General features: G+C 36.1%; 3 long non-coding RNA genes across 5 annotated transcripts; 2 read left to right on the forward strand and 1 right to left on the reverse strand.

The window, feature by feature from the left end:
* Positions 1–24299: 24299 nt before the first annotated feature.
* Positions 24300–127738, reverse strand: LOC103099559 (uncharacterized). 2 transcript variants are annotated; one of them, XR_008912264.1, is made up of 3 exons: positions 127613–127738; positions 100086–100208; positions 24300–24703 (listed from the first exon to the last, which is right to left on the reverse strand). It is a non-coding gene; the product is annotated as an uncharacterized LOC103099559 (long non-coding RNA). The 2 variants fall into 2 exon arrangements; XR_001624956.2 differs by lacking the exon at positions 24300–24703 and adding an exon at positions 88959–90178.
* A 134-nt stretch (positions 127739–127872) lies between these two features.
* On the forward strand, positions 127873–154870 carry LOC103099754 (uncharacterized). Of its 2 annotated transcripts, none has more exons than XR_001624955.2 (5): positions 127873–127976; positions 137908–137985; positions 138593–138675; positions 138780–138830; positions 154652–154870. It is a non-coding gene; the product is annotated as an uncharacterized LOC103099754 (long non-coding RNA). The 2 variants fall into 2 exon arrangements; XR_472965.3 differs by lacking the exon at positions 154652–154870 and adding an exon at positions 142122–142390.
* A 4566-nt stretch (positions 154871–159436) lies between these two features.
* Positions 159437–215429, forward strand: LOC103099916 (uncharacterized). Its single transcript, XR_008912265.1, has 4 exons — positions 159437–159626; positions 202607–202776; positions 208666–208791; positions 215055–215429. It is a non-coding gene; the product is annotated as an uncharacterized LOC103099916 (long non-coding RNA).
* The last annotated feature ends 55918 nt before the right edge of the window (positions 215430–271347 follow it).

Below are 271347 nucleotides of genomic sequence, written 5' to 3' on the forward strand. Positions count from 1 at the left end.
TTCCAAGTTTCTTAAAGAAAATACTTTATTGTGTATTTCCAGGTATTCAGATAAACTGTACACTATATATGAAAAGAGAATTAAATGTTTTTTGGTGTGGTAGATACACCAGGAGTATGCTAGATGGTGCTACAACATACTTTTGTAGGACTCTACTAATGTGCTTTTTTGGATAAGGGAAAATTTTTCTTAGGATTTGAAAAGTCCTATCTGTCTATTGTTTGGTTCATCCTCATTAAAATAAGTAATATTGGAGGAAGAAGAGATATTTGCTGCCCTTCTTATTGAATTTCCAGGAATACAGTATTGTATTTATGATCAATCTTGGCTATATTTACCTCTTCAACAGTGTTTACAGATATAAAGCCTGGATTAATATCTTTCAAAATAATAGAAGTACTAAGTCAGAATAAAGTGAAGCTCTTAGAAAACCTTAGTTATCTGAAAAGCCTTGATATGATTTGTTTATATGGTGTAAAACCATACACACAATTGTCATAATTACAGATTGAAACATAAATTATTTAGCATCAGACACACTAAGCTGAGTGACTGATATAATTTTATATTTTATGTTTTTCACTTGGTTATATTGGTATTATATCCATATAGTTAGTGTTACTTGTTATTCCCTTTATAAACTGAGAGAAGATTTTCTAGTTTTTACAGAGGATAGAGAACTATCCTAAAAACCCCAAAACATGGGTTCAATTCCTACTTCAGAACCATATTGCCAAGAGGGTATTAGCTGACCCTGGATAAGTCATTTAACCTCTCAGTTTCAGAGTAGCCTGCATACATTTATAGAGGTAGTTTCCTCTCCTGGGAATTCCCTATATCAACCAGACAGTAAGTGTTTATTAAGTGCTTGTGACTATACTAACCACCAGGCATACAAAAACAAGCCAAAAGAAAGATTGTCCTGCCATCAAGTACCTTGCATTTTCATTTGAGAAGACAACAGAAAAGGACCGATGACATCAGGAAGTAATGTCTTGACTCACATTTGAACTGGATTTAAGTGAGGCAGAGTTGCACAAAGTCATCAGCCTCATTCTTCCAGACTCATTGAAGTCCAGTGGCAAGACAAAAGTCAGGACCACTGGCCATAACCCGAGATGCAGTGTATGACTTTGGTATCTTTGATGTCTGACCAAGGAACTTAAAAAAAAAACAGCAAAAACTAAACATTATTTTAGATCTTAAGCCCCCAAGAGAGAATCAAAATCAGACTAGTAGGACAAAGTTTAGTTCTCCAAACTTATTTTATTTTTTTTTTTGTTCTGTGTACCCTAGGTAGTACCTAGCATCTTGCATTCTCTCCTTTTCTAGCACAGAATTCAGTATATTCATATGAATATTCATGATAGAACATGAATTGCTATATGCAATGAAAATTAGGATACAGAAAAAGATTATATAAAAAGCACAGGGAGATAAATTTGGGAAGAGTGGATCTTCCATTGCTCTCCTCAGTCTTTGAAATGGTGATTGCGTCCAACAACTTTAGTCTATGTTCTTTGTTTTATTTAGCTATTGCTGTGCCCAAAGGCTTGCCTTTTATGCTCAGTACTTAGTCCCAAAACATGCTCTGCAAATTACTTGCCAGCAATTCAGAGGATTATTTGCTGGTTTTGTTCTCCTCCTATTCCTCTCAGTCATAGGCAGACTACCTCTCTGTCCTTCCAAGAACCCTGTTTACTGTTGCACTTTTCAATGAATTAAACTTTGTCTAATGGGAGGAAAAACAGTCATCTACTTATGTTCTGCTCTAACTTATCACAGAGCCCATAAACCTCCTTCAGTACCCTTTGGTGTAACCAGAAGGGTGCTGGTAAATGTTTAACAAGCTGACTCTCTAGGAGAAAAAGTGTGTCCCCACACTTTAAACTTTAATCTACATTATTAATATTTTCTCCTTTACTTTCTAAAGTCTAGAGTCTAATAATGTTAATGATAATAATAATATTTATGTAGAGTTTACTATGTGCCAGCCACTGTACTAAGTGTTTTAAAATTATTTCAATTATTTGAACTCAGGTCTTCCTGACTCCAGGTTCAATCCATTGTACCACTTAGGATTCTCTATAAAGACAGTCAACAAAATAATCACAATAATAATAAATTAGACCCTAAATTCTTGATTTCAGAGATGTAAATGAACATTGAACAAACTATTTGAGTCAGCTCATACCTGAGTGGAACTATAGTCTATTTCCTAACTTAAAGGTCACAAGTCTAATTCCAGAGCTGAGAAAAACTTCTGTCCTTGTTGATCCACAATCCCATAATGACCTCCGGTCTCCTACCTCTGTCCTACCATCTGGGCAGGCAATCATCCAGACATAACTAGAATAAAATATAGGATATAGAGTGATTATTGAAAGAGTGAAGTGTACCTATTCTTTGTGATAAAGCATAGGGTAAATTTTGAGTAATTAGTGAAGGTGCTTGTTGGGAAACAAAAGATTACATTGATTGAGTCATTTCAAGCAAGAAAATGTGATTAGCATCAAGTAGAGTGTGTCCAGTTTAGAAACTGTTGGTTCTTCGGGTCTTAAAATAGGGAGCTGTTGGCTGAATCTATAATGACAAGGAATATAAGGATCAAGGTGACTACCAGTAATAGACATCTTTTATGGAGTTTTCCAGAAAAAAATAGTAAAGAGCTTTGGGAAAAGGAAAGAAGCCTTGTATGTCCTACTGTCCTTTTTAGAGGGAATTCCAGTTGGAGAAGTGAGAAAGCCACAAATGTATTTAATCATTCAAACTCAAAATTCAGTAAAATTTGCTCGTTTGTTGTTGCTTCCATTTTTCCCTGTGATATGAAGATGAATTGTTATGGTCTGATTGATGTATGTTTTATTCCAATTTTCTCTTTAGGTAATGTTTGTTTCTTAGTCCCATGAGTTTGTCTTTCAAAAGTACAGATTTCTTTCCTGCAGGGAGAAAAATAGAACAACTTCTTGACATTTGGAAAGACAACATATTAACTAACCTAGCAGCATGATGCAGTAGAAAAAGAACTGGGTTAGATGTCAGGAAAGCTGTCCTAAATCTGCCATTAACTTTTCTCTGACCTTCAGAAAGTTACAACCTCACTAGCCTCCATCTCTTCAAATATAAAATGAAGTTATTGAACTAGATCATCTCCAAAGTTGCTGCTTAGTTCAGTGGAAAACACCTAAATTTGGAATCAAAGGGCATGGATCCTGACTGTTAATTACTTGGATAGTCACCTACTTTCCCAGGGCCTCAGTTTCCTTATCTGTATATTAAAAGCATTTGGCTGGATGAGCTGAGGTCCCATGTTGCTCTAAATCTTTTATTCCCTTTAGCTTCTACATTTTGTGATTCTAGTAAGGAAACCAAATACAACAAATTTCCTTGTTGTTGTTCAATCATGTCTGGATCTTTGTGACTTTTTTTTTGGAGTATCCTCAACAGAAACTAGAATAATTTGCCATTTCTCACTCCATCTCATTTTACAGATGAAAAAACTGAGACAAACAGAGTTAAGTGACTTACTCAGTGTCACCCAGCTAGTAAGGGTTGGAGGACAAAATTGATATGCGGAGGATAAGTCCTCCTGACTCCAAGTCCAGCACTCTTTCTACCACTAATGGCCTCAAGGATTTCCTACCAAACAATTAATAAACAGAAACAAATATCCTCTTCTAAGTGGGTGTTTATTAAAAAAAAAAAGACTATGCCTGAAGAAAAGGTTGAAAAGCCCATATAATATACAAAATTTTCAAATCTTTTAAAAAAACATAAAAATGAACGGAGCACTCAACAGAAATTTTCTGCAGCTCTCTCACTTGAATTTCAATATAAGTATTCAGTGACTTTCAATATAATATTTTCACTGAAAAAATCCTGAATTTAATTTGAGATTTTGGATTTAGAATCTTCCATACTTCTTCTGTATACCAACCAAAGCATTGACTATGTTTCCCTGTTAAAACTATATCTTCTCATGGATATATAAAATATAAAGAATTTGCTACATAGTTTTACTATTTTAACAGATTGTGTTTCAAGTGTCACAGTGCTCAGGGCATCAAGAATGGGTGCAGTGTGAGCTGTAAGATTAAAATATTAACATGAGTAGGTGGATCTGACTCATTTGTTTTTGTGTAGTAAAGCATGAAAATGGTAGAAATGGTTGAAAGTGACATGTTAGCATTGTATCCAATCAATTTGTTTCCTGAACTATGTGCTCTCATGGTTATATGTTGTGTGGGAAGAAAAAACACATAATAGAATCTAGATTTGAAATAGATGAATGTTGTTACAAAGGCAGTAAGATGGCAATAATGACTGGGTCATGGACTCTGTCACTCAACCTCCATTTTTAGTGGACACAAGACTGGAAGAGGAGGAGGAACAAAAGGATTACTCAGGATATCCACAGTAAATTGGAAATTAAAAAATAGAGAGTGATTAATCAAAATAAAAAATTTGAAAAAGCAGAAAGTGACCCAGCAATATCACTGCTAGATCTGTATCCCAAAGAGATTAAAGATAGCGGAAAGCACCTACTTTTACAAAAATATTTATAGCAACTTTTTTTTTGTAGTGTCAAAGGACTAGAAACTGAAGGGATGTCCATCAACTGAGGAATTCTGAACAGGATGTAGTATATGATTATAATGTAATATTATTATGCCATAAGAAATGACAAACAAGCTGATCACAAAAATTCCTGGAAAGACTTATAATGAAATAATTCAAAATGAACTGAGCAGAACCAGGAGAACATTGTACACAGTAACAGTAATAAAGCACAATTATCAACTATGAATGACCTAATTATTATTAGCAATGTAACAATCCAGGACAACTCCAAGGAACTCATGATGAAATGGGATATCCACCACCATAGAAGGAACTGACAGTGTAAATGCAGGTTGAAGCATACCATTCTTCACTTTTCACATGAATTATCCTCTAATGAAAGTAAAATATATCTTCTTTCACAAATGGAAATATGTATTGTATGATAACACATATACAACCTATATCATAAGACCTGCTGTCTTTAGGAAGGAGACAAGCTTGAAGGACGGAGAGGATATGGATCACAAGATATACAAAAATGATTATTAAAAATTATATCAACATGATAAAAAAAAGAGAAAACAGAGTAGTAAATAAGACCTCAGTTCTAACCTGTGTCCATTGTTTGCTTAGCTGTAACCTTTGGAAAGTTATTTAAAGTTTTTGATCCTTGATTTCCTAATCTATAAGTTGAGGATAATAATATATTTTCTGGTTTCCATCATAGGGTTGTTGTGAGGCTGATATAATGTAATAATTAAAATTAGATTGCCAAATGTAATAGTTAAAATTTGGTTTGACAAAAATAATAATGGTTTAAAAATTGTTGTGGTCGCCATTTATAAAGGTTCAAGTTAAACTATGAGTAAGTAGGTTATTAGTAGATTTATTTAAAGCAAGGTAGAGATATTAAAGTGGGAAATACAGGAAGGAGGTAGAAAATATCAACTAGCTAAAAATATCCTAAATCCTAATCCTAAAGCCTCCACACCACAAATGTGAATCTCACTAGAATCCAAAGTCTGGATCAGGAAGCTGAAATGCAAAGAGCCAAAGATGCTGAAAAAACTGCAGAGAACCTTCAGTGCACATGAAGCCAAGGCCACCAAGAAAGAAGAGCACCAGAGGTCAAGAATTCAAGAATTTCTGAATCTCCCTCAGGATCCTGCTTATATACAGTTTTCTCCACCCATCAGATCTCCTCCTCACATCTCAGGAATCAATCACAACACTTCAATTTGCCTAGCACTGCTAGGGGGTGGGGAGTGAGGTGGCAGTGTTTGTGCCTTTTAGGGCAAGAACTTACTTTATGTTAGTGATTTACTTTGTATTAAGAAGGGATACTTTAATTTCTTTATTGATTAACTTAAAATTAATGAAGGGAATAAAAATTCCCTTTCACAATAAGAGAATTATAAAAAAATTATAAAAAATGTAAAAACTCTTTGTATAGCAAAACTATATAAATGTTGATATGGAGCCTGATAACTATTTCTGCAGGTTTTCCATCCTCTGACTCCTTAGCAGCCATAGCTAACAAAGACCCAGAAAATAAAGTTTTTGCTACCAAATTATTTGGGACTACCAACTGGATCAATACAGGAAACTGATAAGGTTTTATCATTGGAGATGACATTAAAGAAGGTACATTGCTAACTACTTTGCTGTTGTACCCTAGAGTCATAGAACCTTTTTATCTGACTTGGAGCAGAAATCTTCCATGAATGAGATTCTTGGAGAGTACTTTAGAACATGTATTTTGTTGAGAACAAGAATTCTTGGTTTTTGTATCTGTATTCTCTCTGCTTAGCAAAGTATTTTGTATGTATTAAACACTTAATCAATGTTGTTTTCATTCATATTATACAACTTCCTTGCAAGCAGTAATCATTTCTTTCATATCTTTGTATCTCCAGTGCCTGGTATAGGATGGTCTCCTAATATGTTACTTGATTCAGATTTCATAACCTTTTTAAAAGTGGGAGTTTTTCCAAAATATTTATAGTAGCTCTCTTTGTGGTAACAAGAACCCAAAATAGTGGGGATGCCCATAAAGCTGGCAATGGATAAACAAAATTGTGGTGTATGATTATAATGGGATACTACTGAGCCCTAAGAAATGATGAGCAGGATAATTTTAATAAAACTTGGAAAGAATAATTTGAGATAATTAACAGCAAAATGAGTAAAACCAAGAGAACATTATACACAACTACAATGCTAATTCTTGAAGAATAAATTGTCAATGTTACTTTTGGAGAGTGGACTGAAAGGCAGAAACATGAATGCTATAAGTAATATGAACATGTCTGTGTCCCAGATGATGTCTACTGTGATGTAGGGAGAAGGGGAAGGGCTGAGACAATTGTGAATAAATTCTATTAATGAGGAAAAAATAAAATAAAAATGAAGTAAGAGAAAAAAATATATATAGCCATTACTAAGTTTTAGTTTTAAACATACAACTAAGTATGCTTATTTCTCAAAAGAATAGGAATTATAAGAATGGCTATTTACTTGTACCTACATTGAAACATTTTTAAGCACATTGGGAATCAGTAATATTGCTGTTATTCTTCATGTAATTAGGGAATCTAGTCTCAATAATGGTAAAATATTAGACCCCCAAAACAGTTAGAAAGGATTTTTATGAATATAAAACTTGTCATGATATGGTGTGATAAATATCAAATCTAAATTAATTTATTAGATATCATTTGATCTTCACCTTTGCTACTTCAGAGACTAAAATGTTCAATTGTTTGTATCCATACAACTTTTTCTGGAAGATGATTGGTGTTTAAAAGATTGGAATGTGTTTTTGAAAGAATTATGAATTATTTTTTACAACTGTGTAATTTCCCAAAGGTCATAAAACTGAAACAGATATGCCTTTAAGTAACTATTCTTCAACTAATATTCTTTCATGGTATACAGGGGGGAAATGACATTATATATGCAAGTAGATTATAATGCCTGCATAAGAGATTTTAGTCTCATAAGATCATAGAATTTTGAAATTAAAAAGGGACCTTAGCTAGAAACTGGTTTACTTCACTTTGCAGATGTTAAAAGTTTCAAAGATTTATGTGACTTATCTAATGTTTTACTTCTCTAGTTAATGAGAGAACTAGAATTAAATCTCAGTTCTCATGATTTCTGGTACAATACTCTCATTTTTAAAAGTGTCCATATTTGCATGATGAATCCTATTTGCACTAGGTTATCTTTGGTGCATACGTTCACAATAATGAGAAACTAATAAGGAATGATAGAAGAAACCTATTGAAAAAAATGTTATTCCTTTAATATTAAAGAGATAGAACCAAACATTTTATTTCCTAAATCTTGACTAACTTGAAATAAATAAAACATTTTTATTGCTATATTTAAGCATTGGTTTCTGTAAGATGAGGGGAAAAGACTAATTGAGATAGTAAAGACTTTTTAAAATTACATTAGGTCAATCATTAAATGACACATTTGGTAAAGTTTAAGTTTTACTAGTAGAAAACATAATTTTTTTAAGTCAAAGGATAATATTTGTACTACATTTCATTTTATTTTAAAGTTATCAAGAGTAAACCGATGTTATATTTTTTAAGAGAGTAAAAGATATGAAGACTCAAAACTCAGATTTTGTCTATATACATAAACTAAATTGGTTTTTTGGATAAAAATGACTGGTCAAGGCATAGCAAAATGTAATAAAGTTAAAGAAATAAGTCAAGTTTTTCTTTTAATATCCTGACTTGATTGAATCCCCCCTCCCTCCCTCTCTCTCCCCCCTCCAATCTCTCTCTCTCTCTCTCTCTCTCTCTCACTGTAATAGGCCTCAATAATTCTATGCCTCCTAGTTATGACACTGACATAATGCTCTTCAGTCTTCATTGTTTAATAGGAAAAGAAACATGTAGTTACAGAAATATAATGAAAGATTGCTACAATTGTTATGTTGGAATGTAATATCTTAAATCAATTGAGGAATGGCAAAACAAGTTCTGGCATGTTGGAAAACTATTAAGATGAAATAAATGACAAATAAATTAATTTTAAAAACATGGAAAGACATACATGAAATTATGAAGAGTGAAATGAACACAACTGAGAAAACTTTAAACAGCAATAGAAATATTGTTTGAAGAATGATTTGTGTATGTCAAACTTCACAGAAAGAACTGATAATTAGAAACAAGTAAAGCATGGTTTCATATATGTATATCTTTTTTGTGGAAGGATTCCTTCTCTAGTGTGAGGAGGAGAGTGATGTAAGAGGGATTCAAGGGTTTTTTTTAATAAAAAGGTTGTACTAAATTATTTAAGAATAGGGTTGCCAGGAATTTAATTAAATTAATTTAATTTAATTAATTAAAATTTAATTTAATTAATTCCAAAGAGATTTATTTACAATGTATTTATAAAATATAGAAAGAATGAAAGTAAAAAGATGAGAGAGAGGATAGGGTAAGATATCTAACAACACACTAAGTATTTTGCTCTGACCCCTGGCTCAACCCAGGTAGGGGAGAGTTAGTCCTTAGCCAGAAGGGCCTCGGCCCTTGTAGCCAAGGACCTAGGGATGCAGGGAGCCTTTCTCAAGATGATAGGTCTCTCCTGAGGCTAGTCACTTCAGAAAATCTGGGAAAGAAGTTAGCTCTATCACTCACTGCATGTCAGTCCAAAGGTAGAGTCTCACCAAGTACAGGGTCTCAGGTCCAGTCAGCAGAATCTTCACCAGCCTCTAACTCAAATTCAGAACTCCAAAGAAGTTGAAGTCAGAAGTCCCAAACACAGAAAACTTGAGAACTCTCAGAAGAAGTTGTCCCCACAGGAAATTGCAATTCCCTTTTAAAGACACTTTCTTTTGCATCACTTCCTGTGCCTTCTCCCGCTTTTACATCTACTAATTATAGTTGAAGCTTTGCTTAGGACTGCCCAGGGGCAGTCAGTTTGATTCTGATTCATCACCCACTATCACACATGTGGGTCACCTCCACCACTCAAAGATTAAGTGGGATGTTTACACTTTTTGGTGACTAAATCTAAAAAATGGGCAGGGGAGTTAATTACATTTTCACAATCGGGGAGAGGTATAATTTAATCTTCACAGTGAGGAGCTATCTGGAAATTTTAATGTAAGAAACAAATAAATAAAATTTTTAAAAATTCAATCTAAGAAATTTTATATATTTTTTCTAAAGCATACCCTCAAAATGTATTGTTTTGAGTAAGCTTCATACAACATAACTCTGGTATTCCAACCATAATGATTTATATTAGGCACTTAAATTACTACACATGATTATAAAATCAGGAGCTATTCCTTTGGAAATAGGAAGAGGGCAAAGAGTCAACATAGCACTTTGGAATTTAAAAATAGACCATAGGCGACAGCATGGGTCAGTGGCAAAAAATTAGATTACACATGAGGAAACCTTGTTTATCCTCCTCTTTTTTATCACCATTTCTTTCTGAATTAATTTATTTCTTGAGACTCTTAATTTCTTTAGTTCTTGGCCTTTCCAAGATGGGGTTTCCTCCTCTATAAAATGAATAGAGTAATGCCTTCTTTACCTACCACACAGTGTTGTTACGAGGATAAAATGAATTCTGGATGTCAGTGATTGACAAGTGCTAGTTAAGTTTGCAAGACAGTCACCTGAGGATGAAAAAGAGAGTGTGTCTCTAGCAAAGAACAATAATAATAGGGTATAAGTCCAAAGAGTGAAAAAGTGAGTAGAAAAAGAAAAACCCTCTTCAAAATAGTAAAAAGAACAGGACTACAAAACTTTGATATAGTTGAACCCAAGATTACTTTCTCTTAGTTCATAGGATGACAGATTTAGAGCTTGAATAGATATTTGATGTAATCAAATCCAATGCTTTCATTTTACAGATTAAAAAAAAATTGAGTCCCAAAGAAAGTAAATAACTTGTCCAGAATTGCATAGCTACTTAAGGGATAATGGTAGGATTCAAATCTAGGACTTCCTAAACTTAAGTCCACTAATTCCACATCAGTGGTTAGGTACAAATGAAAATTTTAAAGAAAAAAAAAGACAAGAAAAGAGTTGAAAACTTTAGGCAAAATGAAAGAATTTCAAGAGGAAGAACCAAGAAGAATGGAAAAAGGGAGGAAAAAAAATAATGAAATCAAGAAGATAGTGATTGTTGAACTATAGTGTCTCTGATAAAGGACCTAGGAGAAGAAAGAAGGAAGAGAGAAGTAATTAAAATCTATCCAACAGGTTTTTTTAAAGATATACAGTGAATTTTTAGCATGCTATTCTTTAGTCATTTTAAAGCTCCTTCATTGAAAAGTACAATTAAATGAAAAGATATACAAAGTTCAATGAAAAATATTATCAATGATTATAATATTTCATTATCCCTCATTTACTGTGGAATATTTATAAATTATCTAATAATTATTCTTATTTGTTTTGAGCATCTTTTAAAATACCTCATTTTTTTTTCATCTTTTCACTTTTCTTGTATCACTACCTCCCTTCCATTGGACCTACTCCATACTGGGCAAACAAAAATAAATAAAAAATGTGAAGGCCAAATACTTCATTATAAATATATGTGCTAATTACAAAATAGATTCTCACTTTTAGACATTCCCACATTTCAAAAAATGGGTATCTTTTATCTCCATTTTAACTTCACATTTCTGTCAGGGACACAGTTGAATATTTCATCTTCATTCTTTGAGAGTTGTGGTTTATTACCATTGTTCTCAGAGTTCTAACATTGTTTTTCTCTATGATGTTGTTAGAGAAACTGTCCCTTTGTCCTGCATCAGAAAATAAAGATCTTCCCATGTTTCCTTGGAAAATTTGCATTTCCTCATTTCTCAGAGTGCAATAACATTCCTTTACACATAAAGCAATGTATTCAGCCAATCTCCAAATGTAGGATACTCAATTAGTTTCTAATTTTTGTCTACTATGAAAATCACTAATTTCAATATTTTTTATGAGATAGGTTCTTTCCCTTTTTGTTTTTTTTTTTAATTTTATTTCTTTGGAGTACTGGCCTACTCCTAGTATAGCAGAGCTGAGACAACAAATATGCTCACATTAGTAGCATTTGAGGCACAATTCCATTTTTCTTTCCAGAATGGCTGGGTCAATTTATAGTTCAACCCATAGTATACCTGTTTTCCTATAAAATCCCCATTTTTCTCTTTGGCATAATCTTTGGCTATCAAATAGGGTATGAAGTGAAACTTCAATTGCTTTAGTGTCCATTTTCATAATTTTTAATTATTTGTAGCATGCTTTCATATGGTTAATGGTAGCTTGGAAATCTGCCCATTAAAATGGTCACTCCTTTCCTTTGACCAATTATCTAATAAGGAATGGCTCGTAGATTTGTGAATTTTAATTTATTCATTATATATTTGGATCAAGAGATCTTTATCAGAGAAACTTTCTATAATTTTTCTAGTTGCTTTCTCCTTTCTAACTTTACATTAGATTTGTTTGTGCAAAGTCTTTTTTCATAATTTGTTATAATTATATCTTATGTGAGCCTATATTTTAGTCAGAGATTTTTCTCCTAGCCATAGATCTGACAGATAATTTATTCCATAAGCTAATTGGCTTATGGTTTGATCTTTTATATCTGTATTTTGTAACCATTCAAAGATTATCTTGGGATATGATGTGAGATGCTGGCCTACACATAATGTGTATCAAAATGCTCTCTAGTTTTTTGAGCAGTATTTATAAAATGGTGAGTCCATTCCAACAACCAGAGTCAATTGGTTTATGGAACCCTGTGCTACTGTTTCCTTGCTTCTGTATATTATATATATAATCTGTTAAACCAAATGACCACTTTTTTTTAATGAACTCTAAGTCCCTTTAATATTTGCTGCCTTATAGAAAAGTTTAAGAACTGGTATTGAAAGATTCCCTTTCTTCCTATTTTTTCATTATTATCTTAACATTCTTGACCTTTTGTTTCTCCATATAAATTTCATTATCATTTTTTCTAAATCTATAAAATAAAGATTTAGAAGTTTTATTAATACAGCACTCAATAAATTAATTTAGGTAGTATTGCCATTTTTAATCTAATAATATTGGTTCAACCTCCACAAGTACAATTAGTATTTCTCCAGTTTTTTAGATCTATCTTTATTCCTGCAGTTTTCTTTATAGTTGCATTCATATATTTCATAAGCCCTACTAATTGCAAAGTCCCCATTCTCCTAGGCTAGTTTCCTAGGATCATAGCTTCTCAGGACTTTCATAATAGCTTAGCTATAGTATCCAGCCCAGAATTCCTATGACTGGAAGTTCTCCTTCAGAGACTCTTCTTTCTCTGCACCTAGAAAATAGACCAAGGCCCCCAGCCAATTTCTCAGAGCCCTACTGTAACCTGAAGCAAAGGCAAGATGATGCTCATGATTTTCCCGTATTATTAAATAGTGTCATCTTCTCTGGATAAAGAGGTCCTTCATCCCTGGATGAGGTCAGAAATAGAGATGGAGAGATTATTCAACTTAGGTAGTTTTAAAGGTACAGCCAATTCTAGTTAGGGAGCTAGTGAAGAGTATATTATGAACAATGCAGAATGTCCATGATAATATGTGGGTCCTCTTGTTTTCCAAAAGCAGGACCCTAAATATCTTCTATATGAGCATTTTCATCTTAGATGATCTTAGCATGTGCCAAATATTATTATACTTATGTAATAATAAAAATGAATGTTTCTTTCTATATTTATTTATGAATGAGCTTATTGGGTTGAGCATATAATTTTTTACCATATAATTTCATGGAGAGTAGGCATTCTCTACCACTTGATTATTCCTGTAGGGTAGTTAGGCCAAACTATTCTGAATATTTAAAGCTCCCTTCCAAAAGGATATACCAGAATACTAGTGCCTAATCCAACTAAAATAATATCACCCACAATCAAAGGCATATGGAAGGCCATGCCACATATACGAAATTCCTCTTCAATTTGAATCCTGCACTGGATCCCCTACAAGAAAGTGACTCACTTTTTTAGTAAGCACATTTCTTCCATCAAATGACACATATCATTTGATATTGATCAAATGATCATATATTAAGTTTAACTCTCTTGTGACATCTTTCAAAGATTCTTGAATGGTTTTAATATGTAAACTGGAAACATCTTGTTCTAAAGTCATTGTGGTGGTATTTTGCTTTCTTAAATGAAATGCATTATTGTAATCAGCAATCAATAATTAAGTTGGAATCTTGCATTTTGCACATTTTTAGTAAATTGTGTGGTGGTAAAGATGTGATCTATTATGGAATATCACTTATGAAAGTGTACTACTTTACTTATAACTTTATTGAAGTCACTCTTGATGCATGTGTAACTATCAAAAATATATTGTATATGTGGCAAAGTATGAATTTAAGCCAATAATGATTGATGTTTTCTCTTCTAGATTGAAGGCACAAAATGATTAAGGTCTGTTCCTGACTGGTCAGTTGGCAATAGCTTAAAAGGGCAGGAACAAATCACCTCCTCTTTGCTAGAGTTTTGCACTAGTATAAACCACACATATCCTCTTCATTAGGATTTTGGACTAATCTGAGGGCACAAGAAGGCCAGTCCTTGCTTGTTGCTGGAAAAGTTGGCAGAGACAAATTACTTCCTGCCTCTTTGCTAGATTTCTAGACTAGCTTGAGGGTACAACAAAGCAAGGACATTCTCTGGGAGCTTACACCCACACCTCTCACCTCTTTACCAGGCTTCCAGTTCTATTCAACAGTATATGAATAGGAGTGTAAGAAATAGATGGTGAGAGTAATCCATCAGAGAGGATAAGCAAATCATGATCAGCAGTAGGACAAGTAAATAAGAGATTTTAGAATAAAGGAGTGTAAAGTTGAAATGGTTCGCCAAGGTTACAGTGAGGCTAGAGCCACAACATTAGGATTACCCCAAATCACAGCAACAAAGTAGGTCCAACATTGGAGGGTTAAACCAACATAAAACCTCATCTTTAAGCCTTCTAATAACCTTCCTTCATCAAAAGACCTCTTTGTTACTATTTCTGTATTCATCTCTCAATAGATAAATCCTGTGATACTGAGCACCCCTCTCCAGGAAAAGAAAACAACAATCTTTTCAACCTCTGGAAGCCTCCTCATTTCCATTTTCCTCAAGTAAGTTTCACCAGCATCCTACTACAGATCTGTAGAAGGATCATCTTCCTCCATGCCCTCTGGAACACTTGGTGCATAAGTAATAAGCTTGCTGTCATTTTAGATCTCGTCCTTTCTCACCCCTTCCATCTTCTAGCATTCACTGAGAAGAGGCCTCCTCTAGATGACATTACATCCTTGGCTCCCCTTCTGAGTACTAACTGCATTTTCACTCATACCCCCTATTAACAAGTCAGAATACTCTGTGCTCCCCACTGCTACTTCCTGAATCCCCATCTCCATCAGTTAGTAACCTCTAATTCTTTGAAGTTCATTCAAACCAAATTAATCACCCAATCTAGTTTATGGTTGATGTTTTTATGAATTCCCATAATATTCTCCTTTCTCTTTTTGTATTCTTTCTCCTGCGTTTTCCTTGATTCCATTCCTAAGGTGCAACCATCTATTTTTTTCATCGTCTCCTTTTTAAGATCTCCAACCACATTTGACCCATCAGTTGTGGATGTCCAGGAAGCCTCTGTCTTGATTCCTTTATAAATTACAGATTAGACGCTAATCTGAATTATTAGAATGAGTCTCTCAATAATGGCTCCCTACAAGGAAATTACAGCCCAGGTTAACATCAACTCCTACAACTAGATTTCCACTAATGAGACTAGAAAAAACCACAATGATCCCAAATTATTGATAAGCTATATAAAATAATTGAAGGCAGACAAAGGAGGGAAATTAACACTCAACAAAATCAAAAAGAGCTGCTAGGTGGCTGAGTAGATTGAGAGGTAGATCTAGAAATAGAAGGCCCTGGGTTCAAATATGACCTCAGATACTTCCTAGTTGTCTGACCCTGGACAAGTGATTTAACTCCCATTGCCTAACTCTCACAGTTCTTCTGCTCTGGAACAAATATATAGTATTGATCCTAAGACAGAAAGCAAGGGATTAAAAAAATTCAAAAAGGCAAATAAGAGAATTTAAAGCATTAAAGGACAGTATGGAGAAATGTTGGATGAGGTATCTCCCTCAGTCATTGCAAGTAGCCACTATCTCACTGTGAATCAGAATAAAATATACTCACTGTGAATCAGAAGTGCTTCATTTATGGTAACTCTTATTAAGAGATACAGAGTAGTGTAATGAATAGAGTACTGGCCTTGGAGTCAAGATTACCTAAATTTAAGTTTTACCTTTTGGCACAAATTTAATGTATGACATTGGTCAAATCACTAAACTTTTCAGTGACCCATGAAGCTCTCTAAAACTCTAACTTACAGATTCTAGAGTTTTAGGGAGAGGTTTCACATTGGGAGTTGCCCACATAGATGAAATCATAGGTCTGAACTTTATAAAAAAGTAAAATAAAACAGCTCTTAAATCTTTTTCCCAATGTTGAATAATAAGAATTGCTTCTTTTTATTCATAGATCACATCTATTGCTTTCCTATTGGCTATTAAGGGCATCCTTAGTCATATAAAATAGTTCCTTAGCTATGCTAATTTTTCTGAGTTATCTAATTTTGCTGATATCATACTAGAAGCTACAGAGTCAAGAGAGTAGTAGTGAATAACACGACAACAACAACATTCAGAAGTGCCATTCTTCCAAGGATATCATTATTGTGACTTCATCTGTGAAGTTCAAGATGAATATCTGTATTGTTAACTTCCAGAAAAGCGTGCCTTTTCACCATTCCCTTTCTCTTGATAAAGAACATAGCAATATTTAAATGAGAAGCCTGGAAAGTTTTCTTGGGGTTCCATGCTTCCCCACCTCCCCCACCACACCATTCAGACCTTGGTTTTGTGGTGAATAAGAATCATTCATTTTTCCATCCGCTTTACCAAGCAGATTCTTCATTGTTCAGCTGAGCTAAGAGAACAGCTGAAGGCAAAAGAGGCAATACTCAAGAGCATAGTTACTGATAAATAATTACAACAAGGACATTATAATTATTTAATTAAAATCTGCGCATGGGGAGAGATTATGAGTCTTTGGGCTTGCTACCTCATTTAGAAGATACCAGTCATTAACCAATTTAGCTGGAGTCAGCTCCTAAATGTCCACATGCTTGGCTTTATTTGTGAAACCTGTTCAGTCAGCAGCCATGGTTGCATGCACTGGGTACTTCCACTGGTGAACAAAATACAATGCTTCATAATAGCTTTCTGAGGCATTTGGACTTGTGGACCACACTGAGGCATTATTCACCAGGATCTTCAATGTGCCCTTTAAAAAAGTGTTTTCCCATAGATGATGACATGATTCCTTTTAAGAAATGAATAACACACAGGAGTCTTATTATAAAACTATGGGCAATACCTCAGACCATTATTTTAGGTCCATGAAGATAAATAACAACAATAATAATTACAATGGTTCGCATTTTTACAGCACTTTAAAGTTTGCATAGCACTTGTACTATCTTTTTAGAACCTCACAACAACCCCCTGAGATAGGAGTTATTATTATTCCCATTTTTACAGATAAAGAAACTGAGGTTAAATGTATTGCCCAGGGACATACAGCTAGAATTAGATACAAGATTCAGACTGAGGTCTTGATTACTCCAAGTCTAGCACTTTATCAAGTGTGATTTAGCTGCCCTAAAAAGACATAGATGATGAAGAATACACTTTCAGACTTGAATCTGTACTGAGCTTTCATCAATGGTCGATATATTCCTGAAAAACTGACCAGTTTATGACTCTTTTCCAAATCTCTCTTCCCCATACATGCATATTGTGAAAATTGGATTTGGCTCTCCCCTGATAATAACAATGAAAATACTTAACTCTCCCCTGATTGTGAAGATTAAATTGTAACCCATGTCTATTTTTAGATTTTAATCACCATAAGTGTAAATACTCTACTTAAAAGTTAAGTATGAAGATCTGTCCATTTAGATCTATTCACCAAAAGTGCAAATATCCCACTTAATCCTGAAGTGGGAGGTCTGTGATCCACATGTGTGATAGTGGGTAAAGAATCAGAATCGACTAACTGCCTTCTGGGCAGTTCTAGAGCAGAGTGTCAACTGTGATTGATAGATGTGGAATTAGGGGAAATGACACAAGAGAAAATGTCTTTAAAAGTGGAATTTGACTTGGAACTGGAATTTCAGAGATTCTGGGAGCAGAGTTCAACTTGGACTTCCACTTCTTCTGGTGTTCAATTCTTCATGTTTTTGAGTTGAGGCTGGTGTAGAGGGGAAGAAGAATCTGCTGACTAGACTGACACTTGGTGAGTGAAAGGCTGACTCTTAACTGCTGGATTTTATGAAGAGGCTTCCCAGGTCCTTGGCTTGCTGAGGTCAGCTGACACTAATTCTCTCTGCCCAGAGGGGCCAGGGACTAAATTACTTAGTGCTCAGGCTAGATGTCTTACCTTATCTTCTCTCTGATTTCTTACTTCTACATTTTGTAAATAAATTGTAAATAAAATCTCTTTGGAATTAATTAAATTCCTGGCAACAAACTCTTAAATAATCAAGTCTAACCCTTTAAAAATTAACCTTCCCCCCCCCCCCGCCTTTACAGTATCTATAGAGAAGAAACCTATAAAGGAATTCTAGGTCAGCTAGGTGGCCAATGGATATAATGTTGGGCCTGAAGTAAGTAAGACTGATCTTCCCTAGTTCAAATATTGCCCCAGAAATCACTCCAATATCTTTTGCCAAGAAACCCCCAAATGTAGTCTCAAAGAACCAGCCATAACTGAAATGACTGAACTATAATGACAAAAGGGAACTCTTTTTTCCTAGAAATATGAATTTAGACACATCAGATCTGGTAGACCAAAACCAGTATTCAAAGCACTGATCCTAAAGAGAACCATATAGAATTATAACCTAGGTAGTAGTCACAGATACTAGAAAGTGGAGTTCCACAATGCAACAGATCCATCCCAATGTGACTTTGCCTAATATTTTCTCTCATATCACAACTTCTGATATGCCTGTATTCTCCAGTATACTGGAGATGAGTAGATTGTTTTCCAACTAGCACAGATTTTACTGTTTTACTGTTACTTATTGCTTTAGGGAGCTTTTGAGAAAAACAATAAAGCTTATTGGAAAGAATACTAAATTGGGAGTTGGAACACCTAAGTTTGAGGTAAAAGACTCAGAAATTAAATTCTCTTTGAAGAAGAGAGATAATATCATTTGTTCTACCTATATCATGTGGTTATTTTGAAGAAAGTTTCATAAACAATAGAAGAGCATTTGTCAATGTTGGTAAGGCCATTCTTTTTATTTTTATGAGAAGAACTCAGAAATAGTCTTGGACAAATCACTCTATTACTATTTTTCTTTTATTATAGGAACTATTGACTAAGCAAAAAATGAAGGAAAAGGGATTAAGTGCCAAGCCCTTTGCTTGTGTTAGAGCTACAAATATAAAATCAAAATAGTCCTGCCCTGAAAGAGCTTACATTCTTATGAAAAGAGACAGCATTATACATGAGAGTGATGGTAGGAAGAGTCAACCAAGTGAGGCAACTGACCAATAAGAACAATGTGGACCAAACAGTGGTAGTTTCAGTTCCAGAGCTGAATATAGGCTTAGTCTATTCCAAAAAAAAAAAGGCTATAGAAACTCATTAGGCAATAATATATGCATATGAATAAAACAACTGGGTTTTCAAATTATATTGAAGTATTTGGATGCAAAGGGCAGCTAAGTGGCTCATTGGAAAGATAACTGGTCCTGAAGTCAAGAAAACTCATCTCTTTGAATTCAATGCTGATCTCAGATACTAACTAGCAGTATGAGCTTGGGCAAGGCATTTAACCCAGTAGTCCTCTGTTTCTTCATCTGTAAAATGGGCAGGGCATGCAAATGGTAAACCATTCCAGTATCTTTGCCAAGAAAACCCAAAATGGCATCACAAAAAGTCAGACATGACTGAAATAACAACAAATCAGGATACAAGCCCATCTTCTGTAGACTCACTGAAAAGTCTTTGAATAGCTCCAATACCAGACAGGATGAAAAATACTTCATGTTACTACATGGTTTGGGCTTAATTTGCTAGATCTCTACATTTTAAAAAGTAGTCATCCAGTATGATTCATGAGATTACCTTTGTTAAAAAACCTTCTTACATTTTTATGGGCCCAGGTAATTATAAGAGATAGTGTTTATCTGTGATAATGCTCTGATTCCAGAATAGTCTATTTGTTGAATTTTCAAGGATAGTTTGAGATTTTACTTTATAGTACAGAAATTTGTCATATGTTAGTTTCTGAAGAATAGTGAGCATCTGGTGTATAATTCTTTTTTTTTCCTGTGAGTCAAAGATATGAAGTATTTTTATTCCCAAACACAATGCAATAAAATTATATTTAATAAAGGATCTTTGAAGAAAGAATCAAGTTAGTAGGCATCTAAGTAATTTAATCCTAAAGGATTCATGAGTCCAAGAAACAATCATAGGAACAACAGACAATTTCATTAAAGAAATGACAACAGTGACAACAAACTATCAAAACTTTTAGAATATGGCCATAACAGTCCTTAGAGGGAAATCTTTGTTAACCAAAGAGGGAAGAGAGAATATTAATTAATTGAACATACAACTAAAGAAACCTAAAATTAAAAAATTAAAATTTCAAGTAAACACCAAAAATGGAAATTCTTAGAAGAGGCTAAAAATTAACATTAAAATAAACCCTTTGAACTGATGAATATCCCTGGTAGATTTTAAAAAATAAAGTAGATAAATCATTAGCTAATGTGTTTAAAAAGAGGAAGGAAAGCCAGAATGTCAGTCAAAAAAAGAAAAAGGAAAAACTAAGTATGAATAATGAACAAAGCAAAATTATTAGAAACTATTTTGCTCACTTATATACCAACAAATTGACAACTAAAATTAAATGGATGAATATCTCCAAAAATATGAAATTCTATATTTACAGAAAAAGAAAGAGAATTTTAAATTAATTAAATTCACAGAAAGAAAATGAATAAGCCATTAATGAAACCCCATAGAAATAACAAGTTTGGTAATTCCTTGGATATGTGTTTAAAAAAATAAACTTGGAAAGTGAAAAGATAGATGATGATGCCAGGGTTCCAAACTTCAAAGAATGTAAAATGTCTATACCTTTGAGAGAAATAGTAAAGTTTGGAAGAGGGCTCAGTTTAGGTGGGAAAATATATATTTCCTTTTGCACATGGTGAAATAGAGATTTCTCTGGGACATTCAATTTGAAATGTCCAAAAGGCAGTTGGTGATGTAGCATTAAAATTTAAGGGAGTGACTACAGTTGTGCATATAGATCAGAGAGAGGGAATCATTTAACCTACTGGTTGTTGATGAGGTCACTAAGTTATAATGGAAAGAGAAAAGGGTCAAGTACGAAGCCTTAGGGAATTCTCAGAGTTGGAGGGCAAGATTTAGAAGATGAGACAGCAAAAAACTTTGAAGTTTTGAAGAGAACCAGGAGAAAGTAGTGACATAAAATCCCAGGTAGGAGAAAATATCTAGAGGGTAGTAAATAATGTCAAGTTTAGTAGAGAAGTCAAGCAGAATAAGGATTTAGAGAAAAAATCTTTTGATATGTTCATCCTTGGCTTTCTTCCTGAAAGATTTTTATTCAATATGTTTTTCTTAGAAGAGATAAAATATATTACTAATTTGTTTAATATTTGACTTCTGGGTTCATGTTTAAAGCCTTTAATCTCCATCTTTCTTTGTTACATACTAAGAATTTGACCCTTGGTGATGTCAAATTATATTCATTCATATATATATGGCATGTATATGTATATGTCAACCAATAGACATTTTTACATAATTAAATAAGTATTCTACAAATGGAACATTTTAATGTTTTTTTAGAATCCATAAAACTATATGTCTTCCATATTCATCAGGTGGTTAATGAAATTTTTCAGCTTGAGTTCTTTAATTTGGAATCCATTGTTAATTCTCTTTAGGAGTATAATAGTTAAAATTAAATTATAAAGCTTTAGTAGCTTTATTATATCAAAGTAGTGATAGTAAAGAAAGGGAAATGTAGGAAAAAGTTGATTAACTTACTACCCTATTTGCTATTTGATGGATTGAAGCTCACTACCAGCAAGGGTTCCTTCAGGTTCCAAGCTCCAGCTAGAAGAGAGCAAACAGACTCCTGGTCCTGCCTTATAAGCAATTTTCTACTTCCACTAAATCTCTCACATCACATCTCAGGAACCAATCATAGTTCCTTAATTTTCCTGGCACCACCTGAGGGGGATAGTGCCTATGGGATCAGTTTCCTGTCTCATTGATTTCAACTTCCTTTCTCTTAGGGTTTGTCTATACCTGCACATCTCAATGGAAAACTACCTCCAGGTCACAGATTGATGATATCAAACAAAGCAACATAAAGGGGAGAGAAATTCCCTTCCCACAACAGAGATGATAATGGACCTAAAGTGAGGCAAAGCCATAACATGCTTAGTTCCCCTGATAGATGATAAGTTTATAATAATTTTCTTATCATTATATTGTGGTATAAAGTCCTCTTTGGATGTTTGCAGCATGTCATGGAGGTGACCCAGAGTTCTCAAAGGTTCAAATAAAAAGTAATATTCTTAGAATGTCTTATCAAGCTAGGAGTGCTGAAAATATGGATCTGGAAAACAACTGAATATTTATTATTTGAGGAGCAGTCTGTAACAGTCTATGGAAGATCACCATCCAATATGTCAATGCTGAATATTTTCAGCCATAACCCCTCTTAAATAATATCCCACTAAATTATAGAGAGGTTCAAACTGCATCAATGGACACTCCTCCCTTCCCCCAACCCTCTGCCAAAATCCCAGTTACTTAAAATTTCGAATTATCACTGAAAAAAACTGTCTAGAAGGGTGACTTCCTCACAATGTAGCTCAACGTATAAGAAAGTCTCTTCAAGAAACATTGGCAATCAGTCTTGTGTTCTCCAGCCTCCTAAGCATGGGAGTCTCTAGAATAAGATTCCTTAGTGTCTGATCAGCTGTACATGTGAAAGTTCTAATTTGTTATCAAAAACTATCCAGTTATGTTGATTTATCTATGTTAAGAAATAAAATAAAAATTACTATACTTTCAAAAATTTTCTTCTTAACATGAACATGATAAGTGAGAGGTACAGAATGAAACCTATATTTTCATGTATAAGCAATTGTGAATGTTTTGTTTTACTGTGTGTATACATATGGATATTTATATGTACACATACCTATATTTATTATAAGTGAGAGTTTTCAGAGGGAAAGAGGGAATGTTTTGGGGGGAAAAGTGAAGAGAGGGATAGCAAAGAAAGAAAAAGAACAAAGGTCAAGCATGAGGAAGATCAGAAGTGATAGGTAAGTAGGGAAATTTGATTATGCTATGTCTAATAACACTAAGAAATGTAAATAATAGAAGGTAGCTTTTTCACATGAAATCCTCTTCTTCTGTTCTTTGTATATGGTATGAATTTATTAATATGTCAAAATTCATAATAAAAGGATTTTTAAAATTATTTTGTTCCGCCTACATGCAGGATCGTGACTACAACTGCCAGTGGTGACCTTCACCTGTTGCGTGGCCACTGCCTCATCACCACAGGTCTTGAAAAGGGTAGGCAGGGTTGGAATAGATGAGTGTGCACAAAGACACTTGTGCGTGAAGGAGATTTAAGTGGAAAAGTCGATGCACAGAGACAGTCCCACTCTCTCGGCTTTGGAAGCCTGGGTCCAGTGGCACGAAAAGTCGTTACAACTGGAGACTTCCTCAGCTGCATTGGATGGCCGTGTTTTCCTTTGTGCTTCAACACGCCCTAAGCACTCCACGGTGCCTTGCTGCATCGCCATCTCAGCCGTTGAACCTTCTTATTGGTTTCTTCCGTCTGTTCAGCTGAAGCAGTCTTCCCATGCTGGGTGAGCAAAGCTCTGGTTCACCAGGGGTCGATGACCCGATGGCTACCCTCACAAGATTTAGCCGGCCTGTCGAAGCCGTTGCCCTGGGTGTGGCCGCTGCCACATGCTAGTAGCTATTGGGAGCCACAAGTGAGAACTGGGTGTCAGGTGGGGGTCAGAGGCTGGAGAGCTGCCCTAGGAGGGCACAACAAGCCCTCCATACCAGAGATACTACTCCTCCCTGAACACTCCATACACACTTTGTTCCAGAAATCACTTAGCATGTATATTTCAACCTTACAACTTTTCTTGGTCCTACAGGCCTAGAAATAATATCACATCCTAGATATCTTGAACTCTGGACAAGAAACTGTTTAAATTTAAAAATCAAATAAATATAGCATTACAATTAATGAAAGAAAAAGATCTCTAATTCTTAGAACTATTGTCTTAGGTCACTGATAGTTAGTGGCCATCACCTTTAGGAAAATAAGTCAGGGATGAAGTAGTAACAAGTTTTGGCTATGTGCAAGCTGAAGAAGCTACAGATAAAGTATGCACACATATGGGTAAGAGACATCTGTGTTTTTATTCCATCTGTCACATTTTAATAACCTTTGCATAATTATTCTCAATAACTATCAGTTTCATAAACAGTTTCTAGTATAATGAAAAGAATAAAAAGAATTACACTAATTCAGTTCTGTAAACATTTATTAATTGCGCCTTCTATATCTAATCAGTTGCCAAGTCTTGCCATTCTTCATATCTCCCTCCAGTGTTCTCCCTTTCTCCCTTTTCATACAACTAAGAACTCCAATTTTTTATTGCCCAGACTATTGCAGAACTCTCCTGATTAATCTCTCCTCACTTTGGTCCACCTTCCACTTTGCTGGGTGATTTTCCAAAAGCTCATAGATGAGTATGTCACTTTGCTACTCATTAAACTCTAGGGTATCTCTCTATTACCCCTAGGACCAAATATCCTTGGGGACCTTGAATATGGGACCTTGCTCTAACTCTCCATTCTAGTACTATTATGTCTATATTCAAAGGTCCAGCCAAACTGGACTTCCTCTACTATGGTCCGGCTCTTCATCCTGAAGAAAAAGAGAGAAAGTAAGAAAGAAATAAGAATGAATAAATCAGTCAGTTGGTTTTATCACTCACCCAAGATCTCTCTAGGTAAGGCTTCTCATGCCAACCTTAGGCTCCACCTTCAAGAGAGCCTCCTTTCAAGAAATGTTTCCAGAGAATTCTCCTCCTTCAGAGCCAGCCTTCTCTCCTGGTCCTCCCACAGAGCAACCTCCTCAGTCCTCCTTCAGAGCCACCTCACTCAGAGCAAAACCTCCCCCTCTCTGCTCAGACCCCACTATCTTTAAGGAAACCATCTAAGTCCCCTCCCCTCAGTCCTCACATCTACCAATCACTGTCGATGTCTCCCCTGTGCCAATGGTGGCTCTAGCTTAACCCAGGACTGCCCAGAGGTCTGTTTCCTTTGCACATGTCTGTTGTAGGTCATATTCTCAAATAATTAAATCTTGATCTATGCTGCAGCCCTTCCTAAATCCTGTTAGACTGAGTAGGGTGGAGATTGTAAGTTCCAGGTTCTGTCATTCCAAGTATCTCTATTGTATCAATTCTAAAATCAATCATGACTCAAAGAACTTCCTGTTCTATGCTTAAGCATAGGTCAAAGTCCTTTCCATTGTTTAGCAAAAGGTTTCTGTCCTAAAGTAGTCTTAAGTAGGGAGGAGAAGGACCCTCCCATGCCAAGGGCTTTCACATTCCAATAGAGTTCTTACCATTAGTAGGAAATTTTTCAAGTATGAAATTTCCCTATGGGGAAATTTCCAACATTCATAAGTCTAAGAAATTTTAAGGTTTACAATTGGCACTAAGTAGGGAGAACATCCACACTCAGCTATAGAACTTTATCTTTATATTTTATATACAACAAACTGGAGGGAAATCTTTATAGCAAATCTCTCTGATAAGGGCTTCATTTCCAAAATAAAAAAAGAATTAAGACAAATCTATAAGAATATAAAGCATTTCTCAATTGACAAATTGTTAAAGGATATGAACAGGTAATTCTTAGCTGAAGAAATTAAAATTATCTTAAGGCATATGAAAAAATGCTCCAAATCATTATTGAATAGAAGAATACAAATTAAAACAGAGGTATCACCTCATACCCATCAGACTTGCTAACATGACAAAGGATAATGATAAATATTGGAAGGGATGTGGAAAAATTGGGACACTAATACATTGTTGGTGGAGCTACAAAGTAATACAAACATTCTGGAAAACAATCTTAAACCATGCTCAAAAGGCCCTCAAAGTGTGCATACCCTTTGACCCAGTAGTGCTATTACTTTGTCTGTATTCCAAGGAGATTAAAAAGAGGGGGGAAAGTACCTAACTGCAGAAACAAAAAATTCATCAGCTCTTTTTTGTGGTGGCAAAGAACTGAAAATTGAAAAAATATCCATTAACTATGAAATGACTTAACAAATTATGCTATATGCTTGTAATGAAATACTATTTTGAAGAAATGACAAATAAGATGATCACACACACAACCTGGAAAGACTTATATTAAGTGATACAAATCAGGACAATATTGTACACAGTTAACAATCATGTATGTTGATCAACTATGAATGCCAACTATTATTGACAAGGCAAGAATCCAGGACAATTTCAGGACAACTCTGCTAAAGGTCCATGACAAAAAAAAAGAGTATATCCACCACCAAAATAGAAGCAAAGTCTAAATGAAAATTGAAATATATCATTCTTTATTTCCTCTATGATTTTTTCTATATTGTAAATAACATCTTCTCTCACATGATATACATGGAAATATGAATTATATGGTCATATGTGTATAATTTGTAACATACTATCTGCCTTCTTTGGGTTAAGAGTGGCATGGAGAGAGAGAACATGGAATGTCAAATATCAGAAAATGAATATTTAAAAAGGGTATTAATGTCTGAAAAAACATAATTTTATTATAATTTTTTAAAAGATACCATGTGCCAAATTATTTGTCTGTACACCTCTTTAACTCCTCTATTTTTTTTCTCCTGAATTTATCTTTATTGATTCAAAAAAATGTATTAAATTCCTTCTGGATGTCAGGTTCTGTGCTAGATAGGAGGGATACAATACAAAGATAAAATCTTCTTTCAAAGAACTTATAATCTATTTGGGGCCTGGATTGGAGGGTATTATGATGAACTACTTTATTACCAATTAAGACATTACAAGATATATATACAAAGTAATTTGGGGGAGTAGAGAGAGCACATAATGAGAGGATCTAGAAAAGTAATATACTTCTAAAATATTGCTATTATAATTAGTTTGGCTAGGATAATGCAGCTCTTCCATGATCCTTAATTTTCAAAAGTTCAAGTAGAACCTCTGATTCATCCTGAATATGTGATGAATAAATTTAGTTAATGTTTATAAATAAACTAGTGAATAGGCTAGTGAGAGAATTAATATTTATTCTCAATGGGTTTTTATATCATTTACCCTGGTAAAAGGTATGATAAGCACTGTGAAAATATTCAGCCAAATTCTAACAATTGAATATAGTCTTCTTGGTAATTAGGTTTGGCATTTTCTATGTTTGGGGAGTGAATAGGGAACTATTCCAAGCACTGGCACAGAAATGTATCCAACAGTACCTTATATCCCTCTCCCAAAGTAGCTAATTTGAATGAAAAGAGTAATTTACTCATGGAATGAGATTTAGCTCATAACTGAGCCTGACCATTAATTTATTCTCGTAATCATGGAGGATCATGGAGCATATATAAATAGAACAATACCTGGTGAAGGTTTAGATGGCCACAGATATTTCAGGGAACTGTAGCTCTTTCCATTTTAGGCAGGAATGAAACTAACATGAGATCAGTCTTTGGTTAGGGGGTCAGAGGTGTCTATCACATTTGCAGATCCCTTTAAGATGATGGTGGATGACTTCTTTCCAAATGGGAAGCTTGATTGACCACCTCTTAATTAGTAGGAATCAATTAAAAATGTCTTGGCATGGTCAAGGAAGGGGTTGAATAATGAGTTTCTGAAAACCTATTTATTAGGCTACCTGACCTAGCACAGGTTGTCCCTGGTTTTGAAAGAGCCATGGAGAACTGTATCACTTTATCAGTTATGATACTGGCCCAACCAATAAACCTGATATAATAAATTAACTTGTATTCTTCACCCAAAATTAGTCTCCTATGATAATTTTAAATTTAAATTTTAATTAATTTAAATTTAAAATTAAAGTTTTGTATAAACCAAACCAATACAATTTTTGAAGAGAGTTCTCAGATGAAGAATTAAAACCATCTATAATCATATAAAAATGTTTCAAATGACTATTGACTGGGGAACTGCAAATTAAAAGTATTCTGAGATACCACTTCACATCTATATGATTGGCCAGTATGACAAAAAAGTAAAATAATAAATACTGGAAGAGTTGTAGTGAAATTGGAACACTAATACATCAATGGTGAAACTGTGAAATGATGAAATTTCTATAAAACAACATTAAATCATGAACAAAGGGTGATAAAATTTTATATATTCTTTGGCCCAGCAACATCACTATAGGATCTGTTTCCCAGAGATCAGCTATAAGGGAAAAAAACATACTTGTAAAAAATATTTTAACTGTTGTTTTTATAATGGCAAAAGAATGGAAATGGAGGGGGTGCTCATCAATTGGGAAATGGCTGATCAGATTGTGGTGTATCATTGTAATGGAATACTATTGAGTCATAAGAAATGACTAACAATTAATTAAGAAAATCTTGGAAAGACTTATATGAACTGTTGCAAAGTGAAGTGAGCAGAACCAGGAGAACAGTGTATACAGTAACAGAAATATTTTACAATGATAAATTGGGAAGGACTGAACTATTATCAGCAAAACAAGGTTTCAAGATAACCCCAAGGGACTCATGATAAAAAGTGCTATCCACAGCCAAAGGAGAAAATCTCTAGAATCTGATTACAGATCAAAGCATACCATCTTTCACTTCATTTCTTTCATGTTTTTTTGTTATTATTTTTGTGTGGTATGTGTCTTCTGCACAGCATGGGGATTATGGAAATATGCATTTCATGAAAGCACTGATACAACCTATCAGACTATTTCTTGCCTTGGGGAGAGGGGAGGAAAGGAGAGAATCTGAATCATAAAGTCAGAAAAATTTGTCAAAAATTGTTTCTATAGGTAATGAAATAATAATAATAATAAAAAGAATTTCTGGTGGAGTAACTTCTGAGGAATGGCACATGCTCCATTCTTGTAACTGGCTTCCTACTGAACTACATAAAAGTTGTTGAGATTGACTTCATGCTTAAGTAAGGAGATCTCAAACCCCAAAGTCCTTTCCACTTCTGAAACCAGGGATTTGCAGTCCCCACACAAGGGAACATTTGCCCAGGGCATCATTCCCCAATTTATTCTTAGTAAGCACTTGGATGAGATTATTCAAATTACTCTAGGCTGTCAGACAAGCCCCAAATTGAAGCTGTGTCCTTAGCTGTTTTTAAGGAATATTTTCCCTCCAGCTGCTACCAATCTTCTAAATCAGCTTGCAGGAAAAAGGGGTGAATAAGATAATAGCTGATCATTACCTATTCATAAGTGACTTTACATTTGATTCTTATCTCCCCCTGAAAAGGTAGGTAGTCACTTATTGTTACTTCTATTTTAATATTGAGAAAAAAGGGAGGTTAAGAGAAGTTACTAGCCCAAGGAAACAGCTAATAAGTGTCAGAAACAAGGCTAAAACCCAAGCCTATTGTATCCATATCCAGAGTTCTTTCCCTTCCATCAAATTGCTGGTAGATGACAGGGTAGGTCACTCATCTAATTCTTTGTATAGATCAGGTTGGGTGCAGTAGAATGCAATTTCAATTCTAGCATTCTAGATTTCTAGAATAGAATGCAAGTATTTAATAACATTCACTGGGCATCTACTTTGTACATGTCCTTGCACATGGTTTACACTCCAGTAAATGTTAAACCGTGATGAATTGCATCACCTAGGATAAACTGGATAAAGTATTTGAAGGTCATTTAATTGGTCTTTCTTGAAATTGTCATTGGCTGCAGTGGATATTACTTAGAACTTCATTCTCATCCATTTACATTGACCTCTGTGGTCATTTGAAAATGTTTTCGGAACTGATTAGTCCTAAATCCTGGCTAAGAAAATGGTCTTTAAATTAACTGAAGACAGAACTTGAAGATTCAAATAAAGCCTTTGGGGGAGGGGATATATGGAAGAAAAGGAAACTATACTTTATTTCTATTTATGAAACTTACATTTCTTTCTGAGAACTCTTTCTAATAGGGCAAATATAGTGTCATAAGACACTCAAATCTCTCCTAGAAACTGTTTCCGATTTAATTGGAAATGCTAAAATAATTCCCTGAGAAGCATGCATTTAATTTATTGTGTTTTTGAGTAAACAAAAATCCAATTAAAGTAGGTCCTGACATATTCTGGGGTCTTAAAGACTATTAGATATAAAATCCTAAAAGGTCCACTACAAAACCTTCAAGCTCTACAAACCTTTCTGAAATAGCACTGCTTCAGAGTTCAAGAAAATTGGGCTCAGGACACTGAGCAAGAGATTAGCTAAACCAGAGAGAAACAGCCTATGTCCTCTTAAGCAACCTTTAAACATCAATCAGCTGAAACAGCTGCCAGCATATAGACAAGGAGAACTCAGTGGGCTTCCTTGCAAAAGAAATGATATCAAAGACTTTACGATGTTTCTGAAATACCATCAAGAAGTACAGATTCCCAAACTGCCACAGGCAAATTCTTTTCATCAATTCTACGTCAAGGGACATAATGTTGCATCACTCTCTATGTGAGTTTCCTATACAGCTTTTATAGACCTTTCGATACAGCATGCTTTGACTTAGACATTTGTCTCAATGGCATGTCATGGGATAGTTTTCAGTTTTTTTTTTCCTTTATCAAATAATTATCATAGCATTCTTATGGATGCGTTCAATTTTCATTTGAATTCAAATGATTTTATAAATAACTTTGATCAAAGTTAACTTTATTATTGGGAGATTGATTATCTATTTTGCTAATCATCCTCCCCTACTGCCACATTTTGTTCTTTTCACTTTAAATAACCCTGCTGATCCAGTTTGACAAAGTTAAGATGAAACATGCAAGGCACCCCACTGAGTTCTCCTTGTCTATATGCTTATCTACTGACCATCTTCTTTAATATTCTTTTTCTAGTTTTTGGTTCAGGAATTCTCTATTGATCCTATGCAATTGATTCTTCTAATTAATGTACCACTTTTGTTGGCTTTCCTCTTGACCAAATTGAATTCTGTTCTGCCACACTATAGTATATTAATACCACCCTTTAGAAAGTCAGTTTTCTCCTCATGTGAAAATTTAATTTGCATATTTGGGATTCTCATTCTTCTTTGCCTTTCTGTAATTTGACACTTTATACTTTTTTTTTAATTAAGCAAACTTATATTGAAGCATTAAGTCTTGTGGTATAGATTTTGAAAATACATTTTAACTGATTAAAGTGATACTTCCACTCTTCAGATTATACTAGATTAATTTAGATTAATATCCATTTGACAGCTTTTACTTTTCTATCAGAGGCTTATGTTTTCATATTTATATTAATCTGTGCATTTTTCAACTAGTTAGAAAGGGATATTCAAAAAAATTTTTTAACTCAGATCTCAAGCCAACAAATGTCATTACCAAATCTCTTGGTATACTGTTCAAGAACAAAATCCACTTGAATTATTGGTCCTCAAAAATATCAAGCACCAAAAAGTATCAGGTGCCTCTTTACTTACAGATTACAGAATCAAATTAACCTCATTGATAGAATGCTTCTTCAATGAATCCTTTAGTTAACTACATGCTTAAAGTAAAAGTAAAAACAGTGTTCCAACCACTTGATTACTAACTAAACAGACTTTAAAATTTAGAAAATTTAGAACCCTTTTAAAGTGTTTAATTTGTAAATATGGAAGGAACAAAACACTATTGCCTATCCCTTACTGCTCTTCTGCTGTGGAACCAATACACAGGTTCTAATATGGAAGGTGAGGGTACAAAAAATAATAATTATATATATATATATATATATATATATATATATATATTGCATCAATCCAGAAAAAGTCAAAAACAATGTTGCAAGGACAAAGGGAAATATTAAATATAAATTAACTTTGATGGTCTCACAACTGTTAAAATTCCAGTTATTTGGGACTTCCGGGTAAACATGGCTGCAATCTAGACGCGACACACTTCCTCGCCCTGGCACCGAACGAAATAGACTACATCAAAGGAGCATAAAAATCAACTTTGGAGGAACAGGACTCCCCAGTACCCCACAGAGGCGAAGGTACGTGGGGTTTGAACATTTCCACACTATAATAAGAAGGAGGGAAAGCTTGCACAGACACGTGAACTGAGATGCCCTCCCCCCACCTCCCCCACCAAACCTGAGTGAGTTACCAGAGTGCTCACTGGGACACCGAGTGAGTGGGGAACATCTCTGTCTGGGGGAGCACTCCAGGGTCCTTGGGATCTGGGGACTGCCAGGAAACAAAGTCTCAGGGCAGTTTCATGGGAGAATCCTGCACTGAGAACAGGGGGCCCACAGAGCTGTACTCAGGGCGGTTGCGCTGAGCACCTGGGTGGAGCTAAACACCAGGGGTGGACCATACGCTGATTATCTGGGCAGAGCTGAACACCTGGGCGGTTGGGCTGTGATCAGGGGCCCCAAGCTCTAAGAAACCTCGGAGGCTGGGAAGAACTAGTCTGAAGCAACCTAAATTCACAGAAAAGCCACTCATATCACCCAGACCCCAGACCAAAAAGGAAAGGGGAATAAAACCACCAAAGGGATGGATCACATGGCCCAAAATCAAGCCTCCAGGAAGAAAGGGAAAAAGGTGACTATTGAAAACTTTTATGGTGGGAGTATCCAAGGAAAAGAAGAGAATGAGGAGGAAATAAAAAAAAAATCAGAACATGCCTCCCAAAATGGAAACTATCAACAAGCTCTGGAAGACTTCAAACTGGAGCTTACCCAAAAGATGGAAACCTTCTGGAAAGAAAAATGGGAGAAAGAGATCAGCAGTCTGATAGATAAGACTACACAATTGGAGAAAGAGCTGGAAGCATCCAATAGAAGGGCAGACAAAGCTGAAAAGCAAAACCTGTCCCTAACGACCACAATTAAGCAACTCGAAGAAAGTGAGATCATAAAACAGCAAGAATCAATAAAGCAAAGCCAAAAAAATTAATGAATTAGAAGAAAACATAAAATATCTCACTGAAAAGGTCACAGACTTGGAAAACAGAGGAAGAAGAGACAACCTCCGAATCATTGGTGTCCCCGAAAAACCAGAGATAAACAATAACCTCGATGATATTCTACAGGAGATTATAGAAGAAAATTGCCTACATGTTCTGGAGCAAGGGGGCAAAATAGAAATAGAAAGGGTTCATAGAACACCCTCTATACTAAATCCCCAAAAGACAATGCCTAGGAATGTAATTGCCAAATTCAAGAGCTTCCAAGAAAAGGAGAAAATCCTACAAGAAGCCAAGAAGAGGAGCTTCAAATATAGGGGGGCTCCCATAAGGATCACACATGACTTAGTGGCTAACACACTAAGAGACTGCAAAGCATGGAACACAATATTTAGAAAGGCAAGAGAGCTGGGTCTCCAACCAAGAATCAACTACCCAGCAAAACTGACTATATACTTCCAGGGGAAAGTATGGGCATTCAACAAAATAGAAGATTTCCAAGAATTTGCTAAGAAAAGACCAGGACTTAGTGGAAAATTTGATATCCAAGCACAGAAAGCAAGAGAAACATGAAAAGGTAAATATGAAAGAAAGGGAAAAGGAGATAAATCTTATCTTTTTCTTTAAGTCAAACTCTCTTCTATAAGGACTACATTTACATCAAATTATATATATATTAATATGTGGGGAAAATGTTTTGTGTAACTCTCAAAAAGTGTATGCATCATAAGAGTAGTTAGAAGAAACATGCATAGGGAAAGATTGGGGCATCAAGAAGATTTGGTGAAAGTGGGGGCAAAGAAAGGAAAAGGGAGGGGGGAATCGTCGATAATACTAAGATTTACTTCAAGAAATAGGGGGGCACTTAATAAAATCATCTTTCCCATATAAAGATACACATGGGAAGGGGAGGGGAAGAACTCTTATATGAGAAGGAGAGGAAGAGAGCGTGAAGCGGAATTACTTAAACCTTACTCTCAGTGAAATCAAATCTGAGAGGGAAGAACATCTAGATCCAGTGGGATCCTGAATTCTAGCTTATCCAACCAGGCAAGAAAAAAAGGAAAATTAAGGAGGGAGAGGACGGAGGGAGTATAAAAAGGGAGTGAAGGAGAGAGGGGAGGGGAAGGGAACATAAAAATGGAGGGGCTAAAAAGGGAAGCATATCAAGGGAGGGGACTAGAGGGACTGACCTAAAGTAAATCACTGGTTCAAAAGGATATAGCTAAAGAAGAAAGGTCAGAACTAGGGGAAGATATCAAAATGCCAGTGAATCCACAAGTGACAATCATAACTTTGAACGTGAATGGGATGAACTCACCCATAAAACGTAGACAAATAGCAGATTGGATTAGAACCCAAAACCCTACCATTTGTTGTCTTCAAGAAAAACATATGAGGCGGGTTGACATTCACAAGGTTAGAATTAAAGGTTGGGCCTCAACTGATAGAAAGAAGGCAGGAGTTGCAATCATGATATCTGACAAAGCCAAAGCAAAAATAGACCTGATCAAAAGGGATAGGGAAGGTAAATATATTCTGTTAAAAGGGAGTATAATGAGACAATGAGGAAATATCACTAATCAACATGTATGCACCAAATGGAATAGCATCCAAATGTTTAATGGAGAAACTAGGATCATTGAAGGACGAAATAGACAGTAAAACCATATTAGTGGGAGACTTGAACCAACCACTATCAAATTTAGAAAAATCAAACCAAAAAATAAACAAGAAAGAGGTAAAAGAAGTGAATGAAATCTTAGAAAAATTAGAGTTAATAGACATATGGAGAAAAATAAATAGGGACAAAAAGGAATACACCTTCTTTTCAGCACCACATGGCACATTCACAAAAATAGATCATACACTAGGTCACAGAAACATGGCACTCAAATGCAGAAAAGCAGAAATAATAAATGCAGAATTTTCAGATCACAAGGCAATAGAAATATTGATCGGTCAGGGTACATGGAGAGCCAAATCAAAAATTAATTGGAAATTAAATAATATGATACTCCAAAATTGGTTAGTTAGAGAAGAAATCATAGAAAAAATTAATAATTTCATTGAGGAAAATGACAAAGGCAGGACATCCTTTCAAACCTTTTGGGATGCAGCCAAGACAGTACTTAGAGGAAAATTCATATCCCTGAGTGCATATATTAACAAATTAGGGAGGACAGAGATCAAGGAATTAGAAATGCAAATCAAAAAACTTCAGAACAAACAAATTAAAACCCCCCAGAAGAAAACCAAACTAGAGATCCTAAAAATTAAGGGAGAAATTAATAAAATTGAAAGTGATAGAACTATTGATTTAATAAATAAGACAAGAAGCTGGTACTTTGAAAAAAGAAACAAAATAGACAAAGTACTGGTCAATCTAATTAAAAAAAAGGAAGGAAGAAAAGCAAATTCACAGCATTAAAGATGAAAAGGGGGACAGCACCTCCAATGAAGATGAAATTAAGGCAATCATTAGAAATTACTTTGCCCAATATTATGGCAATAAATACAACAATTTAGGAGAAATGGATGAATATATACAAAAATACAAACTGCCTACACTAACAGAAGAGGAAATAGAATTCTTAAATAATCCCATATCAGAAATTGAAATCCAACAAGCCATCAAAGAACTTCCTAAGAAAAAATTCCCAGGGCCTGATGGATTCACCTGTGAATTCTATCAAACATTCAGAGAACAGTTAATCCCAATACTATACAAACTATTTGACATAATAAGCAAAGAGGGAGTTCTACCAAACTCCTTTTACGACACAAACATGGTACTGATTCCAAAACCAGGCAGGTCAAAAACAGAGAAAGAAAACTATAGGCCAATCTCCCTAATGAATATAGATGCAAAAATCTTAAATAGGATACTAGCAAAAAGACTCCAGCAAGTGATCAGAAGGATCATTCACCATGATCAAGTAGGATTCATACCAGGGATGCAGGGCTGGTTCAACATTAGGAAAACCATCCACATAATTGACCACATCAACAAGCAAACTAGCAAGAACCACATGATTATCTCAATAGATGCAGAAAAAGCCTTTGATAAAATACAACACCCATTCCTATTAAAAACACTAGAAAGCATAGGAATAGAAGGGTCATTCCTAAAAATAATAAACAGTATATATCTAAAACCAACAGCTAATATCATCTGCAATGGGGATAAACTAGATGCATTCCCAATAAGATCAGGAGTGAAACAAGGATGCCCATTATCACCTCTACTATTTGACATTGTACTAGAAACACTAGCAGTAGCAATTAGAGAAGATAAAGGAATTGAAGGCATCAAAATAGGCAAGGAGGAGACCAAGTTATCACTCTTTGTGGATGACATGATGGTCTACTTAAAGAATCCTAGAGATTCAACCAAAAAGCTAATTGAAATAATCAACAGCTTTAGCAAAGTTGCAGGATACAAAATAAGCCCACATAAATCATCAGCTTTTCTATATATCTCCAACACAGCTCAGCAGCAAGAACTAGAAAGAGAAATCCCATTCAAAATTACCTTAGACAAAATAAAATACCTAGGAATCTATCTCCTGAGACAAACATAGGAACTATATGAACACAACTACAAAACACTCTCTATACAACTAAAACTAGACTTGAACAATTGGAAAAACATTAACTGCTCATGGGTAGGATGAGCCAATATAATAAAAATGACCATCCTACCAAAACTCATCTATCTATTTAGTGCCATACCCATGGAACTTCCAAATTTTTTTTTACTGATTTAGAAAAAAATATAACAAAGTTCATTTGGAAAAACAGAGGATCAAGGATATCCAGAGAAATAATGAAAAAAATACAAAGGAAGGGGGCCTTGTAGTCCCAGATCTCAGAGTATATTATAAAGCAGTGGTCATCAAAACAATCTGGTACTGGCTAAGAGACAGAAAGGAGGATCAGTGGAATAGACTCGGGGTAAGTGACCTCAGCAAGACAGTATATGACAAACCCAAAGATCCCAGCTTTTGGGACAAAAATCCACTATTTCATAAAAACTGCTGGGAAAATTGGAGGACAGTGTGGGAATGATTAGGTTTAGATCAACACCTCACACCCTACACCAAGATAAATTCAAAATGGGTGAATGACTTGAACATAAAGAAGGAAACTATAAGAAAATTAGGCAAACACAGAATAGTATACATGTCAGACCTTTGGGAAGGGAAAGACTTTAAAACCAAGCAAGACTTAGAAAGAGTTACAAAATGCAAAATAAATAATCTGGAATAGATCAAATTAAAAAGTTTTTGTACCAACAAAACCAATGTAACTAAAATCAGAAGGGAAGCAACAAATTGAGAAACAATCTTCATAAAAACCTCTGACAAAGGTTTAATTACTCAAATTTACAAAGAGCTAAATCAATTGTACAAAAAACCAAGTCATTCTCCAATTGATAAATGGGCAAGGGACATGGATAGGCAGTTTTCAGATAAAGAAATCAAAACTATTAATAAGCACATGAAAAACTGCTCTACATCTCTTATAATCAGAGAGATGCAAATCAAAACAACTCTGAGGTATCACCTTACACTTAGCAGATTGGCTAACATGACAGCTATGGAAAGTAATGAATGCTGGAGGGGATATGGCAAAGTAGGGACACTAATTCATTGCTGGTGGAGTTGTGAATGGATCCAACCATTCTGGAGGGCAATTTGGAACTATGCCCAAAGGGTGATAAAAGACTGTCTGCCCTTTGATCCAGCTATAGCACTGTTGGGTTTGTACCCCAAAGAGATAATAAGAAAAAAGACTTGTACAAGAATATTCATAGCTGAGCTCTTTGTGGTAGCCAAAAATTGGAAAACGAGGCAATGCCCATCAATTGGGGAATGGCTGAACAAATTGTGGTATATGTTGGTGATGGAATACTATTGTGCTCAAAGGAATAATAAGTAGAGGAATTCCATGGAGACTGGAACAACCTTCAAGAAGTGATGCAGAGCTAAAGGAGCAGAACCAGGAAATCATTAAAAAAAAAAGACTGATACACTGTGGTATAATCGAAGGTAATGGACTTCTCCATTAGTGTCAATGCAATGTCCCTGAACAATCTGCAGGGATCTAAAAAATACTATCCACAAGCAGAGGATAAACTGTGGGAGTAAAAACGAGGAAAAGCAACTGCCTGACTACAGGGGTGGAGGTGATAGGACTGAGGACAGACTCTAAATGAACACTCTAATGCAAATACCAACAACATGGAAATGGGTTGGAAACAGGAACACTTGATAACCAGTAGAATCGTGCGTCGGCTATGGGAGAGGAAAAGGTGGTGGGAGGGGGGGAGGAAAAGAAAATGATCTTTGTTTCCAGTGTATAATGTTTGGAAATGACCAAATAAAATAATGTTAAAAAATTCCAGTTATTTGCTGAATATGACACTATTGAAAGCCTGCATCTACTAGTCATCCATTAATGACCATTTTTGAACATGCCTTACTTAACCATCTGTCCAGATAACCTAGACAGTTCTCACTTTATGTAGTCATTCACTTGATTCCATCAAATCATGGTTAAAGGAATCACCACATTAAGAGGAACCACAAATGGAGTAACAACACTATCAAATACAGCATAATAGTCTCATGCACCACAATATCACAGGACTTTCATTCACAAGATAAAAAGGCATATTGATTCTGCTTGGAACAACAACCTCTTTTTCTGATATTCTCTCATCATTGTCGTGCTTTTCTGATTGTTCCTTCTTGGTCTTCTGGTTTCCTTAGACTCCTCCTTACCTTTAAATATGGATTTCCCTTAATTTTTTTCTAGAGTTTCTCTTCTCTTTCTAAACATTTCCCCATAGTGATCTCATGAATTTCTATGACTTCTATTATCATCTCTAGGCAAAAAGACTCCAAAATCTATACTTTTTGTCCTGCTTGCCAATTCCATATTTCAAACCCCACTTCTGTTATGGGCTTTTCTACATATTTTGCTACCTCAATAGTGGTTCAAATTCAATACTTCTGTAACTAAACTCCCAAACCTAATAAAATGTGGTGGGTATTAAAAGAGTTCTCAATTGGGTAAACTGAGACAAGGGATGAAGGGGTGGTGGCACAGGAAGCCTGGGGCAGGTGCTGATTCATATTGGAGACTGGAGGGGAGAGATAACTAGAGAATGGGCATCTGCTTCATATTCAAACGTCTCAACATGGGACTTTCAGCCTTTACTGCAAGCCTTTATGTGCTAGGATGACTCAAATTATTTTAGCCACCTTGGACCCTTCTTTGTCTAGCATGTCAAGAAGGCTACTAAGGTACTACAGCATTATATCCAAATTCCTGTCTTATATTCTGCCTGTCTTTGAACATCTGAAAGACTACCACATAGAAGAAGAATTTTACTTGTTTCGCTTAGCCTCAGAGGACAAACTATGAACAATAGATGGAGATTATAGAGAGGCAGATTTACTTGATAATAAGAAATGCTTCCCAACAATTTGTTGTTCAGTCATTTTTCAGTCATATCTGATTCTTCATGACCCCATTTGCAGTTTTCTCGGCAAAGATACTAGAGGAGTTTGCTATTTCCCAACAATTAGAACTATCTCAAAATAGAATAGGAGGCATGCCTCCTGACTTAGTGGTTGGCCCCTTACTGACCACTTGTTGGGATAGTCAATTTGGGTTGAGGTCCTTTCTACTTCTGAAAAGGATTCTGTGATATTTAAATCATGTCCTACCAAAACCTCATAATAAATAACCAAGGCCATAGAATTCAGTCCCGATGTCTATTAGTATGAGACTCTCTTCTTTTGAGGAGAGATGAATGTCCTGTCTTGTCTGAAGGTTGAGTTAGAGTTGTGGAGTGAGAGATACCTTCAGTTTCTTCTATCTTCTTGTTGATTCCTTTTTGGAGTGTGCTTCTGTCAAGTTTTAAGAAGGAAAAAAGAACCAACGCCACTTCTAAGTTGCTGAAGGAGAAGTCTCTGAGAAAACATATGAGGACCTAGCAGTCTTGATTATGTCTCTATCCTGTAAACCTCAAATTTCCTTAGACTTATAAATGTTGGTAATTTCACCATTGGGATATTTCATACTTGGAAAATTTCTTACTGATAGTCTATTGGAATGGGAACCCCATTGGCATGGGAGGTTCCTTCTCTTCCCTTCTTAAGATTACTTTAGGACAGAAACCCTTTGCTGAACAATGGAAAGGACTTTGACCTATAGAACAGGAATTTCTTTGAGTCTTGATTGATTTTAGAATTGATACAATGGAGATACTCCACCCTATTCAGTCCTAATAGGATTGAGTAAGGGCTGCAGCCTAGATCAAAATTTAATTATTCCAATCTCTACCATACTCAAGTTAACAGGATTTAGAAAGGGCTGTAACAAAGGAGTAAAGATTTAATCATTTGAAAAATATGACCTTCAACAGACATGTGCAAAAGCCAGAAACCTCTGGGCGGTCCTGGGTTAAGCGAGAGCCTCCATTGACAGGGAAATTGATGAAGAGTGATTGGTAGATGTGAGGACTGAGGGGAGGCAACTTGGATGGTTTCCTTAAAGATAGAAGGGTCTGGAGACTCGAGGAGGAGGGGAGTTGAGTTTTTGGGTCGGTGTGGTTCCTGGGCTCTGAGGAAGCTTGCTCTGAAGGAAGCTGAAGGTGGGGGCCTCTGAGACTGTTTCTCCATTTTGGACACGTGAGTAATAGGGACTGATCTCTTTTCTTTGCCCCAGCTATCTAAGGGCTTGGGCCTTTTGGCCCAGCCTAAACAGAAGGGGTATTTAAGCCCTATTCCCTTCTCTCCCTTTTCTCTCTCTCTATCTCTAATTCCTTTCTTGCTCCTATTGTAATTAAACTCCAAAAAAGGCTGACGGCTGACTTGAGTTTTTCATTTAGGAATTACATAGCTGATTCCTTGGCGACCTTAAATTAATATATATATCAGTCTTTTAAAGTGATTCCCTTGTAACAATCCTCAGTAGGCTAACACTAGAAACTTTGGTGACTTTACCATTGGCTGAGAGCTGGTTGAGTTATCTCTCCCAATGAAAGAGCTCCTTCACTTTGTATTGTGTGGTATATGTTCTCCTTTGTATAATTTCTCTGATTTCTATTTAGGTATGACTTGGATAAAGGGGCTTATTTGTCATTCACTAGGTGTGCTCATTGTGGAACTGGTTTTTGATGGGGAATGGGTCAAACTTTGGATATAGAACTGAGGGCCCTACTTCCCCCTGAATAATGACACAATGATTAGAAATTAGATGGAACCTAATTATATCCTCTGGGTTAATATTATTTAAGGGAGCAGATTCTCTCTCAGTCAGGAGCAGAGTGACTTCTGGCTCCAATCTCCTCCTTCCCCTCTTGGCAAGAATGAAAGTCTCTATAGAACAGTAGAGGAAGAAAAGGTAAGAGATTTCCATTCTGCCTTTCTTTGAGCCACAAAAGGATAGCTCCCTGCTACAGGTAGAGAGACAGCCCTTAATATAGGACCATCAATCTTTATACTAATGATGTCTAATAATAGCTAACATTATATAGCAAATTGAGGTTTACAAAGTGCTTTACAAATACAATTTCATCTCATTTTTACAAATGAAAAAAAACTGAAGAAATAAGCATTTATTAATTGCCTACTTTGTTCGAAGCACTTTGCTGAGAGCTTTATAAATATTATTTCATTTGATCTTCAAAACAACCTTGAGAGGTATATGCTGTCATTATCAACATTTTGCAGATGGGGAAACTGAGGCATAGAAAGGTTAAGTGATTTACCATGAATCATGCAGCCAGGAAATATCTGAGGATCTATTTGAACTCAGGCCTTCCTGACTCCAAATCTAGTACAACTAGATATTTCTATTAACCTTACACCTACCCATACAACTTCCACTGAAACCAGTGGCTCCACTATCTCTTCTTCCATTATCATAATGAAAAAAGTAGGGACCAAATCTGTCATGCCCATATAAGTTATCTTTCATAGCCTGAAAGATTATCTTTTATTAACTAAATTCTGAGAAATTCAATCCATCATCCAGACATTTAGCTTCGTCAAAGCAAAATAAATGTTCTGAATTTGCAACTGAGTTTATGGAAACTAACCAGATGTTTTTGCATTATGTAGACATAGTTAAAAAATCAGCAGATGTATGTCTTTTTCAAGGAAACTGCTCATAAGACTTTCTTTAAAGGCCAACTAAGAGTTTTACTCAAACAATAATGGGTCTGAAACTCTCCCAGAACACTGAATAAAGTATATTATGAGTTTTGTTTGTTTGTATTTAGGAAACATTTAATAGTGTCACCTGAAAGGGTTCATACATTTTTACATAGCTAATTGAAATTCAGTGTGTAGTTCATTCAACTTGCTGAACTTGGCCATTTTATTTTCCAACTCTACTGAAAACTAGTCAAGGTAATAAAAGTATATATTAGGTAGCTGCATTAAGAAATGACAATAATATAAGCTGGTTGAAGCCAAAGCAATTTTCCATTTCAAAAAAATGCTTTGTTCTCATGACCTAAAAATAATGAAAAAATACTAATTTCTCACTTCCACGTATTCTTTAACTCTCATCAGTTCAGTTCAGCAAGCATCAACAGACTACTCTGTGCAAAGTATTATGCAAGGATCTGGGGATGTAGAAGCTCAGATGAAGCACTCCCTTCCCTGAAGGAGCTTGCATCTTCACAACCATGTGCTCTAGACAAATTGGCCCACTCGCTGTTTTTTTTTTTTAATTGTCATAGATTAAGAGTTGAAAGGGACCTTCCGGGTCATTGCTTTCACCCACTCACTTTACAGATATAGAACTTAAGACTCTATAAGATGAAGGAACATATCCAAGATCAGAAAGGAAGTGGACAAAATGAAATTGAGACCTATTTCCTCTGAATCCGGTTACTTTTTCACTGAATTATGAAGATAAAGAGAGATACGGTATTGTAATATGAGAGGATGACATGATCAAACTAAAGTTCTGTTTTTGTCTGGGGGGGGGGTTAAGGATGGTGTAAACCTAGGTATATTGGTAGGCATCAGGAAAGGTGTGTTAGGATAAGGAAAAATTAAAAATAAGAGAGTGTTCAGGGCTGAGCCTGACTCAGACCAGTAAATGGGTTGTATGTCATTCAATGCTCAACAAAAGCTTTATGACACTTAACAGAAGAGTTGATTCAGCTGAACCAAGCTCCTTTGCACAAATTGTAAAAATTAAATTAGTCTCTAGTAATAGAAATATTATATTTTATGAGGTTTATTAAGGATTATTAGAAATCAAGGAATAAAGAAGATACAAAATAATAACTCATGTGCCCATGGCTGATTAGCCAAATTCAGAACCCCCGAGCTTAGCTTACTTATTACATTTTGCAAATGGTCGAGCAGAGAGAGCGTGAGCATAGAAGAGGGAGAGGTAGGAGGTACCACCAGTTTAAATACTAATTGTGATGTCGCCCATATGGAGACTCAGATGAGATTATAGGGAATTCTGGGAAGTACCAAGGACTTCTGGGGATTGAAGTCTAGGGTTCAAATCTCCATTTTACAAATTGCATTTGAGAGAATCAGAGAGGGCACCTGGAGCTCCTCGTGGACATTTTCATTCTCAAGTGATTAGGAAGTAACATGAACGACTTGAGTCTCTTATCCCCTAACCATCATCAACCAACCAAGTCTAGATGAAGATCTTAGTATCTTTCAAGGAAAAATTGTCCTAACATGAATGAAGGCACACATTTTGCATTTGCTCCAACCAGAGAGAAGGAGAATGATCAAAGGAGCAAACTTAAAATGGATGAGATCAATGATACAAAACAGAAGGATTTCCATTGGTAAAAGGAAGAGCCCTCTATTTCTCAGACACTGAATTGAAGAAGGAGAAAACAGGATGATGATGTAGGAATAAAAGTTCTAAGGCACTGGGTTTGAAGGAAGAGGGAGCTTACAATATTTGAATTTAGTTTTCTCAATAAAATAGGAGGCACCATCCTCTGCTTAGGGGAAAATGAGAACTTCCATCTGTGAAAAATATGACAGAGAACCAAGGAATAATAAAAGTTCTGAGATTGAAGTAACAATGGCTTTGCTGAGGTTGCCCAAAAAACTTGTAGTGGGTCCAGGTGCTATGGATCTGTGACTTTTCCCAGAAATATTTGGCAACATGCAAGTAGGAGAGAAGGTAAACAATGTGGGTGGCCCAGGGTTTGGTTATAATCAAACAGCTGAGTCATAGGGGTGAAGACCATGAAAGGAGGAAGTGAAAGCAGAAAAGGGATGGTAGAGTGGTAGAACAGGGAAGTATGGAGAAACTGAAGGTCATGATGAGGAAAAAAAATAGACTTAGGCCACAGAGGGAATGATAACAACAATAATAACCAGCACTGATACAGACCTTTGAGATTTACAAAGCACTTTTCTTATAGTATCTTACTGAACTCCTTAACAACTCTGTGGGCTAGATATTATCAATTTCTCTTTTTTTTACAGATAAGAACACAGACTGAGAGTACTTAATTGATCTACCTGGAGTCACAGAGCCAATAAATGATTGAGGTGGAATTCAAAATCAGGCCATAATTATCAAGAGAACATGGAAACCTGCACTGTGACCCAATGACCAGTGCAACACTCACTTCTTAAATGAATGTCAGGTCCTTGTCAAAGTAAAGTATCATGTTTATTACATGTTGTCTGGTACAGCAAGATTTGTGGACTAAAGAGGGCCACCTTCTACCATGACCAAGGCCCCCAGTCTGAAATTGGAGTTTCCTAGTGGTGCCCTTTCCATTCAGGAACTTGTGTAAACAGCAGCCAGAGGTCAGGAATACCACCATTATTTATGATAGTGTTTTTGCATTTCTTGAGCATTTTCTTTTTTATCTGTATAAAATTGTGCTGCCATCTTTTTTGGGTTCCTAATTCTTTTTTATTTGTTTCTACAAAGTTTTTAGGTGTTATGCCACAACCCTATTTTCCCAGTAAGTTTTGTGGTTTTTATTGCTTGATTTTACATGGTTTGATATTTCTTAGGGAAAAGTGTCTCAAATATAGAAGCAGCCATTCTTACTTTTGACCCACAGATACCATAGTCTTACAGTAGCACCAGATAAATTCTTGTTGAGTGAATGGATGGAATAATAGAGTCAAAATATCTGCAGCATTATAAAGCACTTAAAACAAGCCAGTTAAACTCAATGATCTCTAAGATCCTTATGCTGTCAGTTTTAATCCACCAGTCAATGGTTTCAACTTGACAAAATTAGAAATGATTCAATTCTCTTGAAATCAATTCCACAAACTTTAGTTCTATTTCTGAAAGCCTTTTGGCCTGAATATTCCCTTTCTACAGTCAACCTTCCCTGATCCCTGGTAATGGACACAGGCAAGTGCTGATCTTATCCTAGATTTTTGAATGATGAGTGCATGTTAACCTAAGAATTATTTTGAGTGTGAGTCTATCTACTCTGCCTCCTATGCCCTCTTCTGAATGGTCCCCCTGGTTAGGCCTATAGGAAGCTTCTTATCTCCAAGCTGGGCCCATTCTTGCTCTTCTAATTATTTAGAATTTTATTCTTGTGGCTTACATGGCCACTGAAACTTTTGTTCTGAAGGTGAATGCTTGGCTTTTGCGACCTTAACAGGGGTTCTTAAAAGGTTTGTGTCATCAATCCTTTAAACAATCTAGCAAAATCTATGCACTAATATGAATAATGTTTTTAAAATGCATAAAATAAAATACATTGTGTTCAAAGAGAACCAATTATATTCAGTTGCATTATTTTTAATGAAGTTCATAGCCCCAAAGAACCTCTGTGATTCAGATCTTTTTTTAACCCTTATCTTTTGTCTTATAATTGATACTAAATATAGATTACAAGTCTGAAGAGTGGGAATGGCTAGGCAGTTGGGGTAGGTGATTTGGCCAGAGTCACACAGCTAGGAATTGTTTGAGGCCAAATTTGAGCCCAGGACCTCCTGTCTCCAGGCTTGGTTCTCTATCCACTGAGCCATCTAGTTGCCCCTATGAACATCTTAACAAGAATCATCTAGGTGTTTCAGAGGGTAGAATGCTGATCTTGTAGTCAAGAAGACTTTGATTCCAGACCATTGTCAGACTATGTAGGCCTGAATAAGTCATTTAATCCCTCTGAGCTTTATTTTCTACTTCTATAAAATGGAGATAATCATCACCTACCTCACACAGTTTTGTGGGGATCAAATGGGAAAATATTTGTAAAATGTCTTGCAAACCTTAAAGCACTGTATGAATGCTATTATTTTTGACCCTCTATTTTCTACAATACTGTGTATCCCCTTCTCTAAATTTCTACCACTGAACCCGATTTGCTCCAGTGACCAGCCCTCATGGCCTTCTCCCTGTCTTCAAAACCCTACATTCTCTAGTATGGGTTCTCAAAAGGTGCCATGAGGCACGGGGCTATAAGTTTCTCAATGACTTTGACATGAATTGTATGGAACTCATATTAAAATTTTATGAGTAGTCATAAGTTTACTCACATAAAAAGTGTGCCATATTTAAGACAAAGAATAATACTGTATTATGAGGGAAACGTGTTTGGGAAATTCTGCTTTAGTTGTCCTATTAGGTTGCTATTTCTGAGTTCCACCAATCATTGGTAGGATCGTGAGAAGACACTTCCTAGGCCCAGATAATAATAGGTATTTTTCCTTTCACTTTCATTTGTTCCATGAGCTACTCTGACTTTCAAGTTTCTCTCCTGAAGAATGGCTTTCTAGGCTCAAATTTTCATTAGCCTTTTTTTTTCCTATAAAAGGTTAGGAGATGCAATAATTAATAGTAATATCCCCAGTTCCTCACTCAATTATAAGGCTAGGGTCATAAAATATCTATGACCTTGCCTAATGACTAATAAATTCAATTTAATCTTTTTCAAGGAAGTGACATGTTAGATTTGGGGGGGAAAAAGTTGGGCATGCAGCATATGAGGTTGGAGGATGGGAAGGAAATCCTTTCTGTGCAAAAAGGATGAGGACAATCTGAGCCACAGTAGTGGAAAATAACAGGACAAGATCAGTTTATGCAAAGTAGTCTAGTTTTATTGGATCATGAAGAGGACTCTTATAAAATAAGCCTGGGAAGGCAGGTTGAAGACAGACTATAAATGAATAGAACAAGGCTTTTATGCTTAATTTAGTGCCTAAATAATGGGGAGCCACTGAAAAATTTTGAGCAGTAGACTACTATTAGAAGAAGAGAACACTAGGAAAATTACCCAGATAGTAATGTGAAAAATTCTGAGAAGAATAAATTGGAAAGAGGAAAGACTAGAAAAAAAATAAAGTTACTTAGTGGACTATTATAATAATGGGGGTTTGAACTAGCATAGTGTAAGTCAGAGTAGAGAGGAAAAGAAGGATATAAGAAATATTGAAGAGGTAGCATCAAAGGATAGGAAAACTGGATACGAAGGGAGAAGGAGGCCTCTGTAGGAAATATGTTTAAGTTCCTTTCACAATTTCCCCTCTGGAATTTTCACTGACTTGGGTCAGTCCAGTTCTACTAATAAGAAAAAGACATGTTCACCTATTCAATGGTCTGCTACTCTGTGATACAACCCTGACGTTGAATTAACAGATGCCTTTCCAATAAGTAAATCTATACTCCCTCATATTTCCCTTCCTCCATTGTGTACTGGTGACCATGGACTTGAGTTGGTTGGTTGGTTTGTTTCTTAATCAAAGATGAGGTCAAGATATTTAAGTATGTCCCAGAGAAAGGTAGAAGTAGTAGAGGAGAGAAAATAAGGGAGGAGCTGTTCACTAGAAAAAAAATGATACCCCACAAGCAAGGCAGTAATGGGAGGCCAATGGCATAGACATGGAACTCCCACCCAATCTCCCCATCCCCAAAGCCACTCACAGCTCAAACTAAGAGGATCAGTTATAATAGCTAGCATTTATAAGTAATACAAAATGCTTTACAAATACAGATCTCATCTGATCCTCACAACAACCTTGGAAAGAAAGGACTATATTATTAAGAGCTGATTTGATACTAACATTAGACTCTGCCATTGCCAGTGATGCAAGGCAGTGAGTCATCCATACCATTGAAAATGAAGGTATTTTCTGAGCAGTCTATGGAAGAAGGAAGGTCAGAGACCCAGGAAACTTGATTCTGTGCCACAGCAAGAAAGTGGATGAGTGTAGGAGCAATGCTGGCCTCTGAGTCAGTAAAGTCTTAGCTTTGCTGTCTTCTGGGGTTGAGCACCATATCACTCAAACCCATTTTTACTAAGGAGGTTTGGGGGGAGAGACAGAAAGAACATGATTAAGAGCTAGAAGGCATTGCAGAGAAAATCCAACCCCCTGAATTTTAGAAATAAAGGAAATGAGGACCGGGGGACATTGTGCCTTTCCCAAAGTCACACAGGTAATTAGGTGGAAGCTGAATCCAGGTCCTGTCATTCCAGAATCAGTGCTCTTTCTATTGAACCACATTGCCTCCCAAGCGAATGTGAGACAACATAAGTGCCTATGCCCTGAGACTCAGAGAGAGATACACAGAGAGAGCCTTAGAGAAACAGCCCATCACTTCTTTAAAAGCATCCAGAAAGTCTGTGGTTGTCTAAAAAAGGAAAAAAAGAATCAAAGACTTTATTAACTTCTAGTCAGCAATAAAGAAAGGTAAAGGATCAAAATAAAAGAAACTGCTTGGGAAAAAATGCCACTTCTTACTTTCTCCTAGTCCTTAGATTTGGGGGGTCACTTTTGTTTGTTTATTTTTAATGCTCTCAATATTGGTACCGTCTCTTAAGTTACAGCAACATCCTGCAGCAGCTGAGGAGGGAGAGATCGGAGACGACTGCTCTGTAAATCCTATCCATTTTCCTTCTAGCACCTGACAAGCAGTCATGTTCTCAGAGTACTATTTTTATATCCCTTCTAAGTGCCCCTCACCCTCTCGCACCACAAATATAACTAACTGCCAGGAGTCACATACACAGGCAGGAGCTGTTTATCCCTTATGTGGGAAAGGAGTTAACAGAGAGTTACAAAATTTCTTGGCACTTGACATCTGCAAAATTAATGAGAATAGCAGACCAACCTGCTGCCAAAATGGAAAGGTTTTTCTCTTTTCTGGAAGTCGTGGAGTACCTAGGTCTACCAATCATAAGACAAAATAATTGAATTTAGCATGACATTAATATATCAGTCTATTACATATATAATATATACTGTTTGTTATATGATCTTGTGTGTTCTATAATATGTATTATGATGCCATGATACCTAAGCAAATATATTAATAGAGCATAACAAATAAAAATAATTCATTTTTGGTGAAGATGTATCAAATCATAAGCAGCACAAGTGAGGCAGCGTGATGATATAGTAGCTAGAAGTTTGAAGATAGGGAGACCTGGGCTCCAGTCCTGCCTCAAGCACAATTAACTGCATCACCAGGGAATCATTTAATGTCTCAGCAACTCAGATAACTCTCTGAAACAAGAAGCCACAAAAGCATTGCCAATGTGCATCTGAAGAAGGAGGTTCCACACTGGGAGTTTCTCATATCTCATCAAATATGAATTTTGTGTCCCATTTCGGAGGGATCTACATGAAAGAACACTATCCACATTCAGAGGAAAAACCCTGGGAGTGGAAACACCGAAGAAAAACAATTGCTTGATCACATGGGTTGATGGGGATATAAATGGGGATGTGGATTCTAAATGATCATCCAAGTGCAATTATCAATAATATAGAAATGGGTCTTGAAAACCCAGTGGAACTAAAGTTACAGGAGGGAAAGAATAAAAATCATGTAACCATGGAAAATTTTTCTTAATCAGTTAAATTAAATTTAAAAAAATAAAAGAAAAATTTTAAAAGAAAAATCTTGTCTCCCCCAAAAAGCAAAAGGAAATGCATTAGTCATCTGTGACTGGTTAATAAATCAGAAGTCTGAACATCTTCCCATACCTCATTTTTAACTGAGGTTTGACTCTTGAATGTACACCTGCATCATTGGATTTTTGTTTACATTCTTCTATAATTCTTTAGCCATAGTGGGGCAGGTGTGTGTGTGAGGGGGAAGAGAACTTTTCTACCTACATGGAAATCCAAGCTTGATCCAGTCACATTTGTTAAAATAATTTAAGTGTGAGAATGAATACTATAAAAGTGACTATTGAGGTCCTGACAAGAAAATGCTTTATTCAACAATACCTAATTTATTGAATAGTTGGATTGGAATGTAATCCATATTTTCCAAATAAATATTTGACTTTTAAATGAACAAAGCTCTTTGTCACCTATTCTTATACAGTTCTCTAGAGCACTAGACTTAAGAGTCTGGAACTAATGCCTCAGACACTTAATAGCTTTGTCTCCCTAACAAGGACATAGAACAAGTCCTTAATGTCTCTGTACCTCAGTTTCCTCATTTGTAAACTGAAAAGATTAGATTTTATGGCTTCTATTACTTCTTCTGACCCTAATCTATGAACCTAATTATTTATTCTCTTGCTTTCTTAAAGAGAATATACCCAATATATTTTAGGAAGATAGGAAACAAGGGTTTATTAAATGTCCTCTGTGTGCTATAGTCCTAATTACCTTATAAATATACTCTTATTTTACCCTCACAACAACCCTGAGAGTTAAGTTCTATCATTATACCCATTTTAAAGTTGAGGAAATTGAGGCAAACAGAGATTAATGAGTGTTAGAGGCTAAATTTGAATTCATTTCTTCCAGAGTAGAGGAAGAATAAATAGCAATGAAATAGGAACTGGATTTTTCAAATTGGGAAATAATTTAGTGCATATGTGCTGCCCAATATGATTGTAGAGCCATACTGAGGTGTAGAGGACATTTTTGCTCCACACTAAAGCCCCCCTACTATCTAGAAGGAAGATTCATTAAGGAGGCACTGTTTGATTTTTGACCTTGTATACCCAGAACCTAGCATGCTGCCTGTCAGTGCATCCTGTTCCTCCCAATAGGTGCTTAATAATGGTTATTGCTTTATGATCAATTGATTATCAGTCAAACATTTATTAAATTCATATTATATCCAGTTACTATGCTAAGAAGGGGGGATACAACAAGAGGTAAAAGACCACCCTTAAGGAGTTTACAATCTAATGGGAGAGACAGAGTGCAAACAAGTCTATACAAAGTGAACCATATACAGGATAAATGGGAAATAATCAAAGGGGAGGCATTGGAATGAAGAGGGGTTGAGGAAGGCTTACTGCAAGGAGGTGGGATTTCAGTTGGGGCTTATGAAATAGGGAGATCAGTAGAGCTAAGGAGGGAGATTATTCTAGGCATGGATGACAGCCAGAGAAAATGCCTGGAGCCAAGAGATAGAGTGTCTTATTTGTGTGACATCCAGGAGGTCCATGTCTTCACTGGTATATTTCAGCTCTATTATGAAAGCCCTTTAGTAGTTGAAAATGAGTGTCAACTTTTAAGTCTGGTTCTCATCAGCATCCACTGTGAGCAATATGGCACTGCTAATCGAAGCTTCCCCCACTATATGATGAGCACCTCACAGTATAAGCTTACCAGAAAGGGGCCCTTAAAGTTAACAAGAATAAAAGACCCACGGCTATGGGAGAGGGAAAGGCGGGGGGGGGGGAGGGGAGGGGAGGAAAAGAAAACAATCTTTGTTTCCAGTGAATAATGTATGAAAATGACCAAATAAAATAATATTAAAATTAAAAAAAAAAGAATAAAAGACCCAGAGTAAACCTTTGGTTCAAGAAATATAGATTAAAAACTGGTCCTAAGTCAGTGACCAAAGATCTGATTCTGAGCAAGAGACATAAAATCCACACTAAAAGAGAACCACCCAAAGCTGCAAACACTTTGTTATATTCTGTGGGTGCTACAAGAAGACTTTGTAATGGTGGTCCAGCCTCTGTACCACCACTCTAGATAGCCTTAGTAAGCCCAGAAACAAGAGGACAATTAGCAAGGGGAAGAACCCATCTGCCAGTTCGGATAGTACCTTCCTATAAATGACTGGGTAGTTCATTCTTGGATTGAATACAGAAGAATTGAGAATGGAGAGGAAGGAAGGAAAGCAGGATAAGGAGGAGTAAGAAAGAACTAGTCAGTTTCATGTGTTTGGGAATTTTGAGAAGTGAGGATCTTTGGTAGTAAAAGGTTTGTGGACAAGTAAAAGAAATGATTTTTACAGATAAGGGGAACCACCTTGCTGTGGGCTTGCTCTATCAGTGTGCCTTTTGCCATCGACTTAGCCACTTACTGAGAGATACTGCAATTTAAAAAAAAAATTGTATGTGCTTTTTATAGTTTTTCTATCTTCTCCCTCGATATCAGAATGTCACTTCTTGCTGCTGTCAGAGTGTCTGCCTCTTGCACTTCCCCTTTGTCTCATTTGCTGCTGCTAATCTATTTTAGGCTGGGAAAACAGACGAGCATGACTTAAAAATTATGCCTAAAATAGGAGTAAGTAGGCTTTGAGTGAGGAGCTGAGGGGCTTTCCTATGAGTAAAATACCTAAGTAGAAATACTGTAGATGATTAGAGACAAAGAGATACAGTTATTGAACACTAACATTTAAGTCAGAAGACCCAGGTTCAAATCCTAATTCTCCCACTTTCTGCCTTAGTGATCACAAGTAAGCTGCTCTTAGGTTATTATATTAGCCTTCCTTTTTTCTTCTTTAAAATAAAGGCATTGGACTAAATAAGCTTGATGATGTTTAAAATCTCTTCCAATTCTAAATGTATATCTTTTGCGATACTTATTTTTGGCTTCTTTCAAAAGAAGTAAAGAACTGGTTATGAAAGGTTGCTTTGTGGGTTGTGGGGCTTAATTGTTTTCATTAGTACAAGATTCATTGTGGAGTTGGGGGACATGATTATGTCTTGATACCTTCTCAAATAATAAAATTATGATGTATTGAACATGAATTGAATTTTAGAGTCAGGATCCTGTGTTCCTAAATTGCTCTTTCATAGTAAATTGTTAGTGGCACCTAAACCTTTTTTTATGAAATATTTCTATTTCTCAAAATCTATGACTACATAAAACTGACCTGCCCTTTCCATCCTTTCTTTTACTATCTCCTATTCCTCCCAATCCTGGCTTATTGCCCCTTTTCCCCAGTTACTAATCCCCCACTAAATAATCTAAGAACTAAGAATTTAGGGTGATCTATGGCAAAGCATTTAGAAACTTTACTGACCTATACATTTAAAACTGGTAAACAGTGCTATAACCCATTCTATTAATATTACAGATGAAGAAACTAAAAATCCAAGAGGATAAATGGCTTGCCCATGGTCCCAGAGCTTGTTAGTGCCCAAGCCAGAATTAGATCCCAATTCTCCTGGCTCAGTCCAGCACCCTGGGTTCTTGGTTGTGTAATGAATAATTGAAGCTGTCAGATGAATGACCTCTGAATCACTGAGATGTGGCTGTAAATATAGCACATTGCATATATTATTATTTGAGCCTCATAGCAACTCTAACTAGTCATCCCTAGTAGTGGAAGGAGTGCTAGATATGAAGTCAAAAGGACCTGGCTTTTCAATCCTACCTCTGACACTTACTAACTCTGTGAATGTGGACTAGCCATTCATTCTCTCTGAGCCTTAGGCAGTTCTGTAAGCTTTTCTACTGTTAGAGAAGAACTATATGCAACACGAATATGAGAAAATCAAGAAGGTAGAAAGGGTCCAAGTTATACAGGGATTTGAAAGTCAAATTTGAAATTATTTATGATTCTGAAAGTAATAAAGAGTCACCAGAATTTAATGAATAGAAGTTGGAGGGAAGTGATATGCTTTTAAGGACAGTAACTTTGGTACCTGAGTAGAGGATGGAAGCAGAGAGTCCAACTAGAAGGTTATCGTAGAAGATATAGAATGATGTGGTCTTGTACTAGGGTGAGTTACTGTGAATATAAACAAGGTATTATAAATTTTTATCTCCATTTTATCCATGAGGAAACTGAGGTTCAGAGAGGGCAAGGGATTTATACACAGGCAAACTTTTAGTAAGTAGCAGAGGTAGGATTTGAACTCATGTTTCTCCTGATTTCAAGTCTAATGGAATTCAACTAGACCATGCAACTGCTTTTGCTTACAAACCCTCTCTAACCTGAGATCTGTTGACATTTGCAGTTCTATTTCTGATGTTTTGTAATAAAACAAACTATGTGGTAGCTGTTTTCTAGAGTGGTGCTTTTGTCTTAGATGTCAGACTCCTTTTTGGCCAACCATAAAAATGGCACTAGGATAGCAGACATTCACCCTGAATAACCATCCTTAAGAAGCAAAAACTTTTAAAAGGAAAGTGAATCAGAAGACAGTAGTCTAGTTTCTCAAATCTTTTCATCTAAGCTTGGCAATTGCCATATATCACATACCAAAGGAAGACTTTTTAAAGAAGAAAAATATAATAATCAACCATTTCCCCCTCTCTTTTACAGTAAGAAAGGCCTATACAAGTGATGGTGAACCTTTTAGAGACTGAGTGCCCAAACTGCAACCCACATACCTCATGTGAACCACGCCCTTACCCCAGACAGGGGAGGGAAGACATGCTCCCATTGGGCTGGTGGGCAAAGGGGTGAATGATGTGAAAAATATCATAGGTTCACCAACAGAGGTATAGACACATTTTTTATTAGAAAAAAAGCATAGTTTTTTTCTTCATAGATAAAAACCATTCATTTATATTGTTAATCTTTGAGTGGAAAAAATGGTTTCACATTCTACAGGAGAAATATTTAAAATTCACTTCATTTCTTCCATAGCAGAAAAGAGAATATTTATTACACCCATTAATTCAACATGAACTCTGTAGTTCTAACATTACTAAGGAATTTTCAACCTCTTATAGCACCATCCAAAGAACAGCCTGGAATACAATGATCCAGGACAATTCTGGGGGACTTATGACAAAAATGCTATCCACCTCCAGAGACAGAAGCGTTGATGTCAGAATGGAGATGAAAGCATATGATTTTTTCAATTGTTAATTTGGGTTTATATTTTGGGGGTTTGGTTTTATAAGATTACTCACAAAAATTAACACTATGGAAATATGATTTATATGATAATATATGTGTAATCCAGATCAAATCGCCTGCCAGCACAGGGAAGGAGAAAGGAAGGGAAGAAAGGAGATAAATTTAATTATATGACTTAGGAAAACTTGTGTGGAAATTTGCTATTACATGTAATTGGTTTAAAAAAAAAACAAACAAAGAGCAGTCTGGCACAGTGAATTGTTTGATAGATTTGAAGTCAGGGAAAAACTGGCTTAAAATCCTGCCTCTGACTCTTACTAGTTTTGTGCCTCTTAATATGTCATTTAACCTCTCTCTGATTCACAGAATTCCCTAAGACTAAACACTTTAGGCAGATTTTTTTTAATCTGCTCAGATGGAGTTCCCACATTTATGAAATCACAAGTCTTTGAATAACATTGGCATATATTGACATAAATCCTTTACACAGTCCCCTCTATCATGGTCTTTGTCTCTTAATACACAATTTTCTTTTTAAGTATTTTAACAACATAATCAGATCCTCTAACTCCATAATGAAATTTATCTTTTAATGATGAAAAGAAGCCACCCAACCCACACAGCAACCTGACAGATTAAGCAACATTCCATAACCCATAGTTCTTCACATCTGTATTGAAAAAAGAAATTTATGGTTCATTTTCTGCTCTCAGGAATCAGCACTGTTCATTGTATTTGGGATAAATTAATTTTTAGTTTCCATTTACATGATTCTAGACTGTGTATGTTTTTTTTTTCTGTTGGTCCTGCTTTTTTGTTCCACATTATTCTATAGAAATCTTCCCATATTTTTGGAATTCTTCATATTCACTTTCTCTTAGGCCATATTAATATGCCTTTATGTAAATATACTCCAATTTATTTAACTATCTCTCAGTTAATGAACATTAAATGTGTTCCCAGAAGTGTGGTTTTACATATTTTGTTATATATAGTATAGCAGCCCAGGCCACATGTATAATTAAGATGCAAGGATTGTGTGTGGGCACATGGCCATTCTTGCGCATGGCAATGAACTCCAATCCCAGCATTGCTAGGGTTAAGGCGCAAAAACTTAGTTCCCTTTGTCTTACCCACGCTGGGATAAAACCCCACCTTTACCTGGTCGTAATTTACAATTAACCAATGGCAATACACTATGTAATTCATCAATATGTATTGGGTACATTTGTGTATCAAAGACATTAAAAGGAGAGCCCTCAGTCACCTCGGTCTCTGAGATCTCACAGTTGCCTAACACTGTCTCTTCTCTTTTTCTCTCCTCTCTCTATCTCACCTAGCCAGGTGCCTTTCTTTTCCAATGCTAATACCTAGCACCTTCTAATTCATCCTATCATACTCTGTCTCTTCTCTCACCTAAGTGTAGTGTTAAATTTGGATCACTGGATGAATTCTGCCTTTCAGTTATCCAGAGATCGGAGTTGGCTGCAGCTCCATTAAAATCAATACAGCCTTGTTTCTGACTCAATTCTGCCATCTCTTACCTGGCTCCGTCATGCCCCCCGTGGAATTCCAAACTACTATCCTTTCTCTATCTCTTTTTTCTTGTGGCATTCGCAGGCGAAGGCCTCATATAGCATGTCTGTTTCTGTCACTGACTTCTCAATCATGGAATTGAATGCTGGATCAAAAACTCTGAAATAGTATCCCTCTTGATTCTCTATTTCAATCTAATGCTTCATCCTCATGTATTTAACAATTCAATTCCTGTGACCTCTATCTCCCTTCTAATTTGTGACATACTATCAAACTTAGGCCACACTGGCCACCCAAAATATCTCCTTCCAATATCCTAGATAGTAAATTCCTTTGGCCACAATATTCTATTCTTTTCCTTTTCCCAATTCTATGCTTCACAACCACTGTGACCATCACCTGAGTATTGTTTATTCTTTCAACATACTTCTACTTTTCTTGATACAATAGGAATTCTGTCTTCATTTCAATAGTGCTATATTCTTGAAAACCTTGAACCTTCTTTTGGGGAGGATGTTGAAGGAGAGGGAAATTAGGGCTGAGGATAGCATTTCTGACCTGTTACTTTTCATTTCACCATTTTTCTTACCATTTTCCTCCTGTCCTCCTACCCCAATGTAGCCAAATGTTGCTGGAAGAAATCAGAAAGATACTGATCAGGTCCACTAAAATTTTATGCCAGCTGATGTTAAGTGAGCTTTCCCTGTCCTATGACAATCCTTTTATTCATCCGTAATTGACTCTCTTTCACATTCCCCAGAAGAATTGTTTTAAAGCTTCTCTATTCTTCTCAAGCTCCTAACTCCCCCTCACTGTCATGACTCACCTTCCTTTCTGTCCATTTATCATAATTTTCTCTCTTTCAAAATGAGTAACTTGTGCAGATATGTCATGATTATTTAAACCAGGTCCTTCTTTTCATATCCCAATTATGGCAAACTTGAATATTTCATATAAAAAATTTCCGTGGCCATCTGGTTCTACCAGAATGTTAGCATCATAATAGTAGAGGATATTATTTTTTTTAATTTAGTCAATTTCAAACATTATTCCCTGGTTGCAAAAATCATTTTCTATTCCTCCCTCCCCTCCTCCCTTCCCTCCTGTAGCCAAGGCACAATTCCACTGGGTATTACATGTGTCTTTGATCAGAATCCATTTCCATATTGTTGGTATTTTCACTAGGATGTTCATTTAGAGTCTACATCCCCAATCATATCCCCCTTAACCCATGTAATCAAGCAGTTGTTTTTCTTTGGTGTTTTTACTCCCACAGTGTTTCCTCTGAATGTGGATAGTGTTCTTTCCCATAGATCCCTCTGGGTTGTTCAGGATCACTGCATTACCACTAATGAAGAAGTCCTTTACATTCTATTGTTCCACAGTGTATCTGTCTCTATGTACATTGTTCTCCTGTTTCTGCTCCTTTAGCTCTGCATCAATTCCTGGAGGTCATTCCAGTTCCCATTGAATTCCTCCACTTTATTGTTCCTTTGAGCACAATAGTATTCCATCACCAACATATACCACAATTTGTTCAACCATTCCCCAAATGAAGGGCATCCTCTCATTTTCCAATTTTTTGCCACCACAAAGAGTGCAGCTATGAATATTCTTGTGCATGTATTTTCCTTATTATATCTTGGGGTACAAACCCCACAGTGCTATGGCTGGATCAAAAGGTAGACAGTCTTTTGCACCCTTTGAGCATAGTTCCAAATTGCCCTCCAGAATGGTTGGATCAATTCACAACTCCACCAGCAGTGCATTATTGTCCCAACTTTGCCACATCCCCTCTAGCATTCATTACTTTCCTTTGCTGTCATGTTAGCCAATATGCTAGGCATGAGGTGATAACTCAGAGTTGTTTTGATTTGCATCTTTCTGATTATCAGAGATTTAGAGCACTTTTTCATGTGCTTATTAATGGTTGTGATTTCTTTGGCTGAGAACTGCCTATTCATGTCCCTTGCCCATTTATCAATTGGAGAATGCCTTGATTGTTTGTACAATTGATTTAGTTCTTTGTAAATTTGAGTAATTAGACCTTTGTCAGAGGTTTTTGTTATGAAGATTGTTTCCCAATTTGTTATTTCCCTTCTGATTTCGGTTACATTGGTTTTCTTTGTACAAAATCTTTTTAATTTGATTTGTCAAAATTATTTATTTTACATTTCATGACTCTTGCTTGGCTTTAAAGTCTTGCTTGGTTTTAAAATTTTTCCCTTCCCAAAGGTCTGACATGTATACTATTCAGTGTTCATCTAATTTACTTATAGTTTTCTTCTTTATACTTTCCTTCATTCACCCATTCTGAGTTTATCTTGGTGTAGGGTGTGAGGTGTTTATCCAAGCCTAATCTCTCCCATACTGTCTTCCAATTTTCCAAGCAGTTTTTTATCAAATACTGGATTTTTGTCCCAAAAGCTGGGATCTTTGGGTTTGTTATAGACTGTCTTGCTAAGGTCACTTACCCCAAGTCTATTCCACTGATCCTCCATTCTGTCTCTTAGCCAGTACCAAATTGCTTTGATGACTTCTGCTTTATAATATAGTTTGAGATCTGGGACTTCAAGGCCCTCTTCCTTTGTATTTTTTTCATTATTTCCCCGGATATCCTTGATTTTTTGTTCTTCCAAATGAACTTTGTTATGGTTTTCTCTAATGCAATAAAAAAGTTTTTTGGAAGTTCCATGGGTATGGTACTAAATAGATAGATAAGTTTGGGTAGGATGGTAATTTTATTATATTAACATATCCCACCCATGAGCAGGTAATGGTTTTCCAATTGCTCAGATCTAGTTTTAGTTCTGTGGAAAGTTTTTTGTAGTTATGTTCATATAGTTCCTGTGTTTCTCTCAGCAGATAGAATCCTAAGTATTTTATATTGTCTAGAGTTATTTTGAATGGGATTTCTCTTTCTAATTCCTGCTGCTGAGATGTGTTAGAGATAAATAGAAATGCTGATGACTTATTTGGATTTATTTTGTATACTGCAACTTTGCTAAAGTTGTTGATTATTTCCACTAGCTTTTTGGTTGATTCTCTAGGACTCTTTAAGAATACCATCATATCATCCACAAAGAGTGATAACTTGGTCACTTCATTGGCAATTTTAATATCATCAATTTTTTTTCCTTCTCTAATTGCTACTGCTAGTGTTTCTAGTACAATATTAAATAATAGAGGTGATAATGGGCATCCTTGTTTCACCTCTGATCTTATTGGGAAGGCTTCTATCTTATCCCCATTGCAGATGATGTTGGCTGATGGTTTTAGATAGATACTGTTTAATATTTTTAGGAAAGACCCTTCTATTCCTACACTTTCTAGTGTTTTCAATAGGAATGAGTGTTGTATTTTGTCAAAGGCTTTTTCTGCATCTATTGATATAATCATGTGATTTTTGTTGGTTTGCTTGTTGATATGATCAATTATGTGGATAGTTTTCCTGATACTGAACCATCCTTGCATTCCTGGTATAAATCCCACCTGATCATAGTGAATAAGCCTCCTGATCACTTGCTGGAGTCTTTTTGCTAGTATCCTATTTAAGATTTTTGGATCTATGTTCATTAAGGAGATTGGTCTGTTGTTTTCTTTCTCCATTTTTGACCTGCCTGATTTTGGAATCAATACCATATTTGTGTCATAAAAGGAATTTGGTAGAACTCCTTCTTTGCTTATTATGTCAAATAGTTTGTATAGTATTAGGATTAGATGTTCTTTGAATGTTTGATAGAATTCACTTGTGAATCCCTCAGGGCCTGGGGATTTTTTCTTAGGGAGTTCATTGCTGGCCTGTTCAATTTCTTTTTCTGATATGGGATTATTTAAGAATTCTATTTCTTCTTCTGTTAATCTAGGCAATTTATATTTTTATTAATATTCATCCATATCACCTAGAGTGGCATGTTTATTGAGATATAATTGGGCAAAATATTTTATGATTGCCTTAATTTCCTCTTCATTGAAGGTGAGTTCTCCCTTTTCATCTATTATACTGTTAATTTGATTTTCTTTTCTTTCCTTTTCTTATTAGATTGACCAGTACTTTATCTATTTTGTTGGTTTTTTTCAAAATACCAACTTCAAGTCTTATTTATTAGTTTAATAGGTCTATCATTTTTTATTTTATTAATTTCTCCCTTAATTTTTAAGATCTGTAATTTGGTTTTCTTCTGGGGATTTTTAATTTGTTTGCTTTCAAGTTTTTTTGATTTGCTTGTCCAATTCATTGACCTCTGCCCTCCCTAATTTAATATGAACTCAAGGATATAAATTTTCTCCTGAGTCCTGCTTTGGCTGCATCCCATAGAGTTTGAAAGGATGTCTCATCAGTGTCATTTTCTTCAATGAAATTATTAATTGTTTCTATAATTTGTTCTCTAACTGATTTTGGAAGATTATATTGTTTAATTTCCAATTAATTTTTTATTTGGCTCTCCATGTACACATACTGATCATTATTTTTATTGCCTTATGATCTGAAAAGGTTGTATTTATTATTTCTGCTTTTCTGCATTTGCTCGCCATGTTTTTGTGACCTAGTATATGGTCAGTCTTTTTGAATGTACCATGTGCTGCTGAAAAGAGTGTGTGTTCCTTTTTGTCCCTATTTATTTTTCTCCATATATCTATTATCTCTAATTTTTCTAAGATTTCATTGACCATTGATAGTGGTAGGCTCAGGTCTCCCACTAGTATATTTTACTATCTATTTCCTCCTTCAATTCTACTAGTTTTTCCATTAGAAATTTGGGTGCATACATGTTGATTAGTGATATTTCCTCATTGTCTATGTTCCCTTTTATCAGGATGTATTTACCTTCCCTATCCCTTTTAATCAGGTCTATTTTTATTTTGACTTTGTCAGATATCATGATTGCAACTCCTGCCTTCTTTCTATCAGTTGAGGCTCAATAGGTCTTGCTCCAACTTTTAATTCTGACCTTGTGAGTATCTACCTGCCTCATGTGTGTTTGTTGTAGACAACATATGGTAGGGTTTTGAATTCTAATCCACTCTCCCATTCATCTATGTTTTATGGGTGAGTTCATCCCATTCACATCCAAAGTTATGATTGTTACTTGTGAATTCCCCAGCATTTTGATATCCTCTCCTTGTCCTGTCCTTTCTTTTTTTGCTATATCTTTTTAAACCAGTGGTTTACTTTATCTACCCTCCTAATCCCCTCCCTTGATATGCTTCCCTTTCTGGTCCCTCCCTTTTTGTTTCCTTCTTGTTTTTTTAAAACCCTTCTGTCTACTCCAAGGCAGAAAAGTGGTAAGGGCTAGGCAATGGGGGTCAAGTGACTTGCCCAGGGTCACACAGCTGGGAAGTGTCTCAATCCAGATTTGAACCTAGGACCTCCCATCTCTAGCCCTGACTCTCAATCCACTGAACTACCCAGATGCCCCCCTTTCTTGTTTCTTTAGAATCTATTTAGTTCCCTCCCCACCTCTCCTTTCCTCCCTTTTAGTATTCTTTTTCCTCCCTAACCCTCCTTAGTATTCTCTTTTCACTTACCCTGTAGGATAAGATAGAATTCAAGATCCCAATGGATCTAGATGCTCTTCTCTCTCAGATTTGATTTCACTGAGAGTGAGGTTTAAGCATTATATATTAGCACTCTCTTCCTCTCCTTCTTATAAGAGTATTCTTCCCCTCCCCTTCCCATGTGTATCTTTGTGTGAAAAATATAATTCTACTTATTTTATTTCTTCAAGTATCTCTTGGTACCTTCTTTGATTCCCCCACCTTTTTTTTTGGCATAGTATCTTATAGCCCTTAATACCCCAATCTTTTCCTATGAGTGATTCTTCTAATTACTATTATAAAGAATACAGTTTTTATGAGTTACAAATCACATTTTCCCCATATTATTGCCCTTAAAGAAGAGAGTTTGAATACACACACAAAAAAAAACATTTTTCTCCTTTTCCCTCTTTTTCTTATTTACCTTTTCATGTTACTCTTGATCTTTGTGTTTGGATATCAAACTTTCCACTTATTTCTGGTCTTTTATTTACAAATACTTGGAAATCTTCTATTTTGTTGAATGCCCATACTTTCCCTGTATGTATATAGTCAGTTTTGATGGATAGGTGATTCTTGGTTGAAGACCCAGTTCTCTTGCCATTCTAAATATCATGTTCCAGGCCTTGTGGTCCTTTAGTGTGGAAGCTGCCAGGTCTTGTGTGATCCTGTTTGGTGCTCCTTGGTATCTGAATTGTCACTTTTTGGCTTCTTGTAGAATTTTCTCCTTAGCTTGAAAGCTCTGAAATTTGACAATTACATTCCTGGGAGTTGTCTTTTGGGGATTTAGTATAGAGGGTGTTCTATGAAGTCTTTCAATGTCTATTTTTCCCCTTGTTCAAGAACATCAGGGCAGTTTTCTTGGATGATTTCTTATAGTATGATGTCAAGATTTCTGTTTATTTCTGTTTTTTCAGGTAGACCAATGATTCTCAAATTGTCTCTCCTTCCTCTGTTTTCCTGATCTGTCACCTTGTCAGTGAGATATTATATATTTTCTTCTATTTTATCAGTCTTTTGACTTTGCTCTATTAATTTTTGCTGTTTTGCAAGATCATTGGTTTCCATTTGCTCAATTCTGTTCCTTAAGGCCTGGTTTTCTGCTTTAACCTTTTGATTTTCAGCTATAATTTTTGGTTTTCTGTTATAATTTTTTGGCTTTGTGCTACATTTTTTTTAATTTTCTTTTTGAACCATTTCCCACGTATCTTGCCAGAAGGCTTCCATCTTTTTTATAAGCTCCAATTTAATTTTTTCCAGAACTTGTGAACAATTTCCATTTTTTAAGAAGGCTTTTTTTTTTGTTTTGTTTTAATTTCCTCCTGTATATTCTCTATAGCCTGGGTTTTTCCTCCATAAAAATTTTCAAGGGTCACTGACTTTTTTTTTTGCTTTTTTTGGAAGGAGTTTGGGGTTCCTGTGTGCAATTAGCCATCACTATGGAAGATTTACCTTCCCTTTTTAGTCAGAATCTGAGTGAGCTGGGCAGGTTCTCTGTTTATGGAGCTAAGGAGCAAGGATTTTGCCTGAGGCAAGCTCTCAAATCTCCACTGCTGCTCTACCTTTCTGGGGGTGCCCACGGTCTGAGCTCCCCTTCCCCCAGGATTTCAGGTGTAACTGCTCTCAGGGATAGGTCCTTGGTGGTCTTAGTAAGCTCCCAAGACCTAGAGGTGCCTCTTCCTCACTCCAGAGGTGCCCCTCGCTCACTTGCTGATTCTGGCGCACTGGCACTTAGAGCCCAAAGTCTGCACTCTCCTACCTACCCGCCAGGGTTTTGGGTTTAATTGAGCTCAGGGGTAGGTCCTTGGTGGTCTTAGTCAGCTCGCAAGACCTAGAGCTGCCCCTTGCTCCCTCCAGAGGTGCCCCTCGCTCACTGATTCTGGCACATGCTGCCTCTGACTCTGACTTGGTAGGTGGGGTAGAGGAGGGTACATGTTTGGGTGGGAGCTTTTTCACCTCCTTATATTGTGAAAATGCCCAAATCCCACGTACCTTCAATGCTGTGCCCTACTGTTGAGCCCTTTGTTTTTCTGAAAATGTTTTTTTGGGTCTTTTGAGGTAATCTATTTCGGTGGGTCTGAGGACAGTATGTGTCCCATGTCTAGACTGCCACCATGCTTACCTGGAAGTTCAGTAGAGGATATTATAAGACTACCTTCTATAAGTGTTTTTTTTTTTTTATAAAGTCAGTTTTTTTAAGCCACTACAGTTATTTTCATGCTGGCTTTCCTACCTTATGTTGGTTTAAATGTTTGGGTTTTTTTAATCTCACCAAATTATATTTCAAAGTTCCCTAAATAGCAGTTTATTTATATAGTGTGCAGAGATAAGGGCAGAGTTCATCCCAAATGTGAGGGACCACCTATACCAGTTGACTGAAGATAAAATGTTTTATACAAAGAACAATAAGCAGTCCTTTGGGCTCAACTGAATAGTTGGCAATGGAGAATAATACATAATACTTGGGGGGAAATGGACCTGAGCCAGTCTGTAAAAGACTTTATATATCAAAGAAATAGGCTTGCCTACTTTCAGATGACTCTTAATTCACCTTCATCTGGACCCCACTCAGCCAAAATGTATGTTTTACCTGAAATAGATTTCTTAAATGCATATAAAATACAATTTTTATTGATTCTTCAAAATATCCTACTTCTAAATATTCAAAATAGCAAAATAATTTCTGGCCAATTAGATGATGAATCAAATCAATCTGTTTTCTACCAACATAGAGACTCATCATATAACAGTTTCCTGCTCCATTGAACAAAATAAAGAGAGAGAAATAGACATGGACTAGTTTATTGTTTGCCTCTTTGGATCAGTGTTGTAGTTTTAAAGAACACATTTACCAAAGTCATCCCACATCAAGTCTCTTAGAATATTTGTCATCAATATAATCAAGTTTACAATAACAAGTTGATGATGAAATTAATCTTTTTTTATAAGATCAATAATATCATATTGGCTCCTTATTCCACTAATGCATTACAGACTACTTTGTAACATAGATTTACACAGTCCTTAAGCATGAAGAGAAGCTTATTAAAATTAATTTTTTCCCTGAGGAATTTTTCTGGATTTTCACACACATTGCACAAGAGAAATGGCTTTTTAAAACTCATGCTTTTTGTCATCTTAATTGCTTTATACATCTTGGCAACTTTTCACACCCTGCATAAAACAGGGGTTCATTAAGAGTCATTAAAAGAAAATATTTTTCTTGCAAATGCATTAAAGCATTTGCACATTATTTTATTCCATTTACAGAAAAGAGATGTAAATTGTGACTAACCATAAAGCAAAAAAGGTCACTTAACATAAATGCTTGGAAAGAGACAATTAGCAACAATATTTTTGGAACTAGAAGTTTATGGAAGTTGGAAAATTAGGATGTAATTACTGAGTAATAAATGATGAACATATTTTACTTTATTGTTTTTAGATATTAAAGAATTGAGAAGCATTTTTCATTTTCTCAAATTTACATGAAGAGTATAAGTAAAATAAATGACTAAAGCAGAAATACTACTACAAATTTTATACTCTGTTATTGAATCAATTGAATGGTTATAGAAAACTATAAATGGATACTAGCCTATGGAAAAAGAACAAAATATGGGGATAAGGTAGTAGAAAATGATGTGGGAGAAGAAAAACTCAGTATTCTATCCCTTGGATTTTTCAATTCCACTAAGAATCCTGACAATGTATGAGTAAAACAAAGTGGGCTTCCAATTTAGGAAAGATACTCTATTTTCAACAATGAACAAGGGTCAGTCAAAACTTCTGTGGTATAATGAAGACACAAGTCCCCAGGATCAATTATGAACTATACTACCTGTAAAAATAGCCTCGAATCCAGAACTCCAATCCCTAGAATCCTTTGCTCCACTTCCCCAGAGTGCTTTGTAATCACACTGAATTCTTGCCTGGGCAAGAACACAAATGATTATTTAAAGGAGTTCTCCACCTACTGAGGGGTCTTTTGGACTTCCGTTTTGGAGCAGTTGCATCTCTTCCATGATGTGAGATTATCTTGTCTAGGCCTCTCTGGCCTAGGCACATGTTTTCTTATCCTGTATTTTCTTTAATCCTTAATCTTTAATAAACCTCATAAAAATCAGAGAGAAACTAATTTCTACCTGCCTCAGCTTCCCCTAAATTTTAATCTTTATATACCTGAGTTTATATTCTCTTCTACAGGCAATAAGGGACCATTGATTGTGTTTGAGTATAGGAGAGAGATAGTTCTCTCTGATATATGTAGAAAGACTAATTTGATAAATATATATAGACTTGATTAGAAAGGAGACAGGCTTGAAGCAAGAATATCAGGAGAGTATTACAGTAATCTTTGCCAAAAGTAATAAGAACTTGAAACTGGTGGCACTGTAAGAAAGAAATTAGATGGATAGTAAAGATTCTGGACATAAATTGACATCACTGTAACTAGTGGGGTAAGGCAGAAGAAAAACAAAAATGAATAATCTGAGGTTTCAAATCTATGTGACCAAGATATCAATGGTGTTTTCAACAAATATTGGAAAGTTATGAGGAAGGATAGTTTTGGCCAGGAAATGAGTTCATTTTTGGATATGTTGAGTTTGAGTTGCTAATATAATATGCATATGGAAATTCACAGAAAACAGCTGGAGACATAGAACTGGGGCTTGACAAAGAAATTAATATTGAATAAATAGATTTGAGATCCTAGGTGGAAGTGAAAATTAAAGCAAATTTGATCACCATATTAGAGATAGAAAAGAAAAGGAATGAGAAATGAGTGATATATATACTTGATGAACCCAGGAAGAAGACTAAAGAGTGGTTAGAGGGGTAGGAAGAGGATAAGGAGAGAGTTACATTATGGAAAGTGAGAGAAGAAAGAATATTCAGAAGAAGTCACTTTAAAATATTAAGTAATACAAAATGGTCAAAGATAATGAATGAGTCATTTAATTTTAATGATCAAAAATTCACTGAGGGTCTTCGAGACAATGATTACAGTAGAGTGGTAAAATCAGAAACCAGATAACAAAGGGTTTTAGAGTGATTGGGATGATAGGATATGGAGACAATAAATGTAGACTACTTGTTCTAGAAGTTCAACATAGAAAGGAAGGAGAGATATATAAAGATAAATTGAGAGGAATACTACAGATATTCAATAAAGCATTTAATAAAATACTTATCCTATACTGTAAACAAAAAAGGAGGAAATCAGATGTTCATAATTTAGTATAGCCCTTGAGGTCAAAACTATTTTCATAACAATATTTAGATGTTTTAATTTCTAATATAGTAAATATCAATAAAAATTACATCCCAGAAAGATATTTAGGGGTTCTCTCTATATTTTATGATTATAAAGAGGTTTTAAGATTGAGAACTTTGGGGTTAGATGATAATATATTTCATTATTTATGTAGCTAATTGGATGTCTAGTTAAAACGCAGGATAATATTCTGCATGAAACTTAGACATCTGATTTCTCTACCTCTTATGTTTACTAATTATGAGACTATGGGAAAGCAGTTACTTAACTTCCTTGAATTTGATTACTTAACTTCTCTGAATCTTGGTTTCTGCTTCTGTAAAATGGGCATGCAGATGTTTGTTATACTTCTAGAATTATTATGAGGATGATAATGGAAACAGTCTTTATGAACTTTGAAGTGCTTAAAAGTTATTTTTATTAATTTTATTAGTTAATTTATTTTTTTAATCATCAGACCTATTAATGGGTTGGTTTCATCTTAGAAGAAAATATGTAATTGAGTAGCAAAGGGATCTGGATTTTATTTTGGGCAATTGAATATTCTAATCAATGACTTGAATGAAGATCCTAGATATATACTGAATACTAGAAAGGACCTTAGAAATCTTCTAGTATTTCCCTTCTATATGACAGGTGAGGAAACCAAAGCCCTGAAACGTTAAGTAACTTGTTCAAGGTAAGAAATAGAACTAGGATTCAAATGTGGGTCCTCTAGCAGGTCCAATGTTTTTTCCACCATAACATATTGGCTGTTTCAGCATATAATTTTGTCAAAATTATAACCAATGAGTAAAATGTTCTGGAAGAAGAATTTGGGGTTCCACATAAGGAGAAACATCCTAATGATTAGAGCAATTCAAGACTGGAATGGGATATTGTAAAAATTCTTGGATTTTGCCTCACTGAAAATATTCAAGCAAAGGTTTGACAGCTCATTTAGGAATATTGTGTAGCATATCTTGGAAGTATGATTGATGTATCGATATTGTATCCTGTATATTCATTTACGAGACACATGGTCAGATCACTTAATGTTCATTGTATGGAAAGGGACAGTCCATAGGACTAGCGCAAAGGACAAGCAAATTCCTGGGCTGGGCATTGACAGCCACAGTGTCCTGGCTCGGACTACATTCCCTTACAAAGCGCGGGATGGATTAATCTCCTCTTCTTTGATTCTGTCATTGTCAACTCTACCAAAGTAAAAACCTATGTCATGTCACATATTCATTAATCACCTCCCACTTGACATTCCTAAGGTCCCCAATAAAAACTGGGGAACATGTGCGAGCCTCCTCCTCTCTTACACCTCTTGCTCTCACAACCCTTGCTCTTGCTCTTGCTCCTTGCATCTCTTAATCTTGCTATGGCCTATAATGGCCTCCTCATGTCTGACTGACTTACGCAGCACAGCTGCCCCGCACATCTCGCATTAATCTCTTGACCACCTGGTCCATGGGGGATGTCCCAGAGTTCTCAGCTCCACGCAGGTGCTCTTGTTTCTCATACTTATAATTTCCCCACTTGCTTTCTCTTTCTAGAGAGGTAATTACAGAGCTCACAACTCCCCAGGTATTTTAACTTGTGGTCTCTGAGTTCCTAAGTCTCTTCCTCTGACTGCCTTATCTATCTTACATCCATATTGCTCTAGCCTCCAATTTCCTTCTCAGGTCACTACCCACATATAAATTATATAGGAATGGCTGGGGGATCCTATATATTGCAAGGATCATTTTTAATACATTGAACTAGATCATCTTTAGGGTCTTTTCTAACTCCAAGACTCCGGGATTATGAAATTCTATGATTTCTCTTTGCTATGAAGGTTAATAAGATAGATGATATATTGGATAATAGAGTGAGGGCACTAAGAGAGCATGACATGGATCTATCTTTTAATAAATTTTAATAGGGATAAGTATACTTACTTTTTTTAAATCTACTTCACAAGCACAAAATAGGGGAGGTATAACTAGATAAACTATTCCTATTAAATATATGGATGAGAGTTAAATAGATTACAATCTCAATATGTGTCAACAGTGAAATAAAAGTCCAAAAATGATCATGCTTTTCTAGGCTACTTAATAAGAAGTTTAGTGTCCAAAAAGAGAGATGAGTCAATCAAAGAGAATTTATTAAGATATTAAGTGATAGGCACTGTGCTAACTGAGGATACAAAGGAAAAATATTGACCCTACTCTCATGGAACTCACATTATAATGGAGATAAACAAAATTCATGCATATGAGATATCTTAATGTAAATGAAAGTAATCTCTGACTGAAGACACTATTGGGGAAAAAGGTGAGATCTGAATTATCCTAAAAGAAACTGAGGAAGATGAGTAGAAGAGGTGACATAGAAGGATAAAGATTAAGAAACAGCCACTAATTTTAGCAATTAAATAATTGTGGATAATTTTGAGAGTTCATGTTCAGTTGAATAATGATTAGGTCAGAAACCAAATTCAGAAGGTTTACAATTTAAGGAAGAGAAAAGATAGTGGATTACAAAGAAAAATGCCTTTCTAAAGAATTTAACCCAAAAAAGGAGTAGAGAAATGAAACAATAGATCACAGGAAAGGTTGGATCAAGAGAGGGTCTTTAGGGATTTGGGGGGTGAGAGATAATGAGAAATTCAGAATGGCTTCTATGTTGTAAGCCTGAGGGACTGAGGATAGCATTGCACTCTATATAAGAGGGAAGTAGATAGGATGCAGGAAGAGTTTAGGATGAAAGATAATTTGGGACATATTGATTTAAAATATATCCTGGGCATTCAGTTCAAGATGTATGAAAATGAAACCGGAGGTCAAGAGAGAGATTGGGGCAGGAAAGGTAGAGTTGAGAATCATTAGCATAGAGATGGAAATCCATGGGAGATAAGACTAGTGTAGAGTGAGAAGAGAAGATGTTCTTGGACAAAGAGATCCTGAAGGATATCTATGGACAGAAGATGTGATCTGGATGAAGATCCAGCAAAGGAGACAAGGAAGGATCCATCATATAGTTAGGAGGAAAACTAGGAGAGTGGTGTCTAGAAAGGCTGCAGAAAAAAAAAAAACTCTCAAAAGAAGAGAATGATCAGCAGTATCAAAGATACTGAGGTAATAGAGAAAGACAGAGAGAAGATCATTAAATTTGGGAACTAAGAGATGATTAACATCTTGGGAGGGAGAAGTTTTTATGGAATCATAAGGTTGGAAGTCAGGTTATGGGGGAGCAAGAATAAAGTAGAGGCACAAATTGTACGCAGGTTGGAATTTATCTACAAAGGCCAAAAGTTATGGAGAATGACAGGGATAGAAGCCAGTAGCAAAGGAGTCAGTAGAGAGGGAAGAGATTGAAAACAAGTGAGTGTGAAAGGCAGAGTGGGTAATCTGTTGGAAGAGATAAGATGAAATGGTATCACATTCATCATCAATCAGCATGTATTTATTAATATTAAGTACTATGCTAGATGCTAGAAATACAAAGTCATAAAATGAATAGGATTACAAAGGGAACTAATTATATTGGAATAGTTACCACCCTCCCCCTCAAAAAAGTTCATGGACCTCAGGTTAAGAACCTTTGCTTTAATATAAACCCTTTCTTGTTATGATAAGGAAGTTGAGTGACCAATTGCCTTGCAGAGATATCACACAAGGGGTAAGTAATAGAATTTGGGCTTGAATCCAGGGTTTTTAATTATAATTCCAGGGCTTTGTATATCAATATTTCCCACAAGAATAAATACACAACACAGCAAAAGATAAGTATGGATATAGAGAGAGAAAGCTACCTTTGTAACCAGTCACCCATTTAACTTTTAGATTATATTGCTCAGACATAGAAAAAGCTCACTTGTCTCTCTGGCTTAACTTCTTTCCTACACAATTAGTTCTTCAGCCACAATGTACAAGCTAATTTAGGTGCACTAGCCCAGAGGAAATAACTACCAATTCTTTTACTCTGGGTGGCTTCAGAATGGTAGAAAAGCAAATATTCTTGTTTGACATGAGCTATTACTAAAGGCAGCTATGGTACTCTAGATAGGGTCCTGGACTTTGAGTCAGGAAGACTGGAATTCAAATACTGCCTGAAATATTTTTCTAGTTAATATGACTCTGCCATGTATTACATTCTATGTGACTTCTTTAAGTATCAAGTTCCTCTCCTCTATAAAATGAGCATAATAATATCAACTACCTCTGGGTCATTATGAGGATCAAATAAGATAGTATTTATAAAGTGCTTCACAAAACTTAAAGTGACAGATAAAATGTTATTATCATTATTCCTATCTTCTTACTTCCATAGTTTAAAGCATCAATGATTGTGATAAGAGACTTACACATCATAAACACTTAGTAATTTTTTTTCCAAATTGATCTAATATGATAATTTCTCCTTACCACATTTCATCAAGTAGACCAACTAAATATATTCAAAAAGGAGACTTGTCCATAGTAACAAAAATATTGTATTTTGATCCACCATAAAAGACTTACCTATTCACAGTAATACAATCATCAAAGATAGTTCTGAAAAAATTAAGAAAAAGAATACTATCTATCTCCAGAGTAAGTCTGAATGGAGTTCAGATGGAATCTGAATGCAAATCAAAACATACTATTTTTCACTTTATTTTATTTATGTTTTTATTTGGGGGTTTTGCTTTTATATGAGTATTTTCTCACAACAGTGGCGACCAATATGGAAACATATTTTGCATAATGATGTATGTATAATCTAGATCAAACAGTTTACTATGTCAGTTGGGGAAGGAAGACAATTTTAATTTTATAAACTTAGAAAATGTATATTGAAAATTGTCATTATATGTAATTGGGAAAAGAAATAATAAAAAAAAGAAAAGGTAAAAAATTCATGAATTTGTTACTTAAAACATCCTACTATAAGCAAACACAAGCATAAATATAGCTCTATTTTGACTGATTAAAATTCATTCAAATAGATTTTGTTAGGTGCCTCCTATATACACTAGATGTTAGACATAAAGACAAACATAAAATTGCCCCTTCCCTAAAGTGGCATCCTTTTAAACCCCAAAACAAATTAGAGTGGGTTCAATGAGAAACAGACATCATCTGATTTTCATCTGGAAAGTGTTATTATTCCAAAAACATGACAATGGTGGCCAAATGAAACTTTACTTTTAACCAGGAACCTATCAGCAGAGGGTCAGGAAAATACAATGACTTTTATCTCCAAATTGCTGATCTATTCCAAGCATCAAGATGACCCAAATAGGCAATGATCAGATTGCTTATTTTGCTCATTTTCCTATAAATATTTGATCATACAAACTATTATCAGATGGCCTTTCCTATTCATTCCTTTATCTGAATAATATTTTTTAAAGAGAGACAAATTAACCATCATTAAAATCTATTTAGCCTCCTATAAAAATGTTTTTTTGCCATTTAAAAAAAATTAATTTCAGCTTGACTTTCATTTCAACAATTTCAACCTGACCTGTTCAAGCAAGGTAATGGTACTGAAAAAAAGGAAATGGATAAAGGAAAAGATATCAAAATAGAGTATCACTATTTCCTATAAAGGTTAGCCACATTAGGCGGGAAAACATACACTTAATCTAACCTTGCCAAGCAGATAGTTACGGTGGCCTAAGAAAACACAACCTAAGATAAACTCCTTTAGAAAATTTAACCAAGGAGGATTGTGGGAAATTATAAGAACTGTCATTTTCCAAAAGACAAAAAAATATGAGGGACAATAAATGTGTAGAAAGCTTGATTCAGAAGCCAACTAAACCATATTAGCCCAATAGCATTTATAAATGAAACTTGAAAAATGAGGGGAAAGAAAAGAAAAATGGAATTGATCTATCAGCATTTCTATAACTACCACAACCCCCATAATTCCTTAGAGTGTCTGGGGTGAGGGGGTGTTGGCCAATTTCCAGAATTAATCTGAATGATATCTAAGCTTAATGGATCTTTTGTAGTGGGATGATGAATATAAAGCAAAGGCACTGCTCCAGGGGCAAAGCTGAAAGATTCTCTCACAGGTTTTAGATTTCAGTTTATTGAAAACATACTACTTTCTGGACTGTCCTAAACTATTTTATGCATTTTTTTATAATTCTTATAATGCCTAAGTCACGTTTTGCAAAAAATTTTATCCAAATAGGCAGACTCATAACAAAGTACAGATACTGTATAGACCCAGACTATCCCCCCATCTATAGGAGACTATCATTAACATAATCCAAGGTAATTTAGTGCACTAGCACTGGTCAATTATTTTACATGTAAATGCAACAATTCCTAGTAATGGGCCAAAATCTAATTTTAGAGAACCAGTAGCATTAATGTGAAAACTTGGCTTTACTGGATTGCACCCTATGCAACTTATGCTTTATTACAAAACTACAGGAGATAGTCGCAACCTCCTGATTGGCTAGGAAGCATTCTAAATGAGCACATTTGTCATGGCATGTACCACAAGTCACAAGTAACTGCTATTCACTCAGCAGTCTAAACTGTCAACTCCATCTTCCTCCTGCATAAAAATAAACATTTTCTCCACAATAAAGGCTTTTTTTAAAATATAAAAGCAATAAAACAACTCAAGGGAGCATTGTTATCAGGAGCTAATCACACCCTTGGGGAATTAGAGGCACTTAGCTGCACCTAGTGCCTCATAGCACCTGAGGGGCTGTGATTATCTCATGATAACCTCCCAGTCTGTCAGGCCTTGTTGGTTAATTAGATAATATTCTGGTTGGTAATATTGAGTTTGAAGATTTCTTTTTGAAGTTGTATAAGTAAAGCTTCATTTATATATAAAAAAGCTCAGTATATCAGTCAAAAAAATCATAATAATTAACATTCCCTACCAATGAACCCAAGTTTTAAATAGCTAGATAAAGAATGATAAAGTCCAAGGACTAAACCCTGAGGCAGTCCTTTAACAATGAGTAATTCTGATGAGTTCAACCCAGGAAATCTTTGAGAGAACTGACAAAAATTACATAATGTAGTTTATTTGCAAATCAATAAATGGTTGAGACACTTCAATCATGCTTACAATACTCAATTGTCCATTGTGTAAAAGAATTTGGGGCAGAACAATAAACACAGTGTTAATAATAAGCCAAGCCATAAACACATACACTGGTTTGGAAAACTTTGTCATGAGGTACAATTTACAGAAGAGGCATGAAAATTTAGAAATAAATTTTGTTGTTGAACTTAGTGATTTCTGCAGGATTTAAATGGTACGATAGTTATTGTCCCTATATTTATATCTCCTTCTTGCTCCTACTATAAGGATTTTGGGGTTCTAATACCTACTACTCTCTCAGGATATTATGAAATTTTAGTAAATGAATGAATCAAAGGAATTATATAAATGAAAATTAAATATAGGATAATTTTTTGCACTAATGCTTGAATATTAACTAATAAAGTACTAAGTATAGGTAGATATAGTAAGGGCAATAGTTACTTTCCAGTTAAAGGTACAATCAGTGCTTGATTTTTTTAAAGCTTGGGTTAAAATAGGTTCTGCCAGGGCAAGAAAGAGATGATGCATTCTGTGTTAACTTAGGTATCTTGAATTTTAACAATGAAAAATAATAATAATAACTGACATTTACATAATTCTTGAAATGTAGTCAAGCCCTTTACATACATTATTATTTCAATTGATTTCAATAATAACCCTTTCTGATAAGAACCACATGTACTATCTATCCATCCTGATTTTACGGTTAAGGAAAATGAGCCAAGGTGAGGTCAAATGACTTGAGGATTATGAACTGTAATAAATATCAAGTCAAATCAACAAGAATTTATTAAGCCCTTACTATTTTCAAGACATTGCATTAAGTTGCTTGTAATATAAAGAAAAGCAAAAGATAGTCCCTGCTCTTAAGGAACTCAGGCTAATGAGGGAGACAACTTGAAAACAATTATGTACAAACAAGGATATAAACAGGATAAAATGGTGATAATCCCCAAGGGAAGGCACTAAGATTAAGGAGAACTAGGAAAGATTTCTTGTAGAAAGTAGAATTTTAGATTAGGTTTGAAGAAGGAGAGAAGTCAGGAAGTAGAGATGAGAAAAGAGCTCTAATTGTAGGATTCCACTTACATTTAGTCTAAATTTTCTTCTTTGCAACCTACACCTCTTATAATAATGCATTTGAATGGGCATATATAAGAAAGATTTTTACCAGTGAAAGTCAATAACCATTGGATTGGATTTCTAAAGACTAGGGAATTTTCCTTTCTGAATCACTTTAAAAGGTTAACAGGTTAAATCATAGTTATATTGAGCAGTCTACTATGTACTGTAAAAAATAGACTCGAATACAGGACTACAATCCCCACAAGCCTTTGCTCCACTTCCCCAAAATGCTTTGTAATCTCACGGGAATTCTGAGGTGGGCCGAGATCGAGGAAGGATTTAAGCTGGTGGAAAAGGTTTTTGGGGCCCTTTTGGACTTCCGTTTTGGAGCAGAGGCGTCTCTTCCATGATGTGAGGTTATTTTGTCTAGGCCTCTGGCCTAGGCACATGTTTCTTACTTGTATATTCTTTAATCCTTAATCCTTAATAAACCTCTAAAAAATATAATACTCCTTGCAGAGAGGAACTAATTTCTACCTGCCTCAGTCTCCCCATATTCCTAAATTTTCACTACAACAGTTGGCAACCTAATGGGGAAAAAAAAACTCAATCTTCTGATTTAATCTTTATAGCTAGTGCCTAGAATTTTTTTTAAGCCACTTCTGTCCAAGATGCTTTTTAGAAAACTATCTTGATCAGCTCCTGCCTGCGGCCCTCTCTGGCTCCTGCTTCTGCAGCCTCTCACCTGGTGCCGGAGCTCCCGGCTCTGCTTGTCTTTTTTTTAACCCTCGCAAAGCTGTTGATCAGCTCCTGAGTGCCTGCCATCGCCATCCACTTCAGACAGCCACTTCTCCTGGCCCCACCCTGGCTGCCCGCTCTGCTCGGCCCTGATTGTCTGGGCTCTGGCTCTGGCCCCGGCCCAGCATTCTTTCTCTCGCTCACCTGGCCCACCTGATTCAACCAAGATTGCAATCACCTTGTGACCTGCCTGCCCAACAAACCCAGTTCTATGGAGCAGATCGCTCAGGACTCATTTCTACCAGCTGGTAACAAAACAGGGGTATTGGCTCCACATGGGCGGCTTAGGCTCCATGTGGACTGGGGCAGGAGGAGGGATCATATCAGGGGAGAGAGGAAAGGGAGAGGAGAAGAAATAGATTTTTCAAACAGAAACTTAATAGCAATGGGCTATTTAAAAGGATACCTTTTGACTGTTCTGGTAATAGCATTGACTTCACCTGCGTGTCAGGGAGAAGATTCAACTAACTTTGAAGGGGAAAATGGGTGGCTCAGCAAACTAAGAGCCAGGCCTACAGACATGCGGTCTTGGTTTAAAATCTGGCCTCATATACTTCCCAGCTGTGGGGCCCCGAGAAGATCGCTCAGACCCCATTGCCTAGCCCTTACCACTCTGCCTTCGGACAATAGACATTTAAATGGATAAGAACCCAAGGAACTTAAAGGCTATATTCTAAGGCATTTCAGACTCCAATGGTTTATAAAAATCTCTGTATTCTATTGCATTTTTTGTTTAAGGTTTAACTTTGTGATGTTAAATTCATATATTACTGAATTGAATATTATTCTGTTATGCTAAAGATTGATTGAATTTATTTTGAATGTACCGAGTTTTAAAATTCTGTTGTTTTCCCCCTATAACTGTGCTGAAAAAATATTATTGAATAAGCCCATATATGAAAAAACAGACTTTCTATTTTTGCCTTTGTAAAATTGTCATAGAGATAGATGGACTTCATCAGAACTGGTTATAATTGTAGAACAACCTTTGGAAAATTAATGTGCTAAATATCTCAAATGATTTTAAGGGTTTTTTAAATATGATTTTGTAATTTTTTTAACAGTCTCTGGTTATTTTGCCTGCCCCTACCACAAGGTAAGGCCCATTCTAGTATCTGAAGTGAAATACATTTTATAACCCCCAACCTTCCCGAATTTCTAAATATGTGAATGGAAGTTGGGGCAGTTAATCTCAGGGAATTTGTAGCCCTATAAGCCTCCAAGAAAAAGGAGAAACCCTTTATTTATACTCTTCAGCTCACTACTTTACTTGCACCAGAATGATATATAGATTTCTTGATTATGTTCTTAACCCAAGATGAGTTTTACTTTGTTTAAAAATATGTTTAAATACCAAGGTTGAAAGATTTGCTATGATTGTAAATTGTGACAAATATCCATCAATTCATAGGCTTTAAAAAATGTCATACAGCAACTTATGTGAAATATGAAAGTGTATTTGTTTGCTATTGTAATTAGTTGGGCTATTGAGAATTTTGGGGATATTGATATCTACATATTTGTACTACTGTATTTTTAAAAATGAAAAATTGTTAACCTTGTTCAATTCATTTGACTTCTACTCACAGTGATCATGGCCAGATAAAAAGAGGAAATGGATCTCATTTTGGTGAGAAAGCCTTGTATTCTATATTTTCTTAGCTGACACAGTGTCAATGATTATAAGCTACATTTTTTTAATTTTTAAAGCTCTTTTATTATTATATTTTTCTTGCATGTGCAATATACCTTTTCAGGTTTTTTTATATATTTTTCTCTCCTTTTTATATTTGAAGCACATGTCACCAGTATTAAGATTTTCTTTAATCTTTTGATTTTTCAGTACTACAAGTTTGAAATACATTTGCTAATGCATGCCCTAAAAAGCTTGTGACTATAAAAACAATGCCACTAATTATTTAAATAAATTATGGGACTTTGCTTAATGATTCTGTCTGATTCCAGGACAAGATATACACATAAGAGCCATTTCACAAAGCCAAAGAAAAGTAAATCCAGGATGGATTGATGCACTTCTAGGCCAAAACAAAGGTCTTGAACCTAGTGTGAAGACTCAAGGTTACTATGTTTAACATGTGTTAAGACATAGGCTTTCCTTGTGTCCACACTCACTCTGAAAATACTGACAGACAAGTATCCCCAAACCTTGGCTTATAATCTGGTCCCTTTTCTGCCTTTCATAGTGTGGTACCTTTCTGTAGTCCTGGCTACTGACTGGGTAAATGCATCATTGCTTAGATCATTTTGATTAGGCCCTGATTCAAGGACCTGTTATAGATTCATTTTTCTTTTTACTTGGAATTTTTACACATAAGACTTTGATATTTTCATCAAAAGACTTTCTATATTTTCATCCAGAATTTTTTTCTTTTCTTTTGGATTTTTCTGATGTTTTTTTTTTAATATCTCTTGTCAATTGATTCATATACCTCATACCTCAGCCATGCATCCTTAAGTGATTCTGTATTTGTCAATCACCCTCTTAACGGGGGGAATGTAAAAAAAAATATCATTATTTAAATTGCAAAGTTTAAATTCCTTTTGAGAAGAAGTTTAGGTAAAGAAGATGCTACCTCTCTGAACCCAGAAACTGAACTGTTGGAGAAGACATAATGAAGATGCCTCCAGACCACAAGCACAAAAATGAACTTTGGGTATGGTTGATTGAACATTTATTTGTATGTATACTTTTATGCCAAAGGGGACTGCCCCCTAACTGGCTTTCTGTCAATGTGTCCAGTAAATATTGGTTTTGTTTTTTTTTTCTCTTATCCTCAAATAATTGTAATCTTTAAATTGATTATGTTTTTATGATCCTTTGGGCAAGGACTTCTTCCCAGAGGATCAAACGGGGAAATGTAAAAAACAGACTCTAATACAGGACTAAAAAATAGACTCTAATACAGGACTACAATCTCCACAAGCCCTTGCTCCACTTCCCCAAAATGCTTTGTAATCTCATGGGAATTCTGAGGTGGGCCGAGATCGAGGAAGGATTTAAGCTGGTGGAAAAGGTTTTTGGGGCTCTTTTGGACTTCCGTTTTGGAGCAGAGGCTTCTCTTCATGATGTGAGGTTATTTTGTCTAGGCCTCTGGCCTAGACACATGTTTCTTACTTGTATATTCTTTAATCCTTAATCCTTAATAAACCTCTAAAAAATATAATACTCCTTGCAGAGAGGAACTAATTTCTACCTGCCTCAGTCTCCCCATATTCCTAAATTTTCACTACAACAGTACTCAGTGCTAAGCAAGGTACTTTGGGCATGTTGTTGCTGTTGTTCAGTTGTTTTCGACCATATCCAACTCTTCCTGACCCCATTTGGACCTTTCTTGGCAAAGATACTGGAGTGCTTTACCATTTTCTTCTCCAGGTTATTTTAAAGATAAGGAAACTAAAGCATTCTAGATTGAGTGACTATCCCAAGGTCATACAGCTAGTAAGTGTCTGAGGCCAGATTTTTTTAATTCAGGAAGATGAGACTTCTGACTTCAGGATTGGAACTATTTCCCTTATCTTGGCCAAGATAAGGAGTCATCAAATGAGGTAGGGAATTTATTATCATGATGGAGTGATAAGACCAAATGCCTATAAAATGCTTGGAGAATAATACTGAGCAGCAAACTGCTAAGTTCTCAATTTTCATCCTCTGATATGGTTTGTGCTAAATCCATCTATAAATGAGTAAATGAATGGATGTCATCAGTTCTTAATGGCAAGCTCTTTTGATGTGCCATGCAGCATACTCTCACAGACAAGAACTTGTGAGAACCATCTTCATTCTGACTTCCAGCACTATACTAATGATTGGTATTTCAATGTATAAGACATAGTTGTGGTAGGTCTGGTAGGTCAGATTTAAGTATATTACAAAAAAAGAGCTTCAAGTTGTAAGAATAATTATCTTACTAATAATACTATACAGTATGTAGGGTAAATATTGTTATTCATGTTTATGGATCAGTAAAGTAAGACTGAAAAGTTATAACCTTTTCAAAGTTACACAGCTAGGATGGTTCTGAGGAAAGATTTGAATTACTGACTCCTTGCTATAAAATCAATGCTTTTCCCATCATTCCATGCTATTTCTCATCTTGAGTAAAAATTCCTTTTATGCTCATAATATAATATAATATAGTATAATAATAAAATGCTCATAATATAATATAATATACTATAATAATAAAATAATATTAAATATTAAATGTCAAATGTATGATGGAATGTAAAATTATTCTTGAAATAATTTGATACTTTGAAGAAAGGTTTACTAAACATTTTAAGGTAATTAATGCAGAATGTCCATCACAAAAATCCAATCTATATTTTATTTAAAAAATTATAATGACTGAATGGCTCTGAAATATATTTGAAGTTATTCCATATTCCACCTAATAATATTTTTTTTTTCTGAGAGTGATGTTTTGACCCACAGGTCCATGTGCCAAAATTTTTCAAGCTTCTTACATAGTGTAGTTCATCCCACTTTTGAAATAATCTAGCAAATTACTTGCTAGCTTTGTATTGGAAACTGGATTTCAGGAACAGACTGAAACGTTTGCTAACTGGTTGCTTCCTTTAACACTACTAATTAATGACAAAAATCATGGGTTGTCTACAATGACTTTTTTTTTTCCTTAATTGCTAATGAAGAGCTAAAATTGCTTTTGTGCATAACCAAAATAAATAATTTGGAGAGAAAGTATTTGAGATACATATGAATTTGGGTAGAATCACACCTATGATTGTCATTGTTCCATATATATGAGAATCCGTTGATATGTTTACTTTTACTAGTCAGCGGACAAATTTGCTTCAAAGCAAAGTCTTTCAATGGAATAGCTTAATAATAAAAATTAGCAACAGAAATTCCCTACTCTTTCATTTAATGCTCTCTCAAATGAATTTAACCTCACTGGAAATAAATACATATATGGATCACATATGGAATATTCTTGTAATTTGAGCATCTAAGTAGAGGGATCCTCCTACAGCAAAGATTGGTGATGAGGATATATTCTTTGATGTACTACTCATGCCTCTGACATTGGAATGCTGCCCATTTCTCCTGAGTTATTCACTGCATTGTTCCCTTTTGAGCATCACATCTCTGCTATAGCTAGTCTTCAGCTATCCAACTTCATGGTCATTTAATGCCCTTTACAACATTCTATATTAAGTAAGCACCATTTATAAGGGAGAGTATTAGTTCTATAAACAGGCTTTTAAGCCCCTTTGCCCATCCATTGCAAAGTACTAGGACTGGTAAGTTTCTCTTTCAATTATCATTTTCATTCTCCCATTGCTTTTCCAGTGTAGCCTTAAGGCTTCAGGAACAACAGTTACTCTGTCCTTCCTCTAACTGTAGGCAGTGCTATTATTAATAGATATTTTCTTTATAGGAAAGGACTGATTTAATTAATTTTACAATAGTAACAAAGGAAAATGAGGTGTTTCAGACAGGAATAACAGTGAGGGGCCTATGCTTTACAATGGACACAAAAAGGGAAGGACCCAGCCTAGGGCTGGGCCATCTTGGTAAAGGACTTTGCCCTAAGGGGAGAAACCATTGGGACAAAAGAGATACTTAACATCTGATGGGACTAGCTATTCCCACCTAAACTACCTTAAGGTCTATCAGTAGTCCTAGACCAGTGAAGTAGGACTTTCCCTCAGGGAAGAACTCTCCTGATAAAGTCAAACCTTTAAGCTAAGTAAAGGGGGGATCATTAAATCTTTCTAGGCTACAAGTTTGGGGTTTCTAGATTCCACCTTGACAATACAAATTTCCAATCATCCTAGTTTCTACTTTTTCCTATTTGCTAATATGAAGAAGCTACAAAAGTATAGTTTCTAAAAATAATGTAGTAGGAAAATGGAATTATAATCAAAAGGTCTAGTTATGTTTCAAGTTTCAAGCCACTTACTATTTGTAGCCTTGGGCAAATCACTTTACCTCACTGAACCTTATCTTTAAAAAAAAAGATAATAGCAGTTTTACTACCTATTTCATAACATTCTAGAAGGAATCTCACTGAATTTGTGGAAAAAAGAGAATCCAAGAAGTCACTTAGGTAGAAGAAACAGAGACTCAGCAACCAAGGATGGATCAGAAAGGCATCATTCATATGGTTGCCAGTAGCAGATACTGATCCAAGAAAATACCCCCCAAAATATATGAATGAATTATACTGAAGTGGATCACGCATTGCTGAGATTCATTTGGTAGGGGTTGTCATTGGTGCTACTGAGTCATTTCAGTTGTGACTGACTCTTCATGTCCCCATTGGGTTTTTTGTTGGCAAAGATCCTGGCAGTAGTGTGCTAGTTCCTTCTGTTGAGGAAGAGCTTCACAGTAAAAACACAAGGTTTGTGACATGTTACCCTTTGCAAGAATGCGAGACTCCAAAGCTTAGCTTAAAAATAAAAAGAGAAATTTATTAATTTGGAATTCATGTTGAGAGCCCAGGGAGACAGTGTGCAGGTGGAGCACGACTTTCTAGAGGAGATGGATCCTAGGCTTTATATACCCTTTTGACAACAGGATCTCTGTGACTAGAGAAAGGACAATGATGGAATGTTACTGGATCTTTGGAACCAAGAAGGGTCACGTGGTTATGTCCTATGCCTCACAATCAAAAGAGAGTGAACTGTCCAGTATAGAGGATAATCCGATACCTATCATATAAAATAGATGTTTATCAGGAGCAAGTTGATATATGCCTATCTGTGCTCATCAAGAAAGGAGAGATCAGAGGGCCTCAAGGTCACATTCCCTAACACTACACAATCTGAGGTATTGGGGTATCCAGGGAAAGCCTATACCACATATCACTTCTCCAGATTGATTTATAGATGAGGAAACTGAGGCAAACAGGTCTAGCACTCTATCTACCATACCACCTAGGTACCCTTGAAACTGGTCTGGATTTTTTCCCCCTTTCTCTGTTTTCTCTCCCTTTTTTCCTAGGTAAAATGAGCCCAATGTCTGCTCTCAGGGCCTGAGGGCTTTACAAGTTTAAACAAACTCTTTAGCATCAAACTACCAAAACTAGATTAACCACTCTCCTTGCTAAAATGCATGCTTAATTCTCAGAATGTACCACTGAAAGAGAGTGATTGGGAATGCCAGCCAAGGATGAGAAAATTGTAAAATGTGATATTTTGCCAGAGTACAATATCTGACTGAGAATTTGGAGTTATAGAACCATTGTTGATTCTTTTTTTTTCCACTTGCCAGGGCACAAAGAATAATTTACTCTTGTGTCCCGAGGGCAAAAGAGTCAATGTCAGGGGCTACAGCAGCCACCAGGCAGTAGACTGAGTTAAGACTGGAGGTGGCCATTTGGCATTTTCACAGGTCTGATTTGAAAAGAAAGCCACTACCAAGAGGAGAAGAGCCAAGGAAAGAGAGAAAATCACACCCAAGGGAATGAGTAGCATTGGCTCATAGAGAAGGTGTGAAGGAGGGAGTAAGAGGGACCTACCAGCCTGCTCATCAGCTCAGGAGAGTAACCACCAATGTTAAATACAGTGTCCTAAAAGTCTTACAGAGTGTCCTAAAAGTCTTAATGCATTTTGTTTTCTTTTTATCTTTTAAAACTTAAAACTGCACTGAAACTTTTAGGATACCCCCCCACCCTGAATGTCAGGTGTTTATCAGATGTTATTGGTTTTATCTGTACCCCTTAAAAATTCAGGGCACTTGAACCCCAGAAAGGGAAGGAGAATGAAAGGTAATGCAAACCTATTATAGGTGCTGGTTTAGACCTACCCTCATAATTCTATACACAAGAGATCTAGTTCAAGGAGATAATACAGAATGAACTTGTGACACTGAGGCAGTCTGGCTACAATGTCCAGGGATCCCTCAGTGCTTTCCCTCTGGGGTATCATTATGTTTTACTCTGAGAAAGGGGCCAACAGGGCATGATCAGTATGTGTCCCTATCAGCATCTGCAGCCATGCTATCCAGATTCCCTGACATCTAAGTAAAACTATCACAGGAGTAGAAAATTATTCTATAAGTATTCCATGCTGGGGGGTGGAGGGTGTCAACAAAAGTTGACCTAATGGTACCTTTGGAGACTTCACTTTCCTATAGGGTTTAATGGAGTTTAAGAACCTAACATTTCTTACAGTATAAATTGTGTGGAGTTTTTTTGCTTTTTTGAATTATTTTTTGTTTATTTGTTTTTTGCAATTTCCAGGCATAGAAAGAGATTGACACTAAAACATCATTCCCAAAGTTTTGAACTAGTATCTTATTGTCACAGAGATTTGGCAGGTTGTTTGTTGTGGTAATCAAATTCTACTAAAAATAAACTTACGGTTTATTATAATTATATATATAGCTTATTTGTGACAGGATTATCAACCCAATGGTAGGAGATAGGGTCAGTAATTATAATTAATATTGCTTTTTTATCTTGTCATTGCATTGTATTTTTCTTATTTTTAATTGCACATTTAAATTATATTACTGGTATTTGAAGATTAATCAGTGACCTGATTTCTGTTCAGCAGAACTTTGCATTTCATTGTGTTATATTTCTAAAATAAAAAAAAAAAGGGAAATAACAAAGAAATAAAGATGTTTCATTTTAGAGTTTATTTAAATTTACTTATTGGGTTTTACTAACCTATAAATTTTTTTACTTATTAAATTTTAGAGGCTTAAAATGATAGATTTAGTGTCTTATGTTTATCTATTACCTACTTAGGACATTGTTTTCTTTTTTTTGTTTGTTGTTGTTTTTTGTCTAAACTAGTGATTTGTTTGGTAAGGGAAGCTTTCTGTTCCCCTTTCTACTGATGCAGCTCTGCAACTTATGAACTTGGAAAATGCATGGGGACTGCCAGGAGGGTGACTTAGGGGATGGGACCAGATGGATAAGTTTGGGCCAGAATCAGAAGATTAAAAAGTTTGGGAAGGCCAACAAACCCAGCCAGGCAGAGCCTGACTCTAAGATGACACACAGACCCCTCAAATAAAATGGGAAGTAGGTTTAATAAAAGAAATAAGGAAGAAGGGTGTGGGATAACCTATAGTTAATTTCCTAACTAATACCCCAGGATCTGATATTTCTTCACAGAGATTTCTTCAGAATGCTTTTTCCCTACTCTAATCCTCTCTAACTGCCTAAATCCCCAGTCCCTGATCTTGGCTAAACTAAACTCCCCTTAGCTGGTTTTAAGGAAAGGGTCTGTGTAAGCCTGATAGGGCCCAGGGAAGGTCCTGGATCATAAAGTACTCAGACCTGGTCTCACAGTCAGATGCCAGATGGTTCAGGATCACCAGGAACTACAGTAGATAAAAGTGATCAGCAAAGCAGGCAGGGCAGCAGAGTTGCAGAGCAGTTAGGGCTGCCAGGCAACAAAACAGGATAGAGAATTCAAGGTAATATAGGGTAGTGTCAGCCACTAAGGAAAAGCAGCCTCAGTTATCTGTCTCTCCCTTACTTTCCCATTCTAGAATTCTCTCCCTGTTAGTCTCATGCCCCTGCAAAGTTGCTCTAACCCTCTCTTCCTTGTAACAGGACTTACCTAAGATCTCACAGACATTATGCATTAGATATGGAATTTGAACCGAGATGGTCCAGACTCTGAGAGGGACCCTCTATTCACTATACTAAGTTGCCTCTCTGGTGAAATCCACGTAAACAAATAACTCTGTATTAAAACAATAACAACAACAACAAACCCCAGCTGATGATTTGAGTGTGTCAAACAATCTTTTCAAGGAAACAGATATATTAGAATCATCGTACTAGATAGAACGCAGAAGATATCTAATCTAAACACCCATTTTGACAAATGAAGAAAGTGATCCCTCAGAGTAGTTTTAATTGAATTTCATATTTATAGTTCCAAGTATCAAAACCAACTCATTAATATCAGCATTAGCATCCTAATTATATATTTTCATTTTTACTCATAGAAAATTCAGAAATCTGATTTTGAAAAAAGAAACTTCAATTATTTTAAATAACAAGGAAATTAATTTTATATTCAGAAAAATCATTTTTTTCTTTAGTGAACAAGAAAAACCCAGTACTTTCTAACTAGCTGAATTGTCTTTGAATTTTAAAAATAGAAACCTTTTTTATTTTTATAAACTCTTTAAAAAGAGACGAACATTAGCAAGGTGCTCAGCAACTAAGGTTTTATTTGCCTGACTTCATTTACTAACTACTTTTAGAGTAAGTTATAAATATCTAGAAATGCAATTGCTATTACAACATTAAAAATACTAACTTCACCATAATTAAGACCTTATTATGATCCCCAGAGAATGAGCTTCATTCTTTTGTCTTTTGTTCACACTTGATATTTTGAAGCAGGAATTCTTAACCTTGGTCTTTGTACTTCTTTTCTTTTAAGTCTTGATACTTCTGTTTTAATATAATTTGTTTCCTTTGTAGTTCAATCTGTTAAACTTCATGCATTTCAAAATGTTACTCTGAGAAGGAATCCATAAACTTTATCAGACTGTCAAAGGGGTTCATGATGCAGGAAGGGATAAGGATCCCTCTTTTAGAAGGTATCACATTCCCAAAGATGAGAAAGTTTAGACATCTTAAGTCACTTAAGGCACTGTTACAAAGTGCCTGTCAGGAAGGAAGGAAGTTAGAACAATCTATATGGTGGGACTCCTTCTCCAGAACCAGTTTCCTTGAATTTTGCCTCTCTTTACAAAAGAGCAAACATGCAGCCTAGCTGGATAAGTACAGCTAACTCTTCTTCCAGCAATCAAACTGTATTAACATTTATACTAGCATTAATCAGGTGTGACTTCTTGAGTTGTAAAAGCATTGTGCACACATTGTTTGTGTGCTCTGATTCAATAGAGCATTATCCTCCACCCTGGCATCTTCTATGCTTATAAAGACAATTTGTGCTAAAAGGAGCCCTGTGCTCAATAGGGTCTCATAGTGTGGAATTTCTTGTTAAACACCCACTATCCCATTACAATAACACTTGTATTTAGAGAGTACCTTTTTTTAAGGAACTCAAAGCCTTTCCAAGAAGAGAGGTTCACTGTGCATTTGTTGCAATTAGAAAAAGACAAAAAAAATCCTAGGACAATGCAATTTAAAATAGCATTTCTCATTCATTTGCCACCTCTTCAAAAAGAAGTCCATAGATTTGAATAAAAACAAAATATATAACTTTTCTAGATATGTGCACATGTATATGTAAATATGTGGACCCAGGTAATTATTTTGCATTTGCTGAGTACATCCCATGCTTACATTGATATAAGAAACTCAGTATAGTAACTTTCTCAATCAATGCAGATCAGCAAATTGTCAATAAGTCATACACTTAGAAAATTGTCTGGGGACACAGAGGAGTTAAATGATTTGCTCATGGTCACAGAAATAAGATGAATTCAGATCTTTCTTGTTCTAAAGCCAGCTATGCAGCCTCTTAAACATATTCATGTATTATAAAAATATAAATGTATGGGAAGCAACATGGTATATGTAAGAGGGTGCTGGCTCTGAAGCCAGGAAGACTTGAATTTTAAGTACCATGTGTGACATATAATGACTTTGTTAGCCTAGGAAAAATCCATCTAATCTCTTCATACTGCACATGACTCTTTTTTAAAACCTTACCTTCCAATTTAGAATAAATAAATACTATGTGTTGATTACAAGGCAGGATAGAAGCAAGGGCTATGCAATGGGAGATTAAATGACTTGCCCAGGATCACACAGCAAATAAGTGTCTGAGACCAGATTGAACCTAGACTATCCCATCTCTACACCTGGCTCTCAATCCACTAAGCCACCTGGCTGCCATCCCCCCCACCCATATGTTGTATTGATTTAGAATCTTAATCTTTACAATGTGACTCTTAAAAACTATGAAAAAAAAAAACAAAAACAGAAAAGGTTCTGACCTGAATTGGTACAGAGAATTTGCTCACTTGAAAGTTCCAAATATGAATGAAATTACTGGTCCCATCCCTACTCCTTTAGGATGTGTGTGTATACATATATATGTTTGTGCACATATAAAAATGTAATCTGTTCATTATGTTTATATATACACATATTTATATAAATATTGATACATTGACTTTAGGTCCAATGGTGAACCATCTATCACTTCATTTATCTGAAGATCAGCATGGCTAAGTTTGGAGAAGTTCATTATCATGTCAGCTGAGAGATGATTAATTTTTTTTTTGTCACAAAAATTCTTTTAAAAAGTCCAAGTGATAAAAAAATGTTATTTCCTTCACTAATGGGGAGGGAGTACTCTCTTTGGCAAAATTACCCCCAGAATATTCTTTATTTAAAAATTCTCTTCTCAACCTATAGCAAACTCAAACCTACTATGAATATTCTGAGCCTCTCTATTCTACTTAGTCTAAACTCAGAAGTTGATGGAGAATCATGAACTTGGCAAGCTGTCAAAGGTATTTATTCCAAGATTAATTCAAATTCCAAGGATACAAGAACAAAGCAATCTGGAAAAGATGCACTGGTTTACTTTCTAATTCCTCTAGAGTTGTATTAATAATGCCAAACTTATGCAGGACTTTGCAGTTATAAAAGGTACTTTACAATATTAATAGAGCTTTTTGCAGTAGCAAAGACCTGGACACAAAGTTCAGTTTAGCCACTGGAAATAGCTAAAAAATTATTATATGAAAATAAACTGTACTATAAGAGGTAATCGGTATAAAAGTTTAGATAAGCTTGGGGAGATTGTTAAAATCAAAGCAAAACCAAAAAAGACCAAAAAAAATACAATGACCACAATGATGGAAATGGAAATGATGAAAAGCAAAACAAAATTAAATGCTATGTAATTATAATGATGAAACTTGTTCCTTAAGAAGAGATTTTTTAAAAAATATATACCTCCCTCATTTCTTTGAAAAGTCAGGGGACTATGGGTGCTGCATATACCATCAGATTCCATTGGTGAATTGGCTAGTTCGTTTTTTCTCTTTATTTTTTATTCTTTGTTAGGGATAACTCTGTGTAGAGGAGAGGAAAAAGGTATATATTCAGAGGTGATATAAAAACATAGGAAACAAATTAAAATGTAAGAAAGTATTTACACATATTATCTCTTTTAGAAATAGAATATTGGTGCTGAAAGGAAACTTAGAAATCATCCAGTCTTATCGTTTCATTTTATAATTAAGGAGAAAAGGCATCTAGATTGCTAGTGCCCTTGGAAAAGTCACTTCCCCTCAGAGTCTTCTAGTGTCTTATTTTACAACAAACCTAGGAAGAAGTCAGGATAAGTATCATTATCCCCATTTTACAGATAAGAATATTGAGGCTCCAACAGATTAATTAGAAAGAGTACTTACTTTGTGTCAATGGAACTCAAGTTCAAATGCTCTGCTACTTACTTCCATATCAATCATTTTCATCCTTGTGTGTAAAATGAGAAGAATTAGTTGAGAAATTAGATGACCTCTAAGATCACCACCAGCTCTATATCTATGATCTTCTGACTTTATCAGGAACTTAGAACAAATAAGTGTCAGTCAGAATTGAATTAAAATCTATGTGCTGTCCACCTTGCAATGATTTTTCTCAGCTAAAACTTCAGTGGGAAGATGAATCTTCAAACCCTTGTCAAATCTAGACTTCGTATATCACCTGGAAAGAGTATTAGTTACAACAAAAGATTTATATTCTTTAAATGGTATATTATGTTATATTGCTTTTTCTCTCATTTTATTAAAACAGAAAAGGTGTTGTTCACTTACTCTAGCAGTAAGGATCCTATGGACCAAGCATATTAGCATAGTATTGATAGGGATATAAATTCCCAAGTGATATGGCTGGCATGTAGAAAACATAACACCTTCTGGATTATTCCTCCAAATTGGGCAATCTTCCAGTTCCATGAATATACAACAGATGCTGCAACCCAAATGAGAAATGATTTGTTCTAGTTTGAGGTGACTCCCTTACCACATTAGGTTTAGCTATTTTTTTTTTACCAGAACTTTAGACAAGTTATTTTTCCCCTTGTTTGTTGTGATAAATGTGTGATTTTGTTGCTGTCTGAAATATCAATATGCCTCACTGCTCTGATAAGCTCATTACAAGTATAACTGGTTCCTAGTCCAGAATCCCCGATGGATCAATCCACCAAGTCATGGGAAATAAAACTCTTAAGACTCCCCTTCTCCACCCCCTAGTCCTAAAAAAGCTCAGTAATTTCAAAACTGATTCAAAACTGAGGTCCCTATTTAAGGAACTGTCAACATGGAATCTAGAAACCCAAACTTGTAATCTAGTAAGACCTGATGAGCTCCAAGGGTTTGGGGTTTCTAGATTCCATAGTCCTAAAATTGGGGTTCATCAGATTTACTAGGCTACAAATTTGGGGTTTCTAGATTCCGTGTTGATCGAATCCAAAAGATTGAATACATTTGTAGAGCTTTACAAGCAGGAAATTTAAAAAGCCAAAGCTATCAATCTCATTTTCAAATACTAATTAAGAGCTATTCGTATCACACAAATAAATCTTTTATAACTTCTCATGGGCTTCCTGCTACAATAGGAGAGAAAAAGCTTTCTAACCGTTCACAAACAACTTTAATTACTGGGAAGAGAAGGAAAATTGAAAATTAAGCCCACTGGAAAAAAAACTATCAACTCTAACCTCAAAGGAGCCATCCTTTCTCTGGAAGAGAGAGAGCACATTGCGTTGAATAGAGGGCTAGACTAGAAGTCGGGGATGTCTAGATCCAAGTCGTGCTTCCGATACATAGAAGCTTTCAGACCTCAGGCAAGTACTAAACTCAATGTCTGTAGCAATATAGAACTTTCTAGAGTCAAGAACAATAGCCCAAAATGCCGTTCAGTTGAAACAATGGGAACTTCTCAGAAGATTATAAACGGAGGGTTTTACGGCTAGATCAGAAAAGAAGAAAACACAATTTAGCGCAACAAAAATGAGAAAGAGCAAAGTGAGAAAAAAAATCAGGCAGTGGCAATATTTCTTTATACTTGTCCTCTGTCTTTGCTCCCATCAGCCACTAGATGGCGCCTAGTATTTGGCAACTACATATTTCAGGTTGCCACTATAGAGCCCAAAATAACTAATTCTGGGTCAGCCCTGGCAGAGCAAAACTTCATCCTATAACTAAAATCCAAGACTATTCAGTTCAGATTTTTAAAACTTTTTTTTTAGATCACCCAAGAAAAAAGCAACAACTCCCTCGGGGTACTCCAAGGTTATCTATTTTTTTCTACAGAAATACTATAAACAATAACGAAAGCTATTCAGGTTATGCAAAGAATTCTTTTTAAAAATTCAGGGACATAGGTCACATGGTATGGTAGCTATAATTTAAGGAGAAACATATCGTCTTTTACTTGCAAATAAAATTCAGGACACTATAATGAAAATAGCAGTGGAAAATAACCCAATGAACTGAGAGTCAGGAGCACTGCATTCTAGTCCCAGCATTTTACCTAAATAACCTTAATTGGAGGGAGAGGGGGGCACTTAAATTTTTTTGTCCTTCAGTGTCCTAATTTTTTTAATGAAGCATTGGACAATGTTGTCCAGTGTAAGCCTGGAATCTCAAGACACCTCTCAATTTCCTCCCTGACAACCCTATTACCGGGGGCATTGCATCTCTAGACCTCACTTCCTTAGATATAAAATGTGGATTTTCCCATATTATTCTCATGATAGGACTGTTTTGAAAAGAGTATTCTAGTGCTTTATAGACAAAAATTCTCATCTAAGTTTTCTCCCAACTCTAAAATTTTATGGATTTGTGGACAATGAAGATAAAGGGGCAATTAGGAGTCAGGGAGACATGGGTTCAAGTTTCACCTTGGACACATACTGAGATATGACTCTGAATAGGTCATTTCATCTTAGTGCCTGCAGGTAAGACTAAATTGCAGAGTAGGTGCTGGTCCACATTGCCAGATAGAGTTTCTCATTGATGTTCTCTAAACCAATGGAATTATAGTTTCAGTCCAATGTAACTCTTTTAAGTTGTGGATTAGAATGAATAAACAAAACCAAACAAAGAAAAAGCCAGATAGTTAGGCAAAAGGTATGCATCTGATCTCAGTGGTGAAATGTTTGTTGCTGGCCAATTCTTATGCTTGGAGGGAAACACACATTAAAAGGAGTATTGTGATTGGGCAGTTATACATGTAAGGCATTTCCCTAGAGCACTTGCTGGTGATTAGGGGATGGATTCTTCAATGTGTGGAAGTAGTGAAGAAGAGAAGAAGCCAAGGGAGGGGAGAAAAAGGATGAGACAAGAGGAATAGCAAGAGCAAAAGCTTCTAAAATAGGAAATAATGTTGGAGTTGCATCTCACTCTTACCAGGACAAGCACTCAATTTCCTCATCTTCACATGGTAGTGGTATTTTCAGGAATTAATGTGGCAGCATCCTGTCTGTCACTAAAACTCCCTCAATTCCCTGTCAGGAAGCAATAGATTCTCAGGTATTGCTATGTCTCTGATAAGAGACCACACTATGTCCAGCATTAGGTTGTTGTTTTTCTTATAGTCAAGCTGCTATGATTACTTCACTAGGCTCTGTATGGTATTCTGAGAAATTGGTAAAGAGAGCAAAAATGAAAGCATTTGCAGCTTCATAGGACTATAGACTTGGAAGGAGAAAGTCTGGAGAATAAGTGATCGAAATTTTACTCTTTATTTTACTTCCTTAGTATTCCCCTTAAATTTATTTTAAGTAAATGTCTTTAATTCTGTCTTGTGGTTTGAGGGAAGGGAAGTTGCATGGAAACATATTAAATTGGAAAGAATTCTCATGAGCAGTGGTTTTGAATATGTGATGGACCCAAATAGTTTATAGGAATCTGAATGTGGCAGTGGAATGCTGCATGCATTAAACACACACACACACACACACACACACACACACACACACACACACACACATGCACATGTGCACACAGAGTTCCTAGGAACACTTTTCCAGTACCTTCCCTGTGAGACTACCTTCTATCTATTTCCCTCAAGCTCCAAACCATATTTTTGCTTTTCTATCCCTAGCCCTTAGCACAGTGCATGGGACTTAGTAAATGGTTAAGAAATTGGGGGGGGGGGGGTTTGACTGAACAAACTCAGGATGTCTGAAATTGATCAAAAATTATTATAATTGACAATTAAAAATCTAAAAAGCAATATATATATATATATATATATATATATATATATATATCTTCCTTTAATATGAAAGATCCTATAAGCTATTTCATATCTATGACTTGAGATCAAGGGGAAAAGGGAATAAAATGTTTTCCTCTTCACCAACTCTGACCTTATGCAACTATAAGTTTTAGAAGCAAGATGAAAGGGTTGTTAATGGATAAGATAATAGAACTGCAAAGTGATATATATCACCTGAAATTAGGGGAATGTAATGAAGTCTCTCTCTTCATCCTCTTCTCACTGAACAAAAAAACCTTAAAATAAAATTTCTCCTCAGAACCATTAAGATCATATTGTCTCTTGCCATAGTACAGAGTTCTGTGCATAACTGATATCATAAGTGTAAGAGGGAGATCATACCCATATCCAACCCCAAATAATATAATTAACCAGGTACATTATAGTCTGATGCCTTTATCAGATGAAAAGTTTTCTTTGAGTTATAGAATAAAACAAAATTGTAAAATAAGGGTGAATCAGCCATAGGTACCTCTACTGCATCCATCAATTAAAAACATAGCTAGTGTGAACAAAATTTTAATCAATTCTTTGAGCCACTGAATGAAACTGGAAAAAAAAAAACCTATTACTGAAATATATAGGGATTTGTTGCAACAATTAGACACATCCCTGAGACTAATGTAAATTAGAGAAGGAATTCCCTAGAATAAGTTGGTCAAGCTTTTGGAACAAGTTAAGAAGGTAGGATCTTGGGACTCTACCAAAGGACAGTAAAGGAGGCTGAGACAGGAGCCCAGAGAGAGTATTGAATTCCCTCTCCCCATCTACCAGAAGATGATCTGAACTAAAGAAGACCTAACAGGCCAGTAAATTTGAATTCCTCATCAGAGTACCTGAATTGAGAGATAATATAAAGACCAGGGGTTTCAAATGTGCAGCATGCATTAGCAGCACTCACAAAAACTGGAACCAGATGAAAATGTAATTAAGAAATACTTAACGAATGGATACAATATGATAAAATAAATATAATGTTAATATGAAGTATTCTGGGTCAATATGCAGCTGTAGGGACCCTTCTATATGATTTAATGGCCCTATTTCAATTATAATTTGATACCAGTAATGAAGACAAATTAGACACATAATGGGAAGGAAGCTTCAGGACCCTCAAGGCCCATCTGAGAGCTAGCTATACCTAAGAGAGTTTTCCTGAGGACTCCTCAAAGGGAGAAAAGAACAGTCATCAAACCACCTAGTTTTAGCCGCCTTTTTGCCATATATGTTCTCTTTCAGATTAAGTCTACTTCCTCCTACCTGAGCAGACTTATGGCAGAGTATATCCCAGACATTAGAGAAATATTTTTTGTAGCTATTGTTCTTATTGTGTCACATTAGAAAATATTTTCTTTTACAAAGATAGTTGAGTTTGGTTCACTGGTAAGCACACAGAATAGGGGCTTCCAAGCAACAGAAATGGACAACCAACAACAATCCCTCAAGTTTAGGCCTAGAATCCTGAAAGGAAATATGGCTTCCCTCTGTGGAAGTGGGAATTGAGACAGGAACCCAGAGGGAGTGCTAAATATAGTTTAGTCAAGCATTTTGCTTTCAGGACATTTGGATTTGTGGGTCTCTAGGTAAGCAGTGAAAAGTCCTTATCTGTTATTTGATCTTTTGGCATATGCTTTCCTGACATTGTATAAAATTTAAATTAATATCTAATAACTCCAAGTATTATACTCTACAAGATTTATTAATAATCACTTGAAGTAGAAGAAATAAAAGAACAAAAGTAAATAACACATGAGCAAAATTCTCCTGCCTGGCACTCACCCAACTGCCCCAGCTAGGTTTCCTGAGAGAAGAGAGAAAGGGCATAGCTACACAAAACTTATATCTTCTCTACATTAGTATGGGATGCTGGGAAAGCTGGTCCCTGAGGACCAAAATTCTAATTAAACAATTCCCCCTGTGATTCCATTAGAAAACAAGCATGTAGAAATCTCCCAGATTTACATGCCTAGTTTCCCCAATGAATCAGAATATATAATCAATGAACTTATATCTCTAAATATCTTTAACTAGAGGTACATACAATATTGTATTTTCTAAGGGGAAATTACAATAATTTGGGGATAAGAGGGAAATAAAACAGAAAGAGAACAAAACCAATGTTAGGCACATTGACAAAAAAACAATTAGGGGGCAATCCCCTTTGGCATAAGAGTATACATTAAAAAGAAATGCATTCAACTCCCCACAGTTCAATTCACTACATCCCAAACTTCATTCTGGATCTTTTGGTGCAGTGTGTGGTTTCTGCAGGATTCTTAATAGTGCCTTCTCTAAACAGTTCACTTTCTTGATTTGGAGAGATAGCAAATTTCTTATCCTAAAATTAGTCTCAAACAAGAAAAATTTTTATAAATCTAGAATTTTATAATGTGAATCTTAAAATTTCTCAGTCTTGTGAATCTTAAAAATTCCCAGACTCTACCTTAGAACATTTGGTTAGGACCATTCCCCATTTTAAAACAATGAAGGGACTTTGGTCAGGAATATGGGAACTCTAACATTACTCCACCCATACTTAGGCATACTTTATGGGAAGATAAAGTTGTTAACTCCTGATTGAACAATGAAAGTCCCCAACCCATACTTAAAGTGAAGCCAGAACCCTTAAGCTAGGTCTAATTTTAGATCTAATACAAAAGGGTGCTTAGTACCTATGAAAATCAAATTAATCAGGCAACTTGCAAAGGACAAGATTAGTGTACTCAGGTGTGAATTACTCAAAAGTTTTAGTCTACTCAGGTGTGAATTAAGAATGGTCGGTCCTTTGGAAAATGTCTACTGTGATTGGTAGACGTAGAAATTTAGGGGAGGTGACATAGGAGAAAATTCTCTTTAAAAGGAGGTCAGAAAGATCTCTAAAGGGAATTCAGCTTTGGATATGAATTGGAGGTCAGGGAGTGCAGCTTTGGTAGCTGAGTTGGAGCTCGGGCTAGTTGAAGTAGCTGGGTCTCTCTGAACACTAGAATCTTGCTTGGGATAAATTTTGTGATGAGTTGCTTAAAGACTGACTGGTCTCTCTTAAAGCTTTCCCATTATTTCCTCTTGCTTTCTCTCTCCCTTTCCTTAATTCCTTATTTGTATTAATTAAAATCTCCATAAAAACCCAGCTGACTTGGGTATTTCATATTTGGGAATTTTTCCCATGGCGACCACTTTATTTTTAATATAAAATAAAGACACTAAAAATTATCTTTACCAGTATAGCAAAAACCTTACAGTTTGGCCATTTACACATTTTCACAGTCACAGTTTATGACAACCACTCTTTTGTCTGTAACAATAATAATACAATCCACCCTGAAAAGGATGTTGATCAGCACATGGATCACCCTGAGATACCTGGCTGAGTTATGAGGTATATGAATCAATCATCAAAAGAAAATCAAAAACATCAAAAAAAAGTAACTTCTGGATGAAACAAAAAAATATCAAAGTCTCATCTGTAAAAAATTCTAAGTAAGTAAGAATAAACCTATAAGAGGTTTATCCAGGGCCTGATTAAAGTGATTTATGTCCCACAAACCTATAGTAGTAATTATAACAATGTAACACTAATCCATTGGCAGCCAGGCCTACAGAAAACTGTCATACTATAAAAGAAAGAAAAGGGTATAGATTTGGAAGCAAAAGGGAAATATCATTCCCTGGTCTGATTTTACCTTTGCTCTTAGGGATAGGGGAGCCAAAATGGAAGCCAAACTGAGGTACATGTTAGAAGTCTGAATCTGGCACAAGGGAATCCTGTATCTGACTTTGCAAACAGCCACTTCTTCAAACCCCAAAATAAGTTCAAGTCCCCTGTCTTGGAGCAGAATCTCATTGATTCCACCAGGACTGGTTGGTCTCCATGACATTCTGCTCCTTGGCACTGTGCAGTGGCTCTTTTGTGATCCCTTCTCCTGGAATCAGACACAATAATTAATCAAAGTCCCATAATATTTAACAATCAATGGCAGGTTTCCATAGTCTAAAGCTTTTGGTTACACGTTTACATTATGGCTAATGGACATTTTAAACTTATCCTAGTGCAAAAAAAAAAAAAGCATAAATACAGGTTTTGTGCTTCAAGTACAAAAAATGAGAAAGAAAAGAAAATTCAAATACTTTATTGCACATACAAGGAAAACCAATAATAATTTTTTAAAAATAAAAAATATATAGTTTAATATCAGTGACACACTGTGTTAGCCAAAGAGAGGCACAATATAAAGGTTTCTCACCCCAAAATGAGATCCATTTCCTTTTTAACTTGGCCATAATCCACAGTGTGCATGCACATGTATTTCACCAATAAACAACTTTTAAAAACAGTAGCACAATAGCTAATGCACATTCAAAGAAGTACCAATATCCCCCAAATCATAATATCCCAGTTAATGACAATAGCAAACAAACGTACTATCATTAGGATTCACATGAGTTGCTTTGTGATATTTAAAAACCTTTGAAGCTTATGGATACTTGTCACAAGTTCCCTAGATCTAGTCAATCTTTCAACCCTAGCAAAGATATTTCTAACAAAGTCTATTACTGCCATCATTCCAAAATGTGTCAGGAGAAACCAGAAAAACCTCTGTACTGCTAATGAAAACCTTTTGGGTCTAAAATATCACCAAAAATCTAGATCATTCTGGTGGAAGGGTAGAGCAAACTGAAGAGTTACAAATATAAAAACTATTCAGGAGCCACTAGCTCTATGTGAAAATTCTCCCTCTGGGAGACATCCAGGGGTTATAAAGCCCCCTGGGAAATCCTTCCCACCTCCCTGATGAGATTATAACTCAGCATGGGGTGACCAAGCCCCATGGGAAACCTCGCACCTCTGGTATGAGACTGTAATAGCCATAAAAGACATATCTTTATATGTCTCATCCATTGTAATGTGGAGGTGAGGACTATAATAGTGAAAATCACTTCTGATGTCTCATCCATTATATTTTTATAAATGCAGAGGTGGGGAATACAATAGTGTTATTGTACTTCACTTCATCTTCTAAAATGACCCTTACCTCTTGTTACAAACACCTCAAAGGCAGGCAAATGATCAGTCAGAGGTAGAGGTGCTACTAGATATTCGAAAATTACTTCTGAAAATCCCTTTACATTAATTGAGATTTTTAGTTCATTAAATTTTCCAAAGGTTACTGATACAGATTGTAACTGTTTTGATCTATCATCATCCATGTGACAATTAACAAATGCAAAAAGGAACAAAATGTCATTAAGGTAACATGTGACCTCAATTGATCTGGTGAAAAATCCATCATCCATAAGGACCTATGGTTTTGCCATGGAAAAAGGTTTGTCTATGTTGTTTATGGACTTTTATAATGGTATTTTATACAGTTCAGTCATATGGGGAGTGTATAAATAAAGACTATGTAACAGAATATATATAGCTAATAGCCAAAGCACAGTAGTTGAAAATGGCATAGAGTAAGAGAAGACATTAGATTAAATCAATGTGTGAACTTAAAAACAAAACTAAATCTTAAAGCAAACAATCAGCAAATACGATATATGTGATAGGATGTGAGCAATGAATTTAAGAGTCCTTTTCTCTAATTCTGATAGTTGCATTACAGAGACTACTTCACTATTTGGAGGGGGACAAACTGAAACAGTTAATATCAATAAGACAAATGGAATCTGAAAAGGCTTAAAATTCACCTCCAGTTTCTTTAAGGTTTCTTCTCCTGAGTATCATCATCCATCTAGATTCCTTTTGTTATACTTCTGGGATTCCCCATACCCACACTGAGCATAGTGTGGATGAACCCCATATTGGATGTGTTGCAGAGGCTATGCAGACCAAAATGGCAAGAGGATATAGGGAGATGAATCTCCCCTCTGAATATTGAAATTACTCAAGCTATCAACTGCAAGGTATCCTATCAATATAAGAACCACCAGGAACAGCAGCAAGAAAAGACATCCTAAAACTCTGAGCTATGCAAGCTCCAGGAACAGGAGCTCTTTGAGATAAGCAGGAAACTGGGCCATATTTTAAATTCTACTTCCTGTCTGTAAGTGGTGCTAGCCTAGAATGTACTGGCAAGGAGTAAAGTTAAGAGGTTTAGAAATGTTATCTTCCTTCCCCTCCCCTCACTAGGGGCAAAAATGCCAGGAAGAACAAAAGGGTGTTTGAATATAGAATACAGATTCCACCTGATGTTTGGGCCAGGAAAACAGAAGTTAATTTCTAAAAATCTGGCTTTAAATCGACTGAGCTAATCATCTTCCCCCCTTCTGTGCTGGGTTTCAGGGTGTAGAGGGTCATACAGGAAACTCCCATGTGGGCTAACCCCTCAGTTTCTGTCGCCTCAGCCAGGAACGTGGAAAAAAATAAAAACAGGTTCAACTTGAAAATCAGCTTGGAAACAAGGTGGGGTAGGCAGCCTGTAAAGAGCTACCCAGTGGTCTAAGAGCTGCCTCAGCTGCAAGCTGGAAGTTCAAAGACTACCTCTTGTTTGAGATCCACAGGGGTGGAAAGGAAACTGTAACCTTACCAGGAGGCAGGGGACCAGTGCCCACTCAGCTGTTAGCAATATTGGGGAAACTTATACTTTACCTTTCACACAGGAACTCCAGCCAATGTGTTCAGGAGACAAGGTGGGTGGGTAGCAGGCTCAGCTCCTCTTATGGGCAGGTCTTCAACACTGAACAGAGTTCCCCAGAGTGGGAGAGCAAAAAGCTGGGCAGGAAAGAAATGCAGTTTTAAGCTACTCACTATCTTTATTCAAAGGCTTTCCCAAATAGAAGACCAAGGATTCTATTCTCCATAGTGGTCAGCAAAAATGTAAGACTTAAATCAATATCAATAACCCCAAGTATTATATTTTATAAGATTTATTAATGATCACTCAAAGTAGAAGAAATAAAAGAACAAAAGAAAAAGCCTAAGTAAATAACACATGAGTAAAATTCTCCTGTCTGGCACACACCCAACTGCCCCTGCCTTGTTCCCCAGGAGAAAAGAGAGAGGGTGGAGCTACACAAAACTTATATCTTCCCTACATTTGTATGCTACTTAGATATTTAGATGGAATGCTGAGAGAGCAAGTCCCTGGGGACCAAAATTCTAATCACACAATTGTAAGGTAAAAGAAATTAGCCAAGTCTAATTCTGCCCTTTCAAAATCCTAAGTATTATGACTAATAATATAATTTCCTTTTAAAAAGGGCATTCCATTTCCCACTTTGTAGTGTGATCCCCTATAACCAAAATGCACTTCTTCCTCATTTTTACTTTAGAGAATTCTTAACTTCTTTCAAAGTATGACTGATGCTAGCTCCTCTAATAGAGATTTCCTTAATGCTCTCCTTGCAATTATTTTTCTCATACTTTGTATTTACTTGACTATATACTCATTGTGTCCCTCTCATCCCCAAAAGTTCCTTGAGGTCAAAGACTCTTACATTTGTGTCTGTTTCTCTAGAGCCTAGATGTAGAGCCTGACACATTATAAACACTCAATAAATGTTGAATTTGCATTGATGTGAATTACCTAATTATATCAGAAGTTCATCATAGAGGTTTGAGGAAGAATTTGAAACTGAAAAGTATTTTCTTTTTTATATTTAATTTTATTTAATTAATTTAGAATATTTTTCCATGGTTACAAGATTCATGCTCTTTCCCTCCCCTTTCCCCACATTCCTCCCATAGCCAACACACAATTGCACTGGGTTTTACCTGTGTCATTGACCAAGACCCATTTCCACATTATTGATAATAATTGTACTAGGGTGAGCATTTAGAATCTACATCCTCAATCATATCCCCATAGAATCATGTGATCAAGGAGTTGTTTTTCTTCTGTGTTTCTATTCCCACAATTCTTTCTCTAGGTGTGGATAGCATTATTTCTCATAAGTCCCTCATAATTGTTTTGGATCATTGCATTGCTGCTAGTAGAGAAGTCGATTACGTTCGATTGTACCAGTGTGTCAGTCTCTGTGTACAATGTTCTCCTGGCTCTGCTCCTTTCACTCTGCATCAGTTCCTGGAGGTTGTTCCAGTCTCTATGGAATTCCTCCACTTTATTATTCCTTTGAGCACAATAGTATTCCATCACCAACATATACCACAATTTGTTCAGCCATTCCCCAATCTAAGGACATCCACTTATTTTCCAATTTTTTGCTACCACAAAGAGCGCAGCTATGAATATTTTTGTACAAGTCTTTTTCCTATTATCTCTTTGGGGTATAAACCCAGTAGTTGTATGGCTGGATCAAAGGTGAAATGCATTTTCTGACAAGTATAGTTTACTTTGGAATTGATTAACAGGAAAGAAAACAAACCTCCTGCCTGATAGTCTTTTAAAATTGAATAAAAATCTTCATTCTCTGTAGTAGTTTGTCTGTGTTCCTGCTTAAGGTAAACTAGTGATCTCTCAAACTCTTTTAGCTGTATGAGTCTGACATCTGAACCAGCAGCTGGGATTTCACAGGTAGGATAAGGCAATCCTTGGGGGAGTACAATAGGTCAATACAATTTAAATGTTACATACAGGGTTCATTAAGGGTAGCCCCTTTAATCTAGCAGAAGGAATTATTTTCTTCATTTAATTATACTTTGTCATGAAAGTCTATGAACAGCCTGGAAAGCAAAGAGGACAAGGAGACTCCAACATGCCCCCAGAACTGATGCCGTTCCATAACCTCCCCCCTAATCATTTGTCTAGGAAAACTTCCATACTGATCCCATTCTTTCCATTCTACAATCAACATTCAGAAATACAGTCATTAAAGCAGACCAGAGGAGTAGATAATATTTTAGGGGAAAACAGAGGTTTTGAGAGATATCTCTTAAGTCATTATCTCTGTCCATGACATGCTAAATATACATGGAGTAACAATCTGAATATTTAGATGATATTCTCTCATGTTACATTTTTTCATAGGGACTCTGACATCATACAGGAAATTGTCAAAGAAAAAGTAATTAAATTGTTGCCTAGAAGCAGTATCCATTTTTTTTTATTTTTTTGGCCAAAGTATATTTGTTGAAACAGTCAAAGGCAACAATGGCATTTTCCCATACACCTCCATTTAACAGGTGTTAACAATACACCTGTAGTTATGCTTCCTGGCCACCAGATGTCAATTTTTCCACAGTTAAGTTGCAATGTTAACGTGTATGTGTGTGTCCTTTCCACTGTTTGTCTTTGAATGTCAGAATGCAAAGGGACTTTAAAGATCATCTGTAAGGCTGTCAAACGGCTCCCAATCTCCAACCTCAGACATTCTCCTTTGGAGACAGGCATTTCGAGCAAGCTCAGCTGACATAACTCAAATAAATAGTAAAATAAATATGACATGAGAGCTATCATCATTCATGCCAAACTGATATGAGTTGTTCAGGGATACAAGTGCAACCATTTCACAAACTCTGACCAAGACAAACACTCACGAGAACACAGCACACACACACACCAAGAATATTGGATATGACTATCCAAGGCAAATGCCAGCTCCATGCCCTCTGTTTCTCCTATTCATTCTTGACACTAGCCAGATCTTTTTATACAAAGTAATAAGGCACAACTCATCACTTCCCATGCTTTATTATTCTTCATGCCAAGACTTTGATGACGAAGTCCACCAAAGCTAATACAAAGACTCCTCCAATCCAATAGCCTGAGCCCTGACCATTCACAGACCACCAGGAAGCCATAAGAATTTCCTTCCCCAGTGACCCTACTCTAAATTGCACTCATATCCCTCTAGAATCTCCCCTTTTTAAGGATACAATCGAAATGCCACGAACCTTGCTTTCTAGTGATAAACCCTTCTAAATGTACTGTTTTCCCCAATTAGAATGGGCGCTCTTCAAGAGTAGGGACTGCCTCTTTCTTCTATGCTCATTTATAGAACAGTGCTTGGCACATAATACATGCTTAATAAATGCTTTTCCATTCCTTTTAGTAATAAACAAAACACTTCTGAAAAGCAATTTGGAACTATGCTCAGAGAGTAACTAAAATGTCGTAAATACTTTCATCCAAAGATCCCACTCTTAGGCACATATCCTAAAGAGAGAGCAGTGTTAGAAAATATTCTACATACACAAAAATATTTAAAGCAGTACTTTTTGTAGAAGGAAAAAAAACAGTGGGAAACTAGATATCAATTAACCAGGAAATTATTAAACAAATTGTGGGACATGAACATAATGGAATACCTACCACTGAACAGCAAGAAATAATAAATATGTAGAATATCACATGATAATAAATAGTTAACACATATAGCACCTACTATGTGCCCGGTACTGTGCTTAACACTTATTATCTCATTTCATCCTCACAACAACCCAGATTAGGAACCTGAGAGAAAGTAGGCATAAGTGATTTTTCCCAGGGGCATGTAAATGGCAGATAGAGTGCCCAGATGAGAGGTCAGGAAAACCTAAATTCAAATTTTACCTCAGACTCTTATTAACTGTGTGACTCTGAAATAGTCACTTCTTTCTGGTTGCCTCAGTTTCTCCATCTGTGAAATGGGCTGGAGAAGGAAATGGAAAACCATTGCACTGTTTTTGCCAAGAAACCCCCCCAAAAGGTCAAGAAGTGTCAGAGGTCATCTCTCTAAGGAAATAAGAGACAATGAAATGAATGAAATGTAAAAACAAAATATATTAGTAATGTTTTTTTTAAAAAGGATATCATAGGTAAACTTGGAAAACACAAGTTTAGTCATCTAGTATCTTTAAATGTAATATTGTAAGAGACTAAGTAGGTAATAAAGGATAAAGATGAATTTAGAAATATAGACATTTTTGTTTGCAAATAACAGACAATACTTGTATATCTCTCCTCTTTAATGACTATCTTGATGAATCCCAAACTACTGACATACATAAAAGAAAACAGACTCAGGCATTTAAACTGACAGACTCAGGACCATAGCTTGAGTCTCCTATCAGTCTAGTTTTTCATTCTATATTCCATAATCAAAGTGTAGATGAATTAGATAAAGTAGGAAGATATTTATATAGAAGTCTATATTAGTGAAGATTCAGTAAGGAGAAAGATAAAATGCAAACTGGTGAGTATTTGCCAGAGAAGAGTCAAAAATGAGGATTGGGAGACCTGAGTTCTAATTCTAGTTCTGGTAGTAACCCAGCTGTGTGATCCCTCTAGATCTATTATTTAATCTTTTAAGGGAGGAGGTGATGACTTTGAGTATCCCTTCTAGCTCTATAGCCTATGAATCTATGATTTTACCAAAGTGATTTTTTAAAAGAGAATGTTCAGATTCCCACATCTGAGAACAAACAAGCAGACCAGAAGAGCTGTGTATGTCCTGAACATTGAGAATCTAAACCAATTAGGAAAAAATATAGTCCCTAGCATCACTATTTGGATGTAGTGATTATATTATACAAGCTATGGCAGGAGTACTATAATGGTGAAAATTTCACCTTTTTAAGATTGTTGTAATATTGAACAATGGCCGCCAAGGAATTTACTTATGAAATTCCTAAAAATGAAACACTCAAGTCAGAATGGAGTTTATGGAGGTTTAATCACACTGGGAGTAGGGAAAGGAGAGGGAGAGAAGGAGAGAAGAGAAAAGGGAAAGGGGCTACTCAACCTCTGACCAAGGCAGAGGGAGTTTTAGGCCCAAAGGGCCAAGGTGGAAAGAATCAGTCTTTAACTCACGTGACCTATCTGAAGGAAAGCTGTCTGCGGGCGTCCTCCCTGTCCAAGCTTCTAACATGAACTCCCGTCTCGCTCTCTCCACAGGAAGTGAGCAAATTTCAGAGGCTGTTCCCTACCTCACTTCCTGTGTCTCACAAGTGCCAATGGTTGGCTCTAGCTTGGCTTAGGACAGCCCAGGTGGGCAGTTAGTTATTTATGATTTGTCATTGACTAGCACATGCCCGTGTAGTGTGGGTGTGCACAATTTTTGGGTGCTAGACCAAGATGGAGACTTTTAAAATTCACAATCCCCCCTGATGATGATTGGGGGACTAGTCTCCCCAATTGATCACTAAACATAAACATACTGCACCCCAAAAATTTCTAACTGTAAGTGTATACAAAAATGTTTACCCACTAAGGGGAAAATTATAATAGTTGTAAATATGGGGAAATAGAGGAGAGAGAAAGACAGCAAACCAATGTTTTGCTGGGTGAATTGACAAAAACCAATTAGGGGGCAGTCCCCTTTGGCATAAGAGTGTACATTCAAAAAATGTTCAATCAACCACACCCCAAGGTTCATTCTGGATCTTCCTGTAGTGAAAAGGCTTAGATATCTTTCTGCAAACAGTTCATTCTCTGGATTCAGTTAGTTAACAAGCTTCTTCTCTGAAGATTTATCTTGAACAAAATTTAAATCTTGGATTTGATGAAATACAATCCCCCCTGAAGAAAGTGTTGAAAAAACCACTGAGTCCAGCTGAGGATTCAAGTTTTAGTTGTGGGGGTGTGTGAGTTAATCCAAAAGAAAAACAAAATAAAATGAAAATAAAATAAAAAACAAAATCAAAAGAAGAAAAAGGGAAAAAATTAAGGGAAAAATATAGACCCTTCATATGTGCATATATTTATATTAAAGAAGAATTCAAAATCAGTATCAAAAATCAAAAAAAAATCAATGTATACAAAATTTGAGAAAGCAAGAATAAAAAAAAATTTTTTTTACAGGCCCCTGTATTAGGGTCCAGTTAAGTAATTTCTAATCCCACAAGTCTGCAGGACAGAATGCAGCATATTTTACTTCCCCATTTGAAGCCAAGGCTACAGGAAGTTGCCATACTATAGGAGAGAAAAAAGGACCAGATTTTTATTTTATATCTAGGGAAGTGTCATTCCCTCGTCTGATTTTACCTTCATTCTCAGGGATGGATGGAGCCAGGATGGTAGCCAACCTTTGGTACTTGTCTATAGGTATTTTCACGAAGAGTATGGATACAAGGAAGGCCTACATCTTAACGTCTGTCAAGTGTCGCAACCCTGAGTCTCACACTTGGTTCAAGTCCTTAGTATTGGCTTAGAAATGCATTAATCCTACCTGGATTGGTCTTTGATTTTTAGACCTGTGAGCTCTTTTGGCATTATCCAGGTTATCTCTGTGCTCCTTGTTTGATCCCGTTCCTAGAATCAGACACAAACATTAATCATAGTCCCACAACAATTATCAATAAATGGCAGGTTCCCATAGTCTAAAGCTGTTTGGGGGCGTATTAATAATAACAGCAAGCATATATATTTAAACTAATATTGTAGAATAAAATTAATATTGATTATATGTACCTTAAGTACATAGAAATGAGGAAAAGGGAAAAAATAAAATATTGTAAAAATAATAATAATAATAAAATAAGGAAAAGAGAAAAAAGGAAAAAAGAAAAAAAAATAAATTTAGGAATTTAATGTGTCAAAAGCAGAATAAAACAGTTCCACTTGTCAATGGGTAGTTATCTCCAATGCATGTATAGGATACAGTCAATCAGTCTCAACAGAAGATGCTCTCTTTACATGAAAACAGTGAATCCAAGAGTCCTTTTCTCCAACCTTTATAGATGTTGGAGTAGTTAACAATATTTGGAATGGTCCTTCCCAGGAAGGCTGGGTTACTCCTGTACGCTGGAAGTTCTTTATATACACGTTGTGTCCTGGGTTCAGGTCGTGAAGTGAAAAGTCTAGTGGTCCAGCTTGTACTGCAGCTCCGGATTCATGTAGCTCACACAGTTTGTGCTGTAATTCTCGTATATAGGAAGCAATAGTAGTATCTCCCCCTAATAGCGACGTATAAGCCGGGGAGAAAGGCTTAGCCTGTATAGGTGGATGTCCAAAAAGCATCTCAAATGGTGAAATACGTAAGTCTCCTCTAGGCCTGCTTCTAAGATAAAATAGGGCCAAAGGGAGAATTTCAGGCCATTTTAAATGGGTCTCAGTGCATAATTTTCCAATCATAGTTTTAAGTTCTTTGTTCATCCTCTCAACTTGGCCTGAACTCTGGGGATGATATGGAACATGGAATTTTGGAGTTATCCCCAAGCAAGAATATATCTGGTTTAGAACAGAATCAGTAAAATGACTCCCTCTATCAGAATCAACATGTGCTGGTAGGCCAAAGCGAGGAATAATTTCTTTTAAAAGCACCTTAGCAACAAAAGCTACTGTGGCTCGGGCTGTAGGAAATGCTTCCGGGCATCTGGTCAGTTGGTCTACTATGACCAAACAAAATTTATATTGTCCAGCCTTTGGCATTGTTATGAAATCTATCTGCAGGTGCTCAAAAGGTATGTAAGCCAGAGGACGCCCACCAAAGGCTTTGCCACGAAAGGCATGTTGGTTATATGCCTGGCAGGTAGGGCAGGATGAACACACTTTAGAGGCTACAGTAGTTATACCAGGGGCTATCCATACTCTCTTGACAGAGTCCATGATGCCCTGGGTGCCAAAGTGGCCATTATTATGAACAGATTGGCAAATTTGGTGATAGAAACTTCTAGGGAGCAGGGGTTTTCCTTCAGATGACACCCAGACTCCATTAATCTGTTTTGCTTTAAATTTTTGTTTCCATTTTTCCACTTCCTTCTCATTATAGGAAAGTGATAAATTTGAGTCATCAGTAGTTGTTAATGTTAGAAGTAATTCAGGCCCTTCTATGGCTGCTAGCTTTGCAGCAGCATCTGCTCGGTCATTTCCCCTAGAGACAGGGTCGGTGCCACCTGTATGGGCTGAGCAATGAACTAAAGCTAGGGCTTCAGGCAGCTGAAGAGCAGAAAGGACTTCATTAATAATTTCAGCATTAGCTATGGATTTTCCAGCTGAGGTTAAAAATCCTCTCTGGAGCCATAGCATTCCTACTGAGTGACAAATGCCAAAAGCATATCTAGAATCAGTATAAATTGTTGCCTTTTTGCCCTTGGCAATTATACAGGCATGTTTCAGAGCTATGAGTTCAGCTCCTTGAGCGCTAATGTTAGAAGGCAATGAAGCTGACCACTCAGTAGCAAATTCTGTGACTACAGGAGCTCCAATGTACTGTATGCCATCTCTCATGAAAGAAGAACCATCAGTAAATAAGATCAGGTCTGAGGTCTTTAAGGGAGTGTCCAGGAGATCATCTCGAGGCTTTTCTGCCATGGACACTAGTGTTTCACAACTGTGTAATGGTTCTCCTGAAGTTGGTAAGTCTGGAAGCAAGGTGGCAGGGTTAAGAGTTGAACAGTGTTTCAAAGTATATTTTCATTATTTAGCAAGGTTATTTCATACCTTGTAATTCGCTGATCAGAAAATGCCTGTGTTCTCTGTCTTAGCAATAATGCTTCTACCTCGTGTGGACACATAATTGTCAATGGGCATCCTAATACTAGATCAACGGTTTTTGTCACTAGTAAAGCAGTAGCAGTCACTCCTCTAAGGCATGGTGGTGCTCCTGAAGCTATTGGGTCCAGCTGGGCTGAATAATAAGCAACTGGACGCTGAGAAGGCCCCAGAGTCTGAGTTAATATGCCAGAGGCTACTCCTCTTTGCTCATGTACATACAAAGTAAATGGCTTGTTGTAATCTGGGATGCCTAGAGCAGGGGCAGACAAGATAGCCTTTTTTAGCTCTGATAGAGCTGACAGGTGTTCAGGCTCTAATTTGAGGGGTTCAGGGACTGCATCCCTTGTTAGTGCTATAAGAGGTTTAGTAATTTCCCCATAGCAAGGAATCCATTGTCTGCAAAACCCTGTTGCTCCCAGAATTGCTCTTAACTGTTTTTTAGTGGTAGGAGCACTCAATTTTTGAATATTCTCAATTCGCTTGGGAGAAATAGAGCGGGCACCAGCTGTCAGAATGAACCCCAAATATTCTACTTTGGGGAGACACCACTGAACTTTATCCTTCGAGATCTTATGACCTCTTTTGTGCAATTCCAAAAGAAGGTGTTTACTATCTTCCTGACATGCTTCTGCATCCACAGAAGCCAAGAGTAGGTCATCTACATATTTTATTAATTTGCTGTTTTTAAATTTTATATTATCTGTATCTTGTCCCAAAATTTGTGCAAATAAGGTCGGACTTTCTACATAACCCTGGGGCAGACGACTCCAGGAATATTGTGTGCCATTCCAGGTGAAAGCAAAAATATGCCTCGGGTTCTCATGTATGGGTATAGAAAAGAAGGCAGAGCACAAGTCTACTATGGTAAAGTATGTAGCTGTGCTAGGAATAGAAGAAATAATAGTATTGATATTGGGAACTATGGAGTGTCTCTTTATAACATGATTGTTCACAGCCCTCAAATCCTGTACAAATCTATAGAGGTGTTTGCCATCGGGCCCCCTTTTTGGTTTTTTAATGGGGAGGATGGGTGTGTTGTATTCAGATTTACAAGGGAAAATTATTCCTTGGTCAATTAAAGAATTTATTATTGGGGTAATGCCCTCCATTGCCTCCTTGGAGAGAGGATATTGAGGAATGCAAGGAGGTGGGCTGGATTTAGTTTTTATTTGCACGGGAGCAGCTGATTTAAGTAAGCCTACATCAGTATAAGATGTGGCCCAAAGAGACTGGTATATCTGTAGGTATTTCAAACGTGGGAGGCTCCTTTGCCTCCTGGCTCTCTGAGAGAAATACAGGGAGTAAATTTAAGGTTTCCTCGGGCACTTCTAAAGAGAGGGAGCCATCTGGGGCATACATTATTGTGGTTTGTAATTTGCATAGTAAATATCTCCCCAGCAAATTTGTGGGGGATCCAGGCATTAAAAGAAAAGAATGTTCAACAGTTAGGGGTCCCACACGTACCATGCGAGGAGAAAGTTTTGGGACCTTTAATGGTTTTCCTAAAACACCTACTACATTTAAGGAGCCAATAGAATCACATTTCTCATCTGGTTTGCTTACTAGAACTGACCTAGATGCTCCAGTGTCTAAAATACAGTCATAGTATGAATTTCCTACCTTTAAAGTGACATGAGGTTCCTTACTGTTTGGGGGGGAATATATAGGGATTATTGGCATTAAAATATCAGGGTCTGGAAAATCAAAGGTTTCATTCTTTGATTCCAAGGCCCTCACCCCCCCCCCTTCATACCTTCATAAAGATGCTTGGGCAGTTTTTTGGGACCCTCCATGCTGTTGGGGGTGTTCACCCTGAGTGTAGCGTGGTTGAGCTCCATTTCTTATATATTGTTGTTGGGCATTTTTTGGGGTAGTATCATTTTCTGTATTTTGAGCACTGTCATTTTTATTGGCATTATGATTCCTATAGTTATTATTCCTAAAGGTGTTATTATTTCTTGTTTCCTGTAGCCTGCTCCTACAGACTATCATTGCATGGCCTCTCTTCCCACAGAAGGGACATATTAAGGAGTTTGTTAATGATCTATCTGTGGATTCCTGCAAAGGGGCCATGGTCTCTCCCTTACTTTTCAATTTTTCCTTTAAAATTTCAATTTCTTTTTCTAAGTCTGTCACTGATTTATTGTGTGACTCAGGTTTTTTTGTACGATTCTTATAAGCATATGTTGCTACTTTCCTCAGTTCTTCGAGGTCCATAAACTCCCAGTTGGGACAGCTAGTTTCAAAGTAGTCTTTTACTGCTGAACAACAATTCCTAACAAATTGTCTGCGTATATGTTTAATGTCCTTTTTTATTGACAAAGCAAGGTCCTTATATGTACTTCCTATGTCAATAAGTCTGTACATAAAGTGGGAGGGGGTCTCATCAATTTCCTGTCAGGATTGTTCAAATTTTCCCCATGCATCAGGGCTATCAGAGCAGTCTCTCATGGCTCTTAATAATGCTTCTCTGGCCAGGACTAGTTTTGTGTGATCTTGTGCAATATTGGGGTTCCAGTGTGGATCTACAGTTGGCCAGTGATGAGCTCCCCTACCACTTTTCTTATTAGGTAGAGAGATGACATTATTTTTTTCTCTCTTTGTCAGAAATGTATCTAACAAATTCTCCACATCCAACCAAGAAGGGTCAAAGTTTCTGAATATATTTTCTAATTTTTCTATAAACAACATTGGTTCTGCCTCAAATGATTGAACATTGTGCTTGAATTTTTCTAAATCATCAGGTTTAAAAGGTGTATAGTGTCTTACAGACACCAAGTTCCCTTCTTTATTAAAGGTGGGTACTTCCCTCAATGGAAATAAACTTCTGTCTAAACTATCTGATGTTACTGTTTCTAGGCTACTTGCTCTGTTTTCAATGGGGTAGGTAAAAGATGGGGAAAGGTTAGGATTATTGGCTGTTGGAGCATGGGGGTTGGAGATTAGAGCATGAGTGGGGGGGAGGGCAGGGGGAAGGGCTGGGACAGGAACAGGGGGCGGGGCTGAGGAGGCAGGGTAAGAGGCATGAATAGAAGGAGGAATCAGGGTGGGAGGGGCAAGAATGGCAGGGGGAGGGGCTGGGTGGTCAGGATGGGGAGGAGCTGGTTGGTGTGAAGGGGCTGCTATTTGAGCCAAATCGTTTTGGGCAGGGTGGGTCAGGGAACCTGATAATGATGGGGGATGGAGAGTTAAATCACTCCTATTGTAGGATGTTTTTAACTCACTTTCAATGTTTTGCAGGAAGGTTTTTATCTCTCCCCATTTTGCCTCCATAATTTCATCCAGGGAAGTTTTTATCTCTCCCCATTTTTCCTCCCTAACTTCATCCAGGGAAGTTTTTATCTCTCCCCATTTTTTCTCCCTAACTTCATTCTGTTCCACCAATTGTTGATAAATAAGGTTTTTTTTGTAATTTGTTGTTCAATAAAAGTATTTTGGTCCCTAATTCGTTGATCAGTAACAGCATTTTGTTCCTTAATTTGCTGATCAATAAAAGTGTATAGTTCCTTAATTTGCTGATCAGTAACATTATTTTGTTCCTTAATTTGCTGATCAATAAAAGTGTGTAGTTCCTTAATTTGTTTAGTAATAGAAGGAACAAGGGAGTGTTCTCTCTTAGAGGTTAGGTATATTATTGCAAGTACAACAATTACAATCCCAAGGAAGATGAATGTAAGGGTCACGAAGAGATTTTTAGTTTCTGAAAAAAAAAAAAAAACATCCTACAGGAACACCTACTAAAAATCCAATGTACTTGGTCATTGAACTTATAAGCCAATTCAAAGCAAATCAGACATTGGTTGTAGCCACATTTTTCTTCTTTAAGTCAATTACTAAGTTGCCTGTAACTTTTTTTTTTTTACAGTAGGTGGCTCCCTAGTCTACAACCCTATACACGCTATGGGCCTATTCTGTTGTAAATTCTCCTTATTAAGCTTCTGGGAGGGGTTACAAAAGCCTTATTCAGGAAGGTAGAAGCTATGAAAAGGCTGATTAGGAGTGAATAGACCGTAAACAAAAGGTAGAGCTAAAACTCCTTTTACAAAGCGTGTATATGGGAAGGTCCCAGCAATCTTCTTTAGCCCTCAGGCTAAAACTGCTAGGACCATGTGCTATCTTCCTTGAGTAAAGCCCACTTAAATTTTTAAGACTAGAAAGGCCAGGAAACAGGAAAATGGGTTTTCAGTTAGCTCCCTAGCTGTATTCAGCTGTTTTTGTTTTGTTTTGTTTTGTTTTGTTTTGTTTTGTTTTGTTTTGCAGGCTAGGAGCTCCTAAGAGCTCCTTCTCCTGAGGTTCCTCGTTGCTAATCAGTTGATTAGGTAAGCCTGGCCTGCCTCTCAATCCACTGAGCCACCTCCTTAAAGTAAAAGGAGACAGAAATGAGAGACAAAGGGGAGGAAAAAAAAAGCCTGTTGACCCCAATTTAACTTAAGGAGAAAAGGGAAGAGAGAAAAGGTATTTTATACTCACCTGTTCTGGCAGCTGTGTCTTTAAGCTAAGGTATTTGGTAAAAGGACTGACTGAGTGAGTAATAAGTGGGGTGAAAGAGCAAGAAAATTCAGGAAATTTATTGAGGTCCTAGAAACCTTCGAAGCACTAAAGCAGGGCCAAGAGCTGGAAGGGGTAGCCAAGGTGGGACCTCTCCCAGGTGATTAGTATGGAGATCAGAAAGGAAGATCAGAAGATTGATATAGTTCTTTTCCCCAAAGTTGTTACGCCAACTGTAATGGTGAAAATTTCACCTTTTTAAGATTGTTGTAATACTGAACAATGGCCGCCAAGGAATTTACTTATGAAATTCCTAAAATGAAACCCTCAAGTCAGAATGGAGTTTATGGAGGTTTAATCACAATGGGAGTAGGGAAAAGGAGAGGGAGAGAAGGAGAGAGGAGAAAAGGGAAAGGGGCTACTCAACCTCTGACCAAGGCAGAGGGAGTTTTAGGCCCAAAGGGCCAAGGTGGAAAGATTATTTCTGATTTGTCATTGACTAGCACATGCCCGTGTAGTGTGGGTGTGCACAATTTTGGGGTGCTATACCAAGATGGAGACTTTTAAAATTCACAGTACTATATTAACTCCTCCTCCCATTTGGATGAGGCTAGTTTTTCTTTAAAATGTATTGACATTCCTGGAAGTCTGATTAGCTCAGAGGACTAAAAACTCGGACTGTTGATGTGACTTTCCCATCACCTAAGTACAGTGAAGCCATGAGGAGCAGTAGGGGGTCCCAGATGCTTGAATCATTGACCAGAGAGGGAACTTCATCTAGCTGATTCAACTCAAGGGCTTCTCTGTGCCTCTAATTGTAGACTATCCTTCTCTTGCTCTAATTAAGTAAATCTCTTTTAAGTGTTGGATGATCTAAGAACATCTTATTTTGCTCTAATATTGAATTTGTAGTGCCAGTGGTCTGGCCTGAATTAGACTTCATCTAGAACACAAGTATTCTTCTCAACTTGGGCAATGGGTCTCTCTAAAGGTTACCTCAAGTGGAAAATACATTTTAGGTCTACATGCACTCAAAGCCACACTTCTACCAATGTTCTGCCCAAAGGATAAGATTTATTGAAATCAAAGGCTTCTAATGAAATCATAGATGAGAAAAATAACAATAAAATAGCTCCTTCATGAATCTGGGCTTCACTGTTCCAGAAAATATATAGAATCAAAGAGAAGAGTAGACATACACGAAGAACATGAACAGGCACACATCAGGAATACATTTGGCCAGAGAATATATTTTGAAAAAAATATGTAGCCAAAGTATGCATGAGGAACAGCTTCAGTCTCCTACACATTGGGGGTTACCAGTCTTTCCTAGTGATGCCACCATATAGCTCATACTAGCATGCTCCTAGCAGGGTTTATGGCATGTAATCTCTAATAGGCATATAATTCCTGCTTCATACATGAGTCCTACCAGACATTGTTCCTTGCTCCTGATGTTCAGCATCATTTCACTGGTTCCTTGGCTACTTCTAAGTATAGGTTTACTAGGCACAAGGTTATGGTTCTCTCTTCTGCCAGCTTATGACTTCATAAAGAGTCTTTAACTTTGTTGCTACTCTTTCTTTGGAGAATAATGGTCTTTGGCTTTGTTCTCTTAAATTAAAAAAATTAAATTAAAAAATTAAAAAGACTTTCCTGTTCCATTTATAAAAGGTAAAATCCTAACATAGTCACTTACTAGAGAAGGGAAGAAAAGAAGCCATTAGTGGCTTTTTTTTCTTTGAGCTTCTACTAGAATTGGCATTTCTCCAAAAAGAGAGCCCTAGTCTTAAGAAAAGTTCCTGGGAAACCAGAGACAGAACTATCCCATCAGGCTTAAATCAATCTTTTCACCTGTATTTTCAAGTTTCTAATGCTATAGTCTTTATCAACAGCTTCATTGTGACTCGGGGTTAGAAATTACCCTGATTCCCTATTTTGTTCCTAGCTATTAGTTTATTTCCAATCAACATCAATTTCAGAAGGTGCCATTTCTAGTCATCTCCAAAAACTCAGGGCTTTAGGTCAAGATTCTTTCAATTCCAAAACTTTATTTTCAATGCCTTTGGTCTCCCATGAAAATTAAATGAAATGTTGAAAATATATAGGAACAAAACTAAGCTCAAGAGGCATGATCATTGTCTTCCTTCTGCCTAACCATATTTTCTACCTTTATTGTGCATATGTGGATGCCAACCAACCTCGTCCTACAAAACTATTTCAAAACCAATGTTTGAGGGAATCATTCTGTCTTCAATTCTAACTCCAAAGTTAAAAAAGCAATGTGGTGCTTTGGTCTCAAGGTTAAAAGAGTAAGCAGGTCTAATAATTGTAAGATAACTGTGTGAATGAAGAGATCATTTGGAGAAAAGCCTTAGAGAATATGGAGTACTGGTATCTTTAATCTCATTTCAATCTTAATGATCTTGTCAAACAGCATTGACTAGCCCTCAACTGCTTTTGAGACAAGCCAAAAGATCTTGTTGGCAGACAAAACATCTGCACAGAGCTTCAAAAGAATTTTCAGGAAGACTGGAGAGTAGAGGAAGAATTAATCCAACTGTCAAAAGGGTAGTTGACTGCTCTTCATAGCTTTTAATCTTCATTTTGTTTCAGGGTGGAGTCTCATTTTTAGCAGCACTGTAGGGTTGGTGATTTCCAGCTCCAGGAGGGGAGCCTATACATAATGCCCAAGCTAAGCAGTTCAGTCAGGATTCATACCCAAAGATGCAAAGAAAACCATAGAATCCTACTAAGTTTCTTTGACTTGGTATCAACAGGGATCCCAAAGCAAATCTTTTTTTTTCTTTTTATCTGTAATGTGGCAAAATTGATTATCTTAGAAGACTATTTTCTTCCCTCCAGGAACTTCCTTCTTTATATATTTCTACCTATAATATACCCCAAGAACTAATTCACAAATCACAGGGTTATTCTAGCAGTCTTTCCAGACCTCTGATGGCCTAATGAAGTTTGGTCTTTTTGGTTTGCCTCTAAAAAATGGGTAGAGTATCCTTGCTAAACATAATGCGTAATGCTTTACAGTTTCTTTCTAGTATATAGGAAAGAGTTCACAATCATCATTGCCCTAGGCTTTCTTCCCAGATAGCATGTGTATCAAATTCCCTAGACAGCTGCTCTGTGGAGGATTGTGATGAGTGAAACTAGGTCCAAAAAATCAATTCTGATAACATAAGAACATTTATTTTGTTTCCTTGTTTATTTTCAAGAAGAAACATATATTTAAGTTGTTAGCAAAACAGAAATCAGAGTGTGTGGGGTGTGTGTGTGTGTGTGTGTGTGTGTGTGTGTGTGTGTGTATAAAAGAGTATATGCCAGATAATACAGTGTGTGGAGCTATCCCATTGGGAGGGAGGTAATTCAGCTCAACCAAGAAAAGAATTCCCAGATCTCACCCAAGGGGAAATTTCCCTAAAGTCTCTAGTGTAGCAAACTGGGGATAAGGACATGATGGAAATTGTTGGTTCTTCTCATGTCATCTTCTTCCCAGAATCATATTCTCCCTTTAGCAATCTGAAAAGGGGTTGGCATCATCCATCTTCTTTCTCAGGATGGAAGTTAGAAGTAACTGCAGAGCCTGAAAAGACTTAAAAAGATTGGATCTCTCTTCTCTCCTACTCTCACCAGCTCTGCTCTGCTCTGTTCCTCACACAGGCACAGGGCCATTGATCTCCACCAGTGAGGAATGAGTTCCATACCAGCTTTGGAACTTGGGTTACATTCCTCCCCTGGGTCAAAACTCTTTCGCTCCCTTGTAAAGACCAGCTGGGATAAATTCAAAACCTATAATTATATCGTATAAATAGCAACAACAAAAATTCAGCTTTTTAAAACAAAGAATGATTTTTTTCTTGGCATCCTGTGTAACCAACTTTCAGTACTGTTGAAGTTGAAATAAAAAAATGCACATTAATAAGACAGAGTAGACAAGGCACTCTACAGTGCATCATTAAGGAGGATACAACATGCCTAAATAACTCTATACAGTATATACCATATCCACATTTCAACACATATATCCATAGTACACAACAGTCACTCAAAAGCAACAAGTATGACTAACAAAGCAAAAGTAGCTCACTGCAGCAATAACATTTAATAGATAACATTGATATAATATATCTTAATTATAAGCAATAACATATATGCAAAATAATTGCCAGCATACAGTGAAACATGAACATAACACAAAACATTGGCAAAGGAGCATAACAGCAAAGTCAGAAACAAGCATTCTCAAATATGCAATAATTTACATGTATATAAGTTAGTAAATGCAATTACATGCATTGTGCATCTTACATGGGCTGGCTTTAGTGTTGTCAGCTAGATATATGTGTAACTGTATCTTCAGGTTTATTGGGTTTATTTTTATCATCACAAATCGGCCAAGCAACTAGCCTATATGCAGGTAGGTTATGCGGTGGATAGAACACTGGACCTGGAATCAGAAATCAAATCAGACCTCAGATGCATCCTAACTTTGTGACCTTGGGCAAGTCACTTAACTTCCACTTACCTCATTTTCCTTAATTAGGAAATAGAATAATAATAGCACCTGCCTCCCAGGGTAGGATCAAATGAACTAATATTTGCAAAGTGCTTAGCACAGTACCTGGCACATAATTGTTGTTATTGAATCATTTCAGTCAGGTCTGATTCTTTGTGATCCTGTTTAGGGTTTTCTTGGCAAAGATGCTGTTATGGTTTGCCATTTCCTTCTCATTTTATAGATGAGGAAACTGAGATAAACAGACTTGCCCAGGGTTACCCAGTTAGTAAGTGTCTGAGGCTGGATTTGAAATGACAAAGATGAGACTTCCTCTCTCCAGACATGGCATTCTATCCTCTGTGCCACCTAGCTGCCCCTCCCCCAGCACATAGTAGAAACTACTTAAATGGTTATTCCATTGCCCCTCCTTCCCATCCCCATTGACTGTGTTCTAATAGATCTAGTTCTCCTATCACTGATCTCTTATATTAGAGCTAGGAGTTGGCATGGGCTGACCATTGGAATGATTATAGCCTTGTTTGTGTATTCCTGAGCTGACAGATATGCCAGGTAGGTTCAGTATGTTTGTGTTCTGAAGGTTTAATTTGGATGCTGGGAGTCTGTGTAGCAGCTTCAGGCAAGATAAGGGATGTAACTGGGTTCAGTTCTTCTAACCCATAATACACTGGATCCCCTCCTTTCAATGTTCCTGTGTCAAAAAGTCATTGTACACTTTGTGGACAATCTTTTTTCTCAGCCTTTTTCTAGGTGACTATCCATTGGTTCTCTCTATTTGCTCTTTAGAAAGTCCAGCTAATTCCCTCATTAATATAACATAGTTCTTTTATTTTTTCCAAAATCGTACCTTCTACCTTAAAATAGATACTAAGTATCAGTTCTAAGACAGAAGAGTGGTAAGGGCTAAACAACTGGGGTTAAGTGACTTGCCCAGGGTCATACACTAAAGAAGTGTATGAATCCAGATTTGAACCCAAGACCTTTCATCTCCAGACCTGGCATTCTATCCCCTGAGCCACCAAGCTGCTCTTCAACATGCTTATTTTCAACACGGCATTCATACACAAGACTAAAATGATGAATAATACATAATCTTTTGTTAGTCGGGAATTGACCCAAGATTTCCACATTCATTGCTCCATTGGAAGGGAAGATTTCCCCACATCTTTTTTTTTTATTTGTTAATCTTTATTTTATTTTAATAATAAATTTCCATACAAGTTTTCCAAAGTTATATGATTCATTCTGTCTTCCTCCCTTCTTCCCTCCCTCCTCCCAGAGTTGACAAGCAAATCAATCTGGGTTATATATGAATCATAACGCAAAACATGTTTCCATATTATTCATTTTTGTAAGTGAATAATCTTGTGAAACCAAAATCCCAAATCATACACTCAAATAAACAAGTGATAAATCATATGTTTTCATCCACATTTCTACTCCCACAGTTCTTTCTCTAGAGGTGGGTAGCATTCTTTTTCCCTCAGAATTGTCCTGGATCATTGTATCTTCCATCCATCTTGTCTTCTCTCAGAGATCAGTACAATACAGTGGTGCACTAGAGTCAGGTACCGGTTCTGTTTCTTCATTAAAGCTGTGACCATTGCTTTTGGCTGACTCCCCAGTGCTCTGTCCTGAGCCCTCTTTTCTTTTTTTGCTTTACTATTTCACTTGGTGAACTCATCAGATACTTGGTGTTCAATGATATTGATTCCTGGATCAACATATCCAACCTTAACCTTTGGTCTTACCATTAGCATCCTCAAATATGTGAACATTTGCACATGTTTTGTAGCAAATACTGCACATTAGGGCTTGATTTATTGTTTGGTTGATTGGCTATAGCTAAGTAATAGAAAATATTAATAAAAATAAAATGTTAAATTGTTATGGGTAGATATTTTCTTCTTTTTGGAAAGTCAGGTGTTAAATATTTACCACCATGTTACTGGCAAAAAAATTCTTTAATTATTCCTTACTCAAGTCTTATTCAAGTCAAAGCTGAAACTAAAAATAGTGGAAGAAATTTCCATTTTAACTTCTTTAATTCTCCATCTTGAACAGTAAGTTCAACCAGTAAATAGGTTACAGGGGAAAATCAGTTACTCAAAAAAGAAAAATTAGGATGGGGTTCTGAGGGAAGGAAGAAAATAGAATATAAATTAGTAGGATTTCTATAAATTAACATCAAACTACTCAAAACAAAAGACTGAATTTGTTACTTTTTATTCCTGTAATTCAAGTACAAGAAGAGTAGTAAACTCTGAATGCACCTATTTCTATGGTGCTACTTTGAAAAATTAGTGCAAGAGCTAACAAAGGCATGTATGTGAAGGAATTAAAGGAGGAAATAAGGCAAAAAAAAAAAACTTGAGACATTTTTTGCTATTAGATAAATCTAAGTACTGCCTAATCGCTATTATCTGAGCAATCTCTCAGTAAGCAATCAAAAAAGATTTGGTTTTATAGGCTTAGCAATACCAAAGATCCCTGGCAAGCAGGTAACTCAAAGGAAGTATCAGATCATAAAAAAAGAAGTCAACAACCAAGCAAAGACCTTACTTACCTGTCAATATCAGGAGAGGGAAGAGACCAAGCAAAACCACTTTTTCCTTTTTCCTTCCTTTTTGGAAAAGTGAATTCAGCACTTCACAAAAAGAGCCTTTTTTGGAAGCCACACTCTCTACTAAGCAAGGTTATTATTTCATTCATTCAAAGTCAGTATAGGATTCCTTTGTGCCCAAGTTTTAAACTCACAATCACAAGTTCTTTCCACCTGAATATCTCCATAATCTATATTTCTTTTTTAAATTTTATTTGATTAATTTAGAGCATTTTTCCAGGATTACAAAAATCATGTTTTTTCCCTCTCCTACCCCAAATCCCCTCCCATATCCGATGCACAATTCCTCTGGGTTTTACATGTGTCTTTGGTCAAGACCTATTTCCTGCATGTGATTGAAGCAGAGTGAAGGATATGGAATATAAAGACATTTACTGCCCCTCCTAGGGCAGCTCTCCAGCCTCTGACCCTCACCTGACACCCAGCTCTCACTTGTGACTCCCAGTAGCTGCTAGCATGCAGCAGTGGCCACACCCCAGGCAATGGGAGAGGCCGGCTAAACCTTGTGAGGGTAGCCATTGGGTGGTCGACCCCTGGTGAACCAGGGCTTTGCTCACCCAGCATGTGAAGACTGTTTCAGCAGAACAGGCAGAAGAAACCAACAAGAAGGTTCAACGGCTGAGAGGGTGACACAGCAAAGCACTGTGGAGTGCTTAGGGCGTGATGGAGCACAAAAGACAACATGGCCATCCAATGCAGCTGAGGAAGTCTCCAGGTTTAACGACTTTTTATGCCACTGGACCCAGGCTTCCAACGCTGAGAGAGTGGGACTGTCTCTGTGCATCGACTTTTCCACTTAAATCTTCATGCATAAGTATCTTTGTGCACAAAAACGCACAAAGACAATCGTCATCCTCGGTTACTACTACTACTACTATTTCCATATTATTGATATTTGCACTAGGGTTATTGTTTAGGGTTTATAACCCCAATCATATCCCCATTGATCCATGTGATCAAGCAGTTGTTTTTCTTCTGTTTCTACTCCTACAGATTTTTCCTCTGGATGTGAAAAGTGTTCTTTCTCATAAGTCCTTCAGAATTGTCCTGGATCATTGCATTGATGCTAGTAAAGAAGTCCATCACATTCAATTGTGTCACTCACTATGTATCAGTCTCTGTGTACAATGTTCTCCTGGTTCTGCTCCTTTCACTCTGCATCACTTCCTGGAGATTGTTCCAGTTCTCATGGAATTCCTCCAGTTCATTATTCCTTTGAGCACAATAGTATTCCATCACCAACATATACCATGATTTGTTCAGCCATCCCCCAATTGAAGGGCAGCCCCTCATTTTCTAATTTTTTTTTTGCCACCACAAAGTGTGCAGCTATGAATGTTTTTGTCAGGTCTTTTCCCTTATTATCTCTTTGGGGTATAATCCCAGCAGTGCTTTGGCTGGATCAAAGGGCAGGCAGTCTTTTAGCACCCTTTTGGCATAGTTCCAAATTACCTTCCAGAATGGTTGGATCAATTCACAACTCCACCAGCAATGCATTAATATCCCAAACTCTATATTTCTATATTCAGCACAACAGGAAAAAAAAACACATTGTATAGCTCTAGTACATGTATCAAGCTCTATGTCAACACTGAATCAGGAAATCACAGATCACAACAGGGACTGAGCCAAGCTGGGCTGAATGCCCAGAAAATATATGCATTGAATTGAAAAGAAATAAAATAAACTATAGAAATAATATAAAAAGAAGATGGTTTAAGAATGTCCTGAGGAGAAAAAATGAGAAAAAAGACTGACACTAACAACTTCCTTTGCCCCTTTCTGAATGTACCCCAACCCAAGCAGGGTGCTATAATTATCCCCTTCAAGTCTTGAGCTATAAGGCGGCATTTCTGAGTAAGGAAATTCCTACCACAGTCATATGTAGAGTGAACACCAGAATGGAAAAGTGGCAGTAGAATACTGGCTATTTTTTATAGATCCAGACAAAATGGTCCTTTTAAAATATAGCACTGTCCTACTCACTGGAGCATAAGCACAGAGTAAATATTTGCCATGGACCAGGTTCTAAACAGAAAAAGGAAATAGTGTCACCCTCAAGATGCTTATGAATTCATCACACACACACACACACACACACACACACACACACACACACACACACATATATATATATATATACAAAAAAAGAGACAAAACAAATACAAGGTAATGGGAGGGGGGATACACCAGCAACTAGGGCCATCAAGAAATACATCATGGAATGGGAGGTGGAGTTCCTGGTTTCTTCTAATACTCAGTTCAAATGCCATCCACTTGCTATTGACCTTCCTCCCAATACTACCTTGCATTTTTTATGTATTGTGTGTGTGTGCATGCATATGTGCACCCTTTGGATCTCTGATTATAATACCAAGTATATAATTGGCATTTTATAGGATATCTATTTTCCAAAGTCAGATAGTATGCTAGAAACCCAATATTTGAAACCATGTCCTCTTTATCCCACTCTAAATCTAATGCTTTTCCCACAGCTCTATCTTCTGAACACTTACAGCTAGACAAATCATTTGGCAATTATGTTTTGTAATTTTTAAGTGTTGTTATTTAATTTTACTATTTAACTTTTAAGCATTACTTTGTGGAAAGTAAAGTTGAGTTAATCCAGGGAATGTTCCATGTATAGAGAGGGAAAGGGATAGGAAGGAGTAGAATCTGGGTTGCAGTCTTTCTGTTTGAATTTGTGTATGTATGTATATATTTCCACACACATATTCATATATATATATATATATATATATATATATATATATATATACATACACATAGGTGTAGATACATATATACCTTCAGGTGCAGGTGCAATTTTTTAAACTAAGTCCTTATAAAAGAAGTACAAAACAATTCATAATTTTTGTCCTGAGGAATAGCTAAAATGCTAAGAGTGGATATTTAGTTCTTCAGAATTGATTGTCCTCTTTCAAATTCAATCTTCAGTTTCTAGGGATTAGACAAGACTGATTCATAGTTAATTTTCTCAGTTGAGATCTTTGTTTCAACCTCTGGAAAAGTCAGGAATGGAATTATCTAAAATCATATTGATGCTATATGTGTGCATGTGTGTGTGGACCCACTGCCCTATCCCTTCATCTTTTTAATCAGGAAAGACATCCCAGCATAAATTAGTAAATGCTGCCAAAATTTGACGTTCAAATGTTGAAGAATACTGGCTTTAGAACCTCTCACTAATTGTGAGATTTATTGTGAATGGTTTAGATAACCAATTATGCAAATAATATTCTAAACAACCCCCACACACACACCATAACAGCATTCTTTATTACTAGACAATACAAGAACAAGTCAACAATCTAATAACAAAAGCATTTATTTAAGATAAAAAATCACTGTAAACAATAAAACTTAACAAAATACTAGAATCATTCTCTGCTCGCCAATACAAGTGGGTTGGTACCACAGTGTAAAGGCTATCAGGGAATTATCACCTAATCATTCCTTAATTCCCATTAATATATCTAGCAAAAGAAAAAGGATAAGGATACAATCATTTCAGAATTTGAAGTTGGAAGGGTATAACATTTAATACCCTCTGCTTTATGGAGTTCAAAAGAAATGTTTCAGTACAGAATGTAAAACAGATGAAGACTTAGGGCAGGTTGGAGATCTATGAGGCCATTTGGCTTGGCTTTGGGGTCATCAGTATTTGCTGGGATTCCTGGGTTAGGGAATGCAATAGTGGTACTGTTATGTTCAATTTCTTTTTTCTTCTCCAGTGCTAACTACAATCCTAAATTTGTCTCTCTTTTGCTCCTCTTCCCCATGGATCTGACAGCCCTGATTTTCAAACAGTGTTCTTCAGAACACTAACAAAGCACTCCCCTCACACTACAGTTCTGTGGCCAGAAACATAGCTTTCTGGGAAATGTGATGAGACAAATTTTTCCCAATGATCAATGTTCCGTTGGACCAAAGTACCATGGGAAATAAAATCCTGGGGACTTTTCTACATGTTCGTGCCTATAACAGAAGCATAAAAAATTCTATCTTGGTTTAGGACCACCATTCAGTGTTTTTGATTTTGAGGTTGTTGAGTTTTTTCACATTCTTTCTCTTTCTACTTCCACATTCTAGCTTTTTCTTCTCAAAATTGGTTAGCTTCTGACAGAAGTCAGAAAGACATCTAAGAATTGAAAGCACAATGGCCCACCACTTGCTCAGAAAGATGAAGTTCTATATTGTCTCTGCCCTACCAAGATCATTTAAATATCTTAACCAAATTGGTAATTTTTGGAAACATATTTTGAGCTACAGAACTTCAGTATTCTGTTAAGGTATGCTTTGGGATTTGGATCTGGATGGTCCTTTGGAAGCAATCATCTATTCCAAATAATTGAAGCGTTTTTTCATCTATTTTTTAATTGGATGAAGAAACTAAAACCCATAAAAGTAAATGATTTATGCAAGGTCAAACTAGTAGTAAATCACAGAGCTCAAATTTGAAGGCATATCCTCTGACTCAAAATCCAGTGCTTTGTATATTAATACCATATTTCAGCGGAATGTTAGAACCAGCTCTCATCTGCTCTTTGTTAAATTTTAGCCCATTGTTCAATTTTTAGCACAAGCATTTACACCTTGGAAATATGAATATTACACATTTTGGATTGATTTGTTGCTTTGTTGATTTCTAGACTTAAGAAAGTGATAAAGAACATGTTAATTCTAATTAAATATAAAAATGTGTTGTTTAACTTTTACTATGGCCATGGTAAACAGCACTAGTGGTAGTATTGGCAGTAGTGGTAGTTAACTCTACTGTCATGACAACCAAAGTCACTGAAAGACTTAGCACCCATAGGGCAGCTAGGTGGATAAAGTCCCAGATCTAGAATTGGGTGGATCTGGGTTTAAAGGCAGCCTCAGGTATTTCCAAGCTGTGTGATCCAGGGCAAGTCACTTAATCTTAATTGCCTAGCCCTTACTGTGATTCTGCCTTGGAAACAATATTTGTATCAGTTCTAAGACAGAGAGTAAGAGTTATTATAAAAAAGAAAAAAAAGAAAAAAGTTAGCACCCCTTTTGTGACTCATGAGGATACAGATAGACAGTGCACTGCCATGCAACAAAAGAGTAAGAGTTTCTTTTTTCATGCATAACATGCACTAGTGACCTGTCTCTCATACATACAAGATGATCTAGCACAAAATGTCTTCTCAGCCTCCATATATTTTTTTTTCATTTCATTTGGTACCATTTATAGTTATCAAAGCATCTTCTCTGTGGAGAAAATTGGAGACAAGGGAAGACATCATTGTTCAACTGTACCAGAACCAGAATCAAAACTAGAATCAGAACAATCAACTTGTATCCTTGCTCTGCATTCAACAACTGTCTCCTCATAGATTATTAAGTCAATTTATGTTTTTGGCATAAACCAAACATGGGCTTTTTAAGAAGGATTCCTGAGACCACTAGCAGAGTAGAACAGTTAATACTTCCAGGGCTCAAGCACTGCTTTTAATACACAAACATTTATAGAGCACTTAATATATATGGTCCTGCTATAGACACAAATACAAAATGGGACAGCTCTGGTTCATAGATAAGTAAATGCATGGTATATAATATGCAATATGAAAACATGGTGACATAGGTGAGATAATGACTGGAAGAATCAGAAAAGGTCTCTGGAAGAAAGTAACATTTCAATTGTATGAAAGGGAGCTAAGGTTTTCAAGGGGCTGAAATAAAGAGCAAGAATATGCTAGGTATGGGCAATAAAGATGGGAGATGAAATGTTTAATACAAGGAACAGAAAGCAGGCCAAATTTGGCTGGGGTATTATGGAATATGTGAAGGAATATAATATATTCTAAACAAAAAAAAACTCGGGCTGAAGCCAAAATTATAGAGAACTTAAAATGCCAAATGACAAAATTAGTATTCTCTCCAAAAGAAAAGGGAGAACCTCTGAAGCTTCTTGAGCAGAGGAATGACCTAGTCTGACTTATGCTTTATGAAGGAATTATTGAAGAAGGGAAAGACTGGGTGCAGAAACTGTTTCAATAGTCCAAGCCATCACCATCCTAAGATTTTTATCTTAGGCTATCAGCCAAAAAAAGGTACTTCAAGGGTTCTTATAGCATTATAAGTCTTGGTTATAATCTCTTAATGATATTGTTGCAAAACAACTGTCAGTGGATACTACATTTTAAGGGGCTTTGTGCAGTAACTCCTAAGTAACCTAAGGTGTATTTGTGGGAGAAGAATGTGATTTCCAATTCTGACAGTCATTCTACATTAAGGGATCCATCCACAAGAAAAATTTATAGTACTGATTTATTGGTACTCAACTTTAAGTGCCACTTAAGGAAGCAATCAGCGATAAGTTCCATATCAGTTCTCAGAATCTTTTTCAGTTCTGTCATCTACTCTTTGAATTTTTATGGCAACATCATTGGCATGCATGTAATGGTATATGTAGAAAGTCTGAAGTACTAGAGATTTCATCAGTGTTAACCCTGACCCACAAGGACATCTGTTCTCTAGGGTTCATCCTCTTTTCTTTCTTCTTGGCGGGTGATGATTTTAAATAAACTATCACAGATAAAATTCATAATGAAAGCACCTCATTTATAATCTGAAGCCTGAGAATTCACTATATTTGTGGTCCTGATTGCATGTAGTAGCTAAAAAGGGTTATTTTTTTTTGGTCACATCTATTTCTTTCTGATCTTATGCTATCACAGTCCTCCTCTGATGAAACTTAAAGGGACTTCAGAGATGAATTAGATGAAGCAGTCATTGCAAAACGCAATTAAACCATTTCAGTCAGTGTGTTTCAAGAAAGGACAGAAAGGGAAGGCTTAAATGATGGTACTCAAGTGATCAGGAAGCAAGGATGACAAGGAAAGGGCACTAGGGTATCACACTGAGTACAGGAGGTACAGCTGACTCCTTCAGACAGGAGCAGTCCATGAATCCCCTCACACTGAGTCTAAAACTAATCTAATACCTTGAAAATCTGACTGAGAAGGACAGTCAAGGGACACAAACTGGGCTGTGGCTGAGGAATCTTGGGCATGGTAGTTTTCAGATAGAGTGGCAAAAGGAAGTCCATGAAAGTCTAATGAAATAATACCCCCTGAAATTAGTGGATAATTACTTCAAGCTCTTACCAGGACTCTGAGGTCCTTTCTGAAGTATATTTGCTTACTCAGAGAGGAAGATGCTGGGGGAACTTGGAGGACAGATGATCTGAAACTAGAGAGCCTCCAAAATGGTTGGGAGGGCTTCTGTTCAGGTGGAGCTGATTGGTTTCTTACCTCTGAGGTCACAGGAAGGGAGTTAATGATCACCTAGGAAACTAGAAATTTCTAACTCGAAAGTTCACAAGTATAATAATTTCTAGCCATGAGGGTTCCAGAGAAGAGGAAGGTCAGATGGGAGGAGGGAAGCATAACTAAGGGGTACAGGGAGCCAATTGGACAAAGTCTAGGCATAAAGACCAATCACCAAGCAAACAAAACAACAAAAAAAGAGGTATCTCTGGACTATAACGTATATAAAATTTTTTTTCTTAACCAAGACTTAAGAGATATCATTCAATCAGTTTTGCACAGTTGGTCTCTTGAATGTTTTCAGGCAAATTCATCATTCAGGATGTTCTCATATAACACAAAGTAGAAGATATCATAATGTATAAGAATTTGTATATTTGGAATCAGGAGACTTGAGTTCTAGTCCTGGCTCTACTGCAGACTTTCTATGGGATGCTTGGTAAAGTATTTAACTGATTTGGATTGTCATTGCCTTACCTAGTAGGTAGAATGTTAAAAAGGAGTCTGAGTCAAAGGACTTGCATTCAGATGCCAACTCTCCCATTTCCTACCTTGGTGATGTATGGCAAGTTATTTAACACCGTTGAACTTCAGTCTCCTCATCTGTAAAAAGGGTCTGAACCATATAAACCCAGCTCCATCCTTCTTAGTTCTAACTATGTGATTGGATTGAATAATATTATTCTCAAAGTCTTTTCCAATTCCCCTATTCTGGCATTTTTAATTGCAACTAGAAATTTGTTAGTTTTTGAAAAATAATAAGTTCTAGCTCTTTCTATTTTCATTTCAGTGCCAAATGGGAATTTGATTGATGTTTATATCTGGTCTAATGACACTAAAATTCTAAATCATGATGTAGAACAGAAGTGTTAAACTCAAATAGAAAGAGAAACTCCAGCTGGATATTGACTTAAAAAAATAATGAATTAACATCTGTATGGCATTGTATTTTAATGTTGTTAAACATTTCTCAGTTACATTTTAATCATGTTCTAGTTCGATTCTGGAGTTCTGCCAGCCACTTTTGACCTGCTACAAGTTTGACTCCTCTAGGGTAGAACACTGCAGCACTGAGACACAGACTGGATAAATAAATTTCATTAGAAAATTAGATAAGAATAAACCATGAGAGGTTCAGCAAAGTAGCATAATGGATGGAGAAAAGCCTGAAATCAGGAGGACCTGCATTCAAAAGTAGCCTTAGATACTTCCTAGCTGTATGATCCTGGGCAAGTCATTTAATCCCAATTGCCTGACACTCACTACTCTTCTGCCTCGTGATCAATTTGATCAATTGATTAATTGATTTTAAAACAGAAGGCAAGAGTTTGTTGTTGTTTTTTTAAACCCTTACCTTCTACAATACTGTGTACTGGCTCCAAGGCAGAAGAGTGGTAAGGACTAGGCAATGGGGGTCAATTTATTTATTTGTTTGTTATATTTTAAAAAGTCAAATAACTCCCCTCTTCCCTCTCCTCTCCATATTAGGGAAAACATCATTTGACAAAAATATGTGCATATATAAAACTATGTCTTATTTCTATTTATCAGTTCTTTCTTTGGAGTTGGACATATACAAGTCATTCTTCAAACAACATTTCTGTTGCTGTATGTCCTGTTTCTTTGGATTTGCAGAATAATAGAACAAAAATAGATAACTATAATATGTAACATTTCATCATAAGTGCATTAGAAATACCAAAATGAGTAATAAGGGAAGATTATTAACTATCAGTGACATCAAAAAAGATTTCTTCAAGGAAATGAATTGTATCAAAAAGGGGAGTTTTGGGTAGCTGAAAGAGGAAGGGAAGACATTCTATGAGCAGGCAGAGAACATGGTGTTAGCAAAGGCTGAGAAGAAGCAGAGTATAGGGTGCATTCAGGTATCGTAGAACTACAGACTTAGGATTGGAAGGAAATTTATAAGTCATTTCTAGCTACTCAATTTTCAAATCAAGAAACTTGTGTCCAGAAAGGGTTGGTGACTTGTCCCCAGTCATAGAGTAAGTGTCAGAATGGGGATTTAAACATAGGTCTTATAGATACATTTGGCAGAAGTATAGAGTTAGAAAACAGAAGCAATGTGGGATCAAGACGGAAAGGTAGATTAATATCATATGGTGGCACCTGGCAACTCAAAAACTTTGGTTAGGAAACAATAGTCACTGATTTTTTTTTGAGCAGAGGGTTTTTTAAAGCAGATTTTTGCATAAGAAAAGTTATTTTAGGAAATAGTCATTTCAGCTCAACAAATATTTTTTTTCAGTAACCTTGAAACAGACCCCAATCAACGGTTAATAGAATAGCCTAATTTTATTTGCAACTTCTGATTATCTTTCTTTGTGGAACATGTGGTACCTTCTAGAACTGATAAGGGCTGCCCAATGATGACTGATTGACTCTCATTGTCATAAAACATAGTTTTAAGAAAAGTCACTGCTTTAAAAATGGGGACCAAAAGAATCAGGCAGTCTTTTCCCCTGCCACTTTTATTCCAGAGAGATCTTAGCAGTATAACCAGAGTACCCTCTTCACCTTCATCTAACATGAGGTAGACATATAGGAGTTATATATGCTTTTGTCCAAGTCCCAAATGGTAAATTCATGGACAAAGTCTATTTTTGGCCCCAGTCTTAGAGAAGTTCTCAGCAACATGGCAGATGTGGACAGAGAAATCATGTGGCTAAATCATTAGAATTCCTGAGTGTTCCCACTTTAGCAACTAAAAGTTCAAAAATCCATCTTTCTAGTCAGAGAAACAGGATTTTCAAGAAGTCATTTGCTTCAGGATAGTCATATATCTGAGAATTTAGGGAATCAATTTTTTTATTAAAAGGAGAGGAATTAGGTCCCTGCTTCAAATCTGTCCTTCGGGCTCTTCCTAGCTATGTGATCCTGGGCAAATGACTCAACCCCCATTGCCTAGCCTTTACCACTCTTCTGCCTTGAAAGCAATACACAGTTTTGATTCTATGATGGAAAGTATGGGTTTAAATGAAAAAGAAGAGGAATTTCCTGAAAATTTGCTTGCTTTTGAGAGAAGAGTATTGCAAAAGTAGTTTTCAATGTTAAGAGGAATATCAAGAAGAATTAAAGTCACAATATGCAAGAGCTTAGAGCCTAAGCTTTGTACTCTGCTATTTTAGTGATTTCTTTGGACTACCCAGGCATTACTTTATAGAGCTAGACAAAATAATAACAAAGTACATTTGGAAGAAAAAAACTAGAATGTCAAGAAACAGCATGTAACAGGTAGGAAATAGCATTTCCAGACATCAAGCTATATTAAAAAGCAGTAGCCTTCAAAATTATCTGGTACTAGTTTAAAAATAGATGTAGATTAATAGAACAGAATAGATAAGTAAGAATTAGGGAGGAAATCAAATTCAATAGCTCTGTCTTTAATAAATTCAAGAATATAATCTACTAGAGGAAGGACAACTTGCTCAACAAGAATCTCTGGGAAACCTGGAAAACAGTTTAGGCAAACTATGTTTAGACTAGAATTTTTTATCGAATACCAAAATAAGTTCCAAATAGATTTTCAATTTGCATATAAAAGGTCATATCATAACAAAAATAGAGAAACAAAATGAATGGAACAACACTGACTAAGATGAGATTTCTTTTCTTTTGCTATCAGAAACACATTAATCAATAAATTAATCTATTTATTTATTTAAGTATTTTCCATGGTTACATAATTCATGTTGTTTCCCTCCCCTTTTCCCTCCCCCCTCCCAGAGCCAACAAGCAATTCCATTGGGTTATACATGTATTATCACTCAGTATCTATTTCCATATTATTAATTTTATAATAATCTTTTAAAAAAGAAAATCCAACATCCTATACCCATATAAACAAGGGACAAATCAAATGTTTTCCTTCTGCATTTCTATTCCCATAGTACTTTCCTTCAATGTGTATTGCATTCTTTATCACAAATCCCTAGGGATTGTCCTGGATCATTGCATTGCTATTAGTAGTGAAGTTGATTATATATGATCATCCCACAATGTTTCAATTTCTGGGTACAGTGTTCTCCTTGTTCTTCTCATTTCTCTCTGCACCAGTCATGGAGCTCTTTCCAGCTTGTATAGAAATCATGCAGTCTGTCATTCTTTATTACACAATAATATTCCATCATATACCGCAATTTGTCCAGCCATTCCCCAATTGAGGGAGATGCCCAGTCAGAGGCTTTGCATTTGACTACCAACCTTACTCTTTATCAGAATGCTTCTCTCAGTCTTGAAGGTGTTACAGTGAGGTGGCAGAGTAGAGACACCTAGATTCAGGAAGACCTGAGTTCATATCCATCTTCAGATACTCACTAGTTGACTTTGGCAAGTCTATTAACCTCTTTCTGTCTCACTTTTCTCATTTGTAAAATGTGGATAATAATAGCACTTACTACTTCTGCCCACTCTATAGGGCCATTAAGAGGATAAAATAAGACAATATTTGTAATGTGTTTTACATACCTTAAAACACCATATAAATAGCAGGTATTATTATTATTATTTGGTGGTGGTGGTGCTAGAGAAATTTCTTTCCTAGTTCTAGTGAATACACATTATATATTGACTTTATTCATTCAGTAATTTTTATGGTCATCAATTTTAGAGCTTAGAGGAACTTTTAAAGAGATCATTCAATCCAAAGTTCTCATTTTATAGATGAGGAGAAAGAGGCAAGAACATGTCATCCAAATTTAATCAAATAGCAAGTATCATTCAACTAATTCAAGTATCATTCAACTAATAGTTAGGCACCTACTTTGTACAAGGCAAAATATGACATATATTATATATAATATATGACATATATTATACATATGGATGTCAGAGAACTCATTCCAAAGGAGTTTTAATTGGAGAGAGAGAGAGAGAGAGAGAGAGAGAGAGAGAGAGAGAGAGAGAGAGAGAGAGAGAGAGAAGACACATATATAAATGACTATGATTCAAGGGGAACTGAGATATAAATGCAAGAAACATGTCCATGCAAAATTGAAAGAGAAGGAGATCAACTTTCTCTATTAGGGCAGAGAAGGTTTTTTATGGGGCAAGCATTATGTAGCTTGAGACTAGAGGAAAAGAAGAGATTTGAACAGACAAATACAGAGGTAGGTGTTCTGGGATTCTAGGAGATTGCATAAAGATAGGAGAGGAAAGAATAAAAACAGAATTAAAGAGAATTCTCTAATTTGAACAGGTCATTCACAAAGGAAAATAGTATGAGCCATATTTGGAAAGGGAGATTCAAACCAGCTTCTAGAAAGCCTTGAATGAGAGTCAGATGTTTATTTCACAGTCAATGGAAAGCCACTGAGTTTTTGATAGATAGGTTTTGTAGAAACCTCTGTTCTCTCCCTGTTTCTGCTCCAGATTTTTGTGAAGGTTGGAGGCTCTTTCACTGTTTTTCCACTTCTCCACATTTGTGTTTCTGGCTACTTGTTCATTTTGCTTCAGGTCTAGTGTGCCTTGGCATTTGTTTCTCTGTGTTTCAAAAACATTGGCATCCTGACTCCCATCTGCTGTCCTTGGACTCTCCAGATATACAACAGAGCATGCTATGAACCTGACTCATCTCAGGTCTCAGACCCCTGTGGTTGGTCACTGTTTACCTTCTGCTACCAGATGAAAAGATGTGAAAAATTCCTTTTGCTGTTGTTTTTCTAACCTGTCCAGCATGAAAATTATATTCCTTGACAAAAATAGATGAAAGAAAAATTGCAATTAAATAGATCATGAGATCATACCTCTAGAGCCACACAGAACCTCAGAGGCCATCTAATCCTACAGTTGAGTAAATTGAAGTCCAGGGAGTTTGAGTGACTTGACCAAAATCATACTTTTAAGTTTCAGTCATTTCCTCCCATCAATTATTATATGATCCTTTCTAAACAGATCTAATCCTTCTCTCCTTCCTGATACCCTCCCATCCTTTTTCATTCCTTTCCTCTTGTCCTTCCTTCTTTCCTTCCTTAGAATAGAATTGGGTTTTTAAGTTTTGTTTTGTTTTCCCTAAGCTCTTTGAGAAATTATTTACATTGATCACATTCTTTAATTGATTCAATGCTGTACTTGACATTTTTCTTATAAGCCTCTTTTATTCTTTTATATTCTTCCTAGGTCATATACTATTGCTTCATTCTTCTGTGTGTGTCCACTTGCAAGCTAACCTCACCAGAGAACTCCCTTTAGATTTTAAAAATATTTTATTTTATGAAATAGCTTTATAGTTATTTATATTTCTTTAATGGTTTTTTTAAATCAGGTTCTTTCATAATGACAGTTACGTTTTCCAAAGCTCTCAATGGATGGATGAATGGATATATCCCTTTAGATCCATCTTCCCTTTTAATCTTCCCTGTCTCCAAACAAAACCCTATTAATAAGAGAGAACATTAATAACCACTTAACCTATACACTTACCTCTCTTTATTAAATTTTTATCAGAATAATCTGCACTTTCATCAAGGACATCTTTGGCAAGGGTTTTAGTAGGTAATGGCAAGCTATCAAAACTGAGAGCTCAGAGTAGTTCACATCTTTCCCATTATGCAATGTCATTTAATATGCACTCACATTATCCTTAGGTGGTGGCCCAGAAACCCAACCTCTGGGCTTACACATACTGGGCTTTGTCTTGGGCTATAAATCATATCTCTTTGGCTTGTTTAGCCACTGTCAAAGGTCCTCACTATTGAGATTTTGTCTTGATCTCCACAAATATGTACAAAAGGACTTTTGCCCCTTTGTAAGTACTCAAAGCAAGATTGTTAGAAGATACTCTTCATTTCATTCTACGATCTAAGGGGCAAAGAACCAATGAAGACAGTAGGATCTGATTTAGGACTTCTCTACTCTTCTGAGATATTTCTGATTCCAACTTGTTAAAATCTGCTTTAAATTAAGGATATTGTCATTGGTAGAGAGTTGTGAAGGTATCAATCAATCCACATTTATTGAGCCCCTACTGTGTGCCAGCACTGGGCTAAATGCTGAGGATACAAATTCAAAAAGTATTTGCTTACAAACAGATTAAACTCTAATGGGAATAGACAACACTCAAAATGAATCTGAAAGAGAGGAAGAATTGTATGGAGAAATCCAAAGGAGACTAGCCAGTGGGAAATGAAGAGATGACTGGCCTGGATTCTAAAAGGAGATGTCTGCTCTGAAGATATAATGGGTGTAGGAGTTGGGGAACTTTGGATCAGTCATCGTCTTGATCGTGGGATTGCTCCCTTGGCATAACTCCTAAACCTATATAAGCTTGGCAAAGTTTTTATCTTATACCGTAGAGAACCCTTTCAGAAATGCCAACAACACTGGCAAGCGAACAAAAGCTTTATATATAAATATATTATTTCTTTTCATAATAATGATAATAGCTAACATCTATATAGTGCTTACTCGGTGCCAGGCACTGTGCCAAATGTTTTAGAAGTATTCCTTCTTCTGATGTTCACAATAGTCCTCGTAGTAATTGATGCTTATAGTATTCCAATTTTACATAAGAGATAACTGAGGCAGAAAGGGGTTAAGTGACTTAGGCAGGGTCACATAACTAATTAATGTTTGAGGCCAGATTTGAATTCCAGTCTTCCTGATATGCTATACATTGCACTATCCAGTGTGTTCATTTCTCTTTTAGCAGATGGAAGAAAGACAATCTAGAGTTTTCCAAAGTGTATACTTGTACTTGAGATTGCATTAGACACTATAAAACTTTCCTAAAATAGGATGAAGGGTTCATAAATTTAAATGCTTAGAGGAGTCCTAAAAGAGGATTCAGGAACAAAGATGCTCACCTGTATGGTTCTAAGTGATCCACTTAAACCTTCCACGTCTCACAGCCAGCCACCTTTGGGACATTAATTAGTCACATCAATAGAGCATACAGTCAACACTTGCTATCCTTTCTTTTCTTTTCCTCCTTCTCTAAATGTAATTTTTTTGATTAGCCTCTTCCTCCTGCGGCAGAATACTGAGAAGTTTCTCTTAAAATAAAAATGAATAATGTAGCTTTTAAGGAAATGCAAAATTATGACATGCAAATCCTTTTCCTCCTAAAAAACTCAGTGTAGTTCAGAGACCTGAGGTAAAAGGAAATAAAAGTTGAATCTGTATAATTGAGTGTTCAGTTCTACTTAGCAAAGAAGACATACCTGTAGCTCATGCATGCCCTAAATAACTTGTATCTATGAAGCAATAAGCATCTGTCAACAGTTTTAGTTCATCTACCTATATCTCTAAATACAACTCATTGCCCACATCTACAGAACTGAAATAGATAATAAAAACTGATGCTGACAGAGTTTAAGTGACTCCACTCCAAATGTCTGAAGAAAGGATTTGAAAACAGATCATCTTGTCTAGATTCAGCATTCCATTCTCTGGACTATCTATCTTCCCACACGTTTTCTATGGGATGGTCCTATAGTCCCATTCCCACACATATTTCCTGAGTGGGACTCCCTTGCAACCCTCCATTACACATCTACTTTCTTAATTGATGCTAGAGAGGATTAACATTAACTTCACCTGCACTGGTTCATAAATTTCAATTATTCATATAATGTACACTAGTTAATTATCAAAAATGAGAATTTGATAGTCTCTAGAAGCTCTTGTTATAATACACAAGTGGATTTTGAGGCCCAGAGGGAAAGCCCTACATATTCTTCTACCTTTTTCTATTATCACATTAGTCGGATCAGTTAATCAGATTAGCTAATTGTAATCTTGAAGAGCAGAGATATGATATGGAAAAGAGGGGATGGAAGCAGCAGAAGAACAGAGGAATGATGATAGCAGAGCACAGGGAGCTAGAAGGAAGGTTGCCTCCATCAGTCAAAAATGAAGAAACACAAATAGGATCTTTAGCCATGAAGAGTAGATGAACATGAGAACTCTAAGTCTAAGGTGTTATTGCTTCCAAAGCTAATAATTCAACACATTCTTTAACAATACATTGGTATAAGAGTCTCATGATGGAAAAGGACATCCATCACCAAAGAAAGATCAGAGACAATGCAGATTGATGCATACCATTCTTCACTTTATTTCTTCCATGATTTTTTCTCTAGTGTAAGCAATATATATTATTTGACAACATGATGAATATGGAAATATGTATTATATATATAATCTATGTATAAGCCTTGAGGAGAGAGAAGAAAGGACTTTAAAGTTTACTGATTTCTTGTTGAAATGTAAGTTTTTTTTTTAAAGTAGGCTTAATAATAATCATATCAAAAAAGAAAAAAACCATTGGTGAATCATTTAAAAATATAAATAAAAGAGCTATATAAAATGCAGAATGGGACTGCACCAAGGAAAACAATGTTGAAAGTACTTTGTTAAATTTGAAATGTATATGTCTTAAGCACTATATAATATGGAAATTAATAATTTCATAATGTGGTCCTCTTTTTTCCTATTCTTTGAATGTGGAAATGTCCATGTCTGTTTGTACTTATCAAAGTCATAGTAATAAAAGAGAAAACAATTTTGAAAAACACTACTGTAATGGAAGGGGAGAAATGGAGTCACCCACTAATTAATTCAAGACTATGGTATGGTAGGGATGGAATGTAGCTAAAGTTGGAGGTGGAGATAGATTGTTTCTCCCCTCTTTTTCCCTAGTAAAACCCACACTAGGGTTCAGAGCCACAAACTAGAATTCTTCAGAGACTATTGAAGTAAATCCAGATCTGAACTGCTTCTCCCTCCCTGAGAAAAAGGTATAGTTTCCTCCCCATGTTTCAGGTCTCTCTTCTTAGATTTTATAAAGCAGGCACTTGATCTGATAAAACAGCTATTTATTCTTGAGGAACACACATAAGGTAAGGCAAGTAAGATTATGAGATAAGGTAATGGGAAAGGGGAAGTAGGGAGTCCCTAATAATTAACAACTGAACCCCTTCTTCCCAAATCCTGAAGGGTTAGGCTGACTGGCTGACCCCCACTTGGGTCAGTTGTGATTGCCATCCTGACTTCTAACTCTCCTAGTTATGAAGTTCAAGGACTACTTTAGAGAGATGGAGAGGAAATCTTCCTGGGATGGATAGCTTTATGACAAAGTCTTATCCACTCCTTTTGTCTTCCACTGGATTCAGGGTCTGGATTCACAGAAGGATGATCAAAACTCAGAGGTTCTCTCAGACCAACCTCTCTGGAGGAATCCCCAAAGAGAAGTGAGTTGACTTGGATTCTCTCTGCTCTTCAGTCCCTTCTCTGGAATTCTCTGTCCTTGTCCTTCCCCCACTTGATTTTGTTCTTCTGGAAGATTGAGTCTGGGTTTCCTCTCTTACACTAACTAAGTACAGATAAGCCATTTCTTCTAAAAGAGTCATATTTATGTGTATTAAGAGCTCTGTGTGACTTGTGATCAACCAGAATTTTTGAAGTGCCCATCGTGTGTAAGACTTTAGGCTAAGTACTGGGGATACAGGCAGAAACAACTACCCCTACTCTCATGGAATTTGCATTCTAATATAAGAGACATGTCCATAGATAGGTAAATACAAAACAATAACAAATCAAAGCAAAGCAACCTTTGATGATAAAGCATCAGGGACCAGAAAATACTTTCTACAGTAGGGGAAGGTTGAGCTGAATCTTGAAGGAAATCAGAGAATACAAGAGGCAGAAGTAACAAGGATAGGAATCCTAAACATAGAGGACAGATGATTTGCAAAACTTCAAATAATGACTATCAAATGGTTCCATATCTGAAACTGATTATGATTTTATCAGTGTCAGTGACATGAAAGTAACATCCCCATCTTATTTCTCCTACAGCCTAATCACTACGGTACTTTCTTTTTGACTTTTAACTGAAATCTTCTATACATGTCTCTTCTCTGAGACCAAGCTCCTTGAAGGTATAGAAATTGTTTCACTTTTCTATTTGTATTATCATCACTGAGAACATTTGTTTGCATGTATTAATCACTCAATAAATACTTTTTAATCCATCCATTCACAGAAATATACTTTTGGGGCATGGAGAGGAGTAATGAGGAAGTAGCCTGGAAAGGTAAGAAAGAGCCAAATTGTGAAGAAGTTTATGTGCCAGGCAGAGGAATCTATATTATACCCTACAGGTAATAGGAAATCACTAGGGTTTAATGAGTAGGGGAGACATGGTCACTTCAGAGAAATAATTTTGGCATCTCCACAAAGGAGAGACTTCAGTCATGAGAGACCAAATAAGAGCCAAATAAGAGCAGGAGCAATAGTCTGGAGGGAAAAGCGACAATGTCTCTTGAGCCACTGTTGCCACATTTCATCTACATTGGAACCAGTAGGCTATTGTTATCCTGGGAAAGGCAAAGAGTGAGACACCCAAAGCTCATCAACATGGAGAGAATCAGCCAAGTGTCCAGGGTCAAGACAGACAAGGTTAAATAGTCTAGAAGGTCTAGCTATTGTAAAGATAATTTTAGTGTTTTGACTTAAATCTAAATAATTGGTTGCCAGGGATGATTCCCAAATAATAAAATACCAAAGTCAGCTGGAATATTTTATGGAGATTTTAATTAATATAGAGAGAAGGAATTAAGGAGAGAGAGAGAGAGAGAGAGAGAGAGAGAGAGAGAGAGAGAGAGAGAGAGAGAGAGAGAGAGAGAGAGAGAGAGAGAGAGAGAGATTTAATTTAAACTGCTCTGGCTCAGGCTGAGCCAGGAAGTAGTTAAAGGCCTTGGCCAAAGTGGCCTCCCTGAGCCTAAGGGAAAGGAAGTCAGTCTTATCACTCATCAGGAGACCGTCTCCAAGGAAGCTCCAGTCCTTCACTGAACTCAATCTCCTGAACTGAGTTCCGAATCCAATTCCACTCTGAATTGAATTGTTACCCCTCCTTTTAAAGAAATTTTCTCTTATGTCAACTCCCCTAAATTTTCACGCCTACCAATCACAGTAGACGCATTTTACCAGGACTGCCCATTCTTAGTTCTCACTGCTCTTTAGATCTCACCTTCTCTGATTAGATTATATCTTCTGAGTACTTCATACTTCTTTGTTAAGCTCACCTTTTGTGAGTTACTTGACCCCTTTTTGTGATTAATTTAACCTTTATAGGTACTTAACACCTTTTTGTATTAGATCTAAAAATATATTTACCTTAAGGTTCTAACTTCACTATAAGGTATGCATTAAGTACCTTCATTGTTCAGTCAAGAGTTTACAATTTTATCTTCCCCTAAAATATGTCTAAGTATGGGTGGAGTAATATAAAGTTCCCAAGACATTCCTTATTCTGTTAGACCAAGTATCTCCATTGTTACAATAAGGAAATAGCTAAATCAAATCTTCTAAAGTACAGTCTGAATAGTTTTTAATATTCACACCATTGAATTTATGGAATCACAAATGAGGGGTGGAGGGAACCATACTTAAGGACCCTGATTCTTTAAAAGGGACTGTTATACCTTCTGCCTTTTCCTAATATTTCTTGCCTATTTAGAAAGTGATCTCAGGGTTTTTTTAAGATAAAAGAACATCATTAGAGTTTGGTAAGAAAGGAGTCAGTAAGCAGAAGAGGACCAGATAAATGTGAAGGGGAGATAAAGAAAGTGACTCTGAAACTTTGATTCTAATTTAGTAAAGGGCAGTTATATCCACCACTGTTAAGATAATAATTCCAAGGGGCTGGGACACAGTGCCTTATCCATGTCCACAAAGATGCCCCTCTGCTCTAGAGGTATCCCCTCTTTACTATCTTTACCTTGCTGTTATAAAACTACTAAAGCTACTAACAGCCTCGTGACTTAAGAGTTAATTTTTATAAAGAGCTACCACAACAACTTTTTATAAGTCTTAATTTGACCAAAACCCATTTTAACTCTTACACTGCTCTAGGGCCAGGTCAATTGCATCTGCTCGTCAGCTTCTAGGGGTATCCCTAAGGACTTGAGATGTCTTTCTTTAATGTTGAAAGCTTAAGTTTCTGTTGAAGTTCCCCCTATTGTTATTCACTACTAATCGTACTTCAGTTCCACTTAACATCAATTAGCTTTTACAAAAGGGACATTTTTCCTCCAAAGATATAACAAAAACAGAAACATAAATGTTTCCCCAACATTTGGGGTCCACACTCTAGCATATATCACCTCAAAGTTTGAGAGTGGGTTCAGATTTTGGTCCCACCAAATTCATATCTTAAGGTACCTTTGCTGCTGGATGAGTCTTCATTTCAGCTATGCTACAATGAAATCATTCCTAAAAGATCAATCCTCTTTCTTTGGTGTAGTGATGCTCGACTGGCTTCATATCCTAACAATGACTTTTTTCCCTGACTCTTGGACTCCTAGACCTTATGTGTCTCCCTGTTATGACATTTCACAACTTAACAACTTCATCCCTTTCACATAAAACAAAAGAGCAAAAGCTAATACAAAAATTCAAGTTTGTTTTCATGGCAGCTCATGCTGGCCTCAGATGAGGAAAGGACCCAAGGACATTCTGCTTATGACATTGTCTCTCACCAGACACATCCTTGCAGGAAGTCAGCAAAACACAAATCAAACCAAGAGGGAAGACCAAGACAAACTAATGCCTTTTCAAGGCACCTCCATTACCAGCTCAATGGCTGCAGCAAGGCAAAGATGTTTTTCAGCATGTACTTAGCAGACCAAAACCAGTTACAGAATGTCTGCACATGCTCCACATTTCTCCAAATTACTTTTTTTACATATAATCATAACTCTGGAAAGCAGACTCCCCATCCTCTTCTACATGAGAAATTGCATTAGAGGCACTCTATGCATGCTTATAAAAACTGGGCTCAACAAGGCAGGGATCCAGGACAATTCCAAGGGGCTCATGACGAAAAAGGCTATCTACCACCAGAGAAGGAACAGATGGAGTCTGAATGCAGATTGAAACATACCATTCTTCACTTTATTTCCTCTAAGAAATTTTCTCTAGCATAAGCAATATGTGTCTTATTTCAAAACATTATAAACAGAAAAAAATATGTATTACATGATTATATATATATATACATAACTTTTATTATATTATCTGCCTTCTTGAGGAAGAAGGAAAGGTGGGAGGGAGGGGGGAAATGAGTCATAGATTTTTGGACATAGCTAATTTGAGAGTTTTGTTTCTCTTGAATAAACATACTTATAATTTATTACACATTTATAAAATGATGTGTATATATATATATTATTGTTATTTTACATATTACATTGTTATTCATTTAACAAATATAAATAAATGATAAAAAAGCAAATGGGCTCAGTAACTAATCCTATGGCATATAGAAAAAGTTCCAGCTTTAATGTGCATCAGAAGTGTCTCACTAGTTTTCCTTGCTTCCCAGGGGTCCTGGAGAACTCATGAAGAAGCAAGATCTAATCTGTCACCCTTGATCTCAGATCAGGAAACTTGAATTAAATGAAAAATTGGCTGAGGGATTTAAGAAAAGGGAAAAAGAAGCAGAGAGAAATTTGACTTGCCCTTTGGTTAATATTACAAATTTCTGGGTCCTATTTTCACAAAAATAAAGGTTCTTGACTAGTTTCTATGAAACATTTATCAGTAAATTACACCATAGGGGCTCATCCTTATGCAAGGGTAGACAGGATTTCATAAGGGGACTTCATGGTAAAAATGAAGAAAAATTGTCATTAATTTTATCAAAGTGTGAATTTCTGGTTGGACTCCTGGTCTCCAGATTCAAAAGCATCACCTAGGGGTACAGTCAGGGTGTTTTGTTCATTACTTCATATATTCAGGTATCTTATATCTATAAAACAGGCCCCCAGACTATTACAAATGGGTGTATACATTGTCTAGAAATCAATGTCATTTCCAAATGAAATTTAGTATTTGTAATGACAAAAATCCTTCATAGCAAATACACACAGATCAATATATATGCTTCCATGTGCATAAATTTATAACTATCTGAAAAATGTAGATCTACCTATATAGATATTTACATATGCAGATAGTTATGGATTTATTGATCTATAAATGCATATAAATATATGTGTATATATAGTTGATCTGTCTGTCTGTCTATCTATCTATCTATCTATCTATCTATCTATCTATCTATCTATCTATCTATCTATCTAATGGCCTTTCCCAGGAGATATATATATATATATATATATATATACATATATATATATATATCTCCTGGGAAAGGTCATAATAGTCATTAATTGAAGCAGCCATACTTTAGCCAGGTCTTCCATAGCAGTTACTCAAGAGTTGACTGACTATAAGTATGGACAGTTCATTTAACTCTTAGTAAATGGACAGTTGGAAGTTACTTCCCCAGAGAGTTAATCTGGCAAGGTTTATGGATACATTTCAGAGAATGTGCTATTCATATTATGAAGCCCACACTGCTGACCCACTTTTTGTTTTTCCTTTTCCAGTAGTTTCTTTTTTTTTTTCAGTAGTTCTAATGTGTTCTGCTGAAATCTCTAGTCATTTATTTTCCTTTGGCCAACTACGAGCATGGCAGAATAGAAAGAGGGCTGGACATGGAGCTGTAAGAGAGTTAGGCTTACGTCTATCACTTATGAATAATATGACTATGGCTAATTCACCTCAGAGCCTCAGTTTTCTCATTTATAAAAATGTGATACTATTTATGGTACTTAACTGCCAAGGGTTGTGGAGATCAAGCGAGAGGGTGCATGTAAAAGATTTTGGCAAGTTACAGATTTTGCCATCCTAATTTGCACAAATGCCAGCTATTATTTGTGAAATGTCCTACCAAATGATGCTAGGATTCCTGGTTTCTGATTCCCAGAGCATTCAGACAATTCTCCAAACATCTCTAATATGGAATCAAAAAGAATAAAAAGTTACCCAATGATTGTCATCAAGCTTCTATAAAGAGATATTCTTGTGAACTGCTTTCCAATTGCTCTACTTCTCATCAGGTGTCAAAAGAAGAGAGAAAATGAGTTTCAATTGAAGCAAAAATGTAATTGGTTAAACATTAAGGAAAAGGGTATTGTTCAAGATGGTGATTAGATCCTGGACAAGCTACCAAAGGAAATAATGGAAATCACTTCTCCTAGAACTCTAAAAGTACACTGTCTCACATTTCCCCTGCCATCAGAGATGTACTAGTAATGTTGTGTCTGGGATAAGGAAGAGGTTGACAGAGGAAACACACCATGAAGTTTCTGGGCTGCTGAAGTAGAAGAGAGCCCTGAATTGAGGCCAGTGTTGGTGGCTAGTCCCCAGTGGGACTGACCAGAGGAGAAACTCCTTCCAGAACATCCTATAAATTCTCATCCTAGTTGAATTCTCCAGTGGTCATGCCCTAGTTTTGTCCCTAATATCCCTACTATGGCTGGGAGGTTTAAGTTATTCTGCACCAAGAGTGAGGGACAGGATGACCACTAAGCCAACTCTCCCCTCTACCAACCCTGACTCTATATGGTCACAGGGCTAAAACTGCTATTGTTACTGTCTTTCTAACTTGATGGCCTGATTCCAAACAGTGTATCTTCCTTTCCTGAGCTGAAAAAACCTATAGTCATTTAAAAGCCACAGAAAGCATTACTGTGATAAATAAAAACAGAATCTGCATTTACTCCACCTAAGCTAACAGTTACAAATGTTATCGTTTTTTTCGCACTTCATTTCCTAAGCTGGTCACCGGCTGGACAGAGAGAAAAATGTATTTTTATAGAAAGATGTGTAGGTTTCCAGGTGCATGATAAAATAACTCCCTAAGTCTTATGAAGTGCTGATAAAGGCCACTGCTTGACATAAATACTTGGCTGCCCTCAGGATTCTAAGCTAACCCCTTTTGCTGTATCACCACATACAAAGAGAAAACCTAATCTTCTTAGCTAAGTCTTCCCAGTAAATAGAAATTTAAGGCACACATCTTTTCTTCCTAAGCTGTTTTGTAATGGTTTTCATGCAAGTCATTTTCCCTCTATTTCCTATGCCCTTTTATAAATATTTTCCTCCTTGAATATGAAATACCCCAGAAAAAATCATCATGGGGGAGGGAGTAAGGAGACTTCTGGGCTTAGTGGAAACTCAGGGGCTTTAGGTACAGGAGCAGATGGAGGAAATTTGTTCACTAGTCGGTGCCCTTGCCTCAGAGTTCAATTCCAGTTGTTTTCAGTGATTCTCACATCATACACATTACTTATTTATATCTTCCCTCCTCCGCCCCCCCCCACTTTGCAGATAATTGCTACTTAATTGATACTGCCTCCATACAGACCTAGTAACAAGACACACTGCTAAATGGGGGGAATCATTAATCTCTGTATATGTTGTAGACTTCCTTAAAAGGATGGCTGGAATAAGCAAAGTCATTAGCAGTTTATTTACAGCAGCCCATATTTATGAAAAGCTCTGTGGAGGAGACGTCAACAGTCAGTTTGTAACTGAGCAATTAACAAGTACTTTTGTACTTTTTAGCGCTAGCATGGGAGTAAACAAAAGCAGATGTGAAGTATTTGTACTGTTAGTATTCACAGTCTGTTCTGACATATGCAAATACCATAATGCTTATCCAGCCTACCACCCTGATCGTAGCATGACCTTACTGAGGAAGCCTTAGGACAGAAGTGCTCCATTTGCAGTTTGCTATTAATTATTAACAGCCCATACATCCCTTCTTTTGTAAGGTGTTTTTTGGTTGTCTGTTCTCTAAGCCATTGCAGAGTTCCCAGCAGGGAGGCAGTGTACATAAACAAATTGACAATACTATAATTATCTACCCTGTTTTGGATAGAGTTCTTCCTTTCCCTGGGCTCACAAAATGCCGAGAAGAGAAGGGGGCTAGCGAAAGGAGGGAAAGGGGAGCGAAAGAAGAGATGGTGGGGAAGAGAGGAGAAGAAAGAGGCTGGGAGAAGAGAGGAGAGACAGAAAGAAGAGGAGTTCATTCCCAAACGATTGATAAACTGGATAACCTGTTCAATTCTGACTCCCCCGACTCATATTTTCTTCTCCATATTTATAAGCCCAGAGAGGGTCCACTAGTTTTTACATTAAGTAGAATTCCAGTATTGGGATAGACTAATGGATGAGAACTCAATTTTCCATTCCGTACCATTCACCATTCCCCTCCCCACCCCCCTGCCCCAACCCTCTTCTTGACAGGGAGTTTAGAAAATGATCTCTAGTAGAACTATTAAAATAGGAAGCAAATGGCATGACTTTCTGTCCTCAAATCTTTAAAGGACATGTCATAGGGTTCACCTTTAATAAAATCACTTGCATTCTGGAAAGAGACGCATTTTTTTTTCCACAGTGCAACAAAATGTAGCTCTTCCCATCTCACTGTCAGTAAATGCTGAGGTTTCTCATAGTTAGGGAAATGTTATTTTAAGTGATTTTAACGGAAGGTCGGTGTGGCAGAAGCGGTAAGACTTGATTAAAAAGAAAACTACAGCAGAGGTAACATGACTGGGTCTCACCTGTACCATAAGTGATCTACTCATCCACAGTCCCCTTTGTCATGTCCATAAATCAGGTGGCAAAAAAAAAAGGCTGCTCTGAGCTAGACTCATCTCTCCAGACCACCACAGAGTCTTACATCTTCACGTTAATGAGAGAGAAAGTTCAGGTTTTTAATGTTATCCAAGAAAATTATTTGAGGTTCCACGTTCTTGGACATGGTTGGTGGTCCATACCGTAGGTTTCACACCCTTCTGTGAGGTGGTGAGGATGGCTTCATGCTGTTCCCAGTGACCTGACTTTGGCCGGATCCACTGGCGCATTCTGGGTTTGTCTTTTGTGTGCTTTCAAGCATCCTAACGTTTTCTGTATACTTTGACCCAGACCTCTGCTTCTTAACCTTTCCTCTAAGTATTTTTCATAATACTTGATAGAAGTCATCAGAGTAAGTGTCAGAAACAAAACGCCTTGTAGTTATATTTAAATCCTCTCTCGGCCACAAACACTTCCCTTGACCAAGTTTGATCAGGCAACTGATTCCTCTATTCTCTGTCCTTGGTCCTATTCCAGGAAGCAACCTTCACACCCCAGAGAGCATCAAATAGCAGATATATTCAGTATAAATCTCGAGACATACTGTTAGCAAAATCTACTTTCTGGGGTCTGTTGTCTGGGATACAAGCACATACATACATACTCATATGCATATAGAGATATATCAATTTAGATATTAACTTTCTATGATGACTGCCAACTCTAATTGACACAATCTCTTTTTGAAGAGAGATTCTCAATTAGCTCAGCATTTAGAAGAGAGGAAATGGATAGAGAGACAGGATCCAGATTTATAATTTTATCAGTATTATAGAGACAGCTAAGTGGTTTGGGAGATAGACAGTCAAACCTGGAGTTGGGAGGACCTGGGTTCAAATCTGCCTTAAATAATTCCTAACTGTGTGACCTTAGGCAAATAACTTTACCCTGATTGCCTAGCTCTTACTGCTCTTCTGTCTTAGAATTGATCCTAAGACAGAAACTAAGGGTTTAAAAAATGATCAGTATTATGAATTCTCAGTGTGAAAAATTGTCTAATTAATGTAGCTCAGGAACTTGTCTATAACTTAGTCTTAGAAAGTTGTCTGGGAACACCAAGAGCACATGAGCTATATTCATGGTCATGGAACTAATATATGTCAATGGCAAGACTTGAAACCAATTCTTCTTAGCTTCATGGTTGGCTCTTTTTGTACTAAATATTCACAATTCCTGCCATATAGTAGACACCTAATAAATGTTTATTGTTTTGTGTCTTAAATGGTTATTCTCATTCTCCTCAACAAATGACTTAGTATTATTATATAACTACTACTTAGTAATTCAAATTGGTTTCACATATAGAAAACATTTTCCCTCCATTAAAAAATAATATCCCATTATATTCAGCTTACTTTCTGTCTATTTATACTCCTATTAATTGCCCCAACAGTGATAAAGTTTTGAAGAATCTTCAGTATCTCAAATATCCTAAGTACTTTAGGTATCTAGGTACTTTATCAGATATCTTAAGTCCTTTTGTTATTATCTTCTTACTAACTTCATTGTTTCCCTTAATTATCTTTTTGCATCTCAAATATTCCTTGTGTCATAAATATCTTAAGTATTCTAGTTATCACTTTCTAGTGCATAGGATGTAATTAATTTAACCCCATTGCTTCCCTTGATTGATTTAAGTATATTAAAGCATATAAAGCATATATAAATTTAGGTATGTTCTGGACTATGGAGATCTTATTATTCTTAATTATCACCTTCCCATGCAGGGATGTGATTACTTTAATGCCATTGATTCCTTCAAGGGTTTTTTTCTGTTTACTTTTTTATACTTCTTTTGTGTGTCAAATTTGATCATCACATTTATTTTTTAGTTCTGGTCATTTCATTAGAAATGCCTGAAATTTCTCTATTTCATTAAATATCCATTTCTTCCCTTGGAATATTATGCTCAGTTACACTGAGTTGGTAATTTTGGTGGAAGGAATAGTTTCTTTGCCTTGTAGAATATCAAATTCCATACCTTCTGATCTTTTAATGTTGAGGTTTCTAAATCCTATATAATCCTGATTATGGTTCCACAATATTTGAATTGTTATTTTTTAATGGCTGCTTATATTACTTTCTCCTTGACTTGGGAATTTGACTAAAACAGAACTGGGACTTTTAAAATAAGAATTTACTTTAGAAGTGTATAATTAGAATTTGCTGCCCAGGAAATGTTTCCTAGATTTCTACTTTCATTCTTACATTATGTCCTTAAGTTTTGGAGATAAAGTTTTTGTGTGACCCCAGTCCTCTTGCTTTCCCCCTAATCACAGTTTTGTGGAAGAGGGGTGAGGTTAAAGGCAGGAAAATTTTACTCAGGTTTTACTTTTATTTCTTTTTTCTTCTACTTCAAGCGATTATTAATAAATCTTATAAAATATAATAGTTGGAGTTATTGGATATTAATTTAAGTTTTACAAGTGGTATTAATTTTTACAAGAGGTGGATTCTTTTAACTTCTATTTTTTCCTCTTTATCAAGAACATCAGAGCAGTTTACCCTGATAATTTCTTTCAATATAGTGGTTATGTTTTTGTTTTCTGAGCATGGCTTTCAGGCATTCTAATAATTCTTAGATCATCTCTCCTGGAACTATTTTCCAGGTCAGTTGTTTTTCTAGTGAAAGATTTCAAATTTTCTTCTATGTGTTCATTCTTTTGAATTTGTTTTATTGTTTCCTGCTGTCTCAAGAAGTTGTTAGCTTCCATTTGTACAATTCTAATTTTCAGGGATCCTTTTCTTCTTTGAACCTTTGTACTTATTTTCTTAGGGAGTTATTTTCCTGATTGAGGTATTGTATCTCCTTTTTTAGGAAACTTTTCTTCAGGAAATTTTTATTCTAAACTTTTAAAATATCATTTTCTTTCCTAACTTTTCTTCTAAGTTTCTTATAATTTGATTTTCTATTCTTTTTTTTTACTTTTCTAAGGGTTTATTTTGGGCTTGATATCCTTTCTCATTTTCCTTTGAGACTTCATTTATTAATTTTTTTACATTACCGTTCTCTTATGAGTTTGTACTTTGGCCATCTCTCTTGTTAAGATGTTTTTCTAGTATCAGGTTTTATCTCTATCTTTTGCTCATTTGGGGATCACTTTTCCCTGAATTTAATCTATATGATGAAGCTTAGCTCTGTTCCTGGGATAGAAAGAATAGTGTCCCATATTTGTACTGTGCCTAAAGTCAACTCAGTTGTCTTGATCTCAGATTGAGCACTTTGAAGAGATGGCTTGATTGGTCTTAGAAAAAAACTTTTCAAATGTATTTTTATCTCTAGCATAAAAATATAAATGTATAAAGTATAGTATAGTATCATTAATATTATCATATGAATATATAATAATATTGATATTATTATTGAAGAGTAGTAGGAGATGGAAAGATGAAAAAAAAAGTTCTTAATAACACATTTTCCAAGGAGCTACTAAGTGGTTCAGTGTATTGAAAGTCAGGCCTAGAGAGGGGATATCTTGGGTTTAAGTCTAGCTTGAGATGCTTCCTAGCTATGTGACTGTGGGTGACACTTAACCACCCCCATTTCCTAGGCATTATTGCTCTTCTGCCTTGGAACCAATACATAATATTGATTCTAAGATGGAAGGTAAGAATTTAATTTTTGAAAAACACATTTTCTTTCATGAACTTTGGCTATTATATTTTTTACCCCTTAAATTGACATTTATAAACACTGAGTGTCAACAAGTACTTATAATAAAAGTACTGAATTTCACAGATTAAGAGCTAAAAGAGACCAGAGAGGTCAATTAATATAACTCTTTTATTGTGGAAAGTGAGACCCATAGACATCAAGTGATTTGTCCAAGGTTACTTGGGCACATATAATAAAGCCAGCTTTTGAATCCAGGTTCTTAGACACCAAATCCAACATGCTTTCTATGGCAGCATACTACCCCTCCCCCTTAATTGCTATCACAAGAAACCAGGATAAAAATACTAAAAAAAAATGAATGTTTTTTCTATAGCCATTTTAAGAAGGTAAAGTACTTTACATATGCAGAGTAAACCAAAGTCTTAGTGAAATTTTAAGCTTTGATAAATTAATTTATCTATGCATAAAACATGTGTGTATATGAGAAAGAGTGTGTGAGTGAGTGGAATATCATGGAGAGACTATAAGCCTCTTTGAAAATATTGGGGATTCATATGCTGAAGAGGAAACAAGGTAGAGCCAAGCCATCCAAGAGAGGAAATCACCTGCAAAGATGAGGAAAGGGAGGGATTATCTAGTAACTTCTTCATTTAACTAATCATTTTTTTAAAATTAGGTACTTAGGTCAGTTGCTTCCAAACTACTAAAGATATATGAATGCCATTAATAGTCTATAAATTTCAGCACCATAGGTCAAAACTCTCATATAGCCCTAGTTTTGGCTCTAGATTTAATACTGAAAGAAAAAAAATCTCTAAACTATAACGGGTTTCAAATTCTTCCTTTCAACTTAATTTTCAGACCTTCTTCCCTTTATATACAAACTTAAATACTACTAATTCCCTCTATTTTGCTCCTTATGCCATCTTTACTAATACAAGGCAAGGAATAACAATTGAATATAAGAAATTAGGAAATGCAGAAAATTTAGCATGTAGTTCTTAACTTACAAATAGGTTATATTCCAGAAGAGTATTTGTAAGTCAGTTATTTGGAATTCAAAATGCATTTTCTCATAAAAGTAGTTTTGTGGTTTGGTTCCCAGGCCAGCCCACAAATGTTTGTTTCACTCTTATTTTGAATTCATTCAGAGTTCCAACTTGGGGTGCCAGGAATATATCTTTACCAGATGTAGAACTTCCTTTCTCCATGATCTTATAAGCTCCTGTTTTTAAAATTGTAGATTTTAGAGCTAGAAGCAAAATTGTAACTAGCAATTCTTGTACACAGGGAAACTAAGAGGAAATGGAGAAGAAAGGTATTTCACCAAGGCTTTGGACTTAATGGGAAGGAAACTAACTCCATTTTATCATGATGTTCCAAACTTGATAATGGGATAAGAAATGTACTCTGGGACAGTTCTTCTAGGTCTATCTAGTCAAGTCAAATCAAAAAGCATTTACTGATACCCCACAGTATGCCAGGCATGGTGCTAAATGTTGGGCACAAAAAAGGCCAAAATAAAACCCCCAAAGAAACCCATTGTCCCTGATGTCAGTACTCACAGTCTAACAGGGAAGACAAGACAGTGTACCAAAACAACAATGTGCAAAGTAGATATAGAGAAGATAAGCTGTAGATAATTTTAGAGGCAACAGACTAGCATTAAGCATGAATAAAAAGGGCTTCTTACAGAAGGTGGGATTTTATCTGAGAACTGAAGGAAGTCAGGAAAGACACAAAATGGAAATGAGGAAGAGAATTCCAGGCAAGGGATACAGTCACCAAAAATGCATGGAATCAGCAGAGTGTCTTGTGAGAGGTACAACAAAGAAGTCAATGTCACTGGATTAATTATACAGTATTTAGAGGAAAAAAGGAATAAAATGACTGGAAAAGTAGGAAGGTGCCAAGGTTACAGAAGGCTCTGAAAGTTATAGAGGATTTCATATTTGAATAAATGGAAGTTTGTTGATTAGGGAGACAGAGATCAGACCTGGGCTTTAGGAAGATCTTTTTGATTGCTGAGTAGATGATAGACTGGATTGATGAGAGACTTGAGGCAGGAAGACTAACCAGATGCCTATTTCAGTAGAAGAGAGCGAAATGATCAGGATTTGTACTCAATTGTTGGTTGTGTCAGATTAAAAAATAAAGAGAAGTCATGAAAGTAGAATCAATGAGATTGAACCTGATTGGATAAGGAGTTGAGAGAGAAAGGAATTGAGAATAATACACATAGATTGAGAGCTGGCTTTCTGGGAGGATTGACCATAATAGGGAAATGAGAAAAAGGAAAATTCTCAGGAAAAAATGATGAGTTCATTTTGGACATATTGAGTTTAAGATATCTATAGAACATCCAGTTTGAGATATTCAATAATTAGTTGAATTTATATACCTTATATTTATAGACATGTTTATTTATACACTAGAGTGGCTAGCTTAGCACTGTTAGTAGTGGTGGCTCCTGAAGTCTGAAAGTAACAGACAACTCTAGAAAGTTCTTCTTCATCTAAGACGAATCTAGATATGACCTCTCTGGAGGGAGAAAAGAGCTAGAGGCTATTGGAATTGAGAAGATGCTAGCTCTGATAAGTGATATTTTGCCTTATCTTGCCCCAAACAAGGGCTCCCCACCCCTTCCTTACTGTACTGCCATACAACTTCGCTGTCAACACCTCTCACTCTGCCCCCTTCCAGCCATTCCAGTGTGTAGTCATCTTCATTAGAATCTAAGTTTCTTGTTTCTTTGAATTTGTATCCTCAGTGTTTTTCATAGCATCTCCAACAGAATAAATGCTTAGGGAATACTATTGTTTCTGAATGTCTGTTTCTGTTAACCCCAATGATAGCTGAAGTCTTCCTGGTGGCATAAATCATAGGAATTTCTTTTTTGCTAGCTAAGGTCTGACTTTAATTTTTCCAACTTATCTTCTGGGGGTTTTTTGTCCAATGTTTGGCCTAACTACTGTCCTTTGGTAGGTGGTAGAGTAGACAGAGTGCTGGGTTGGAAGCCAGGAAGAGTCATGAGTTCAAATTTGACCTCAGCCAATTACTAACTGCATGACTCTGAGAAAGTCACATAACCCTGTTTGCCTCACTTTGATCATCTGTAAAATGAGATGGGGAAGGAAATGACAAACCAGTCCAGGAGCTTGGCCAAGAAAATCCCAAATGGAGTCACAAAGAGTCAGACACAACTGAAATAACTGAAAAACAACTCTACTTTTCTTCACTTCTTGGCTTCTTCTTTTGCTCCCAGGCTAGAGCAGAACAAATCTTATCTCTTCTCCAGCAAGTATACACACCCTTTTGATTTCCTATGGATTTTACAGCTGGCCACAGTGAGAAAATAATCTCTAAAAAAAAAAGAAAAAAGAATGAACCAATCAACAATACTGTCTTAATGCCAGATACTTTGCTAAGGCTGGCTATAAAAAGAAAATGGAAAACAGTTTCTCTGACCTCAAAGAACTAATATTCTAACCAGGAAGACATGTACCTATAGAGGTGTATATAAGATAGATACCAAATACATGCAAGATAACTTTAGAGTGAGAGGCATTAGTAGTTATGGAGTACTAAGAATTGGAACTAATCTTTGAGATAATGTAGTCCACTCTCATTTTATAGATAAAGAAACTGAAGCACACTGAGGTGGAAATGACTTGCCAAGGTTAGTGCAGTCAGGCAGCAGGAAAACCAGAACCCAGGAGTCTCCTAAACTCTGGGCCATTTCTCTTTCTAATATACAATATTGCCTCCCTTAATTCTATATCACCCAGTCACACAGGAGTTCCTAGGTTTTAGGCACTTAAGGGGCCTTTAGAATCCTTGCATCTTCAAGATGAAAAAACTGAGACAATCACTAAACTCAAATTAAATGTGTTGCCCAAGATCACATGGATAGTAAGTAGTGGAAATAGAATTAGAAGACAGAACTCCTCACTCCAAATCCATTGTTCTACCACTAGGAAGTTTCATAATTTAAATTGGGGTAGTCTTTATATAGGAATATCTCTTTTTATTGTGTTTCATTTTGTTGTACATTGCAAATATTGTATTTTTTACAAATTGAAGGTTTATGGCCACCCTGCGTTGCACAAGTCTATCATTTTATCAAAAGCATGCACTCACATTTTGTCTCTACATACATTTTGATAATTCTCGCAATATTTCAAACTTTTTCTTTGTTATTATTATTACTTTTCATTTTTATTATTGTCTGTGATCAATGATCTGTGAGGTTACTCCTGTCATTGTTTTAGGGCTCCATAAACTACACCCATATAAGACAGTATACTGAATTGATAAATGTGTTTTGACTCCTCCCCAAACCAGGTTCTCCATCCTTCTTTCACTCCACCCTTTTCCAAGAGATACTACAATATTGAAATCAGTCCAATAAATAACCCTACAGTGGCCTCTAAGTGCTTAAGTGAAAGTCAATGTCCAAACTTCATTGTTGTCTCATTTCAAGAAATGGCCACAGCCACATCAACATTCAGCATCCACCACCTTAATCAGTCAGTAGCCATCAACAATGGGGCAAGCTTCTTCCCAGAAAAAGATTAGACTTGGGAACAGCTAAATAGCTCAGTGGATTGAGAGCCAGGATAAGAGAGAGGAGGTCTGGCATCAGTGAGATTCTGTTCTCTCAAATGAGAAAGGAGGTAGCAGTTGTTGGAACTGAGAAGATGCCAGGTCTCATAAGTGATGTTTTTCCTTATTTTGCCCTGAATTAGATCTCCTCATCAGTGCCTGGCCCTACCACCATCCAACTCAGCTGTCAACAGTCCCCACTCTGGCCATTTCCAGCTTTTCCAATGTGTAGAGTATTATATTCTAGCCAGGGGAGACATGTACATATACAGGTATGTATAAGATACTTACCAAATACATGCAAGATAACTTTAGAGTGGAAGGCAGTAGTAATTGTGGGGTCCTAGGAGTTGGAACTAACCTTTGAGATCACTAAGAAACCAAAGCCCTATGTGATCTTGGGCAAATCACCTAACCCGCATTACTTAGTCTTTTTTGCCCTTCTGCCTTAGAATCAATACACAGTGTTAATTCTTTATATATAATTTGTATATATGTGTGTGTATACATATGTATATATACATATGTATATTTTCTTCTGGTAAGACCTGAAAGGTCCCTAATTTCAATGGCAGACCAGTTCTCAACCCAACCCTTTCTTTCACTCTGATTTTTCTTATGAGAAAAGAAATAGTGGTTCAGTAACTGCAAGAGGTTGTTTCTCCCCTCTTTCCTCCATCGCACCTCTTCCTCTTTACTCCTCAATGCCACCAGCAGCACCAGGAAAAGGTGAAAAGAAAGAGTTCAACTTAACAGGGTAGGTAATAATGAAACAAGGATAAGAAATGAGGAGCATTTAGTGAAGTTTCATTTTGTCTTAGTGGCAGCCAAGGGAAGAGAAAGGGGAGAGAATAAGGATTTACATAGTTCCCACTATGTCCCAGATACTCTGCTAGGAACTTTTCAGATATCATTTCATTGATCCTCATGCCAGCCTGGAATTATAATCATTTTACAGTTGAAGAATCTGAGGTAAGCATATTAATTGACTTTCTCAGAGTTACAGGGCTAATGTCTAAATCTGAATTTGAACTCAGAGTTTCCTAGCTTCTGGTCCAGAAGTGTTTTTTTTTTCCTATTTTAGAGAGAAAATGTATTTCCAATAGCAACAGCAACAAGGTCAGGTCAGTTCTCCAAGATAATGAGACAAGACAAATTTTGCAGATATGAGATGTACAAAAATCAAGCAACAGTAAGTAAAGGAAGGTCTGCCTGTCATCTGCATGAGGAATGAGTAGCCCAGGGCTGTAAAAAGCATACTGGATGTGAAGTCTTGGGACCTAGGATCATATCTTAGCTCTACTCCTTTTCTGATCCTTTAAGTGCTGATTAGGTAACAATATTTAGAATAGTTTATGTTCCCTTGAAGTATTTATGGAAATAATTCACTTGGAAAAATCTAAGAGAATTCTGTTCATACATAAATGCTCAAATGGATCTGTGATCTCATCACTTCAGGAATGATGAGATCCCCTCCAATAATTCCAATTTAACTAATTCATGTCTATACCATACATTGTATGTGATTCTTGGTCATGTCTTAACATAATTTTACCATAGGTGCTCCATCTAATATACTGGGAAACTTCTTTGCTTTCTCTTAACATCATAAGGGTAGCTATGGGCAGGCTGTTGACCTGTTATCTTTCACTATTGAAACATGAATGGGCTACCTTCTTTTCCTGTTATACAATTCCCTGATCATAGTTTTTTCTCCATTTTTCCTTTGGAGTGCTTTATCAGTTATATGTTTCAGTCAACTCATATTCACCATCATAAGACATTTAAGTAAATCCCAAGTTTAATTCAAAGCAAGTCCTGTGTTCTCTGGCCATCACCTCTAGCATCTCTCTACCAGTTATCTGGGCCACATGGATTGAGAATAGCTGCCTTGTCCTTAACAAGAGGGATTAGATGATCCTGTGCTCTTGACAGCATGGTGTCACCACCCAAATACCCAAATTACCATTAGACCACTCCATCCTTTACTATTCTACTAATAGTTTCAACCTGTTCTTTAAGCACAGAGGTGTCAAACTTGTTGCCAGGCAGAAAAATTCTAATGTAGTCTGAACTATATAAAAATATACTTGGGAAGTGCTTAATAAAATAAATAATAAAATCATAAATTATAAATAGTATTAATTTATGGTTTTTTGAGTCAATATATTGCCAGCTGGGATCCTCTTCTATTTGAAGAAAGAAAGAAAACCACTGGCTAATTTTACTAGTCCTCATAATTCCACCCTGGTCTTGGGCTACTTGATCAATAACAATGATGAGGTCAGGAACAGCTTGATCAGGATAGGTAGAATGGCTTTGTTCAAATTCCTCAATAAATTGCTAAATACTATTTGCCTTCTCCACTGGGTTGGTTGTGAAGGGATAAATTACTTGAGATTCCTTCATCTCTATCACTAGAGAAGAGCTTTCACCCCACTAGAGAACTGATACTATATGGTGTTAACTACCTGGGATGGTTCAAATAAGTAACTTTAAAGGTTTCCATTTGGCTCTACCAACTATAACATTTCTAGAGGTTATTAAAAGGGATCCTGTGAATACTGAGCCCGAACCAAGATTTCCCTCTACTGACCACTCTCTGTAGAAATCTAAATGATCCAAATGAAGCAGAGGTTTTACAGTATCCCTTAGGTTTTGAAGGCTCTGAAGAACCATTGTATTTAATTTCCCTGTACAGTTTTATAAGTGCCCCCGTGATCTAGCCATCAATTACTTTCTTATTAATCCTATGTTTCAGAAGCACACTCAAACCTCCCTCCTGGGAATGGTGGCCATTCCCTTCTGCCCATCTAGCAATGTAGCACTGGCTCTGTGAATTCTACCCCAATTCCCAGTGTCTATTTGCACTGATCCCAGTATTTGCTCAAGCCACAACTGTCCCAACCTCCTGCTCAAATTTCACTAATTGATCAGCTCTCACCTCTGGTTGTGTGGTCAGGAAGAGCCCTCTCTGAAGCCTGAAGCCATTGTAGTAGGACTTCACTCAGAAGACTGACTTAATCCTAAGATTGCCAATAGCTTAGGGATCCTCTTGGCCAACTGAGTTGTAGGTGTGTGGTGGTAAATAAGTCCAATATATCAAACTATATCATTTAAGAAATATCACGAATTGACCTCAAGTAAAACTCATCTTTTCAAGTCCAGATGTGAATAATTTTCCTTTATCAACCAAATAAAAAGGGACAAAGCACATACACCTTCTGAAATGTCTACAAATTTAGTTGGTTATGTAAAAGAGGTTCTAAGAGAGTTGTAAAGACATTGAAGTCCAAAGATGAGAGAGAGCCTTTTAGCATTATCTCATGTGATCATGGCCTCAGGAGCCGTTGCTCCAAAGACTTTGCAAGTAGAGTAACTAAAGCCCTTCTTCTGGGAATAGTGCTTGGATAAATTTGGGACAATCAAGGCACAGGGGAGGTCTTAAATCTCTCCCCCAAATTTGTTTTTCCTCAGCCTCAAGACTCCTATCTCAACGGGAACCTTTGGCTGCTCTCCTTAGTTTCCACACCATCTATAGGGATTGCTTCTCTTGCCTGAGCCCAGGAATTCCATTAACTGTCCCTTCTCGACTTTCATTTAACAGTCCCTGAAAGCCAAGAATTTTACCTTTAGCTGATGAATGCACAGGCCCAATTTCCTTTCAGAATGACTGCATTGCAGAGCAGACAATTGCAACTAAAAAATGCTTGCCTTGGTGCTTTCTTTACTCTCCCAGATAGCTCCCTCTATACTTACTAAGCTAATCCATCCATATGAGCCAGAACCTGTTGACAGTCCCCTAGAAATGGCAAGTGTTACATAGTATCAGGAAGGCTCTGGCAACAAGAAGCAACATAGTGTTCTGCCATTTGATCAGGCAACCCTACCCTTTCATATCTGCAGGACTCTTCTGAAGCAAGACCCCATCCCATCTCAATCTACCAAATGATACCAAATGTTGTAGGAGTTGCTTTAAAGCCAATGCCCTCTAAGTCCAAGTTTGATGTTGGGGTAAAACAAAGCACTTCTAAGTTATTGAATATTAACAATGGAGGTTTACTTAGCCTATCATACATAGCAAGAATATGTGACAAAGAAGTTATGTTCCTCAGTTTCCCTAGATGGACCTCCTCTCATAAAGGTTGTGTTGGAGGAAGCAAGCTACATCAGTCTTGTTCTATCACAATAGGTTATCAATATTGAAATTCCACTATAGTAAATTCATTCCTTGGAATCTGAAAGGCTTTTCCCCCTAAAGTATTAAAATGTATATAGCCCTTAAAAAGGAATTATACTAGCTGTACTCTTTGTGGTGGCAAAAAAAAATGGAAAATGAGGGGATGCCCCTCGATTGGGGAATGGCTGAACACATTGTGGTATATGTTGGTGATGGAATACTATTGTGCTCAAAGGAATAATAAAGTGGAGGAATTCCATGGAGACTGGAACGACCTCCAGGAAGTGATGCAGAGTGAGAGGAGCAGAACCAGGAGAACATTGTACACAGAGACTATTACATTATGGAACAATCAAATGTAATAGACTTTTCTATTAGCAGAAATGCAATGATCAAGGACAATTCAGAGGGACTTATGAGAAAGAATGCTATCCACATCCAGAGGAAGAACTGTGGGAGCAGAAACACAGAAGAAAAGCATATAATTTGGGTTTTGGTGTTAAAAGATCACTCTATTCCAATTATGAATAACATGTAATAGGTTTTGAACAATGATATATGTATAACCCAGTGGAATTGCTTGTCAGTTCTGAGAGGAGGGAGTGAAAAGGGGATGGAAAAATCATGAATCATGTAACCATGGAAAAATATTCTAAATAAATAAACTCTTTATAAGTAATTATACTTTAAACTATTAGGAGTAAAACCTTACATGGATTAACTTTCTAACTTGATTATCCAGGGCCTTGGAGGAATGACACACCTATTGAGACTCTTGGAAAGATCTGAAGGAAGGAAAAATTCTAAAGAAATTCCTTGAGGGCTAATGAGAGGAAATCCAAGGATAAAATTTTTCCTATTCCCAGTTTTGTCTTGACAAGACCTGCTCATGGGATGGCTGTATAAGGAACAAATAAAATAACAGAAGTGAAAATAAGGTAAAGTACATGAAACATAAACGCAATAGCATGTATAGAAATATACTTTGAAATTCAAGGAAAACACAAAACAAATCATTAATAGAATCCTTCAATTTCAGGAATATACCATCTGATCAGAAAATATTGACCATAGACAGAGAGAGAAAAAAACATCCCTCAAAGTATATTTTTATAGAGGAATACAATAATAAGTTCGAATTTTTGGATATGCAGATAAGTAGTACAATAGGAAATAGGGCTGGGCCTGAAGAGTTAAAGAAGACTCAACTTCCTGAATTCAAAACCTACCTTCAAACATTTACTAGTTATGTGACCCTGGGCAAGTCACTTAACACTGTTTGCCTTAGTTTCCTCATCTATAAAATGAGCTGGAGAAGGAAATGGCAAACCACTATAATGTCTTTGTCAAGAATACCACAAATGGCTTTATAAAGAATTGGATATGGTTGAAAACAACCAAACAACAACCAGTCCTTATGCATCCAAATCCTATGATCTGTGGCATGGAAAAAAGCAAACAGTAACAAATTTCCCCATTATTTTGCCTGGGGAAGGGAGCAGAAGGCATGCTGGTAAATGTTTAACAATCAATTCTTAGGGGAGATGGGGGGGAAGGTCCAAAGACATACTTTTGAATTTAATCTCCATTCTTGATATTCTCACTATCACTTTCTAAGTCTAGACAATAAACAAAGCAATAAATCAAGCCCTGATTTGTAGTGTTTGCCAATTTCAAAAGCATAAATTTTCACAATGAAAATTTAGCAATCAGTTTAGAGCTGACTCCAGTACACCCCTGGAAGGGAGATTCTCTTAATTCAGAGTCTCTGGGTTGGCCTCTCTGGATTTACTATAATTGAGTTATAATTTGTACATTTCTTTAGGTTTTTGTTTTTATCTTATTGTATTATTTATGTTTATTTGTTTTTCAGGAAAAGAATTGTAGCCAGTGTGATTTGTGCTGTATTGATTATTTATCCCTTGGCAGCATTAAACAAATTAATTCTCTTACCTTCCTACTACTTCTACCTTCCTACTTCAGACCATATGATTTAGGTTGCATCTTAAAGAAAATGGAACTTTGCCAGCTAGGAGGTTCAATGGACAGAGAGGTAGACCTGGAGGAGGTCCTGGTTTCAGTTATGACCTCAGATGCTTCCTGGCTATGTGTGACCCAGGGCAAGATATTTAACCAGAAATGTCAAACTCTTACTGAACTTTGGCCTTGGAACTTATATTTTGTATAGATTCTAAGACAGAAGGTAAAGGTGAGACAGGCAGACAGAAAGATAGATAGATAGATAGAGAGAGAGAGAGACAGAGACAGAGACAGAGACAGAGACAGAGACAGAGACAGAGACAGACAGAGACAGACAGAGACAGAAAGAGACAGACAGAGAGAGAGAAACTGATTCTTTGAAATTTCTCTAAAGTATAGGGTTGATCTACTACTATTCTCATGTAGAGAAAATAGACTAAGTCCAATGTTAATATTTGTAGACCATTTCCTAACTCTCCTCACAGTTTACTTTAATTTTTTCAAACCCAATAGCCCCAGTGGCCAACAATGAAATGTTTTCCAAAGGACTGCCAAACATTAAAGTTTTGCTAGAGGCATTTGTTTGCTGCTACAAACTACCCCACAGAGTTTGTAGAAAGTTCCAGACACTTTTCAAGAATAAGGATTTATTAAAAGCATGTCTGATTTTATAGCAAAGCAAAGCATACTGAATTAGATGTTCTTTCTGGAGTTAAAACCTGTGATTCTGTAAAATTCTGTCCTCTTTATCAATTGATCCTTCCAATTGTTAGTGCCTTCCATCTGTACTCTATAGTACCATAGGAGTCCATATAAAGGATAAGAGACAAAAGACAGATGAAATGGAATTGGTTGTAGCCTTGCTAATAAGATAATGTATTATTTAGGGAAGAGTCATAGGATCTCCTATTTTGAAAATGACTTCAAAACTCTTTCCTAGGGTACAAGTAGCATTTCTTTCCCCTCAAATTTTACTAGGATTTCCCCCAAATCTTTTTGAGGCTAGAGGAAAAATACTAATACCCCTTCCATTTGACTTTTCTTTCTTAGGTATCTCTTTCCCTATACCTAGGGTTAAGTCATACAAAGATCCTAATATTCACAGTAGTCTCAGAAAACATTAGATAAGCACAATTGGGGTAAAGGGAATCACCACCACTTGACCTTTTGGCACCTTGACCCAACAAGGAGTTTCATGTTTCTGTTCCATTAACAGTTCTATTCCCCTGACCCCCAACTAATAAGTGAGGAGAAAGGGGTAATTTTTCTCTAAATAGTTCATAGACTTCGAAGACTTATCCCTTTTCTGCCCTCCTGACAGTTTTTTTTTTTTTCCTGGTGTTCTCAGATTCTCACCTCATCAATTTTTTTTTCCTTAGTTGTTGAAAGAGAGGAGTCCAAGTCATTTTTCAGACCTAGTTCTTTGTGCTTACTACTGCATATTACCTTAAAAGGTCTGTGCCGTGAGACAGTATGTATTAAGCAAGAGAGACTCACAATGTATTCGATACATAACGTGAAGGATTTATAAAATAAAAAGCTATTTATAGATTATGATCCAAACTCACTTCACATCTTTTCCTTTCCCTGAGAATTGCTCTTCGATTTCTCTCCTTTTCCCCTCCTTTGCTAATTGAATCTTCATTTTTATTTAATGTCTTGTTCAATTATCTCTCCCTCTGCTTTTTTTTAAGAAGTTAGATTTTATTGTTTCCTTTCTCTTTGTTTTCAGTTGGCTTGTCTCTTGATTAGATGGTTTTCTCTTTATAGTTAAGCTAAGGTTCCCTGTTTAGTTCTGAAATGCCCTTCACCACCCCCTTCAATTTATTTAGCAAACTAATTACATTTCTGCTGCTTTTATTTTTAATTTGGTGGGCTAAGCTTTGCATTTGGTGATCCGAGTTCCTAGAGTGACACAAATTGTGTCACTTCTTGCTACTACAAATGCCATTGAAAATAAAAATTTGGTGCTGTTCCAATCAGTCAGCTCTCCCTTCTGCTTTTTAATTATTTATTTTATTTTTTTAAGGCTCAAACTTCTGTCATTATGAAGAGGGTTGATCATTATTCCAAAAAACTGCTATGAACAGAATTGTTCCCCCAGCAGAAGAGAATCTGTTTTAAGTGGTGAAACATTTGGGTTGATTGTGGGAGAAAAAGGTGCCTCATGCCTTCAGTGCACTGGGAGGAACACTTTTATTTTAGAATACTCAGACTAGGTCCTTATTTGCATCCTGCCCAAAAATAGAATCTAGTGGCATTTTAAAACTGAGAAATCATTTTAGTTTTATTCCTTAGTAACATAAAAGCTTTAAAATCGGACCACCTCATGAAACAATAGAATTAAAACTCAGCTCATCCATCATCATTAATATGCTTAATTTTGTGAAAAAAATTCTATGAGGTTAAAACTATCAAATTAGGTGGCCAGGGAGTCTATCAAAATGTGCATCCTTTATTCTATCACCTCACTTAATACTCCTCAAACATTAAAAAAGGCAATAAAATATTTTCCCTATTAGAAATAAATCAATCAGCCTATCAGTCAGAATCTATGATACTGGGAAATAACAGTAGACTTGGAGTCCAATGACATAGGTAAGTTCAAGTGCTAGCTCTCAAATTAATTTGCAGTGTGACCATGGACAAATCATTTAACCTCTTCTTTTAAAAAAAGAGGAATAATAAAGTGTGAACTATTTACTTTATACAGTTATGTACAAAATACACAAATAGACCTGTGGTCACATCTGGATGATATCCACTCTAATTATCTAAGTCACAACCTCTATTTATCCATCCTATGTAATTTTCATTCATGTGCTCTCACAAGTTCATTTTAAGAATACCAACATGTTGAGGGACATCTTTGAGTCCTCTTGATGTTGAAGAGATTCTAGTGGAATAGGTGAACTGTTTATAGGTTTCCCCTCACCCTTATCTCCTATTTTTAACAAATGGTTTTGCTGTTTTAAAAAAGTATTATTTGTTTTTAGCATTCCCTTTTTTTTTTAAACCCTTACCTTCCGTCTTGGAGTCAATACTGTGTATTGGCTCCAAGGCAGAAGAGTGGTAAGGGTTAGGCAATGGGGGTCAAGTGACTTGCCCAGGGTCACACAGCTGGGAAGTGTCTGAGGCCAGATTTGAACCTAGGACCTCCCATCTCTAGGCCTGGCTCTCACTACAGTGAGCTACCCAGCTGCCCCCGTAGTGTTCCCTTTTTTAAAATTTTGAGTTCCAAATTCTCTCTATCCTTATTTCCCTTACCCAACTCACTGAAAAGTCAAATAATGTCAATTATACATGGAAAAATCATCCAAAACATATTTCTATATTAACCATATCACAAAAACTAAAGGAAGTGAGAAAAGTATAGTTCAATTCACAACCAGAGTTCATCAATTTTTTTCCTCTGTAGGCAGATAGCATTTTTCATCATGTGTCATTTGGAATTGTCTTGAATCATTGTATGAATCAGAGTAGCCAGATCTTTAACAGTTAGTCATCTTTGCAATATTGCTGTAACTGAGCACAATGCTCTTGGATCTGCTCACTTCACTCTGCGTCAGTTCATATAGGTCTTCTCATATTTTTCTGAAACCATTTACCTAGTCATTTCTTGTAGCACAATAGTACTCCATCATAATCATATGCTACAAGTTGTTCAATAATTCTGCAATTGCTGGGTATCTCCTCAGTTTAATTATTTACCATGACAAAAATTGATATAAATATTTTTGTACCTATAGATTCTTTTCTTATTTCTTTGGTGTCTTTGGCTCATAGACCTAGTAGTGATATTGCTAAGTCAAAAGGTTTAATTTTCAATTGTTCTCCAGAATGATTGGACCAAGTCAAAACTCCACAAAAGGTACATTAGTGTGCCTATTTTCCCTCATCCTTTCCAAGATTTGTTGTTTCTGATGCTTGTGAGGTGGTACCTAAGAGTAGATCAGTAAATACTGATTTAGAACATTTTTTCTCATAATTATAGGTAGCCTAGATTTCTTCTTCTGAAAGCTGCTAAAGAATATATATTATTGATCTATCTATCTATATATATATATATATATATATATATATATAGAGAGAGAGAGAGAGAGAGAGAGAGAGAGAGAGAGAGAGAAAATAACTAAAGCATATACTAATCGGTGAATTCTTCTTGTTTTTATAAATTTTAATCCATTCTCTATATATTTGAGAAAAGAGATCTATATCAAAGAAATTCATCATAATTGTTTTTGATATCATTTTGTTATCTATGTTATCTTTTATCAAAATGTTGTTTCCCTGATTATCTCTTCCAATTATATCTATTCTTGCTTTTTTTTTTCTTGTCGGAGATCACAATTGCTACACTTGTCTTTTTTACATCAATTGACGCATAATGGATTCTGCTTCAGATCTTTATTTTAATTGTGTGTCTTTCTGTTTCAAGTGTGTCTCTTACAAACAATATATTGTTGGATTCTAGATTCTAATCCATTCTGCTATCCACTTCGTTTTATAGGTGAGATCATCCCTTCTACACTCATGATGATAATTATATTTCTCTCTAATCTATTTTCTTTTCCTTATCCTCTCTCTTTATTCTGTCCTTTCTCAAAAGTCTGCTTTGCTTCTGTCCATTGATTCTTTTAATTTGCCTTCCATTTTATCATTCGTTTCTCCTTTTTCTTATCCCCTTTCCCTTCTATTTCTCTCTTGAGTAAGATAGATTTTTACCAACCTACTATCCCTTATTTGAACCAATTCTGATGAGAGTGAAATTCAAGCATTGCCCACTACCTACAACAATTACCCCCTCCACTTTAAAAGCTCTTCCTTGAATACTTCTTTACGTGAGCTAATCTTCCCCATTTTACTCTCTATTCTCATCCTCCCAGTGCATTCCTTTTCTCAACTCTTAATTTATTTTTCGAGATCCAATAAAACCAACTCATAGTCTTGCCTTCTCTCAAAAGAGACTCCTTCTAACTGCCCTAATAATGATAATGTTCTTGAAAATTACATGATTTTCTTCTCACATAGGAATGAAAGTAGTTTAACTTTATGAAATTAATTACCCTTCCTCTTTCATGTTTGTCTTCTCCTGAGTTATGTTTGAATGTCATTTTTTTTCTATTCAGTGTCAGTATTTTCATTAGGAATGCTTGAAAGTCTTCTAATTTACTAAATACAATTTCCCACCTGAAATGTTATAATAACTTTTACTGTGTAGGGTATTCTTGGTTGTAATCTTAACTCCTTTGTCTTTTGGAATAACATACTCTAAACCCTCCTTTGCTTTTTACTGAGGAAGCTGATAAATAAATAAAAATAATAATTATTTCTTTCTAGATGATTGCAATATTTTTCTCCTTGATTGGATATAATATAGCTGGGATTTCCATTTTAGGATCTTTTTCAGGAGATGCTTGAGGGATTCTTTCTATTTTATCATCTGGGTCAAAGATATAAGGAAAGTTTTCCTGTATAATTTCTTGAAATATGATAGCTAGGTACTTTTTTTTAATCATGACTTTTGGGTAGTCTCATAATTCTTAAATTAGCTCTCTTTTATATATTATCCATATCAGTTGCTTTTCTGATGAGATATTTCACGTTTCCCCCTTTTGTTCTTTTAACTTTGTTTTATTATTTCTTGTTGTCTTGGGGAGTCAATAACTTCCACTTGCCCAGTTATGAATTTTAAGGAATTATTTTTCAGTGTATCTCTTTTATCATTTGGTCAATTCTGCTTTTTATTTTTTTATGTGAATTTAAATTTTTTTAACTTTTTAATTTTTTTAACTTTTAAAAAAATGAGTTCTAAATTCTCTCTCTCCCTTCTTTCCTTTCTCCCTGAGATGCCAATAAATATGATATAGATTATACATGTTCAACCATGTAAAACATTTCCATATTAGCCATCTTGAAAAAGAAAACATGCTCAAAATCCCACAAAATATGGAAAGTTTTTAAAAAGTATTTTTGATGTATATTACTACTCCACAAGCTCTTTTTCTGGAAGTGAATAGCATTTTTCATTATAAGTCATTTGGAACTGTCTTGAATCATTGTATTGCTTAGAATAGCAAATCTAATCCCAGGTAATTATTATACAGTTTTGTTGTTACTGTATACAATGTTCACCTGGTTCTTCTCACTTCACTTTGTGTCAATTCATGTAAGTCTCTCCAGGTCTTTCTGAAAGCATCCTGCTTGCCATTTCTTATAACATAATGATATTCTGTTATAATCATATACCACAACTTGTTTAACCATTGCCCAATTAATTGACATCTCCTTAAGTTCTAATACTTTGCCACCACAAATAGAATTTTTGTACAAATTGATCCTTTTCCCTAATCTTTGATCTCTTTGGGATACAGATATACTAATAATATTTCTGTGTCAAAAAGTACAGATAGCTTTGTGGCCCCTATGCCACAGTCCCAAATTGCTTTCCAGAATTACTGGATCAATTCACAATTTCATTAATAGTGCATTAGTATCCCGATTTTTCTATATCTCCTCCAAAATTTGCTATTTTGCATTTCTTTAATGTTAAACAATCTATTAGGTATAATGTGGCACCTCAGAGTTGTTTTAATTTGCAACTCTAATCAATAGTGAATTTGAGCATTTTTTCATATGACCATAAAGAGCTTTGATGTGTTGTTTTGAAAACTGACACCCATTTATGTTATTTGATCATTTATCAATTGGAGAGCAACTTGTCTTCTTATAAATTTGACTCCATTCTCCATGTATATAAGAAATGAAAATTTTATCAGAGAAACATTACGTCCCTCCAACTCCCCACATTCTTTGCTTTCATTCTAATCCTTGCTGCATTGTGGAAGCATGCAAAATCTCTTTCATGTAACTAAATTTATCCCTTTTGTATCCTGTAATTGCTCTCTATTTCTTGTTTGGACATGAAATCTTTCCTTATCCATGGATCTGAAAGGTCAAATATTCCATACTACTCTAATTTGCTTATGGTATCACCCATTAAATCTAAATCATGTACCCATTTTAACCTTATCATAGTGTCTGGTATGAAATGTTGGTTTTTCATAGATTCACCCAACCTCCTTTCTAGTTTTTCCAGAAATTTTTTCTCAAAAAAATGAGTTTCTGACCCTAAAACTTGAGTCTTTGTGGTTATCAAACATTAGATTACTATGGTCATTTGCCACTGTGTATTGTCCACCTAATTTATTCCATTCACCCACCATTGTATTTATTAGATGATACCAGAATATTTTGATGATTATTACATTGCAATGCATCTTAAGATGTTACTGCTAGACAACCTTCCTTCACATTTTTTTCATTGATTCCTTTGATATCTTGACTTTTTGTTCTTCCAGATACATTTTATAAGTGATATTTCCAGGTTTATAATTTTTTCTCAGTTTGATTGTCATGGCACTGAATGAGTAAATTAATTAATTTATAATTGCCATTTTTATTACATTGGCTCAGCCCATTAATGAGCAATTGATATTTTTCCAACTGTTTAGATCTGCATTTATTTATATAAAAAGTGTATTGCAATTATGCTTATATATTTCCTGGGTTTATATTGAAAAGTGAACTACCAAATATTTTATATTATCTAAAGTTATTTTAAATAGAATTTTTCTGTCTATCTCTTGCTGCTGGGCTTTGCTGGTAATATAGAGAAATGTCGGTGGTAATTATTTCATCTAGATTTTTACTTGAATCTCTAGGATTTTCTAACTATACCATCATATCATCTAGAAAGAGTCATAGTTTTGTTTCCTCATTGAATTGTCTAATTCCTTCAATCTCTTTTCCCCCCTCTCATTGCTATAGCTTGCATTTATGGTACTATATTAAATAAAAGTGGTGATAATGGGGCATCTGTGCTTCACCTATGAACTTATTTGGAAGTTTTCTAGCTTATTCCAATACATATAATACTTGCTGATGGTTTTAGTTATGGATCACTTATTATTTTTTTAAGTTCCAACTATTCCCATGTCTTCTATGTTTTTAAAAAAAGGAATGAAGAAGATATTTTGCTAATACCGTTTTCTGCATCTATGGAGATAATACAATTTTTGTTGATTTATTATTCTGATAGATTTCCCAAAATTGAACTATCCCTGTATGCCTTGTGTAAAATCCATCTGGTCATAGTGTATAATTTTGTGATATGTTGAAGAAAACTCTTTACTATTCTTTTATGTAATTTTTTGCATTAGTATTCATTAAGAAAATGCATCTATAATTACATTTCTACATTTTTGCTCTTCCTGATTTAGATACAAGAACCATACTTGTATTGTAAAAGGAAGTCTTTACTTTTAACTTCATTTTCCAATTCAATTTTTAATTTATTTTAATTTTTTCTAGATTAGATACTAACATAATTTCTTGATATTCATTTTCTGATATTTTGTAATCCATGTTCTTTATTTCCTTTTCACCTCTGGTCCCTCCCACAGAAGGCAAGTTATTCAATATAAGTTGAACAAATACTATCATGTAATGTATACTTCCATGTTTATCATGTTGTGAAAAAGATTTATATTGCATGATAAAAATTCATGGGGGAAATAAAATAAAGAATATGTTTCAGTTTTTTTCATAAGTCTAGGAGTTTTCCTGGATCTTTATTATTGTTGCTGTATATACTGTATAATAAGGTATCCTGGTTCTTCTCATATCACATAGTTTTTTTCCAGGTTTTCAGGTATGTGTGTGTATGTGCATGTGTTTATGTGTCTGATTATTTCTTATGGCACAATGGTATTCCATTACAAGTATATACCATAGGGGACAGCTAGGGAACTCCATGGATTGAGAGTCAGACCCAGAGATAGGAGGTCCTGGGTTCAAATTTGGCCTCAGACACTTTCTGGCTGTGTGACCCTGGGAAAGTCACTTAACCCCCATTGCCTAGTGTATAATTTAAAATCTGTCCCCCCCCAAAAAAGGACTACATATTCTGAGAGTCCACTGACTTCCTGTCATTACGTACTTCCTATAGACAAAGGATAAAGGGAGTGGATGCTGAGGCTCCTCCTCTCCTTTTGGGCATGATACAGCAAACAGCAGTGATGGTGGTGAGTGGGGATTTTTTAAATGGCTAACCAGCCATGGGCATGTGGTTTTTATTTTGTATCCTCTTTATTCCTTGATTTCTAATGTTCATTTAATAAACCTCATAAAATAAATATTTTTATTTTTAGAGATTATAATTCAATCTTTACAGTTGGCAACCAGAAGGGATGGGAAAAATAAAACTCTCAATGTTTTTTAAGATAGCCTATATAATTTTTTTAAGCCACGTTTCTCCTGCCAAGGCTTTTCGCCCACCCCACCCACCCACCGACCCTCTCAAACTGCGAGAGAACTCAAACTCTCTTTGGAACTGCTGCTTTTTTTTTCTTTTCCTACTTTTTGTGCAGTTGCTTACCTTCCCTACAGGCCTGACTGTTTCAGTTTGAGGACTTTTGCCCATCTGTTTGAGTCCATGTTCCTCAATTCCTCACTGCTAACTCTGGCATTGCTGATACTGCTTCATCCATCCCCAACCCTGATCAGTCATCTAAACCTGCCCTGGCCCCAAGCCCAAGGCTCTGGCCCCAGCCCCTGGCCTCCTGAAATCCTCCTCCTGATCTCCAGCTCTGCTCCTAAAATTGGCCTCCAACTGGAACCCAAACCCTACCGCTTTTGCTGATTGCTGCCACTGAGAAGCTAGGAGTCAGGGTAGATAGTAAAAAACTGGGGTGTTCTTTTCTTAGGCAACAATTATCCCCCATATGGCAGGGAATCTCAGGGGGTGGGGACAGAAAGAATGAAGAGACTCTTCCACAAAGGAAGTTGATTACAAGCATGGTGAATTCTATGAAAGATCACTGCATTGCCTATTTCAAACAACTTCTACCATTCATGAGTGCACTGATCCTTTTACTTATCTTACCTGAGATTCTGGGGAGAAATCCATCTCCCTGCAACTCTTTGCCATTTTGGACTACCCAGTTTGAGATTCCTAAAACCCATGTGGGAGATCCCACTGTACTGACAAATCTCAATGGTTAAAAAAAAGGAACTTTAAGGAGACTGGAGGTGAAATTTTTGAGCCTTTTCAGACTCCAATGTTTTGTAAAAGCCTCTGTATTTTGTTGTATTTTGCTGATAGTTTTGTTTAAGATTTAATTTTGTTGTTTTAAGTTCATATATTAGTGTATTTGATATTTTTCTGTTACATTGAATCATTTTAATCTATGGTGTTTTAACTATTAGATATATTCTGTTACCTTTTCCCTGTGGCTACTGTATATTCCAGTCACAGGTCCAAAAAGAGGAAGAAGGAGAAGGAGTTACAGTCATTTAAATACCATCATGCAAAATGCAGGGACACAGGAAAAGGGAATTTTGGGAAATTCCAAGGGACTTCAGGGGGATGAAGTCCAAAGGCTCAAAATCTCCATTTATATACTACTGAACAAAATATTATAAAATATTGTAAAATCCCATACACAGTTTTCCCCTCCCCCCCATCATTTTTTGTTTGTTAATTGTCAAATACATGATGGATGGATTCAACCTGGCTAACAAACTTTAGAGAATTTAATAAGCTAATAATTTAATGGTGATTCTAAGGGGTCTTCAGAAATAATTTTAATTAACTAGTGGGTTCTGAAAGGATGAGGTTTTTTTTTTATATTTATATTTTAAAGAATGCTGTATTAAAGGTAGAGAAACAAAGAAATGTTCCTACTAAGGTATTTCTATGAATTGGGAACCCAAAAAGAGCTCCTGAAAAACCTCTTCAAGTCAATTTACTTCCACCAGAACAATCTAGATTTCTTTGTGATGTTCTAGACCCAAATTAGTTTTACTTTCTTTAAAAATATATTTGCCAAGGTTAAAAGATTTGCTATGTCTGTAAAATTATGACAATTCATCAGTTCATAGGTTTTTTTGTCATACAACAAATTATATGAAATATGATAGTAGGTTTGTTTGCTATTGTAATTAACTGAGCTATTGTGAATTTGGGGGGCTTTGGTACTTCTTTAAATGTGCATTATCTACTGTATAACTGTTTTATTCTGAAAATCATTTGTACTTACACAGTGGTTTAATTTAAAATGAAATGGATCTTTGTGTGAAAGACCTTTGTATTCTACCTTTCCTTAGCTAACATAGTGTGTCAATGACTATAAGCTATATATATTTTTTGAATTTTAACTCTTTTAATATTGTTTTTGCTTGCATGTGCAATATACTATTCAGTTTTTTTTCTCTCCTTTTTTTATTTGGAGCACATCACCAGTATTGAGAAGATTTTCTTTAATTTTTTTTGATTTGGCAGTAATATAATTTAAAATATATTTGCTATAATGTCAATGTATACCCCAAAAGCTTTAGACTACAAAAATTATACCATTGGTTGTTAAAAAAAATTATGGGACTTTCTTAATGATCCTTTCTGATTCCAGGAGAAGGCAATACAAAAAGAACCATTGCACAGTGCCATAGAAGCACAAAGCTACTTGCATAGTGTCAATAGAGCACAAAGTCGAAGAGACCAAACCAATCCTACATGACTTGATGGTATTCTGTGCAAAGAGTGCAAAGACTTGATCATGTGTGAGACTAGAGGTTGTGGTGCTGGACATATGTTAAGACACAGGACTTCCTTCTAACACATACTCTATATCAAATGCATATACATAAATTATTCTGACTCCTGAATCCCTGAGAAAAATTCATAAAATCAGACCAGGGAATGACACTTCCTTATCAGCCCTTCTTTCTCTTATAGTATGGCAACTTCTTATAGTCTTGGCTACAAATTGGAAAGTGAAATATTACTACATATTTTCCTAGAGACTTGTGGGATAAATTTACTTTAATTGGGCCAATTCAAGGACCTGTTATAGGTTTATTTTCCTTTACTGAGAAATTTTACACATAAGACTTTGATAGTCTATATTTCTTCCACAAATTATTTTCTCCTTTATTTGGATTTATTTTTTTGCCTTTGATTTCTCTTGCCCATTGATTCATACACCTCATAACACAGTCAAGCATTCCTAAGTTATCCCTGTGTTTTTCAACACCCTCTTCAGGAGGGCATGTATAATTATTTTAAATTGCAAAGTTTAAATTCTTTTTGAAAATAATTTTAGGTTAAGAAACGTTAAAATAATTTTAGGTTAAGAAACGTCTCCAAATTCAGAGTGAACTATTTGGAGAAGGCACCATGAAGATGCTCCACAGACCAGAGGCTGCACCAGAAGATCCAAATTGAACTTTGGGATGTGGTGATTTGAACTATGTGGGGTTGAATGCATCTGTTTTGTATGTATGTGCTTATGCCAAAGGGGACTGATGCCTAACTGCCTTTTTGCCAACACACCTAGCAATTATTGGCTTTGTTCTCTTTTCCTCTTAACCTCAAATTATTATAATTTCAAAGTTGGTATGTTTACAAGACTCATTGGAGAGACTAGTCTTCCTAAGCTCTCAGGGAGGAATGTATAATTGAAAATCTGTTACCCTAAAAAAAAACTACATATCCCAAGAGCCCACTGACTTCCTGTCATTATACACTTCCTCTATACCGAGGATAAAGGGAATGGGTGTTGAGGCTCCTCCTCTCCTTTTGGGCATGATACAGCAATCAGCAGTGAGGGTGGTAAGTGGGGATATTTAAAATGGCAAACCAGCCATGGGCATGTGGTTTTTATTTGGTACATTCCATGCCTTTCGGTCCTTAAGTGTGGATGCAACCAGATCCTGTGTTATCCTCACTGTGGTTCCATGGTATCTGAATGACTTTTTCTTGGCAGCTTGTAATATGTTTTCTTTGGTCTGATAGTTCTTGAGTTTGGCTATAACATTCCTGGGTGTTGTCAGTTGGGAATTAAGAACAGGAGATGATCTGTAGATTCTTTCAATCTCCACTTTTCCCTCTTGCTCCAGAATATCGGGGCAATTTTCTTGAATAATTTCCTGTAGTATGACATCCAGGATTTTTCTTTTGTCATGGTCTTCTGGCAGACCAATGATTCTTAAATTGTCTCTTAATGAACAATTTTCTAAATCCTCTGTTTTGTGAATGAGATGCTTCATATTTTTCTCAATTTTTTAATTCTTTTGATTTTCTTTTAAAGTGTCCTGCTGCCTTGTGAGGTCACTTGATCCTAATTGTTCTATTCTGGTTCTTAAAGGCTGGATTTCATCCCTGCCTTTTTGGTCATCCTTCTCCTTCTGGTGTGATTTTCTTTGGAGGTCATCTATTATTCTCCTTACCTCATATCTGTAAACCTTAAAATTTCTTAGACTTATAAATGTTGGAAATTTCACCATTGGGAAATTTCATACTTGAAAAATTTCCTACTAATAGTCTATTGGAATGTGAACCCCCCTTGGCATGGGAGGGTCCTCCTCCTCCCTTCTTAAGATTACTTTAGGACAGAAACCTTTTGCTGAACAATGGAAAGGGCTTTGACCTATGCTTAAGCATAGAACAGGAAGTTCTTTGAGTCACGATTGATTTTAGAATTGATACAATAGAGATACTTGGAATGACAGAACCAGGTCTTGGAAAATACAATTTCCACCCCACTCAGTCCTAACAGAATTTAGGAAGGGCTGCAGCAAAGGATCAAGATTTAATTATTTGAGAATATGACCTTCAACAGACATGTGCAAGGCCACAGACCTCTGGGAGGTCCTGGGTTAAGCTAGAGCCACCATTGGCACAGGGAAGACATGGACAGTGATTGGTGTGAGAACTGAGGGGAGGGAACTTGGATGGTTTCCTTAAAGATAGAGGGGTCTGAGGACTGAGGGTTGGTTGGTTAGAGAGGTTTTGGCTCTGAGAGGTGGTGCTTTGAGAAGTTTGCTCTGAAGGAAGCTGGAGGTGGAGGCCCCTGAGACTGTTTCTCCATTTTGGTCATGTGAGTGATAGGGACTGATCTCTTTTCTTTGCCTCAACTATCTAAGGGCTTGGGCCTTTTGACCCAGCCTAAACAGAAGGGGTATTTAAGCCCTATTCCCTTCTCTCCCCTTTCTTTCTCTCTCTCCCTCTCTCTATCTCTAATACCTTTCTTCCTCCTGTTTGTAATTAAACTCCATAAAAGGTTGACTGCTGACTTGAGTTTTCATTTAGGAATTACATAGCTGAATTCCTTGGTGACCTTAAATTAATATATATCAGTCTTTTAAAGTGATTTCCTTGACACATATCTCCTCTCCTTTGCCTCATCTTTCATCTTCTTTGCCTCATCATTCATCTTCTTTGCCTCATCTTTCAAGGTGGTTGATTTTGGCTTTCAAAACACTATTTTCTGTTTTCAGATAACTTATCTTAGTTTTAAAATTCTTGTCCCAGTTGTCTTCAGCCTCTCTTAATTGTGTTTTGATTTGCATTTTGAGTTCTTCCAAAGCCTGTGTCCAATTCACTGAGATTTCTGTTTTATTATTTGCACCCTCCTGTATATTGTTTGTTCTTGGTTCATTGCCTGTGCAGAAGGTGCCAATTGTAGTTTCTTTATTCTTTTTCTGTTGCTTGCTCATATTTACCCCCTTCATTGCTCCCCATAGTTGTCTGTGCTCTTACTCCTCTCATTTTTTTAGGTTTTGGGGCTTTCTGTCAGTCTCCGCTCTTGGAGCTTTGTCAGATCTCTCAGTGCAGTCTCTGGAGGAGGAGTGTTGAAGTTTGCCCTTCCCTGTCCTCTGGAGGCTTTTGATTGGATTAAAGTCCAGCAGTCAGTGTTGCAGCCTAGGCTTCCCTGAGTTCAGAAGACTTGAGATGGGATTAATATCAGCTGGCTTGGGCTATGTGTGCTCTGAGGTCAAAGATCTCCTTGATGGCTGGAGCAGTATGGAAGATCTCCATGACTCTGAACAGGCTGCCAGGTCCCTCTCCAGCTCCTTCCCCACCATCTGTGCTCGATGCTCTGAGTGTGGCACTGTCCTTCCCTCCAGACCCTCCAAACCAGTGCCTTTGCCAGCCCAGAGGTTCCCGCTGCCACTTGAACCTCGGTGCTCTAGGTGGGGGGGAGTGGGATGGGTCCTGGGACCTTCATCCTGCCTTCCTCTTAAACCCAAGTGTTCTTGGATTTTGGCTTTGGGGTGGGGAGTTGTAACTTTTAAATTAAGTCCAGAAAGAGGGTTTCTAGGCTCTGTCTTGTTGTTATGTTTGATTTTCAGTACCCTAGGAGCATTCAGTTTGTGATCGGTAAGGAAGGGTATTCAGAGGTCTGAACTCCTGCTCCTTATACGTGACCTTCTTGATTCCACATCAACTGCCTCCTACTAATTTTGGATGCATTAGTTTTGTTTGTACAAAAACTTTTTAATTTGATGTAATCAAAACTATTGATTTTACAGTTTGTGATTTTTTTCTAGCTCTGGCTTGGTTTTAAAGTCTTTCCTTTCCCAAAGATCTAATATGCATACTATGCTGTGTTCACCTAATTAGCTTATATTTTACTTCTTTATATTCAGGTCATTCACCCATTCTGAGTTTATCTTGGTGTAGGGTGTGAGATGTTGATCCACAATTAATTGCTCCCATAATGTCTTCCAATTTTCCCATCACTTTTTATTCAATGCTGGGTTTTGATCCAAAAAGCTGGAATCTTTCGGTTTATCATAGACTATCCTGCTGAGGTCATTTACCCCAAGTCTACTCCACCAATCCTCCTTTCTGTCTCTTAGCCAGTACCAAATTGTTTTGATGACCACTGTTTTATAGTATAGTGTGAAATCTGGGACTGCAAGGCCTCCTTCCTTCACATTGTTTTTCATGATTTCCCTGGATATCCTTGATCTTTTGTTCTTCCAAATGAACATTGTTATGATTTTTTCTAATTCAGTAAAAAAAGTTTTTTGGTAGTTCATTGGGTATGACACAAAATAAGTAAATTAATTTGGGTAGGATTGTAATTTTTATTATGTTAGCTGGTCCTACCCATGAGCAATCAATGTTTTTCCAATTGTTTAGATCTAGTTTTAATTGTGAGGAAAGTGTTTTGTAGCTGTGTTCATAAAGTTCCTGTGTTTGTCTTGGCAGATAGATTCCTGAGTATTTTATATGGTATAGGGTGATTTAAAATGGAATTTCTCTTCCTAATTCCTGCTGCTGAGATGTGTTGGAGATATATAGAAATCTGATGACTTATGTGGCTTTATTTTGTATCCTGCAACTTTGCTACAGTTATTGATGATTTCCACTAGCTTTTTGGTTGATTCTCTAGGACTCTTTAAGTAGACCATCATATCATCTGCAAAGAGTGATAGCTTGGTCTCATCGTTGCCTATTTTAATACCTTCATTTTTTTTTCTTTTCTAATAGCTACAGCTAGTGTTTCTAGTACAATGTTAAATAATAGAGGTAATAATGGGCATCCTTTTTTCACTCCTGATCTTATTGGGAAGGCTTCTAGTTTCCCCATTGCAGATGATGTTTGCAGATAGTTTTAGTTGCATACTGTTTATTATTTTTAGAAAAGGCCCTTCTATTCCTATACTTTCTAGTGTTTTCAATAAGAATGGGTATTGTGTTTTCTTAAAGGCTTTTTTTGCATCTATTGAGATAATCATGTGATTTTTTTGTCCATTTGTTTGTTAATATAGTCACTTATGTGGATGATTTTCTGAATATTGAACCATCCTTGCATTCCTGGTATGAATCCTACCTGGTCATAGTGAATAACCCTTGTGATGACGTGCTAGAGTCTTTTTGATAGTATCCTATTGAAGATTTTTGCATCTATATTCATTAAGAAGATTGGTCTACAGTTTTCTTTCTCTGTTTTTTACCTGTCTGGTTTTGGGATCAGTACCATATTTTTTGTCATAAAAGGAATTTGGTAGAACTCCTACTTTGCTTATTCTGTCAAAGAGTTTGTATAATATTGGGATTATTTGTTCTTTGAATGCTTCATAGAATTCATTTGTGAATCCATCTGGACCTGAGAATTTTTTCTCAGGGAGTTCTTTGATGACTTGTTCAATTTCTTTATCTGATATGCAGTTGTTTCGGTAATCTATTCCTTCCTGTTAGTCTTGGCAATTTATATTTTTTTTAATATTCATCCAGAGCACCTAGATTAGCCATATTTGTTGCCATATAGTGAAGCATAATAGTTTTTAATGATTGCCTTAATTTCCCCTTCATTAGAGGTGAGATCTCCCTTTTCATACTGGATACTGTCAATTTGGTTTTCTTATTTCCTTTTTAAAATTACAATGACCAGTAATTTGTCTATTTTATTTGTTTTTTTCAAATTAACAGCTTCTAGTCTTATTTATTAAATTAATAATTCTTTGACTTTCACTTTTATTAATTTCTCCTTTGATTTTTAGGATTTCTAATTTAGTCTTCATCTGAGGATTTTTAATTTGTTCACTTTCTAGTTTTTTAATTTGCATTCCCAATTCATTGACCTCTGCCCTCCTTAATTTGTTAATATATGAACTCTAGGATATAAATTTTCCCCTGAGTACTGTTTTGGCTGTATCCAATAGGTTTTGAAAGGATGTTTCATCATTGTTGTTTTGATTTGTTCTTTAACTAACCAATTTTGGAGAATCTTATTGTTTAATTTCAAATTAATTTTTTACTTACCTCTCCATGTACCTTTACTAATTATTATTTTCATTGCATTGTTATCTGAGAAGGTTGCATTAATTTTTTCTGCTCTTTTGCACTTGTTTGCAATGTTTTTATGCCCTAATACATGATCTAATTTTTTGAATGTACCATATGCTGCTGAAAAGAAGGTATATTACTTTTTGTTCCTATTTATTTTTCACCACATATCTACTAACTCTAATTTTTCTAAGATTTCATTTGCTTCTCTTACCTCTTTCTTATTTATTTTTTCATTTGATTTATCTAGTTCGGATAGAGGAAGGTTCAGGTCTCTGACTAGTATAGTTTTTCTATCTATTTCATCCTTGAGCTCCACTAGTTTCTCCTTTTGAAATTTGAATGCTATGCCATTTGGTACATACATATTGAGTACAGATATTTCTTTTTTTAAAAACATTATTTTATTTGGTTATTTACAAACATTATTCATTGGAAACAATGATCATTTTCTTATCCTCCCCCACCCCCTCCCCCCACTTCTCCCATAGCCAACGCACAATTTCACTGGGTTTCCACATGTGTTCTTGATTCAAACCCATTTCCATGTTGTTGGTATTTGAGCTAGAGTGTTAATTTAGAGTCTCTCCTCAGTCATTTCCCCTCAGCCTCTGTAGTCAAGCAGTTGCTTTTCTTCGGTGTTTTTACTCCCACAGTATGTCCTCTGCTTGTGGATAGTGTTTTTTAGATCCCTGCAAGTTGTTCTGGGACATTGCACTGACCCTAATGGAAAAGTCCATTACCTTTGATTGTACCACAGTGTATCAATCTTGGTGTACAATGTTTTCCTGGTTCTGCTCCTTTTACTCTACATCACTTCCTGGAGGTTGTTCTGGTCTCCGTGGAATTCATCCACTTTATTATTCCTTTTAGCACAATAATATTCCATCTCCAACATATACCACAATTTGTTCAGCCATTCCCCAATTGAAGAGCATCCCCTCATTTTCCAATTTTTGGCCATGACAAAGAGTGCAGCTATGAATATTCTTGTACAAGTATTTTTCCTTATTATCTCTTTAGGGTACAAACCCAGCAGTGCTATGGCTGGATCAAAGGGCATACAGTCTTTTATCACCCTTTGGGCATAGTTCCAAATTGCCCTCCAGAATGGTTGGATCAATTCACAACTCTACCAGCAATGAATTAGTGTCCCTACTTTGCCGCGTCCCCTCCAGCATTCATTACTTTCCATTGCTGTCATGTTAGCCAATCTGCTAGGTGTGAGGTGATTCCTCAGAGTTGTTTTGATTTGCATCTCTCTGATTATAAGAAATGTAGAGCACTTTTTCATGTGCTTATTAATACTTTTGATTTCTTTGGCTGAAAACTGCCTTTTCGTGCCCCTTGCCCATTTATCAACTGGAGAATGGCTTGATTTTTTTCTACAATTGATTTAGCTCTTTGTAAATTTGAGTAATTAAACCTTTGTCAGAGGTTTTTATGAAAATTGCTTCCCAATTTATTGCTACCCTTCTGATTTTAGTTATATTGGTTTTGTTTGTACAAAAGCTTTTAATTTGATGTAGTCAAATTATTTATTTTACATTTTGTGACTCTTTCTATGTCTTCCTTGGTTTTAAAGTCTTTCCCTTCCCAACAGTCTGACATGTATACTATTCTGGGTTTACCTAATTTAGTTATAGTTTCCTTCTTTATGTTCAAGTCATTCACCCATTTTGAATTTATCTTGGTTTAGGGTGTGAGGTGTTGATCTAATCCTAATCTCTCCCACTCTGTCTTCCATTTTTCCCAGCAGTTTTTATCGAATAGTGGATTTTTGACCCAAAAGCTGGGATCTTTGGGTTTATCATATATTGTCTTGCTGATATCACTTGCCCCAAGTCTATTCCACTGATCCTCCTTTCTGTCTCTTAGTCAGTACAAAATTGTTTTGATTACTGCTGCTTTGTAATATAATTTGAGATCTGGGACTGCAAGGCCCCCTTCCTTTGTATTTTTTTTCATTATTTCCCTGGATATCCTTGATCCTTTGTTCTTCCAAATGAACTTTGTTATGTTTTTTTTTAAATCAGTAAAGAAATTTTTTGGAAGTTCCATGTGTATGGCACTAAATAGATAAGTTTGGGTAGGATGGTCATTTTTACTATATTGGCTCATCCTACCCATGAGCAGTTAATGTTTTTCCAATTGTTCAGGTCTAGTTTTAGTTGTGTGGAGAGTGTTTTGTAGTTGTGTTCATATAGTTCCTGTGTTTGTCTCAGGAGATAGATTCCAAGGTATTTTATTTTGTCTAAGGTGATTTTGAATGGGATTTCTCTTTCTAGTTTTTGCTGCTGAGCTGTGTTGGAGATGTATAGAAATGCTGATGACTTATGTGGGTTTATTTTGTATCCTGCAACTTTGCTAAAGTTGTTGATTATTTCAATTAGCTTTTTGGTTGAATCTCTAGGATTCTTTAAGTGGACCATCATGTCATCTGCAAAGAGCGATAGCTTAGTCTCCTCCTTGCCTATTTTGATGCCTTCAATTTCTTTTTCTTCTCTAATTGCTGCTGCTAGTGTTTCTAGTACAATGTCAAATAGTAGAGGTGATAATGGGCATCGTTGTTTCACTCCTGATCTTATTGGGAATGCATCTAGTTTATCCCCATTGCAGATGATATTAGCTGATGGTTTTAGATCTATATTTTTTATTATTTTTAGGAATGACCCTCCTATTCCTATGCTTTCTAGTGTTTTCAATAGGAATGGATGTTGTATTTTATCAAAGGCTTTTTCTGCGTATATTGAAATAATCGTATGATTTTTGTTGGTTTGCTTGTTGATATAGTCAATTATGTGGATGGTTTTCCTAATATTGAACCAGCCCTGCATCCCTGGTATAAATCCTACTTGATCATGGTGGATGACCCTTCTGATCACTTGCTGGAGTCTTTTTGCTAGTATCCTATTTAAGATTTTTGCATCTATATTCATTAGGGAGATTGGTCTATAGTTTTCTTTCTCTGTTTTTGACCTGCCTGGTTTTGGAATCCGTACCATTTTTGTGTCATAAAAGGAGTTTGGTAGAACTCCCTCTTTGATTATTATGTCAAATAGTTTGTATAGTGTTGGGATTAACTGTTCTCTGAATGTTTGATAGAATTCACTAGTGAATCCGTCGGGCCCTGGGGATATTTTCTTAGGGAGTTTTTGATGGCCTGTTGGATTTCATTTTCTGATATGGGATTATTTAAGAATTCTATTTCCTCTTCTGTTAGTCTAGGCAGTTTGTATTTTTGTATATAGATTGCCTAGGTTGGTGTATTTATTGCCATATATTTGAGTAAAGTAATTTTTAATGATTGTCTTGATTTCCTCTTCATTGGAGGAGATGTCCCCCTTTTCATCTTTGATGCTGTTAATTTGCTTTTCTTTTCCTTTTTTTAATTAGATTGACCAGTACTTTGTCTATTTTGTTTGTTTTTTCAAAGTACCAGCTTCAAGTCTTATTTATTAAATTAATAGTTCTATCACTTTCTATTTTATTGATTTCTCCCTTAATTTTTAGGATCTCTAGTTTGGTTTTCTTTTGAGTGTTTTTAATTTTTTTCCTTTTCGAGTTTTTTTTAATTTTCATTTCCAATTCATTGATTTCTGCTCTCCCTCATTTCTTAATATATGCACTCAGGGATATGAATTTACCTCTGATTACTGCTTTGGCTGCACCCCAAAAGGTTTGAAAGGATGTTTCACCATTGTCATTTTCCTCAAAGAAATTATTAATTGCTTCTGTGATTTCTTCTCTAACTAAACGATTTTGGAGTATGATATTGTTTAATTTCCAATTAATTTTTATTTGGTTTTCCATATACTGTTACTGATCATTATTTTTATTGCCTTGTGATCTGAAAAGGCTGCATTTATTATTTCTGCTTTTCTGCATTTGTGTGCCATGTTTCTGTGACCTAGTGTATGGTCAATCTTTGTGAATGTGCCATGTGGTGCTGAGAAGAAGGTGTATTCCTTTTTGTCCCTATTTATTTTTCTCCATATGTCTATTAACTCTAATTTTTCTAAGATTTCATTCACTTCTTTTACCTCTTTCTTATTTATTTTTTTATTTGATTTATCTAAATTTGATAATGGTTGGTTCAAATCTCCCACTAATATGGTTTTACTGTCTATTTCTTCCTTCAATTCTCCTAGTTTCTCCATTAGAAATTTGGGTGTTATATTATTTGGTGCATACATGTTGATTAGTGATATTTCCTCATTATCTAAAGTCCCTTTTAACAAAATATAATTACCTTCCCTATCCCTTTTAATCAGGTCTATTTTTGCTTTGGCTTTATCAAATATCATGATTGCAACTCCTACCTTCTTTCTATCAGTTGAGGCCCAGAAGGTCTTACTCCATCCTTTAATTCTGATGTTGTGGGTGTCTACCCACCTCATGTGTGTTTCTCGAAGACAACATATTGTAGGGTTTTGGATTCTAATCCATTCTGCTATTCGTCTACGTTTTATGGGTGATTTCATCCCATTCACATTCAAAGTTATGATTGTGACTTGTGAATTCTCTGGCATTTTGATATCCTTCCCTAATTCTAACCTTTCTTCTTTAGCTCTAACCTTTTAATCCAGTGATTTACTTTAAATCAGTCCCCCTTGGCCCCTGCCTTGATAAGTTTCCCTTTCTAGCTCCTCCCTTTTTGTTCCCTCCCCCTCCCCCCTCTCCTTCACTCCCTTTTTGTGTTCCCTCCCCCCTTACCCCCTTTGGTTTTCCCTTCTCCCTACCCTTGTTGGGTAAGATAGAATTCAATATCCCAATGGATCTGGATGTTTTTCCCTCTCAGAGTTGATTTCCCTGAGAGTAAGGTTTAAGTAAAAACTCTCTTCCTCTCCTTCTTATAGGAATTTTCTACCCCTCCCCTTCCCGTGTGAATCTTTGTGTGACAAAGATTATTCTATTTGATTTTTCTTTTCCCCCTATTTACACATTACATTTTCCATATATTTATATATATGTATATATATACATATATATATATATATATAGAGAGAGAGAGAGAGAGAGAGATTAATATAAATGTAGTCCTTATAGAAGACAGTTTGAATAAAAGAAAAGATAATTTTCTCCTTTTCCTTTTCCTTCATATGTACCTTTTTAGGTAATCGATGCTCTTTGTTATTCGATATCAAACTTTACACAGAGCTCTGGTCTTTTCTTTGCAAAAACTTGGAAATCTTCTATTTTGTTGAATGCCCATACTTTCCCTTGGAAGTATATAGTCAGTTTTGCTGGATAGGTGATTCTTGGTTGAAGACCCAGCTCTCTTGCCTTTCTGAAAATCATGTTCCATGCCTTATGATCATTCAGACTGGAACTTGCAAGGTCTTGTGTGACCCTGATTGGCATTCCTTTATATCGAAATTGTCTTTTTCTGGCTTCTTGTAGGATTTTTTCTTTTGTTTGAAAGCTTTGGAATTTGGCGTTTACATTCCTGGGAGTTGTCTTTTGGGGATTTAGTGTAGAGGGTGTTCTGTGAGCTCTTTCATGGCTGTATTTCCCCTTTGTCTCTGGGCAATTTTCTTTGATTATATCTTGTATTAAGATGTCGAGTTTGGTGTTTATTTCTGGCTTTTCTGGTAGTCAGATTATTCTTAAATTATCTCTTCTTCCTTTATTTTCCAAGTCTGTCACCTTGTCAGTGAGATATTTTATGTTCTCTTCTAATTTCTTGATCTTTTGGCTTTGCTTTATTGATTCTTGCTCTTTTACCTGCTCGTTGTCTTCCAGTTGCCTAATTCTGACCTTTAAAACCTGGTTTTCCTTTTCAGTTTGGTCAAACCAATTTTGTAATTGCGTGAAATTCTTTTGCATTAATTCCCACTTTTCCTGCAAGAAGGCTTCCATCTTTTTGATCATTTCCAATTCAAATTCTTCAAAAGTTTGTGGAGTGTTTCCATTTCCTTCTGAAGGTTTCAGAGCATTTGCTTGTGTTTCCTCTTCTATCTCCTCTGTGTTTTGTATTTTTGTTCCATAAAATGTGTCCAAATTTGCCCCCTTCTTCTTGTTTTTCTTGTTGTTTTAAGGCTTTTTTCCTTCTGTGCTGTTTTCCATCTCTATCTGAGTGAGGGGGGGCTGGCTCTTCTTTTATCTGTCTGGTGTTCAGTGGCTTTAGCCCCAGGCAAATTGTCTGTCTTCCCCGCGAAGCCAGGAATTACTGGTGTTTCAGTGTTTCGGTGTTACTACCCTCCTCAGTTTCCTCCAGATGCTTCTCCTTTGCCTTACTTCTAAGCTCTGAGCCTGGCTTGGCACTCTCCGTGAGGTATTTCAATGCCTTTCAATGCCAGAAAACCCTGCACTCTAAGGGGGAGGGGCCGTGGCTTCCCAGAGCTCTGAGGTTTCCTATAGGATTAACTTCAGCTGGGTTGGACTGAGTATGCCCTGCCGCAGGGACCTTCTGTGAGCCTCAGATGGAAGATTCCAGCCAGGGGGCTACAGGTTCCCTCCTGTCTCTCTCAGTTTCTCTGCTGTCTGTGTTGGGTGCCCCCGCATCTGGGTCAGGTTGTTTTCAGGGTGTGGCCTTCAGAATAGCTGGCCCTGAGGCCCTTTTGCCCACCCTGAGGTTTCTGCTGCTGCCTTGGATTCAGTGCTCTGGGTTGGGGAGATGGGTCCTGGGACCTTCCTTTTGCCTACCCTTTATATCTGAGTGTTCTAGGGTTATGGCTTTTGGGGGGCCATACCTTTTGATCCAGGTCCAGGAGGAGGGTTCCCGGGGTCTATTCTGTTGTTTGTTTTAAATTTTGGTGAGCTAGGAGCATTCAGTTTGAGATCAGTAAGGAAGGGTTTCTGGAGCTCTGAACTTTAGCTTTCTCTAAGCCGCCATCTTGACTGAAAGTCCCGAGTACAGATATTTCCTCATTGTCTATACTGCCTTTTATCAGGATGTAATTTCCTTCCCTGTCTCTTAACTAGATTTATTTTTACTTTGGCCTTGTCAGATATCATGATTGCGACTCCTGCCTTCTTTTATCAGTTGATTCTCAATAGATTTGGCTCCATCCTCTTACTTTCACCCTATGTGTATCTACTTTCCTCATGTGTATTTCTTGTAGACAGCATATGGTAAGGTTTTGGATTGAGTTCATTCCATTCACATTCAGTTATGATTACCAGCTGTGTGTTTCCCAGCATTTTGAGTTCTACTCCTAGACCTCCCTTTTCTTCTTTCACTATTTCCTTCTACACCAATGTTTCCTTTTAATCAGTCCCCCTAGTTCCCACCCTTGTTTTACTCCCCTTTATACACCCCTTCCTCCTTAACCCCCCCAAATTTTCTTTGCAGTATTTTTAAAACTACCCCCCACCTTCTCCCTCCCTTGTACTGCTTCCCTCCCCAGCAGTCTGTTTGTTACCCTTCTAACCCTTCTACTTCCCTAAAGGGCACAAATCTATTCTCTGCCCCAATGGATTGGATTATTCTTCCCTCTTTGGGTCAATTTCAATGCAAGTAAGAGTTGAGTATTTCTTATCTCCAACCTCTTTACCCTTTCAGTTTATTGATATTCTCCCCCCTCCCACCATGAGCTTCTTTGTGACATATAAATTTACCCCCTTTTGTTTCTTTTCCTATGTCTCTTATTATGAACCTCTTTTAAGCTCTAGTTGTATGTGTATATACACACATGTATATGTATGTATCCATACATATATCTATATACATATTTATGTCTTGTCATTTCATCCTATACAATTTATCTCTGTTCTCTCTAAGAGTAATTCTTCTAGCTATCCAGGTGATAATAACAATTTTCAAGAGTTACCAATGACCTCTTTTCTTATAGGAATACATATCATTTTAAGTTATTGAGTCTCTTAAGAAAAGGGTTTTTTTTTTGGTTTGGTTGGGGTTTTTTCCCTCTTTTTAAATTACCTTTTGATGATTCTCTTGAGTTCTGTGCTTAGGCATCAAATTTTCTGTTCAGGTCTTGTCTCTTCTTTACAAATGCTTGGAATTCTTCTATTTTGTTGAATGACCATATTTTCTCCTGTAAGAATATAGTCAGTTTCTTCTGGGTAGTTGATTCTTGGTTGTAGTCCTAGTTCCCTTGCTTTCCAGAATATCATATTACATGCCTTTCGGTCCTTCAGTGTCAATGCAGCCAGATCCTGTGTTATCCTCACTATGGTTCCATGGTATCTGAATGACTTCTTCTTGGCAGTCTGCAATATTTTTTCCTTGGTTTGATAGTTCTAGAATTTGACTCTAACATTCCTGGGTATTGTCAGTTTGGGACTAAGTACAGGAGGTGATCTTTGGATTCTTTCAATTTCTACTTTTCCCTCTTGTTCTAGAATATCGGGGCAGTTTTTTTTTTTTTTGGATAATTTCCTGTGGTATGACATCCAGGCTTTTTATTTTGTCATGGTCTTCTGGCAGACCAATGATTCTTAAGTTTTCTCTTCTGGAATGATTTTCTAAATCTTCTGTTTTGTGAATGAGATGCTTCATATTTTCCTCAATTTTTTCATTCTTTTGGATGTGTTTTATAGTGTCCTGCTACCTTGTGAGGTCACAGTTGTTTTATTCTGGTTCTCAAAGACTGGATTTCATCCCTGGCTTTTTGGTCATCCTTCTCCTTCTGGTCTGATTTTCTTTGGAGGTCATCTTTCATTCTCTTTACCTCATCTCTCATCTCCTTTGCCTCACATCTCCTTTGCCTCATGTTTCATCTTCTTTGCCTCATCTTTCATCTCCTGTGCCTTATATTTAAGCTGAGTGATTTTGGCTTTCAAGACACTATTTTCTGTTTCCAGATGACTTATCTTAGTTTTTAAGTTCTTTTCCCAATTTTATTCAGTCTTAATTGTGCTTTGAATTGCATTTTGAGTTCTACGAAAGCTTGTATCCAATTCACTGGGATTTCTGTTTTATTGCTTGATATTCACTCCTCCTCTGTTCTGTTTGTGCTTTGTTCATTGCTTGTATAGAAGCTGTCAATTTTAATTTCTTTTTTCTTTTTCTGTTGTTTGCTCATATTTACCCATTCTTTGCTCCCTGCAGTTGTCTATGAGCTTGCTCCTCCCATTTATTTTTGGTTTTGAGATTTTCTGTCAGTCTCCCCTCTTGGAACTTTGTCAGAAGATTTCTCAGTGCAGTCTGTGGAGGAGGTGTATTGGAGCTTGAGCTTCCCTGTCCTCAGAAGGCTTTGATTGGATTAAAGTCCAGCAGTCTGTGGGGGAGGGGTGTTGGAGCTTGAGCTCTGACCTCAGAACTTTTGATGGGATTAAGTTCAGCTGGGTTGGGCTGGATGTGCCCTGAGGCCAAAACCTCCTGGAAGGCTAGAGCAATATGGAGGGTCTCCACCACTGTGACCAGGCTGCCCACTCTGCACTCTCTCTCCAGCTCCTTCCCCACTGCCTGGGTTTGCTCTGAGCCTGTAACAGCCCTACTGGCAAGTTATTCCCTCCAGACCAGCACCTTTGCCCACCCAGGGATTCCTGCTGCTGCTGTAGGCTTAGCGCTATAGGTGGGGTGGAGTCGTGGTCCCTTCCTTCTTCCTTCTCCTTAAACCCATGTGTTCTCTAATTCTGGCTTGGGGGGGGGTACCTTTTGAATTGAGTCCAGCAGGAGGGTTCCTTGGCTCTGTCTTTTTGTTAGGTTTGATTTTCAGTCCCCTAGGAGCATTTATTTTGTAATTTGTAATGAAGAGTTTTCAGAGGTCTGAACTTTTGCTGACTGTACGCCACCATCTTGACTCTGCCTCTCTTTTGTTCTTCAAGATGAATTTTGTTGTTATTTTTTCTAGCTTTAGCAATAAGTTTGGTGTAGTTTTGTTGGTATGGCACTGAATAAGAAAAAATTAGAAAGAATGGTCATTTTAATTTTATTGACTAAATTTACCCATGAGTAATGAATGTTTTTCCAGTTGTCTAGATCTGATTTTATTTGTGAGAAAAGTGTTTGGAGTTGCTATCATATATTCCTTGGGTTGGAGTTGGCAGGCATATTTCCACATGTTCTATTGTCTTTGTTTTAAATGAGATTTCTATTTCTATCCCGTGCTGTTAGGCTTTATTGGTAGTACAGAGAAATGTTGATGATTTTTTTTTGGGATTTATTTTATATACTATGACTTTGCTAAAGTTCTTAATTGTTTTGATTAGCTTTTTGGTTCATTCTCTAGTATTTTCTAGGTATACCATCATGTTATCTTTGATGAATTATTGCTGTATATTTTAAACTTCATTTTAAAATTGGGCTTTGTTCCTAGTTATAGGATGTAATTTCCCAAGTTTCCAGTTGTTCATGCTTCTGTTTTCAGTTCTTCAAAGGTATTATGATCTAAGGAGAGTTGTGCAACTTCTCTTTTAACTTGCATTATTCTCTACAAGTTATCATAAATACTCTTTTCCAGCCTAGAATTGTGAGCAGGGCCAGAGGTCCCCTGAGGCTTTCAAACATTAGTGTGGGAGGGCTCATCCTCAACCTTAGACTGTGTCCCCAAATCCCATGAGGGCAATGCAAGAGAGTCCTTCACCCAGTATTAGTAAAGAATCCCTTGTAATCTTTTGACGAGCTTTCCAATTCTCCGCCTTGCTATACCAATTATGTTTTTAAGAAGTTTTGTTTTTTTATTAGTGAATTTTTGTAAATCATTTTCTATTTGACCTATTTTGCTTTTTAAGAGCTCTTTTCTTTGGTAATTTTTGTGCCTATTTTACCATTACATCAATTCTACTTTTTACTGTATATTTTTTTTGTGTGCCTCTCTTTTCTTTCCCCAATTTTCCCTCTACTATTCTTATCTCTTTCTTTAACTCATTCAGGAATTCTTGTTGGGCTTGGGGCCAACAAGCATTTTTTGTTTGGCTTTGCTTTTAAGTGGTTTCATCTTGTTGTCTTCTTCTGAGTTTATGTCTTGATTTTCCCTGCTACTGTAGCAGCTTTTATAGTCAAGTTCTATTTTTTCACTTTTTTACATTATTTCTTGACTTTAAACTCTATATTAAAATTGGGCTCTATTATTCTGGAATTGTGGAGGTACTATCCCAAGAGCCAGGCTGCTTTATACTGCTATTGTCAAAGCTAGTTCTAGGAGTCTACAAGTTTTTAGTCCTTTCATGTTGGTGTGATCCAGAACTCCTGCTTCCTTTTTGTAAACCCTTATCTTCTTTCTTAAAATCAATATTAAGTATTAGTTCAAAGGCAGAAGAGCAGTAAAAGGTAGACAAATAAGGCTGACCCTTGCCTAGGGTCAAATAGTTGAGGTCAAATTTGAACCTAAGACCTCCTGTCTCCTGAAATGGTTTTCTATTCATTGAGCCACTTAGGTATTCCTACCTTCTCCTTTTCAACCAATCATGCCTTGAAACTGTGACTCAGAGCTGCATACATGAAATAGAATTGATATACAGTGACTGGTGAACCCAGTGCCAGCTAGGGTCCCCTGTAATCTCTTTCTGACCAGTGGACTTCATTGACTTCATTGACATGAAGAGGAAGTTAGCCCAATAACTATAAAACACTGTCTCACGTAAATGCAATGACACTCTGGAAAATGATCCTGAAAAAATCAATTTCCTTTCCTTTCAAAGCTATACAAGCTAAGTTACTCAGGGAAATAGATATGCAAAGATAAAATGGGCTATTCCTCTTCTTCCTTACCTATCCACCTTTTCCCCCATGGCATGGTTGTAGTCCTCTAGGAATAGCACCATACTTTATTGAGGATTCTCTTCCTTCTTCAAAAAGAGTACTGTTGAGGAACACTTCTTGGAGGTCAGTGTCCACATACTTAAAATAAGAAATTCTCAAATTTGGGATCACCTACACAATCACTTCCAAAGCCATTGCTACCTAGGAAATCTGCCATCTCTGGCCATGCTGTTTAATGAATTAAAAATCCCTGTAGTTCAAGAGCAGTGATTCTGAACTCCCTTCTCAAGACTAACACAAACACATTTGTCACTGATATGTGCTTTTGCTATAAACCATCACAACTGTAGAGTAAAATAGGCTATAACAGGAAAGAAAGAAACCCCTGCCTCCTCATCTACCTAGTCTTAGTCACTGGCAACTAGGGAGCAATTGCATGGCAATTAGACAATGCATTTCTACACTAATTGAGGAAATAATCTTCAGATGCCTCAGTCCAAGTGTTCTGTGTGTGTTTGTGTGTGTTATACACATTTGACTTTATCATATCTTCCCCCCTCCTTTTAGTTACCTTTCAAGTGCTATCTTCCTCCGTGAGATTGTAAGCTCCTAAAAAGTAGGAACTATCTTTCTTTTTTAATATTTGTATCTCTAGCCCTTAGCAAGTACCTGGCACATAATGAGTATTTAATAGTAGGTTATTGATTGATTGGTTGGCCTTCATCAGTCTGGTGAAACCTATGAACACCTTAGAATTTTTAAAGCATATAAACAAAATACATAAAATTAAAAGGAAACCAAACACTAGTGAAAATAAAGATGTCATTTTTTCCCATACTAATTCACAGACTTTTTGGAACTCATGATCCCCAAGTCAAGAATATCTGTGAACCTATTCAAAGACCCCTGCTCTCCAATCTCCTCAAGTAGAATGAAAAAAAAAACTCATCAAACTGATAAGGGGCCTCTGAGAATAGTGCCCTACATACATGAGATAATACATGTAAAGACATAACAAACATTTAAAATACTATATAAATGTTAGCCATTATTATTAATATGCAAAATATATTTTTCCTTTTTTCCCCATGGTTATGTGATTCATTTTTTTAATTTGGTCAATTTTGAAAATTATTCCCTGGTTACAAAAAAAATTTTCTGTTCCTCTATCCCCTCCCCTATCTCCTCCCCTGCCATAGCCAATGCACAATTGCACCAGGTATTACATGTGTCCTTGACCAGAATCCATTTCCATATTATTGGTATTTTCACTAGGACTTTAATTCAGAGTCTACATCCCCAATCCTATCCCCCTCAACCAATGTAATCAAGCAGTTGTTTTTTCGTTAGTGTTTTTACTCCTACAGTGTTTCCTCTGAATGTGGATAGTGCTCTTTCTCATACATCCTTCCCGGTTTTTCAGGATCACTGCATTGCCACTAATGGAGAAGTCCATTACATGCATTGTACCACATTGTATCTCTCTCTGTGCACAATGTTCTCCTGGCTCTGCTCCTTTCACTCTATATCACTTCCTGGAGGTTGTTCCAGTTCCCATGGAATTCCTCCACTTTATTGTTCCTTTGAGCACAATAGTATTCCATCACCAACATATACCACAATTTGTTCAGCCATTCCACAATTGAAGGGCATCCCCTCATTTTCCAATTTTTTGCCACCACAAAGAACGCAGCTATGAATATTCTTGTACAGTTCTTTTTTCCTTATTATCTCTTTGGGGTACAAACCCAGCAATGCTATGGCTAGATCAAAGGGCAGACAGTCCTTTAGTGCCCTTTGGGAATAGTTCCAAATTGCCCTCCATAATGGTTGGATCAATTCATAACTCCAGCAAAAATAAATTAATATAATATCTTCACTTTGCCATGTCCCCTCCAGAATTCATTACTTTCCTCTGCTGTCAGGTTAGCCATTCTGCTAGGTGTGAGTTAATACCTCAGAGTTGTTTTGATTTGCATCTCTCTGATTATAAGAGATTTAGAGCACTTTTTCATGTGCTTATTAATAGTTTTGATTTCTTTGGCTGAAAATTGCCTGTTCATGTCCCTTGCCCATTTATCAACTGGAGAATGGCTTGATTTTCTTGTACAATTGATTTAGCTCTTTATAAATTTGAGTAATTAGACCTTTTTCAGAGGTTTTGTTATGAAGATTGTTTCCCAGTTTGTTATTTCCCTTCTGATTTTGGTTGCATTGGTTTTGTTTGCACAAAAACTTTTTTAATTTGGTGTTGTCAAAAATATTTATTTTATATTTCACGATGCTTTTTAAGTCTTGCTTGGCTTGGAATTTATCTCTTCCCAAAGGTCTGACATGTAAACTATTCGGTAGTCACATAATTTACTTATAGTTTCCTTCTTTATGTTCAAGTCATTCACCCATGCTGAGTTTATCTTGGTTTAGGGTGTGAGGTATTGATCCAGACCTAGTCTCTCCCACAGTGTCTTCCAGTTTTTTCCAGAAGTTTTTATCAAATAGTGGGGTTTTGTCCCAAAAGCTGGGATCTTTTGGCTTGTCATAAACTGTCTTGCTGAGGTCACTTACCACACCTATTCCACTGATCCTCCTTTCTGTCTCAACCAGTACCAAATTGTTTTGATGACCACTGCTTTATAATATAGTTTGAGATCTGGTACTGCAAGGCTACCTTCCTTTGTATTTTTTTCTCATTATTTCCTTGGATATCCTTGATTTTTTGTTCCTCCAAATGAACTTTGTTATGGTTTTTATTTCTAATTCAATAAGAAGTTTTTTGGAAGTTCGATGGGTATGGCACTAAATAAATAGATAAGTTTGGATAGGATGGTCATTTTTATTATATTAACTCATAATACTCAGGAGCGGTTAATGTTTTTTCCAATTGCTCAGATCTAGTTTTAGTTGTGTGGAAAGTGTTTTGTAGTTGCGTTCATATAGTTCCTGTGTTTTTTGTCTCGGCAGATAGATTCCTAAGTAATTTATATTGTCTAAGGTGATTTTGAATGGAATTTCTCTTTCTAATTCTTGCTGCTGAGATGTGTTGGAATTATATAGAAATGCTGATGACTTGTGTGCATTTATTTTGTATCCTGCAACTTTGCTAAAGTTGTTAATTATTTCCATTACCTTTTTAGTTGATTCTCTAGGATTCTTTAAGTAGACCATCATATCATCCACAAACAGTGATATCTTGGTCTCTTCATTGCCAATTTTAATACCTTCAATTTCCTTTTCTTCTCTAATTGCTACTGCTAGTGTTTCTAGTACAATGTTAAATAATAGAGGTGATAATGGGCATCCTTGTTTCACTCCTGATCTTATTGGGAATGCATCTAGCTTATCCCCATTGCAGATGATGTTGGCTGATGGTTTTAGATAGAGACTGTTTATTATTTCGAGGAAAGAATCTTCTATTCCTATAATTTCTAGTGTTTTTATTAGTAACGAGTGTTGTATATTGTCAAAGGCTTTTTCTGCATCTATTGAGATAATCATGTGATTTTTGTTGGTTTGCTTGTTGATATGGTCAATTATGTGGAAGGTTTTACTGATATTGAACCATCCTTGCATTCCTGGTATAAATCCTAACTGATCATAGTGAATAAGCCTCCTGATCACTTGCTGGAGTCTTTTTGCTAGTATCCTATTTAAGATTTTTGCATCTATTTTCATTAAGGAGATTGGTCTATAGTTTTCTTTCTCCATTTTTTAACTGCCTGGCTTTGGAATCAGTACCATATTTATGTCATAAAAGGAATTTGGTAGGACTCCCTCTTTGCTTATTCTGTCAAATAGTTTGTATAGTATTGGGATTAGCTGTTCTTTGAATGTTTGATAGAATTCACTTGTGAACCCCTCAGGGCCTGGGGATTTTTCCTTAGGGAGTTCTTTGATGGCTTGTTCAATTTCTTTCTTTCTTTCTTTCTTTCTTTCTTTCTTTCTTTCTTTCTTTCTTTCTTTCTTTCTTTCTTTCTTTCTTTCTTTTGATATGGGGTTTTTAGGTAGTCTATTTCTTACTCTGTTAATATAGGCAATTTTTATTTTTGTAAATATTCATCCATGTCACCTAGATTGCCATATTATTGCCATATAATTGGGCAAAATATTTTTAATCATTGCTTTAATTTCTTCTTCATTGGAGATGAGTTCTCTGTTTTCATCTATTATACTGTTAATTTGATTTTCTTCTTGTCTTTTTTTAATTATATTGACCAGTACCTTGTCTATTTTGTTTGTTTTTTTTTCAAAATAACAGCTTCTAGTCTTATTTATTAGTTCAATAGTTCTATCACTTTTGACTTTATTCATTTCTCCCTTCATTTTTATGATCTCTAATTTGGTTTTGTTCTGGGGATTTTAATTTGTTTGTTTTCAAGTTTTTGGATTTGCATGTCCAAATTATTGACCTCTGCCCTCCCTAATTTGTTAATAAATGAACTCACAGATATACATTTTCCCCTGAGTACTGCTTTGGCTGCATCCCATAGTTTTATCTCCTATTCATGTATTTTTTATGTTCGAGTTCATCCCATTTACATTCAAAGTTATGATTGTCACTTGTGAATTCCCTAGCATTTTGATGTCCTCTCCTACTTCTGTCCTTTCTTCTTTTGCTATATGCCTTAAATCCAGTGGTTTACTTTTAATCAATCCCCCTAATCCCCTCCCTTGATAGGCTTCCCTTTCTGGTCCCTACCTTTTTTTCCCTTCTTGTTTTTTTTAGGGTATGTTAAGTTCCCTCCCCCCTCTCCTTCCCTCCCTTTTTGTACTGCCTCCCCCTTAACCCCCTTAGTCTTACCTTCTCCCTTACCCTGTAGGATAAGATAGAATTCAAGATCCCAATGGATCTAGATGCTCTTCCCTCTCAGAGTTGATTTCACTGAGAGTAAGGTTTAAGTATTATCTATTAGCACTCTCTTCCTCTCCTTCTAATAGGAACAATCTTCCCATCCCCTTCCCGTGTGTATCTTTATGTGAAAAAGATTATTCTATTTATTTTATTTCATCATATATCTCTTGGTACCCTCTACAATTTCCCCAAATCCTTTTTCTTTTTTTGCATAGTATCTTTTATCCCTTAATGCCCCAATCTTTTCCTATGAGTGATTCTTCTACTTACTATTATAATGAATACAGTTTTTGAGAGTTACACATAACATTTTCCCCATATAATTTTATCTAATTGTAGCCCTTAAAGAAGAGAGTTTGAATAAAAAAAATACATTTTTCTCCTTTTCCCTCTTTTTCTTATTTACCTTTTCATGTTTCTCTTGATCTTTGTGTTTGGATAGCAATCTTTCCACTTAGTTCTGGTCTTTTCCTTACAAATACTTGGAAATCTTGTATTTTGTTGAATGCCCATACTTTACCCTTGAAGTATACAGTCAGTTTTGCTGGATAGGTGATTCTTGGTTGATGACCCAGTTCTCTTGCCTTTCTAAATATCATGTTCCAGGCCTTGCAATCTTTTATTGTGGAAGCTGCCAGGTCTTGTGTGATCCTTATTGGTGCTCCTTTGTATCTGAATTATTTCTTTTTCGCTTCTTGTAGGTTTTTCTCCTTAGCTTGAAAGTTCTGGAATTTGGCAATTACATTTCTAGGAGTTGTTTTTTGGGGGTTTAGTGTAGAGTATGTTCTATGAACTCTTTCAATATCTATTTTGCCCCCTTGTTCCAGAACTTCAGGGCAGTTTTCTTAGATGATCTCTTGTAGTATGATGTCAAGATTTCTGTTTATTTCTGGCTTTTCAGCTAGACCAATGATTCTCAAATTGTCTCTCCTTCCTCTGTTTTCCTGATCTGTTCACCTTGTCAGTGAGATATTTTATGTTTTCTTCTATTTTGTCAGTCTTTTGACTTTGCTTTATTAATTCTTGCTGTTTTGCAAGAGCATTGATTTCCATTTCCTCAATTCTGGTCCATAAGGCCTGGTTTTCTGCTTTAATCTTTTTGATTTTCAGCTATAATTGTTTGGTTTTGTGCTATATTTTTTTAATTTTCTTTTTGAACTATTTCCCACTAATCTTGCCAGAAGGCTTCCATCTTTTTGATAAGCTCTAATTTAAATTCTTCCAGAGCTTGTGAACAATTTCCACTTCTTTTGGAAGGTTTTGGAGCATTTATTTGGATTTCCTCTTCTGCTATTTCTTCTGTAGTCTGTATTTTTCCTCTGTAAAAATTATTCAAATTCAATCCCTTCTTCTTGTTTCTCTTGGTGTTGAGAAATTGTTCCTGGGCAATGTTTGCCATCACTATGTTTTTTTTTTCACCCTTCCTTTTCCATTCAGAAATATGAGTGAGGAGGGCAGGCTCTCTGTGTAAGGAGCTAAGGAGCAAGGCTTTTGCCTGAGGCAAGCTCTCAAATCTCAGCAGCTGAGCTACCTTTCCAGGGGCACCCAAGGTCTGCGCTCCCCCACCCACTAGGGTTTCAGGTGTAACTTGTCTCAGGAGTAGGTCCTTGGAGGTCTTAGTCAGCTCCCAAGACCTAGATGTACCCCTTGCTCACTCCAGAGGTGCCCTTCATTCTCTCACTGATTCTGTTACATGCTGGCTCTGAGTGCCCAAGTTCTGCACTCCCTTTCCCGCCTGCTGGGGATTTGAATGTCACTGGTCTCAGGGGTAGGTCCTTGGTGGTCTTAGTCAGCTCCCAAGACCTAGAGCTGCCTCTTGATTTTTCCAGAGGTGTCCCTAGCTCATTTGTTGATTCTGTCAAGTGCTGGCTCTAACTCTGGCTCCAAATGGTGAGGTGGGGGAAAGTAGATCAGCTCAAGTTTGGGTGGGAGCTTTTTCAATCCCTTATAGTATGGAAATGCCCAAATCCCATGTACCTTCAATGCTGAACCCTACTGTAGGGTCCCTTCATTCTTATGAGAATTGGTTTTTTTGGGTCTTTTTAGGTCATCTATATTGGTGGGCCTGAGGAGGGGAAGCATCCCATGTCTAGACTGCCACCATGCTTACCTGGAAGTCCCACTCTATGTGATTCTTTTTTCCTTCTACTTCTCTTCCCTACCTACTCCCAAAGCTGACCAGTAATTTCACTGTTATACATATATTGTCATGCAAATCCTATTTCCATATTATTCATTTTTGTAAGAGAGTAATCTTTTAAAACCAAAACCCCAAATCACACACCCATATAAAAATGATAAATCATGTGTTTTCTTCTTCATTTTTACTCCCACAGTTCTTTTTCTAGATGTGGATAGCATTCTTTCTCATAAGTCCCTCAGCATTGTCCTGAATCATTGCATTGCTTTTAGTAGCAAAGTCAATTACATTTGATCATCCCTCAATATTTCACTTTCTGTGTACAATGTTCTCCTGGTTTGCTTATTTCACTCTACTTCAGTTCATAGAAGTCTTTTCAGTTCTTATAGAAATTAAGCAGTTGATTATTCCTTATAGCACAATAGTATTTCATCACCATCATATAACACAATTTGTTCAGTTATTCCCCAATTAAGGGAGATCCCCACCTTTTCTAATGTTTTGACACCACAGAGTGCAGCTGTAAATATTTTTGTACAATCAGAAACTTTCCCATTTTAAAAAATCAATTTGGGATACAAACACAGTAGTAGTATTGCTGGATCAAAGGACATACAAAATCCTTTGGGCATAATTACAAATTGCCTTCCAGAATGGTTGGATCAATTCACAACTCCATCAGCAATGCATTAGTGTCCCAATTTTGCTACATCCCCTCCAACATTTATTATTTTCCTTTACTGTCATATTCACTACTCTGCTAGCTTAGCTATAAGGTGGTACCTGAGAGTTGTTTTGATTGCAAAATGATTTTTAAGAGAGAAGTATCTGCCCAAATAAAGGGGATCTCCTGGTAAAAGACAAAGGAATAGCAAATATATGAGCTAAAGAAATAATCAATGTTTCCTTAGAAAAGTTTGGGTTAAATGAAGTCAATCATATTCTTTGTTCCTTAATTAAAGTCTTCTAAATGACCATTTGAATAAACATCAACTAATCAATTAGTAGCTATTGATTAATTAATCCATCAAACAGGGTATCTTATGTGGCACAGTGGATTAAGTACTGGGCTAAGAATCAAGAAGACTCTGGCATTAGTTCAAATCTAGTCTCAGACACTTACAAGTTATGTGACCTTGGAAAAGTCATTTAAACTTGTTTGCCTCAGTTTTTTCATTTGTAAAATGAACTGGAGTAGGAAATGGCAAACTATTCCAGTATCTTTGCCAAGAAAACTCCAAACTGAGTAATGAAGAGTTAGACATGATTGAAAATGACTGACTAAATTAATCCATGTTTGACATATTTAATGTGTTCTAAGCACTGTGGAAACAAAGGCAAAACTGAAATGTTATTCTAACAAATACCAGATTTATTACTTTATGCTAATATGATGTAAAAATTAAAATCTCACCTCTGATATCATGTACCCCTATATGTATATGTATATGTATATGTATATGTACACATATGTACCCCTAGTTAAATTACAACCTTGTTGGGCTTTATTTTACCGAAATGCAAAATGAGGGGTTAGATTTGATGACCTCTGAGATTTTTCCTAGTGTTAAATCTCTGATCTAATAATTTTGAAATAATTTCTTTTAAGGACAGATAAGCCAAAAAGTGACATGGGCACTGTACCCCAGAAACCCAGGTGAACTATTATCAGGGAAACTCCCTTGCCTTTGCATCCTTGTGACTCTTAACCTAGAAACACTCAACTACCCCACCTAGGGTCCTGAGATGTTTACCTTCTTTTGTCCTCTAGATTTAAGATGGACAAAGAGATGAATCTTTATGCCTCCAAGCAGACCCCAGTCAGATGACCACCTCACCCCACCAAATGCCTGAGGGACTAATACTCTAGGTCACGTCCACACCAGGACATAGCATCTAAAGAGTATATAATCCCCAGAACTGATGTGGTCTGGAGGACAGCCTTTCCACTCACGCTGTCCCCATGGAGGAACAACCTTCCCTTTCATGCTGTCCTCCCAAGGAATTGCTCCCCATCTTGCTATTCCACCTTGCTATCCTCCTGACCACTCTCAACATTACTTTCTAAATTAATTGTTTTTAAGCTAAGTTTTGGAGTCTTGCATGCTTGCAAAAGGTATCCTTCCCAAAGCCCAAAGGGTATCCTTCCTGCCCCTAACATTTTGGCACCCAACATGGAGCTCTCCTGAAAGCTACTCCTGTACCCTGGATCATCCACGAGGACACAGCTTCTCAGGTAGAAAGGACCCTTTTCTTTGACTCCTGAAACCCCCAGCTTTTGGGTGAGATCTTTGTGGGAACTCTTCCATGCTCTCTCTCCCATTGGCCCCAGATCAGTCTGGCCACTGGAGTTTAGGGTCTATCTGTTGGCTTCCCCTTATGATACTAGAAGACGTTCTGGTTTGTGGGCAGCCTCACCTCAGTCTTACACTGAGTGCTCTTGGTTGGACAACCTCTGTGGATGCATAGTTGTTGACACTCCAGGGTGGAATTGGCCATTCCGCATCTAAATGGGACAGAGACAGAGAGTACCCAGAGAGATTCCCCTTTGGGGTGTATACTTAAAAACTGGAAAAAATCGGCACTAAAGAGCTTAAAGAAAAAGCAACCAATTTCTTTTTGTAATGTTGACTGGCCACAATATAATGGCACCCTAAAATTGAAAATTTTTTTTTCAGCCTGAGGTCAAGCCAGATAGGGACTAGCCAATCCAATTAAGACAAAGGGAGAAACATGCTTGCAGGCCTCTCCTGTTGGGAAGAGATCAAGTCTAAGGAGCCTGAGAGAAAATTCAGTTGGATTTTTTGTTTGTTTGTTTGTTTTCTCTCATGTTAAATAGCTGAGTAACATAAAAAAAATGATGAGGAAATTGTTTTTTTTTGTTACCCTAAATTCCAACACCAGGTGGCAATTGGACATATTTTATGGACAGAAGCTCTGAACCTTTTAGATTTATTCTCTCACCAGGATCCCAGTTCTCCAAACTCTACTCTTTACTTGGATTTTAAGGCAAGGGCCCGCCAAGAATTCCAGGCTGAGATGGGGAAAGGAAATGGGGAAACTTTTTAGTTAACTAATCATATCTGCTTTCCTCCTCTTCTGCAGAGAGGAAGGGGGTTGATTCTGAACAGAAAAACTGGTGAGACACCCCTATTTTGGGGATTTTTAAATGTCTTACACTTTTAAAACTAAGGTTTTTTTTTCAACTTGTAGAACAACCTATTAATTATCTTCTGTTTTGAGGTAAACAGGGAGAAATAAGAAGACCTGATAAATCTCCTTTCCCTGTCTGCTAGCCAGAAGGAAGTAATGCTTAAAATCTGTCTATTAGAGGTATTTATTGGTATTTTATTTCAAAATTGTGATCATATAGTTATATGGGTTTGGAAAAAAAACACCCTAATTTTAATTTTGTCAGACAGTGAAATTTCAGTTTGTATAGAAAAGCCATGGATCAGTTTTGTAAAATGGGTTTAAGTGTTTAAACTTACCAAAAAAAGGGTTTTTGCTTAAAATTATCAAATGGTTTTCTTCTCAATGGTTTTCATCTCAGTGTATTAAAGTTGGACTAACTTTATTATTACATTTAACTTCTTGGTCTTGAAAATAGATAATCAGCCTGCTTGTCAAAAGGCTTGCTTTAAGGTTTACAGACCTTAAAAGGTTTCAAATCTCTAAATTTAAAATAGATCCTGTAATACTAAAAGCTTTATGAAATTTTTTGAAATGTTATGTGAGTTGCTGTTGAAATGTGTATTTTAAATATTGTTTGGATGTAAACAAAAGTTCATTGTAAACCTGACTCTACCATAGATTTTGTTCAATACTTGATGGTTATCTCAGTTTACCAATTTGTACTATGAACTGAAACTCATAACTGATGAGTACTATACTACAGATACAGTATTTCAATGATCCTTTGAATCAGAATTCTTATGGGTTACCGATTAGCAATTGAAGTGATATCAATAGAATGTTTGTTTGACTTATGATGATAAAAGCAAGTCAGAGAAGGTGGAGAGGTATGTTGGATTTGAATTCAGACGAAAGAGGGACTTTGATCTAAAGTCCATAAAGCTTGAGTTTGTAGATTTGTGAAGGAAGAATGGAAGTTGTGTTCTGCTTTTTAAGCAGAGGGTTTTGAAGGAAAGGAGAAAGACAGAGAGAGAGAGAGAGAGAGAGAGAGAGAGAGAGAAGGTGAAAGTGAACAGATAGATGTTCTGTCCTCATAATTGGATCTTTAACTTGGGGGGTAATTTCTAGAATTGTATGTAGTTTTGGAAAATCACAAATAATTCTGGAATTTCTCTGAAAATTCCTTAGAGAGATTCCTGACTGGTCTTGTCTTAGTTCCTTCAGATGGCTTAAGGCCAGGATATGATCTAGCCTTGATTTGTATATTACTATAGAGCTAATGAATTCAACATTCCTGTTCAGGTCTTATGACTAAATTGTGATAAATTAATTATTGCCAAAATATGTAAGAATAATTGCTATAATGTAGACTCATAGGCTTTAAGGAATCCTTAGAGAGGGCAAATGGTCAGAAAAGCTTGTTTGAGGATATGGAAATGTGTTTTGGGACTGCTGATAAGCAGAAATTTCTCTGAGCTATAATGGGTGAGACTTGTCCTTTAAGGGAAAAAGAAGGTTTCTGGGATCCAATGGCAAGTGCTCTAAGGAGAAAGTCCTAGGATGGTTATAGAGAAGGCAGCCCAAGGCTCACTTTGGACTGAATTTTCCTGACCATCTAGGCTGCTGATACTTGAGGGAAACAATAATGACAGTGACAACCTTGATTGGTACACGAAGCCACTCATTGTGTCCTTTGTGACATGAGGAAATATTTTCCCTTTCTGGGACTTCTTCCTTCGTGACAATCCCCATAATCAGCACATAATACAAATTGAAAAATTAAAGTTTCCATTTCCCCAAACAACCTATTAGGTTAGTAATTGAACATTCTCAAATTGTTAGGAACATACTTGGAGAAGTAGGTGAAATGTATTAATTGATGCTTGTATTTATAGCCTTAATTGAAGTTTGGATCTTGAATTTGGAATAGCTCAAAGCTCTCCTGAATTTTCCCCAGAATCTGGAGTAAAGAAATTTATCTGTAAAATATTGTTACTCAAGTTTTTCTAGATGTTATAGTTAATGTGTACTTTGCAAAAGGATATTCTTTAACAGAAACATCACATACCAACTCTGCAAACAACTCAGGAATCCAATTTCCTAAAGGGATCTATTCCTGTCAGAAGATGATTTCTGAAGAGGTCTGTTGGCTAAGATACCCAAATGCAAATGTATAATGCCAATTGCTATTGTACTGTATTGTATTATTCTCTGTTTCTATCTGTTGTTCTAGTTTTTGCCCCAGTCTTGGTTTATACACTTCTATCTTAGGGACTGACTCTCCCCTTGTGACCTGTCTGCCCATCAGGGGAAACAGTCGCTGGAGATCCTTCACATCTCCAAGCAGATTCCCAGCTACCTAGGACCCAGGCATTCACTGAGGACAAGTCCCTATGACCCTGTGCCTGTAGCCTTTCCTTCCCTGTTATTTTAACCCCTTTTACTTTAGCTCTTAACTACCTGACCATAATTATTTCTTTCCTTAAATCTTGGGTCTTCTCCTATGTTTTAAATCATGCATACCCAGCCAGCTGGACATATAATTCTAATTCATTTCTCTAGTTGCTTCTAGGGTAAAAGCACTCATGGGAGTCACCCAGATGCCAGATGCCACCATAACCATCCCAGCTTGATGCTCTGGACACGGCCTACAGTCAATACCTCTCTCTCTCTCCTAACGTTAGTCAGGGACAACTCTACACCCATTCTCGGCTGTGAAGAAGTTACAGAAGGTAGAGACCATCATCCCTTTTCCCTTATATATTAGGAGAGGGGGGAGATGACATGGGCACTGTACCCCAGAAACCCAGGTGAACTATTATCAGGGAAACTCCCTTACCTTTGCATCCTTGTGACTCTTAACTTAGAAATACCCAACCACCCCACCTAGGGTCCTGAGATGTTTACCCTCTTTTGTCCTCTAGATATAAAATGGACAAAGAGATGAATCTTTATGCCTCCAGGCAGACCCCAGTCAGATGACCACCTCACCCCACCAAATGCCTGAGGGACTAATACTCTAGGTCACGTCCACACCAGGACATAGCATCTAAAGAGTATATAATCCCCAGAACTGATGTGGTCTGGAGGACAGCCTTCCCACCCATGCTGTTCCAATGGAGGAATAGCCTTTCCTTTCATGCTGTCCTCCCAAGGAACTGCTCCCCATCTTGCTGTTCCACCTTGCTATCCTCCTGGCCACTCTCAACATGACTTTCTAAATTAATAAATCTCTTTTTTGTTTTTAAGCTAAGTTTTGGAGTCTTGCATGCTTGCAAAAGGTATCCTTCCCAAAGCCCAAGGGTATCCTTCCCGCCCATAACAAAAGTTTTGTGTCTCAAATTCTTCATGGAAAGAAATCATTTTTGAGGTGCACACCTATAAAAATGTTCCATATTCCATATTACATTTAGAACTGGCAATATTATTCAACAGGTATCTTATGGAGCAATTTTGAAAGAACACAAAAGGACATTGTGAAGGGAAATGAGCAATAATCATGAGCCAGTGGTTTCATAACTGTGATTAGAAAAAAACAGATGCATCCCTTCTATGTTTTAATAAAAGCAGGACAGTTCAGAGGAGATGTGTCTGTGAATAGTGCTGTCATCAAGAAATTAACTCCAAAATGCAGATGCACAGTCTGAGAGCATTAGCAACTCTACCAATCATCAGAAAGCAAGATAAAAGCCATTAAAAATTAACACATTAAAGGAAAATACAGAATGAATTTAGGACCACTTTTCTTGCCCTCTAATGTTTTTTTAAAATAACTTTTATCTCTCTTTCTGATTCTCAATTTCATTCTCATTTTAATAATTTTAATATTTTTAATTAGTTACCTGTATTTTTTAACATTCTCTATGTTTAGGGATCACTATTGTCTTCTTTTAATACAAAGTAATTTCTCTTTTTCTTCTTGTAATAAAATCTTGTTTCAATACATCAATTCACTTCCTCCTCCCCTCCCCCTTGGAATAGATATTTAAAAGGAGGAGAGACAGATATTGCTCAGCCAATATGAAGTTGGTGCTTATTTTTAACATCTTCCTATATTTGACTTCTAATTACTTAGTGATTTTATGAGCGACTGGAACATAATGGTCTGTAGAGGGGGAAAGGTTACCATTTAAAAGGCCCAATGCTCTATTTGGAAATGGTTCATGAATATCAAAGTACGGGTAATAGATTTTAAAGTTGTATCATTTCAATAAATAAATTCTAATGCTATTACATTTGGTGCTAGTTAACCTTAAAGCATAATTATAAGTGGCAAGGAAAAGATATTCATTCAAATTCTTGGTGCACTCTGACTGCCTTTTTAGTAGGAAGGCATTTGTTTTCCAAGCAAAAGTTTCTTTTTTTTCCCTGAATGCTCCAACATAAAGATAAATTGCCTATTTAATACCTTGACACTAACTACATCTTGAAGAATAGCTTTAGTATCTATTCTTTAAGCTGAATTCTCAGGGAAAGATCTATTTCTTAGAAGAAAAACATTGCCTCCTTTTTGACCCTTAATATTAGTCTCAAATAGATATCATATTGATTTTACTCAGTAAGCAACTAATTGATCTTCATTTACAGGTTACAATGTTCTTGAAAATTTTAATATTTACTTTAGAAAATGAACTTCAAATGTGGCTCTTCATATGGGAAATATGTCCTCTAGATTTTTAAAAAAAAATGTTATTGTTACTGGCTTTTTAAATTGTTGATTTGCTTGTTTTTCTCTGGTCTGGACACATAATTTCATCACAAAAGTTTCCTGGTGAGGAAGCTTTCTTTTCTCATGCAAAGCTTTCATTTAGAGTCTTAGAGAATGATCTAGGGGTATTGAGAGATTAAGCAATTTACTTTGTAAAATTCACAGTCAAAGATGAAATTTGAAACCAGGACCCACAATATCCTGAATGACTTACCTACTGTGCCAAAGTGTCTGTTTTGCATTATCTATATATGCAAAATGGCAGCCTTTGCCATTTCCAAATTAAAGTACAAATGTTTAATCTATAGCACATTCACCGAATCACAGATAGGAGGAAGAAGCAGAATGAATTTCCTCAATGCACAGGTATATAATACTACTACCCAGGATATCCCACCCCTTTCTCCTAAATTTGTGTTTGAGACTGGTGTATGTTGTGTAATGAAATAAGGACCAAATCTGGGCCTAATCCTGTGTTATCTGGAAGCCAGGCTTCTCTGGGCCTTTCATTTCTATAACAGAGGGTACTAGAGGAGATCAGAGAAAAAACATGAATGAATTCTATGAAAACATAAAAGTCAGGTCATTCCCCACATTTAAAAAGCAATTTAAGGTTTTCAAAACCCTTTACATATATTAACTCATTCAAACTTCATAACATTTTCATTTTTAAACTGAGGGAACTGAGACTGAAAACAGTTAAGTGACTTGCTCAGGATCATACCTCTAGAAAGTGTAGGAAGAATTTGAACACAAGTTCTCCATATTCCAAGTTCACTTCTCTATCTGGCACAGCTCAAGACCTGAGGTGTAGAATCTCCCAAAAAAGGAAACTCTCAATAGCCCTGGACAGTTCAATCAGAGAGAAATACATCTAACCTTTTTCTTAATCCTAATCCTTAAATTAGAATGACATAAGTGAAACTTGTCAGTTTTTAAATTACTATCATTTCAAAGAAAAAAAAAACCTAATAAACAGATTTTTAAAGTACTCACTTTTTTTTTTAATTCCAGAATTAGATTGAGTGTGCTTTTGATCTTCCTTTTCACTAAATACATAGATACTTGGAGATTAAACAGAAGATTTTTCCAGATAAAATGATAGTCTCCTAACCTAGAGAGTAGTTTTAAGTTTTCCAAGGAAGTTTTCCTCCATTGAAGTTTGATAAAAACAGAACAAGTCATTTTGGCTTCCTAAAGAGAGAGAGAGTGTAACTAAACACATTCAAGAGTGATGGGAGATGCCAAGTCTGGTTGCTGAGCCAAATTAAACTACCTTCCTCCAATGCATGCAGTTTGGGAAGAATGGGAAAGCTCAAAAATAAGCATCTAAATGCATTCAAAAATTGTTTCAGACTCTGAACCTTGAGATTCTAGCCTTTTAAATCAGAGGAGGCTTGGAGGCTTCCTGCAGCTATGTTAGCTATGTACAGAAATCTTTCACTATAAAAGCTTCCATTGTTCCATCTTGCTTCAAGAAAATAAACCAAGCAACTCTTGAAGTCTAACTTTCTAATCATTTTCAATTTGCCACTTTCTTTTTTCTCACTCTCCCTCACTAAAATCAGACTTTTAGAATCCTTTGTCTTTTCTAGTAGGATACACAGTGTCCCCAGGCCAAAACTTAAAGCTATTGATTTGTTTGCTTTCTGGCAATGTAATTGTCTCAATTCAGAGTAAAGAAGATAAGAAATTATGTAACAATTGATAGGGGAAATCTTTTCCCCTGGAGAAACCCTAGTTATGTGTGGTCTTTGGGGACAAGATACTTTTAGGTTCCACAGAGAATAGAAGGCTAGACCTGAATTTAGAGACTTGAGTTCAAATTCAAACCTAAAAACATTTAGTAGCTGTCACTGGAGGCAAATCACTTAACCTCAATCTGCTCCAGGTTTGTTTCTTGATCTATTTAATTGGGGATAACATCTTTCTCCCAAAATTATTGTAAGAATTAAAAGAGATACTATATAAAGTATCTTTATATATAAAGTGCTTTATAAATCTTAATATACCTCTCATTCAATAACCACCAATGGCTCCCTATCACCTCTGGGTGATCAAATATAAATTTTTAGATTTGTCATTCAAAGCCTTTTACAATCTGGCCCCTTCCTACCTTTCCACTCTCCTTATACCTTACACCTTTCCAGTCACATGCTCTGACACTGGTTTCACTGCTATTCTTTTGTGCACAAGAAATTCAGTTTCATATCTACAAGGAGTGAGCTACTCCCTATGTCTAGACGATGATCTCTTTTCATCTTCTCCTCCTGGCTTTCTTGACTTCCCTTAAGTGCCTATAAAATTCCCAACTTTCATGAAAAGCTTTTTCTAAGCCCATTTATGGTTCATTCTTTCCCTCCTCACCTCAGATTTTTCTGTCTTTAATTTGTTTACATATAGTTGTTTTTCATGTTGTCTTCCCCTACTAGCCTGTGAACTCCTTAAGAGTCTTGGACCCTCTGCATCCTCAGCACTTAGACAGTGCCTAGCACATAGTAAATGCTTAATAATTTTTTTAAACTAACTGATTTAGCAAGTGCTTATTAAAATGGATTACATAGATACACTGTCTCATATCTCTATAACACTTTAAAATTTTACTTTCCATAAATTTTTTTTTGGTCTAAAAATATTCCTGGAGATAGGTTTAGTTTATTAGTTTTAGATAGATTAGGAAATAACCTTAATACTATCCCAAACTAACAAATAAAACTACTGAGATCAGGAAAAGTGACTCCTTTAAGGTCACATATTTTGTAGCTGAGCTAGACCCTGATTTCCTGGCATCTAGTCAAGTAACCTCTCCTCTACATCATGAATATGAAAGACTATCAATTGCTCTCATTCATGTCAAACACTTGTAGTCATGTATTATAACTTTAATGATTGTGTACTCATTCCATATTTGGATGGGTCTGTGATCTCATCAATGTGTGCACTCCCTCCAAAGATAGTTATTCCAAACTCATCACTGATTTCTCATCTTGTGAAACTTTTGTTGCTTTACTCAGTTAATCCTATAATATTTATGGTTTAGCAGAATGAGTCATATTGTTCTCTTGCTCAAGGAATCCTGAAAAGTAGACCCTAAATTCCCAAGGTCAAATTCGTTCTCTTAATAGAATTTGGAAAGCACCATTGTTCATCTTAAAAACAAAACTTATAAGAAAAAGTGAACAGATTCCTCAGATTCTGTGTGGGGTGGTATTAAATTATCCACCTAAACATTTCTTTCTTAAAAAATCTCATCTGCCAAGAGATTTGTGTAAAACAACACAGTACAGGCTTTAAGGGTAGCTAAGCTGTCATTATACTTTGTACCTAACAATCCAATAAATCAAATGAGGTGTTTTCCATTATTGTTTAATAAGAAAATTTTTCACAACAAAGTCTCTAAAATAAATAGGGCTTCTGACTGCCCAGCATTTAGTGTGGTCAAGGTCATCTGCAATCCTACTTACTAAATGTGGTCCCACTTGAAATATGGGTGTTTTAATGAATCTTAGGGAGTTTCCTTGTCTTGCTTTCTAGGTGCCAGACAATATTTTGGCTAATGGGAAATTTATATATGTTCTACTTCCATGATGTAAAGCAGTTAATATATCATTTATAATCCTGGATAATTCTGATTTCTCATTATAGTAAGACATGACATCAACAAATGGAGATTTGTTTCATATATAATGGGAAAGCCTCAGGGCTTGAAAAAAATGGGATGTTTTTATTGACTTTCAGTGATGTTTTATCAAGATTTTTCTTTTCTTCCCAGTAATGGTATGCCTGGATGAGGGATGGTAATTTTGTGGAAGCTAAAATACAGCTCTTTCTATTTATTACATGGCCTAGCATGTCTATCTTTCATTCTACTTTAAGCACATCTAACAGTTTACATTTCTATCATGGCTTTCAGAAGGCAGGTGCCACATCTCTGTGGATTTTTTGCTGTGAATTGTTGAATGAGACCATGGGACCATCAATCTGGATTGAGGGGCAGTACCAATCCCTTCAGATTTGCATCAACTACTGACATTCTCAGGTACCCACCAACAGCTTTGATTCATTGCTATGAATTCATTGCTATGAATTCATTGCTAGAATAAAAAATAGTTTTCATTTTCAGTTTCTGAAGTACATTATGAGCTATGAGATTTTATAGATGAAGGAATTATAGTTCCAAGAATGACTTGTCCAAGATCACACATAAAAAGTGACAGAGTCAAAATTCAAACCCAAGTCCTCTGACTCCATGCCCATTGGGCTCTCTGCTACACAACATTGTCACCTTCATGAACTATATGAGCCAGGAGATACTAACCTCAAAAACAAAACAAAATTAAAAAAAAAAACAAAACCTGTTGCTTTTAAGTACTTCAAGATCTCACTCAATTAATGGATAGTGAATCAGTTTCATTGTAGGATGAATACATTGTAAACTATGAGAAATACAATTTGCATTCCATTAGTTCATATTTATAAAATGCTCAGAATGGAAGTGCCATTAAGTGCTGTGTATTTTAGCTTCTTGAAGGCTTATTATTTATCATTAATGCTTCATCAAGAAATTACTTTTTTCCTTCAATAACCTAGTTTTAGAATTCCTTCTGTATGTACAAAGCTTTACAATGGGTCCTTGAAACCTCCATTTTTAATAATAACTAACATTTATCTCTTTGTTTTATGCATTTTATATGGAATTAGAGCCCCCTGTAGAGACATTAGATTAGGGATTATAAAATCAATGTGGCGTGCAGCCATTGTCCTCGTATTTTCAAACCATCAATGCAGAATGGAAAAGGGGGCAGCTGGGCCCTGACCTACCATGTGGGCCCACATTATCCAGTAGGGTGTCTCTCCAAGAGTCACTAACCAGACAGCCTGTGTAAAGTTAGATAAGGGGTAAGCTTAATGTTCAGGGAATCTATAAATAATTATTCAGTTCACCAAGCAAGGTAACACTGCACCCTGCAGGGCCCAAATCAGATGACTCAGTATGAGAGGGAAAATATTGGAATTTAACAGCAATTTAATTGAGTTCTGAGTCCTCACTGGAAGTTAACCTTTCCTTAAAAGTAGGTCACTGAAGTAACAACGCATTGAAGGGCCACCTTCTTGGATGAAGTCTCTCTTGTCTATAGAGCAAACTTGCATAGTCTATACAAGAGCACCTCAATTGAATTGGACTGATAGGAAGGAGTATGGAGGACCTGGAAGGGAGCATGAGTAGGAGGAAATCCTGCACCAGGGCAATCCCTGGGAGGTTTTAATCATAGACATTTTTTTTTTAGAAAAGCAGTTATGTAATTTTCAAGTACCTACAAAAACCTATCTTATTGCTAAGCAATGGACTTTTAAATAACGTTCCTATTGGGTCAGCTTTAATAAGTAGGTTGGGTCATTTGTAATTAGCTCTATCTGCATACAAGGTACTAAGCATCTTACAAATAGTTTTTTACCACATTCCTTGTGTATTGATTTTCTTAGCAAAACTTTTCTTCATCCACAGAGCAGAGTTAATGTTAGCGAAGACCAGATCCAATTTTCAAAAAATTATGAATGATCAGTCAAAAATAGTACTTATTGTCTAGATGAATGGTGTTTCCTCTACAGCAATTCAATGCGGGTACTGTACCAGATATGGGCATATCCAATAACCAAAACCAAAATAAAACTTTGTTCAAGTCTTAATATAAAACCCATTTGACATACTTTTGAATCTTTGTACAATCTTATGGGGGTTCTTTAGGTTTCTATAAATTGTCTATACATAAAAACAACATTCCTAATTCTAATTAAATATGAAAGAATTTATGGTTCAGGTGGGATGTTTCTAATCCAAGTAAAGTCTCCACTCAGCAATACTGAAGTTCTTAACAAATTAGCCTGATACTTTATAATTCACCTAGGTTAAGAAATACCCAAATAAGGTAGATCAAGACTGAAAACATTAGAAAAGGGTTGTTGTTCTTGGGGGGAGTGTTTTTTTAAAAGCCATTTGGATTCTTTGGAAACCTTAACCTCAGGTTCTAGACATACACTTCCATGTGATATTCTTTGCCACAGGGAAGCGTTTTTTACCTCTGGCAAAGCAAGCTCAGGGTTTATCTGATTAAGCTCCCTTCTAGCACATACTCTACATCAAAAATGTTGGCTGGCATTGTATATGCCTCCATTAAGGCCACCTCCAATGTCTCTTCCTGGCATTTAGATGATAGTAGTTCTGGAAGGCCATGATATTGATTAGCAAACTCAGATTTTGCCCAAGGGGAAGGATTCTTGGTAGGTCTTGGTAGTAGGAATGGACCTTCATAGAGGTGTATGACCTAAAAATTTAACTCCAGTTTTGCCTGAAATTATGTGTAGTTGTGATCTTTGCACACCTGAGGTTAGATAAATATAAACTATTATTATTAAGGTGGCTATAGGCTCTAGACTTATTCTCCCAACTCACCTACTAAAAGGTTGGTTGACAAGAATATGGCTGGCAAGATGCAAGGGGTACCCCTAAAAGACAATGAGGTGATTTTTCTCATGTTCTTAGCTCAAGCCCCCATTCCAGCATACCTCCTCATTATCAAGCACCAATGATTAGAGTCTCAGTGTTGGTTACTGAATTCATATCTCTGATATAAATAAGCAATTAATGTCAATTAGTCTTTATGAAACAATTTTTACTGAAATGATATAATGGAAACCAAAATACAAAAAAAAAAATAGAAATCCCTCCAAACAAGGGCACACTACCACCACCTCTGTGTCTGGGGAGAATGGCCTCAAATTTAAAGTGGTTGTTATATAGCATTTGCCCCATGAACAAGTACTCTTATGCTGGCAGAACATATTATTTTACTTGCCAGCAAAATGCACAACTGGGATCATCCAAGTAGACCACTCCTTGCTTGTTGTGCCAGTAGAGCTTGTTGAAAGTAGCTGTAAACTATGGACTCATAATTTTTTGAAGTTTACAATGTCTCTGATTCTCCTTTACCTAAGAACAGAACCAAACACAACAGAAGCAATACAAAAACTTTTTCCATAGTACATGACACCTAGAAAGAACTAGGAATTCTAATCCCACCAGGAGGCCTATGGTATTTTTTGTTTCTTGCCCCTAAAAAAAATAGATAAATAAATAAATAAATAAAAGCTTGTCTTTTAAATAACCAACCAAGAGGGACAGATTTATTTTATCTTATTTATTAATATTCTAACTGGAATGCCTGGGAAGGTCATGCAGCAACCTGGTGTGATTTAAAGTTGTTCTTTGTGATGCTCTCATTCAACATATGTTCCTGACAGGCTACATGTATAATGTGCCATAGTTTTCATTGTTGTTACATCTGATTCTTTCTGACCTCATTCGGAATTTTCTTGGCAAAGATACTGCAATGGTTTGTCTTTTCCTTCTCTGACTCATGTTACAGGTTAGGAAACTGAGGCAAACAAGGTAAAGTGACTTGCCCAGGATGACACAACTAAAAAGTGTTTAAAGTAAGATTTTAGCTCAGGTCTTCCTGATTCCAAGCCCAGGGTGCTATGCACTGCACCATCCAGGTACCTATGACATAGTCTACTGAATAGTTTTTCCCATTTATTTTTAGGAAGCAGGAAGACATTTAGCATTAAGCTCTGTATCTCCATTTAATGGTTATATTTGACTCAGAAATGAATGATTTTTAAGTGAATGAAAAGCACTAAAACTTATGACCACTTTGAGACAGCTGACTTATAGTGACTAGATAAAGCAGGAGACTTAAGGCACTAGGAGAGGTAAGTTCAAATTTTGCCTGATACCCTTGCTAGCTGTGGGCCATTGGCATTTTACATTCATTGAATTTCTTTTAACTTTAACATTTCAGTTCTAAGAAGTTAATTTCATTTAACCTCTTTCAGTCTTAGTTTCCTCACATATAAATTGGGGACAACAATAATAGCTAGTACTTATATAGTCATTTAAGCTTCACAAACCACTTTACAAATATTTCACTTGAAGCTCATAACAATCCTGAGATGTAGATCCTATCATCCTCATTTCAGAGAAAAAGAAACAGATTTAGGTTAAGTGACTTGGTCAGAGCAACATATCTAGTGTGAAGCTAAATTAGAAGTCAGGTCTTACTCACTGTAGGTCTATTATTCTATCTCCTTTGTCTCCTAGCTAAATCACCTGGTTATTGTGAGGATCAAAGGAAATAACACATTTAAAGTACTTCCTGCTGTTATTGTTTCCTTCAGCATCATCAGTTCCCCACAAAGTGGATATTTATATGTTTATGTAGGATTGTTATTTATGGTGAGTGGGAGGAGGAAAGGTGAGCTCTACTCAGCATAAATCTCAAAACATTCTTATCTTGTGAAATGCTATCTTTGGATGAATCATCATGGCCACCCAGGCTGAATTGTTTCAGATCAGTAGTTTGAAAGGGAAGACCCCAAAGTCAACAAAAATATCTGTAGGTAAAGATACATCCTGCTTCTTTCTGATATGAGAATATCCTCTCATTAGGATACATAAGGGATCTGGGATCATAGGTTCTTTTAAAAATGCTCTTTTATCTAAAAGAACTGGGAATGTGGGAATCCCTTCCTTAGAGACAGGTCACAGCTGGTCTATGGCATAAGTAAATAAGACCTAGATAGTTTCTTGGAGGATGTTAATGTCAAATGTCTTGCCTGGGGACATACAAGTAATGAAGTTGCAGAGACTGAATTTGATCTGAGGTCTCTAAATTCAGGCATAACACTCAATTCATTACTTCAGATGTCTTCCATCCTCATTAAGACACTAAAAAAAGTGCTATGGGGTAGGTGAGGTAGTTGTTTGCCTTGCTATGGGATACAAAGAAAGGCAAAAACCCCAAAACTGCATGAACATGCTACAATACAGGGAAAAAATAAGAAATAATCACCAGGGGAAGGCAATAGAATTAAGAGGGAGAATTAAGAAGCTTCCTATAGGAGAAATTTTAGTTGAGTCTTGAAGAAGTCCAGGGAAACTATGAGGCAGAGATGAAGAGGGTAAATATTCCAGGCATGGAGGACAGACAAAATGCTCAGAGCCGAGTAAGAGAGTGACTACTTATAGAATAGTGAAAAGGTCAGAGTCACTAGATTGAAGAGAATGTATACATCAGAGTAAAGGGAAATGGGGAAGGTGTAAGAAGACTACAAAGTAATGGAAAGAAGTAAAGGACTTTAAAGGACTTTGATCAGCCAGAGGGTTTTACATTTGATCCTGGATATGGTAAAGGACTACTAGAATTTATGGAGTTCCTTTGCAGATAGGAAATTAAATAACAAAGAAAGTTGGGATGGGACAGGACAGAGTACAGGAAGACTGTAGGGCTGGGAACTTCTGCAAAGGGATGCTCCATCAAATAAATTTTAAAATCCTCTAATAAGGTTTTTATAATTAAGCTAGAAAATCCTATTATGGGGAGAGGGGCTAAGGAGGATAAGATTATTTGCATAAAGCCGGAGTAAACCTATATTCTTCTAGAATACTTTATTAGTTAAGTTAACCTGCCATGATGGCTCAAGAACTTCTTCCATTCAGTGTTTCTATTTGGAAGAATTTTTGGGACCTGTGATTCCCATGGTTAAGGGAACTCCTTCCACCAACTCCTGATTTTAGAGAGTAGTTTCAAGATGTTGGCTTTTCTACAGTCTGAAGACATGTTACACTATCCATAACATATCCCTGAGATGTGAGTTTGAATCATTTTCATGCTAGAATAAAAAGTAGTATTAAATGACGTTGATGTCTATAATAAATGTCTACTATGTGCCAGGTACTTTGCTGGGCTCTGGAGATACAATTATTGAAAAAGAGACAATATCTTTCCTTAAGATGCTTACATTCCAATGGGAGGATTGAGATGGGATTGAATATGAAAACAGATGTGTAAATATTATAAATACACTAAAAAATAAATAAATGCAAATAAATTGTTGGAGGAGAAGCTAAGAATGAGGGGATCATAAGGAATCTGGTATTTGAAGTCACACTTGACCTGAGCTTTCAGGAGAGCTGATGGGAACCATGAGATTAAGCTAAAGAGAAGGAACTACAGTCTATGAAGGAGTCAGCCTGTGCAAAGAATAAGCAATGGGATAGATGCCTTTTACTGTGAACAGCAAATAGAGCATTTTGAATAGAACATAAAGCACAAATTGAATGGCCAGGTTGTAAATAACTGTCAGTACTGCTATTATGTTTTTTTTTTAATAATGTGTTTGTTCCAATGAGCTTGATAGATTAGGGAACAATTTAAGTATATTTTGAATTTTATTTTTATTAAGAAATTGCATCCTTGAGAAACATCAAGAAAGTAGAAAACTGCACCAATTCACAATAACACATGCTACAACTATTCTGACACTTACTTCTACAAACAAACTTCAGGTCTTCTTTAAGGTAAGTGCCATAATTAATGCATATTTTGTATTTATTTATTTAATTTAGAATATTTTCCCATGGTTACATGATTCGTGTTCTTTCCCTCCTCTCCTCCCATTCCCTTCCGGTAGCCAAGGAGCAATTACACTGGGTTTTACATGTGTCATTGATCAAGACCTATTTCCATATTATTAATATTTGCAAAAGAATGATCATTTAGAGTCTATATCCCCAGACATATCCCCTTTGAGCCTTGTGATCAAGCAGTTGTTTTTCTCCTCTGTTTCTACTCCCACAGTTCTTTCTCTGGGTGTAGACTGCATTCTTTCTTGTAAGTCCCTCAGAATTGTACTGGGTCATTGCATTGTTGCTAGTAGAGAAGTCCATTATATTCAATTGTGCCAGACTGTATTAATCTACCTGTATAAATGCTCTCCTGGTTCTGCTCTTTTCACTCTGCATCAATTCCTGGAGATCTTTCCAGTTCATATGGAATTCTTCCAGTTCATTATGCCTTTGAGCACAATAGTTTTCCATCACCAACATATACCACAATTTCTTCATCCATTCCCCAATTGAAGGGCATCCCCTCATTTTCCAATTTTTTTGCCACCACAAAGAGCGCAGCTATAAATATTTTTGTTCAAATCTTTTTCCTTATTATCTCTTTGGAGTATAAACCCAGCCATGGTAAGGATGGATCCAAGGGCAGGCAGTCTTTTAAAGCCCTTTGGGCATACTTCCATATTCCCTTCCAGAATAGTTGGATCAATTAACAACTCCACCTGCAATGCAAATTTAATGCATATCTCCTGGTGAAGTAGGAGATTTAGGTGGAGAAAGGCTGGTCCTTGCCTCTGACTCCCAATCTTCTACCATAACCATCTGTACCTCAGACTCTGAATTGCTTCCTGCCTGACTTGCTCAAAACTATGCCAACCTGGACCATGGGAAGTAGGGAGTGGGGAACAGATGGAGTAGAATCCCAGGCTGTGAACTCTGTCTAAAAGTGTGCGACTGTTTTGATTAGGTTTCTATATTTTTTGTGTGCCACTTGAAAAGGTTTTGACCCAAATATGCACCATAAACTGTGTGATTTTTATTTTCCATAATACAGGGATGCTTAGGACCATAGAATTCTATAAGTCTATAGGTAGGCGACCAAGGGCTTTAATTGGCAGGAAGAGGGGTTTGTATTTTCTCCTAGAGTCAAAAGGGATCTGTTAAACCATCTTGAGCCAGGGAATAATATAGTTATAACTGAGCTTTAGGGATATCACATTGACATCTGTGTGGAGACCAATTAGGAAACAATTATACTATAGAGTGATTCCTTGATACACGAGCACCTGAAGCCACTAGTAATTTGAGATATGAGCAGCCACAAGTAGATATTTGAAACACAAGCTTCAGCCACCCTCTACTAGATAGTCTGCCCAAGGTTAGGTTTCACACGTTACATGAGGCTGTCTTGTTTAGTTCAGTGTTTATTTGGCTGTGCAAGCATCTGTATTGGATTGCTTTTGCTTTCTTCTTTATTTTTGTCTCTATTATTAGTTTTGGGGTGTAAAAAAATATTATTGTAAATTGCAAAGTTTAAATTCCTTTTGAGAAGAATTTTAGGTAAAGAAGATGCTACGTCTCTGAATCCAGAAACCGAACTGTTGGAGAAGCCACCATGAAAAAGCCTACAGACCACAAGTTGCACAAAATTGAACTTTGGGTGTGGTTGATTGAACATTTATTTGTATGCATACTTTTATGCCAAAGGGACTGCCCCCTAATGGCTTTTTGTCAATGTGTTCAGCAATTATTCGTTTTATTCTTTTTTCTCTTATCCTCACACTATTGTAATCTTTTAAGTTTATTATGTTTTTATGATCCTTTTGGGGAAAATTAATTTTTCCAAAAATTATCACATAGGGAATGTAAAAAATAGACTCAAATACAGGACTACAATCCCCATGAGCCTTTGCTCCACTTCCCCAGAATGCCTTGTAATCTCACCTGGGCCGAGATCGAGAAGGTATTTAAGCTGATTCAAAGGCTTTTGAGGGCTCTTGGCTCTTTTTGGACTTCCATTTTGGAGCAGGCGAGTCTCTTGCGTGATGTGAGGTTATTTTGGCTAGGCCTCTGGCCTAGGCACATGTTTCTTACTTGTATATTCTTTAATCTTTAACCTTTAATATACCTCTAAAAAATATAATACTTCTTGCAGAGAGAAACTAATTTCTACCTGCCTCAGTCTCCCCATATTCCCTAAATTTTAATCTTTACAGTTACAGGGGGCAAATTTCTTAACTTTTAGCCATGGTTAAACCATGGTTCTGACCATGGAGAAATTGAAGGAGTTACAGCAAGAGCAGCATAAGGAAATTAGTGGGGAGGAACCTAGGGAGGAGCCTGAGGTGGATGAGGTAATCAGTACAAGTGAGATTAAGGAAATGTTGAGGATTTGAGGAAAAAATTAAAGTTTATTGAAAAGACACACCCAGAAAAAGTTGTAAGGACACTTGTTTCACACATTACCATGTGTAGAGAGTAGGTTATGTTAAGCAATAGAGCACAAAATGAAAACCTTCTCTGCCAGCATCTTCTCCTGACCTTAAAGGTAAATAAAATTTCATAAGCAAGTTGATTTTTTTACATTCTTTCTAATTATCTATAAATGTATTTATTTGTTATTTATAAAGTACCTTTTCATATTTAAAAGCATATAAAAACAAAAAGGTTTAGTGTTTTTTGGGTGCCAGAATGGATTAACTGCATTTCCATTAATTTAAATGGGGAAATTCCACTTGATTTGAGCAAATTGAGTTATGAGTTTGGCCATGGAATAATTTAAACTCATGTGTCAAGGCATCACTACTCTATACTAACTTCAGAGGACTGTAATATGTGTGGAGTGAACAGGACAGATGAGAGAGAAGATATGGACATACAAGCCACAAAATTTGGCAACTGATTGGATTGCTGAAGGAAATAAGAGTGAAATATTGAAGATAATGCAAAGAGATAAGGGTTAGATATGTGGATTCAAGTGTTATCTGCATAGAGCTGATAATCAAATCTGTGGGAACTAAGAATTTAGAGAAGTATTAGAATAGAGTTCTGAGATACTCCCAGGAAAAGGGAAAGGAAATAGAAACAAAGGACACCTGGGAGGATTAGATAGGTAGGAGGGGAATCAGCATATAATTACATAATGAAAACCTGAGAATTAGTTAATAATGTTGAGCTCTGCCAGGAAAAAAAAGAGGCATGAAAAAAGACTGTTGAATTTGGTGATACAGAGATCATTTGGTGCCCTAGGAGAAGACAATTTCAGTGGAGTAGTCTTGGCCTGGAGCCAGATTGCAAGGGGTTGAGGAATGAACAGGAGGAGAGAAAGTGCAATTGAGAAATGTGGACAGCTGTTTCTTTGATTTCCTAGCCAGCTTCAGTTATATTTAAATTCTCTATCAAGTCATATACTTAGGTGCAGTGATGATAGATTTCTATGATTCATCTTTTTTTTAATATATAGTCTTTTCCCCTTTTTTATAAGAGCTGGAAAATTCAAATCCTTTTTGTCTGAACAAAACCAAATATTTTCCCCATATATTTAATTAGTTTACTATCAACCAACAAGAAACAATTAACTACAAAAGTGCTAGGAATATAGATATACTAAGTACAACTCTCAGCTCTATAAAGAATGAATTTGCCTCACAAAAGTAGTTCATTTATCTTAGTCTCAAACTACCAGCTTTGTAGACAAGAAGGACTTGAACAAAGAGAAGACAAGACCCTCTGGGATTTAGATAATACTGTTTCTTAGTTTAAAAGCATGCTTGCCATACCCTGGAAAGAGTTAAGTATAGAAAGAGCTGCCATTTTTAGAAGATGCTAGAAACAGTATCATAACCTCAGGGAATGGACCAGTGATTTTGTCCCAGTGATGTAATGTAGCCAGTTTAGGGGATTGTCACTTGATATTTCACCATGGGGGTTAGAGTGTATTGGGTTTTGTGTGTGTGTGTCTGTGTGTGTGTATGCACACGAGCTTGTGCATGCTCCAAATGTGGTTCAAGGCTTGCCACTATGAGAGAAAGTGAACTAGGGAAAAGAGATATAATTCCTTTTCCCTCTAAACCCAACACATTGAAGTTGTCATTGAAACAATAGCACACCATTTAACTAGTCAATATAGGAATGAGTGAATGGTATAACTTGGTACATGACACTTTCCAAATACAGTGGCTGCATTAACTGCCCCCTCCCATCCTATGTTTGTTTATTCCCCATTCTCTTCCTTCTTTTCTGCTTCAGCTAACTGAAAAGTACAAAAGCCTACATTTGTCCCCTGTCTTAGTCTACAGAGAAGTTACAGTGACCTTTTCTAGGGTGTGCATTTTTTTATAGAAGAAACTCTTTTGAGGAAGTTATTTTGGTTATTGTTGATTCTCTCTCACCTAATGCCCTACCCCACCTCCTCCACCTGCCCCCTCAATTGTTGACTATTATGAGCTCTAAGAGAAGACTGCCCAGGCTTCTAAATCTTTCCTTTGTCAGGAACATACTCACTCAATCTACCAGAGAGGCATCTAATCTTGGCCCCTGCCTGTCATTTGGCCTTTTTAAAATGGACCCAGTTAAAAGTGTTGTGTAATAAAAATAAATAGGGTTGCCTCCCTAAGTGCTATGACTCACCCTCATTAAAGTCTCAGCTGCCTTGAAGGACACTGCTTTTACCTTCAGATCCTAGGAGGAGCACAAAAGTGAATTGGGAAGAAAGGTGCCTGTGTTTAAGAACACCTACTAGATGGAGAGTTCTAGAGTTGGTGGAGAAATCATTTAGAAATGCTTCAGAAAAAGTCTCTTATCCTCCAAACTTGCCCTATTAATATTCCTAGATTTTATTTCAACTATGTGGAGCCAACACATCTTTTGAGTGTACTCATTCGCAGTATTCTCCTCAGTTTCTACTTTGGCATTTAAGTCACCGGACACAATTTATCTTTTTAATATGGTTCTTTTGTTTATTTAGATTTTACTGCAATTGTTTCTGTGTTCCCACCACTTCTACTGCCACCCTTTACTATGAGGAGATCTAGACAGTGACTTGCCAATTTTCTAGGTACTATTTCCATTTTGTACATAAATCTAAAACTGAGAAATAGCTATGGTTTTTTAACTTCATTTAAAAATAATAAAACTATTGAAACTAATAACTCATTAGCTACAGCCTTCAGATTAATGAAAATGCATCTATTACTTGGAATAGTATTAAGAATGACATATAATGCAAAAAAAGTAACATTGCTGTTCAATCAAATCACATATTTGTTCATTGTGTTGCCCAATTTGTCTTAGTAAATCTTATAAATACGTTATATATTAGTCAATCAGCATTTATTAAGCAATTACTATGTGCTAGGCATTGAACTTAGCACTGGCAGTACAAGAAAGGCAAAATAGTCCCTGTCCTCAAGAAGCTCACATTATAATAATGGAGATGATATGTAAATAACTATGTCAATACCAGATACCTTCAGAGTAAATTGAAATTAATCTCAGAAGGAAACCTAGGGGCGTCCTATGGCTAACTCCTGGACAGCTAAGAAGTGAAGATGAGAAAGAAAGGCATTCCAGGCACAGGGGACAACCAAAACAAAGACCCAAACCCTGGAGATATAGAGTCATGTATGAGGAATAGCAAGTAAATGAGGGTAACTAGGCCATGGAGCACATAGGGAGGGGGCAGGGGGCAGAAATATAACAAGACTCAAAAGTTAGAAAGGGGACATATCAATGAAGAATTTTACTCAAAAGGTAAAAGGGAGCTAATGCAATTTATGGGATTGTGATATGGGAAGACCAGAACTTTAGAAAAATGATTTTGATAGCTGAGTAACAATCAAATGGATTGGAATAAAGAGAGATTTGAAGGAGAGATGTAAACTAGAAAGTTCTTGAAATAATCCATGAGAGAGGTGATGAAGTTCTCTACTAGCTATGTAAGTGGAGAAGAGACATATACAATTGACTTTGTGAAGGTAAAAATGACAAGATTTTGAAATGTACTGAATATGCAGGGTGAATGAGAGCAACGATTGGAGGAAAAACTTTGGTTGCCAATTTTGGTGACTTGGAGGATGGATGACATTACTCTGGGCAGTAATATAGAAGTTGGGAAGACAGAAGGGCTTTGAGTGGCAGAGGGAGAAAGATGTGAAGAAAATGTTCTACTTTAGACATGTTAAGTTTTAAGTGCCTCTGGAATACCCAGTATGGAATATCCAAAATGGCATTAAGATATGTGTGCCTGAAGCTCAGAAGAGAACTTGGGGCTCTGCATGTAGATCTGGGAATCATTTGCATTGAGATGGTAATTGAACCCATGGAAGCTGATGAGCTCACCAAATGAGACAGTAAAAAGCAAAAGAAAAGGAAATCTCATTATAGAGCCTTTGGGGGGGGGGGGCTCACAATTAGTGGATATGGTATGGATGAAAAGGTAGAAAAGGAGACTGGAAAGGAATAGACTGGAAGGAGAACCCAGAAGAAAAAAGGAGACCTGAGAACCCATAAAAGAGAGAATATCCAAGAGGAAAAGGTTGACCAACAAATAATAGAGATTCTACAGAGGTCAAGAAGGATAAGGACTGAAAAAAGACTACTGAATATGCCAATTAAGAGATCACTGATAACTTTGGAGAGAGCACTTTTAGTTGAATGATGAAGTCAGACACTCGATTATATAGAGTTTAGAAGAGAGTGAGAGGAAAAGAAAAATTGGAAACTATTAACAACTACATGAAATAATGCTCCAAATCACTAATGATAAGAGAAATGCAAATCAAAACAACCCTGAGGTTTCACCTCATACCCAGCAAGTTAGCAAAAATGACAAAAGATAGGAATAACTAATTTTGGAGCAGTTGTAGAAAGACAGGTACACTAATGCATTGTTAATGGAGCTGTCAATTAGTTCAACTATTTTGAAAAGCAATTTGGAATTATGCAAATAATATGGCTAAAATGTTCATACCCTTTGACCCAGAGTTTCCACTGGTAGGCATATATCCCAAGAAAATCACTGACAAAAATAAAGGTTCCATTTACAACAAAATATTTTATAACAGCCCCTTTCATGTTAACAAATAATTAGAAACAAAGTAGATGCCTAGCACTTAGACAATTACTAAACAAATTGTGGTACATGAATATGAGTTATTACTGTATTATAAGAAACAATACATGATAAATTCAGAGAAACATGGAAAGACATGAACTGATGCAGAGTGAAGTAAGCAGTCAAAAAAACAATATACACTACACAATGAGAACAATGTAAATAAAAGGACAATGACTACAAAACAATTATTAATGAATGTAGCAAAATTACAAAGAAAAAACAACACCAAAGATAAGATATGAGAAGATACCTCCCCCAACTCCTTTGTCTAAACAGGGGAGGGGTTCCCTGCAGATATGGGATATTGCAAGCAATGTCAGATTTTCCCAAATGATGATCAATGTGATTGAATTTTTTCCTCTTCCTTATCTTAAAAAAATGTCTCTTTTATTAGAGATTGTCCTCTGAGAAGACAGGTAGATAAATTTGGTGATTAAAAGCAAACAATATAAATAACTTCTGCTTAAAAGAGATTTAGAGAAGTGGAAGGAAGAGAGCTTTTTTAGTGCAATGACACATTTGGAAGGAGAAATAAGTGAAATGAGGCAGAAAAAGTGTTTTGGATCCAGATTACAGAGGACCTTGAATTCCAAACAGTTTTCCTTTATAAACAACAAGGAGCTATTGCTGGTCTTTTTGAGATCTATGACATGATTGGACTTGTGCTTGAACAAGATTACTTTGGTAAGTGTAGGATGAATGATTTGGAGAGGGTAGAGACTAGAAATTGGCCATTTAGGACACTACTGCAATGGTCCAGGCAAGAGGTGATGATAGTCTGAATTAGGATGATGGTTGTGATAATGGAGAGAAGAGTATTTGGAGTGATGGTGTAAAAATAAAATTATCAGAATTTAGCAACATATTGGATAAGAGGGGTTAAGGAAAAGGGAAGAGTCAAATATTATACTGAGGTTTCTGAGCCAAGATAATTTAATGATGGTCCTATAAGTAAAATAGGTGAAATTGACAGAGGGACAGGTTTAGGTGAGGCAGATTTTGAGTTCCAATTTAGACAATGAGATATCAAGTGATACTATATTAAATTGGGTTCATTACGTTACTGGAACAAAATCACTGTCCATTCACTGACCTTATGATGCTGTTACTAACATTAATGCGTTCTTGAATGATTAAGACATTCAGATCACATTTTTAAAAAAGTTTCTATCATTTAGGGAGAACAGGGTCCATATTTTTAAGCTTTAATCTCAGGACTAATAGCAGTAGTCCTTGTCCTACACACAAAGTCTCCATGAAATTAATTGGGATTATTGAGTCTCTTAGTTTGTTCCATTTTACTGTGACATTACACTTGACTATAATGCATAACATATTTTGCTAGCAGTTTTCATAGTTACCAAGTACTTTGTGCACTACACATATGTTCCTCACCAAAATCCCATGAGTTGAGATTCTAAATCTCATTGGAAACTGAGGCTAAATGACTTTATATTCTGAGTGACCTTGATTGAGTCACTCAACCTCTCTAGGTTTCAGTATCTCCATTGGTAAAAAGACCTTGATGATATTCAGAGTTCCTTTCCAATTCTGAAGTTATGATCCTATAATTTCAAGCAACATTTGCAAGCTTGTATTGGTCCAATGGTTTAATATAATCTATCACCCCATCTCTCTATGTCTTAACCTAGAATGTATCTAAGGTACACAGTAATTCCTCTGACCAAAGACCTTCAGTAACCAGTAAAACAAAATGTAAACTCCTTAGTCTCCAATTCAGTCATGCTCCTTTTGCCTTCCTTTCCTTATTTTATAATACTTCTTTCATGAAATATATACTCCAGTCTTGGGCAAGACATTTAACCTTTATTAACCTGAGTTTCTTCATCTATAATAAGAGAGGGAGTGAAGTAGATTGCTTCTAAGGGTCCTTCCAGTCTAAATCTTTGGTTCTTTGATGGTCAACTCATTTTTACCAGATGCCATCCTGTCTTTTCCTGCTTCCATGGCTTTACACACATTCTTTCTCAAGCCTAGAATTTATTAACTTTCCCCATATCTTTCGTCTTCAGCTTCCAATTCAGGTAATCTCTTCTTCCAGGAAGCCTCCTTTGAGGTTCTCAGCTAGACATGAACTTTTCATTCCTGAATCTTCCATACCAGTATGACCTCTTCTTTGCCTTTAATCATAATTTAACCTGGTCATAAAATACTCTGTATAACCTTACAGTTGGTTATTTCATCTGTAGTAAAGACCACCAAGACAGATCATAAATCATCTGTAGATAAAGTAGAGAAGTCTAGAGGATATACAGGAGAAGTGACTTATTTAGAAAGGGTCAGAATGTTCTTTGATTTAAAATCCATCACTCTTTGTCCTGTTGCTATTTTAACTTATATTCTGTTAAAGCTTGCATTAAAACTATTTACATATGGAGTTAGAAAGAGAAATTCCATTTAAAATCACTCTAGACAGTATAAAATATTTAGGAATCTATGCCAAAACAAACACAGGAATTATATGAACACAACTACAAAACACTTTTCACACAATTAAAACTAGATCCAAACAATTGGAAAAACATTAACTGCTCCTGGGTAGGATGAGCTAACATAATAAAAATGACAATCCTACCCAAATTAATCTACTTATTTAGTGCCATACCTATCAAACTACCAAAAAACTTTTTTATTGTCTTATTGAAGACTGGCAGCAATATGGTGTCTGTCAATGAGCTTATTCCCTTGATGCAAATAGACAAGTTTCAAATCACTATCTGACTGCTTAGTTTGATTTCATTGTGATTGGGGTAAAGGGTAGAGGTTTTCCTGCTTCATGCACCTCTAGAGCTCTCAACATTCCATTTCCCCCAAGGGTTCTTTTGTCCTACTCCCCATCATTACACATGGAAAAATATCTCCAAATTTAAAAAAAACAAACAACTATTTACATATGTAAGAAGATAACCCCCACTGAGACTTCAGCAACTGGGAAGGCTCTTCAGGAACTAAAAGTTAGAGACATTTAAAAATAAAACAAAAAGTCTTCAGATGCAAAATGGATATTCTCCATCCCAGGAAGGGAAGAGTGATTGAATTCCTTCATGGCATATGAGACACACCTGGGTGTCATAGGCCAACAGCATATTGACCCATCTAGCTGAGACACCAGTCCTGCAGTTTTCAAAGGAGTGAGTTGCCTTGAGGGCTTGAAATTCTATTAGGGATTGCAATTTTCCTTAAGTCAGGGACTATCTTTGCCTTGTTTTTTTTTGGGGGGGGGGTTTGTTTGTTTTTGTTTTTAATCCCAGCATACTGCACAGTGCCTGGCAGATACTTAACAAATATTTGCTGGTTGATTGTAAAGTTGTGAGTTATCTTAATTTCAGAATTGTGAGTTGCCTTAAATAATGTGTCTTACTCTCATGGTACTTTTATTTTGTGCTCACTCTTCTGCCAATCCTGGGCTTAGAGTATATGAGTGGGAGAGAGTACCCTGGGGTGAGAGAAGTGCCTTAAACTACTTTTCTTGCCAAACCTCCTTGGTAAATCTATTTGCTAAATAACTGAATCTACTGCCTGATTATTAGGAGAAAGGACAAATGGCTTGTGAGCCATTATAATGGAGGATTGTTGGGATTCAAGTATAGTAATGGCATCCTTTATGGAGACCCAACCTGCCAGATGTGGCATGAGGCATGAGTTGGACAAATGAGCCCAAAGGGTTGGGTGGGGACTGTTACAAATACATGCTTTATTCTACTAGATTATAATATCCTTTAGGAGAAAGTCTGTACCTTATTTGAACTTTGTATTTCTAGCGTCTTGTACTTAATAAACATTTGTCTAATAGATTACAGTATGAAGAAGATACTTGTTTTTAGTGATTATGCTAATTTAATAAATGGTCAATGAAATTGGTAACTTGGGTCCCAAAGACAATATTTTGTTATTAAAATTGAATTGACAAATATCTACTTTGCATTTTGTTAGCTAGACAAAGTAGGAGTAGTATTATCCCAACTGAATGATTCAGGAGGAAAAACTACAATAGAGAAGCAACCATGTATTTTTGGTCTGTTCTGTCCACATGAACAGATACACCAGTGCTATCAATCTCAAATGGAAAAAACAACTACATAATGATCATTGTGGGCCACATATTACCTTGGTCTTCCAGTGTAATATTATCCATATTTCATAGTATTTTTATTTATTTTGTTAAATATCTCCCAGGTAAATTTTAAATGGTTCAAGCCACATTCAGAAGAATTGTGGGCAGCATGTGGCCTAGAAGCTAGTGTTTGACATGTCTGGTCTATACTGACTTAATTTACTAAATTTTGATATAACTTACCATTTCACTTTGAAATCTCTCCGGCCAAATATTTTTATATTCCTGAATTATATACCCCTGGAAATCACTTATTTCATTATTTTAACTAACCCAAAAAGTCACTTGCAGTACTGTGACAATTCTGGACATTATGTATCATAACCAAATTTGAAAGAAAAAATTCTTTAATCTAGCATTACAGTAAAAATGGTATTACATAAACCTCTAACCAACATTTTAAACAAATGTATATAAATATTTATACATGTATATACAAATAAATGCATGTATGTACACATAACATATACAGGATAGTACCATATAATAATGTACAATTTTGTTTATTGTTGTATTGAATGTTGGCAATGTTTTACTGTGTTTAATTTATAATTTAAACTTCATTGTATATATGTATATAAAAGAAAATCACAGTATATATGAGGTCAGTAAGCATATGCTTATATGATTTCAGCCATCCAGGGTAGGTCTTAGGGTATATGCCCTACAAATATGGGGGGCCCAGGGTATATGTCATACATATGCACATATATTTGTATGTGCATCTATGCATGTTTATATATAATATAGATAAAATTGATAACCTGGAAATATATATATATATACTGGAAAGAAGGAAAGATGGATTTATTTAGTGCCTGCTATGTGCCAGACATTAATCTAGGCATTTTACAAATATCATCTCATTTGATCCTCACAACAATCTTAGGAGATAAGTACGATGATGATGATGATGATGATGATGATGATGATGATGATGATGATGATGATGATGATGGAGTTAAGTGACTTGCCCAGAGTAATACAGCTAGTTAAGAATCTAAGGCAGATTTTAACTCAGGCTCAACACTCTCTATTCACTCGGCACCTACCTGTTCATGTAAGCTATAATTGTTTAAATATATTATATCTTTCATAATTAGGCAGGGACTCTTTCTAAAGAATTATAAATTTAATAAATACATAAACTTACATCAAAATGAAAAAGAACATTTTTTAAAAGGATCACAGATTTAGAGCTGAAAAGTGCCTGGTAGATTTTTTGGTTGAACCCTCTTATTTTTCTAGATAAGAATAAGTTTTGACTTGCCCAAAATGTGTAATAAGACTAGAACTTTCCAGAGGTAACTTCCTACTTTCCACCCACAATATGGGGAGGGTTTAAGCAAAAGATCACAAAGCAGCCTTAGGACCTGATGGCTTCTCCTTCCCCGACTCAGTTTCTTGGGTCTTTTGGGGGCATAAAAAGCCCCATCCAGTAAGCCGGGATCTCTCACATTTGGTGGGTGACCGGGACCACAAGATGCTCCATTTTCGGATGACCACCAGCTAGAAACATTTCCAGATGGAAGCCGGGGGGCCAGGTCTAGAGAACAAAAAGTCCACTTTCTCCTTGTTGCATATTCCTTCCCTATTAGGACAATAATTCTCCTTTGTCTATTTGATGGTTAGTGACTTAAGAGGACCTCGTTTGGGGCCAATATGAACCTTTAAAAAAGAAGGTGCTGGCCTCAGAATCGCCCCTCCAGCACCACAGTCAGGTCATTAGTGACAGAGCCAGGAGATGACTTCCTGTCCTCAGGCTCCAAAAATAGCATTTTTTCTACTACACCACCATTGGCCTGAGCAGACCAGCTAGGTTTCAGGATACAAACTGTTCTCAAAGAAAGACAATGTGGTTTTAACATGTACACAAATAGTATTTAGAATTACAGATAGCCAGCATGGTTTCAGTCTCCAAAATAATTTGTCAGAAAAATAATACAAGCATGATAAAAACAAGCTGAGCACCTATGTAATTTGGGAACACCACCCCTCATTCTCTGAGATAGCCAGACTGTTCCCGCAGTCACTAGCTATGGGTGGCTCCAGTGTCACGGAGCTGACATGTACAAACACTAAACCCCCTATCCCATCCATCCCTAACCCTATGAATAGGGGAAAACATTTCATGGATTTGCACTATTATTATGGTCTATAAAAAGAAAGTGGGGAAAGAAGAAACCTCAGTGTTGAGTCTTAAGAAAAACTCAATAACAAAGCATGTAATTTGCTTCCCAAAGGTCTTTGCTTCTCTTTGTTAAAAGGATAATATTAATTAGTTTCATCATACTAATGGAATGCATACTAATGGGTCCTACTCTGAATTTTTTTTTCACTCTTAGGAAATAGAATGAATAAAGACTTGGTACCTATGAAAATATAGCATTTAAAGTTGTCAGTATTTGGTTTTCCCTTTCTCACGTCTTTCCTTCTACATGCCTAAATTTAATGGAAAAAAACAAGCTTCTCCAAAGACACCCTAGGAATAAATAGGGTATGTAATGAGCAACCATTATACATGATTTCTTCACTCATGTGGAAACCCCTATAACCCACTAATGAGTTCACCATTTGCGAGTTATGAAGGCCTTTCCTTTCGACTACGCTAATCATATTTTATGGCCACCCATTATACCTCCTTTATTCATGTATATTACTATTTCATCTGTACATACTGTATTTATACTTTATGGTCCGGTTTGTAATTTGACTACATTTGAGAACCAAACCTATAGGGATATTTTTGTTTCAACATTTGATACAGAAAGTGCATTAAAGTTTCTGTTACCTTCATAAACATAATAGAATATGTTAAAAGAGAATACTTTGTAAGTAGATAAAATAGCATATAGCAATGCTAAATAACCTTTTCCATTCTGAATATTAATATAGTGGGCAGTTAGATGACACAGTAGACTGTTAAACACGGTGTTAGGAAGGACTGAGTTCAGATTTGATTTTGGACACTAGCTCTGTGACTCTGGACAAGGCACTTAAACTCTGACTCAGTTTCCTCATCCTGGAAAAGGGCATAATAGTACTTACCATCCTAGCTTATTGCAAGGATTTTTATGAAGTACAATGCAAACCTTAAAGTGCTTGATAAATGCTAGCTCTTCTTCTTGATTGTTATTATTATTACTATGGTTTGTGCTACATCCAGGTAACCTCCCAATGAAAAGCTTAACCTCGAGAATGGTTTAATGACTGGTAAAAACAACTGAAGAGTATTTGTTCAAAAAGACCATAGAGGTCTAGTCCAGGTTCTTCATCTTAAAAATGAGGAAACTAGAACCCAGAATGTTAAAAGTGACACAGCAAGTTCCCATGGTTTCTTCCATCCTCCAGATTCTATGATTTCTACCATTTTCCCATCATTATTGCACCATAATTATTGTCCAAGTTCTGTTTGTATGTTTCTCTGCATTTTGGTTAGAACATTTAGGGAAAAGATTTTTATTGTCGATAAGTCATAGTGGCTATCAACTATCAAATTTCAACCAGCAGCTCTAAGATATAATAGAAAATAGCAATGAATTTTCTTTTTTGTATGGAATAAACTTCCTTTGAATAGTTTGAAACTATGGTATGATGGAGAGGAGAGAATGGATGAAAAGTAGAGATTAGAGGAGGAGGGAGGAAGAGAAGGAAGAAGAGAAAAGGAAAGAGGAAAAGGAAAGGAGAAGGAAAGAGAACAAAAGAGAAAGAAAATGAAGAAGTAAGTAAAAAAAGGAGAGGAGAGGGGAGAGAAAGGAGAAGAGAAAAGCAGGGAAACAAATCATAAACTGATTATGAGGCAACCCATATTCCTAGCCCATATTCAAAAGAATTTTGACTCAAGGGAAGTTACATTTTTTAAATTTGGAAAATTTTATTTAATTAATTAATTTAGAATATTTTTCCATGGTTACAAGATTCATGTTCTTTCCCTCCTCTCCCTCCAACCCCCTCCTATAGCCAAGGAGCAATTCCACTGGGTTTTACATGTGTCATTGATCAAGACCTATTTCCATACTATTTATATTTGTACTAGGGTGATTGTTTAGAATCTATATCCCCAATCATATCCCCATCAACCCATGTGATCAAGCAGTTGCTTTTCTTCTGTGATTTTACTCCCACAGTTCTTCCTCTGAATGTGGATGGTGTTCTTTCTCATAAGTCCCTCAGAATTGTCAAGGGAAGTTATGAAAACCCAACAATTAACATTTATTAAGCATTATTACACAAGAAGATGGATATACAAAGGCAAAAAGAAAAATAATTCCTGTCCTCAAAGGGCTTTTTCAAGACTTCAAGAATGACAGGGAGAGCTCTCATTGTTTTTCTTTTGTTTTATTTTTTTCTTGGTAATTCTGAAAAAAAGGGAGAGGAAGGGGTTAGGGAAGATCTAAAAGTATCAATGCCTGTAGCAAACAGGAGCAGCCAGTTAAGATAACACCAGCTCCCAGGTATTTAAGTTGAAATGAAAACTTTTTTGCTTGTTGCTTTTGGCTTCAAATTGACTTCAGATCACCACAATCAATAAGTTGTGATGATCCACAGTGTTCTGAGCTAAAAAGAAACTCACAGAAGGCTTCACAAGACAATTTGTTTTACCCCAAGTTGTCATATTTAAGAGAAGAAGAGAGTAATTTGTCTGCTCATGAATAGTGCTGGGTTTTAGACTTACCTCTTCACTAACTATTGTGTAAGAGGAAAGCCAGAAAGAGAGAACTTCAGGCTTGCAAAACAAGCTGGGGACCTGATCTGCAAAATCAAGGTGAAGATTCCAAACGGAATGTTCCCAGGAGGAGGCAGTTGAAGCTGACCAGGGGGAGAGGAACTGATTCTGTCTCTCTCTGGGGGTGACTGACCAAGAAAGAAGAGAGAAACCTCTGCTCTCTGGGGTTTTTTCTGACCAAGGGAGGCAAGCCTGGCTGGCAAGGGAAGAAGCCCTGAACTGATCCTGTTAGCTTCTGTCATAGGCTGAAGGACCCTTAAGGGGGCTTCTGAAATTTGGCTGAGAGACCTTGGTTTTGTGAATTGAAGAAGAAAAGAAGACTTAACAGTTATCCTCCATCTCTCTTACTGTCCCCCTGTCACAGTTGTGACTTCCCAAACCCTCATAATCTTCATTTTAGGTTAGGGAAATCCTCATCCCTCTCACCTCAGTTTCCTTGTCCTGTTGTCCCAATAAACCCCTTACCTGAAAAAAGAAAGGAAGACTTTTTTCTCATAAATATCATAGTCCACTCAGGGGGGAGGGGTGAAGTCACAAGCTTCAGAAGAAACTGGAAGGGAGAGGGTGGAAGAAGGGAAGGAGGTGAAGGGAAGAGGGTTAGGAAATATATTGATCTACTAGTCATCAGTAGGGATCAGTAGGCAAACTCCAGTGCATTCCCCTGCGGCAACATCTCAGTATCTCTCAAAGTACATCTATCCCCATTTTAACTAGGCAGACCTCAGGTGTCTCTCTACTAGCAGCCCTCTAGTAAGCCGGAGTATCCAGTTATTGTAACAAGAAATAGTTTCCACACAGATTACCCTTTTTATTAAAATTGGCACCTCAAAGTTGACTGAACTCCACAATCCTTCAGGCAGGATAGTTAAGAAAGATAGTCAAAATGTTCGAACAAATTGCTTTTTGGAGTGGTAGTCATTGCAGCCATTGCCTGCTTTTGGGCATACCACTTACTGTATAGCAAACTTACCCATATGGTAGTGGAAACAATTGATTATGTAGGCAATGTTACAATGTCTATTTTGCATTTGCCATTTCATTATGTACTGGTACTCTGGCAAGTCCTGGCATAAGTGTAAGCATTCTTTGTGTCTGTGTTGCAGACTTTAACCCAAGTGAAGAAAGTATCTAGATTTGTGGTTCCCCTTAAGGCAGAGAAGATTATGGCCATGGATAACAACCTAGAAGGCATGGTTAAGGCTGTGTTTGAACAACTGATTAAGAAAAGAGGACTAGATCTGGTTATGGGCAAGGACAATGGGCAAACAGAGAATGTACCTGAGGAAAATGAAGATGGCAATGAAAACAAGGCTGCTAGTGAACCTGAGAAAATCTGTCCTTTAAAAAAGGTTACTAAGCTAACTAGTAATGCTGGTGTGATACACTCCAAAGCCCATAGACAATTCAGTCCACAGGAATTTGAATCCATAAAGTGCCATTTCCCTAAATTTGTAGAGAATCCCTTCAAATCACAGAAGGAGCTTAAATGGGCTTTCAGGATCTTTTATCTGGATTTCTAGAATGTAGACTTCCTATTGTCAGAACTGTTCAGCCCCCATGAACAGAGGCAATTTCTGGAGAAGACTAGATCTGACAGCAATTTAACTAGCTGGCCAACTGTGGAGCAAAGGGTAGATATGGACTTTGCAAATCCCAGCTGCATGTCCTACCTTAAAAGGTGCAGGGAGTATATACTACAGGCCATAAAGCAATGCTGTTCTAAACTGAATGAATGGGATAAGTTTGACAAGATCAGGCAGGATAAAGGGGAACATCCTGCTACATACATAGACCGTCTGTCATAAATGGTAGAGTCAATCTTAGGTCTAGAAGCTGATACTGAAGGGACAGCGAGCCATGTCCATAGACAATTTCTAAGGGGATGCACACCCAATTTGAGAACCTTTATCAAAAACTATTCCCCTAAGTGTGACTCAATTTCTATGATCAAATTGAGAGACAGAGTGAGTTACTTGTTTGAAAATGATTCAAAACAAAGTAAGCAAGTCCAGGATCTTAAGGAAAAATTGGAAAGGATAGAGAATGATTTGGAACAAAAGGAAATTGAAAAAATTCAAAATCTGAACATGGTTAGGACTTTCACAACATCTAGTTACCATAAACCTAGTTACAAGGGAAGACCAGTACAGAAAGAGACTAGGGAATGTTTCTTTTGTCACGGGAAAGGTCACTTGATTATAAATTGCTTTTTAAAGAAGAAACATGAGAGTAATAACAAAGACAAATAAAATGTACAAGCTAGGTACAAGAAGTCCACTTGTTGTTCACATTGCAAGTTAAAGTCCTCACAGCAAGCTCCGGATTTGAATGAAATGTAAATGGCCATAAAAACTGGAGCTAAGCCTAAATATTCAGGTATGGTTAGAAAAGAGTTATGAAGCTAGGCCCATAAGATATATAGTGTGACACTTGGAGATAGAAGAGATAGTGAGAAAGAGGCTGCAGTTGAAAATAGTAGACAAAAGTTAGGGAATGGTGAAAATTCTGTGCAAAGAAGTGAATCTGTAAATGATAGCCATTTCAATAAAGCAAGAGAAAAGCAGAGACAAATTACAGAAAAATGAGGCAGAAATTAAGGAAATAACATCTCACATAGTAAATGAGATGAAAGACTTTGAAATGAGTTATACAGTAACTAAACAGGAAAAGTCTGTGAAGGAAATCAGATCATTCTTAAAGAACTTTTTTTCCAATGTAGAGTAGATAATGGAATTGAATTATGCAATAGAAAAAGAATGAAAAAGTCACAAGAACTCAAGCAGGAGTTTGTGACAGATACAGAGACCCATAATTTCAATTCCCTAAAGGTTACTGTTGCTAATCATAATAATGCTTTAAAAACATTCACAGATGAAGTCCCACCAAACTTAGTTAATTCTGTAAATAGTTTTATGGCAGAGGTACCCTTTGTAAATACATCTAAGTTGAACCCAGAAGCTGGTACCTTCCATCCAGCAATTAGTGATGTAGATAAGGAAAAATTAACTGAAAATGAAGCTGAAATTACTGTTGAAAACAGTAATCATATTCATGGTATTGGAGGTGACGTAACAGTTAAATTTGAAAAGCAGGTTGGAATGGAACTCTTACCAACTGGAAAAACTACCATGGATTCAAAAGACAAGTTTGAATCCAACATTCTAAGGGGGCAAAGGGGTATCTGGCCAAAGCAACTACTGTGATTTAGATTCATGTTCCATTGTAGACTGCAGTGGGAATGAATTAAATAAAAAAGAATTAACTAAGATACATATACCACTGGCAGAGAGTAGCAAAGACATGGACAATGAGTCAGTGGTTATGAGCACCTTAGCTACAAAGTCAGAAACAGATATATGTTGTAGTGGGAGACAACATGAAGGCACACATCCTATTACTGACACGGGGAAATGCAGAAGTACAAACCTTATTCCCAGGACAAAATACTGAAATAGAGGGAAAGATTCCTATCTCTACACAGTCAAATGAGAATGTATTTAAACATAAACCTCAGACTAGTGAAAGAGTAGGATCTATTATTAACAGTGTAAAAGATCTGCAAGAAGAAGCTAACCCCATACCATCTAGTTTACCATTTCAAAATGTAAATCTAAAGCTTAGTAGTGAAAAAAAAAAACTGAAACTGATTTGAAAAACACAGAAGCTGGTATCATAGGCTTGGCACCATAGTGCCAAGGAAAACATTTCTCCAAGTTGGCATCTTCCAATTTGACATTAACCCATTAATGACTACTTGTTAGGTCCAGTCATTTAACAAAATTGAAATCCACATAATTATAGAGCCATGGATGTAGCCCACATATCTGCACCTCAATCACAATGATAGCTTAAGAAATATTATTAAATGCTTAAATTAACTCTGGGTCAACTGTTCCTGCAGCAATTCCAAGATCAAATGACCCTGTCAATAAAAGGAAATGAGATTACCTTGGAGTGACCTGTTCTTGTTAAAACCATGCTGATTCCCTTGCTACACATGGCAATATATAATATTATTAATTTGATTTAGAATTTTTCCAGGAATCAAAATCAAACCTATAGAACCACAACAATTTTTTTTTTACAGAAGCTAACCAAAACTGCACCCTCTATTCTGTTGACTGAGGGAGAGTGTACCCAGGGCTACTCCTGTGGAGACCAACAATGAGGAGAAGATGCTAAGCTCGCATAAGGAGAAAAAAGTATGTTTCTCATCTCTTTTAGGGATCAAGATTGCTCATTGCATTTCACCTGAGTTTTGCTGCTATTTACTCTAGTTATTATTTACATGATTATAGTAATTGGGTATATTGGTCTTCTGATTCTACTTTTTTTTGCATCATTTCTTACAAGTCTTACCAAGAGTCATGCCAGAGTTACCACACAGCATGAATTTAATTTATAAATCCCTGAAATAGGAAAGAGTATTCCCTAAAAGGTGAAAGAGATCGATCTCCCAAGGATCTGACTAACCCCTGCCACCCTTACGACCACTTGCATCCCAATACTAATCAAATTACCATACTGACCATCACCCTGCTTTCAAAATGCTTTTCCATAAAAAGGCAAGGGAAGCCATGTCCACTAGAGTTTAAGCTAAATATTGTGTCCTTGCAGAAATCTTTTCTATGCTGTAACTAAATAAACTTCTTTTGTTTAATGACCTTGAAGCATCTCATTTTATCACATCCTGACCTAGGATGCCTGTGATTTGCCTGTTCTCAACACCACATTACCACATTTCTCTGAATTCATAGCAATGACATTTTAAACTCAAGTAGTACTATCTATAGTTCTCAGCCCCTTTATGGAAAACAATGAAACCAATATCATCACTATTTTTTAATCACTGGATTAAAACAGTCCCTATCAAGAGAAATCCGGAAATTGTCATTTAAATACTTTAATGCTTTGTTTGAAACCCTGTAAAAGGAGTTGAAGATGATTTCTTTCAGTTCAAAGAAATTGAGAATAGTGAAGAAAATAAAAGTGAAGAATTTAAAAACAGAATAAAGTGATGGTACCAGAAATGATGAAGAGATATACATATATAAATTGAAGGGCAATAAAATGATAATCATGAAAAAAATAATATAACTTCAGATAATAACTTAATGAAAAGTTTATGCCACTAGGTACATTAGTTTTTGTGCATAACTATTCTTATTTTTTTATCTGAAACTCAAGGTTAATTGTCTTTTTTAAGGGTTAATAAGGTTATAAGTAATCCCCAAGCACTGAATGAACTGAATTCCAAAAGCCCCTTTCTAAGTCAGTTGCTTGGAACAGGCAAAGCATTTTCCCATAAAAACAATGTTATAAATAGTGATTAGGCCTCCTTGACAGACCACAAAAGCCTATTTAATCCATAATGTAGTTGAACTACAATATTAATAGTACAAGTTTGAGTTACAGGTCCTGGGAATAGGAGGCTCTTTGGTACATGAGGGAGAAGATAATTTCCTTCTCTATTCCTGGACTCAGGGCTGCTCTTAAAGAATGTCTTGAAATAGGCCTAATTTATACTGGGCATGTTTTTGCTGTCCTCTGGATAGGCGCCTTTCCCTAAGTACCCAATGCTCTCAATATGACTTAAATTCCCCAGCTCTGGCAGTCTACTTGGATATGCCACATTTGCTTTCCCACTCATATACCTCAAGTTTTAAAATTTCCTACCTCTTTTTCTTGACAGTCAAAATTCTATTAACTCAATATAGGTAGTCTCAGGTACTAGGAATTATGATTCAACTAAATCACCTTAAGATGAAAATTATAGCCCTTTAAACTTCCCTTTAAACTTACTGTGGTTATCTTACTTTAAAAAAGAGAATTTTTGTCAGACAAATGATTCACTAATTTTAGGGTTCCAAGGAACTAATCCAATCTCTCTCCACTGAGCCTGTCCTCAAGGTAAGCCTCTCTGAATTATGATTGTTTTTCATAGCTTCTTCCCTGACTTCCCCTTTGAACCCATAATCAACTAAGTAAGCAAGTAACAAGCATTTAAATGCCCACAGCCAGGAGCTGTGCCAAGGGCTGGAGAGACAGAGTTTAAAATGAAATAGCAATAAAAAAATAAAATTTTAAACAATAAAATGGCTTCTTCATTCAAAGACCTTACATTCTAATGAACAGATCAACATATAATTATTTAATTTTGTATAGAATATAAGGTCTACATTTTTCAGTATCTTCCATGGCAACAGCAAATAGGGTTCTATTGAGGTAATATGGGACAACTATTTGTTCTTGTCTGTCATTTTGTAGTAGAAGACAAACATGCTGACTTAATTTGAGGAATCCATGGATGTGGATATGTAGATAAATAGTATGTTGTTTATTCTTCATTTCAAAAAGAACCAATGACATCATGGAATGATGTCTTGACTCAAGCATGAATTGGATGTAGGTGAGATTAAGTCACAGAAAGTCATTAGACTCACTCTTCCAGAGTCATCCAAGTCTAGTGGCAAGACCAAAGTCAGAACATCTTGAAGTAGCTCAGGATCCAGTGGATGACCTTGACATCTTTGCTGTCTGACCAGGCTCTAGGTATTCCATAAATGCCTTCATAGCCTCTGGAACAAACTCTTCTCTTCTGCCCATTCATCAGAGGGAAGTCTTCATATGTCCCCTAATTCACTAATACATTGGAAGATTATTGCATATAGGCAATACACATATATAGAACTTCTATGATAGGTAGATAGAAAATTAAATTGACATGAAGTCATTATCTTCCCACCAAATGAATGTTCTTAGAGCTTTCACTGACATTTTTTAATGCAGATTACATTGCACCTAAAGATAAAACATTCATATCTCTTATAGGTAGAATGAGCTACATAGCAGAGAATCTTAATCTTTTGGTTGTGCATCAAGGATCCCTTTAATGGTCTAGAGAAGCCTTTCTCAAAATAATATTTTTTAAAATTTGCAATGAGGCTTAACATATGTCAGATCACCTAAGATCTAGTCAAGCCTATGAGAGGTACCAAGGACCTACTGCTAGGAGAAGACAGATTTCATTGGCTTACCGTTTGGATGAGAGTGGTCTCTTTCCATTGGCTACATAGGTGGAACTGCCTGTATATTTATTTCTACTTGATTTAGGTACAATTTTTCCTTAGTGGATTATGGATTCCAGAGCTATGAGGGCCAGAGAATTACTGTTAAAATATATAGCATAAAATATATTTAAATACAAAGGAAGGCAATTATATTGAAATACAGCCATTAGAAGTTTTAAAACAAAATTCATAGAGCACATGTTTTATAGTTTTTAAAATTCTAAAATTATTAAAAGAATTTGCAGAAATTTGACCAAATAAGAAAGGAATAAATGGGATCATCATTCTGACAAAAAGCCATTTCCCTGAAGACAACAAATTACTATTAGGCCTTATTGTTTTACATTTTTTGTGTCCCTAGGAGACCTTTTGTACTTTGATCTCTGTGAGTACTCACTTAATATTTGTCAAATCAATAATTGGACTCTGAATAACTTAATAAATTCAGTCCATTAAGTAGTCTATCCACATAAGAAAAATCAAGTGGATGAAGAATATTTATTGTAATTGGATAAGTAACCCAAAGTTTATCCATCAGATTATTTTGGACAGACTCCAGCAATGGGCAATGAGTTGGGTCCAGAATTAAACAGGAAGAAGAGAACTATCCAAATATTTTTTTTGTCCAAATCTATAATTTTTCTTTAGGGAAATCTCTGGAAAGGAAACACCCTTCATCAATATAAATCATCAACAACAATAAGGTAATTTATAGTTTTAGAGTGTATCCTGGGAAACTAATTGTTGATTTTCCCATTTTTATGTTTAAATCCTAAATTATTTTTCCATGGGCAGGCATTCAGACTAACTAGTAAATGAATGACTTAAACCTAGATCTTCTTAACACTAGGACCAATTTTCATCCATTATAGGACCTTTCCTCTCCTAGGGATTGAATCCTTGGGAAACTGTATGATTCTTTTAGCACCCCCAGATGTTTCTTAAGCAAAGGCCTTTCTTGTTAGCATTGATATTCTATCAGAGATGTTATATATCTATGAGTCATGGAACAAATATAGGTCACCCAAAGGACGATGGAAAGGACCTTGCTATGCATGAGAAAAGGAAAAGAAGGAAACAAATGTTTGCAAAGTCTTTCCTATGTGCCAACAACCCTGTGAGGTAAATGCCTATTATTATACACATTTTCCAGCTGAGAAAACTGAGGCAGACAAAGGTTCCTTGAATTCGGGTCTCATATTTGAACTTGAACTGAGATCTTCCTTACCCCAACCCCAGCACTCTGTCCCCTGCACCAATTCAACTGAATAGGCTGCAGTACATTTCAAACATATGGAAATAGGCATAAAGGTATAAAGAATGTAGAGGTATAAAGGATGTAAAGAAACATATGAGCAGGAAAAGAGGATGGCCTGATCACAGAGCAAAGAACCATTGGATGTACAGATAGCTTGAGGGCTCCATTGATATTCATGCACTATCAAAAAAAACTCAAAGAAGACCCAGAGCATGATGGTAGAGGGGTGAGCAAAGACGCATGGATGGATTATGATCCAAATCTTTGGAGGGAAGACTGCATTGGTGAACTCATCAACACATAATGATACCAGCCACTACGAGGCCACAAAAAAGAATGGCATTGTCCCTGCCCTCAAAAAACTTAACATTTGGTGAGGAATCAAGATTTACAAACATGAAATAAGTAATTAAGACAACTAGCAAATAATATAAAAAGCACAAAATGGAATGCTAAACAATATGATTATATATGAAGTCATAAGAGAGCTTCATCGAGCAAGTCAAACTTACAATTATAGAATCTTATAAGTAATATCTCATATTTATATAGCACTTTAAGATTTGCAAAAAAAATGTTCTCTGTACATTATCTCAAAAAATTCTTTTTGTAATTCTTTAAAGCTGATAGTATAAAGAAGCATTACAACTCAATTAGTAGTTCCAGATTAATGCAAGCATTCTACCTATAGTATCTTTAATGTACCTCTGATTAAACGCATTCAGTGCAAGGGAATTTTCTGCTTTGTTAGACAGACCATTCATTTTGCTTCTAAGGTGTAATCCCTGCCCTCAGGAAAGCCACAGTTAGCTAAGTGTTCCAGATTAATTCTCCCCAAACCTTCTTCTGTTGAACCCTTGAAAGTTGGTCCAATTCCCATCAAATCAAAACTAAACTGCTTTTATAGTTTTCAAGTTGATTTGTCTTAGTGGAGCCAACCATCCTCTTATGATCCTTACTCGAATCCTTTGTTATAATCAAACTACTCACTATATATGCCTGACTCATTCCTCCCACCAAGAACACTCTATATTTTCTCTCTATACAAACTGAGTGATAATCAACTACCACTGAAGTATAGTATACTGAACTTTAGTTTAAATGACAATTAAGTACTATTATTCTTTTAGCTACATCCTATCAATTTTATGTAATATTAGGATATATATTTGGACTTTTAAAAGCAGGATGAGGCTTATTTCATACTCTGCTTCTTCAGTTTTTAATGCATGACTGTAGGTTTTGTCTCCCACTTTTCCCCATGAAAATAAGGGACAAGATTCCTAAGCTAGTTATCTGTATGTGAGACTTGGAGATGGGCTATTCACACGCATAAAGTATCTTCTGTGGCTTTGACAAGTTGAGAGGTATATTGTGTTTAGTTCTAGGATCATTTTTTTACTTTCCAGACAAAAGGTTTTCTGCTACTAATCTGTCAGTCTTAAGTCTCATGGGATATGCTCTCTTACAACCTTCCTTCTCTCTTGTTTTTTGAGTAAATAATTATATGATGTTTTCATCCTAATGCATATATTGCCCTAAATCAAAGCTCTCTACAAGAAGAATTTACATGGAAATGAATCACATAGTAAGTATTAATGGTGTTTTGAAATAATAAACAGCAGCTCTAATGGCTTTTAGCCAAGTCAAACTAAAAAAAATGAGGTTACTGAGATCAGAATGATGTTGTTTTTCACATTGCTGTTCTTAGACTTAGAAAATCCATCAGGAATAACAATAAAAAATTCCCAAACTTGAGACAACAAAGGATAGGAAGAGTAAGCCATGTTATAACAGATCTAATTTTGAGGTCAAGGAATGAGACAGACCAAAAACATAGATTCTTTCAGAGTCTACAATTGCGTGACTTTTTGTTAACCCCTAATATTATAAATGAATTTATATAGTGTTGATTTCCACATTCTTCGTGTGAATTTCTGGTACAGACTATTCAGCTTCTCCTTCAGTATTCACTCCAACAAGTTACTTTTCATTCCTTTGATTTTTGAAGAACTTACTCTTTCTTTCCCTCTGTGCTTTTGAAAAGTGTTGTGTGTGTGTGTGTGTGTGTGTGTTTTAATATTTTTTGAAGTTTTCAGAGTGTTATTTATTTTCAAGGACAAATTTTCACAATGAAGTTATACAAAGCTTGTGTGATATTCTGAAGACAAAGGTAACAGTTCCTGAATAAAGAAAAGAGATGTTCCTAGGGAAATAACAGAAGTGGTCAAAGCCCCAGAAAATACAGAGAACCAGTTTAAAATATCACTGGTATTTTCCTCACCCTCTTCAAGTTGCAACTCTATCTATAGCCAGTTCCTTTGGCAATGTTCATGAAGCTTGCTTTGCATTGTGGATTTTTAGAAAGCACACAGCAAGTTACCCATATTTTGGAAGCAGTGAACAGGGAGATTAATGAGCAGCTTAACCCCAGACTCTTTGAATGAGTATTTATTGATTTTGACAGTGACATAGGAAGGTGAATGATAGAGAGTATAGTTGCATATCACATCTGGCTCTCTGCTCCAGTTTGTTGGTTAAAATGGATAGTAAATGAGACTATGCATGAAAGACAGTATTGAAAAAAAAAACTCTACTGGCCACAGAAACAGAAGGCAAAGGCCATAGAAATCCAGCCTTTCCCCGATGGGCTATTTTTGCTGTCTAGAATTTCTGGCACATACAAGTTATTTTAATATCATGCATATAAATGCATTCACAAAGTTATATTCAGTTTACAACTCTTAAAAACAAGCTATAAGCTTGACTTCATGTATTTCTGGGGAAAAACCAGGTTGTGTTCTATCAGTCTTGTACGTCATCACCAATAAAGAAGATTCTTGGCATTCATCCACAGTTGGCACTATTGTTAAAGTTGCATGAGGGAGACGGGATATAGCTTGCTTGTCTACAGCTATATTGGAGCTGTAAAGCTGACAGTAATAAAAATTTGTTTGTGTCACTAAATTAGGTATGTATGAGTCAGAGGAAGAGGTGACAGAGTAAAGATAGTTTCAGTAACAAGCACTATGTTCATTTATTGACTTATTTTTGGCTGTCATGCCACCGACCAAAGCCAAATTTAAGTCATTCAAGGTTAAAGATAAAATGTTATTGTGTTTTGTTCCTATTTCTCATAGTTTTTGTATTTTTTAGATTTGAAAAGGAAGCAAATTTTTTTTTGAAGAATACAGGATCATGTGGTCACATGATTAAATTTTTGGTCCTGTCTCATTTGAACTTATCAAAAAAAGTTTCTACCATTTCCAAATAAAAAAAAATCTTTCTTTTACTCAGGTTGCAATTCCAAATAAAAAAAAAGTAAGAAGCTCATACCAGTGTAAGAATGGGAATCAACTAGGTCAATCAATTATTCCACTCTACTTCAGTGGCAAAATACTATGTCCTGTTAATTTAATTAGGTGAGAATTTTCTCATTTGAAACAATCATAAGCATTAGACTGTCAAAAAAATTCACTAATCAATTTAGATGTTCTTGAAAGCTGTTGGATGAATGGGTGTAATATTGTACAGGAAGTATATATTTGAATTCATTGACAAAATTTTGTCATGCCCTATGGGTCATCTATAAAATAGTAAGCCATTTTTGAACTCAGGAATTTGAGCTCCCAGTAGAGTGAAAAGCTTCTAAACAAAAGAAGTAATTGTTTGGGGGAAAAAGAAAAATCCCAAATTGACCTTGGTCTTGGTCTCCACCTTCAACACTCGCCCTTCTTGAAAGAAGAACTTGTGAATTTTGGAGGAACAGAGAATTTGAGCTTTTCATCAACCTCTAAGCTGTATTCCCAGGACAGCTATCATCTAATCATGATAGCTACTTCAAAAAGCAAGTATTACAGGTGAGAACAAGGATCAGGTGGCCAATTCTTTTTGTTGTTATTGTTGAATGGAAATGAAATAACAATTTAGAAGTAGTATACATGGCATAGCTTATGGATGAGAGCAGCTAACAGAATTCAATGGGAAGACTCTTGTCTCTATTGCTAAGGAAGGGTTAGAACTTCCAGAAGAGAACAAAGCAATGTAGAAGAGCAAGGCAAAATTTGAGAACCTGTGCAGTTCTCCTGAAGGAATGATTCTGGATAAGACTGAAGGGAATTCTGGATAAGAAGATTGAGATAATGAAAATCTCCAATTGGCTAGTATATGTGGCTGGACAGTCAACATGGACTACATCATGATAGAACAGTTATTGAGAGACAACTCCACAATGGGTTACAATGGCCAAGAAGTACCTGGAGATAATCTCAGATCACTGCATTCTGGACATTCTCAGGCAGAAAGAAGACTGAGGCTGACAAGAATGAAAAATCTGTGAAAGACCTAATGGTCCTGCTTTTTGAGACAGCTCTGAGGTCTTTGGGCTTTTCCCTTGAAGATCACCAGACTCTTAAATAGAACAGGTTGATGTTCATTGATGGACATGAGGTGGTAGCAGAAGAACCCAGTTGTTCTGTTCCTGATGAGATTTCCCCATTTGAAGTAGATGAAGATGCATCCCACATGGAGAAAATGGATCAGACAAACCTCAATATCAAGTGCCACCCTCTGTAATGTATCCCTTGTTCCCCACAGCAGCAGTAGAGGTCTTTTCCTGCCTGCATCCATCTGCCAATGCCTAGTGATGGGGTTTTTTCCCTTCTATTTTCCACTATATTAGAGCAGGCCTTATAGGGTTCCTATACCCCCCCTTATTGGACACAATGAATAAAAGTAAATTCAGGAGCCCAGTAGAAAAACTATACTATACATAATGGGAATATCTTCAAAATTCCACATTTCAAAGGACTTAAAAGAGCTAGGACTGATGCCTTTGCCACATGTTTTCTCTAACCTTAAATTCACTTTTCTCCTGAATTTGCATTTATTTGGAAAGTGTATTATAGATTTCTAAGCAGTATTTTTTTCTATAAACTGTTCTTACTATGTCAACTTTCTAAAGACTTATACAAATTAATTAAGTCTAGTTGTCTAATTAATATTATTTGATTATTTTGGAGGTTCTTGAGCTATGACATTAGGAACATACCCTATAACCATTCAGGGCTATTCTTGTTATCCCCAAGAGATCAGGAGTGCATTCATCCTGCCAGAGCAGGGTTTGGTGTAATCAAAAGAAAGATGCCAAAAATGCAGATGAGGCCCTTAAGTCTTCTGAATATAACCTGAATCGGATTAAAGTATGATTGGGAAATGTTTAACAAATAAATTAAAATGCAACAAAATATAATTAATTATATAAAATTTGTATGTTAATATAAAATATGCATTACATTTTAAAGCCAAGATAATATGTCACCTCAAGAGATCCTTATTGTGGTTTAGTGGACACCATTTCTTTTTGAGATTGATACCACTGGTTCAGAGCATGTGCTGCACTAGCAAGAACCTTCAACAGTCCATATTCTTTAAAGTTATATTCTAAATTTGAGTGGATCTTGCCATCTGATATTAGCAATTGTCTCATCTTAAAAATCAGAGAACCACTATTCATTTGTTCATATATTACACATATTAACTTCAATGTTTATGTGCTATGTTAAATGTAAAGAGAATAAAGAAGGGGGTACCAGGGGAGGGAGGAAGGGAGGAATGAAGAAATGAACAAACGAATGAATGGAGAGTCCTCGACATGGTCTTAGTCTCCACCCTCAACTCTACACCCTTTGGAGGAAGAACTTGTAAACTTTAGGAACAGAGAATTTGAGCTTTTCATCAACATCTAAGAACTATTCCCAGGAAAGCATCATGGAATCATATCTGCATCAAAAGACAAGGACATACTGGACACAATGAAGAGAAATAATTTTGGGAGCCCAGCAAAAAAACTACACTATACCTAAAAGGAATGTCTTAAATATTAGTAGTTTTTTCAAAAGACTTCCTAGGAGGAAAGTAAAAAGGACAAAAGGAAGAAGGAAGGAAGGAAGGAACACAGAAAGAATCATGCCTTGCCCTTAGGGAGCTGAAATATAGTGTGAGTTTGCTACATTACTATTAATTTAACATAAAAATGACTGGATATTATTCTTATTTATTCCAAACTAATAGAATTAGCTTGCATTCTGTTTTCATGTTTGTATGCATTTTTTTTCACATCAAGGATAGAAAAAGAGAAAACGATAGCAAATTCTAATATCTATGTTTGACATGTACTTGTGCTATGGTGTATTATTATACCAATATAACTTATTAAAAAGTAAAAATTCCTCTTAATTCTCTAGCTAGATTAGTCCACACAGATGTTCTGAGTCAGATGATTTAATTATTTGTTTTATAGGCATTCTGTGGTGCATTGCTGTACACCAATACTTCCAGCACCTGGGAAGGCTGAGGCTAGAGAATCTCTTGAGTCTAGGTATCCTGAGATCCAGTGGTCTAAGATGATTTGGTGTTTGCATTAAGTTAAATATTAATATGGTGAACTCCTGATAATGGAGGCCACCAGATGAGTAAGTAGGGATAAATCATCTCAAAGTGGAAATGAGGAAGATTAAATTTCCAGTGCCCAACTGTGGGACTTCCTGCCTGGACAAGATATGGAGATATAGTATTAATACAAAGGAGAAAAAGTTAATATCCCATCACCATTTTAATTCAATTTAGCTCAACAGAGATTAGATAGATGGATAGATAGATAAGTAGGTAGATAATGTATGTATAGATGGTGTATATTTGTATATGTATATATATAAAACATATAAAAGAAGTTTTAATTTGTCAATACAAATGTTGTCTATTAATTTTTTTGTGTTCATAACCTGAAAAAATTATGTTTCTTCTTGTTGTATACTGAGATTGTGAAAAGCATGGCCTTGGGCAAATCACTTCAAATCACTCCCAGGAAAATGAAGTAATTGGAGCTAGATATTCACAAAATATATTTCCAGTACTAATATCCCATGATTCCACAGTATTATGATTTTTCTAGTCAACATTTTGACAATAGAATCAGATATAAAATTAATAAGAGGATAGTGCAAAATATATCTTTACATTCCCCTATTCTAATAGGTATTCTTTTGGAGTTTATTTTGAATTTCAACTCCAAAATTCTATGATTTTGGTGATCTGATTTATCCACCTCTTCTATACATGTATTAGGTCTTACCTCCATTTTTAAATCTCTCATGTTAACATAACAACTGTTCCCTTTTTTCATGAAGAAAAGAGTAAAAGAAAAGGGAGGACAAGAGAAAACAGGAAAGGAGAAAAACGTGGAGGAAAGGGGAAGATATTCCAGGTTAGGTGGGCCAAAAGTCACTATAGATAATTTATTTAATTTTGGGTACAGAGCACTAAAAATGGTAGCATATCAGAACTGTATTTGTTAAGTCTATTAAAGATATCTATCTATCCATTTATCTATATACATATATATATATACATATGCACATATATATATATATATATTATAGTAGGAAATATCGGAAGGACCTATAATTTATAAATGTCTGGGGAGCTCCTCACATGGAAACTCTTTCCACTTACACCACTCATTTCCATTTTAGTAGGTAAGTCCTAAGGAGTTGTCTGAGAACCAAGAAGATATCAGCTGATAAATGTCAAAGGCAGATTTTGAATCCAAGTCTTCCTGACTCCAAGCCCAGTATGCTTCCTACTATAACATACTACCTCTAGAGACTACAAAAAGATCCATTAGATTAAAAAGATTATAAATACTAGGAAATAAAATTTGAACATAAATACAAGTTATTAATTTGTTAATCTCTTGAGGATAGTCATACATATATATGTATATATTTTGATTAGATATAGATGCTTATTTATTTGGAGTTAGTTTATTTAGTTTAGGTTTTAGAACTTAAAGAAAACTGGTAAAAAATTTTTTTTGGTTATTCATGACCTAATGTCCCCAAATAAACTGAAATTATGTATGCACTTTTATTCATGTATGATCTCCAATAACGGATTTAACAAGGTAAAAATGCTTAAGAAAAGCTTAATAATCCAATGTAAGTGGTAAATATATTCCTATTTTATGGATTCATTCATATGATGTTCTACAAAAATGAAGTTAAAGCATTCTCACTTGTCAAATAGAAATATAATGACTGATCTTAATAGGCTAACTGATAAATATAAAATTTGATTGCAGTAATAAGTGTTAAGAAACATTCTGAAAGAGCAGGGCATAAAACCAATCACAAATTCAGAATTATGTCCAATTCATTTTATTCCTCATCTATTTGCCAGTAGGGGTCACTGATATCACAGGACATTCCTTTCCTCTGTTTAAAATTTGAAGGATAATTTACCTGTTGACAGGTAGTATGTCATAGGAATAATGCAATATACTCAATATTTACTATTCATCAAAGAATAGTAAATAGCATATGTGTGCAATATAATGATTTCAACCTAGGATATGCCATTGGGAAAGTTTAATGTTGATCTTTTTGTGTGGAAACTAATTTATTCTGTTTCCTAATAAATAAAAGTTTGCAGAAACTTTGTTTTTCACTTTTTTGATTGAGCTATTCCTTGTAGTCAAATAACAAAGAACTAGAAGATGAACAAATCATTCATTTTAACTTCATTAAACTGATATATCTTTGTGTCTTAAGAGGAATATATTATATAAAATCTATTAGCACCACTCAAACATTTTACTGGATTTCCAAGAAAATTCTAAATAATATCCTCTCTTTCCATGCAGAAGATGAATATAAACAAAATCCATAAGTGACCCTTTGGGGGAATTACTTCAGTTATATAGTACTAATAAACACAGTTTCAGTAACAGTCTAGAAGTATAAATCCATGGGGTGTGTGCACATGTGTGTGTGTGTGTGTGCACATACAGAAATAACTTTTGTATGTTCATTTCTTGTCTATCTGGTGATAAATTGCATAAATTCTTCATCCTAATTCTTTAGAAAGCACAACGAGAGGTGACTGCAGAATGCCCTTAGAATTGCAGTGCCTATTACACTGTTATCCATATACATAAGATCTGTGTTCAGGTTTTGTCTCTGTGTGTTCCTGATTGCATTGTCATTTCAGTTTATGGAAGTGATTCTCTAAATCGATCTGTCAGAGAGCAGGTGCCAGTCTGCATTATTAGGGGTAGCTTCCTCACTAGTAATTCCTTGAACCAATAAAATCACAAGGTTCTCTTTTCTCTTCCCCCACCTCAACTTGTGATGTAATTTTTTTTAAATTTTTGGCTCATCTCTAATTGAAATTTGACTTGCAAAATTTACTATTTAAGGAGAGAAGACATGGCAAACCACTGTACCTGTCTTTGCCTGGCCAAGTGTGCTTTTTATGGCCACTGGATAGTGTAAAAAAGTCAACCCTGCTAATTATTTGCTGGATATTTATCTGACATAAATTTAGTTATAGTTTTAGATTCTAGAACTTAAAGAAGTCTGGTGAAAAGATTACTTTTTTGTTAGTTAATCATCTAATGTTATTCTATAAAATAAAAAAATACACCCTTATACATGGGTAATTTTTTTCCAACAACTGCAGTTATATGCATAAGGTAAATATGGACAGCAAAAGCTTAATAACTCAACCCAAGCAGAAAATGCATTCCTATTTTGGAGGACAGTTGACATTACTGAAGAAGGGAATTATTTTTTTTAGTTTACAGGATTCTATAGAAGTGTAGCTGTGACCCAAATGGCAGAAAACTTAGAAGTCATCAAGTCTAATCTAATTTTGTAGGGGAAGAAACTGGATCCCAAAGAGGTTACATGACTTACCCAAAGTCTCACAAAGAGTGAGTGGGAAAACCAGAATGGGAATTCAGGTCCTCAGATTCCAAATACAACATTGATCCTTCTACACTGTAACACCTGCCTGTTCCATTTGTCACGTCACCTAATCAATTTGAAAAGTTCATTTGAAAAACTACTTTTACCTAAAAGCCTGAAATCACTGATTAGTCTGATTTAACTTGTTCTAAATTCACAAACAATCTTACTGCTTTTTGCTTGTCATGACTGCTCTGATAGCATTTTAACAAGACAGTAAAGGAATCCAAAGGGTTAAATTTTCTAAAATGCCTTGGAAAATTCTTCATAACCTTTCTTTATTTCACAATGAAAAGCAAACACTGCTTTGAAGTTTAAATACAAGTGAATTAATTCTAAAAAAAAATAAATGTATTTGTACTAGAACTGCAAATGTTTGACAGAAATAGGAAAGTGGCTCTTGAAGAAACTCTCAACTTGAAGAACCGTAATTAGTTTTGAGATTTACTCCTAATGGTTACTCAGATCTACAATACTTGTTTGATATAAGGTAATATCTTTTTGTGTCTAAGGGACATTCAGGCCCCAAACATCAATTGATTTATTATTCACTTAATTCTGATAGCACTGTGAAAATATGATATGGAAGTAATAGCAAAAGATTCCTGAAATAACACCCATTAACACTTCAAAGAAATCCTCTTCCTGATTTGAAGAAGTATGATAGATAGATAGATAGATAGATAGATAGATAGACAGACAGACAGATAGACATAATTGTCTGCCTTTATATCTCTGTCTCTGCCTCTTGTATCCATCTGTCTCTGTTTCTCTATTTCTCTCTTTTCTCTCAGTCTCTGTCTGTCTGTCAATCTCTCTCCCTCCATATGTCTGTTATCTGTCTATCCCTCTATCTATCCTAACTAGTTATCTTTTGCTTTTTGCTTAGATTTTAAGTAATCCCGGAACAAATATCCTTTTGACTTTTATGAATCTGAATTTATTTAAGATTGTTAAGTAACTTTGTATCCTATCTCTTTCTTCTTGAGGGATAGAAGGTCTGGTTTATGGGAAGAATTTTTTCACACCTTGAATGAAATATGAGCCTCCTTTATCACTTTTTGCAAATATTTAAAGAAATATCACATTTTACTAATTCTCTATCAAGGTCAATGATTTGTCATTTTTATTATGAAAATTTACCCCCAAATCCAAGAATGATTATCTTTCTGCACTTGGTATAAAAGGTAGACAATGGTGAGCTTAGATTTTGGACTTGCATATTGGTATTAGAATGACAATTTTCTTCCATCCCTTGTAGACTTTTGCAGTTCCCAAATCTATCACACTAGTCAATGGACTAATTCGATCAAGTTTTATGTGGCACAGTGTATAGAGTATTGCCATATTTGGAGTCAGGAAGAATTGAGAATTTGAATCTTACCTAAAGCACTTACTTTATTCTAAGTAAATCTCTTAACCTCTCATCTTGTAACCAGGGGGCTAATAATGTGAGAAAGAGAGAGAGGATACTTTCACATCCCACTCATGGTCTAACCCTAACCCAAACCTTAGCTAACCCTAACTCTAACCCTAAATTCTAACCCCAACCCTAGTGCAAACATCAACAATATGGAAATAGGCTTTGATCAAGGACACATGTAAAACCCAGTGGAATTGCACGTCGGCTATGGGAAGGGGTGAGGCAAAGCAAGGGAAAAATATGATCCTTGTAACCAAGGAAAAATGTTCTAAATTAATTAAATAAAATTTAAAAAAAAACAGAAACTGATATTTTGCTCTCTTTCTATAACAAGTATGTTGTAACATAAATTTTAGAGGGATATAAAAACTAGGAAACCAAAAAAATCTCACTAGATTGAAACAATGAAGATAATCTAATAAAATCAATTTAAGGAGGGATAAGTATGAGGTCCTACACTTGAGTTTCAAAATAAAATAAGTAAGGCATAGGATGAAGAAGATTTGACTAGAAAGCAAGTTATTTGTAAAAGACCTGGCTGGGGGTAGCATGGGTTAACTTTACAAAGTGGCAGCAAAAAAGCTAACTGACTGTATTCCTAGCAGTATGTTTTCCAAAGTGAAGAGAATGTAACTGGACCTGAGCATCTAGACCACTGTTTCATTAAACCTACACCAGAGACAGCTAGGTGGTACAGTGGATAGAGTGCCAAACAGGAAGACCCAAGTTCAAATCTGACCTCATACATTTACTAGCTATGTGAAGCTGGGCAAGCAACTTAACCCTGTTTGCCTCAGTTTACTCATCTGTAAAATGAGCTGGAGAAGGATATGGCAAACCACACCAGCATTTTTGCCAAGAAAACCCCAAAATGAGGTCATACAGAGTTGAATATGACTAAAAACAACTGAACAACAAAGGTAGCCCATCTTGGGAACCATGAACCAGAATGTGTTCAGAAGAGTATGACCAGCATGATAAGGGGACTAAAAACCATCCTGTAGGAATGTTTCTTAAAAGGAAAAGGGTATTTATAGCCTCAAGAAGATTTTCAGGGAACAAGATCACTGTCTTCAAATTGACTTGAAAAATTGTCATGTGGACAGAGTATTATACTTATTCTGCTGAGTCCCAGAGGGTAGAAACAAAAACAATGGGTATAAGTGATAGGCAGATTTTGCTTTCTATAGTGGAAACACTTACTAACCATTACAACTGTTCAAAAAATGGAATGGTCTGTTCCAAGACATAGAAAGTTTCCCACCAATGGAGAATTGCAAACAGAGTCTGGGTGATCAGTTGCCCGGAATATGATGGAGATGATTCAGGCTACAGGTACAAATTGGACTAGTTGAACTTTGAAGTCCCTTCAGATTCAAGCTATATAGTTTTACTCCTGATCCGATGGACTGCACAGTTGGCAGGATAATGATGGGCAACAAAACCTGGGTTTGCATTCGTTCTCCAGTGATTTTATAGAAAAGATGACTTGAGCTCTATCTGTATTACACTACAAGTCTTGATCTTTTGTCAAGTATAATAAACTCCCAGTTATCAAATGGGATCATTGGAATGCAGTGTTCCAATTAATTAGAGAATTACCATATGGATATACATGGATTACTAATTTTCAACGAGACAGGCTCCAATAAAACACACTTAATAAAACTATATTGAATATAATTTGGTTTATTTTGATGATTCAGAAGACCCTTCAGGATCTTGCAATGCCTTGGGGTCGTTATTAAAAATATCAGTTATCATTATACAGTAGATATGCAGAAATGCCAATTCTGGTTAAAAGAATGTCACAGCAGAGTTTATGTTAGCTTCTACCTGAGGCTTTAAGCCTCTGCTATGCACACCTTCACAATGAAAGTTGTCTCTGACAAGGCTTAACAGGTATGCTGTGTCTACTCAACTCAGGGTTATAGACTCGTCATAAACACCTCCCAGAGTGTACTAACCTGATCAGGGAGAGTTTCATAGGGACAACAGAAATACCATCCACTGTCCCTGGTGCCTTCCTTAAGGATCCATATACAGGATAGGTCTGTGAGCCACACAAGGAGGGCTTATCCCTAAGGAAGTACCCCAAGTCACCACAGTTAAGCCACCTCAGTTTCAACAGAATCTTTACTCCCCTCCCTCTTTTCCTTTTTTAAATCCATTATTCTTTTCAGACAGTATAATAAGCCAGTCTCATTCCTTAGTAATTCCACTCCCTGATGTGTGCTATCTTGACCCTACTAGAATGTAAGTTTCTTGAGGGCAGAGACTATTTTTGCTTTTTATATCCCAGCCCTTAGCTAGCACTTGGTATATAGTAAGCACTTAATACTTTTTCAGTTATTCATACTAATATAGCTATTACCCACCAATAAATTGTTATTTTCATTTAATTATATTGAATATACTTTTCATTTACCCAACAAGAAAAATTGAATTATAATTAACATTGGTGTGTTGTATGTTGTAAGTGGGAAAAACCATGAATAAAGCAGGTCTAGGCCTCAGAGATGTTCAATCTCGTGTCTAGTGAAACCGCTCCACTTTTTCTCCTCTCTGATTTCCTGGCCTCATTTACTATTGGGCATCTCAGCTTCTTTTCTATTTGGGTCTTTGGTATGGGGTTCAACTCTTATTTGTCCTTCATTTTTTAAGAGGACCAGTGACATATGTCAAGAGTGATGTGCTTAACATAACTTGTTTTTTTTTTTTCCATGTTGTATCTGTGAATCTCCCTAGTTTCAACTTTGTGCCCCTCCAAGGTTAATTTTCTAATTTCATAACTATGTAGCCTTGATTGATACCATTTCCCTTAGCCTCCTCTCCCCTCTGATTGGAAGGGTAGAGCAAGGAGGACCAAATTCCTCCCAATACTTAAGAAAGGGCAGAGGCTAGACTTGACTCAGCAACTCCACTTTACAGCTGCTTTCCTGCCTTATTTTAGTCTCACAGAATAATATACCCCTGTGCCAAGTACCCCTGTATCTCTCTTTTCTTGCTTCCTTTTATGTGTTATCCCTTCCCATTTGATTGTCATCTCCATGAGGGCAGGGACTGTCTTTATTATTAATTGTATCCCCATCACTTTCCACATGCCTGGCACATTGTTGTTACTCAGTTATATTCAAGTCTTCATGATCCCATATGGAGTTGTTTTTTTGGCAAAGATATTGGAATACTTTGCCATTTCCTTCTCCAGTGGATCAATGAAAACAGAGGTTAAATGACGTGCCCAGGGTCACAGAGCTAGTGAATATCTGAGACTGGATGTGAACTTAGATGCTTAATAAGTTTTTAATTGTAACTTGCCTACTTTCTCCAGTGTTTGGTTTTTCCTTTTCCTACCAGTCTACTAGATCTATCCTGTCTTAGAAATACACTCAATCCTTTTCCATTCTTCTAAAATATCATAACTCAGAGGCAACTGGTAACTCAATGGATTAAGAACCAGACCTAGAGATGGTGGATGGGGGTGGGTGGGTCATTATTCAAATCTATTCCCAGATACTTCCTGACTGATGTAAAAAATAGACTCGAATACAGGACTACAATCCCCATGAGCCTTTGCTCCACTTCCCCAGAATGCCTTGTAATCTCACCTGGGCCGAGATCGAGAAGATATTTAAGCAAAGGCTTTTGAAGGGCTCGGCCCTTTTTTTGGACTTCCGTTTTTGGAGCAGAGAGGTCTCTTCCATGATGTGAGGTTATTTTGTCTAGGCCTCTGGCCTAGGCACATGTTTCATACTTGTATATTCTTAATCTTTAACCTTTAATAAACCTCTAAAAAATATATATTCCTTACAGAGAGAAACTAATTTCTACCTGCCTCAGTCTCCCCCTCTCCCCTAAATTTTAATCTTTACAGTTATGGCGACCACGAAGGGACAAAGAACTTTCAATCTTCTGATTTCTTTTCTGATCTTAAATTCAGTTTTAATAGCTAGTACCTAGAAATTTTTTTTTTGAGCCATATGTCTCTGGCCAAGGTTTTCTACCCTCGCAAAGCTGCTACAGGCTCCGGACCTGCCCTGCCGCTTCCTGCCTGCAGCCTGCAGCCCTGATCGTCCTCACCTGGTACCTGGTCCCGGCCTTGCCCACCCCCGCAGCCGCTCCTGCTCCTGGCCTCTCACCAGCCGCTGCCTGCCTATTTCTGCGCCCCAGACCCACAAGCGTGACCCCAGCCGGCTCATCACCCAGATCCTTGGAGCAGATCGCTCAGGACTCATTGCGACCAGCTGGTAACAGTATTGGCCACATGGGCGGAGGGGAGAGAAGAGAGGGAAAGGAGACCGGGTAATTTTCCCTTAGGCTAAGCCTCCACGTGGCTGGAGGTATTGGCCACAGGGTGATCAGAGGGGAAAGAGAGAAAAGACTAGAGAGAAGAAACAGACTTTTCAAACAGAAACTTAATAGCAATGGGCTGTTTAAAAGGATTTTTGACTCTTCTGGCAGTTTCATTGATTTTACCTGCCTGTCTGGGAGCAGACTCAGCCCAAAGATTCATCTTTAACTTTGGGGAGGAAAATGGGTGGCCCAGCGAACTGGAAGCCAGGCCCAGAGACGGGAGGTCTCTAGCTAAAATCTGGCCTCCAATGCTTCCCAGCTGTGGGGCCCTGGATGGATCCCTTGAACCCCATAGCCTAGCCCTTACTACTCTACCTTCGGACAATAGACATTTAAATGGATAATTAAAAACAAACAAACAAGAAAAAACAACCCAAGGAACTTTGAAGAGACTAAAGGCTCTAAGGCATTTCAGACTCCAATGGTTTATTAAAAAATCTCTGTATTCTATTGCATTTTTTGTTTAAGGTTTAACTTTGTGATTTTAAGTTCATATATTACTGGATTGAATATTATTCTGTGAACTGAAGGTTGATTGAATTTATTTTGAATGTACTGAGTTTTGAAATTCTGTTGTTTTCCCCCTATAACTGTGTTGAACAAATATTGTTGTGAATAAGCCCATATATGAAAAAACAGCTTTTTTCTATTTTGCTGAGGATAGATGGACTTCAGAACTGGTTATAATTGTATTAACAACCTTTGAAAATGTAATGTGCTAAATACCTCAAATGATTTGATTTTAAGGGTTTTTAAATATGATTTTTGGAATTTTTTTTAACAGTCTGGTTATTTTTGCCTGCCCCTACCACGAGGTAAGGCCCATTCTAGTAGCTGAAGTGAAATGTATTTTATAACCCCCAACCTTCCCACATGCGAATGGAAGTTGGGCAGTTAATTTCAGGGCATTTGTACCCTTGGGAAAAGCCTCCAAGAACAAGGAGCACCCCTTTATTTATGCTCTTCAGCTCACTATTTTACTTCTACCAGGATGATATATAGATTTCTTGATTATGTTCTTAACCCAAGATGAGTTTTACTTTGTTTTAAAAAAAAAAATATGTTTATTACCAAGGTTGAAAGATTGCTACGTTTGTAAAAATTGTGACAAATGTCCATCAATTCATAGGTTTTAAAAATGTCACACAGCAACTTATGTGAAATATGAAAGTGTGTTTGCTATTGTAATTAATTGGGCTATTGAGAATTTTGGGGATTTTGATCAATCACCCACAACACGGGGGAATGTAAAAAATATCATTATTTAAATTGCAAAGTTTAAATTCCTTTTGAGAAGAATTTTAGGTAAAGAAGATGCTACCTCTCTGAATCCAGAACTGAACTGATGGAGAAGCCACCATGAAGAAGCCTCCAGACCACAAGTTGCACAAAATTGAACTTTGGGTGTGGTTGATTGAACATTTATTTGTATGTATACTTTTATGCCAAAGGGGACTGCCCCCTAACGGCTTTTTGTCAATGTGTTCAGAAATTATTGGTTTTATTTTTTTTTTCTCTTATCCTCACACTATTGTAATCTTTTAAGTTTATTATGTTTTTATGATCCTTTTGGGGAAAAATTAATTTTTCCACAAATGATCACACGGGGGGGATGTAAAAAATAGACTCGAATACAGGACTACAATCCCCATGAGCCTTTGCTCCACTTCCCCAGAATGCCTTGTAATCTCACCTGGGCCGAGATCGAGAAGATATTTAAGCAAAGGCTTTTGAAGGGCTCGGCCCTTTTTTTGGACTTCCGTTTTTGGAGCAGAGAGGTCTCTTCCATGATGTGAGGTTATTTTGTCTAGGCCTCTGGCCTAGGCACATGTTTCATACTTGTATATTCTTAATCTTTAACCTTTAATAAACCTCTAAAAAATATATATTCCTTACAGAGAGAAACTAATTTCTACCTGCCTCAGTCTCCCCCTCTCCCCTAAATTTTAATCTTTACACTGTGTATCCTGGGTAAATCACTTAACCCCCTTTGTCTAGTTCTTACCATTCTTCTGCCTTAGAACCAATATACAGTATTGATTCTAAGAGAAAAGGTAAGGATTAAAAAGATCATAACTCATTTAGTAGAACAAAAGTCAAGAATTTCAATGAAATTAATGGAGGGGGGGAATGGGAAAGAAAGGGACCTAGAAGTAGCAGATATCAAACAATACTACAAGGTAGTAAACAAAAAATTTATATTGGATAAGAAATATGGAGGTTGATGAGTAGAACAGATTAAGTCCACCATATGCAGAATCAAATGAGCATAAGAGCCTAGTGTTGAACAAATCTAAAGATCATGTCTACTGGCACATTTGACAAAAATGGGAAAAATAGAAACCCTAGTAAAAACTCAGTAAAAACAAACATCTCCCTTCAGGCATCAATATAAGCTCCAAAGCAGCCTAAGTCCTAAACCTAAAAGATGACATAATAAACCAATTAGAGGAACAGTGGAAAAATTACCTGTCACATCTATGGTTGGTAAAGAGGTCATAATTAAATAAAAGCTACAGAGAATCATATATAAGAAAGCAGACAATGTTGATTAAATAAAATTAAAGAGATTTTCCATAAATAATACCAATGCAGTTAAAAGTAAAAGACAAAAAAAATACAAAGACACAGTATTTTACCAAGTTTCTTGGATATGGGAATTATTCCTTTTTAAAAAAGTTTATTTATTTACTTGTTTGTTTATTAATTCAGTTATTTATTTAATTATTTTAGAGTATTTTTCCATCGTTACAAAATTCATGTTCTTTGACTCCCCTCCCATAACCAAGTAATTCCATGGGTTTAAATGTATCATTGATCAAGACTTATTTCCATATTATTAATATTTGCACTAGAGTAATCACTTAGAATCTACATCCCCAATCATATCCCCATCAAACCATGTGATCAAGCAGTTGCTTTTCTTCTGTGTTTCTACTCCCACAGTTCTTCTGGGTGTGGATAGAATTCTTTCTCATAAGATCTCATAAGTTCTCCCTCAGATATGTCCTGAATCATTGCTGCTACTAGAGAAGTTCATTACATTCGATTTTACCACAGGTTAATCAGTCTCTGTATATAATATTCTCCTGGTTCTGCTCCTTTCGCTCTGCATCAATTCCTGGAGGTCATTCCAGTTTACACAGAATTCCCCCAGTTCATTATTCCTCTTAGCACAATAGTATTCCATCACCAACAGATACCACAATTTGTTCAGCCATTACCCAATCAAACAGCATCCCATCATTTTATAATTTTTTGCTACCACAAAGAGAGCAGCTATAAATATTTTTGTACAAGTATTTTTTCCCTAATATCTCTTTGGGTGCACAAACCCAGCAGAGCTATGACTGTATCAAAGGGCAGGCAGTCTTTTAAAGTCCTTTGGGTATAGTTCCAAATTGCCTTCCAGAATGGTTGGATCAATTCACAACTCCACTAGCATTGCATTAATGTTTTAATTTTGCCACATCCCATCCAACATTTATTTCTTTCCTTTGCTTTCATATTAGCCAGTCTGCTAGGTGGGAGGTAGTACCTCAGAATTGTTTTGATTTGCATTTCTCTAATTATAAGAGATTTAGAACCCTTTTTCATGTGCTTATTGATAGTTTTGATTTCTTTTTCAGAAAATTGCCTATGTCCCCTGCACATTTGTCAATTGGGAGATGACTTGATTTTTTTGTTCAATTGATTTAGCTCCTTGTAAATCTGAGTAATTAGATTTTTGTCAGAGGTTTTTGTTATGAAGATTTTTTTCCTGATTTGTTACTTCCCTTCTAATTATGGATGCATTGATTTTGTTTGTACAAAACCTTTTAAATTTAATGTAATGAAAGTAATTCATTTTACACTTTGTAATATTCTCTATCTGTTGCTTAGTCTTAAAATTTTCCTTTCTCATAGATATGAGGTGTATACTATTCTTTATTCACCTAATTTACTTATAGTGTCTTTCTTTTTATTGAAGTCATTCACCCATTCTGAATTTATCTTGGTGTAGAGTGTGAGATGTTAACCTAAATCTAATATCTCCAATACTGTTTTCCAATTCTCCCAGCAGTTTTTATCGAATAGTGGGTTTTGGTCCCAAAAGCTGGGATCTTTGCACTTATCATAGACTGTCTTGCTGAGTTCATTTACCCCAAGTCTATTCCACTGATCCTCCTTTCTGTCTCTTAGACAGTACTAAATTGTTTTGATGACCATTGCTTTATAGTATAGTTTGAGATCTGGAACTGCAAGTCCTCCTTCCTTTGCATTTTTTTTTCATTATTTCCCTGGGTATCCTTGATCTTTTGTCCTTCCAAGTGAACTTTGTTATGTTTTTTTCTAAGTCAGTAAAAAAGTTTTTTGGTAGTTTGTAGGTATGGTTCTAAATAAGTAAATTAATTTGGGAAGGATTATCATTTTTATTATATTAGCTCATCCTACTCATGAGCAATTAATGTTTTTCCAGTTATATAGATCTAGTTTTGATTGTTTGGAAATTGTTTTGTAGTTGTGTTCATATAATTCCTATGTTTGCCTTGGCAAATAAATTCCTAAATATTTTATATTGTCTAGGGTGATTTTAAACAAAATTTCTCTTTCAAACTCTAGCTGCTGAGATGTGTTGGAAATATATAGAAATGCTGATGATTTATGTGGGTTTATTTTGTATCCTGCAACTTTCCTAAAGTTGTTGATTATTTCGACTAGCTTTTTGGTTGATTCTCTAGAATTCTTTAAGTAGACCATCATATCATCTGCAAAGAGTGATAGCTTGGTCTCCTCATTGCTTATTTTAATACCTTCAATTTCTTTTTCTTCTCTAATTGCTACAGCTAATGTTTCTAGTACAATGTTAAATAATGGAAGTGATAATGGGCATCCTTGTTTCACTCCTGAACTTATTGGGAAGGCTTCTGGTTTATCCCCATTGCAGATGATGTTTGTTGATGGTTTTAAATATAAACTTTTTTTTTTAGGAAAGGCCCTTCTATTCCTATACATTTTAGTGATTTCAATAGGAATGAGTGTTGTATTTTGTTAAAGGCTTTTTCTGCATCTATTGAAATAATCATGTGATTTTTATTGGTTTGCTTGTTGATATGGTCAATTATGTGAATGGTTTTCCTAATATTGAACTTTCCTTGCATTCCTGGTATAAATCCTACCTGGTCATAATGAATAACCCTCCTGACCACTTGTTGGAGTCTTTTTTGCTAGTAATCTATTTAAGATTTTTGCATCTATGTTCATTAAGGAGATTAGTCTGTCGTTTTCTTTCTCTGTTTTCAGTCTGCTTGGCTTTGGAATCAGTACCATATTTGTGTCATAAAAGGAATTTGGCAAAACTCCTACATTGCTCATTTTGTCCAATAGTTTATATAGTATTAGGGTTAGTTATTAAGGGTATTTTTTCTAAGATATGTAGGGAACTTGTTCAGTAAACACAGTGTCTCAGTAACTCAGTAACTCAGTAGTTACTTAATATTTACTGATTGAATGATTCGAATCTATAAGCATAACAGCCATTGCCTAGGTGATACGTGGTCAAAAGATATGAGAAGATAGTTTTTGGAGGAAGAAATCCAAGCTACAATATCCATTGTTTTAAAAATGTTCTTAATCCTTCATTAGAGAAATTCAAATTAAAATAACTCTGATTTACTACCCCCATATTCATTAAATTTGCAGAGTTTATGAAAAGAAAAAAATGTTGGAGAAGCTATGGGAAAATAGGTACATTAATGTACTAAGCTGCTACCTCATCCAATCATTCTAGAGAACCATATAGAATTCTGAGCCCAAAAGTTATTAAATTTTGTATGCCTTTTGACAGAAATATTCCTACTAAAAGCATATCCCAATTGGGGGAGATTGAATGAGTTGTGGTTTATGAAAGTGATAAAATACTATTTTGCAATAAAAATGATGAAGGAAATAGATTCAGAAAAGCTTGAGAAGACTTGTATAAGCTAAAGCATAGTGAAATGAGTAGAATGGGAACATTTTATATAATCACAATAGTATAAATACAATCAACTTTGAAAGTATTGGCAACTCTGGATTTGCAATTAAAACCTAACTTCTAATAGAAAGGTGATTGACTCAGAGTACAAACTGAGATATATTTTAGAAGCACATAGTGAAGCTGGGAATGATTTACTTGACATATGTTTATTATAGGAAATTTTGCTTTACTTTCTTTCTCATTTGGGGGAAGGAATTAGGAAATATTTGGGATAAGTGACATGGAGAAAAGGTAGATACTTTTAAAATAAATTAATTTTTAAAATAAAAAGTCATCTTACTTTATTGTTAACCTCAAAATATTGTTCACTGGTGTCTCCAGCTTTCACTAATGAACTGGTATAAGTCAATTATATTCACTGCCTCTTCTTAGAGCCCAGTCATTTTTTAACCTCTTATTTTCTGGCCTCTAACCCTGTCCTCTATTGAATCTTCTCTGTCAAAATTTACCAATGTTCTGTTACCTTTAGCCCTAACTTCTCTCCTGACTTCCAATTTTCCTTTCCCAATTTCCTGTTGGACACCTCAAACTAGATTTCCATTTGACACCTTAAAGTCAAATGTCCAAAATAGAATGAATTATATTTCCTCATATCTTTCCCTCTTCCTAATTTCTCTAATATTGTTGAGGGTGTCAACATCCTCCCAGCCACATGGGATCAAACCTGAAACTATCATAAATCCCTTGCCCCCCCATATTCAATCATTTTCCAAACCCTATTGGTTCTAGCTTCCTAAGCTCTTTGGTATTTGCTCCCTTCTTTGAGCTGATATTGCCCCTATCCTAATGCAGATCCTCACACACAGACTATCACAGTAGGTTGCTTCTTGGACTCCATACTCCATTCAATCTCTACTTGATTGTCAAAGTGATCTTCTTAAGCTATTGGTCAGAAAATGTCACCCATCTACTCAATTAATTACAAGCCACTCCTGTTATTTCCAGAATAAGATACAAAATCTTCTGTTTGGCTTTTAAAGCCCTTTAGTACCTGATTTCTTTCTGTCTTTTAAGTCTTTTTATACTTTACTACCCCCCCCCAAAAAAAAACATTCTGTTATTCATTGACTGTGGTGTCCTTGTTTTTCCAGGGGAACAGCACTTTATTTCTTTATGTATGTATTTTCATTGGCTGTTTCTCATGCCTGGAATTCTCTTCTCCTCAACTCTACCTTCTGGCTTCTTATTTTTTCAAGTCCTATCTAGAATACACAGGAAGTCTTTTCCTGATTTCCTTTAATGATGATGCCTTTCCTTCTCTAAGATTAATTTGAATTTATCCTTTAAATATTTTGAACCAAGTAGTTGTATTGATATTATCCTCCCCTTTAGATTGTGAGCTTTCTGAGAACAGGGATTGTTTCTGACTTTCTTTTTATATCCAGTGCTTAGAACAATGCTTATGCTCTGCACTTCTATGTGTTATAGATTTTTATCTCCACATATGAGTATGAACTCCCTCCCCCTTCTATATATTCACACACATATATGTATAATCATGTATGTATATATGCATATACTTAACTAAAGCTCATCATAACTGCCTTATTCTACTTTTCTAGTCTTATTTCACATTACTCTCTTTTGCATACTCTGTTACAGTCTGACACTTTCCTTCATGAATCCTTGTAAAGTACCTATTGCTCTTGACTGTCAGGCTTGAGCACAAGCACTTTTTCTTTCTCCCAAGCTCATCTCAGTGAATCTTATATATGAACTCTTCCCTGTTTTTTCCCATTCTACATGTTCTCTCCTCTATAATTATTCTATGTTGAATTCTTTCTGTTCTTTTTTAACTTCCTTCTCACCCTCCAGTACAATGTAAGCTCCATGAGGGCAAGAACTGTTAACCATTTTTAACTTTGAATATTCACCATAGAAATTTACAAAAAGTAAATAATTAATAAATGTTTGTTGAATTAAATTCTAAGCCACTGTTTTCTAAAGGGATGTCTCTCTGGATTCTCATGTTCATTAATTGTAAATGCTTTCAGAATGAAAGATATCATTTTTCTGAAAATTGGTAAAAGAGGATAGAAGTAAAATGCTTTCTCTTGCTCTTAACAATATAGCTTGTGCCTAACCATTTACCTGTCTTCTGTCACACTTGCAGTAGAATCCAGATTTGCCATGAAAAAACAAAACCCAATAGAGTTAGCATCTTTAAGATTGAGTAAGTTGCTTTACTCTTCTAGGTTTCAGTTCTAGATCTGTAAAATAAGAAGATTGAACTAGATAACCTCTATGAACCCTTCTAGCTCTAAATCGATGGTCCTATGCAATGTTTATTCAGTATGCTAAAGAAATCTCAATTTCATGCAACCCATTCCCATATAGGAATTGTTTTGGTAGCTGAGGAATCATAGTCAATTTCCTGGGATATATTTTTCAAGCATGTTGTGATGAGGCAATCCATAAAGATGACTTTTCCTATAATTAAAAGTAAATATATCCTAAGCATTTCCCTGGGCATGGATCAAAAGGATTTTCCTATAACTGTCAGAATCTGGTTGCTTATTAGGTTAGTCATGCTACAAGGTGTGGCTTGAAGGTATAACACAAGTAACTATGAGTTAAATTGTTGTAAGAGGCCTTGACTTTCCAATATGTTAATTGTGTTTTTGGAGATCCTAAACCATAATAAAGATCAGTCAAATATTAAATGATAGGTGATGTTATTGCCTAAAGTAATCTCTTCATTTTTCTTTAGAAATGCATTTTCTTCATTTTTATATAAATTCCTTTGTTTATCTATATTGATTTCAATTTGTAAACATCCAAAAGGAAATTATTTTTTCAAATTTCTTTTTTACATCATAGAGAAATTAAATCTTTTGAGAAGAAAAATACAGAACATGAATCAGAACTATTTATGTATGACGTACTAAATCCTAGACAAAAAGAAATTCATATGCATGTATACATGCTTCTATGAATTAATTACATGCTTGTTTGGGGTGTTACACACACACACACACATACACACACACACACACACACACACATATACCCCTGAGAGAGAATTTGAAACCAGATCTTTTTGACTCCAAGAATGCCTTTTAATCCATTTCACCCTGAAACCTCTCAACAGCTATACACACATATCATATGTATATATACATAGAAACCTGAATAAATATTGTATATAAATATAATTGCTGTTTTTATATATTTTTGCTTGCATACCACATATGTATATACCAGTGCACATGCTTTTTATATTAGTCATGCATGTCACAGGATATTTATTTGTATGTATACATGAATGAAAGCCTAATATAGCATCTATAGAAGCAGAATGACCTAAATTTAAGTCTTGCCCCTATAACACATACAAGTAACTTTCTAAGACTACAAGTTTTAGAATAGTATTACTATACTTCAACTCCCCAGGCTTTGCCTACAACAAAGAAATAATAGATCCAGATTAAGCTGATAAACAATGGGTTGATGTGTAGACAAACAGAAAAAAAAAGGTAGATAGAAATGCCATAGTACAAGTACATCTCAACCAAAACATCTTAAGTATTCTTTGGATAGATAGATAGATAGATAGATAGATAGATAGATAGATAGATAGATAGATAGATGGATGACAGATAAATCCATAAAACCTTGGATAGAGATGTGTATACATATATATGCACACATATATACCTTACAAATAACTGTATTTCAGTACTTTAAGGATCTGTGATTCCATTGGTGTGTCAATATATGTACTTGGAGAGCTGATGGGTCAAAAAAAATCATTACTTTACTATAAACCTAGAAACAAAGTTCTTCCAAACTGGCTATGCTGGTCCTTAGATAACAGGCATTTATTATATTATTGATCTCATTCTCATAGCTTTCTAGCTGGATAGGACTTGTCAGAATTTGTGCCCCACTGGTATAGCTCTTGAGAGCCTAGGGTTATATCCACTTTGTAATGAGATATCAGAATATGGCTTTTGCCCTACTTGTTTTAGAATGAGATTCAATACTATTTTGTGAACCACTTAATATTAGAAGAAATTTAAACCCCTTCTGTTCTATTATACATGCTCACTTCTATTGGAGGATCCAAATTCCATTTTGATCTAGTTTCATAATATTATGAGGTATAAGAAATTAGTTTTTAATTTTAGAAAGTCTAAGAGTGTAAAAAAAGGGAGAAGTGAAGATTATGAGAAGGAAGAATGTTTCAAAGGAAAAGGTATTGACATCAGAAATGGAAGATCTAGATTTTCTTTGTTTTCCCTCAGATTTATTTTGTCATTTTATTATTATAATTTACCATTAATATACCTACATTCTCTCTCAGATTAGCACCATAGAACTATTACCAATTACTCCAAAAGGACATTCTTAGAAATAATGGCATCATAGACTGATTCTATCAGGAAGTGGTACAGTTGCCTTTTCAGGCCACTATGTAATCATCAGTTATACTGAAAGGGAAAAAAAATCTTAACAAGCATTGTACTAGAGATCTAAAAAGAAAATATATTTACTTGATTCTTTTTGATAGAATCAAGCTCTATATTGTATGAAGTTTATAAAAGGAAGACCAACGCTATTCTCACAGAAGATATTTGACTAATGCCAGTAAAAAGAAAGAATTAGAAAATCAATTATTTTGTTATTATTAACTAATACCATTTGTTAATATAATTGAAGTCCCCTTAAGGGCAAAATTCACTAAGAATGTGTCCCTGAGAGTAAGAGAGAATGTACATGAATTCTTCAAGTATGCACATATTTTATAGTCTTTCCTAACCATAGTTCGTTCACCTTCTGTATTTTTATAAAAACATAATTTCTGTATTTTGTAGAAATGCCATTTCTATACTTTATAGAAATGAAATTTCTAGTTGTTGTTGTTTTTATAGAAACATACTTGAAGGTCAGGGTCTTAAGCTGGTAAATGATAATCCTCTTAAGAGAAACTATTCATCTAAAAGCTGTTCTCCACTTAGAGACTTTTCAGAGCTGGAAATAGTTGTATTTTCTTCTGGTATTTCTATATGGTTATGAATCATGGAATCCTGGAATATTAGAATCTGTAAAAATAGAACCACTAAAAGGTTAATAGAGGAGTTCATGGTAGGCATGAGCAGATTATCAGATATTAAACAACAAATCATTTTGAAGGAAATTGGTCCTACCAAGCCAGAAAGAAATTCTTTGAGATAACTCCACTACCTAAATTAAGAGAGTATCATTACTAAAGTTTTGACTATGAGGTGATGTCTTTTTCTAGCCACAGCTGAAGAAATTCACCCACAACATTGGCATCTAAGAAGGTTTAAGAGAGAGAGTGTGTCTTTTGTCCATGTAATGTAAAGCAATGCCAATTTCTTGAAGTAATGTTGGGTATGGTTGAAGAGAGCACTGGATTTTCAGTTAGTGGCTCTTTGTACAAATACTGACTATAAGTTGAAAAAAAGGATAACACTTTGAAAAATATAGTACAGGAGATAAAGATATGAATGGGGAGTTGATATCTAGATTAAAGTCCATTTGCCATTTGATACTCTTTTGTGACTGACCTCTTCCTTATCTGAATAATGCAGAGGTTGAACAAGGTGACTTCTAAGATCACTTTTAGCTCTAAATCTGTGATCTTATAGAAATATGAGTTCTTATCCATTGTGTAGTTTATTCTATGTAAACATATTAATATAAAATATCTTACCATGTAACATGCACATATATCAAGTTCCTAATATGTGCCAAGAACTTGAGTGCTTGAATACACACATACACACACATTTTAAAATTAAGCATTCAACTCTCTCTTTCTCTCTCTCTCTCTCTCTCTCTCTCTGTATATATATATATATATATATATATATATATATATATATATGTATGATTATTTCACCACTCCAGCTTGCTTACTTTCCTCCTGCCTCCTTTCTCACCCTTTCTCTACCCTTTCCCACAAACACATACATAATGACAGAAGTAGTTGTTGATAATTCTGCCTAATTCCAAAAGACTTGGGCTGAAACTAGATACCTTGCTTTTAAAAGGTCAGACTGTCAGTCTTATTTCATACAGTGTGACAGGTGGACTGGTGTACTAGATTGAATGATATCTGAAAGGGAGGTGGAAGGATAGAAGGGTCAAGGAACTGACAGGAGAGGAGCCTGTAAAAACAGGGCATATGGGGTGTGAACTTTGGTGTGACCTATGAATTTGGGTTGGGTATGTGAAACCTAAAGCCCAGAACTAGGGCTACCTGGTTTAAGTGTTCCTCAAGTCTCCTACCCCCTGATTAAGACACTTTCTAAGGCTTTCTAGTGAACTACTTCGGAAAATTAGTTTGGAATGCAAAAATGGTTTTCATTCCCTTCTTTTAAGGATTCTAGCTACCTTTCCAACTTGAAAAAAGTTGTCTCAATCATTTCCAGTTTATGTATGAACTCAGAAAACCTAATATTCTTGTGAATATCTTCTCCTTAACCTTCTTTTTTTAAGTTAGCAAGTAGAAGTTAGGTTCAGTTTATAAAAGGGCCAAGTTCCACATAAATGAAGAAAGGAAAAGGCAGTTTGGGGATTATAGTCACAAAAGTAGTTTATTACTTATATGACAAAAGGTGTTTACTGCATAGAAGCCATGCTAAATCATGCAACAATATAATTTTATTAGATAGTTACAAAACATGGTTTTGCTTTGTGATATTTTCATAAATGCTCTTTGGTTAACAAAAATATTTTTATAAAAACACTTTTATAAAATTGCCATCAGTAAAATTGCTAAAAGCAGATCCAGGGTGATTTAAGTACTTAAGAACTGGGATTTTCAATTTATTACAATGAATATCAAGGAATTTCTTATAGAGTTTAGAATAGAAAGGGACCTTACAAATTGCATAGTACACTCTATTTTATAGATGAAGAAAATGAAGCCAAGAGAAATTAAATGCTTTCCCCAGGATTATCAAAGTATTAAATGGAAAATCCAGGCCTCAAACCCATGTTCTCTGATTGCAAATCTAAAGTTTCTTCCATTACAATATGCTGGACATCATCTAGTCCAAATTTCCACAACCCAAGAAAGATAACAGGAACAATTTATATTCTTTACAATGCTAGCTAGCCTGATTGAAGGGGATATCAAAACCACAATCTGTCTTGTTTAGTACTAATTTTACCAGATTACTCATTTCCCATTTTAAATATGATAAAAGTGAGGACTGATGAGTTTGGGTGAAGAGATTCATCCAATAAAGCCAATGAGGGAGCCACTAAACAGGGGATAAAACCCAAGTCTCCTGACCCTTAGCTTCTTCTAATCCCAAAGGAGACCCAATATCTTGTTTTCTATGCCTGGCAGTGAAGGAAAGACTAAAAAAAGGGAAGGCTAATGGCAGAAGCAATCAGGAAACACAGTAGGCATCACCATTCATTTTTTTGAAGCATGGAACATTAAGCCCTAAACAGCATCATGACCTTGAAAAAAACAGGGGAAGTGTCCCAGGAAATGAATTGTAATGAAGAGAAAGTGCCTTTACTTTGAGATTACCTGCCATCTACTTTATGTTTATGTTGTATATACACAGTTATTTACACGTGGTCTCCTCCATTTGAATGTGAGCTCCTTGAGGGAAAGGACAATGCTTTTGCCTTTCTTTGTTACCTGAGTACAATGCTTGGCCTATGCTAAGTACTTCTGAGATGTTTGTTAAATGATTGATTGACTGGAAAAGGGAAGGGGATTATGTAGCTTTCTGAAGAAATGAACCTATCTCCTTCCTTTCCCTCAGCAGCTGTCTCTTTCTGTTGTTCAATGATCTACTTTGCAAATTGCGTCTGGAGGAAATCTTCATTTTCCCCCAAGTTATTCTGTATACAGTGCTGATGAATATCAGGGTGAAGAGGACATAACCGACCAGTTTCAGGTGCCCTTGATGTTTTCTGATATTTCTCAATGTACCCTTTCTCCTTGAAAGTTGCATGAAATGGAAGTTAAACATCATTTCCATTTTTTATAGAATCAGGTAGGAATAGAGACTAATTTTATTAGTAGATGGATTTTAATACTTTTGAAACATTACAGATTAAATAGTTACAGAAAAGATACAATTCAAAACCTATTAGCATAAGGCTATTAAAACAAATGTTCACATATTAAGCACAGACTGAATGAATTTCATATTGTTTTAATCAACTGTCTTTTTATTTACTTAATTGGCATTAATTATATCATTTTGAATGTTGCAGACATTTAGTGATTTCTGGTTTAAGTGGACCATGAGCAGTTACAGTATGTATTCTCTTCCCTTGTTTGTGGCACTATTTGCTTGCCTTAAAAGTTGACATACAGCACAGGTGTAAAATTGACCAGATCAGCCAGTCTCAAAGGTCATAATAGCAGTTGCTAGGATTGAGTTTCTTGCACTTTAAGCCTTGTGATGGTTGATGCTTTTGGAGCTAATGAGCTATTTCATCTAAAAAACATTTTCTTGTACCATCAACTTCCACATTAACTACTAAATTAAGGAATTGTTCTTGTAATTTGCAATCTGTGTGTTGTAGCATATGAAGGGGATGTGGCTGCTGTGGGAATGTCGAAGAGAAAGAAAAGCTGCTTAATATTTAAGAGGAAAAGAAGGAACAAATCATCTCCCTCTTCCCTCTGCCCAGTAGCCTATGACATTTATTTGCACACCTCAATTATCTTTTCACTTTTGCTTTGGTCACCTTCCTCTTTTAAAAAATGACTGGGTTGTGAGAGGGGAAGATAGTGTCTAGACCAACATCCTAGAAGCCATGCATACATCATTCAGCTGCTACCACTGACACACACTGTCGATGTGACTCTGGACAAGTCACTTACCTCCTCAGGAATCTTTGCAACAAAATAAGATTGTAAATTATAGAGAAGAAATGGATTTATATTGATAGAAGTTTCTTCACCTGAGAAGTTCTCTTTACCAAGGAAATTTAAAATCCATCTCCTATACCTAATTCTCTCTTCCTACCTTTTAAACAATATTTTCCCAAAATAACCCAACTATTTTGGGTCAGTTTTATGCAAGGATTATTGAAAAATTCAAGTTCCCAAAACACACTCCCCTCATATCTACAAGATTTCTTTTTTTGGAGAATTGTTCTTTTGTGATCATCAGCTGTCAAGGAGAGTCTAACTTTTAGACTCCTTCATTCATTGTGAATCTTATGTTATTATCCAAATTACTGGTAATACTCATGCTAATTCATTTTAACAAATATTTTATTGGGTGTCTGTTACATATATAACCAACTTTAGAAGTTAAGTTCCTTTCTGTTTCCTTTAGAAGTTATAGGAGTATTCAAGAATAAAAGAAAACACTTCAGGAATTTTGCAGTCTACTGTGTGAAGATATACAAACAATAACCAAAAAGAATTATATGGTTGTTTCCCAATAAGTACTTCAAGCAGCAACTACTATAAAAATTTCATGGAAGAGAGAAGGCAATGGTAACTAGAGTAGTCTAGGAAAGATTTTGTGTAGGGGTGTAAATGGAATTGACATTGAAAAATTATGAAAATTTTAATAGAAAATAGATGAAAAGGTTTTAGATGAAGGGTACAGCACCAACAAGAGAACTGAGGAAAAATTAGACATGGGTTGTTTTAGGAACAAGGAGACCTATTGAGCTATTTTGCTGGAGGGTCTGAATTAGGGGGTTAGGAGAGTATATGTTGGATAGATGTGGTGGGGCCAGATTATAATGGACAAATTTATTTAAATAAGAGTCTAATTCAGAACAATTAGAAATCTAAATCTGCTGCCAGAATCAATGAGGTTATGGACACCAAATATAAATAACTTTTAAAAAAAATTGTCTACTCTTTTGAGTTACCCATTCCAATAATTCATTCCATTAGAATGGTTACCAGGAGTTGAATATATTGAAAGGACCTGGGAATTTCTCACTATTGAAATGTCAGACATTTTATTCTTTTCTACTTTGAAAAATGAAATGAAGCATTCAAGCAAATGCTGAACTTAGGATGATGGGCCTTTTAAGATTTTTAATAGTTTGAGTAATTGCCTATCTTGTGACACTTAAAAGCATTTATATCCCTCAAATAAAACCATAAACTAATAGAAAGGATTTTCAAAATAGTCATAAGGAAATGGTGGACGCTTGATCAAACCATTCTAATATAGATGAAGAGAAATTGTTCTCCTGGCATGTATTAATAATTCATTAGAAAATTGACCTGCAATTTCTTCAGTTAGGGG

Source organism: Monodelphis domestica, chromosome 5 (assembly GCF_027887165.1).
Source record: "Monodelphis domestica isolate mMonDom1 chromosome 5, mMonDom1.pri, whole genome shotgun sequence".
Taxonomy (NCBI): Eukaryota; Metazoa; Chordata; class Mammalia; order Didelphimorphia; family Didelphidae; genus Monodelphis; species Monodelphis domestica.